Source organism: Plodia interpunctella, chromosome 19 (genome assembly GCF_027563975.2).
Source record: "Plodia interpunctella isolate USDA-ARS_2022_Savannah chromosome 19, ilPloInte3.2, whole genome shotgun sequence".
Taxonomy (NCBI): Eukaryota; Metazoa; Arthropoda; class Insecta; order Lepidoptera; family Pyralidae; genus Plodia; species Plodia interpunctella.
The window spans coordinates 6,443,027-6,724,120 of NC_071312.1; the positions used below are offsets into that span (position 1 = coordinate 6,443,027).

Genomic DNA, 281,094 nt, shown 5'->3' on the forward strand with positions numbered 1-281,094 from the left:
AAATTAATTTATAAAACATATATATATATATATATATATATATATATATATCTGCACTGTGACAGCAATAAATCTTGGCATCCAATCTAACTTTAATCCTAACGCAACGGATCACTGAAAACTTACACAATACACATAACAACATTCAAATGACCTAACACCTCTAAACTATGACTAATTAGTTATCCTAATTTGTAGGAAACTGAGGAAAACGGGGTGGCTCTGAAAATGTAGTGAGAGGTGCGCGGGGGGGGTGTGTCGGACTTGTCTAGAAGCCAGCGCCGGGGCAGCAGCCAGAAAGACATTCGTGCGCGCGCGCTCCTCTCGCACGCCCGTGTCCGTCGTCTGTGATTTCCCCCAGTGAGTCCGAAGTGAGTTTCCATTCTCCGGCCGACTTGGTAACGTACCCGCACACTACACTCAGCCGTTTACATAACTTCCGATTATGAAACGCCGAACACGAAGTGACCCATAGTGACACATGGAGGCCTATCTGTGATATTTAGTGCCATATCTAATAATAATTAATCGACTAATCAATGCAATCTGTTGCCACAATGTCGCAACCTCGCCGTCCGACATTGGGCGAGTTTCGACATTTACCTCTATAGAAAACTGATTTCGATTAATTTGAAAGTTCTGACTAGATTTTTGTATTCATACATTTTATGGTGGTGTGTTTGTTTGTGATTTTTTTTTTTCAGGAATTTCCGAAGACTTAATTTTTCATTTTGTAACTTGCAGAAATAACAAAGCTTAATTTTCCGTAGAGTTATCAAAACTTTTCAGCTTCAGTAAATTTTTTGACACATGATATAAGCATATTTACAGTTGCATTAAAATCGACGTATTTGCATTCGTTACGTCACGGCCACGTGCATTTAATGTGTCAACAAACACGATGTACGTATGTTTGTTTGTACGTCAAACAAAATTCAAATAAACTCCATTAGCTGGCCCAGTCTTACGCTTATTTCCATTCATCATCATCAAGAATAAACAAACGCTTGACGAATTTAATTATGTGTTACTTAAAGGATAAAATAAGTTTTATATTCAATATTATGTCATTTACTTTACATATATAATTAGGGGCATTCAAGTGTCACGTGACACTTATATCAGGAATAAATTAATGTCTTTTTAAAGCATTGTTTTTCTGAATACAGTTATTGAAAAAAGTTTATTTACATAATCTTACAATTAAAATATCTTTCAATTTGACATAATTTCATGATACGACATTATGTGGACTTATACCAGGTGTCGTAGGTGAGCGACGTCAAAATTGAGTTAACGGGATTACTTGAAACGTTGCCATGGCGTTATGCAGCATTCCGCCGCTCACTTAGGACGTCGTAACTTGTTGAGTCTAATGGAAACAATATATTTTTTCAGTACCCTTAAATCCTTAATTTTTTCATACACTGTATCTGTAATAGAGTTTCTGTAATAGTCAAGAAAATATACGAAGATTAAAACAGAAAATATGCAGTGAAGTTGGTAACAAGTGAATTGTAACCATTAGTTTGGGGTCAATTCCAGTAACGGCGAAGCGTGAAATGGAGAAATGTGGGGTCAAGGTCAAACGTCACCTTTGACCTTAGCGGGTCTACACGTAGGATTTTTTTGTGTTAAAATCAATAATAATGGTAAACAAAACATATTTGAAAATGTTAACGAGTCTTGTTTAAATTTTGACTGATACAAAAGACTTAAACGCGTTTTCGTGTGATGGCTGAAATTATCTCATTCTCGCCTTCGCACATTCGGGGCTGTGACGCCACGAAACCCGGGGACAGCATTAAAATAACATTACAACATAACATTTTTTGAATATAAATATATAGCATTAAAATAACATTTTTTGAAGATTCGGCTGTGATTTTACTACCGGCCGCTTGTCAGACGTCAACCCTACTTGGCAATGCTATTGTTGCCTACAGCTGCCTAGGCTATGTTTCCCTTAGGTCCAATTAGTGGAACCACACGCAACATATGGTTGAAATCATTTGGATGGAATATGTTGATTGGGTAGAGTGCATTAACTTTGACTAACAATGATCCGTAATTCCGAATCGCAGTATGAAGTAACTGTTAAAAGTTACTCCATTCACAATTAATGTCGGTTTTTATTTATACCTGATTCGTATAAATTGTGTAATTCAATTTTCTGCTATCGAACGAAACTGCTAGTGTAAACGGTGGAAGAAATAAATAAATATATAGGTATATAATGGACAAATTACACAGTTTGAGTTAGCCCCAAAGAATTCGAGTCTTGTATTATGGGATACTAACTCAACAATATATAGATAAGCATCGAAGACTCAGGTCAATCTGAAAAAGATCATTTTCCAATTTGACCTGAGATCGAACCCGAAGCGGGAGCGAAGTCCCGGGGATTTTTTCATAATTATTCATTTTAAATATGTAAATATTTAATTCTTCCTACACCTGCCTCTACGAAAATAATACTTCAACATTTAAAGCGCAAATTTGTATGATAAATTTATCCGTATGATAAGTTTTTAAAGTAAATTTAAACTAGTTTTAGCACATCGTTCAAGACAGTCAAACTTAATTATAAATTGACAAATATCCTTTATGTTTACGTAAACAAACCCAAATTTAGCAGGGTAACACTATTGTTTACAACCATGGTCTCAATCACCACCCATATCAGCCATATTACGTGTTCGACATCGACACACATACCATTCTGTAATACATTTCACTTTCAATTGTCACTATGTTACTCGGCCAAATCAAAAAGTCCGTTATCAAACGACGACCAGAGCTGTAAGAGCCTCTTTAATTTAGTCAGACTTTAGGTTATGCTGCTGAAATCGAAAGTAACGAAAGTATTGCAATTCTTGATACTTGTTTTGGGCGCCAGGGGCACTGTTTCAACTTTTATGCAATAGCTGGGGTTCCTTAAAAAATATATGATCGTCATTAAATAAAAAAACCATTTTTACTAATTGTATGAATTATGAAAATTGGCGTGAACTTGTGCTTTAAATCATCGCCGTTATGACGACTAACCATTCATATAACAAGACTAAATATGTATATAATAAATATATACAATTGTATTAAAAACTTATTATAGACTAGCCCTTGTTATTCATAAAAAGCCATCCTTTCGCTTAAAGTAATATTTAATTAAAGCATTATTTAAGCTAGAGAATGTATTTTTCTTTCTGTCAATGGCATTATTATATTTACATATTGTAATAGTGACAAAACATACTTTAGCTTTATATATGCTTTATGTTTTTCTATGAACAGGTTGTTATATCTACATCATACCAATTTATTTTTGTGCACACAACCAAAAACTGTATAATTATAACTTAAAAAAATATGTCCAAATGTATATTCAATATATACTGAATTAAATGCATAACATTAGATTTTATAATAAACGTTACATTTCTGTAGCGCTTTAATATTAATACTTCTAGGTCCAATAAATCTTTGACAGTCGATTACCCAACAAACCAGTCTCGTTGAGACCAATAATATTTTAAAAACCAATTTGGTAACGGCATTGGAAGTCACTGCAGCCTTCAATTTGATAGATCCGAGAAATATTGCCAAATTGAAAGGAAATAGGAACGCTTACGTGCTAGATCCGTTAACAGAATTAAAGAAATTGAACCAATTAATTTAATTGTATTGGATAAATGGATTTAAAAGTAGACTCTGAAAGAGAACCTTGAAAATTTTTATTCATTGAATAATCAATCTTATTTAGTGAGAACTGAACACACCCGAAAAATTCCAAAATTCCATGTTTTTTGTGGTTATTAAAGATGATTTTTAATATAGATTTATACGTTTAAATAGAACTTACGGTAGACAAGCTATACAATTAAAATTTAAAAGGACAAAAGCAGTGTAAAAATTATTCATGCTTCCTGACGATATTGTGGCCTTGCACTTTACATCCGCATCTTAATTCAAAGAAAAAATAATTTTCTTTGTCACAACGGGCACGTACACTTTAAAATAAAAGTATCCGTAAAATAAGTGTGACTTGCAAATATTGTTTGGCGGCTGGAAGCATAAACGTTAGTTTATTTTGTAATATACGAGTGTTATGATATTTATTCAGAACAAAAACCAATCGAGAATTTAATTGTATATGTTTTAAATAAGTGCTACCTATTTGTAGGTTAACAATAGTACTTTAAACACTTGACATATAGAACTTTTTTAATTGTAATTTATTTTTACAGCAAAAATTGTTGTATTCATAAAAATATATATTGTTTCAACTACATACAATAACTCAACGTTCGAACTAGTGTGTCATTTTTTCCTTCGACGTTCTAAATTTGAAAAACATTTTTGACGAATGTATTTATTTTTCGATTGCATGAGAATTGCGCTTTTACGTCGCAAAGAAATAACATCGTGTTGATTAGAAATATGGAGTAAATTAGGATATTAGCAATATTTACATCGTCGAAAGCATTTCAAAACTACCTATATGATACAAGACATTTCATATCAATGCAATTAGAATGCATTGGGCACGCAAGAAGCGGTCCTGCAACAAGAGGTTATAAGGTCCATATTTGATTGACATCTAAATGTTTCACTCGTTACGTATCTATTCGCAGTTTATTACTTTTGCATAAGTTCTGACTATTTCCTTATTACTATTAATATATGCACTGGTTTTTTATACTGACCTCTTAGGTAAAATTTTCTAAAGATAAAATAGCTATGAAATCATATTCATCCCAAAACGCAAGAATATTATTTATAATAATTAATTTTCTGAAATAGTTCGGTTCTGTAATGAATACAATAACATTTTTATTATTTATTTATTTATTTCATGTAACCAAACATTAAATAAATATACATTATCTTAAGCACTGAAACATAACAATTTGTAATCAATGTTTTAAAAAAACGAAAGTGTTTTTGTTCTTCTTTCACGTCAAAATGGAGCACTTTATTGAGGTGATTTATGATATGAAGATATTTCACGATTTGAAGAATGACTACTGGCTACTATCGCGCGCAAAGACGCGAGAAACTGCCAGTTTTATTTAACAAAACAACACGAAACGCACTAGAACAAATATTCAATAACTTAATTAATCTACAATTGGTTTAAAATATTTAAAAACCACAAACAAGAATGAAGCCAGGTGTAATCCGTCAATTTCCCAACGTGGCGCGATGGTGCGTGGTGTGAGGCGATGAATAGTAATAAGTTTGGGCAACACTGACCTACGACCGAGCTGCATGTGCCACTTGCGTTTTTAAAACAACACCGTTTTTTTTTTTAAACGCAAAAAATTCGAGTGTCTTTATTTACAAAAGTTGTTCAACGACGAATTTAGAGGAATAGGTACGTGTGGCGGAACACTGAGCATAGGAAGGTATAAAATATACATAAGGATCACGATCCTCAGTAATGAGGATACAAGAAAGAGGCGGAGGAAGAGTAGAGGTAGAGAACATATTTATCCTGAAATATCGATATGAATAATTCATTGAATCTCATCACGGGACCCAATGATAAAAAAAATATAAAAAATTATTGTAATAACAGCTTTCGTGCTCCTCCCTCTCCTTCCGAGTTTTTTGTTACTGGCACTGGTGTCCAATTTTATTCAAGTCGCCTAAAGGCATCTGACATGACTTTTAAAACTACCTACCAACATAAAGTGGCGAGCAGTCGCATACACACTAGTGAACTGAAACTATCAACCAGTGTGCAGGTTGTCGCGATGTTTTCCTTCACCTTTCCATTGGCGCTAAGTCCCAATGTAGTTAAGTGTATAAAATAGTTAGAAAATTAGGATAGTCTCCGCTTATCTCTGATCTGCGACTAAAGACTGCGAGCCACGTTTCGTGAAGCAACACCGACCAAACTTTAATACAGTTACACAATAAGCACTCGGAATTGTTTTACACTGCTGTATTTTGTTACGATATTTTTCACAATACATAAAGAACGGAGGAAAATTGTCTAAAATATCACGCTAATGCATACGACCTGTTCATAAAGTTTTGTCTTCTTTTTAACAGATTTATATTATACTAGCTTTTGACCGCGGCTTCGCCCACGTGAATTTCATGATGAAGTGAGTATGTTTACCAAATTTCAGATTTTCATCATGAAAATTGTTTTAAGACCCATACATCTTTCACCCCCCTTTTGAAGGGGTTAATTTTCAGAAAAATCTAAAACGCGTATTAATTTATTGTAAACAACCAAAATCCAAATTTTCAAGTCACTAACTTCAATGGTGTATAACTTTCATATTAACAATTTATTACCCCTTTCAGCCCTTCGGGGTGGAATTTCCAAAAATCCTTTCTTAGTATCTACACTCGCCAGGGAACCTACTCGTACATGCCAAATTTCAGCTTCCTACGTCCAGCAATTTCAGCTGTACGTTGACTGTCAGTCAGTAACGGAAGAGTTTTATATATGTAGATTATTGTTATTTAGATATAATACTTTTAGTGTTAAGAATTAAGTTTTATACAAAGTGTTTGAGATAACTTATGACACCATAGAGAATTAAATTCAACATATTTTCATTTTTTATCAAAAATAGTTAAAATACTTAACCTGATAATTTATGTTATTTATACAAGTTAAATAATAAAATCCTGAGATCCTGTGAGCCTCTATTTAGTTACTTCGAAGTATTTATAATAATATCTAGCTAACAGCTGCCCTTTCAGCTTTATTCGTATTTTATAGGATTAAATTTAAACTTTCTCTTATCAATTATCCATATTTATTGCCTATAACTCTGGTCTTGAATGTCACATGAATACCCACTATACTTATGTAATGTAAATAAGAATCATCGACGTAATATTTACTGATAAACGTGATGTCAGTAACTAGTTTGTTGAAGAATTAGTAGCTTGTGCAGTGGCGTAGCTATCGGACTAGATCGGAGTGCCCCAGGCCCTAAGTTCAAGTTCAAGGGGACTCACAAACTCTCTCAGTATTCAATATAACTATATTTATATTTCGATCTTTAATGGGATACGTCGAATGCAGAACAAACGATTTCAAATGGTTTACTTGGGGCCCTTAGTATAATTGTAGGCCCAGGGCCTTTAGATACCTAGCTACGCCTCAGCTAGTGTAGTCTATTCAGTCTATAGTAGTCTATTTGAGTTCGCAGTTAACAAACTGCGAACTCAAATAGACTACTGGTATTGATAGCTCGTATGGTGGACAAACTTACCCGAAGCATGTACTTTCAAAATATTTTTTATACCCTTTTTTACGTATCTCAGTCTTGTATACCTTTTAAAATAATTTATAGACTTTTGTCGGTAATATTTTATAATATAAAATGCAATATAGCCAAACATAAGCCTACTTATTGTTGTCGTAGCTGCGCCCCGGGCTCACACCCATGGGAATTTCGGGATAAAAAGTACCCTATGTTTTATTCCAGGTAATATTATACCAGTGTACCAAATTTCATAACAGTCCGTCCATCAGATTTTGCGTGAAAGAATAACAAACAACATACACACATACATCCTCGCAAACTTTTACCTTTATAATAGGAATTAGTAGGATAATACTATAATAACGGTGTATCACTGGTGTCGTATTTTCACAAATTTACCAAGAAGAAAATGCACAATATCATTTCAATTCAATGTTAAGTCATGTCAGATACCTTTAGACTTGAATAAAATCTAACACCAGTATTATCAATAACGATATAAATCAATGAATTAAATGTTAGGGCTGCCGCAGCCTTGGAATCACATAGAGTGAATACGACCAGAAGGATGTCACTGTGACTTGACATTTCGACACCTTGCACTTGACCAATGACCCCGCTGTATCCTGTCAATATGTCCGCACCGCCGCCGGACCTTGCGCCTCTATATAAGGTCGGACATAAGTTGCTAAACGTTTATGGTTTTAATAAAGGAAAATTAGGCAATGTCGGTCGGTTTGTATATTATGTGGTGGTATATGTTTCGGAAAGAGGTAAAACTGTAAAGTAAAAGAGATTTGAAATCGTTGATGTGTATAGCGATAGGGAAGAAAGACCGTTTGGATAAATAGACGATCGGGAAAATAGAACGTTTAGACAAGTGCACCAACTGGTAAAATAGAACGTTTAGAAAAGTGCACCAACTGGTAAAATAGAACGTTTAGACAAGTGCACCAACTGGTAAAATAGCACGTTTAGACAAGTGCACCAACTGGTAAAATAGAACGTTTAGAAAAGTGCACCAACTGGTAAAATAGAACGTTTAGAAAAGTGCACCAACTGGTAAAATAGCACGTTTAGACAAGTGCACCAACTGGTAAAATAGAACGTTTAGACAAATAGTCTAATCGGTAAAACAGTCCGATCGTTCCGAAGGGGATCTATACACAGTGTCACATCTTATCCCTTCAGGTTAGATAGAGCTAAGAGTCTTGGATCGAGAGCATTTATATATATATATATACATTTATTTATATATATTTATAGGCTTTGATACTAACATTTGTTTGAATCTATTACATTTTGTAAGTTCTACCATCGTTATTTTCAGCTTAAATCCTTAAATATTATAAAACAAAGTCCTCTACCACGTTTGTCTATCTTTATGTTCGAAATAAACTCAAAAACTACTGCACGGATTTTCATGCGGTTTTTGCACAAAAATATAAAAGTTATATCCAAAAAGTGGACTTAACACCATTTTATAGTATTTACTACCATTAATCAATAAATCGAACAGATATATCGAGGTGGTGTCATAAAGAGAATCTAAAAGGAAAGAAAACATAAATTACTCAAGATTAGATGACTTCATTTATCTAATCACAACGAGCTTGCAGTATACGCATAACTGATAGCTAAATTATGATATTTCTCAAAAATTATATTATAACATAGTAAGTTGAAACATCTTTAATTAACTCGCGACCTAATTAATACACTTCAACCTGATTGCTTCAATAGGCATAGGTCTTCGAGTTAATGAGGTTTTAAAACAGTGATAAATCGAGTTAACTCATAACTCGAAAATGTGTCACCACTATCATTTGTCATATAAATATGTCTTGCTCTTCGACCTCACAGCCATTTGTGAGTTGAAGGAAACCTGTCCTTTTTCACGGCAGTTTATGTACCTCGAGTTTAATGACACATGGAGGTAATTCTTCTTTATAGTCGTATTCCTCATGGCTGAGCGTCGTGGTTATTACGTGTAATGAAACACACACAACAACTTTCTTGGCATTATTAATGTAGTGGTTTGCCATTGCCTTCTCCATTTCACACACAAGTTAATAGTAATCAACCAGTGTACAGGTTTCCTCACGATGTTTTCCATCACCGGAAGCAAGTGATGGTCTAGGAAAACTACTATTCATGAGTCAGATTGGTATACAAACTCATGTGGCCCGAGTAGGATTCGAACAGGGGATCTTTCGATCCACAGGCGGGTGTCTTAACCACACCGCTACACCACTACCGCTTTGGATGTAATTACTTATTATTTTAAAGCTTCCATAAAGCTATAATGGCCGTAACTAACCAAATGCTTTATATGTATCGCGGGTTTTCTCAACCAGTCAAACGCAATAAGCAGTAGGTCTGCACCAGCCTTAAGTGTAGAAAAGGCGAATGACGGATTAATGTTTATATATGCGGCATATTTAAATAACAAAAAAACATACAGTTTAATAAAAAATTAAAAAATCACTTCAAATTGCTGTTTATTCTTCAGCCGGTCAAATCAATAACAACTGCTTCAAAAAATAAACCATCAAAAACAAATTAACAAATTCTTAAGTACGCACATACACCTACATACCAAAACTTCTTTATTTGCATGTTGGTTAATAACTCAATACACTTTAAACTTGTCTTAAAATCACGTCAGTGGCACTACATAACAAATAAAACAAGATACTAAAGCGGAACACTGCAACTTATTCCGTGATCAATAGAACTTCGTCCATTGCGCTCGCGCAATTTTCTCGGAAATAACTTGCATTTTTCTTTCTTAATGGCTCGTGAAATAAGGCGCGTTGCCCTTGAACTTTGACAGCACGCTGTCAAGTTTAAAAGAAAAATAGAATTCCTACAAAAAGAAAAGTAAAATGAGCTATTAAAATTATTAAAATTTGGCATAAAAAAGGTGTAATTATATATAAAAGTCCTAATTGCTATGACTTTGAACACTTTTACGATTCGACGGAATTTAGATAAAATATAATAAACATTTCAGAGTAATTCAATACATACAAAAAATGCAGGAAACGTTATTGGAGTTTGTTGAGTTATAGCGTGAAAACTAAAATAAATAAACCTTGAAATCATGTTTATTACCATTTTAATATGGTTGACATTTCAGTAAAATGAACCAGTTTAGTAATGTTGTAACTATGACTACATTTAAATGAAAATCCTATCGATCGTTTATCTCTAGCGTTAACACGACCACTCATCTTCTAAAGTTTGGAAATGGTCAAGATCATTACAGTAATTTACATGGAAATAAGTTAACATATTCTAACATACTCTGTCTCTCTCTATCATTTGATAAAAATCAGTCGTCGACAGGATCCTCAGCCTAAAAGCGTTGGAACCCAGGATCCGCTTTCAGACCGTTTATCTTCACTTCACTTTGCACTGTCGTCAGTATCCTTAACCATTCAAATTGTTCGTAACTTTGATATAATAATTTATTTACTTAATTATCAGATAAATACATATCATCCTCGACGATATCAAATTGAATATTTTTTTGCAGCGAACACAAGCCAGAGCGCGTTACTAGTTAACCCTTCGATCCTTCTGAATTCAACCTTGATCTTGCGCATCTCACGCGAATGATACCGCTTGAACTTGACACAAGAACACACAGACAGAGAACACACACCCACGTTTCGAATGCAATTCATTGCTGCCTCATTATCACAAGGAAATGATCATACAAGTCCGGATTTAGTGTAACTATGTGGTAATAATCGTGGGGATAACCCGTGCCTCATTAAAGTAAAAAGTCATTGGTTATGGTTATGGCATGGTTGATTTTCCTAAAAGGTCTAGTTATTTACACGCTGATCTTTATTAATTAAAAATATAATTGCATGATGATTTTAGAACCTACACATATTTTTAATATATATAATTTTTTAATATATATAATTTTTTAATATATATAATATAATAAGTAAGATCTTCTGTTAGTTTGACGACCTCGGTGGCGCAGTGGTAAAGTTCTTGCCACTGAACCGAGGGTCCTGGGTTCGATCCCCGGTCGGGTCATGATGGAAAACGATCTTTTTCTGATTGGCCCGGCTCTTGGATGTTTATCTATATATGTATTTGTTATAAAATATAGTATCATTGAGTTAGTGTCCCATAACACAAGTCTCGAACTTACTTTGGGGCTAGCTCAATCTGTGTCATTTACACTAATATATTTATTTATTTATTCTATAAACACACATTTTTATTACAAACACCATTGGATACTAATTTTCATATTCAAAATCTATTAATTGCTGGGATGAAGCGGTATAACTTCGCAAACTATGGTTAATAAATATTCATTAAAATGTAATAACTTAATTAGGTGTATTTGCATAGATAAGTTAATTCACAGTTAAAGTGGAAGGAAATTACATTAAGGCTGATAAATAGTGCCCGTTGAGGTACAGTTAGATACAAATCTTTATAACCTTAATTGAAATAATTTTCCTTTTAGCCAAATTCGTTTGTTGTGTACATAATTAAAATCTTTCGTCCGCGTACGAAACTATAGGTTTGTGACCGGTTACTGCAGAACAAAATAAATATTCAAATGATACCAGTTAATTAACATTAAAATATTATTTCGAGGCGCGAAAGTAGAAAAATGTTGATATTCAAAATGAGTGAAATGAGGGATTAGAATGTTACATTTTATGGCTGACTGTACTCATTATTTTAAAGTCTGGAAAAGCAACATATCTATAATTTTAGATGAAATAGCAACATCGTTAACGTACTCGCGTTAATAATACTCGTTTTTATATCATTAAAGGTTTTATACTCGTGATATAAAACCTTTAATGATATAAAAATAAGTACCCCAGCTGGATTTATCTGTCTGTATGATCACAGTAAACTCAAAAACCGGACGGATTTTTGTACGGTTTCACAAATAGAGTCAGTATCAGTGTGGTTACTGAGATTGGTATAAATGTATAATGTATTATGTTTTTACCTGAACGAAACCGGGACGAGTCGCTTGTAAAATATAAATTATAATATTTTGTATTCACTAAAATTTTCTTATAATTTAACGTACGTTCTGAATTATTACGGTCGGGTCATGATGGAAAATGATGTTTTTCTGATTGGCCCAGGTCTTGGATGTTTATCTATATATGTATTTGTTATAAAATATAGTATCGTTGAGTTAGTATCCCATAACACAAGTCTCGAACGTGGGGCTAGATCAATCTGTGTGATTCGTCCTAATATATTTATTTATATATATAATGTAATACTTTTTGAGGTTCCACTTAAAATAAAATATAATATTATATTTATAAATTTGGGTTTACGGAATTATACAACATTATTATGATTTCTCAATAAGAAATAATCATATATTTAGGTCTCATTGCATAATTTTATCAATCATGTAAAAATCAATAATATGTATCAAATATGCTTATCTATTATTCTAATTTATTCTAATTGAATATATTTCAATTTCTCACATACGAAATCGGTTAGATCATTCGAATACGGTTAATTATTTAAATTAATTATGCAATTGTCTAAAGACAATCAATCAATCACGTCACTTTTTTTTATTTACGATATTCTTTGTAGTACGATGTAAGCAATAAAGTAATTCCGTGATTACTAATACAAATATTTTTGACAGAAAGTTAGAATGCCATCAAAAACATGCTGTAAAAAAACCCAAGTCTCGCAGTTTAGTTTTTCTACCGTAAAATCTTGTGAGATCCGTGTAATACCAAGTCGGTTAATTTATTTAGTCCCTACTTAAGGGACCTTCTGTCTTAAGTTATTACGTAAGTCATTATCATATCAATATTAAAAATCTCTTAGGTTTTAAATAAATAGATCGAATGGCCATCGCATGATACACATTCGTTTTGGAGACGAGAGTTTCAACCCCATACCCCATACGGCGCCATAGACTAAACAATCTAATATAATATTTGTTACTTGTAAGATACATTGTTTTCATGCTCTGGTTTTTCATTAGGATACCTCACGTCATATTAACAAGCTATTGCAAATCTCTTATATCATTATCACTTTCAAAAATACCCAAGGCTTAGAATGTTTAGAAATCATCTAGGTTAGGATAGCATAGAAACAGAATGTACCTCTAATATTGACAATTCTTTTATTTGTCCATCTCTTTCTCTCTCATCTGAGCGTTTTTTCGGTTTCCACCCCAGCTGTAGAGCGTCGGAGCCCAGGGTCTGCTATTTAATTACAACATTTGTATATCCTACATAGGTATATGTTTTTATTTTTATGGAGAATCCTTTCATGACAATGCAGTTACAGTGATTTGCCAATATTGCTCAAATTAAAAATATAAAAGCCAATAATTTTAATATAATACATAATTTGTGGCCAATAGTTAGCTTGGACTGTGGCAATTGTATTTATTATGTACTCATGTCAGTCATTGCTCACGTCTGTGCAACACGACATGATGCAAGATCAGGAATCATTTATCAAATTATCATTGGAGCTGAGTATAATTTTCCTGAGTCAATAGGATTATGGAATAACGTAAAATGTATACTAATACGCTTATGTTCCCCATGACTTCTTATATTCTTCCAAATAGATACCCAATACTAGAGGCCTAAATATTCTATGGATATCTAGCGCGTGGAAAAAGACACTCCTTGACCCACCAGTAAGTTTAGCGGTGGAATTTTTCTCCCAAATAAATATCAGAAATTCATAGTATACATTAACAAAAACAGACCAAAACTAGCCAAGAATCCACGCGTGTGTACATTGCGGATTTTCCTTAGAGTAGATTCAAATAGCTATTTCACTTTACAAGTTGTTGTTGCGTAGTCAAAAATACATAAACATTGAATACAAAGTAACTAATGATTTGGTTTAAAAAAAAAGCAATGATTTCTTCCGTGTATTCCATTCCAGTAAACTAACAAAACGCCCTTGTAAAAGACATTTCAAAAGTCGTTAAAGTAAACACAAAACGCTGTTTTACTTCCACGTAATTATCTTAAGCACTGGGTCTTTGTGAAGCCAGCAGAAGTCTAGTCATTATCGTGCCTCAGTAGTTTTTCTATAGTAGATATTATTGCCTGTAAAGAAGAACTACATTTGAAAAACAATAGACACAAGATTATAACTTGACGTTTGAATCGACACCCTGCTCAGTATGCGCCGAAGCGTGCGTAAATATTGTCGTTTACTAGTTTTTGCCATTAGCTGCGCTCACGCAACAATTCGGTATTAAAGTTTTTGTTTTGCATTTGACATCGATGGTAGAGATTTTCTCATGAATTTGTGGTCAATTTTAGTGTCATGTTCTTTTTTTCAAAAAATAAATAAATATTTTATGTATAATAAAATTGCCATGTATTGATAGCTGTTGAATAAATTTCTAATATAGCTTTGATTTTTTCCAGACTTTGACTCATCGTCAACTTTACTACCAACGTACCACGTGATATATTTGCTGATCTTTCTCTTACAAAATACATCTTGCATCTTATTTTATCGCCTTATAATGAGATCATAATTTGCATTTCACTGTCAACCGCCACATACCACAGCAATTAATTAAACCGACTTGCCCAGCCAAGTGTGACACCCGACACGACCGCTATCCACACTCTAATAATTACTCAAAACCACATCTAATTCAGCTTATTAGGTCAGAATTTATTTACTTATATAATTTAAAACGATCACACATATTCTTACATCATTAAACTACTTTCCTTGGACATGTGTGTTGCCTCATGACGAATCAAAAGTAGGTAAAAATAAATCGTTGAGAAATTATTGTGTTAGTGGAACGATGCTCTATGAATGGACATTCGTCTTTTGTTTGAGTTGAGCAATATTTTAAAGAAATAAAGATAATAAATAACAAAAATGATAGATACTTCGTTTGCATTGAAGATATTCTGTACGGTCAAGAGAATTGACGTAACCCTAAATTTTCCTATATCGGTCGGAATAGCGATCTGCAATGAATTAGGCAAGCTTATATCTTATCGATGCCAAATTCATTACAAAATCGTCGCTATTATCGCGCCATAGAGGTTAATGCAGTGTAACTTGATGTGCTGACTGTACAATAAATCAGTGAGATAGCTTATTGTGAAATACGACATGTTGAAAATTTGCATTTTGATATACAATAGCCAAATTTGTTAATACGTTTGTTAATAGGTACCTAGGTATAGTACCTAGGTATAGGTACCTTGCCTTTTGACAAGTTTTGTTATTATTTGTAACTCCTTTCAGTGATTTTCTCAATTTATCTTTATTAATCAATAAAAAAATAAAAGTAACAAGTTGTATTTACTCAAACGTGATCTACATATCGACCTTGCACTACCTGTCTTATCCTATTTTTAAAACGTATGTGTAGTTCATAATGCTACTTAATACTTGAACATAAAGTACATTATAAAAGAAAGAACACTTTAGTTTCGATCTCACGATAAAGTCGACTACTTTTCAAAACTCTGAACGCAGTCCAAAAGTCAAGAGCAGTGTCCTATTTAAATTTATTTTTTAATTTAAAGATAGTTTAAAATGCACTTTGCAATTTCCGTGTAGGAGTTATGGATGCTTTTATTTAACCGCAACTTTGTATTTATAAAATATGTCATAGGTTATCTAACAATACTGATAATTTCATTTAATTTAAATAAGCTTTGTGTACGATACATATCTTGAGAAACCACACAATGCTGGTATATAGTCAAAATTTTACAGTTTTAATGTTTTGTAGATACTTTCATAATTATGGAAGAATGTAAAGTTATATAAAGAATAATGTACATAGGGAAAATATAACAATAAGTATATACTAAATAATTCAAAGTCAAAAGCAGCTTATGTAGGATTTTTTTTAAATTGACAAGACCCTTCATAAAACCCTTCATAAAATTGTTAACATGTTGCTTTTCTTAAGCGTCTGTTATAAAGGTTTTTGATCTTTAACTGATCGTTTGACTGAACAAGGTTACACTGTTATGTTTGAATTTTTAATTATAATAAACCTTGACCCAACAGTTAAGGTTTTTTTCAAGCTGAAACCGTTTTATGAAATAACACAATTTGTGAAAAATGTAAACTTTGATTATTAAATATATAGAATTCTAATTCTCTTCACGCAATTCTTACATTAGAAAAGGAATTGTTGATTTTTAATAATAAAATCTTCGACGAGGTAACTGTGGACTAATTACTGTTGTTAGGAGTGACTGTTAATTATCAAAATAACTAATATATATTATAATTTCCCTCACAATACAGCGAGGGAATGCCTCCAACATTTGCACCAGGTGCGTCACGGGGCGGTCTTTTTGACTAAGTTTCCAAAGATTTGTATAAATATTTATACAATTTTTTAATGTATTTAAGATACTAGTGTATTACCTAAAGAAAAATATTTGTGATATTTATTTTTATATAGTTTTTTTATATAATATTTCTGCCCCCGACTAAAGTCGGTTTTTTCGCGAAGAAAGCCTATATTTCATATTAGTCCTGTTAGACTATAAAATTTCATCAAAATCCAGGAGTTTTTGTGTTTGTATTCATAAAAACGTACTAAAGTATAAAACTATTAACTAAATCTTTGATAATATTTTGTAGGTATCTACAATACAAAATCGACATTGAGATTTATTTGCAGCTCATAATCTGGAGCGGGGTTGTGGAATCAATTGACAGATCATTGAAACTGTCCAAAACTAGTTACGTTATTTACAATTCTGGTCAATTAGATTTTTTTGTATGATCATTCTGTTTACCTTGGATGATGTGAAAGTACTTCCTGATTAAAAGTGGAAACATAAAAATAGTATTTCATAACAATAGCATCAAAATACAATAATTAAATACATCGAAAGTATGTATCTCCGGTCCCGTGCTTGGTTTTACTCATATGAACACGCGCGTACACGTTCTAGAATTTTAATGGGTTTGGACATTGCCTATATTGCACATATTTCCCTAAGCCTGATTGCCATCTTCTTCATAGTCGTATTCCTCGTGGCTGAGGGTCGTGGTCATTACATGGAATGAAACATATACAACGACTTTCTGAGCACTATTAATGGAGTCGTTTGCCATTGCTTTCTCTATTACACACACGTTGTTTTCCTTCACTGGAAGCAAGTGGTAGTCGATGAAAACTACTATACATGAGTCAAATCTGTATACAAACTCATATGGTACAAATAAAATTCGAACCTGAGACCTATCGGTTTACAAGCGGGCGTCTTAAACATTACACCGCTTCTACCGGTTTACCATTTAGCAGTTGTTATCTAAACTACGTCAAAAATCTTAACATGATTATAAAATTCAACTCACGTTCATTGTCATACAAAATGTACCATAATATGGAAACGGAGTAGGTTAGTAGTGTTTTTTAGAGTCCATCAGAGCGAGTGTGACGCAATCAGGTGCTGAGTATTATATACATTACCCCTACTCTCCATTTAAAAGACTTCCGCGCGTTCATTTAGAATGGTTGCACATCTGTTAAGTTGTGTATCTAATTTATCTAGCCATACCTTATAGGTCAGTCGTGCACCGTAGTACACGGCGATTGTATGAAGTTTCGACGTACGTCAACGCACGTCATTGTCAAAACCTATAAAAAACAACGGACCTGTAACGTGTCGCATCGTCGCAACGGAGTGTAACTGATCAATGGGACGTAGTTTATGACTTGGGATTTCAGGAGTTTTTAACTATCTATATTGTTATTCTTTTATACGATTCTTTAATAAAGATTGTTTAAAGAGAAAATCTGAACTCACCATAAATGTCAATATACACTCATTGTTCAAATCGCAAACTTTTCTTCATTAGAAATATCCTTATATTCAAGACGATTATCAATCAAAGTTTATTCAAACGCCCACATAATTTTCCAGTTCCACTCCTCTCGTCTCTTACACCTGATGGATTCTCGGAAACCAGTTTAATTTTGTAACTGAGGCACACGGGCGTTACGTCTGTGTGACGTCACGACTGCGCTGGTGTGCGTTTCCTTTCGCCCTCAATGGAAGCGGCGAAAGTGGACGTCGTGACGCGCAGACAGACCGATCGGTTGATGGCTCATTTAAATAATTATCATAGTTAACTAGGTGTTGCCTGCAGTACCTTAGTGGCCTATGTTTGACCTCGGGTTGTTAACTAAACCTATTACAAATTTCATCAAAATCGGCCCAGTGGTTTACTCATGAAATTATGACAGCCAGAACTATAAACGCCACGATGAGCGAGGTGATCGTAAAAAATAGCCTTAAAATTATGGAGATTACGCTGTGTTTTACAACTGGCGTCAACCCTACTTGGGAATGGTATTGTTGCTTAATAGATGCCAAGGCCACGGGAGTATATGGAGTGGTCTAGGATATTCTAGGGCGGAACCACATGCCACAATATAGATATTTAGAGGTTTTAATTAAAACACTAGCTAAATCAATAAAGGGAAAGCGTTTAGCCTGTTTGCATGCGATGGGCGAGTCGGAAAGTTGCGTTGTGTGACGAAACGTGTGACACAACAAGCCGTGTCGACGGACACGTGTGTGTCGGGACGGATGTCCCATGTCGGCAAATGTGTCTACAAGTTGAAGTGTACATGTTGTAGGTCAATGGCGGAAATAACATGAGGTAATATTTCGTAAAGTCTAGTTAGTAATGGCTGTTTAGATGTCTATGTGTTAGGTAATATGGACTAGAACTCCAGTCTAGCATTTTTAACAAAAAGACGGGGTGTTATAAGTTTAACGTGTCTATCTATGTATGTGTGAAACCGATTTTCACTTTTTTTTTTTGTGTCATAGATAATTTTATCCTGAGTGCTCTTATGTTTCATGAAAATCGGTTCAGCCGTTCAAAAGTTGTAGCGAAATGACTATTGAAAGTTGGGGGTTTATTTGTCTAACATATAAACTTGTAGAAAACCTTACCGTCTGTATTATTTTGCAGCTGACGTTTCAATTGAGTTACATCGTGTTTTTTTTTATCATAGCAAATATACTTTATCTCTAACAGTTATACTCCTAATGGTTGAATGTCGTGGATATATAAACAAACTAGATTTGCCCGGGGCTTCGTTCCTGTGGGAATTTTGAGATAAAATATAGCCTATAGCAAACTTGGATAATGTACCTTTCTAATGGTGAAAGAATTTTTGAGATAGGTTCAGTAGTTTCGAAGATTGCCCGCCTCAAACATACGAACTGACAAACGCTTACCTCTTTATAATAGTATAGATATAGATGGAAATAAAATTTTAATGTAAAGTATACTACTTTCTTGTATCTCTCTCATCGACTGAGTTACTGTTAATACGCGTGTCAAAATTTATTCAATTTTTTTCTTTTTCGATTCCCAATCTGAGATACCCATTAGAAATGAGCATGACGCGCGCCAATCCAAGGTCGCGACCTCGATACAGTTGCTTACCCTCCATTATCGCGCAGTTGCCAATAATCGAACTTGATTTAATTTGTTTTTTTTTTTTTTTGCAAACGGATTATTAATAATTCAGTGAAGGTATTTCCAAATTTTTTTTTTGTATATTTTTTTTATTATATGTTTTACTAGCGGTTCGTACCGACATCGCTCGGATGAAACTTTAATAAAATACAGCTAAATTCTCCTCTTGAATCACTCTGTTTAAAATACCCGCAACAAAATTCGTTGCGTAGTTTCAAAGATCTAAGCATAAATAGGAACAGACAGCGGGAAGCGACTTTGTTTTATACTGTATAGTGATAGTGATAAAACAGTCGTTAAGTATTTCAAAATCTGATAATAGTCGCGATCTAGTTCTGACGATTATGCTCTCGATTTTACTTTTCTTATTCGAACAAAAGATGTTAGTATAATTATTGCAATAATTATATAATATAGTAAATTAATAATTCGAAACGAAATACGAATTAAGTATAATCATTTATGAATATTTCCTGTTTCCCGTCAAAAAATATTAAATTATTATTAAATATGTGTTCGTAGTTAAGGAAGGAAGAAGGAATAAACAAATGACCCCATTTGATTTGGATGCTACGACGATCGTAGCGATAGCTACGAGGCGCTACGCCAAATCATTTCTCGTAGACTCGTAGACGCGTTGATGTCTTTCATACTCAACTGTGCCACGAGATTATTAAAAAGATTATTAAAAATATTTATTTGCAGTTTTTGTTTAACTATTGCAATATTAGAATAATCATTCGATGTGAAATAAATAATTTAATTTAATTATCCAAAACAAAATGTATTACTTATCCAAAATTTCGCACAGTAAGTTTATTTGTCCCCTCTAGCTCAATCTACTTAACCAATTTTCTTGAAATTTTGCATACATATAGTTCGAAATATGTAGAAGGACATATTGTACCTTTCATCCTGGAAAATTAACGTGAGCGAAGTCGCGGGCAAAAGCTAGTTATGCCATACATATTTCCCATGCCAGAAGGACAAACAATTACACGATCATAATTTTATCCGGTCAATGACCCCTGTGTAAAACTAGTGCGCTGTCTGCACTTTGTAATCAAAGAGTTTTTATTGCGTGTGAGCAAACTGTTGCACTATGAACCTATGGGAATATCTACAATCAATGTGGTTTAACTAGAAGTTTGTATTTGCAAATTACTATGAATTAAAGCTTTATAATATTAAATAATAGTTTAAAGACAACTTTAAACTATTATTGAATATAATAAGGGTCTGTTATGACAAAATATTATATTATAAATATTGTAATCTAACAGATAAATTAACTGCTAGATAAATAAATCCGCTCTAACAAACGTTATGAAACACATTTTTAACGCTATCTGTTTGATATGTGACATGAAACTATACTAATAAAGATAATTAAATAAAATATTAATACTTGTATTATTAAATAAAATTTAATAATACAAGAAACAAAAATTTTATATGGGAATTACCACTTTGGAGCGACCTAGCTTCATGCTATTGATGTTAAAAAAAATCTTGTAAACTAGCTGTTGACCGCAGCTCCGCCCGCTGCAACATATGTTTGACCTCGTATCATTAATCTAAAATGATTATATCCATTCCATATACTTTATTTATCGTTAAAAAAATATACAATAATATTACACCTAAATTAAACGAAAATTAATTTTATCAAAAACAGACTTTCGCATTTGTAATATTAGTATGGAATATACATTTTTTTAATTTTTTGTACGACTGTAATTACTGTTGTCTACTTTTAATGTCCGTATAATAGTAATATCCATCTATAATTAGCCATATAATATTGTCAATTCGATCTACAAGTGTTCTAAATTTAAATTAAAATCATCCAATGATTTACATTGAGACGTTACCGATCGTCCGAGCAGAGACGCTTGCGCAACTAAACAGAAGAGTTGAGTAAAGAGTTTTTGCTAATCTCGTGAACAGACAAACAAAACAAATCGAAGAGAGCAATTAGAATTTTGAATTTCGTTGAATGGTAAATAGATATGCTTATACCCAATTTTTTTTATAATTGCAAAAGTTTTATTGAGGTATTTATAACTCAAAATAACTAAGTATTTATTAACCAATATTGATATTATGGTTTAAAGATTATTAAGAATGTGTATACATACTATATATAACAATGATATTATATGTGTTTGAACTACGTCATTTCAGATATAGGTTGTAACTAATTTTCAAAAATATGTCATACTGTGACGAATCAACAGGTTTTTTTAAGCAAAAAGCTGTGGGTCAAAGTCAGTCAGAAAGCTGAATGTCGCCGGGGAGAGGTCACGTGTCAGCCGACCGCAACATTTTGTCTTTGACTTTAGTTTTTTGTACTCCGCAAAAAAGGGTAAATTTATGTCAAGTCTATCAATAACATACAAATACTTTCTTTTAAGATTAATAAATATCACAATGATATTTATTAATTTTAAAATCTAAGACTATATCTATGTAGTACTTTTAAATAATTAAAAGTATTTTTTTTTTACATTTATCGTTGTAAATGTGAAATAAAATTAAATCCTAAAGTAAGTTTGTTTGTTCGATTATTTGTTACATCTTCATGCTTTGTTTAATCAACCAATCTTCTTGAAATTGTACGTACAAATAGTATGTAGATATCCCGATATATATATATAGGGTCCCTTGTATATACATAGGACTACCTTACTATTCCCGTGGGAAATTAGCGCAACCGAATTCATAGGTAAAAGCTAGTGAAAATATATAAAATAATTTTAACCACAACCAACAAAAAAATTACCCGTTTACAAACTGTTAACCAAGATGCACCCGAGTGCACTAATTGTTGCAAGTTGGGCAAGCCGGACGTGCGGCCGACGTGTTGGTCGGCGCGGCCGACAAGGACGGTGGTAAAAGTACACCGGTTTACATTGGGCGGGGCTCACAGCTGGTGTCAACTTGAAACGCGAATTAGACGAAAATATTATGTAAAATTTGGAACACAATCTCAGATATACATCTAGTTAGATAATATACATCGTCTTAGAGTTTTAGGATTTTGTTTTCAATAAAGATATTCTAACTTGTTTCTATAATATTTCAACCAAAATATTAACAATTTATGTATTCAAAAAATCAAAGTTGCATTCAAACATGTACAAAACAGGAAAATAGTTCGCAACATAAGTTAAAATGTCATTCCTACAAAGTAGCCGTTGTCTAAACGATACAGGAACACACATCTGGACTAATATTATAAAATAAAGTAAGTCCGAAAGTAAGTTTGTTTGTTACCTCTTCACGCTCTAACAACTCAACCAATCTTCTTGAAATTTTGCATACATATAGTTTAAAATATGGAGAAGGACATAGGGTAGGGACATACCTTTCATCTCGGAAAAATAAATGTTCCCGTGGGAAAATTACGCGGGCGAAACCGCAGGCAAAATTTAGTAGTACATAATTAACACGTGGTGAAAAACTAGATCACAAAATTATGGTAATAGCCAGCAGATTTTTTAAAATTTTATTAAGGGGAAAAATTTTATTAAAAATTAATTGAGGTAATCATTTGTATATTACGGTAAATACAATGTTTGCAACTTAATTAGCATAATTTCAGCAAGCTATAACAAATATAACCATAATTTATAGAACTATAATTATGAACGAATTAACCTTAATTACGTCCTACTATCAATAAACAACAAACGCCACAGTCTAATCACAACAACAGAACATGGACTCGCGGCGACCAGTCCACCAAAAGTGTGTCACCGCTCGTAACCATATTGTAACACTTTCGTACTTCCTGACTCCTCATTTTTGCTCTCGCTCGCACTCACACGATCACACGTTTACGCAACAAGGCATTAAGATATCGGCGATCGAAGTCTTCCTGCTAGGTCAATAGAAAGTCTATCCTATCAATACTGTCACTCGAGATGGATTTATTAAGTAACATTTACATGAGAATGGATTCTGTCATTATCTAAACGTGTTCGACAAAATATAGCAGCAGATTCCTAAAAAGCAATTAGAGTATAGCTAATGGAATAACGTACAGAACAAATATCTGGCGATACCGCTTCTGTCTGGTCTTGGCAGAAGGGGCAAACCCAACCAGAACTTTCTTGACATGATCAAGGATGTGTGTGTCAATGGTCTGACAATTAAAGATCGACCTCCGGTGCTTAAAGGCTGAGGAAGAAACCGGAAAACCACTCGATATAAGAAAAAGGATACCGAACATTATGCGAGGAGAATAAAATGTAGAATGACTCTAGTCTTCGTCGCTCTATAGCTGGGAAAATAAACGGGAATTATATCATACATAAAAGAGAGTTGTTAGAACAATCAAAAATCGAATATTGTGCAAAATTTCTGATAATAATTACATACGGAACCTCAATCTAGATCACCAGAGGCGTGAAGGACGCCTTCTACCCACATTTTGGGTATTTTCCATACCTCTGACTCACAACTGCTGGTGAAAGGGTGTTGTGTAAATCCCCTCCCTCCAGGGCATAACCTCAAAACATTTGTTTATCAAAGATCAAACTGTCAGTGACCCTTGAATATAATGTATGATCAATCAATGTTTGTTATAACAATAAGTAACAAATGTCAGGAATAATTATTAACAAATGATTTTATTGGTTTCTTAACAGCTGAGATGATGATGTAATAAAATGCGTTAATAATAATAGTTTGATCACTATTATAATCAATGAAACTCATCATTCTATTGTTGAGTCTATTTTCGCCTCCCTGTAATCAGTTTTACTATATATTTATAGTTGCTCAACAACACAGATTTTTTTTCGAAATAAGAATGAAAATTGGCATAAAATAGTCACCGGGTCGTGTAACAATACATGTACAAGCTTTACGAAACAAGTGCTGGCACCTGCTCGGCGTCCTATTGAAACAGATAATGCACCGACCATGCCGTTCATAATGCATTATAAATTATACATATTTATACACCAAGAATCCATCGTTATTTTGCAAAGCTATAATTTTGAAGATTGATAGTTCAATCCGATGGATGCACACTTGTTTGGAAGAAAATCCACAAAAATTCGACGATATTCGTGGCGCAGTGGTAAACTGCTTGCATCTGGACTTACTGAGTGGTCCAGGGTTCGGTCGGGTTCCATCCCCGGTCGGGTCATGATGGAAAATGATCTTTTTATCATTGGCCCGGGTCTTGGATTGATCTATATATGTATATGTTATAGAATATAGTATCGTTGAGTTAGTATGCCATAACACTAACTTAGAACTTACTTTGGGATTAGCTCAATCTGTGTGTTTTTCCTTATTATTATATATATTTCCTTATTAATTTTTATATATTATTTTATATATTATTTTTATCTAATTCTACAATCAATAAATATTTATTTTATACTAATTTTATTTTATTGTATATTTATATTTTATGTAATTTTTATTGTCAGTTAATCTTTTTTCCTGAATATGGGTCCTGTAACCCTGAAATAAATGTGATTTTTTTATTCATATATTTGATGCCGAAAAATAAATAAAGCCGAGTACCTAATCTAATTGTTAAAGAATAATTTCTAAATGTGAGTGTATAGTGGACAAGTAACATTATCCTGTGGTTTTACTGCTTCTAGTAACGTAATAGAGGTCAAAAATCTAATAATCTCGGTTACAAAACATGCTATAACTTTATTCGCATTATGACCACTAACAGTCTCCTCACGAAGACCATTTAGTTCAGAAATAAACGCACAATTTATGTTACATTGTTACCACAAAATACTTACGGCTGTAATAATAAAATATCTACATAAACGGATTGGCTGAATCCTTGGAGATAAGACGAGAAATAAAAGCCAACATGCTAATTGCTAGCTTTAGGCTGCGGCTTCGCCCGCGTGAATTTCTCTGACTTCTCTGACTTTCACCCGTTATAGTTATTTTTTGAAAAAGTAGACTATATTTGAACGGGGGTCTTTAACTACCTGCATACCATATTTTACCAAAATCGGTCCAGCGGTATAGCCCTGAGACAGACTTCCGCATTTATAATATTAGCATGGAAAGTATGATATAGCTAGATTATTAACACCATATAATGTGTTAATACTTTAGGATGTATTTAATGTAGTCATTAATTGCCAGTTAGCTAAAGACAGACAATTACCGTTACAATAGTTTCGAAAACTCACTATCATTATATGCGATTGAAAATGATATTTTCCTGTTCTTACACAACACGAGGATTTACTAAGGAACTATGTAATTTAAAAAAATTATAACTAATTATTCCCCGTAAAAAAAATGAGAAATATATTAACATAATTAGTAATTTTTTATTTATTTTATTACGCTAATCTATGGCTTAAGTAATGATTTTGCAAATAATTATATCGTAATGAATATCATAAATTTTCAATTACAATACCACTACCACACAATCAAATCTATACCAGTAGCGTTCTATTGTAATAGTTTTTCATGTCTCAAGATTTTTTTTTAATTAATTGGTATCACGTAAAGACAATTATTCCATTATGAATTCATGTTCAAGATCAAATTCTTTGATAACCACTTGACATTTTCTTCTTTTATGTATTGGAACGATGAACAAATACATGAATGGAATAGAACTAATACGCACTCTCAGGTATATCTGAATTCTGAAGGGAACCAGTGGTCGCTATCGAGGTTATTTTGTTATATGTAATGCAGAAATTTCTACATACTCGTATATGGAATTTTTCGATCGATGGTTTGAGAGATTAGCGCGTTCAAACAAACTATTTATTGTTGACCAGCTTGCATCCGCGGCTTCGCCCGCGTATATCCAACGGGAACAGTTATTTTTCCGCGTGAAGAGGACAAACTTACTTTGGCATTTATAATATTTTTTAGGATTATATTAAATTAAGTTTTTAGTTTAGAGCGATTAGACACATTGTTTGCATGTCATATTCTCTTTCTCTCTCTCTATCTCTGTCTCTCTCATTTGCTTTATTATATTATTCTTCATAATTGATATTTCCTATTACATTTGCACTGTAGACTTTATCCTCAAAATGAGTCTTAATAACAGACAAGACCAATAACTACGCTGGTAAACTTCACGCCAAGTTAGATCTAGACGCAGCGGTAATAAGAGCGTGTTTTCCATCTGTTAGTATCCTTAACGTGCTGTCGACTGTACCCATAATTACACCTGAATTGCAATCTGTGTTCTGCGCTAGCGCCTACGTTAATTGTCGTCTGGTGTGTAAAATTAACTTGGAATGTCATTCCTGAAGTTAGAACAACATGAAAATGAAATTAGATCAACATAAATATACAGCTACGAATACATACATACAACTTAAATAAATTATACATTTATTCATTTAATCATATTCTTAGAATTATTGCTACAAGGAAGCAAAAGAACAATTATACCTTACATAACCACAATTATTTAGCGCAACAAATAATTTAAAAAAGTGGACAGTGACAATCGCTCTTCCTCGGTGTTGCGGCGATGTAACGCACCAGGAACACACACAATGCACTTCTCATAATCAACGAATAGCTAACGAAATTACTGAGATTTATAATATGAATAGAATAATGTTAGGCATTTTACAAATCATATCAAATTCAGTAATTAGACCTTCACATGCATTTTTCACGTCAAATTTTATATTATACTAGCAGCTCGTCCCAGCTTCGCTCGGGTAAAACTTTCATAGAAATCATCTTATAGATAATAAGATTTAATTCAAAATAATTGAAGTTCAGGATTCGAACCATCAACCATCCACAGTCAACGTGAATTCAATGGTGTTTACCGCTAAGCTATCTACTCACACCTTTAGTTGAAGAAATTTTGAATGGGATTCTTTCTTTTCACCCTAAAGGTGAAATTTTAAAAAATCCTGAAACACGGGTCTTATTATTTTTGTTGCATAGCATTTGTGCCAAGTTTCAAGTATCCTACAGTAAATTTTTCATACAAACATTACCCCAAACTTTTACCCCTTTAGGGGTCGAATTTTGAAAATTCCTTTCTTATCTGAGCACTACTATAATACCCTAAAACTACTGCCCAAATTTCGCGTTTATAGCTTCTATGGTTTAGGCTGGGCGTTGATTAGCAAAAAATGCTTGTTCTTTTATATACCTATAGGTAGTAATTCCTCAATCAGCTATCAACTCCTGGAATTTCGGAACGATCGCTGCTGAAAAAAATTCATTTAAACAATGTTAGCATCATCAGCTTAGTATTATTGTTTCAAAAATATAAAATTATTTATTTACTATAACTTCTTCTCGTGCCATCTCCCTTTATTGGCGTGTAACATTTTATCACTTATATGTAATCTGTATTGTCTGTCTGCATGTAATCTGTAGCGAGCTCAAGAAAAGAAACGAAAATTCGTAACAGTAATGTGGTGAAAAAAATCTGGAATCGAGTGGAAATTGCAACCACGACCCAGTCTATCCGGGACTCTCTCTCGACTTTATCTCGGGAGACAGGATTCCGGATTATTTTTTTATCTTATTATTATTTTCAAAACCAAGGTGAGATATAAAATGTTATGAGACACTGAAGCAAACTACGATAAATTTTCTGTCAGTCGAAATTATCCAAAATTTTATTTACCGTACTTGTCAAGTATGGTAATTATAAAGTCATCAAAGTTTTAACGTTAATTTATAACATAATTGCTCAATAAAGGCGCGTTCTCACCATCTTCTTAATAAGCAGTAATAGTATACATTACCGACAATCATCATTCGCGTCTATTGTCTATGGCAGAGGTTCCTAAAGTGGGTTCTGACCTAGAGGTTACGTGAAAAGGCCCCGTGAAAAATTATACTCGGAAATATTGTTTCCAAAAACATTCAAAAATTTTACACGCTTCCCGATGTTAATTACAAATTACTTTGATGTTTCATAGATTGTTCACAAACGTGTTAAAATAGATGAGACGTATTGCATAAAAGATTATCAAAAACAAAATATTAAATTAACTACAACATAAAAAGATTAGAAATAAAAACAATATAGTGCAATAAAAACTAAATTTATTATATATAAATAAGATTATTTTAACGTAGATCGTCTGCCTGATAATTGACCAATAAATACGATTCATCATACGACGAATTATTCAATTGGATAACTGTCAAAATATATTAATTAATGAGCCTTAGCTGTTCTCAGTGGAGGCACGAGTACTATATTTTTAAAAGACATATCATTGCTGCAATGTATCTCACTATAAATCATATTTATCGGTCCCGTAATCACCACGCTATTACATCAAAACAGAATCATTATTACACATAGACTTATAAAATGGCTAGTCTAATAATTGCGAGGATTTGTGCATCGGTTGCTCAACGATAACATTATCCTTCGGATAATTGATCAAATGTGGAACAATGTAGTAATGGAAAGGTCGATAATTTTTGATGCACTCGATTTTTCGTGGTCGTAAAGTCCAAGTATTTGTTCAAAAATGTGTTGTTTGTATGGACACTTTTTGGCACATCATATTTATATTATGCTAGTAGGTTGTAATATGAATATGTTTTCCGGTGATGGAAAACATCGAGAGGAAACCTGCACACTGGTTGATTATTATTAACTTGTGTGTGAAATGGAGAAGGCAATGGCAAACCACTCTATTAATAATGCCAAGAAAGTTGTTGTGTGTGTTTCATTCCACGTAATGACCATGACCCTCAGCCATGAAGAATACGACTATGAAGAAGTAGGTTGTAGCTTATTTTCTCAATAAGCTACAAACTACTAGCATTTCGCAACGACCCCTGATGAGAAGAAAAGCCGAAAGAAACTCTTGGTATTTATATTTTGGTTAACTTTCGATGACTTTATGATCACACCAAGTACCTCCAAGCGCATCATTTCCTCCTGGATTCAGGTTTGAGCTATGAAGATTGTCAATTAACTTGAAAACATTGGAAGTGGCCAAACCAAAACTCCAAATGCAACAGATTAAAAAGAAACCAAAAAAAAAACACACGTAAACATCTTCAATACCCATAATAATTACTTTACACACATTAACAAGGTCAAACAGACGGAAGCCACGACTAATCTCAATCATATCATACCAAACATTATAATTATCAAAAGATTACTATATATAGAGTGCAATTAAATCAAATTTTTCGAATGCACTGAGCCGGCGCGCGCGCATTAGAGCATATCGAAGGACGATGCGTGGAAGTATAAAACTTTGTAATTCCTATTCACTTTTTCTATGAAATACAAGCACGCATAACGGATGTAATGTAATTGATATGATGTAGTAGATAATGGATGATGATGGATAGATAATAATGGAATTGGGAAAAAAATGTACAGAAAAAATAACTCCGTTTTTGTAACTGTAAACATATTTGAGACCAGGATCTCCTTTTAAGTAAATAATTACCTGTGTAAAGATTTTTGATGTTAATAAAGATGCCTGAATATTTGGCATTGGTTTAGGCCATATTCAATAATAGTTTCAGTTTTGGCCAAACATTCAGCCGTAACTTTCAAACAACCTAAACAATTTTTATTAACATCAAAAATCTCTACACATTTAATAAATAAATATATTAGGACAAATCACACATATTGAGCTAGCCCCAAAGTAAGTTCGAGACATGTGTCATGGGATACTAACTCAACGATTCTATATTTTATAACAAATACATATATAAATAAACATCCAAGACCCGGGCCAACCAGAAAAAGATCATTTTCCATCATGACCTGACCGGGGTCGCCCGGGACCTCTCAACCGAGAGGTGTGGCAAAAACATTACCTATGTAAACACTATACCTATAAATAAAGATTATTAAATATAAAGATCACTAGGGTGAAAACAAAAATTACTTTAAAAAATGTTATTACTAGCCGAAAGTTTTGGATTCGGCCAAAAATCATGAGCAAAAAATTTCTAAACAAACTAAATTTTACTACTATACTTAATGTTTACTAAAGTTAAATTTATAATTTCAGGTAAATTTGGGATAAGGAATTTTTTAGTTTAGTGAAAGGGTTAAAAATACGAATCAAGACTGAGAACTCTAAGAAACTATGTATATTTAGTATACTGATAATGAATTCCGATTTACCTATTCCACGCCCACAGTTACCAACCGAAAAATTTCCAGATTTTAATATCATAAGTAACTTGAAAGCCTTGAGACCGTTCTTATTTGCGAAACATATGCGTGGCGGCCAATTATGTCGTGTTCGTACGTGCGAATGACGTTATTCATAGTATATGAACAATAAATAATAATCGGATATAAACTGTATGAAATAGTTTTCTCAAAGAGACCGTCATCCACGTGTCTGGCTTTTTAATGGTTGATTGGGATGAAGTGGCAATCCATCCTTAATCCTTAACAGATGTCTGCGACCTGTTCGCAACGCATATTTTTTCCAAACAAACGAAAACACACAGCCGGCGTTTTCTGCAATCAATGTGTTGTAGAGTAAAATAAACTTTTTTTATCACGCAAAATGTGTTAGACAGATTCCGATTAAATTGTGTATACGGGTAGAATCTAACCTGGAAAAGCTTATAGCCTAGGTATATATTGTCTCGTAGACCCTAACGGCGTATTCAGTAGAAACAATAATAATATAAATAATTGCGGATCTAAATTGTGCCAGATAAGAGTACTCTCAAATTTATATTTTTCATCCTATCCGCAAGAAGGAAATTTCCTTGTTTCTGTTTAATCATGTGCTAGAATGATTATAGTGACGTTGTAAAATTAAACCAGAACAATTAAGATAAATGGCAGCATTATACAATTATTCCTATGTCGTTGTATGCACTAATTTGAAAAATAATGAAACGACCATCTTTATTGACAATCAAATAGAGAGCACGCGATGTTTTCTTAAAGAACTTGTTTTACGAAGTGTTTGCCATTTATTGTGTTTCTATTCTCTTTCTTTTTTCGTTCCCCTTTATCTAATAAATTTTGTGAAATAATCACTTTATTATTCAAAGTATGTACCAAGATATAACAAGATTTTTGGACTCACCAAAACGCCCCGTACTAATTGCACCTCCTCAGAAAGAAAATAGACTTTGCCATAAATAAATATCACAGTTAAAAACTCAAGCTTAAAAATAGCAAATTGTGTTTAAATTAAATAATATTATATCATATTATTGCATATTTTTGACGATTCACACACCTTGTCCTTGCGTAACCAGATTTGTTATTTGTAAAGGTTGGCCAGAGAGGTATAAAGATCCACTGAGGAAATAAATTGATACATATGGAAGGTTATTTACGATCAAATTGATATTAATAATGTATTAGGTTGTTACATGATTTCATAATAATCCATAGTGAATTGCACAGTATAACGCCTTTTCAAATCAATTGAGCACGCTTTAAAATCTCGGTCGGGTGTAAAATGTTCGTGATCAAAAATAAAATAATCACAATATATTAGTAGCCTCACGTGGCCTTGCTATGTCATTAAACGTCTGTCTGTCTGTCTATTATTTAGTAACTAATGTGCAATGAGTTTCTTTTTTGTTCTTTTGTACGTTACAATAATTTCGTAATGTGCCAAAAACTGAAAAAAAAAAAACTAAATTGAGTTTGACCTTTTGTTTTTTGTAGTTAACGTGCCTATTATTTTTTAGAGTTTATTCTTCATTAATTATATCTTCTTTCATGGTATTACTCTCTCTCTCTCTCGTGTCTGAGCGTGATTCTGAAGGCGTCCGACAAAGTCCGCTTAAAAAAAATGTTGTTTTTTTTTTATTAATTTAAAAATACTCTCCTGGCGATAGCATTTCCAAGAAGGGTTGCTGTCTGCCAGGCTAGTAAAGTTATAGCCGGATCTCCAAAATGTTAAGTTTTATTTTTATGCTAACTACGGGCTTCGCAGCCACGTATGCAAACGGGAATACGCGAAGATGGGAGAAAGACACTCTCATCTGAATTACCACTAAATACTTTTTGAAATATCGTATCGTTAGCCTTTGTCGAAACTTATGAATAGAGTGTAAATACATTCACGAACACTAAGAGCTATTAATTAATATAGCTGTGGAGCAATTTATTTCAAAACTGCTAATATACGCGTTGCTTCACTATGGAAAAACTCCCAGTAGCCTGTAACCACCTCTCACTTACGCTTACTATATTATATTGACACAGGTTTTTTGCTCACAATTTTGTACGCAAATAAAAGCCTGTTCTTGTAATGCTTTTGTAGTCCCCCCGTACACACAATATGTGATCGTCCAAATCAAAAGGGATCTTACGGCGCCCGGCACTTACGCCATTATTGCCGTTGTTTTGTATTGGAACAACGGCAATAAAGACCTAATTGCTAGCCGCTATAATATCCCTTTTGATTTGGATGACCACATATACCTTTATTAAATTTGAGCTTGATCCATGCTTTATTGCTCAGTCGCGCTCCGTTATTTTGACGTCCGTCAACAGTTACAGACGTTGATCAACAATGAAATTGTATGAAGTTTTCACGTATGTGCGTATCAAAACCTATAAAAGTAACGTGGTGCCGTCGCACTACGCAAAGAGCACGTATGAGCATCGCTCTAATATAGCTGTACATTGTCTGTCAGTCAGATTATGAAAGAATTTTACTCATCAATCAATATTCTTTATTTGCGTTTATAAATACACAGTCTTTCTACATGCAAATATTACTATTATACATTACATAATTATATTACATCATATTGATAAAAGTGGTTGAGTCCCAGGTTCGGATCGTGCTCATGTCACCCGAGTTTGTTACCAATTTTACTCAGGAATGATTATTTAATTTATATATTCCATGTACTGATTTTTGTGAGAAATTTGTTTAAAAAAGTAAATTGTGTTGTAAGAAATAGACCGTAATCTTTTTCCTACACTTCTTTTTTACTTAATTACTAATAATTATTTACTCACATATAATTTATATGCATAATTACTACTATTGTTATAATTACAATCTTTTTAATCTAATTTCGAAACGATTCCTATGTAATGACCATTGAGTAACAACAAGTTCTCCCGTATTCTAAGTCCATACCTTATTAAAATAAATATGTATAAAAAATTAAATTGAAATTAATTTTTACATTTTATCTATAAAAATGTAAGTAGGCTATGTCCGTACATAGGAGATAATAATGAAAAATAATTATGGGGGATCTTTATGGGACTAATAGAAGCCAAAACAATATTTTTTGTCTTTCTGTCTGTATGATTAGTTTTACAGTTGTACTTATAGCGGATGGTCTAACTTAAAATCTGGTATATGTTACATCGCGATACGTTACTTAGAACCCAAGATATTAACTTAATAAGTTATAAGCGGACGCATGAATTAAACGCGGGCGAAGCCGCGGGCAAATTCTAGTAACATACAATTACTTTCGAACTCATTCCACCCTTTGTCCTTTAACAAAATTTAAGTTTAGAATATAATTGCGTACGTGTGGAGTCAACATGCGTAACCTTATTTAACAATAGGACACAGTTACTTCTCGTATCAAGTTGCCTTATATGTGTCTCTATCTCGAGGCAATAAAGGCGAGTTTCCAGAGTGCTAGATTGATGTGAGGTTAGCTGTACAGTAAGTAACCCCTTAAGGTCGAGTTGCCTCTCGGTAGTCACCTCGTGAACGTTGCCTAACATATAAACGTGACAAACGCGACCAACATATATATGTTTTTAGTATGTAGTATCACATTTAGTATCTGTAAGATCGAGTTCCGCTCGGATTTTTTTTACGTGAAAATAGTGAGTATTCCCAGACATTTTCCCAGCTAGATAAATATTTGACCTTAAGCAGCTATATTTCAAATTTAAACAAAATCGTTAATCGTTTACATAAATGCAAATGCGAATAAACGTTTAATAGTACAGGAATAGGATAAAGATACTTGGGTCTCAAAAAGCCCAGCTCCTAATAGAGTTTCGGGAATTTCTCGATATTATTAACCCTTACAGTCTCAGTGTTTTTTCGCTTCCTTCACAGCACTTCAGATGTTTGAGATAACATGTATAATGAGAATCGTAAGATTCTAAGTTTAAATCGTATTGTATTTTCTAAATATGGCACTAAATATACACTAAAGAAGAAACTTCACACATACACACATACACAAACAGTTAAACACATTGTGCGGTACGAATCAAATTTTAATGCTTTACATTCCATGTTGTCTAATTAATGAAGTTATCATTAATTATGTATATAAACCATTATTATAATTTTCATGACAAAAAAATATATAATAGACAAAAATATAGCATGCACACTTTTGTTTTTAAATACGCAACTAACTTATCACTTTTATTTCCAGATAGCTACAAAGCACACACAAAATGAGGACGTCGTTGTACTTAGTATGCGTGTGCGCCGCTCTAGTCGCGGTGACCGCTGCGCCGGCGCCGGAACCGAACCCAGACCCACAACCCAGTCCTGTGGCTAACCCACAACCTAACCCGGCAGACGACAGACCTGAAATCATCGAGATTATTGCCCCAGCTGCAAGTGCACAGGTGAGAAACATTATATAAATTATGGATAAAATTTCTAATAGAGTGACATGAAATGATGGGTCCGGACGAGCTGTAATAACCATGTTGCTCAGTCGTGATCCGTTGTTTCTATAGATTTTGACAGTGACGTGATCATATATACCCATATATTATTATATTATGTACATTGAAACGTCATTCAATTTCTGCGTTGTCTGTCGACGGACGTCAAAACGACGGCGACTAAACAACGGGGCATGACTCTAAGGTGATGATAACTGGCGGCAGGTGGCGCGAGACCAAGGACGTTGACGTATTCTTGTGATGGTGGCCAACACTCATTTTGGGTCATTGAGCCTGGATAGTAAGAAATTTATAATGAAACACATATTAATATTTTTCCTGGTGGGTGTTTATTATTCGGTTTATTTTTATAAATCGTCAGCACACATATGATAAACAATTAAGCTATCATTAAGGTTTCCCTTAATTTTAAATAGCTACATATTTCCATACAATGCTTCCTACTTAATAAAAATAGGAACCTGCGTATTTATTACAAAAACAATTAGTTATTTAATAATATTTTGGCGTGTCCAACGACAATCTATCATATCGAGAAATACAAGCGAAGGCCGTAATAAAAACGCGTCCTTTTTAATCATTCACGCGAGATTCTGAACGCATAATCATTTAAACATTTTGAATGTATGCAAATTTTAATGTTACAAACAATAAAGATATTTTACTACCTAATTATTTACATAAGATTCCTGAGAAATATATAATCTTCTTTATTATTTGTGGTCTGCGCAATATACTTATGATATATATGTTTCCGCAAGTGGCGTGTGGTCCGGAGCGCGGGCGGAGTCACGAGCCAAAGCTAGTTCTATATAATACGTAGTCTACTACTAAAACATCTTTATATACTCTCACGCAGATTCTTTCTATTCAAACCTTCATCAATAAAAAAATCAATAAAATGATATCGTTAAGTAACAATGTATTTCTGCAATTTCTGAAATTTGTAACCTTACTTTAAACATAATCAAGGTACTAAAATTTGTTGAGTAATAGTAAGTTATCCAACTTAAAATACTGTGTCATCTTCTTCATAACTAAACACAAATCTCTTATTCGGTTAGCCTAAAGACATCATTAGCGTGCACATAATTAGGTAAAGCAAGGAAATAATCACACTGTCTAATTACATCCTTCTGTGGGAATTCTGCTAACGCTCAATATGTAAATGACACCTATCTTGCATTAATCATATTATATTAAAGTAAATTAATTACACTGTGTACACGGGATCATAATTTGGCAACGATAAAATCATAAAATCGTTTCATTCGTTGCAAGCCTGTCCACATAAAAAATAACCTTTAAATTTTGAAGACCCCGCTCAGATTTTATGTAAAGCAAGGATGAGCCTTTGGGAATGCTATTGTGGCCTATCAGCTATCAAGGTGTATATCAACTAATCGCCTCGTATGACCGTTGCAGGAGGTTATGGACAGTTTCTGTTCTAGGATGTATTACACACACATACACAAGGGATGGTTACACCTCATTAATATTGTAATCAATCACGCAGTAAGTTAGTTACAAATCATATATAAACAAACAAGCCATTATTAAAGGGATTAAACAGCCCAACACATTATAAAGATGTCGCAGGTCAGATTTGGAAATCTCTGACAAAGTAGAATGCAATTTGCATAGCATATACGGTCATTACGAAATTTATTCAAACTACAGCTTTTACAGTAACATACACAAAAGAAGCAAAAATCTTTAGGTTACTGGGGTCAGATGTCACCAAACGTACAACATACCTAACTAATAGAATGGGTAAAATAAGCAATCATCACTTATTCACACATTAAATTGTACAGAAGCCTGCAATACAAAAACTCATCTCATCATGTCTCATCGGTATTAACTAATGGGTCTCACGCTGCGTGTTGCTCGGAGTCCTTCCTTAATCTCTAGGTCCAAAAAGGACATTAATTAACAATTTTATTTGCTAAAGTTTGTACCCTAACATACCTAGAAATAGACGTAAATTAAATAAGTATATCTTTTACACATGTAATAAAAAGGTGTAAAAGACTTACCTTTATGTTGCTGCAACAGCTTGAAATGTTGTTTCCTTAATTCTTTAAATTGTTTATGTATTTTTCTTATTCCAGGAAACGCTGGCAACACTGAACCTGGGTGCTCCAGGTTCTGAACTAAGCGAACGAAACAAACGCACCATCGGTATACTCCGGCAGCTCTTCCCAACTCTCACACAGGTAGGTATATTTTACCACTGTGCTATAAGTTCTGTCATGTTTTGAGAAATAACTTTATTGCAACCTTTGAAATCGGGCAATATTTTGGTGAATAGGTACTCGTATATCTTGAAATGTATGATTATTAACATCATTATCAAATGGGATATCGTCAAATGGGATATCGGACTTCCAAAATTTCTTTGTCCAAGCTCCTTCAGTCCTGTTTTTATATTTATTTCTTTAATTTTAAATTGACAGGATTGACAGGATATCCTATAACAATTTCAGAGCCGCATCCTAAGGATAGTATATGTTCTAGATAATCGAAAAAAAAGTACAGCAGATCACGAGCATGATATTGACGACCTTCGGCCCAATATTTCTGAAAGCATTCCTCGGGAACCGTAACGGTGGTGGAGGCAACACCGGCGGAGGGGGCGGAACCGTCGAGCTCGACGACGATGAAGATGACGACGACACTGAGCCTGTTACTCCTTCAACGACTACTACGTCGACAACAACAACAACAACAACAACAGAAGCACCAACCACTGAATCGAGGAGAAGAAAGCGAGCGTTGACCTACTTGCTGGTTTGTGGAGATCGTTTTGTGCGCACTAACCCTAGCCTGTCAAGGGACGACAGAGCGGGCGCGCGCAGACCGCGCGCCTTCATCGTCATCACATCTCATCATCAGTCCGACATCATTTCTCAAATTTAATAGCTATATTTCAATTCCAGAATGCGATCGCCGAAGACCAGAATTCACTGCTCTTGGGGGCGGAGTCCCAGCAAGCGGAGGTGCGAGTAGGCTTCGGCGAAGGAGGACAGGACCAGCAGACAGCCGCGAGTGAAGACCAGCAGGCAGCAGCTCAGACCAACTCGGCCAGTATCGACGAGATCACTCTTGATGATGCTGACAACAGCGAAGAAAATAGAAATAAAAGGTGAGCTGATTTTCAGTATCAATATTTTGATTTGTAAAAATTAAATCTGAAATGAAAATTAAATATGTTTATCTACTCGGCAGAATATACAAAAACTCTTATTGAGAGTACTTACTTTACATAAGAAAGAAAATTAAGAACATTTCCTTGTCTAACTTTACAATAAATTGATTGAGTATTCCCAAGATTTCAAAAGTTAAGATGTGTAAGAAGAAAAATAATTTTATTTCGTAGAGACAAATATGAGATATTGCCGATAATAATATATAAATTAAAAGAAATTGCATATGCTACACTTCAAAATGAACAATAAATTGTATGCATAATTGAAAGAGCTGACCATACTTCACGAGCACAGCTTACAGATATTGCTAAACGAGTTGTCTTTGTGACATTGGTTGGTAAACAATAGAATATGGAACAAGCTATTGTGATTTTTTTGCTCAACTTTTCAATTCGCACGTTCGATTTCTTCTAGACTTACCATGAGTTCGAATATTCGCATTACAAGCACATGTAACAAACAGTTGCGTGTGAGCATAATTTACTACTGTTACGTTACTGGATTTAGCTCGCAACGAAAAATAAAGAAAAACAGGACTATCATGGATTAAATAGATGTTTATAGCAGGAAAACAGTAGGTATAGAAAATACTCATATACAAGGTACGCAACCCTTTTAAATAGAAATATCTATATAACTATGGTAATACTGGATTTCATCTTGATATTGAGACATTTGAGCAATCATCATGCCGCATAAAGCTCAATGTTTAAGGCATCCATATATAATTGTAGTAAAAAATGGAATAAACAAACAAATAATTACAATTCTGCAAGAACTATATTTTGCATCACAAACTCACAACACTCAAGACTATTGCAATAATTTCAACCATTTACGTTGAACCGAAGCAATTTAGATCGGCTAGTCATTTTACTAACACAAAGTAAACTCTAGTTCTATAAAACCAGGGATTTATTCACAAAAAATCACTACTCTGATTTGTATAGTGATTATATACTGCCTACTACCTATTATCAGAACGCAACAACCATCTTAGAATGATAATTAAATATATTATCAAAAAAATATGAATATTTTCTTTTTGAATTTGAGACGTACGAATAGAAACAATCGAGTTTCCTTTTGCTCAGTTAGGTACCTATTGAATTTTTATTTAAATTTTTCAGATTCTTACTTGGAGGCGGAAGCCAGGGTGGTTCAGGCGGCGGCTCCGGCAACTTCTTGTTCGACATTGTCAGAGTTAGTATAATTTATAATGCTAAATACAGCAATCCCCAATTTAATTACAACTACTTTCCATAATTCTATCTCTTCTTTCATTTACTGTTCATACATATATATTTAATGCGTATTAATACATACTTCTACACAATTTTACTCTTCTGATTACCAACTACATTGTCACAATCATCTGAACCAAGAGTGAGTGGCAAGATATCATGAGACGTGTGCGAGTGAGAAGCTATGATGTTACAGCGACCAGCGGAGGCGATGGCTAGGGCGGCGGGAACCGCGTTTAGACTGTTCGCAGGAACTGATTCTCTAAACGTGGGCCTTACAGCCTCCCACACAGCGACACTGGACCCCAATAACCCACAAGTACATCACACTACACTGCACATATAGAAGCTACACGAGTAGATTTGATTGGCTTGTGAATGTCGAAATTGTAGTCGATTGAATTTGAGCATCGTTTAACATACCTTTGTCCTTTTTCATTTCCCACATCCCTTTCCACACCAAACACAAATTCTGTAAATATTCTCATTGGGTTAGTTCATCTCGCGTGACAACGATTTCCTTTCTTTTCTTTACAGAATACAATTATGGTTTTGTTTACACTCTAAAGTAAAAGATACATTTGAGATGAACTAATCGATGTTTCTTTCAGCTTTATATCCTATATTTTTACTATGTTTCCTATTTTATCTTCCAGTAGTTTTTTAGATTACTAAACCTTTTAGTTCTGCACGTACAAAATTTAGCTTATTTGCACGATTATCTTTGTATTTGTTTCCAATAACTCTACAGACGAGCCTTTATCGTCCATAGTATCAAGATTAACCTTAAAGTGTCAACATTGTCGAATTCAATTAACTGTAAATAAGTAGCAAAGTATATAGTGAAAGCTGTGTGTCCTTGCTCAATCAGCTTCATGGTCGTTACAAGACCTCGCTGTATAAAAGGTTTACTCAACGCCTATGCTTTAGAATGCGTCAACGGTTACCTTGACAAGGCACACAGTTTGTAATTAATGGTATTAATTAATTAAGATTAATTGTGTTCACAGTTGGTAGCTGGATCTTCATCGGGAACTGGCGACAGCTCACAGCCGCCCGAGGGAGACGACACCAACACGAAAGGAGACAACCTGACTGAGGGAGTCCCCGGCCCCATCACGCGTCTCTTCATAATCGCTAACAGAGGCATTGCGAACCTCATCCAGGACTTGATCCTTCGTATCGCTCAAACCTCCGAGAGGATAGTCAACTTCAAGGCGCGATTGATTACCTCCATCATTTAACGCGGATGCGTATAGAGAATTATCCTAGTTTAGTGTTAAGGTAGTGGCATCGACCTGCGAAGGGCGGACGCGTCTTCTAAAGTCTACGCCAGGCCAGAATCAACAACCACAAGACGGTAGTTCGTCGTTCTAGACGTAAAGTCTGTGATAAACCCAGTTCCATTCATCATCACAAAAATTAACCTTACCTACTCATAATGTTGCATGCGATCGTCTTAGGTTCCTGATTACGCTTGTGGTTGTTTCATTTTAGGCAGGATTAGTTAATAGGTCAGGTTTTTTGGTATTGGCTGTCAAAATGCTGGCTTGGCTGAGGCGCGTCGACTCTTGGAGTAGGTCAATGATAGTGAGCTGTTGCGGGGACCATTCGGCCACGGGGACTGTGTAAGGCACTTTGAGGGATGTCCTCACAGCATATACAGTCTCCGTGGCCAGGGTCTGTCTGCGGGCGACAGCGTGGCGCGCCCAGTGCTGCCCGGCGCCGCCGCCGATAATGCTCAAGCTTTTTTATAATGTGACATTCCCAATTCGTTTTTATGTTTGTAAATATGTATTATAGCGGAATTTTTGTATAAAATAAAAGAATAGTTAAATTATAAGTGTGGTTGTTTTTCTCAAGCTTATGTCCCATGAATCCCGTTGATTGTATAGGACTTAATTTTTTGAGTTGAGCTGAAAGAAAATAATTTATTTAGGAATCTTCACACTTTTCGTAAATTTATAAAAATAATATTCCTACCATGATTGTAAATGCTCATAAGCAATTGGCTGATCTTAAATTTTAAGTTGCTGAACAAAGATGAAAAAGAGTTTCATGACCTCCTCAGACTATTTACCTATCCCTGTTCTTTAGAAAAATTTATAGGTGCTTTAAGCTAAAGTACCTATATTTTGTCTCTTTCTGACAATTTCAAACATTATAAAGTGCGATAATAACATAAAAAATACGTTTTTATGGATAGCTTGGTGTGTGAAAATCTACAAAATACTTCGTTACTTACATTACTGAACCTTCAAAAGCTATAGGACAGTTCAGTTAATTTATTTATACATCATGAGTAATTTGTTAGGAATGAATCCAGAAACTTAGCAAGGCATCCAGCGTAACTTGGGTGAGATGAGAAGCGGACGCGCGGGTGTCGGCGCGTGGGGAAACGGCGGGGCGTGGGGTACGTCTTCTGGACGGGAGGGGGAGGGCTACAGGACCACAGGTACGGCGGGATACGTGAAAATAATCTTGCAGGCCGCAATATTCTCATTTCCATATCAGAGCATCAATTACTGGAAAAGTTAGAATATATAATTTTTCAGTAAGGTATCGATAAGTAATAGATACCTTAAAACAAGGTCTTTCGAAAGAGTGCATAGTGCACCCTTTGCATTCCTTAGTAGGGTAGCCCATACCTCCGTATCGCATGTACCCAATCCTCGAAGGAATAACAATAGGTATGTATAGTGATACATGAAATACATGGCGTATAAGTACCTACTTAAGTAGTTACTATGAAAACTGAAAACATTCCATGTTTACATAATTTTTGTGGCATGTCGACGTAAATATATCTAATTAGGCATGTCGATGTAAATATATCTAATTATGTACGTAAATAGCTAAGATTATGCTGAATTACTACCTACCCTATGTATTTTGACAAATTATTTAAAAGGGTTAGTGATTAGCATACTTGTTTAATGGACTGGTTTCCTGTGTCCTAATATATTTTTCGCTTGAAATGTAGTTGAGTACTGCAGCTTTAAGTTTTATGTTATTTATAAATAAGAATATCTATTATACTTAGTAGAGTAAAATTGAGCTCTAAATGTGTAGATATAAATATAAATGAATCCAAAATAAGATGTTCCTCACATCGTAATGTTAAACTTCTATAGTGATGTGACAGAAATTCTCCGAAAAGGTCTACAGCGAAGAGAAAATAAGAAACTCGTTATTTTCACCACAGATATAAAAACAATGTAGGTACCTACTAAATCTATGAGCGTGTGTGTGCTTTGAAAAAAAAAAGCATAATGTCATTGTCAAAGTCTGTCAGCGTCGCTACGCTAATTGCTGTGGGTTCGATTCGCAAATACCCACCTACTTTCTCAGATTTGTTTATTTTATTTTAAAATTTTAATGTTTGATATTACTGCAAAGAAGCACTCGTGTTTAATTTAAATTATGGCTTTATATGAGGGCATAGCCCTTATTCAAGAAAAACAAGCAGTGGTACTGGATTTGGGTTACGATTATACAAAGTGAGTTGGTTTGGTACCAGTAATAATACAATATCCATCCATTCTATTAGTAAAAATATGTAACTACTCACTTCAAATGTTATTTTTTATATTGAGTTTACAAGCAGGCCTCAGTTAGTGTTATATTAGTGGATATTGTTCATAAATGTACTTCTTAATTCTAGATTTGGTTTCACTGGAGAAGCTGCCCCTAGATGTATAATTCGCTCAGAATTTTGGTGCCCGACAGAGCGCCGCTTCAAAAGAGTTCACGAATACAAAACTCCAGAGGAATTATATGATAATCTAGTACAGATGTTACACTTGCTCTATTTCAGGTAAGTATTTTTTATATTTTAATTTGTAAATTTTTATAAATTAATATTTTAATTTTAAGCCATATAGATTACTTGTCATTTAGGCTTTACATTTGATTCAATGTATTTTTTATGCAGATTGAAACTATTTGTGCAGTGTGTAGGTTCCAACTGACAGATTCAATCTCATTTTTTCACAGTCAAATTTTATTCATCTAATTAATCTATTTTCTATTATTACATCTTTTATTATTTTATTTATTATTTATTAGATTGCTCTTAAATATATTTTAAACACCTATACCAAACAAATGGATGATTTGATATATCTTTTAAAATGTATCATAATTAGCTCATAAAAATTTGGATCATCTAAATAGGTACATAATTGCAGGCATTTTGTAATCAGCAATGTACTATACTGATGGTAAATATTATTTCAGACATGTGCTGGTAAACCCTAAGGAGCGTAAAGTTGTGGTTGTAGAGTCGCTACTCACCCCCACTCTCTTCAGGGAAACTCTCGCCAAAGTGTTGTTTAATCACTATGAGGTAAGCTGATTTATGCCTTCAAACTCCAAACCATGTCTTTATGGGCAAAGGAAAAAATTACTTCTTTTATTTTAAATGTAAGATTATTAAAAACCGATCATTATATATATATACATACATACATCCATATATATATGCCATATATCCATATATATGTATGTATAGTAAAGGAAGCAATATTAAAAAAATATTCCCTGGTATGAAATGCCACTGTGCACTGTATGCTGTTCTTGTTAATGCTAAGTCTAGTCAACCTTCACCCATCACATAAACTAATTTAAACAATTTTACACTAATTGAATTTACTGAAATTGTTGCAATTTGAATAATGAAGTCAATAAAGAATAAAAGTTGATTAGAAAAATTCTTTTGATTTCGGTTTCAGGTATCAGGTGTGGTGTGGGCGGACAGTCCGAGGCTGTGCGCGCTGACCCTGGGCACTGCAGTCAGCTTGATTGTGTCCATTGGAGCCCGGGAAGCTGAAGTAGCTGCAGGTATTACCAAGACATATTTCATAGAAATTTTATTTTCAAGTACCTTTTTCATTTGTGATGATGATTCAGTAAGAAAGTAGTGCTTTTGTTCCATGAAGTATCTTTAACCTCTTTTTGCACCATATTTTTTCGTGTTGCAATAAAAAAGTTTTTCAATAAATAGAATACTTCCCTCCCATAAGGCCGATGTAGTGGGGACATTCATGTAGAATAATAGTATTATACGCGAAAGAAAAACAAAATAAATTTAAAATAAATATGTTGAAACACATATTAAAAAAAATATTTGGACGATATAACGTCTTAAATCAGTACAATACTCAGTAGTAATACAGCGTAAATCAAAGTGAAGTGAAGAGAAAATTGAAAGACACTGAAAGTGTTGCCATCACAAGAATGTTGCCAGGTAACAATACATTTTTAAAATAACGACTGCCAACAATCAAAATGGCTGATGATGGGTAAAAGCCCCTTTGCTCGGTTCTTGTAATATTTTTATTTATTTTTTATTATTATATAAATGTAGACATTTACAGGGCATTGTGGTAAATAAATTGTATATCAATATAATTTACTATTTTGTACATGACTGTTGCCTCAATAAAAATAAATAGAATATTATCTTCAGTAGTCTGGTCGATGATGAGTAAATAACACTACATTAACCTACAGTGGTCCACGCGTCAGTGGTGCTCCGCGCACTGCAGTCGCAGCCGCTGGCCGCGCGCGCCATACACGACGAGCTGGCGCGGCTGCTGGACGAGGACAACGGGCAGGAGCTGCATTTGTCTGATGACGTCATTGAAGATATCAAAGGTATTCACAGTTCATCCTGATACTAATTGTGTGTCTGTGGTTCCGCCCTAGAATAGTATCACTAAGATCATTAAAAACTATTATGTACTTAATCATGTACAAAATCTATCTAATGATTTAAATTGCAATTTCTTTCAGAAAAAGCTCGTAGCTTTTTTAGGATAATATTAGTATTTGTATAGTACATATTAAGTATAGACGTGAATAACATCTGTAAAGGCCTAATTTCATAAGAAATACTTTGACTTAAATCTAGTCTATAATATCGCAAATCAATTGTCAGTAAAGACCTGCTTCGTGATCCCGCGCGCGCGCGCACTACAATGGTCGTCCGCGTCCCCGCCCGCGGGCGCGGCCGCCGTGCGGTACCCGCGCGCGGGGCGCAGCGCCGTCGCGGTGTCGGGCCGCGCCCGCGAGCTGGCGGCGGAGCCCCTCTTCGCCAGGGACAACGAGTTAGCCTCGCTGCCTGATATTGTGCTGCAGTGTATTATGCAGGTATTAAAGGTTCTGCTTCCTCGCTCGTTAGTGGGGCACATAGAGTTATAATAGAATTTATTTTATGAAGTTAACTATTTTCTCAGAGATAGATTGTATCTTTAGTAATCCCTATAATTGATTTACTTTAACACACACATTTATGAGCTTGTTTAAAACTATTGCTACTATTATCTCAGTAAAGAAAAAAATATTATTAAAAAATGAAGTATTGTTATTTTCTATTCCCAGTGTCCAATCGACGCCCGGCGCGCGCTGGCTGACAATATCCTAGTGACGGGCGGCACCGCCGCGCTGCCCGGGCTGCGCGCCAGGCTTGCGCAGGAGCTGAAGGTTCTCGTCACACAGCCGCCTTACAAGTTAGTATATTATATGTCTCCGATCTAAGCCTACATTCTTACGTGTAATAAAAATAATGTTTTGCATCTGTCTGTATAAATACGATGAACTCAAAAATTACCGAACTAATTTTTCAAGTTATTATTCTTGAGGATGAAGTATAATAATTTATTATGGTTTTACCCGACCGAAGCCGGGACGGGCCGCTAGTACTGACAAACACGTAGTACGTTACTAATATCCACACATGCTGTCTCTTTTTCCTATTTTTAAATACCATTCAACTAAATTGTAAACCACTTTTCCTCCAGCGAGCATTTATACATCCAAAGCTTCAAGTTCCACTCGGCGCCGGCGCACTGCAACACGACGGCGTGGGTGGGGGGCGCGGTGGGGGGCGCGGAGGGGGGCGCCGCGCGGGCGCTGTCGCGCGAGGCGTGGGCGCGGGCGCGGCGTCTGCGCGACTGGGTCTGCTTGCTCGACAACACGCCGCACGACCATCCGCATAGAGAACATTTGGATATATAAATCTATCTCTGTATACCGAGAAAACTAGGCATCATCAAAAATAAAGAAAACTGAACGCGACGCGTGGCCCAAATGAGATAGAAGATTGTCATACACATTCATATATAATGTGTTATTGCTAGCACTGGTGTCAATCTATTACAAGTAGTGTAAAGTATGTAAACAATCATCTTGTGAACTGAACTGAAAATAACCTCCACTTCAAACTGCTATGTGTATGTCCACAGAGAGTGCTTGCATAAGATTAATTTCCCGAAATAGCATTAAGTTTTTTTATATCAAAATACCTAATAGTGTATTTGCTCTGAAATATTTATTTAACCAGTCAGTAAAATGAAGTTTAACAGCCGTTTGCTCTTCATTACAATTGTAATATTCTTATATCTGTGAGCGAAACAGAATTTATAAGCAAAATTTAACATATTTATAAAATAAACTTATTTATTTACATCTATTTTTTGTTTTATTTCGTGACTTGAAATATTTACTTACTTATCAGGTTTTGAATAATTGTGCCCCTTTTTGAGCCCATACTACGACTACTACTAGGTTAACATTTAATAAACATGTTTATTACTGTGGCTTATTAAATGCTTATCTATTTATTCGTAGCGCCCATAATTCCTTTAGGACTTATTAGAGGTCTCACATGGCATAAAATGGGAGGGGAAGAGTGGTCTTATTTCAAGGCGAGATGGCTAAATTTGGTGGGACTGGTAGTACCAATCCATCTTGTACGTGTGCGGTTAATTAATAGTATGAGCTTCTCACTTCTATATTTTTAAGTTTGATATAAACGTACTCAAATCTATCCATACCATGGAATTAGTAGGTACTAATACTTACTAAATCCATGATCCATACTTATCTCGAAACTGTCCGGACATGGCGGACATTTATGGAAAGTTTCCTTCATTTAAAAACATAAGCGGCCTTTGCCTGCGTGCATTATAAAAAATGTCAAGTCATAAAGACTGAAAGTGTCAGTCACGATCTATCTGTCACATTGTAATTTTATTGCACCATCTAAAAATAATACGATTTTCCGAAATTTCCATAATTTTCTAATAGAATCTGTGCTAAATTTTAGTCACCATGTCGGACGTTAAAACAGTGGCGGCTAGTATAGTTAATTTTCTGAAACAACAGCTCGAAGGAGAAACATTGAGTTTGGATTCAAGGGAGAGCGTTGAGGTTGGCGTGCAATGCATAGAAACCGCATTTGAGCTTAGCCCCGAAGATATGGCTCGAGCTGTTGATCTATTGCAACTCGTAAGACAACAAAAGGGCGTAAATTCTACTCCAGATTGCGCAGAGGCTGAAAAATTAAAGAACGAAGGTAATGAACTGATAAAAGCGGAACGGCATCGCGAAGCGCTTGAAAAGTATTCGCGTGCAATCGAACTCGATCCGCGTAACTCTGTTTACTTCTGTAACCGTGCGGCTGCGCATTTCAAACTTGGGGAACACGAAGCCACCGTCGCAGACTGCACCGCGGCGCTTGCTTTACAACCTGATTACGGCAAAGCGCACGGCCGTCTTGGCCTGGCCTTGACTGCTTTAAACAGACACAGAGAGGCCCGAGCTGCATTCGCTCGCGCATCTCAGCTCGAACCAGATAATGAATCATACAAACAAAATTTGCGCCTTGCTGATGAATACTTAGCACAAAATGGGGAGCGCGGTCCTCTCGACCTCGGAGGTCTGTTGCAGAACCCAGCCCTACTCAACATGGCCACAGAAATGTTAGCAGATCCTAATATGCAAAATCTTATCTCTGGATTGATGAATAATACACAAGCAACTGGTCCGACTGGGCCTGGGGGCATGAATGCTCTGTTGGAGGCTGGCCAAGCTCTCGCTCAGCATATGCAGGCTGCCAACCCTGACCTGGTAGAACAGCTTCGCAGGCAAGTCCGTCCACCCGGCGGGCCTGGTGCCAACCCCCCATCACAGTGAACACTTAATATTAACTTAGTTATCGTAGATTAATAAGCTACTGCACTATACTGAGTTATGGAGCTATGGTGCCTGTCTGTAGCGATACTGTCCTTCATCCATGTAAGAATTGTGTAATATTTTAGTCCTTGAAATATAATTGAAAAGCATAATGCTTTTATACCTTGTCCACTTTATTCTCATAGAAATATACAGATACATATTAAAATTATCTTTTAAAAAATTGTATTTGTAGTAAGTCTTCCTGAGCAACACAGAAATAGATTATGAAAGCATATAGTTTCATGGACAAGATATTAAGCATTTTCAGAACCTAATGTTTCTCCACATTTATACTGATATGTTTTAGCTCATAGCCGTGACTGTATTTGTATCAATACCACAATTTGTAAACTAATGCTTTGTTTACATGTTTGACATACCACATATTTTGTTTAGTTTTAATGTGAGTCATTTTTTGGCACTAGAAAAACTAAACAATTATGATTGAGCGTATCATTTGTCATGCATGTAAACTAGGCTTTCTATTTAATTTGAGACATGTATGTAGGTATTCATATTACTTTTCATGTAGATATTGAGATATTATTTTTGTTTATTGATTTACTGCATGATGTGCATTTATTTTCCTTTTTATTATTTGACTGGCATATCTTGGAATATTCTAGCTAGAAATTGAAAAATATAAGCTCTGTTCAGGTGTATGTATGTATTGATATTATACTATTTATAGATGGCGTAAATATGTACCAAAATAATGTTAAAACGAGAATAACCAGGTGTTTTCTCATAAACAGAAATTATTCCTAGAATAAGGTTGGATCTTATTGGTTTGTTAATAAATTAATTTCAAATTACATATGACTTCTTATTTTTAGATGTGTAGTTATAGACAGAGACGGAACGGAGAGTATACCATGTGCTTATCGTTTTTATAAAAGTTATCGCAGGTGATTAGGGAAAACAAAAATTTTTTTTACTTAAGTATGTGGAATTTGAACACCCAGGTGATATGACGGCAGGTGATTTTAGAAGACAATTTAATCACCCAGGTGATATCACCTAGGTGGTCAAAGTGGCTTATACCAAAATAAAATCTAATATAAAATAATATTGAATGCTAAAAATAGGTATGTATATGAAGTTGTGTCTGGTGAGGCGTTAGGGTAAGTAGGGCGATTAACGGCATATTTTGCGCTCCATCATATCTGGCACACCTCATTAAAGACAAATGAACCATAGCGCAGCTTAAACAGGATTCTGTTTTATGCCACTATGCGAAGATATGTTCAAAATCGCGCCAACTTGGGATCAAACCCAGAAAACTTTCGAGACCCAAATTGGCTTAACCATTACTACACTACTCAGACAAAAAATCTTCTTGCACAGATTCAATGAAAATATGCACGTAGTGAGATCGTCAAGTATTTTTTGAATAAACATTCTTTTTTTTTTTTTGACGAGGTGTAGTCTGTAGAATAAAAAAATTTACTCAGATATTTAGGACTAGGAAAATAATAATTACTAAAACGCTGCGTCTTAACTATTTATTACACTCTATGCATAATTTATTATTTTATTCAATACATTTACATATCTTTATGTACACACAATAGCAAAATGTAAAAACTCGACATACCGTCCCAATTATGTAGAAAAATGTATCGTAGTGCATAGATGGCGAACTGTTATCTCATATAGCTTAGTGAAAAATGTGTATTTTAATGCAAATTTTACCAAATGGTTCGCCAGCTTTGTTCTACCTTCATAAAACAGGACGCAAAAATTCTATAAAAAAAAACGAATGCATATACATATATAAAAATCTGTATTTACATACATCTCGCTCCTTTATTAGTGTTAACATTACACTAGTAAACAAATCTGCATTTTGCAATAGGTTACCCGTCCCGCTGTATAAAAGTTGTACAAAAGCTATATAAGAGGTTGCGTAGCAAAGGCACTGGACAACTCTATTAATATAACACTCACCGATTTAAGACAAAGACATTGAAAGCTATATTTAGGTGCTACCATGTACTAAATATTTGTTGAGTTTGAGTTTTAAAGTACCGAAAACTGTTATATACTAACATTGCAATGTTAAAATAATGATTTTGTAATAGGAACGAACAATAACCTAATTAAATTATTGTTGTAATGTTAACATATTTTAAAATATAAATAATACATTTACCTAATTCATTAAAATTTCGAAATAAATTTTGTAACAAAAAATACTTTATTTTAAATACGTGCAATGCGAGCACCAAATAAACCTTGCCAAAATAAATAACTTTAATACTATTACTTTTATTAAGTATACTAAGAAACAATTTTGACTACTTCATATAAAATTTATATAATAAGGACATTGTATATGTTATAATTTTCAATACACGAAATATTCTTGTAAATAACATAAATCTTAAACATCATTCTGTTTTTATTTCAATAAGAATAAATATCTAAAAGCTATAATTAGACCTTCAAATTTAACATTACATTATGATAGGGAAATCATAAATATAAATTATTTGGAGCTAAATTATGTAATAATTACGTACTCTGCAACAATTAATTTGTAATAAATTAGGTCTTTCACACACACAACTATTCCAATGTCCGGTAATAAATATTACAATGTAGTATTTGGATTGAACTAACTGTGATTAATCATATAACCAAAGTCCATGATATAACAACTTAATTATTGTTGTATTTTCATAAATTAAAATATTATCCTCATAAGAAAACTGATTGTTTTAAACGACTGAACTGCGGAACTGGTCGTTAACGTTGATTTTTTCAATTAAAAATATTATATAATTTGTATACTTTTAAAAGTTATTTATGAGTTGACTTAAAACAATGATGTTACAACCAAACAAAAAACATGGATAGTGAAGTTTATTTCCGCGGTTGTGAATGTGGAATATTGATTATCGAGTCTGTTCAAACAATGCCCGCTAACATACAAAATTAATATGTATGAGTCGCGTTAACATTCATAGCAAATCTTAGTATTTATTTTAGAAATACCGGTTGAATCCGGTTCAATCGATATTTTTTCGTAGACGTCAAAGTAATTAATTACATAATTTAAGAAAATATATAATGTACTTTCAGAAATCTGCATCAAATTTTATTTAGACCCATATTATTATATAAATACAATAAAATAAAAACATTTTTCTTCACTCCAGCCTACAATGTTACTATCTCGACAATTTATCAGTATAATCGTTTAACAAATCTATCTTTCGACGTTATACCACTTGAACGTTACAACATCACTAATGTTGAGTCTCATGGCCGTATAACCTTTATTTCTACTTCAGTTCGAGCAATGAAGATAGCAAAATTTTAATACAAAGTTGCACTAAACTTGTATATTTTCATGCATATATGAGATATGTGTTAGTGTTATTTACACATAAAACATATTATTTAAATAACTATATATTTTTTACTAAAATATAGATATAAAACGAGGAAGTAGATGTGTCAACACCATGGCCACGGATTTTATTGACCAAGACAAGTTGAACATCAGCCTAATTCCGCAGCAGGTTTGTCTGACGTAACGAGAGAGGAATCAAATAAGAAACATGATAATTTTTGTTCTTCCATACAAATTAATCGATCATGATCACGTTTATTCATGTGGCGGGAAGTTTGTTTTGTAAATATAAGGGGAAACGATATACGTATTTATTTCACAATTTTTTTTAGGTTGTTGTTGTTGTAAATTCCATGTACAGTCACATCAACCTACCCTTCATTGATATTTCGATTGATATTCCTTTATTACCGCATTATAAAAATCCAGACAGGGTGGTAACTATATGACGTCGACTGTACTGAGAAATATTGTAAAAATGTCGCTTATGTTACATGTACGGATTATGATTTAGCACAAATTAAATGCACATAAATGTCACGTGATACACAATAAAATATTTATGTAGCCACACAATATTATGCTGAGGGATATTGTATTATTGATACGGGACCTTGCTCCTTGGAGCTACTATACGTAAACGTAACTTAAGCTATTTTGACCTCAGAGCGACGTAATTTCTAAGTACCTCCCTATTCAACATGATTCATTAACGATGAAACAGTCAAAGACTCTTTGAATTTATTTTAAGTTAGAATGTAATAATTACCTTTTATTTATAACAAAATTTTATATAATTACTTTACCATCGGCAAATAAATGACGATGTTTTTTGACAAAGGCTACATTTATATGGCGACATATAAGTTAAAAAATCAACCAAGCGGTCGAAAAATTACACGAATTATATAGCAATAAGACGAATAAAATCATCATTAAATTGGAAATAATGTTATCGTGCTGACAAACATAAACGGGTGACTTAAATGTCTTGTAATATTGTAAACGGAAGTGATACGTAACTGATTGTTCAATAGGTCAATAGATCGTCTAGCTTTAGTCTAGATCCATGAACTAGTAAAAACTTAGCGATGTTATTATAATATCCTTTTTTAATTTCTAACCAATTAACGTTATCTTAATTTTTCTTATTAAAATTTTGTGAACAAAATATATGTTTATAAGCACAATCAATAAACTAACAAAAATCAAATAGAGTTGCAATCGTATAAGTCAGACACAAAACGAGCTGCATCACATCACGCGGCAGTTTATACTTTTTAATTTTCATTTAAATTACGTCGCTCTGGAGTCTAGCTATTTAACAATTCAGTTCCTTTTGCTTGGCGGCACAAGATGCGCCGGTAGTTCTGATGGTAGGTCGTGACCGTCAATCTTAACCCTGATGAGGTGCATCGCCAGCGCGAATTCTTCATCATCCAAAAACCCGTCGCTGTCTATATCTGACAACTTCCAAATCTTGCCGAGAACGGAGTTGGGCAGTTTCGATTTCACCATCTCGGTCTTGGCGGCTGTCGAATAACACAATGTTAAATAATACTCAACTTTTGAGCTAAAGTTGCTTGAATACTAATAAAAAATAAGTACATATTATTGGTAAAATAAAATCGTTAGATTAATTGAAATTAAAGTATAAGCGTATTGCTCTTTCCACACTTTTAGCGTACTGATTTTCATTCGTTTTAATTAATAAATATTTCAATAAGTGTCCACTTTTTATAATTAGATTTAGTTTGCAAAAGTTGAGTGTCATTTAAAAATGAAAACGAACCAGCAGATTTATTTACTAGTAAATAAAACAGTTCAATAATTTAACATGAGTTTAAAAGAATTTTAAACTTTAGTTAAATTGTAATGCAGTATGTCAATCGGAAAATTGTAAGTGCACACTTGATTAGTATTAAAAAAAATAATATAAAAAATATGGAAAAATAAATTGTGACAACAAAAGTAAACTTAAGTATGTAGGTAATAACGATTTTTTATGCTTTTAACATTCATTACTACATCTATAATAAAATTGTTTTATAAAATAATTCTGTATAACAAAAACAACAATACTACGTATTCGAGAAACCTAATAAAGATCTACTACCACGAAACCACAGATTTCAATATTACCACAAAAAAACTAATTACACTAAATACCTCAAAAATATGAATTACACTAAATATATTGCATCACAAACCCCTCTTCAGTGTTATATTAAAAAAATTAGACAGTATCATATACGCTTATAGCATGAATTAAATATTTTAAAATATTGACTAAATTATGTCGATAGAAAATCTCAAATACTGAATGAATCTGAATGGTTTCCTCTTCAGGACCAAATGCCACGACTTTTGCTTTATCCAACCAAGTGTCAGGCATTCTTTCAACAGTTAGTTCTATAAACATATTACCGGTCATAATATATGCCATAGTTACAAACATGACTTGAATTGTTATCAATAACGTAATAATATTCAACGTCAAAAGAAAAATAAACTTTACTGAAAAAAATATTGGCTGGAAAAATCCCGATTTAGCATCACTAATTGCATCATCATCTAAGTTATACGACAGTCTTCTCGTGCCATCAAAATCGGAATCTGAATCATTAACGGTGCCTTCTTGATTTGTTTCAGAGCCTCTAGAATTTGGTCTGCTATTATCACCTGCATTACTGGTGCCTTCGATAGCCGTGGATTCATGAAAGCTATGAATAGATACAGAAGGCGACATCCCACCATCTACAAGAGTATCGCGCTCGCTAATCAACAACTGCGTAATCATACTAGTATTCTGCGCGGCCAATGTTAAAGCATCAGCTATTTTATTGAACTTGTCCTCATCTTCGTCCTTCAATTTCATACAAAGGTCTGTCAACATTGAGCAATTTTGTGTGGAAGAGAGCAACGCTTCGAGGGCCCTATCAACAGTTAATATACCTCTAAAATTTGGGGCGTGTAACAGTTGTGTTAGAGTACGTATATCAGAACGGGTGAGATGCATACCGGCTCCTGTGACTTTGCCGTCGATAGGGTTGAGTGACCGGAAGATTTCGTCATACTTTGGTTTTTCTTTACTGCATATCCATTCGGGGTCCCCGTGGCCGGCGTCGACGCCCTCGCCTCTGCCGTAGCCGAACGGTGACACCTGGTCTTCTACGCCTTCGAACGCTCCTCCTGGAAATTTTATATGTTCGATTGAGTATTGTGTATATACTTTGATGAAAGTGGGGCAATATTTTGAGCAAATGTATTTTGACGTCCTTGTTTATTTTGCAATATTCCAGTCTGATGCTGCAAATAAATAAAATTATAAGTAGACCTAATTTTTATTATAATAAACTTATAATAAATGTGATTAAGTGTAGCGAAGTGATGCTAGTATCCCCATAAAATCGGTGAAACTTAATTATATTTCACTTAAAAAAGAACGCAAGCGCCCAATTCTCAAAACGGGTAACAAGCTGATAAAATTTTCCGAAGTAGCTGATGATTGATCAATGATAAATGACACAGCGCCCGCCATTATTGCCGTTGAAGGTTCTGTTTGTATTAATAATAAATCACAACATCGGTATGTGGCGGAAGTGTACGGTTATAATGAATTTGTGACGTGACTAATATTATATCCATTCCATTATTATAAATGCAAGTCTGTTTATTACGCTTTCATGTTAATGAGTGGGTAGTTAATGACCAAAGGTCAAACATTGGCTACCGCACTACCGCGGGACCAACAATTAAGCGTTTATGTTGACATTTCTTCACAGCAGTGTTCGTACTGTTTGTCAGTTTTTATCATCAAAATCCTGGGTGTTTATTTTTTAAATATTTTTTATTGGTCGCGCCAAAGACTGAAAAGCAATAGATGCTATAATTTCATGATTTTTTCTTACGTCCAACCGAACATTTTAGAAGTGGACCTTTCTATATTTCTGTACTCTTTAGCTGTTCTTGTATTTCCAATTTATAGTAAAACAGATTAAGAATTGTTTCAATATCCATACATGTGGGAATGATTTCTCGAATTTCTCACGTGTAATGAATTCCCACATTTATACGTCTGTAACTCGTATAAATGCTTATAAGTGGGTCAGACACATGTGTCAACATTATACTAGACTGTTTACAAATTGATGGTGTTAGGTAAACAATCCGTTGAGGTCGTGTGTGATATCTTGTCTTGACTACTCTAGGACTTATCAAGTGTCATTTTCTTTTGCTAAATCTTTCTTGGCCACAAATATATATCATAAACTACTAAGCCAATAAATATGAAATTTAGCAGGAAAGTTGATTGTCGTGCGCTAAGAAAGTACTATCGGAAATTCCAGCCCTAGCCAGAGGGGTGAAATAGGGTTGCAAGTTTTACTTTGATTTAGATGTATAATTTATTAAGTATGGTTTTACCCTAGCGAAGCCTACAATGCTAGGATATAGAGCCCATGTCAAAGATACAAGAATCTATTGCCCTTATAAAAACTGCATGCTATGCGCCCATGTATATATGTTTATTATACAATTCTTCTACTCTCTGATAGCTGTCATGTCTTTTTTCATGCAAAATTAAATTAATTACAATTAAATCCACTTCCTTGACAGCGAACATCAAACGATTTTTTACCCTTTGCATGATTTATTTAATATTTTCCTTTCTTGTAAATAATAGTAAAAAAATAATAATTAGACAATATTTAGACAATTAGACAATTGACAATTGTCCTTTCTTATTTTATTATTGATTGTTAATTCGCTTCGCAAAAATAAATTAATATATAACGGAAACATCACAAGATTTAGTCAACCCCATTCGATACTTGTATTATGGAATACTAATTCAACAATACTATATTTTATAACATATAGCTGCGCGCCGGCGCTTCGCAGTACCCTATGTGTTATTCCAGGTTATTTTCTAACGGTGTACCAAATTTCATAACAATCGGTCCGGTTTCATAACAAGCGTGAAGTGGTTACAAACAACTTACTTTCGCATTTATAATATTAGTTGGGATACAGATCACTGAAGACCCAAGTCCATTTGGAAAAGATCATTTTCCATTATGACCTGACCGGAGATCGAACCCGGGACCTCCAGTGTAGTCCAGCTTGATGACCATTAGTCAATAGAGTTCGTCAAAAAATACAATAGTGAAAAACAGTCGGTTACACGAGTATAAGCTTCTGTATATATATATAATCGCTCTCCATTAATTCGAGTGACGCATAAACATTTCACAAACATACAAAATCATTTACTACTAATATTACAGACGTAACTGTTTGACCTTGTGTATTTATTACTGTTTACACTGAAGGAATCTCCGGGAGTGACTAATGTTACATATAAAGTGGCCTAATTGCAATATCACTTTACAGAATATATGTAGGTATATATAATGTTAAGCCAAATGAGACAAGATATCCAATCCATGTTATAAATTACCTACAGTTCATCATAAGGAATGTGAGAGAAACAAATTAGATGCAAAAATGAAGCAACATGCTATGTAAATAAATTAGCGAATGTATGAACATTGAGTAGTCTGTATTAGTGCTTGTATTTATTGCAATGAAAAACCAACAATTACAAATTCGCAAAGTGTTGTGCCGGCATGGTTTTGCTGATCCGACCAAATATGTAAAAACTTATTTTCTAAATTAAATTAAATTAGATACTAATACAATACTAGGTACTACTTCGTTATAATTCTCTTCGGAGAATATAATATTTAGTTCGATTCTTCAGATTCTTCAGAATCACAAGTTTATTGTAAGACAAATTAAAAAAACCCCGACTTTCAATGTAATAACCACCGCATAAAAATTAGATCAAATAAAAAAAACGCATCCAAATCCGTTGATGAGTTACGGTGCTACGGTGATAGACAGACACACTTAGCGGTCAAACTTATAACATCCCTCTTTTTGCGTCGGGGGTTAAAAAATAATAAATCATGGCCCAAAGCAAAACAATTTATTTTGTTGATTCGTAGTAGCTTATTTAGCTTTTGCGATACTTAGGATGCCAGGAAATTTGTTCACATGTCAATTATTACACAAATGCATCTTCAATTCCATTTCATTGCAGTAAAGGTGAGAATTATCACGAGATGCCATTTGAAAGTTTGTTCTAAAACTGGATCAATCGATGCGTGAATTGTATGCAATTTGCGCATGCTTACTGTGGTAATTGGGATTATCAGATATTATACGTTAAAACATGAACCTATTGAATCAAAATTCAAAATTATGTATATATATATAAAATCTTATACTTATGTATATCTTTCTGAAGAAAATTGCGTTTATAACGAAAGACTAAGGTCGGTTAACGATACACGTAGCGACACACAAAAGCCACGCTGTACTCGAAAATTGATGGGAAACAGCGAATAAGGGCAACACTTAAAGTGGACAATACTAATGTAATAATTTTCCTATGTTTATCTGTATGCACAGTTCACAATACCCCAATAGTACTTTGAACATTTCACGAAAATAAAAATCCAAAAGTAAGCATCCGACGTTGCATTTATTTTTGAAAAAGATCTCGGAAATAATTAAAATTTTAATTAAGTTCTGTATGCACTTTTCTTTCTACTTTTGATATGACCTTACTGTGACAAACTTTTGTCCTTAGAGTATAATAATCCCTTTAGCGATAACATGTTGAACAACAGAAAGAAATGCAAAAATAACAAAGTTACCAATCACTGGACCTAAGGTTTAATTTTGAGGTCCATCATATTAATGTTGACGTAACTCGCGTGTGAATGATAGTGTGGTAGAATAAAAATAAAACGCACGCAACTACAGTGAAAGTAGTAGGTAGGAAATAGGCGCGAGTCGGAGCTCAACAATGACTATATATAACCTGTTCCTACACTGGAGCTTGGAGCAATTAATTTATTTTCTCAATACGAAAGAACATGCTGCGTTAGTCTGTTTGCAATAAACCTAAAAACTAATAAATGGGTTTCCATGTGATTTGTAGTGAAGCAAACTTCACAGACTCTACAAATTGACGGGGTTGACAATAAATATTTTTACACTGTGTCCCTTTAACCTGGTTCATTTAAAGAAGCGAATTTGATAATGCCTAAAATATTGGAGTACCTACTCACTAAGAATTACAAGGTAACAAGTAAATATAAATAACAACATCAGAATCCGTCCCGTTATAATTGTATAAAATGGCAAATGGAAATCTACGAATGAAACAGTAAATATCTATGTATGTAGATAATGATTCCGTGGTGATTGTTGATGATCTCGTTTATTAAAAATTTTTGTTGCAGTTTTTGAAATTGTGATAACACAAAAGCGTGAGGGTCAGTATGTCAGGGCTATACAACATTAAGGAATATTTCAGGAAAGCCAGTTAAAGATAAATAAATATATATCGCAGTTACTAATTATAATAACCTTGTCACCGATACTGAGATTGAAATTAATTTAAAAGCGGTCGCCAAGACTTTATTACAAGACGGCTATGTAATAATTTCCACTAAGCTAGCTTGAAAAAAATATATAATTATGGACTGACAAAGGTCTAGCAAGACAAGTAGACAATTTTATACCGTAACCAGAAATATAAACTTTCGAATGAAATCTATTTTGATTGATCCCGTGAATAATGATCAGAATTCTGCTCCCCGTGGAGCCGATATCAATCGATGACAATTATTTAATCATTTAATTCTACAGGTGGATGCCAATGCGCTTTGCAGACCACCAAGACTTTGGTAAACAAAAAATAATCTTGATAATATTTTTTCTAAAATATACCAGACCAGAGAAAATTCAAGACCAATACATACTCCACTTTAAAGTAGCATTATTATACCAGCGACATCACAAAACCCGTAAGCTAAAGATAGAAGAAGATTTGAACATTTATTACTCTAGATATAGCCTAAAACATTACCGGCTAGTAGTCCATTCGTGTTATAAGCCAGACGGTGGTTGGGTTTGCCCTCTGGAAAAGAACAAAGGCAAGACAAGTTATGGTAAACCATTGAAAATGGAAATATTGTTCTAGGATATCTGTCTTGATACGCACTATTATCCTGTGATCTTAAAATAAGTAATTATGTGAAATTGTTATAAACCTTACACCGTGTTGTGATAAAACCGTGAAAAAATCCAAAGATATGTAGGTAATGGAGGTGGCACCACAGTGAATGTCTCCAAATGGAATTCGCACGACACTGCTTGGACACAATGAGTGTTGTTGTAAAAAAACAATAAAACAAATAATATGTAAACATAACAATGTTATTAAAAACCAGATAGCTAGTGTGTTTATTGCAATTGTCTTTCAATCTATACTTTCTTATGTGATAAATTCAGAGAAAAACTAAACATGTATTGGTAAGCAAAGAGTAAAATAATGACTGAACTAAGTATTCTTTACAGTAAGGTATATCATTATAATTTAAGATTCAGATAACGTAAAATCTGGTAAAACAACAATCTAATAACGAAAAAGTGAATAATAAGAAAAAAGTAGAAGCGACATCTTTAAACACGAGTTTAACGCCTCAATTTACACTGGTAAGAATTGCAGCTATCATCAATAAAAATACGATGCAGCGGAATGGTTAGCACCTATTACACATTTACCAATGACAGGCGCCCCGCCGGACAATACTCAAGGTCACCCTGGTCAGATGCAGGATACCTGTATGGACTATATCCTTAGCTTAAGGAGGATGTGCATCCGTCACCGCCTACACCACGCTAGACCATTTTTCTGCTCATATAGCATGAGAACTGACAGACGGTCGGTATACAAGGACAGGTAATTATTTTAATAGTCTTGCACTTGACCGATAAATACCTTGGACTTGAAGCTTCCTTTGTTGCATGTTTAATGTTCTGCATGGGAATAGACTTGTTCATTTGCAAATTGTCTTCCGAAAATTAAGCTTCACAGCGTCCTATCTTTCTATATATTTCCTATGCAGGATTAATTGAAAATAGAGGAAATTACCAACCATGATAATGTAGACATTTTAGTAAATGAAGCATGAGAATATCAAATATTAAAATAGGTTCTATTAATTAAAATTATAGCATAAAACTAATTTTATTCGGAACTTTGCAACGAATCGTCTTAATTGCAATACATAAATGAGATTTTCTATAACATTAACTACACGACTACACAAGTGGTAGCAATGTGGGCATTACAAAAGTGTCACACAAATGTTATTTTATTGCGAGGCACAGATAACAATCTGTGACGGTTCCATAAACTGGCAACATGTCGATCGCACATTCATTCACGTGCCTATTCCAGGCACGTATAGCCCTCAGGTCCATTGTCTATGTAATCTGGCACCGTTATTAGAGTTTGGTCCAATACCATGTATTTATTGTAAACAAAATATCACAATCACTAAGATTTCTATTATTTTATTTTGTTAATCTTAATTCATACATTCACATCGTGCAAATAATTTTCATTTGTTTAAAAAACTTTTACTACTTCGTATCGAATCATCAGAAAAGCAATATCAATAATATCTCAAACTCGAGAATGTCAATCATTTCTCCCGCTTCTACAGAAAAAAAAATCCTTTCAAAATACAAGTCAACAAACCCTAAGCACAGACACGAATGAAACAGATGGAGCATCTCCATTGGAGACTGTAAAAGGCAGGGCAGTAGGTATTGTCCCGCCTCGAACTGGTTTGGTCGCGTGGCAGTATTCAACTATTCTACACGCGCATGCCCAGTTATACTAACTTTGGAGTATGTTAACCGTAAAGGTACGTCCTTATTGCGCCTAGCATAAAGGCTAATGGTGTCACGGTACCAATATCACGATTGAACACCAGTTATTTTGCCAATGGTCTATATGTATAATGTATTTATCCCTAATGGGGTCTAAGAAAAGTCAAGAGAATTTAAAGCCATATTTAGCTGGAGAATGGGGCTTATTAGTGGAATTGAGATTCTGATTAAAATTTTTCTCATCCCACCTAATGACGAAAATAGTTTCAAATTCTATTTATTATCCTTTATAGCCAATTTGGCGTACAAAATCCATCAGTAAAGTTAAAAGTCTCAATTGGACCGAAGTGTTGACGGGACATGTTGATTATTTAGAGAATTTTATATAAAATCAGACGCATACTACAGCAATTGAATCATCATTGATTACGGTAACTGCGGGGATACGCGTAGTTGCGTCAGTTGAACATGATCCACGAAGCAATTCATCACGTACATTATTTACTCTAGAATGCGAGTGCAGTAATGTATTAGCCATCTTCTACAATGAGAAATACATTAGATTTCATATTGATTTCAATCAAATCGTTTATCCAGCAACTAGACCTCCACATGTTGTTTTAAAAGTTAATTTGTATTAAGAGGCAATAATTATTATGTCACAATTCCTAATAAACTAAAAAATAAAGTTCTAAACTGGAAATTATAAACTGAAGAATTTGAATATACTCATACTAATCTTTAGACCAACAGGTTCGAATTGGAAAAATATTTTTGTGTGTGTGTGTTTGTGTATTAATACCTTTATTAATTAATGAAGAAGCGAAGGCATGGTGCACTAACACTCACATCTGATTGAACATCTAACGCAAAACTGTCGATTGCATCAACTAAGGACATCCTCATAAAAAAGAGCATTCGATAATTGTCCAATCGAAATGGATCGACAATAGCAGGTCAATGTGTCAGAAAGGGTTCCAGTGACATTGTCGGAGAATAACGAACAAATGAAGGTGCATCGTGACGGCACACAATGAGCATTGGTGCAAGTCTCAATAGATGCTGCTCAGACTGTACTCAATGGGCGACACATCGACTGATGTCAAGATAGCGGACGCAAGAACAATAGGAGTGTACAACAATTAATGTTGGGGTCTAAACAGACCGGACACTTCAGTTTTCTTCTAGGGATGAATATTATATATCAATCATCTATGGTAATTGAAGAAAGAAGTTTTCCATTGGAGTTTCTAAAACTATTACCTGTAATTAGTATTCAAGAATGTTATAGGTGATACAAAATATTTAATGAAGTGACTAATATAATAATATATAGCTATATATATTAAGAATAATAAACTAGTTGTTCGCCGAACGTGTCGTTCGAACGTAGACCTCGCGAATACAATAAATTTTGATGAGATTTTACAAAATTATTGATAAAACTAATAAATTTGGTATGAATGGCTTCTTAAAAACCATTCAAAGATCCATCACGAATCACGACCACGAAGTTTCTTCATTAATAAGAAAAAGAAGCCAAAACAGACCAAAGGTTTTTTTATTAAATTATGTCTGATTTAACCATTTTCCCGGTATCGGTCTTCTCTATTTCTCTAAGTCTTCGGCAATATTATAAAAAGAAGTCCTCCTGGCGCGTTTGTAAACGCATTAAACAACCTGACGGATTTTTGTAAGGTTTTGAGCAACAGACAGTGTGATTCCTAAGGAAAGTTTGGGTGTACAATTTTTTATGATTTTACCCGACCTAAGGGGACAGGTGGTTAGTAATAAATGAAATACAAGCAGTGTAGCTGAAGCCCTATGTTACATTACACGCCCGAGAGTAAATAATGAACCTATCGACTGAGTAACTCCTCGCTTATTGTGACGGAACACTGCCCCAGTTTAAATCTAATAGTATAGTTTTTATAATGTATGCTTTTGATTAATGACACAACATAGCACACACACATGGAGAAAATTATATTTTTGGTTATAAACTATATCGTTGTACATACTAACTTAAATTGGCAGAAGTCAATGATAAGAGTCAAAGGTAACATAATAGGATTATGTAAAAAATCATTATAATCTATTTGGGGTCGTGGCAAAATTGAGTGACGTAGAGTAAGAAGTGTCAGATTTGAAGAAAGAATACCTAACGAAGAAAACTTATTGAACGTAAAAAACGCAACTATAACATTAAATGGCCGTTAGATGAATGCATTTAGATGCATTCACCATATTTATCGGAAATATCTGTGATTATTAGTAATCACAGATATTTCCGATAAATATGGTTCAAATAAAACAATTCGAACACAAATGGCCCAGAACCGATATTCAATTTTCACGTAGCACATTTACTTTTTCTATCGACTCCATCAGACTCGATTACCGTAACGTCAGTGACTGCGATGGAGGAAATTGCGATGCATTCCACAAACCCTGATGCACTGGAAGCGAAGCTAATTGGAAGACTACAACACCAGTCGCTACAATCACCTAAGCATGACACAAGAGCTGTTTATGTAACTATATTGCGCTAGATTTTTTGACTGAAGTTGATGAAAATAGTTCTGAAATCAATACGGATTCTTCTCTTTGGCTGAGTTTTGGAATCAGTAACGTCAGTGTCATAAATTATAATCAAGTCCTCTAAACATAATAATTTTGAAAATTCCTATGTAATACTGCTAACAAATGGTGATCTAAGTTGTTTGAAAATAAAAATGTATTGTTATTATAATTCAAAATTTAAATTGAATTAGACGATATTATTTTAACTTGCAGCACGAAACAGCGGAAATGGAAAAATACTTATTTGGAACACAATATGAAAACAGAAAACTTTATTGATCGTCGACACTGACTCATTCATGAATACGGGCGGTGTAATGTATGTGTATTACGTGATGTCAGAGAGAGAGGGTATAATGCAATTATCTGTATCCACACATCTGACTGCAACATTGGCAGCATGACTAATTGTGACATAAACTACAACACATAATATCAAATGGAATACAAGGAAATCCGTGTTTTTGAATGTCTTGCACATTTAAAATATGCCGAAATGATTACTGACTTATACACGAATGCTACTGCGCGAAATTTACCACCTACTAATGGAATTGTCTTTTTCAACTGGAAACAAATATGCTGAAATTCATTGTCTTTGGAAATCTAAAATGTTTTAAAGATTTTACGTTTAGCTTCCTGCAATTCATTCGTGCATATTAATATTCATGAATAGGAAGTGTGTCAGTGGGTACATAACTCGGAACATATGTCATTTGCATTTTATATTTGTGAGTAAGCAAAGCAAAATATGTTCAGGTTGACGTGTACGCTGATGATAATGGTTGCATTTCTTAAGAATTTAGTTTATCTAGGTTTATCAATGCCGATAAAGTTGAAAGCATTATTATTATAAGAATAAATACTATTTTCATTTCACTAGAATGAGATAATAAACAATTGTTGGAATCATGGCATATAAAAAAGGAGAAACTTACTATACACTTACAAAACTAGCCAATATTGAACAAAATCATGGAAACTGAAATTCAGAAAGACCTAAAAATGAAATCATAATATACATAATGAGTACTAGAAATCAACAACAACTAAATTATATACTTTAGCATTTTTATTACAATAGAATAGCGACTGAATACGAGCGAAAGCCGTCACGCTCCCATTGAATCGACTCCTGCGCCGAGCGTACCTTGACATTCATTTGATAGTATATGCACCTACTATAGTAAGCTTTTTACTAGGCGCTATTATAGTTCAAGAAAGGAGCCTTCAATAATTTGCTAACACCATTGATACAGTCAAATTTGCTATATTCAATGCAAGTTAGAATGCAAACAAATCGAATGAAATAATATTAAATACACATCGTGTTTCACCTTGACATTTATTTAATAGTAAGTAGTAGTAAGCCAGCGCAATCGCAGATAAAGATTATAGATAAATCATATCTAGTATTGGGTTGAGTAGTAACATTAAATTATGTAAGATTTTTTGATGATCCTACATTTCTAGTTGTACCTTTACCTAGGGGAGGGGCGCCTCATATTACTTTTACTTGATATATCCGCTAGTATGAAAGAAGAACCAAAAAATTGATTGCGTGGAGTAATGACATCAACAAGAGTTGTTCTTAAATAGAAAGAATTCGACCACATCCAGATAATATTACATCACATAATTCATATGATTCAGAAAAGATCATCACATGATTACACTGCAGTTGACGGCAATGTCCGGTGGTGTATTTAACAGACGACAATAGGGCTCGTTCCGAGCTAGCGGCCCCAAGTCAGCTAATTCTGGCCTAAATTACGTTTCCGGATTAAGTCCAGCTATTCATGAATTGTCAACGTTTATACACTCGGAAATAGGAATTAAAGGGACAGATATTTTAATTTCAACATCTTGGAAAGACTCTGTATTCACCTGCATCTGCAGGCTGTACTTATCAACTATAGACGAAACTAAAGCCGAAATATTATCCGTTAAAAATAGAAAGTGCTAATCAGTAACATTCGACGGTCAACATTCCTCATTGTACACATAAATTATCTGAAATTACATTTGGTGTTGATGACGTGTATGTAATGCATACCATACAATACAACTGACATGTGGACATGAACTTCATATGTGTCATTGCTACTGCACTTCATTCTTTGAGCGTACCGAATTTGAAATCGTTGCAATCAATAAAATGAAAGTGTATCCAAATAGGCGTGTAACTTGAAAGGAAAATGATGACAAATGAAACAGAATTGAAACTATTAGGCCCATTATTCATATTCATCCATAAGGACGGCTATTGCCTGACCATTGGGGTCATTAAAAAAGGCGAAGACGACAATTTGAAATAAAAAATATATATTCTGATATGAGTAAGAGTTAAGTAAGTAATTAGTTAAGTTAGCTAAACCTCTAATAAGTGAAACTAATAATTTGCAGTCATTACACTAATCAGAAATCGCTGAGCCTCGGAGGAATATTTTTATCGCTGTCCTCAACCGAGTTATATGTTTGCATTATTATATTTTAATTAACTACATTATCTAAAAAAATGGGTTAAAGTTTATTTTGCGAGTCTTACTTGATAGTATGACGGCATTGTAGAACAATCGACTACGTAATCAGATTTTTATACCTAGGTAATCTAAAATGACTCAATTCTAGGTTTAGACATGGCGTCAGCTAATTTGGCACGATAAATCGCCTAAGTGCAATAAAATATTTGAAAGATTCTTTATTTGTTTTAGCGTGCAGCACATGCACGAAAGAATATTTATCAATAAAATTTACGACAGATTGTCCATATGTGAATGTATAGCAACAATATGTTCTACTACTAGCACCTAAGAAGTTAATTGGTGAGTCAATGATGAAGAATAGTTCAAATAACCTATTTGGATAATTAGCGATGACTGATACGATGACGCAGTCAGACCACTAGAAGGCGAACCGAACTGAACCGACGACGAATGAAAGTAAAGTTTCACGCCACAAGACACAAGCACCCATACCCATTTAGAATTCGCAATGATGGGCGCGAATATTAAAAAGAAAAGTTTTGTTTCGACGACTTCGAAATTGACTACCAGTGACACGTACACGGTATATTGATATTACAAAAGAACAAACTATATGGTCGAGGCTGGCATCGCTGCTATTGAAGGCAAGAAAATTGATTTGCCTTGGTTATGGTATCATTCTGTACAAGACGATTGTATTATCGGCGGCATCTCTTTCGAAATCCGCACTGAATTTTCAAAATATAATAATTAAGTGCGCTGACGCTGATAGCTGAGCCGCGGGTGGTAATTTACTTATGTGAAGAACTACCGATATAATTTAAGGTTATAATCAATAACTAGTAATATGCGGATCATCCAAGCATCCATAAAGATCGCTGATTTACTTACATTCATAATATATTGAAAACGACTTGAACTCGACACCAACAATGAGAATAATACAAGTGGTACTTAATAATCGAAATAGGTAAGGTAGATATATATAATATATACTATATTCAATAACAAATTATACTTACATACACTACACACTACTGTAAAATATCAATTGTTATCTAACAAGTGCTTTGAGATTGTATACTTATAACTTTGTGATGTATTAATAACTGTGAGTGTATTTTCCAGTTCATTTAATTATTTGAGTGGTCTAAAAGAAAGAATTCTACTAAGTAACTCATGCATTATATCAATATATGGCGTAACATTCGCTGTGATATCGAAAATAGGCGAAACCAGAAATATATTAAATAAATAAATTAGGACAAATCACACAGCTGAGCTAGCCCCAAAGTAAGTTCGAGACTTTGTTATGGGATATTAACTCAACGATACTATATTTTATAACAAATACACATATAGATAAACATCCAAGACCATGAAAATGAGATCATTCATAATACCTTTTATACATGGCGCTATATCACTGACATTTGTCATCTTCTGCGGTACTTGTATTGTGTATTGAAATAGATGATTTATAATATCTGATACTTGTATGTGTTGAAACATATAGTATGTACTAGTCGGGCGGGACTATGTTTTATAAAACTTTGTTACAGCTTGTCTAGATTGCATATAACTATAATAACGATGTGCTCACATGCCCGCAACGTATGAGAAAACGTTCATCAATAATCGGCCACATGCGAGTACACCAGCGAGTTCAAAATCGTTGAAGTTGTAGCCATGACCGAAATCGATCGGACATTGTCATTATCATCATCAAATTGAAATCATGAAATGTCGCGCGACGTCATCCTGATTCGAAGATGAGAAGATCCCAAATTACATATACAATCACAATGCGATAGTGGTGCCCATCGTTTCAATTCAGAGAAGCTATTTGTGTGTTCTTCACACCTTTGTATTGTAATTAATAACGTAACGTTTATCACTGCTGTTTGTTTGCGCTTCTCGTGTTACTATGGTGACGTGTTAAGTACTCCGATGACGCGCTAAGGTGAATGTGCAGATAACGCAAGAAGGTTTTGCGTTACTTGCTCAATTTCTTAGATAGTGGTAGCTCTACAAATATGAGCCTTGAGTAAATTTACTTGAATAATAGTAGTGCTTACTATTGCTTTAAAAAAGGTAGGCATTGAAAAAGGCCAGAATAAAACAGACAGTTTGAAAAATGCTAACAAATTTTTATCATTCTTCGTTATGGTAAATTACGCATGTAAATGTAAGCTATATATTTCACGGCTAATGGAATTGAGTAACAATGTAATAACTTGATAAGAACTAAAACATGTTAGTATTGTTAGTCTACAAATCGATTTATCAAATGCAATTTAAATTAACCTATCAACGGAACAGATTAATTCCATTCATTCATTTGTACGAAAGAGGCACAAAAAGCCGTCAGGAAGGTACGCTAGTTCAAGTACGACACCGGTACAATAAGCAAGGTCGTCTAGCTATCACAGACATGTATAAATAGTACGTACGGTTATATCATCACAGCGAGTACTTACTCAATTTGTTCGTTGCAAATGTACAATGCAAAACATAGAATGATTCGTAAAATTTGAATCCAGAATAACGCGGAGTGCCTCAAGGCAGTATCATGGCACCTCTGCGTTTTTCTTCGAATTTCAGCCTATTTACAGACAATAACTATACTAAAATTTGTATCATCTGAAAATAATGCAGAAAATATCAACAAAAGCAACAGTTGAAGCGACATAAATCATTACGAGCCAGATTTTTGTCATTATCTCTTCTCGTCTTTATATATTCAGTAATTTTCCTTTGTGAAATATCTATTATCTAAATTTTCAGCCACGTCACGAGTCTAAATCATAATGATTTAACCATAATAAAGGTGCAGCGCCACCATATCAGCATAGGTACATGAATTCAAACAACTTGTTAAGTTTATCGGCTTTACACTCGAGTGTTTCACTGTTTGTTCGTGTGATAGTTATCTTCAAATGCCATCGACGATTCGCTAATTTTCGTGACACAATTCAAATATAAAATACTAGATGTTGCCCAGGGCTTCGCTCCCGTGGAAATTTTGAGATAAAATATAGCCTATAACAATCTTGGATAATGTACCTATCTAATGGTATAAGAATTTTTGAAATCGGTTCGGTAGTTTCGGAGATTACCCGTCTCAAACATACAAACTCACAAAGTCACAAACGCTTATTTCTATATAATAATAGTATAGATTGACCACCTAAGGTTTGGTTAGGTTAGGTGTATATAGTTATTTATTTAAAAAAAATACATTATTAATAATTAAAATTAGTTTAATGCTCAGTAAATTTCTAAAAAGCTATGGACTTTTTAACTATTAACACAGGGACACTCACTTGTTATTAAATTGGTCAAACGCTTCTTGGTGTTGTTTAAAAAAATACCGAGACGGGTTTGTGTGTATAATTTATTACGTTTTTACCCGAGCGAACCCGGGTCGGGTCTCTAGTGGCATCTAAAAATGGGATCCCGCCAATATAAATTTTCATAAGGCGTGCCGTTTGCGCGTTAATATAAAAAAGGATGACGTTGGCATTACAAAATATAAATATTTAGGACAAATCACACAGATTGAGCTAGCCCCAAAGTAAGTTCGAGACTTGTGTTATGGGATACTAGCTCAATGATACTATATTTTATAACAAATACATATATAGATTAACATCCAAGACCCGGGCCATTCAGAAAAAGATCATTTTCCATTATGACCCGACCGGGGATCGAACCCGGGAACTCTCGATTCAGAGGCAAGCACTTTACCACTGCGCCACCGAGGTCGTCATTAAAAAGAATAACAGTCCTAATACAAAACCGGGTACAACTGAAACCCTTGCACTTACAAATTGCCACACAGTGAGAACAAAATGACGCAAGAGAGGGCAACGGAACAAAGGAGGTCAATTTTTAAAACACTCGAGATTAACAGTACTGTTATAGACATTATATACAGATCCAACCATATGCTTAGCCTCTAGTTAACACTAGCTCGGTTGGTAGAGTTTTCGGTTAACCGAACTTTTCAGAAGCGGTAATTCGGTTGATAAAAACCACCGATTTTTAGCAATTTTTCTTAAACTAGCTGTTACCTGCAGCTCCGCTCACGGTAGCCGATGCTTGACCCCGGGTCATACCTATATATATCTATTCCAAATTTTATCAATATCAGACGCTTTAATCCTATAAAATAATTATTATCGAATAGACATTGAGTTGGTTTTATTATACTCATCATACTTATATATATAATATATATATCCTACTACTATAATAAATGCGAAACTTTGTTACTCTTTCACACAAAATCTACTGAACCGATTGTTATGAAATTTGGTACACGGTTAGAATATAACCTGGAATAACACATAGGATACTTTTCATCCCGAAATACCCACGGGAGCGATGCCTATCATGTTCATATCATTTCATCATAATCCGTCCAGTATTTTAATATCAGTATAGTAGACTCTTACAAGAAAATAATGAAGACGTTTTCTGAGTTCAGTTTTCAAATAGCTATTGTTTTAGTTAAACTAGGAAATTCAGAACTACTTCGTGAGTCATTACACAATATTACAAATTACAATATTGATAAAGCAAACATACATTTAGTTTATATTTTGTGTGTCTGTTTATTAGACGTGCTTTATTTACACATGAGTATTGTCGGAATTTACGTTCTATGTTTCATTAAATTTTACAAATAACCACGTTTTCATGTATTGTGGTATTGCTAAAATTTCACAATTTACATAACGAATTAATCAGTTAAGTAAGAAGCGGTGGTGGTGTAATGGTAAAGATCCCCGCATGTGTATCGAAAGGTCCCAGGTTCGAATCCTACACGTGCCACATGAGTTTGTATACCAATCCGACTCATGTACAGTAGTTTTCATTGACCACCACTTGCTTCCGGTGAAGGAAAAATTGGAATCGTTCTGTAAAGGTTGATGGTAGACCTACAGGTATTGGTGAAAACCGTACAAAAGTCCGCCAGGTAGTTTTTGAGTTTATCGCGAACAGACAGCCAGAGAGACGCGGCAGAGGACTTTGTTTTATAAAAAGTAGTGATAATGATAACGACACACAACTTGTGCAAGGTTAAAAGTCAACTTTTATTGGATTGAAACAACGCCGCCTGCATGGTAACAAAAAGATGAAGGTGCTTTGATTCAAATAAAATACTTATGCGTTGATCGGGCTGCGATCAGATTTTTGTTCAATTGTCTCCAGCTGATATAGCATTGATAAAGTTAACATTTTACCTTATATTATAGCATTTTATTTTCATAGCCTCAAGTTTTAGAAGTTAATAGAAGTCGCAAAACAAAATAATAACAAAGAAATATGACGGACGACTAAATGTTATGAAACAACAAAACCACGACAAAACGGTTTGTTTTCGAGTCTTTTGATAAAATACCATTAGGGTAACAATTCATAATAGAGGCCATTTAAATTAACAAAAAGCATGTTAGAATACTGAACGGCAAATAATATAATTGGCAACATTGTTTTTGTCCCATATTTAATGAACTGTAAATGTATAAATCATAGTAAAGAAATAATAATTGGATGTTGGATGCACATGAAAAATTGGGTGAAGGCAACTGAGTGACAAGTAAAATAGGATTTTTTTCAACATTCAAGAAGAATTGTGGTGGTCGAAAAAATATTTGTTTGCTTTTATTATAGATAGATTAGATGGATGAAAAATATAATACGACTCTTCGAGAATAACCTCTTATTCATAAAAACGGGTTAAACATAGTACTTTAAGACAAAATAGTTTGGTCACTATCGCACTTTAAACTTTTTGAATGAACGAAACAAAACATACCTACATAGTAAGCTAACTTTTTAGGGGTTATATTAGCACTCGATTGAGGGTCTTTTACTCGAGAGAATCTCATCCCGCCGAATATTGTCATCATAAAAAAATATAGAATAAAACGGAAAATAAACCTTCTCATAACAAATTAAAGTTTATTTTCCCGTGTCCAATTCAAAAACTGATGATAATATTTCCGCTGGCTCTCCCACGGACATACATGTTCCGGTCAAATAATAATTATGACTAAACTAATGACAATGCCGTAGTGGCGTTATGGCATGGCATGCAACACGTGGCAATAGATCGATTCCCTGAGGACTAAGAGGTGATCGACTTTTGTATTCCAGACTTGATCAGAATACTTAATTTACAGGTACAGAAACAGTATCACATCTATATCCCTACCGGGGTAGACAAAGCTCAGCAGCATGGCTCGAAGGCCACATTTAGCTGTGGTCTTATCAATAAATAGTACGGGATATGCATTGAATGCACAAAATCAAATGTGATTACAAGTACGGATTATTCAAATCGAGGTTTGGAGATACACATATTTAACAAAATATGTTCAACAAACAGCACTTCAAATTTATTGCAAATTCGCCTCTATTGCCGCGATATAAACACCAATGCAGGGTAACTTGACATGCAGTCTAATTTTCTTTGGCAAACAAAACGTGGATTAGTGGACCGTTCGCAAGTAAAATTTGACACTTTCGCCGCCCGTCACGCTGTCAGCAAATTAGTATTGCATTGATTGACTGCATTTTTTTGTCGAATTTGTAGTTTTCCTCGTTACATTAATTTAGACTTTATAATTACATTATTACATCGTTATTACATCGTCATTAATGGCTAATACCCTTCTCTGTCAACAAAAAAATATTTGCAAGTTGCAATGTCCGTAGAAAAGAAGAAATGCAGTGTCTTAAACCTGGACTGGGATTTGTTTCACAACGCCAACGGTTAGCGTTAAAAAAAATCATTTTTTGAAGATTGGGCTACGATTTTACAACGTGCCTGACGTTGGTGTAAAGCTGGCGGCCGGATCCCATTTGGGAAGCTGTTAAGCTGCTGTCCCTTAGTCGCCTCGTACAACATCCAGGAAAGATATGGAGTGCTAGGGTATCAATCATTAATATGTATATTACATCCAAAATCAGTATTTTGCTTGTTTGTACTGCATGGTTAATGGTTACAGTCCGACACCAATTTATTATTATTTTACAATGTATATTGTGTGATTTGTGTTATCAATGAACCATTTCCTATCATTGAAAATTACTCCATGCAACTTTAATTCCAGATATATTAACACATGCATTCAAGTACACAATCAACAGCAATTAGTGACTATAAAATCATATTATGAATATATTAATGTCTCTAATTATAGAGATTGTCTAACCTAGTGTTAAGACACAGTTAGACGCCTTATGTTACCTTATCATACTGATAAGGATGCTTATTCAGGTCAATATCTCGTGATAATACGCCGTATCGTTGTAACTAAGGATATTTGCAGCCTTGGTCACTGTGATAAATGACACTCCCATATAAATGAATTTATATATTGAGTAACATATTAGCAACCTACTGTCTTACTCATGTACATGTTTCAAATTACAATTGAAGGAAATATGTCCATATGTATCTACCTCATCAAGATAAAAAATGTGTTATTTATGTAATCACTAACCAGGTGACTAGTGTTGAAAGTTGTTAAAAAAAACTACATGTTCTATGTTTAAAAAAAGATAGGGAAAATGGTTTGATAGTTACTAGACCATGTGCAGTTTTATTGGAAGATCAATTTAGTTAACATGCTCTGGTTTGGTGGTATCAAATTTTTTTGTGAAAACAGGCGAGATTTTTGATTGTTTTCACACTGAGCACGGCATAAAAATGGTGTATAGGATGAACCAATCAAAATATTATATAATTAAGTAGACAGGTACATATCTCTAAACAAAAGGAAAAATTATATAGAAAACTTACCCTTTATTAAGGGCTCAGAGACAACATTGATATCCTCCTGCGGGATCATGTCCATGAGACGGGCAATGTCTGTGGCCAACATGTTGTCCACAATTTCTAACAGTTTCGGTTTCAGCGAGTGGAATTTCGTAAAATCATGATTTGCTAATGATTCTTGCATTTTCTTTATATCTGGGAAGTCACCTGGAGAAATCTGTTGTTCCTTCTGAATTCGATCATAGATCTGTCCTAGGTTTTTGATAAGATCTTTCTTTTTGCCATCCTTACCGAACATTGAAGGCATTTCTTTCCTCAACTCACTGACAATATATGCATGGACCTTAGCCAGGCGAGCTCTTTTAATTAAATCATTCAATTTACGTAATGCAGCATTTCGTGGCAACGACTGCATGTCTCTGAAGAGATCCTGCTCTTCATCTTCAAACAACCTCCTGTTTACATCATAACGGAGAGGTTGATCCCAAAAAGAACCAATATAAACACGGGCCACCTCTGGTGTTTGAAGGACTTTTCCGAGAGACCACATAAGAGCACCATACACTCTCATTAATTGCTGATGGTCAATCATATCAGCTTTGTTCAAGACGATGCGGATCTTATCATCATGCCCTCTTAAAGCTTCGATACTGCGTCTAAACTCGTCTGATATGTCCAGTTTGTGAGCATCAAACAACAGAACAATCCGGTCAACACGCTCAGCAAACCATTCCAACACTCCAGTAAAATCATATCCTCTATCAACTCGCTGCTTCTCGCCTGACAGTATACCGGGCGTATCTACTATTGAAATACCTTTCAGCACAGGCGACGCAACAGTAGAACATTGGAACCTATTTAGAAAGGCATTTCCAAATTTGCTCAGTGGCCTAAACTGTTTGTTCGGGTCGACTACTAGAGCGTTGCCGGGTATTACGCCCTCTTTTTCATCGTACATAACCGCTATAAATCTATCTGTAGTCGGCTCCGGCCCGATCCGTATGCCCGGGAAATCTCTTTCCAACAGATACTTGATAAATGTAGTTTTACCAGTTGAATATTGACCAACCAGCAATATCATGGGCTTAGCATCAAAGTCTGGATCTTCGAGTTGTGGAGAATGGAAGTCGTGGAACTGATAATGCTGTTCCAATGGTAAAAGTTTAGTTTTGTAAATTTTTTTGAGGCCTTCCACAACATTATCTATGCTTTCGGACTTTTCGCCCTCTTTTCTCAACCAGCTAAACATGGTTACGGTCACAAAACACTCTTCAAAAGAATTATATGAACTACACAATCACTGTATTACTCACTGCACCACTTAATTTTAGAAATTTAAACGAAGTAAAGTAGATACAACACGCTCATCCTCCTCCACGAAAATGAAATGAAATACGAATGAATGAATGACACACACATGAATGACGTTGATGTACGACAGACAACGTGACGGTTGTTGTGTTACCATTTTATAAATACGGAACATTAATAAGCTACTAAGCTATTGTATTGTTATTTATGCAAACATAAAATCTATATAGAGGAGACGACCCATGAGTGTAACCAAACGAGATAGAAGATTTCTTTACAGCCTATTTCCTAAAGAGACAAAATATAGCTCTCTGTCCCATAACTTCTGATTTCTGATGTTTCTCTCTTGTAAGAGCGAAACGAAAGATATATCGAAGTCGACGGTTTTCCATGTCAACCAAATTTTTGTATTTTTCATGTTTTTAAATGGCAACGCTATCTTAGAATGTCTTATAATCAATGTCATTGCATTGATGACATTGACAAGAAAAAAAAACACTCCTAACCCAAAACATTGTTGTGGTTGTGTAGCACATTTTTGTAATGTGTTTTTCCTATTAGAAATTTTCACCGAGGAAAATTCTTTGAAATGACGATATTCCATGATGAGATTGAAATCGAAGACTTTGAATATGACGATGAAGAGGAAATGTACTACTACCCTTGTCCTTGTGGGGATAGATTCCAAATAAGTAAGGTTAGAATATAATACCTATATAATATAATACCTAATTAGTTATTTTGTAATTCTTCTTGATGGCGCATGCAATGAGTGCATTGGTACTTACTTAAAACAATATTTACAGGAAGAGTTGATTGCGGGAGAAGAAGTAGCTACATGTCCCAGTTGTTCGCTGGTGGTTAAAGTTATATACGACTTGGTAAGTTACTTTCTAAATCATTAAAACAAAACACACAATAACATAGTTATAGCGAATAAATTCATATCAACATCAGATTCCCAAGACCTCTTTATTTATAAACATTTGATATTACAGGAGAAATTCAAAGCAGAATCTGAAGAAATCCAGAAAGAGGATGGTGACAAGGAAACTGTTAAGGCCTAGTGATCGTGTCTCTATGAGGAAAAGGTTGCTTTGGTGGAGCCATGTGGCTGCTAGGCTCTTTGTGAAAGAGTTGGGGTGCTTCAAGAGTGGTGTGATGACCTGTGATGATTTTGTGATACCTATAAAATAAAATATTAAACTAAGTCCTATTGTTTTTGTTTAACTTTCTGACACATATGTGTAATGATGAAGACTGCAATTTAGATTATACACTGAATATTGCATTGCCACAGCATTAATAAGATTGAAATGTTTTTATTCCATTTTTATTATACCATGCTGTTTGCTAATGTTCCACTCATATTTCTATAGGAGATACTTTCTAGCCGGAGTAACATACACATGTTTATAAAACAATGGAAAAGAACACAAGAATTTAGTTGGTGGAATTATTTTGAGAAAAGACACTTTTAATCAGTGATTCGTAACTTGTAACAAATAAACACTGATTTTCTCCACATTTTATCCCTGTGACAAATACCTTTCAACCAAATTGTAGATTCTTCAAAAAAAGTAAATCTCCTTTGCTGTGTAATATAATTTATGGCTAATAAAAAAAATACCGAATTGACTTGGTAAGGTATTTATTTATATAGGAAAACAAATAAAACAAATAAGCATATCAAGTGATCTAATTTACACTCCTTATAAAATATGATAAACACATTAACTTACACAACTAAGTGTAAATTTTACACTATATATATTTATTATATAAGTCACATTGATATTATAATAAACCAAACATGTTGACTAGTTACAATAACTCACTTTTTACTAATGGTGCTCCTGCACAGTGTGTTGCCAAATGTTATAATAATACTTGCTGTCTTTGATACTCTTATATCAAAAAAGTTATTTAAGAAAAGAGAACAAATGTTCTATAATATTTCATAACAGCTGTGTGTGAGCACCTTAATGTTTGATTAGGTACTTAGAACTATAAAAAACAATATATGTATTTATTACTGAATTAGATTATTCAGGGTATATTTTATTTATGATCACATTATATGGAATCACTTCATATTATCTAGGTACATAACAACAAACTGGAGGAATACATGTTAATCTTGGATTATAAACTATAAAGAAGAGTGTATTATGTATATCAAATTAAAAGCTTTCTTTTAATTTGATATACATAATACACTCAAGCCTTTAATCCTCTTTAAGTCTTTGCTTAAATACCCAATCAAACAGATTAATTACTATACAATATTGTCATTATTTAGTTCGCCTCTAGTAATTACAATACTTTAAATTTCTATTGTTATTTGAAAATTGTGATACACCTTTTTACCATAGTATGTAGATTTTTGAAAATTAAAGAATTATCTTAATTAGAGAGAAAAAATAAACAACTAATACTTCTCTATTATGTATGCATGTACATACATATGGATACTTAGAAAAATATTCAATAATAAACTGCATATAATATGAAATAACTCCACATTAATTTGGGATAACACAATTCAAATCATAAAAACTAATAAATACACTTATCAGCTCCTATTCGAGTAACAACTATAATAATCTTTGGATATGAATTTATTTGTTTTAAAAATAATTTAAGACAAGTCCATTGGGAGATCGATGCGCAAGGAAGTAATTTATTATAAGCTAAGTATATTATCTAAAATTCTAAATAAATAAGTGTAAAGGAGTTACATAAAATTATAACAAATAATTTTTTCTTACATATTTCCTAGAATTCGATTAGAAAAATAGCTATTAATTTACAAATAGGCAAGCATTTGGGCCAGTGTAATGCAGCACAGAAAAACATCACTGACAAGGCAATGAAGCCTGGCTGGGAATTTCTTTTTAAAATACAAATACTGATAAAAACCCCTCTGGAACAATCGTCTATTTTCCAAAGTTTTTCTTTTCTAAACAATCTTCTTTTCTTTTCTTTCTTTTCCTAACGGTCAATTTGCCCAATCGGTCTACTTACATCAATATAATGATTGATTGACAAAAAGTTTTCTTTTGGCAATATAAAACTTTAGATTATTTGGCCCTAAGCAATAAATGTTGGAATGCTAACACTTCAAGTGAACACATACTATACAAACAAATCGCTCGATAAATTACAATTATTCTTACAATTGGTCAAACAATAAAGTTATCACACAGGAACTAAGATATATAATTTCTCTAGTTTAAATCTTAACTATTTTATAACAAAATGTGTTTTTATAATCTAGTATCGTGCTTTATCTAGAAATTATTGGAGATATCAGATATTACCTAACGTCCAAATTGGATTCCGCAAAAATATATTAAAATTAATGTCATTGTTTAAAAGGGTATTTTAAAAGACCAAGAAAATTATATAAATCAATTCAATTGGCCCAGTAACTAACTCAATTTGTGTAGTGTGTTCATATATATTTGTTTATAAAAAAAAGAATCTAGTTAATCCCACACAAAGTAGCAGATTCGAGATGTGGCGAGGGAAAAGATGTCAGCACTGTTTCATAATTTCTAATACGCTCATCTCTTTCTTGTATGAGTGAAATGGAAGATATGACGGAGCATCAAGGAACTTATGCTATCTGGAATGATTACGAATAACAAATGTCAAAATAATGACATTGAAAACTATTTGCTTTGTTATAAAGATCACATTTCCACAATGTCCGCGTGCCAATACCTAAAGTTCTTGAAATTGGTAGCACGAAATTTGTAGCCATCCTGTCCAGGATTAATGTTTTACTGGCCACCGATAAAAAGAAAGACATTGTTTTATTCTTGATTTAACTATTTTTTCACACAATGACATACAAATATTCCCGCCGATTGCTTCTATGTGATTTTTGATAAATTCATTGTTAATTTGGAAAAGTCAATATAATTTCATTTAATTATCACTACATAGTTTTATTTTTTGCTAACCAAAGATATTGGCCACATCCCTTTCTGGCAAACTGTTATTGTCATATGCAAGGAACGGCATATTCGTAAGCATTCTAGTTTAGTATTATAAATTCTTTGCTGAGCATATAGCTTTCTCTGTCTACGGGTTAGACTGTCCTTCACCGGCCAATTAAATAAGATTATGCAATCATGTAAGTAAAATGTGAAGATTTTCGCATACTAATTACCTCAGTATGTATCTATTGTTAAATTTTTACATACATATTAAAAATAAGGGGTTTATGTTTTTTTTTATTACTATCATTACAAAACAAACAATATTAGGATGGATGTCGAATGTTATACCCTAGCTAGGATTATTGATAATCCGAAATGATAATAATGACAATAAGAAAAAATGGTATATTTTACTGGTAATATTCGGCCAGATATTCGATATTGAATATTACAATTTTTGAGCATCGTAGATGTTGCGGACGGCTAGAATGAATGGCATGCAATTAAAATGAGCATTAAATCGATTATGTGTTTTGATTTGAGTAATATTTTTTTATTACCGTGATAAGTACTTGATGTAAGCGATCAAAAAATTACAAATCAGAACATTTCAGAGATCAATCAGCACGTTTAAACAAACAAACTGTTCATCTTAGTGTTGCCGGTTAAATAATTGTTGTTATCGATTGTTAATTCTTTGATACTATCGATATTCTAAAAGATTTTCAAGATCAACTTCAGCGAAATTGAAAATATTTTATTTTATTTTTATACATTATTCAGAAAGAAGTTGTTTGGACTCCTTTTAAGTATAAGCCATTTGTGTTTAGAAATCACTTTTCTTCTATAGAGTGGGGGTAGTATGTGAATTCGTTTGTCTGGTATTAATCAGTTACTTAATTTTAGAGCCCCGGACGACATGAACATTACATTGGCGAGATAATATTGTTACGTGTTAATCAGCGAAAGTTATTAGATCGGTGTGCGAAAAAAATCGCTTATTGTTATCATGCGTTTTATACAAATCTTCGAACCCCTAGGCTATAATATTGTGGTTCTGAGAGCGCGGTTCTGAGAGCGCTTCGACCGCTGCGGCCGCGCTGTCATTACGCTCCGTCAATTTTCTCGAGCAAATAATCATTTTCAAAATTTACATTATCACAAAACAGATTAACTAGTTATTCTAACTTGTTGTCATCTGACAAGAAGAACTTATCTAAGTTCTTCTAAGATTAACTTGTTGTCAGATAGTTAAACTAATTCTTTGTTAGAATTTGAAATGACAGCGCGGCCGCAGCGGTTGAAAGGCTCTGAGTGACACACATAAAATATGAACTATTATTTCCTTAGTTGGGCAGCGCGGGCGGGAGGGTGGCGGAGGGCGGGGCAGCGGACGGCGGTGGGGGCAGCAGGCTGAAGTGCCGCACGGCCGCCTCCAGGGCCACGTTGTTGCCGCTGAAGTATGCAGACACCGCGTTGTGGAATAACAGCAGTTGTTTGTTCATCACTTTCACCTGGAATTTGTTCACCAATATAGTCAGTGTGATCATAAAGTCAACTAACTTTTATATCTGCCACTAGTAGACTTGTTTTAAATGAATAATATATGAATATGATATTAACAAGTAATTTTGTTATTTAAATTAATATTTTTCTTGCAATAATTTTTACTTTAAAATAATCACATTAATAGCACTAGTAAGACTTGATTGTAGTTGAGAATATAAATTTTCTTTATTTCCACGTTCCATTTACATAAAACACAACGAATATTTTCACACAAAAAATAACGGGTTGCCGGCAGAAGTGAACACTTGAATATTAACGTTGTGCATTTTTAACGTCTTACACATTTTCGAGGGTTTAGTGCGAGTTTGCATATCAAACACGCACTAAGCCCTCAGGTCACGTGTCCAGACGCGAGTTTTTGTTACATTTTTGACATCAACAATTGATGTATATATACTTAAGTTGACAAAAAAACATATAATTTGAGGATCTGGAAATGGCAACAAATTAAAAAATAAAAATAAACCACTAACCCGATTTTCATGCAACAATTTCAATTTAACAGCAGAATCGTCCCGCAGCCGCTCGTAATGCCTGCGGTGTCGCTCGATGTTGGACAACAGCAGTTCCGGGGGGTTCCCCCCACTCGCCTCCAGTTCACTGCGGTACGCGTCGTATTCCACTCTGAAATGTATAAAAGTCTACATAGTATAAAAGTAGCTTCCCGTTGTCTGTCTGTCTGTATGATTAAATCTCTTAAACTATGCAACTTGATGCTGACTTTTTAAAATATAGAGTGGTTCTAGAGGAAGATTTAGGTGTCTAATTTATTATGGTTTTACCTGAACGAAGCCGGGGCGGACAACTACTAATTGCATTTTAATAGAATAATAAATAAACATATATAAACACTTGTTGCCCGGGGCTTCGCTCCCGTAGAAATTTTGAGATAAAATATAGTCTACAGCAATCTTGTATAATGTACCTTTTTAATGGTGAATTTTTGAAATCGGTTTGGTATTTTAAGCGATTTCCCGCCTCAAATATACGCTTACCTCTTTATAATAATAGTATAGATATATCTGCTAGATACAATTAAACTGGTGGATAAATGGTTAGCATTAAGTTTAACCGATTGTTATCTGTAAAGATGTACAATGTGATGTACAATGTGCATAAACAAACATAAATATATACCTAGCGGCCTCATATTGTCGTATAGTGAGCAGCGTGTCTTCTATAGTTTTATTGGTCAATGTATTCAGAGAATTGTTGAAGAAATGTAGTGCGGCCAACAGGGTATCTCCGTTCCGGGTTAGAGATCTTTGTGTGTCTGCGTTGTACAGGAATCTGGAATATGACGTTGGAATCTTAACATATATCAACTATTTTCACTATTAGCTTATCAAATGTTGTGTTTTTCCTATCTAAGTATACATTTCATTAATTACTTTTTTGAGCATACAAACATTTTTTTTCTCTCTGATACTCCTTTAATGACCATTAAACTGTTTTGTGTGGCAATAAAAAAAAATGCGTGAAATAGATCTCACTGGTTTTGCAGCGACTTCTGCGCGAGCTCACCTAGCATGAACGGAGCATTTCTGTTTGTGAAGTTTGGGTGTGAAGTATATACAGGGTCATTTGTATCAAACGCAAAACCTTCTAAATATTACTTGGATACTTATATCAAAACAAGCAACTTTTATTCTACGACTTTTCGTGATTCGGAGTTTTATTTTAATATAAAAAAAAATCTAATTTGCGATTCTACACATCTTAACTCTATGTAATAGCCAAGCAACACGTGACAGTACAGTAGCGTTATGTAGCGGAATCGAACATAGAATTAACATTTTATAGAAACGACATTAAAACTAAAAAAAGGAATTTATTTGTATTTATTACGTTTACACAAAAGTCGTAGAACAAAAGATGTTTGTCTTTATGTAACTTATGCGCCTTTGGAAGGTTATGCGTTAGAAACCAGTAACCCTGTATATATATGGGAATATGGCAGTATAGACACAGAAGTATGGTACAGTCAACAGCACATCAACCTACTCAAATTGATTGCAAACTCGCCGCTACTAGCACGCTATAGAGGTTAATGCAGGGTAATCGGATGTGGTGTTGTCTGTACATGCGTCACAAAAGTCTCACTGGTTCTGCAGCTCGGGCGACTTCTGCGCGAGGTCCGCGAAGGCCTCGCCGAGCGCGCGCTGCGTGTGGCCGGCGGCCGCCAGCTGCGCCGTCAGCGTCGAGCTCAGCCGGAGAATGCCGTTGTATTTGCGCTGGGTTTCACGCAGAATTTCTATTTGCGCTTCTAGCTCTAAAATGTACACCCACCATAGGCTATTTCCAACTTTTTTGACATCAATAAGTGATGATGATGTATTTAGACGACCTCGGTGGCGCAGTGGTAAGGTTCTTGCCACTGAACCGAGAGGTCCCGAGTTTGATCCCCGGTCGGGTCATGATGGAAAATGATCTTTTAGTGATTGGCCCGGGTCTTGGATGTTTATCTATATATGTATTTGTTATAAAATATAGTATCGTTGAGTTAGTATCCCTTAACACAAGTCTCGAACTTACTTTGGGGCTAGCTCAATCTGTGTGATTTGTTGTAATATATATATATATCATACTATATGAATAAATATTTTTTAATTCGAATACACTTCACTACTACAAATCGGATATTTTTTTCTAATGTCAAAAAAAAAGTTTTATATGGAGCTCGTATGACAGTAATGTATTGTGATGTCACGGATTTTGGAGTCAAAAAGCATTTCTAATATACTTTAATGAGACCTAAAAAATAAATCCTGTAATCAATAGAACTGATCAATTTACTTACAGTTTAATTATTGTACCTATTTGGTTATTTTACATTCGAGACTTGTGTTATATTTACAACATACATATTATAGATTTTTTTTCTACTGTTTTATTATATGTATTGATAAATATCCAAGACTCAGGCCAATCTGAAAATATCATTTTGCGTATTGACCTGATTGGCTCTTGAACTCAAGGTAATCTACAGAATCCTTACCTTGCTTGCTTGCTGGTTTTACATTTAAGTTACGCTATTGTCTTACACTGTATATTTCAAAATAATGTAAAATTGTTTGCTGAGCCCAATAAAAGAAAAAATCCTAGCTCATGCAAAATTCATATTGTTTGACACTAACAGACAGGTTAAATTTATCCTGAGCTTGTTACGTAAAAGTAGAAGCCAATCTAAGTGATTGTATACCAACTATCTTGACTCTAACTTTTTACAAAAAATATAGCATCTATTAATTGACATTAACTCTTCTTTAAATTACCTAGCATTTGTATTTATAGCTATAAATAAAGATATTCCATCTAAAAAACTTTCATCTAAATAATTTACCTGTGTCAACAGTCCGTGAGCTCTTGCCTAGTTTCTCGTACAGTATCTGCTTGGTACACTTATATGTGGAGACTCCCCAGTTGCGTATAGACTCCAGTTTGGACGATCCAGCTCGGAGTAATGTGCTAGAGCCAGCTGCACCGTTCTGCGACACATCCGGAGGTGCTGGGGACATTGATGGGATTTTGTTGATTAAGGATAATGTTCAGAAACTAGAAACTGAGAGACACTTTATCTTCAAGCATCAAAATACTTCTTCTTTGCGGGTCTATGTTAAAATATATTCATGCCAGAACTTCAATGAACCTGCAAATCTGTAGTAGAGTCTTGCATATGAATGAACATTACATACATATGTATATTTTTATTATTTTACTAGCTGTTCAGCAGTTGTGCAGCTTCTCTGCCATGGCAAAAGTATCCTACGTCACTCTCCAACTATCTCTATCAAAAAATCACCTCAATCTAATAATTCAATTTTAACATGAAAGGAAAAAACACATTCATAGATATGGATTGGTCTTTGCTATTTGAAATAAACAGATTTTATTTTTTCACAATGTATATTATCATTTCAAGATATTCTAAGTTCTTATCAGGAAGTACTGCTTAGGTATAACACCATAGAATGTTAATGAATATTATAAAAGTTGAATTGTTATTACGTCTAAAGTATCCATTAAAAGGTTAAAGAAAATGTTAAAATAACATAATATCACAATACTTTACTCATAGAAGTAAATTATTTAAATTTGATCCATGAATCTACCTAATCAGTAGCCATATCAAGATAATGTTATACAACCCAATAGTTACTTACCATAAGCCGGAGGAAACGGCATGGAGCGTGATGTAGGAAATTTTGCCTCAGTTCCTGACGTTATAGAGTCACTGGACTCCCTTATAGGCGGTGTGTCTTTCAACATTTCATGTATGCTCCTCTCGGATTGCCTAGCAATGAATAAATAATCATTACCAGTAATGTACTGGTCAAATTGCAGTAATTTAGGCCAATAAGATCATGCATCAACACATTTGTATTGATAAAACTAGATGAAAACAAACAGATCGTCTAGAAATAGATTATTCACTGTTCTTGAAGTTTATTAGAATTGATTAACGATTTTATGACTCACCACTTCGACATCTTGCCGGATGATTGTGTTATTCGTTTATTTAACTATAAATAATATTACGCATCTATTAATTCTGAATTATACAAAGCAATAACATAATATTATTGGAAAATCGTGAAAATTATTTCAATTCAATCACGAAAACCTAAATCGACCGCTTGACAAGCCACTGACAGCAACAAGTTCGGATACATTGTCAATCAAAAACCGAATACAATCGAATGAGTGAGTACATACTTGATTTAATGCTAGAATTTGATAAGAACACAGATTTACAAACATAAGTAAATGTAATGTTTATATCTGTGGATAAGAAAATACTTTTTTTAACGAAAATTAAGCGTAATAAAATACATTTTTATTTTGTAAATGATAAATGTTAATAGAAAAAGTAGTAAAATGAAACGGTAAAGACCGAGTTAGACTGGCGCACCAAAGCTTCCGTATAAACTTGTTACTAAATGTGTTAAATGATGCTTCTCTTGTCATCCATTTTATAATTGATGATGGTTATTATTTTGTCGTGAATGTATACATACCTATATGGTATATCGATATAAGTAAAACCATAACAAATCATGTCCAAAATTTATTGAAGTATAACTATTAGTACATCAATACATCGATGATCACTAAGGTAAACGGTAATATAACTAAATTCTTAACTAGATATACATATACCTAAAATCTTTTAAAACTTTTGTGCATAAGGCACAAAATTAAATTAGTTTAATAAAATATGATAAGTTTCTTCATTCTTATGTAATAAAATAGGTATAACTAATCTTTTAGAGAACATTTAATTAAAGCTTTAAGAGTGTTCATCAGCATCCTGTGTTTTATATTCAATGATCAGTGTGTTCAAATGAAATAATTTTATGAAAATAGTTTATTATGCTGCTGGTATTTTACTTAGGTATATTTCTATTTTTAATAATAAGCGACTGATCTTTTTTCACAACATGTGTAACAAATGTTTTTAAAATATTCTTATAAAGTAAGATACTTATAAATAGATATAACTAAATTTAAATGTCTTTATTTTATGTTATGTAAATAATTGCATGTCATGCTAATGTCATGTAATCTAACGGTAACTTTTGTGGTAGTATGGCACCATGTGTTATAATTATAACAATGTAAACTAATTGTAGGGTATTATTATCTACGTTTGTATCTTTGGTTCATTGTACTTATTAACTCTGTTATAATCATTACCTAAATTTGTAAATGAAAAATCTTAATAACTCTGAATCATTTTATACACATAAATAAGATTCAATTTGTTATTCTCTATTTAATTGTTACTTATAAAATACCTCTAATAGGTATTAGTAAGTACTCAAATATATTTTTATGAAGACATAATCGATTATTTACATAAATTAACACCTATTCGCGAGTTTACGAGAGTGTATCCGAACATTAAAAATCCCGCCAAATTCAACATTTTGGCTAAGTTTTTCTTTTTGATTGCCACAAAGAAGAAAAGAAAAAAAAAGTTTTTCTTCTAATCTTTCGAAACATTTTTTTTTCGATGACATTGTCCACTGCATCGTGTAAAGAAAGGTTTTCGTCATTCGTCGAGTAGATGGGGGCCTGGTGGGCAGTTGGAAGGAATAGGTCGGAGTGGCCGCATTTCTCCAGAACTGTCGCTCACAACAAGCGTCTCTTGCGGGCAGCACGAGGTTTTCATTGTCATCGACTCAGTCGATGTCTTGTGACTCTGAAATAATAAAACGCGACATTGATTATTACGTCTATTATTTTAAAAAGAAAAAAAGAAGTCGATATTGTATGTGGTATTTTAGATAGACACACCTATACCTTTATACTACACAGTTACTGGAATAAAGATATTTGAGTTTGAGTATAGATTATTTAAACACAAATAAAATGAAAAGTTCATCGTAAGCACGCGATATCGAATTTTTATTCAAGTCATGCCACAGATTTTAGTATATCTAGGTATTCTAAAATCTGTTAAAATTGGTATATTAATTGGTACGGCGTTCCGGGGTTTCGTTCGTTCCCGTGGGAAACACAGGATAAAAATTACCCTATATGTGTTATTCCAGTACAGGTTACATTCTACCCGTGTACAAAATTTCATAACAATCCGTCTAGTAGATTTTGTCTGAAAGAGTAACAAATATACATACACACACACATACATCCTCACAAACTTTCGCATTTATAATATTAAGTAGTAGGATACCGACCCTCTTGAAGCAGTGTGCGATCGCCTGGCATATCGTAGTGCGCTGGCGCATGAGGACGTAGAGAATAGGGTTGAGCACGTAGTTGAGTAGCATCAGCATGTCTGACAGTTTGCTCAGCACTTCCAGCTTGGCCCAGTACGGCGGGCCTAGGCCGAGGAAGAGGGCTGACGTCACCTGAAATAAGGAAAAGCCGAATTATCATTACTGGTATTAATGTTATCTTAATCATTACTTAGAAAACTGACACCCAGTCTTCGTATCTAGAGTTTGTGAAATAGGTTTGTTAGTTATTCATACTAATACATAAGTTAGGTTATAATATAAACGTACCTATACAATAAAAGTAGGTATGTGGTATATGTACCGCTTTCAACCAACTTTTTTCTTATTTATGACTTCTACTTCATTAGAAAAAAAAAAAACTTTTGAAACAGATGAAATTTAAACTTCGTGTTAGTAAATCGCAGTTATGTGAGTATATTTATTTATATAAGTTTTTTTTTTTACAAAAAATTGGTATGTATGTTATATATATTATTGACAATCTTTTATTGTTCTCAGAGAGAGAGCTTATTCCAAAAATCATGGCCGTGCAGTAAACCTCTGAGGAGTTCCGTCGGGAGCCATTATCCTGGGTGCACTGCCATAATGATACATTGTCATCAAAACTAAACGCATTATGTACAAAATGCTTGCTACACCGATTGCTGATATCTGCTGCAAAATCGAATTACAAGATTCCACGCGAACATACCATATTATTTACATACATTGCAAGTTAAATAAAAGTTTTTAAAAATAACAGGGTTACTTAAAACAATTTTTAGCAAAATCATTTTCATAGTAATTTTAGATTACCCTAGCACGAATGTCAAGTACATAACAAAATGCTATACCTACCTAAATAGATAATTCTCGGTCCCCTACTATTATGGAAAAGCTGTACACGTATGACTAAGTGTAAAGCGGACTTCCGAATCTACGTATACTAATATTATGTGCAATTAATTAATTGTAATAAATTATACTAACTCATGTGGCACGAGTAGTATTCGAATCCGAGTTCGATCCGCAGGGAGACGCCTTAACTACACCACCACCGCTTCAATATCATGTACGCATTGTGTAAAAGATAAGTGAGAACGTGTGGACGCGATAACGTGCTACGTGTTTTGTAAAACACGTAGCACGTTATAGCATCCACATGACATGTATGTCATGGTAGCCCCCCGGGACTAAGTAATTTCTAAATAAGTATTTAGACCGGCTACACACGCTCCGATTTAAGGGACTACAGAAAGGGATGCACGTATTTAAAAGATAGAGGAGTAGGACGACCTTCGTTTTCTATTAAATACCTGCATCCCTTTCTGTAGTCCCTTACATCGGAGCGTGTGTAGCCGGTCTTATTTGTACCACCTAATGTTAATCACCTAGCGCCACAAACCACAATACTTACGATATCAGTTAAAGAAGTTTATAATTTGAAAACAAACCACAAAGCGTATTCGAGTGCGTGACCAACACATTAAATCAATGATCCATTCTGCCAACTAATTTGTATGCGGGAGGCGCGCACGCGACGAAAAATGTTTCATTGTTGCATTAAATAGCATTCCAATAAATAGCTGTTAGGCCAAAGGCGGATTTTGATATTAACATTGGCAGAAAATATTTTATAGCGTCGTGAAATGTATCGGTTATAATAAAAAACAAGTATTTCGTTTTTTTTTTGTGAAGTTTATTAATACTACTCAACGTAACATATAACTATATATTCCTCTCTATATTCTTTAGTTTAACTTTTACCTCCAGCATATTTGACCGTAAAATCATTTTGAAAAGGGTACTTAGGTAACCTAGCTACCTATATAGTTTGTATTAAATTAATATTATTACTAAACTCAGTTAATGGACTAAGTTTCGCAAAGTGTAAACGTCTATAGTATATCATTGATTTCAAATAAACATCGACTAATGTATGTTCATCTGATCCCACTCGAGTTGATGACTTTTCCGCAAACATGGAAAACAGCCAATATATAATATAAAGCATTGTAGTTAGATATCGAAATGTATACCTAATATCAATATACATACATATTCATATATTTACCAAATAAGTGTATAATGACCTTAAAATATACATACTAGCTGCGCCCCGGGGTTTCGCTCCCGTGGGAATTTCGGGATAAAAGTATCCTTGTTTCCTGAGCCATTAAGCAACCTCAGTTACTTATTATTCTATATTAATTTGCCGAAAGAAGCCTTTCAGAAATAATCTGGAGGATCGGCTCAGATATTTTGGCGTAATGACTAAGTACTTACAACGTACACTATTGATATTTCCAATATTAGTAGAGGAATATCTGTTTGGGAAAATAATAAAGGAATGCTTGAATGCACCCAATAATATCACGGATTCTCTGAAGGTCGCAGGCCTCTGCATCACGTTCAGACAATGTATGAATGTAAACCTTGTTGTACATTAACGATACGATACTCATCCAAGCTATGTGGACAGAATTAATTATTGATTTTGGAGCGAGGTGTTGGAGCCAAATGATAAATCTTACTTCGGTTTTACTGGAATGGAATACTTTATTTCTTGTTACTTTGTTGGAACATACATATGGACGTAGTTCAACAATGAACTACGTCCATAAATTCATTGATATTTTGGGATAATCCTCAATAACTTTTGTGATAAACGATAATATTAAATGTTGATTACTCACTTCTTAGTCTTTAATATTAAGCCTTTAATTTATTTGCCATAATTAAAAATTTATGGTGTATACATATTGAAAAGTGGTACACATTTAATCTAGTTGTCTTGTTCGAAGTATATGTTATATCTTGTTGCTATAACGTGTTTTTCATTTACTATAAGTAGAAAATAACGCTACTCACCATCTGCGGCAGCCAACAGATCATGAACAGAACTGATAATGTGGCCATCAGTCTACTGAAGGCTACTTCCTCAGCCGTCGCCGCGTTGTGGTGCATGTGAAGGTTGTTGCCAGACGTCATGCTGCGCTCCCGTTGGCGGCAGCTGCTTTTTGACACCCTAGGGTAGACAAAACCATTATGACATCCCGTAATCGATTATAATAATAACTTTCTAAATTAAATTGAGATTATAAATAAAATTAATTACTAATTGAAACTCAAAAAAAAATTAAGCTTGCGTGCAACACAATATAGACTTTATGTTTGCTTTCCATCAGGCTAAGATCAAACGCTGTCAAATTTTTAATTAAAGAGATAAAGTACTAGATGTTGCCACGGCTCCGCTCGCTGCAAAATGTTCCAGTTATAGTCACTGTCCAGCTTTCAAATATCTTCACACTAATAACAACCTCAATCTAATACTACATACTTAATACTAATTATATATAAACACAATCCATTATCTATAGCGTAGTATAATATCCTGTGGATTTTTTTGTAAAAAATGTGATGCTGCAAGAGCGCAGGGAGCTTTTCAACTTGAGATTTGTATAGTTCACTGGTGTGTATGCGATTACTTGCCACTAAAAGACATGTCAGATTGTCTTTAGGCGACTTGAATAAAATCTGACACTAGTGTTAAGAATTAACACACTCGAAAAGAAAGAGACTTAATTAAAATCCATACTAATACTAATATTATAAATGCGAAAGTCTGTCTGTCTGTTCCGCTTTCACGGCTAAACCGCTGGACCGATTTTGATGAAATTTGGTATACACATAGTCAAAGGCTCTCCCGTACAAATATACGGTAGATTTTTTTTTTCAAAAATCAACCCCTAATAGACTATAATGGGGAATGAAAGTTTGTGTTCCGCTTTCGCAGAATAACTCATGCGGGTGAAGCCGCGAGCAAAAGCTAGTTTACTATAAACTAGATAATGATGCCCTCACCTACGGACCACGGGCTCATCACCAGCCCTGGGCGCGGTGATGGCGTACAGGGCTCTGATGACGGCCAGGTTGCAGTACACCAGGATCACGCAGAGAAACGTGCCTGAAGACAAAAAAGTGAAGTTATTTAGTGGTTCTTTATAAGTATATTGAACATGGAGTTCATAGAACTAGAGCTAGCGACCTTCGTTTTAGTAGAAAGGTTCAAATTTTCATAGTTATCTATACTTGGTACTCTTACCTACTCGTGTAGTTTGAAAGGGAAATTTGCACATAACCAAAATACAACATAAGTATATTATGCGTTAATTTTGAACATATTTTTTTTTTTAGTTTCCAGCCAGGTAGAACAAAAATGTATATTTATCTGTGGTAAAAAAGCTAAATTGGGCATATTGCTTGCATTATCACTGAAGCAAGAAAACACTGTTAGATACCTACTGCATAATGAAAAAGGCGATTACGCTTATCATAATATTCTTGATATATGGCGTAATCGCGAACATATGAGTATTTTCAATGATTTACAAACAAGTGCCACCATAACAATAACGTACAGGCAATAATTTGATGCAATTTAATCTTATTAACCACAATATAACTCAATAAGTATGGAGATTTTATTTGAGTATATTACCTGTTAGAAAGAAAAATTGGTACCTACATTTTTATCAGGTTAGGTATTAAAAGATATTACTCGTCACGTTTTAGTGTCAGGAGTAGACGTTTTAGTGTGTAAGGAGCGTCTGGACCAAAAATGTGTGATTTTATTTTTGACATATCTTTGAAAATTTGTTTCTTTTTGTCATTGTCACAGTAATTTTTCACTTGTGTTTCTAAATCAGATATTTATTATAAAACAAAGTCGTCTAACGCGTCTGTCTGTCTGTCTGCCTGTTCGCAATAAACTCAAAAACTACTGCACGGATTTTCATGCGGTTCTCACCAATAGATAGTGTGATTAGTAAGATAGGTTTAGGTATATAATTTTTAAGGGCCGCTAGTCATACATAAATGATGCCTTCGAATAGTCACCAAAAAAAAACCTCTACCCTATTTCTCAACGGGACATCGTTAGTTGTGTGTAAGATCTTACCAAAGATAACATAAAAGATGGCATAAACAATGTCGACGCTGTTGACAGCGTTGCGGTACCGCACACACTTGCCGTTGTAGTAGAGCCCCAGACCCAGGATGGGGGCGCAGGTCAGCACGGCCGCCCAGAACCACGTGATGAGCAGCGTCAGACGGATCACGTAGTATGTGACTTGCTGGAACAAATTGAACAAAACAGATTATAGGCTATATTGCATCTTCATAGTCGTATTCCTCATGGCTGAGGTCCTGATTCCTCGTGGTCATTACGTGGAATGAAACATGCACAACAACTTTCTTGGCATTATTAATGGAGTGGTTTGCCATTGCCTTCTCCATTTCACACACAAGTTAATAATAATCAACCAGTGTGCAGGTTTCCTCACGATGTTTTCCTTCACCGGAAGCAAGTGGTGGTCTATGAAAACTACTATACATGAGTCAGATTGGTATACAAACTCATGTGGCACGAGTAGTATTCGAACCTGTCCCAGGTTCGATCCACAGGCGGGCGTCTTAACCATATTACACCACCACCGCTATATTGCATACACACACGCAACACTTTACTAACGCAAAAGAATTGGATGAAAACATGTGTATTTACATACACATGTTCATAATTATAAATTTATTTCATTTGAGCATTTTCCTTCATAAGAAATTGAGCGTAAAGTAAAAGCCCAGGGTAGACTTTCCGCTGCGTGACAAAAAATCAAGTCCACTGACTTGATTTTTGCCGTACTGACAGTAAGCCGTTGAGGAGTACCCTCGTTGAAAGCCGATCCTGGATACATCATCAGGTCATGTTTATAAACAGCACATAGGGTACTCTTTTTCTCGAAATTCCTACGAGGAAATTTCCGGAGCGCAGTTAGTCAGACAAAAATCAATTCATTCAGACTTTCGTAACTACTATGAACAGTATCCATAATGGATGGCTTGTGGAAGCGAGCTATTTACGCACGAGGTGGATTTACAATGTAAAATCGAATCTTAATGACTGACAAATGGGTCATTGAAGTTCGTTCTTCAAATTCATTGAAATATAATTCGAAGCGGTGTTGGTCTGGATGGTTAAGACCGTCCGCCTGTGAACAAATGGTCCAAGGTTCGAATCTTACTCGTGCCACATATGTTTGTATACTAATGTGTCATACGCTCGCTATCGCGTGTCTATAATACGAAAGAGGTATATTAACCTCTCTATACCTTACCCCTATAATAAACATTATTTTTATAAACATGACCTGATGATGTATCCAGGATCGGCTTTCAACGAGGGTACTCCTATACATACCATGGCCCCTTCTATGTTGATGGTACCTATAGAATGAAGATTATTAAAAACAAAACACCAAACTATTGAACATATGAGCATATAAGTACTTCGTGTCAAGATATCAGATGCTTGCGACATTTGTTGTGAAAATGGAATAGATGCGAATGATATAAGTTTTTCTCATATCAAGTAAGAAGCAAGAAGTTACACTATACATTGTTCTAAATGTTTCAGCGAATAAGGGTCAATTTATTTATTAAGATAGTAGACCAGCGATCTAACTCCGCTTGGACAAAAACAAATTTTCCCAGACATGGGACCTAGCTATATATAATATAATTTATAATACAGGTGCAGTTAGATATAACCGTATTAAAACACAAGAAAAAATATGGCCATATCTTACAGCATTCTGAAGCACTTAATTGCACTTATTTTTTTATTGGCACTTTTGTTTGGCATCCAGGTCCATTTTCATAAAACCCAAGAAGATCGAATATAAAATGTTTATAGAGAATTTTGATCGGCATAAGCACTTTCTCGTCAATTTCTTTTCGAAATTGTTCCATGATATGGTTGCCATTTCAGAAAACAACTAAGTAGATACTTACTGAATTATATCCACGTTATCCACAAGGTTTAAAAAAAAATCATGCATGTGGAGATCAGGTGTAACACCAAATACGCAACTTAACTGCAAGGATTTTAAATGTTGTTTCCAGAGTGAAAGTCGGGTTTACCTTAAATATATATTTTAGGTCACACCATAACCCAAAGCTGGGCATAATCTAGTCATTTGGCATAGACCTCTTCTTCATAGTCGTATTCCTCATGGCTGAGGGTCGTGGTCATTACGTGGATTTAAACAAACATAACAACTCTCTTGGCATTAGTAATGGAGTGATTTGCCATTGCCTTCTCCATTGCACACACAAGTTAATAATCAACCAGTCTGCAGGTTTGTTTCCTCACGATGTTTTCCTTCACCGGAAGCAAGTGGTGGTCGATGAAAACTACTATACATGAGTCCGATTGATGTACAAACTCATGTGGCAAGAGTAGGATTCGAACCTGAGACCTTTCGATCCACAGGCGGGCGTCTTAACCATTACACCATCGCCGCTTCTATGTGCATACAGTATCACTTCTGAATATTGTTGTGTAGTTTTTGGAAATAAATGTATTATGAAAAGCCACGTGGGAAGTAAATTAAAAACAAACAGGTATTATTACGCAACACATCGGAAGTCCGTGAACACACAATCCTATGACTAGCTGTGCAACAATGCGGACGCTTGCAATCCGTTTATTTACAAATGTCGGCATTGCATTGTGTTTATTTATGATTATAATACAAAACTTCCTAAGGTCGAATAATGCTCGAAGAACATCACAATATTATCACATCTGCCTTTGCTTTTTTCCTACTATTGACCAAGCAAATAGGCACGTGGCCCACCTGATGGGAAGTGGTCACCGCAGCCTGTGGATGCCTGCAATACCCCGGCCCTCAAATAATCTGTTCAGGGTCATTTTGAAGAACTCTATGTTATAGTATCTAGGAAAATCCATAGCAGGGAAAAGACAAGTTCCGACTTATGTTTTAAAATGTTAATGTTGGAAATATTAACTTCTTATCAGTGTGATCAGTGTGATATTTCTAAAACTGACGTCGTTTATTCAAGTCGCCTAAAGGCAACAGACGATTTTATACTTTTTCTGTAACTCTAATGAGCAGCTCTATAATAACAATAAATGCTACAGCCAGATGACTCACCTTCGATGTGATTTTTATCACTCTCTCTTTCATCTGAGCCTTTTCCCGGTTTCTTTTTCAGAGGTTGAGCGTCGGAGCCTAGTGTTAAAAGTGTTTATCAATCAAAGGATACACAATGTGATAATTTTACAGAGTATTATTTATTTTGTTCCAAGGAAATGTAGGCGACGGCTGAAATTATTGGTGATAGCGCTGGGCAGGACCAACCGCTTAAACATGGCTCCTTTGACGCGCGCGCTACGCACTCTCAACCAAATGTTGAAATGTTCGGGTGTTCTTGGGTGAATTCACAAAGGTTGCATTATATTGCATTGCATGTAATTTGTTATGTTATATTTTTATTTAAAGTGTCTATTCTATTGCATTGGAGTTAGATCTGTAATAATAGAATAAGATTTGGTAAATAAATAAAGTTATATTTTATGTCACTGACCAACAAATCAATATTCCATGTCCAATCACCACGGTATATCCAATCCAGAACATGCTCAGACAGTTCATCCGATTATTATTGCTTTTATCAACAAATTGGTTTGACACAGTTCATAACTGAGGCAGGGGTTAGCCACACAAAGATCTGATTCAAACGTCACCTTTCTTACTATATCTTGATTGGCCTTTATTCATGAACAGCCATTTATTCATTATTACATGATGTGAGGGGTTTTTGAACTCTTATGCTAGTTGATTGCAACATTACAGTGGGCTCATTGATGTTACGGCTAAGTTTTGAGTGATATTAAATTGATTATGATTTTAAACCGATATTAGTGTATTCACGATAGGTTTTAAATTATAATATTATTAGTTACTACTTAGTAATAACATATTATTTTAAAAAAAACGCCCATGGTAAAAACCTATGTCACTCTCCACCAAAAATCAATTGCTTCGGTTCGACTTAAAAGCACTTTTTTATAGTTGACTATGTAACACAATTTCCCATATATAAGATGAAAGAGACCTTATAAAAACGGAAGTTCATAGATTCATGTATTATTTTCGCGCGAAATAGACCTAAGTATATACTCGTATATAGGTAGGTATTGTATATATAAATATATATATTATTATGTCGTCAGCAGTTAGTTCATGATAGTATCTAGCCTATATTCATAGTGATTGTAATAATAATCAAATAGACATGGAACGTCAAAATATAATATTTTATTTTTTATATTTTAAAAAATCTTGGTCTTGATGTCTTGACATGAACCGAGTAGCTACTCGTCAACTCGTCAAATTAATGTAAATCAATTTGATATGACACTTACCCCAAAACTATCAGTTCTAGAGTTGATTGGTTTATTGGCTATCGACAAAGAAACGTATGGGAGTGGATAACACTTAACTAATTACTTAGATTAAACTTATTTAGTACCTACAGCACAATGTCTCTGATATCATATCATTTCATACTTCAACCCATAAATCAAGGTACATTAAATCCATTAGAAGCATATAATAAACGGATATATTAAAGAACAGTAATTATCGGGGGTCTTTATAATATTAATAGATTCTAAAAGAGACAAAAACAATTTTTTTGTTTGTTCACGAATGGATGGAATTGGATGTTCACAGTTGTGATGCGGATGGTCTAACTTAAAATCTGGTATAAGTTTCATCGCGATACGTTGCTTAGAATCCGAGATATAGACAATAATAATAAGTTAAGGGCGGACGAAATAAACATGGGCGAAGCCGTGGGCAAAAGCTAGTTATTGTATAAATATTTATTAATAGAAGTTGCCGCCATTTTCTTACAGAAAATCTAGACAATTTTCATCCTTAGGAATTCATGAATGTTTGTTATTAATTTATGCATTAATTGTAATGAATATGACATACGAACCATATTGATGTAAGAGATGATCGCAAAACAAAATAAACGTTGATAACATTCATGATAAAGTTATGTAAATTCTTGGCAAATTAAATGATCGTTGGCGCCATTTTGCAAATAGTCCGTTTGACGCAAGCCAAACGGCGAAGTGGGTCGCTAACAATGTGCCATTTGCGCCTTTTTAGACCACCATAGATAACAAAACTGGACATGGCTTAATCAAGAACAATTACCTAGTATCGCCCGCCAAATACGTCCATAGAGCAATTGTTTTTTATATTTACTGGGTGACATAAGGGCTAGTAGATGCTCTGTTATAGTATCCAATTAATTTCAAGTTGGCAAGGACTGATAACAACTAGGAAGTGTTAGTTTTTTTTTATTAGTAATTTTTACCGACAGCTTCGCGTGAATGAACATCTCATACATATATCTATTTTTCGGGTTAAAAGCTATCCTATGTCTTTGAAAAGATAAATATAATATAACAATACTATATAATATAACTGAAAAGATAATATAACAAGTTAAAATGATTACAAAGAAGGAAAGATTTATATAATTTTATAAGTTCCACGATAAAGGTCGACCAAAACAAATGAAGGAATAACTACGAACTATCTAATTGTTTACTACTTCTTATTGCGTTCTCGTAAACTTAATTCCCGCAGTCAAACAACATTTATCTAATGCGGGGGGGCCCGCTGAGCGGGAATTAAGATGTTTCATTGCCATTATGAACTGACCATTTCTGGTTTATAAAGATGACACTGGTATAACAGCAAACGAGATGGAAACCGGTCACCACTACATGTATGGACGCCTACGATAAAAGAGGTGCCAGGCGGAAATATCGCTAAAAACTGAAGTCTCTAGGGACAGCCATGGCAGGGCCTGTTATGCCAGCTCCATACTATCGCCAAACTAAGACACATGGCGTCGCGAATGCGTGAACATTGAGTAGTTAGTATGAGTGCTATTATTTACCGCAATGATAAACCAGCAATGTATACGGAATCCGTTAAAGTTTGACAAACTGTTCGACGACTATGGAGCCGGAATAAGGTACATAAATATGCCGCCGATAATAATGACTGCCAGAAGTTAGGTAAAATCTGCTTGTCTGCTAATATTTCTGCTTTCTAATCGGTCGGTATAGAAGCCTCTCCCATCAGCAATATTGTTATTATTTTCAATAATGTATATGTGTATTCCTCATATGACCTCAATCTTTATCTGTAGCCCAATGGAAAGAAAAAAAGGTCAAGGATGTTTACACCGTGAAGATCCCTAAATTGTTGAGTTCGGGAAATATCGAAGCGGGAAGAGAATAAGAAACCTTAACATAAATTTCCTACCTTCTGGTACAGGAACGGCCTGGTCAGAGCCAGGTACCGCTCGAGCGCCATCGTGACAGCAATGCAGACGCTCCCGATCCCGAACACCCGAAGCACCACTCTGATCGCGCAGAACATTTGGGTCTCCTTTGCTCCTGGCACCAGCTCGCCCACCACCATCGAACTCATCATGCCCACCTGTCAAAATATATACTATATTAACCCTCACTCTTCATCGCGTGTTAGATTTTGAAGATTTTGCTGTGACTTTATCAACAGCTGTCTGCTTAACGCCAACCCTATTTGGGAATCAGCTACTACCTACTGTATTTTATATTTTATGTAATTTAAACAGATTCTCTCTGACGTTACTTATTATCATCGAAGCAAAGGGAAAAATTACAAAGGATTGTAATTTGTAGAAAGCTACCTATCCCTCTATCTATCTATCCTACTGATATTATAATGTGTATGTATGCAAAATCGGACGAATTGTTATGAATTTTGGCACAAGAGTAGAATACAACAAAGGAATAACACATAAGGTACTTTTTATCACGAAATTCCCACGGGAGCGAAGACCCGGGGCGCAGCTAGTGAAATAAAGATTACTACGATGAAATTAAGGTAAACACATTACTCGTCAAATTAATTCAGTTTAGAGAAGTTTCTCAGAAGTAATGTCATAATATTCTTACATTTCTTCGAAATAGTTCACTATATTTCAGTGACAGATAAGAATGTGCCAACAAGCATTCTCGATTCAACCCAATCTGATTGAATTTCTCTGGCGGGACATTCCAATATCTTTAGAGGGATTTAGTACAAGGTTACGGACGATATTGTTTCCTAAATTTGGCTTAAAACGAACTTGAACTTAATTCGGAGTAACTTTGTCTAAGTTTATGTGAGCAAATATCTGTCAATGTTAAGAAAGGCTTTGCAATCAAGTTGAGTTTGTGTGCGTAAATTGTAAGTTGGATTTATTTTTATTTTCTAGTACTCACAGAGAAAGAGATATGAGAAAAATTAATTGTTCTGTTCATTGGATTTTGGATAGACTCGTCGATTATTTACCATTCGATACATTACCGGGAATCATCCCGGATTATACCTAGTGGTGGTGCAAGTCCATCAATTAGCAACATGTATGGGAAACGTTTTCATACATATCAACCAAGGACATTCTTATATCATAAATAATATGTAATGGCTCTTTCACACTATCGTGAACTCAGATGTCGACGCGAACGAACATACATATATCGCGTAGCGTGTACTCATGTGAGATTTTCATTTAATTTTGTAACCTCATTTTTAACTTTTTGAACCATATTTGATATTGAGTGATAGTGATGTGGAGCCTATATAAGGATTTGCTATATCTATTCAACATAATTAGTGCCACCTATAATTTGAATTACAGATTTTTCGCAAATTCCACGGGATCAATAGTTTTCTCCCTGATTAAATGGTACTACGTCCTTCTCCATACCCTTAATTAGATATATGCGAAATATTGGTTGAGTAGATAACGCATGAAGAGGTAACAGATAGACAAACTTACTTTCGCATTTATAATATAGTTGGGATTCGGATATATCCTACTTACCAAAGCTACCAAGTCATTAGCTGCCAAAGAAGTCAACAAGAGAAGATGCTTTCTATTCCTGACTCTTCTTTCTCCTCTCCTTAATGCTATGATGGCTGCCGCATTGCCAATTATACCAAAAGCATAGACAACCAACACGAAGAGGTGGAAAACCTTCGGATGTGGTCCTCTTGCGCTGACCACGTCAGTTTGACTGGAGTTGTCTACTTTATTGGTTAAATTTCGGTAGATTTCATTTATCAGCGGCAGTGCGGTGGTTTCGAAACCCATTGTGATGTGTTTTTGTTTTTATTACAGATGCTTTTTATCTTGTCGCATTGTACTGCATCTGAAACAAAAGAATAAAATAAAACTAATTATTGCCTGTAAGTTTAAAAGAGTAAAATCGTGGACAAAAATAAATAAATTGTATATTGTATTTGTCGGTCTATCTAGAGTGAACGACAGTACTTTAGAAAAGCCGAAAGATAAGCCTCAGTTTAATGCAACAACATCATATTAATATTATAAATTTTTACCCCGAAATTTCCATGGGAGCTAAGCAGTTTTTAAATATGACATGCTGCTGCTGTAGCGAGCGGTGGTGGTACCCAGACGTCTGAGATCGAAAGGTCGAGGTGGGTCGAGTTCACATACTCATGTGGCCAGATTAGAATTCTAAACTCTAATTCTGACTCATTTATAGTAGTATTCATTGACCATCACATCCATGTTTCCGTTGAAGGAACACATCGTGAGGAATTCTGCACACAGCATGGTTGATAATTAAGTTCACTAGTGTGCATGCGATTACTTAATTGCCACTAAATGTCGGTAGGTACTCGTAAAAACCGACATGAATAAAATCTGACAACAGTATTATCAAAACACACTCGAAAAAAGATTATTTAAAAACTAACACAGCTTACCCAGTTACACCCATCACCAAATTACGATTTATACAAACTTTACTTTCAAACCTAAAACAAATTCTTATAGAATAGTTCACTAGATACTATAAGTACTACGATAGCTGTTATCAGTCACCGAAGTGCATATTTTTGTAACCTTCCGGTCGTGCACTCATTCCCCAAATTATCACGTTGTAGGTATTTTGTTTAAAAATAATGAGGGGTTACCAACTCACCACAGAAATTGTGTTTTAATTGATTTCAGTCTAATAAATATTTTTTTTTGTGACATTGGGCGTGCCTTAGAATAAAATCACACTATATACTTCCGTAGATGTCGTACGAGGCGACTAAGGGACATGTAGACTTTTCATATGATAGGCAACAACTGTATATACACCGGCATGTATGGGTTGTCGTCAGGCAAGTGGTCGGTCATAAAATTAAGAGGTTCCAACATTTAAAGATACGTAAAAAAAGGGAAAGTTATTATTCAAAAATATACCGTCAGTATTCTATCTACTAACTGTTATGTAATAGGTTTTGAGTTAAAATAAGATAAGGAATAACCCCCGTCATCATTCCATTTCTCACTTGACCGGGCAACTGACGTGTTTGGTGCGATTTTATGTTTTCTGGGAGAAAATAATTGTAACACGAAGACTTATTATTAATAACATAAACTAAACTCACTGCCATCCTTTGGAAAATTGTTCATTGATTCCAAACAAATAAAATTATAACTACTTACTTCATTTGTTTCACTATAAAATTATTTACTTAGTTTTTTGAGAGAAGTCTCAGATAAAGACAGGACAAGGAAATAAGTGATAAGTATGTAGGGTGGATCGCAGAGCGTTTCGGAATCATTTTCTTAAGGAAGGAATCATTGCCAAAATCAGTCATTCATGAAATTGACAATACCGCAGTACAGATTAATGATTTCAAAGTCAGATAGTAACACTAATTGTTGTTTTTGTTAAAATTTGAAAAAATGTTAATGACAGCGCAGTCGCCGCGGTCGAAACATACTGAGAAGCACCGATGGAGCAATCGTAGGTATTTTATGACATGAGTTTACGTCCAGTTTTTGTCCATTTTCTTCTGGTCGGGCGCACCCATCAACATGCTTTTTGGGAAGAAACTGGGCAATTACTGGGCGCAAATCTATATCATGTAATATATTATGTAATATGAAATTATTGTGACTATCTCTACCATTCAAGTTAAACTTGGTCCTATCTTACGGAATACAAAACATCAAATAATATTTAAATGAAATTCATACGAAAATGTGTCGCCGTGTGATTTGAAATTCAACTTGTTATCATTCGAAGTTACAAATTCGATATATTTGACTCCCAAAATATACAGTCACCTGCGTGTTAAGTTGAGCATTGACAGCTGAGACGGTAATAGGGGCGATAATGTATTGAATTTGAATTAATGTTGTCGACCGTACCGTAGATTTCTTAACAAAAATAGCCGCAGTTCTACCTACGACCTAGTTGTGACAAAGCAATCTTTTTATATTAATTTATTCTAGTCACTCAAGGACGTAATGGAATTGTTTTATTCATACTTATTTAATAAATTCTTAACGATTGATAAACAATTAAGTATGGATTATGAATGCAATGTGAGTTTTAGTTAATGAATATTTTATTTAGGGTTTGGACCTCAAATGGAAAGACCCGTCCCATTGCCACGTTTCGCTCCGTCGTCCACCGTTACGTTGATGTACGTCGACGTACGTCTATGTCAAAACCTATAGAAAACAACGGTGTCGCAACCCACAAGGTGCTTATCGGAGCGTAGCGTAGTAATAGGGCCTAGCATTTATCTAATATACGAAATGTAACTAGGGTAATATAGATTGTTGCCCAGGGCTTGAGAATTTTGAGATAAAATATAGCCTATAGCAATCTTGGATAATGGACCTTTCTAATCGTGAAATAATTTTTAAAATCGGTTCGGTAGTTTCTGAGATTACCCGCCTCAAACATTTACCTCGCAAACGTTTACCTCTATAATAATGGTATGGATAGTATACATATCCAGGAAATTGTCCCTACGTCCACTAAAATCCATTTAAAGACCCACTGATAGATCGTTTTCTACTTTTATGTCAACTTTAATCCATGATTCAGGTTTTTTTGAAAAAATGATTTCTTAGAACTAACAGCATCGTCCTAAAATTAGGAAAGCTAGCCCTGGGCTCCGTCGCTCTGTTGTGGATGACATTAGCAACAGCTCAGAGGAGAGAAATAATCACTTCACGATACTGAAGTGATTATTTCTCTCCTATACTCAAGTCATATGATAAGCAATTATTGTCCAATGATTCAAACTTATCCATTAAACTATAACTATAATTAAAATATAAAGAATGAGATCACGCCATCAGATCTTGACGTGGAGATTATGAGACCAAATTGGATGTATTTAACCTGACGAACAAAAAATATTTTTCAAATCGATCCAGACGTCTATAGTCTTCAGATAATCGATAACATATGTAATGTAAGTATGGAAAAAATAATTTTAAATTTTATTTCGCGACGATCTGAGAACCTCCTTTTTTGCAGTCGGTTAAAAAAACTTAAAAACTAAGAACAGTCTGAATCAATATAACGGCCAATCAGTAGGTTAGGTATACATAAGTTTAGGTACCATCTCGTTTTACGTAAGTGACTTGCCCGTTACCTAAGCTTTAAACCACATCATATGACATCGTATAGGTAATTTATGATATGAATCATATAAATATATGATTAACAACTAACGAACGTTTGCATTTAAGTGAATAAAACATAATTTCTGAATATTTCCTATTGATGACTAACAATATATTCAGACTTAGGTATTATATAATATAATATCACTTCTGGATGGAGCCTAGAATCCTTTATTTCGAATACCTTGGTTTCAGAATAGATAATTATTTGACATGGAAAATACAAACACAATATTTGAGAAATAAATTCACGTCACATATAGGTTCACTAGACTACTGGAACTATATAATTTGTTACTCCACAGTATGAATCAATGTATATATACGTAGGAAATTACTTTTATATCTACAACTCACTATCTACAAGTCACATTCACTATAATTAATAGAAATATTGGGTATTGCCGCCGAGACAAGTCTACAAGAGCTACAAAGAGCACAAAATAAAGTAATTACATATAGCGCTACTCTGTTACTCATACAAACTAAACATAAACTCGTAAAATTTTCCAAGAGACAAAATTAATGAGCATTCGACTATTTACGTATACAATAATTGCATTTTAAATAAGAGGATAATTAATAAAACTATCCACATTCCACACTGATATATATTTATTAAAAAGTCACAAGTTTCCAAGTGCAGTTTTCGTCGATTAAGTTTACTCGTGTTACCGAAAACACGCACCAAACGTAGAGCAGAAAAACACCACCTTTTAAGGAGCACTCTTCTACAATAAATTACTTCCGCGTAACTTTGATTGTTAAATTTAGATTCCCTATAAAGTCCCAGCTACCCTATTGTATTATTGTATTATCGATTATAATAAAAAAATATACCTATTCTATGTTCATAATTAGAAATTATATTTTTCACATAAGAAATTAAAGATAAAATTAAATTATTATTCAAATTAAGAACGACTTAATTTCAGTTTTATAAAGTTAGTTTTAAATTAGAAAGAAATCATACTTACCAGCAAAAAAAAACATTCACATTCCACCAAAACACTGGCCACCTACTATATAATATTCTTCTTTTTCACATGCGTAAAGAGTCGCGTCCCACGGCTACGAATCGCGCGACGCACGAGCGTCCGGCGGGCGAATTCCGACAGGACTACCGAACACTGGGAAAATTGCTACCGAGCTATGTTTACCTCTGTTTATTACTCTAGTCTCTACTGGTCAGTATCCATTTACATTGGGCGAGTCAATTCGCTAATCTACGTTATGCCGGCTTCATATTATTGTGGAAAAGTTCGTCGACCTTTAACGGATTCGGCATACAATTCTGTGTTATCACATTTTTCTCCATGTGTTTGGGCAAGTCTTATTCAGGCAAAAAGCTTGTTACAAAGCAAAGCATTGTATTAAAACTAGAGATTGATTAAACTTAAACTAGTTATAATAGAGTTGACTTATTTTTATTAGTTAATTTTAAAAATTAAATATACGGGAAAATTAACGACAAGCCTTTGCACAGCAATAGGCTTATAAAAGATGAATTTAGGACCGCACCAATTTTTCCAAATCAAGTCGTAACGGTTAAGCAACTATACTGTGTACTGAAAACTTCCTTTTTTACAGTCGGTTAAAAAGACTTGAATACTAGGCACAGTGTACTGTGTAGTACTACTTTCCCAGTTTGATCATGCCATGAAGGATGAACTGATAAGGTTATTTGCACCTTAATTGTGGTGCCGTGATGACGGCTAATTTCTGATGACTGATGATAGAAAATGAAACTCGAATTATAATGGAATTGTTAATACAATAACCATTAACGTCTCTCAATCGTCCTGTGGGCTTAAGCACGTTCCTTTATTTGACACACTTCCACGGCTAAACCGCTGGGCCGATTTTGATGACGTTTTGAATAGTTATAGATAAAGATCCGTGGTCAAACATACCGTGGACGGAGCTTATGGTAGTTAGTATACTTATGAAAATTTGCAAAATGGCAAGCAAGGTGAAGCTGAATGAAATGTTAAAAAAGTTTCTTGCTACGACAAAATATAATCTCGTAGCTAATTTCGTAGCGCTGCTACGAAAAAGATAAGACGGTGCTACGAAATCGTAGCACTTCTACAAATGCTATTGAGAACTCTTAAGAAAATATCGCTATCGACTTTTTAATTTTAAATCTAACTTTACCGTTTTCCGTGATAATTTATTGTCTTATATAATATATTAATCACATTACACAATTTATATCCTAACCAAGTTTGGTTGACGAACATTTCTGCTAGACATTGATTGATTTATTTCTTAAAATATTTAAAGGAACAAACTCGGTCTTGGCAGTACATTTTAGTGCACCTTAACATAAAAACAATAGGCTTCCTTACTGGGCGTGTGTTATGTTATAGTCTTCCTCTACAGTTAAGGCTTGTATCCGTACATGGATCGGGCAAGGTTCAGATTAGGCAAGTTTATTGACCGACCAAAAGTTTTTGTGAGCCTAAATTTGTTCCTTCAGGTTTTATGTATGGTGAATTTAAACTATGGAGAAGTAACGCGCTGCTTTGACGTAACAGAGCACGACGAAGCAATGTGGCAACCCTTAGCTTGATGTGTTATTTATATGGACTGTCCGTAAATGTTACATATTATGATGCCTTGTTAAAAAAAAATATTTATAATAACTCTCGTGTGTTTTTGATTTCAATTCACACAATGAACATGAGCACTCGCTAGATTTAATCTACTAATTCATGTATAGTGAAGCGGTGGTGGTGTAATGGTTAAGACGCTCGCCTGTGGATCAAAAGGTCCGAGGTTCGAATCCTACTCGTGCCACATGAGTTTGTATACCAATCTGACTCATGTATAGTAGTTTTCATCGGCCACCACTTGCTTCCGGTGAAGGAAAACAACGTGAGGAAACCTGCACACTGGTTGATTATTAACTTATGTGTGAAATGGAGAAGGCAATGGCAAACCACTCCATTACTAATGCCAAGAAAATTCACGTAATGACCACGACCCTCAGCCATGAGGAATATGACTATGAAGAAGAATTTCTATACCAGTAAACTACTTGTGTGTTTGTACGCCATTAGCAAACCGGTCCCATTATTAGAGTTTATCGGTTCTAGGGAAATGAAAATACAACTTATCTATTGCTTGCGAGTATCATTAACCATAGCACGTGCACTACTTGATTGGATATGTATTTATGTACACAGTTCAGACTTAATTTCACACAATGTTATGCCGGCTTCACAACATTACCGAATTGGATACATAAATAGATAAAAATATTTATTTGTTCTACGCGAAAGCCTGAACATTGCGTAAGTACCTAGTATATTTAAGTGCTTTTATTTACTTAATCCGCCGAAGTTTGGCGAACTGTTCACAGATAGTGTGGCAATAGGTGCTTAAGCGTTTGCTTGGGTTCGGTGGGTAAGCATAATGAACGAAGACATTTTCGAGTTGACGAATATAATTTGAAACTTTTTTATTTATTTGCATATCGGTAAGATGTCTTCATGGGACAGTAGCGTCGTAGCTGCTTCGCTCGAGTAAAACGATAATATGTTACGCCTATGTTACTCCTGAAGGTCTCATCTATCTCTGTGCCAAATTACATCAAAATCGGCCCACTAGTTTTTAAGTTTATTCATTACAAACAAAAAAAAACTAATATATTTTTTTACATCTATTATAGTATGGAAGTATGGATTTAGAAATACAATATACTTAAGTAACTTACATACTAATTAATATTATAATAAGTATTAAAAAAAAAACATCTAATTCTTCAACGCCGGTCTGGGAGCGAAGGGCAAACATAGAATGTGCCAGCTGCATCTCATCCCGCGTAAAAGTTAATCAAGGGAAAGGCATATAAATTGAAGATTCTTCTCATAGGCTTTATGTATAATATCAATTTCATCAGTATAAGCCTGCACCTAAATGTAGCGTTCGAATTTCGAACTCTGGGCTCTGTTTATCCCGTAATGGATGAAGATGTGATATTATTAAATATGTATCTATTTGTATTTAACGAACTCGACATAAATATTTTATTTAACTAACGAATATAGAACAGGAAGATTAGACAAAAAAAAATCATAACTAGTTACAATTGTTTTTGACAGCGTATAAAATGTATGCGTTATTTATGGTAATTAAAAAATAACGGGTTGCACTCCGGGAGTGCCGGCAGAAGTGTTGGAAGTTAAAACTTGAATATTAACGTTGTGCATTTTTGACGTCTTACAAATTGTCGATCGTCACGTGCCCTGACGCAAGTTTAACATTTTTTACCCATCACAAAAAGCGCACAACGCCGCTAAAGAAGTTTTCACTTCAAAACAACAGATTAAAAATAACTGGTCACGCCTAAGCAATTCGGATATCGATTTTAAAGCACCATCAATGATCGCATCTCTCAAAACCATTGTTTGCTATATTAACTGCCCATCAGAATTCAAATCGCGATTCTGTCTTGGACAGCCGATTGAAAATCGCCAGGTAGCTATGGAAGCTATATTATTCCATTGTCCACGTGTAATGTTTACACTCTATTTGGCGCCATGATAGGCGTTGTTAGAAGTAAGATGTATTATATTTAATCACCTCATACAAAAATACATCTAAAATTGCTATTTATCTCTCTCACTCTAACGTGTAATTCACGGCTGTGATTCCATCCATTGATTAGAAAAATTGTTGATTGAAATCATATGTCACATTATTTTCTACTGTTTTTCTCAATCATAAGTTAGCAATATCATAGCTTTTTAATATATTGATTTATTTTTTATCTTTACATTATTGCAAATCCACATCAACGCCTAATATTTAAAATACAATAAGCATTCGATTTGAGTACATAATAACGCGCATTTATTCGCTTAGTTGACTGATCCACAGGGGGCAGTCAAGGGAGAACTTATCAAGATAAACTGACAATGAGACCACCCACAATGGTCACTACCACCGAACATATGTACCGGATTAGTAGGTCCAACCCATAAAAATTAAATTGGTCGCATAAACATTGACCCAATGTCGCCATCGACAACCCACAATGCGTAGTTTAATCTCGTGTTATAGTTATAGCTTGCTTAAAATTCCGCAATGTATCCGTCATCGATTGGCCGCAAACTTTGATCCAACATGTGTTTAGCCGAATTGAGGCAAATGTGTGTTATCTGTTATCAATCTAGTAATTATAACTATAAAGGCTATAAAGAAGCGGTCCATTGGATTAATTGAATTTCTATTTAGCGTACCGAGTCTAAAAGTAATTTCTTAGTCAGCGGAATTGGGTGCCCTCATATCATATTGAAATTGCTAGAAAGAGAAAAGTGGTAAATATTTTTTTTTTATTCATTTAATTATTTATTACTTTACCAGTGGCCCGTTTGGGCTTGGCTTGGGTGGTATAAAAATAGATACTAACAGCCTATTCTCAGATCTACTGATTGATTATACATATTAAATTTCATCAAAACCTATAGTCAAGGAATTTATGTGTACCATGCCAACCATAAATACACCTAAAAAAATGCTCGACCTACTTGAAAAGTGCAGGCAACCAAACTATAAAAAGAACATTACAGTCATTATCCATATGTCAAAAAGTCAATTTACTAATGTCAAATTCTTGTAACAAAAACACACAAGGCAACAATCGTAACTGTAAAAAATTTACAAAAAATATGTAAAGTTAGGAAATCTGTGAAAGATCGCCGCGACGATGATAAATATACTGCAGATATTCGTTGCGGTGGTTACCTTCTTGCTGTTCCTCCTCAGACAGAAATGTCCGTTTTCACAAATACGTGTAAGTTGTTCTTTTTTTAGTAGGTACGTCAACAGCACTTCAATCTACCCAAAATCGCCTATCGCCCTATGACCCTTGCATAGAGGGTCCATGTAGGGTACTGAAATTCACCTTTTGTAATTGTCTTAATCTAAGGCAGGAATCTCTGTGTGTATCGTGCCTTATGCCGGCTAGACGTCATTATCGATAAACAGAGTTTACCATCATCTTTTAACGCAATTCACTTTGCGACTAACATCGCAAATACGTACCAATATACGTAATATTTAATACATTGAATAAGTTTCATTTTAGGTTCCTAAATTGAACTGAATCGTTCTGTAAAAGTTGATGGTAGGCCTGCAGTTCGCGAAACTTTAGCGGATTCGGTATACTTACACAAATATTGGTAAATAAAGTCTCTCATACAAGTTACTCCATGTTCGTGCATGCGAGTTCGGCGATAGTGTGTAGCCGACACAAGATTACGACATGGACATTTCAATGATCGTTTGCTCTAATTTACAGTCAAAATTGGGTAGACCCATATCCTACTATCAAGACTGTTCCAACGGCCAGGATAATTCAGACGATACAACCAACTACGTGGTGCTGCGACCCCGCTACGATTGGTCATCAACAAATAGATCAAGTATTATGCCTAAGCACAAACGTGATCCCCAAATAAGCGTCGACAATGAGGATATAGACTACCAACCATTGGATTAATATACTGATATAACAATATATTTATTCAACTGTAACAATTTATATATTCAACTGTATTTTAATTTTATTGAGAAATAATTTGATCCGATTAAGTATTTTATTTTAATCGATTAATACCAAAAACCCGACGGTTTAATAACCCTTATAAATGGGACAATAGGACATAGAGATATATTAAAACCTAAGCATCGAAATATTGTGAATGCTTTAAAAAATATATAAATATGAATAGTATATATCAAATACCATGACAACATTATATTATCCAACTGTCAAGTAGTAGAGACACACATCTCCACACAAAACATTTGTGTTTGAGTGTACAAGTAGAAAGTACTTATCTCTGGGGAATAAAAGCCTAGTTTTTTTCAAAAGTGCCTCTACAGGGAAAGTGTACCTTTCCTTATTATCCAATTCTATACATACTTTGAAGATAATTCGTGATTGTGACATATGACGACTGAAAGTTTTCTGATTGTGCCTGGAGTTTCCTTCAGAGCATTTTTGCTATAACTACGAGCACCACTATCAAAAATATCGAAAAGATCTTTATCGCTCATCAACATCATCTAGTCAATATTGAATCACAGTTTCCCACGAAATAAAAATGTATATTCTAATAAAAAAAATATTTAATAAACTAGTAAAACTGTTAGGAAATTGTATGTAAATAATTCAGATTCAAGTTGGATGTCTTGTGGGTGAGGTGTAGCATCGCCTTCGTGCAGGAACCATCAGGAAACGAGCGTTCTTTTTGTAATACGGGCATGCTGGCTCATCGCACCCAAGCACCTCTGCCTCGTGTACAGTGGGGCCTCTCCTTTGTAACAATTCGTCGCCTAATATTAACCTTCTGGCACATGACAGCAGACAGGGCCCACAAAAAGCAACCGCACATATAGCAGCTATGAACTCCAGCAAAAACATTACACCTTCAAACCACATCCTCGCAATCTTGTAAAGCTGCCATGTGGAAAATATTTAATAATGTAATCGGAAATATACACGCCGCAAGCGATTGGATTTGGTGATTGTTTCTAGAAGTAAAATGATCATCAAATTAAAATTATTTTTCGGAATTAACTCTATAAATAAAAAAAGTGACAAAATTTTACTTAAAAGTCAAATTAAAGTGTCATACAAAAGTAACGTCAAGCAAAACCTCACTTTCATATTTTTCGTATAAAGAAGGCTCTCCATCATTCTGAGATAGGTAGAAGAGGTAGAATAAAAGATTTTTGGGTGAATGTTGTATGTATTTAACTACCCGAGTTATTGTGTACCCATGGGTTAACACCAAAAAAAGATGTTTGTATTAGAAATAATGCATGAGAAGAAACGGGGGTGAGCGCTGACATCCTTATGTCCCTAATCACGTGACACTTTGTATGAGATTAGCCAGATTGGGTCAGGAAATTGTATGTAAGTATGTATATACATATATATGTGGCCGTCCAAATCAAAAGGGACCTTTTGGCGGCTGGCACTTAGGTTTATTGCCGTTGTTCGAATACAAAACAACGGCAATAATGGCATAAGTGCCGGGCGCCATAAGGTCCCTTTTGATTTGCACGGCCACATATGTAGAAATCACGTTTAACTCATTTACATTTCACAACTCAACAAAGATCGATGTAATATACTGTTTATAATAATCCTCTCTTTAACTATTCGATATTTTGCCCAATTTGTCCATAAATGTCGTACCTAACTGTCCGACTAGTGTCCGACATTCAAGGGCAAAATGTCAAGCATTTTGCAACTATTTTCGAATCTCTATCGAGATATGTCAACAAGTGTCATTGTCTATCAAGCAAGCAATCACTGTCACTGGGAAGTTGTCAATGTCAGCTTAATGTCAGTGGATGGAATGAAGTTCTAAATTCCAAGCGGAATTTTAATTTTAAAATAAATAAAAAATAATCATGTTATTATTGCTTAGTCAAATTATTTGATTTATTAGTGCTTGCTTTTCAGCAAACTTTATACTTTGTATAAACTGTAGAATATTGGTTGCAAAATGCGGGGAAAAATAGTAGCTGGGTAAGTGCTTATAAGACAAAATCAAATCATGTGAGAATAGCCTAGTAGCTAGAATATAGGTACCTAAAAATTAAATTTAGGCAACTTACGGACATTCTATCACAAGCATAATTTATGTGCCATGGCCCATGGCATAAATAAAATTTCAGTGTTTTTATTATTATTACCACAGCTTGTTAATCACTAACTATACAAGAGCAGAAATTACTAATCTAAATTAAAAATATATTCAATTCAATAATGAGTCAAAGTTGAGGCTTTAAAATCACAATAAAACTGACCATACATGTACACTTTTATGAAATAGAAATAAATTTATTCATAGCATACAAATATACAGCACAGAAAATGAACAAAATTGTAATATTACAAAGGTACATTAAATATGCTACAAAAGGGTACCACTTTTTAATTTATATCACCTTTAGTCTAAGTCAGACCTTTCAAATATCCCAGTTGATGTTAAATCTTGGACACAATTGTTCAATTGAAGTAATTACATTTGCCACACTTTGTGATTATGACTGATTATCTGATTAGTGATGGTCACACTTTATTTGAAAGGCTGTGTCATTAACACAATCATCAGTCAGTTTGAGTGTGTAATACTTGTATTATAATATTCAGAAATGACTGAGGAATCTGTCAATAAAATGATGAGGCCTGTGATGCATTGCGGTCAGTTACAGAGGTGTATGTAAATTATGAAATGTTATTTTATACCTACAGTAGTAACAAAAACAAAATTCTTCTTGACCTTTATTCTTATGTGGGGTCAGCACAGAATGTTAACTTTCTTTCTTTTCAAATTCATATGTTTTTATGCAAATTTAGGTAAAACAAAGATTTTGGACAATAATAGTATAGCTACATTTTACCTTTCAGTAGTCACTACAATACAAGTCAAATAGTTAAATGTGCATATTCCCTTTCAATTCCATATACCTATCAATTAAGTCATATTTAATTATAAAAATTAGCAATTTATAAACTCATAGAGAGATTCTCATAAATACTATAATAGACCTTATGTTTCGAGTGTGCTAATTGCTAACACTAGATTCATTATTGAATAGTCGGCTAAAGGCCTCTGACAGTACTTTTGATGACTACCTACTGTGTCTAGTGGCAAGTCTATGTCTTACTTAGTTTAAATTACATTTAAGTAATACAAATTAATAATGATGTCTGTGTTTCAGGGTAGTAACTGTGTCTTGCTTGCTGCTCATATTGGTGTTTGCGAGAATCTACCAGAAGCTGTTGACGGCTTACGAGCAATCTGGAAAACTTGTTGAAACCGAATATGCTTGGTTAGTAACTAATGTATTTCTATACTAATATGACTACTTCATTGAAAAATAATGGACCGTTTTGGAAAACAGATTTTATTTTCATGGAACAAAAAGGAAAGCTGACTTATCTTTCCCAATAAATAAAACTGAAGAGTATGTTTGTACTTGTTAATCTCTAGAACTATTGCAATTTAAAATAATATTTCTGCTTATAATGGCTATATTCATGTGGTAGGCAATAAACTATCCAGAATCTTGGAATGGCCTTTGACACCAAGATATGAGTTAATATCTTTCCAAATTATCTAAAAGTGAGTCTGTTCAAATATTATTATTAATATACTTCCATTCTGCATTTTCAGGGTGATTCTTCTGTTGCTGAATTTAGCTGGCTATGCAATTATTCTTCTACCTGGATTAATATTGTACAAATATTTGGACAAATCAAATTATTTTGATAAAATTGGTGAGTTGACAAACAACAAAATTGATTACATAGTTTTCACAAGTATAAAATTAGTTTTGACATAATCCACATACATTATAGGACTAAAAATTTCACCTTAATTATGATTACATATTTTGAGTCCTATAAAACATGTTATCATTTATAAAATATTTTCTACCATACTTTAAAATACATATGCTCCTACCCGGCAAGATGACATTCAATAAAAAATGAACTTTAAAGCATTCTCTGAAGACATACTTTACATTGACAACATATTAGTGGACTTCTCTATGTCAACTCTACATCTACAGAGGACTCATGTGAGAAGGGTGCTGATATTTTAAATCTCACTTTTCATTGAACCTCAGCATGCCGGTGGAGTGGTCAATTATTTGAATATGTATTCCAGGCACTAAGACTAGCTGTATATACCGATCACTGTTTGCGTGTTTCGGAGATCCGGGGGAGAAAATACCAGAGTCTGTGAAGGCTCAACGGGCGGAGGAGACTCCAAGGAAAGAGGCATTGGAATTAGCATTCTGTTTCATCGGCCTCATGGGCGCTTATCTCATATGGGGCCTCCTGCAAGAGAAGATTATGACACAGGTAATTATACCATTAGCGCGTAGGCATGTTGCTGAAACGCTTGTGGTGTTGTTTCGCCTTAGGATAGGACCAATCCATATTGTGGAAATCGTATGAAGTGTAGTCATTTCATACGAGGGACTCATAGCCATGGCAGCTGATAAGCAACAATAACAATGACAAAGAGGCAGACCGGATAACTGAGTTTATCTTAATATATATGTTCGGTAGGTGGTCGTGTTCTAGGGCGGAATGAAACGCCACAAAACATTTTATTAGAAAGAATTGAAATAAAAATGATAATTCCACAAATAGGTATAAAAAAGTTTAGTCAAATAGCTGAAACAGCGTATTGTCACCAGACATACGTGATGCCGGACGGGGCCCTGGTCCGCTTCAACGAGTCGCAGTTCCTGGTGTTCGTGAACCGGCTGTCCGCGCTGCTGCTGGCGCTGTGCAGGCTGCTGTACTCGCGGCAGCCGCTGGTCTGCGCGCCGCTGTACAAGTTCTCATATTGTTCGCTCACGAACATCATCAGCGCCTGGTGTCAGTATGAAGCGCTCAAGTATGTCAGCTTTCCTACACAGGTTGGTTGCAGTTTGATAATGCTTACTCCTACATATGTTGATGACATTCTTTCTTTTCTTTCTTTCACACACTATGCCACTGAATTTGATTGATTATATACAGAATTATATTATTGCTAGCTGCATCCCGCGGTGTTACCCGCGTAATTATTTAAAAAAATACGTCTTTACGCATCGTATCTGTCATGTACTTACAAAACTTTCACAACTACTTACCGATATACGATATTGTGCATAAAGGCGAAGCTTTTCTGAATGATTACGCGGGTAACACCACGGGATACAGGTAGTATATAATTGTGTCATTCAATCCAAGCTATCATTTACATACAAACTTCCACCTTTATTATTAATTTGTGTGTGAAATGGAGAAGGCAATGGCAAACCACTCCATTAATAATGCCAAGAAAGTTGTTGTTTGTGTTTAATTACACGTAATAACCACGACCCTCAGGCATGAGGAATACGACATGAAAGAGAATATATTGCAAAAATTCGAACTAATGTATTTTTTAATAATTTTGTGAGCTCGTTGCTCTATGGCGGTTGAAGAAACTAAAAAAATAACAGATGTTTTTCAATGCTAGTATAGCTTATCTTTGCAGGTGCTATCAAAGTCGTGTAAGGTGATACCAGTCATGCTGATGGGGAAAGTGATCTCGCGCAAGAAGTACGAACTGTACGAATACGTCACAGCGGTCATGATCTCGCTGGGAATGATGCTGTTCATATTCGGCAGTCATGACGATAATGGAGGTAATAAAATAAAAGTAAATTTATAGACTTTCGCGGGTCTAGTGGAAGAAATTTGTATGGAAATCAGAACTACTTAGCTTAGTAGTACCTTATTTAGCTTCATACCTTAACTATCAACCCGAGGCGTCGCTCAAAATGCTTCGATTTACGATTTTGATCAAAAAAAAAACCAAGAAAACTAAATAAATAAAAATAAATATATTAGGACAAATCACACAGATTGAGTTACCCCCATGTGTTATGGAATACTAACTCAACAATACTATATTTATAACAAATACATATATAGATAAACATCCAAGACCCGGGCCAATTAGAAAAAGATCATTTTCCATCATGACCCGTCCGGGTATCGAACCCGGGACCTCTCGGTTCGGAGGCAAGCACTTTACCACTGCGCCACCGAGGTTGTCAAAAACTACTATATATATATAAGTATAGATTATGGATGAGTGTAATCAAATGAGATGAGAAAATCTGGCTCAATCCTGCACGTGGCAGATTGCATCTCATACAAAGTGGCAGATTGGGTCGGAAACATGATGAGTGACAAAAGATATCAGCGCTTTGCCTCGTTTGCATGAGCGAAATGAAAGATACGACGGGATCTATAGCTTTTTCTGTCTATGACCTTGAATATATCGACTGTATTGTTTCCAGTGTCAACAGTGACCACGATGTCCGGCCTAACCCTTCTAGCCTTATACATAATGTGCGACAGCTTCACGTCCTCGTGGCAGAGTGCCTTGTTCACTCGCTACGGCTGCTCCTCGCTGCAAATGTTGTGCGCCGTCAATCTGTTCTCGGTGTGTCTCACCGCCTCCGCCTTGCTGCAGCACGCGGGCTCCGCCCACTATCTGCGCCTGTTGCAGGTAAATGACGTGTCACTTATATCATGTTACGTGTTTTGATACATAAAGAAAATTCACTTTTTCACCTGAGTGTTTTCTTCCTCGGCCCAGGATTCACATTTACACTTTTTCTTTTCCACTTTGTACAGAGTCTCTCTCTCTCTCTTATATTTTCGTGTTCATATTTCTTGCGGTGTGACGGTGTGAAGTCTGGGACCAGTGCAAAAAATAAACCATCAAATTTTGTAGATTCTGATGTTCTTTCACTAGACCACCGCCCGTAGCGCCATCATATTGTTATCTGACACATAAAACAATTGCTAGATAATCTGTATGTAGCTATATAGCTACATACAGTTATACAGTTACAGATATATAACTGTATAACTGTATGTCGTGATCTGCTGTATAACTGATCGTGCTGTATACATAATACATGACATAGCAAACATATATACTACATAGATGACTTATGAAACACAATATACACAATATTTATTAATATTTCCAATGACACATAGGCACATAAGATATTTTATATAGTCTCAATGACGACGAAACGTCCGAAGTGTAGAAGGTACGTGCGCGTGTAATACCTGTTTCAATCAATATAAAAGTCGTTGGGCTCCAGACGCCGATGTTCGTGTGGGACTGCCTGCTGCTGTCGCTGAGCTCGACGCTGGGCCAGCTGCTCATCTACCGCACCATCGCCCGGTTCGGGGCCGTGGTGTTCACCGTCATCATGACCGTCAGGCAGGTGAGTGTCGGTTTATTTTTTTTTTTAATGAAAACTTCTTTGGCGTTGTGCACTTTTTGTGACGGGTAAAAAAATGTTTAACTCGCGTCAGGACACGTGACCATGATCGAAAATTCGTAAGACGTCAAAAGTGCACAAAACGTTAATATTCAAGTTTTCACTTCTACCGACACTCCCGGAGTGCAACACGTTTTTTTTTTTTCATCTGCACTCGTATTACAATCGTAATATGTTTCCGTATACACTTTGACCATGCACTTATGTACTAACATTGTTATATGTGGTCGTTCAAATCAATAGGGACCTTATGGCGGCTGGCACTTAGGTCTTTATTGCCGTTGTTCGAATACAAAACAACGGCAATAATGGCGTAAGTGCCGGGCGCCATAAGGTCCCTTTTGATTTGGACGGCCACATAATTATTGTGAAAACAATTTTATAATTTGGTTGATTACGTGAAAAAGTGCCTGTGAAGGTCTCTCCTGAAAAAATGATGAGATTTTGATTTTGTAGTTTGTGATTTTTCTGACATCTCATTTCAATAGAAGGCTTCAATATAGGATTTTATTTCCTAATTTCCAATACAACTAATTAAATATATTTTTTCTTTCAGGCGGTGGCGATCCTTCTGTCATGTATAGTCTATGGCCACTACATATTCCCGAGCGGTATTGTAGGCATAATTCTAGTATTCCTAGCTATATTCTTAGGTGTCTATTGCCGACAGCGCACGCGCAAACGAAGAGCTGCCAATGTTTAGTCAGAGGATATAAAAATAGACCTTAATGTATTGTAATAAGGTTTAATATTTACAGATCTGTCAATGTCTAATTTTATTTATTGGTTTCTGTGAATTCGAAATATCAAAAATATAGCTAATCAAAATTAGATCTTGGTGCATTTATTAAAGTTTAAAATTGACAAGCGTGTCGATGTCTAATAGTCTGTATAAAACCTTCCATTGAAAATCTTTTAAAGATCGAAAGTTGTTTAGCTAGTCTAAAAATCCGTGTATTCCTTTAATAACTATATATTGTTATAATAAATCAAATATGTTGACATTGCAAAGATTGAAAATTGTCAATGATTTGTCAAAATGATATATGAAAAGACTTGATTTCTTTTGATTTTTTTATTTTCAAAATAGCCAACAACCAAAAAAAGGAAAAGATTGTGAAATAAAATAGAAATACCATTTTGTATATTAGGTATATGTAGTTGAGTTATTTGAATATTGAAAAATCGACTTTAGAATTAATTTTTGAAGTAAAAATTATGTTTTTATATTGAAGATACTATAGTAGCGTCTTCAATATACGAAAGTATTATAAAATCTAAAAATATCAACCAATTACGAAAAAATATTTAAATATTTTAAAGTGTTAAGTGAATTATAAAAAAGTGAGTTTCAAAACATACTTCATTTTTAAGTCAAGCGGAAAAATTGTTATGACTTTATTTATCGTCCTATGTCGTAATTTCAACACTGTGGGATGTATTTTATTCTTACAAGAAGCGGGGTATAATATAATGCCTTTTTAAATAGAGTCCATTTCCGCTTGCCCGAAAAATTGAGTCTAATAAATTTAATTATCATTTCATACATGTCGTTCACTCAAATAAATGATAATACATATCAGTTCAGAACGAATGAAATGAAATAATGTTCATAAGAAATTGAAAAAAGTGAAAATCGATTTTCTTTGAAAAAAGATACGGAATACTTGACATACGGAAGATATCCTAAAATTGTTCCGTTTTATTTTTGAGCTACAAAGCTTAAATATTTTCTGTGTGTTTTGTAAAGGGCTTTGTTGATATTGGTTCTTCTGTCCTGGCAATTATTCTTTGACATTTGTATGGTGTATTTAATAGACAATATATAATGCACAAGTGATTTTGACACGAGTTCTTCTAGATCATGTATCTGCATACCAAATACGTTATTTTTTTAGTGAATAGCTTATATAATTATTAGATATTTTTTATTTCATTACCATTATGCAGATTATTTTAACATATTACACGAAAGTAGTTCAAACTACGGTATAATTTTACTGGAATAGAATCAATTATACGTAAAGTTTTCTTAATATAATTATTTTTAACCAACATTACTAATTATAGTCCCTATATTTTTGGTTTTAATGAATAAAATATAAAATACTGTAACACCATTCTCGAAACACATACAGTATTTTTTTACGTTTAAATTAATAAAACGTATTATTTTTGATTTGTAAAACATCTTCTGCTCATTTATATGTTGGAAGGTACTTATGTTACTGCATACATCGAATTAACCTTATTAACCGCCGCAGTCTATTTACCTACCTAAAAACACTAAAGCGGCAAGTTACGGTACCTACCTTGGGTATCTTGACGACCTCGGTGGCGCAGTTTTAAAGTGCTTGCCTCTGAACCGAGAGGTCCCGGGTTCGATCCCCGGTCGGGTCATGATGGAAAATGATCTTTTTCTGATTGGCCCGGGTCTTGGATGTTTATCTATATATGTATTTGTTATAAAATATAGTATCGTTGAGTTAGTACCATAGCACAAGTCTCGAACTTACTTTGGGGCTAGCTCAATCTGTGTGATTTGCCCTAATATATTTATTTATTTTATATTATTTAGTTGTATGTTTACGATAACGTTTTTGTGTTTTTTATGCGTGACCCGGCGGTTTAAAAGGTTGAGGGCGCAAATGTACTTCACGCCACAGCTGAAGTAATTACGACTTTTTGGTTATGTGTTTAAGGACCTTTTTTCTTTGCAGCAAAAGTAATAGAGAATTACCTGTACTATTACATTCCCTGTAAAACTGCAGTACGTATACTGTTGCCTCTTTAGTTAGCTTATAACCGTTTTATTCATAAACAGGTATGGAACGCTCAAAACTTTTTTAGTTTAAATAATATGTTTTGTCTCGTTCTTTCAAGCATTATAATCTGAGAGGCAAAATACATTTTTACAATATTACTTATTATATACTTTTTATGAATAAGATTGCTGGATTTTAAATGACTTTGGTATAATGAGAAAGACCAAAAGATTGCTGTGATTTCTAGTTGAATGAAGTAGATTATTGTAACGACTACTTATCGGACGTGTTGAAGTTACGCCCTAGAGTTTAATACAGCTACAAGTGTCATAACTTGGTACACTACCATTTTTTCTTACGAGTCCTTACATGTAAACAGTCTTTATAGTACCTATCGTGTATTTTTGAAGTGAAAACTTCTTTAGCGGCGTTGTGCACTTTTAGTGATGGGTAAAAAATGTTACACTCGCGTCAGGACACGTGACAATCTCGAAAATTCGTAAGACGTCAAAAATGCACAACTTCATTCAAGTTTTCACTTCTACACTCCCGAAGTGCAAACCGTTTTTTTGTGTGTATTTCATACTAGCTTTAGCCCGCGGCTTCGCTCGCGTTTACTTCATACGTTCGCCCATACTTTATTATTGTCAATATGTAAGGTATCGCAATGAAACCTATGCCAGATTTTTAGTTAGGTAGACCATCCGCTATATAACTGTGAACCCCATCCAATTCCATCCAGTAGATTTCGCGTGATGCGCAAACAAATAGACAAAAATTAAAAAAGAAATGTTATGGCTTCTATTAGTGCCCTCAAAGTCCATAATTGTTTTTAAATACACCAAATCTCCTATGTACAGACATACCTCGCTTACAGTTTTATTATATGTATAAATGAAAGTAAGTTTCTAAAAAGTCTATTTTAATTTATATTGTAGTAAAATCATAAAAAGACATGGTAAGATTGCTTACATAATATAAGACTTATAAGAAAAAACGGAGTTTGCGCTGCATTGTTTCTGGACTTGGTGTATTGTAAATAAGAAAAGGTTGTTTGTTGACGTGAATTTGATATGTTGATGTATTGGACAGAATTTGTATTTGTCGGAAGATTGTCATTTGACAATGACGACCATCATGTCGAACAGATAGTTAAGAAATTGTTTTAAGAATAAATACTACACTATACTCCATTTCTGAGGCATACGAAAAAATATAGTGACGTGTTTGGAATGTTTATTTCTGCATTCGCATTTATTGCCATCTCGCTTTCACAATAGAGAAAGCGTCGCTTTCTCCGTCCTTCATTGAGCGGAATATAATAGAATTTTATTATTAAACATTAATCATGTTTGGGTTCCGGATATTACATTGAGCTGTACTTATTAGTATATTTATTTTAATGAATTGACATTTAATGTATTTTGTAACAGTATATTTCATTACATATCGCTCATATTTTTGTTTCACGGGTCAGTAAAACCCAAAATGAGATGTGAATAGATAGGTTGTGTGTCCTAGTAGATATTGTGAAAAATATATTCGAGTTACTGTATTTTTTGTTGTTTTCTTTGCTTGTTTTCTCAACGTTTTCTCAGTTTCTTCTTCAACTGTAAAGCGTCGGAGTAAACTGTAATATAGTCACTTGGCACGGTTTTCGGCATCCTAAGTTGTCAGACCATTTACATTCATATCTTCTTGTGGAATGATCGTAATCATGCGCAGTGCCACAAGGATTATAAATTCTTGAGTTCTCCTACAACCCCTAAGTAGTATTAAGGAATTATATCTTCCCAAAGAGGTTATAATCACTACATTTTATACCTCCTAGGATAGTATATATAAATAATTCGTAATACCCATGTCCTAAATTAATGAGTACTTAAATATAACAGCTTTTTTATCCTTCTCGATAAAAATAAACTTTGTCGGGAAAGTCAGTCCTCCTTGGAGTACAATTTTTTTTTCTTATAAATTAAAAGTCAGTCATTTTTCTATCACTCATTGTTTTTTTTTGTAGGTACTCGTCATTATTGTGATTTGTACTGTGTTTTTATGAATTCATGATTGTATGATGTTGTGGTTCACGAATCCGATTAGCATCAACAGCTATTACGAATTCAAACAATATGAGGCAATAATGTTTGATAAATAATCACGTAAGTTACGTAGTTTACTTTACCATTTTAACATAAGTTTAGATTCCATTTAGGCTAATAAACTTCTCTAAATAATTTTTAGTTTTTGTTACAAAAAAATTACAGGACAATTAGAGTTGGCTTTAGAATATATAGAAAGAGAGAGCTGTCCAAGCAGACGTGACGTCTCGTACTGTCTTTAGAGAGGTGATACCGTTAGGTCTCACTTGGAGCGAAGTTAATCATGCAGTGTCGATCAGATCAGGATTGAAGGAATCTGTGTACAAACGATGGGGGTATACAGGGATAGAAGTAGGCGGGGGTTTTTAAACTTTTGCGCTTTGCACACATAGGTTACTATCTACATAAATTATCGGGACTTAGAACGAGTTTTATCATGCGAAACTGCTCATGAGATTAGTTCTGTGAAAGGAACCTGTATACTTTTTGTTCCCTTCTGATATGATGCCAACACTATTTAAATGAGTATAAAAGGGCCGGCAGGCTGCGGTGCCCACTTCCCATTTTGTGGGCCGTATGCCAGTTTGCTTGCTCAGTAGTATAAAAAAAGTTTATTTCAGCGTTTCTTCCCAGCAGTAGTCATTCCGAAATGCCAGAGATTTTTGGGAAATAAGTGCTAGAATTTAAAATTTGATGTGGCAATGTGCTTGTGATGGTGTAATTTCTGAATTGATTTGACTTTGTACCAGCATGCTGTTCCAACTAATAGTAACGGGGATGCTCGCGGTCACGCTGGCCCCGTGCGTGATCCAGAAGATATGCAACACCACGGCCACCGCCAGCGGGCCGCCGCCCTCCAGCGTCTGCATGCACCGCATCGAAGATTGTTATACGTGAGTTATATACAGTTATACTAGCGGACCCCGAGCTCTGACGCTCAATGGCCGACGAAGAAGTCGGGAACACGCACATATGAGAGAGTTATACAGAACTACAGCCTATGTTTGAACCTGGTTCCAAAGTTCATCCAAATCGGCCCAGCGGTGTGTAAGCTTGACAGAAAGGCAGATTTTCGCATTTATAAATTAGTCTATGAATATGAATGTATGGATTACTTGTAAAACGCTTAGCAATCTCGTAGGACGAGCGTGTGGTCCCGCCCTGGAATAGGACTCAGACGAGAAAGAGAGGGAATCCAGTGGAGAAAATTTATATACTAGTTCATCGATTGTTCGGTAGAGGCAGCACTGTCGTTGTTTTTCCTATTGTATGTTGGTTGCAACTTCCGAGCAATTTTGCGCGTTTTGCCAGATAACTAATAAACCTGACGTACATATACCAATCATTTCTTTTTTTTCAGATTACATAAAGAGAACAGGAAATCTCAATACCATTGACAAGAAATTCAAAGTTAACGAAATATTTTCCAAATAAAAACAATAAAACAAAACAAAATGATATAAGCGAATGCAGAACGGTATACCTATAACCTAACTCTACCAAAAAATTAGTACCTAGTATAGCACTAAAACTTGCCGGTTTTTATTATGGTAAGCTACTTAACATATCCTGGGTGGTTCGCAGAGCGTTTCGACCGCTGCGGCTGCGCGGTCATTACAATCCGTCTATTTTCTCGAGGAAGGAATCTTTTCCAAAATCAATCATTCATAAAATTGACATTAATACAGTACAGAGTAATTAATGTAAAGTCATATTGTAAAACTCATTCTTGTCTTTGTTAAAATTTGAAAAATTGCAATGACAGCGCGACCGCCGCGGTCGAAACGCTCTGCGAACCACCTCCTACAACTGTGTACCTTATAGGTAGGCTCCCGCCCTATGATAGGAATACTCAAAATTCTGTTCACGCGTGGGTGCCGTACGAGTTGGCAGTTATTTTACAGAACAACTAAAAACAAAATTGCAACAAGCCCATACCCAAAGAAGAATAGATATACCAAGAAGATATACCAAGAAAGAATACATATTTTATAAAAGGATTATTAGGATATTTTAAAATATTACAGACGAATCCTTGTTAAATTATGACTGACTAATGACCATAGCATAGAATGAAACCGGGGACATAGAAAGTAATAACAAGGTTGAAACATAGGTCAATGAAACATAAATGTATATATAAGTATATATATTTTCCTTTCATCAGCACTTGATCACAATCATAATATGTTTCAGTATACCTTTTGACCATGTACTTTATTATGTACTTACATGTTATATTACTGATAAAAAATTATACATACATTTATATTTAAAAAATGGTAAGCCCTTCTGGCATAATAGGGACCAACACTGTTTGAATGAGTTTCTTTCGGCATTTCTTCTCAGCAGTGGTCGTTCCGAAATGCTAGTAGTTTGTAGCTTTGGTAAACATCATTTAATTTAGATTATGACGTGAAAAAGTGCCTGTGAAGGCCTAATTTCTGAATAAATGATTTGATTTTGATTTTGATTTTAAATCTTTCCCGGAAAAACAGGGGTTCCATTCTCACCTCGCCATCGTAGTTCATTTCATCGTTTTTCTCGAATTTTTTGACGGACTGCATTCACAGAATTTCAAATCTCAATCTATCATATCGATCGATCGACATTATTTATTATGAATTTGTTAAAAATTCTATGAAATGAGCTTCGTAGCCGTAATAATTGGACCCGGTCGCTTACCGCCGATGAACCTTATCCTAAACGCTTTTATTCACAGCAACCCCACGCTACGTTCCGTTCTTCGCGAATACTGAAGTAAAAATAACATTAAAAGAAAATAAACATGTGGTAAGTACATTTGTTAATGTTATTATACAAAGTATACAACTGTTTCACGTCAATTATGTAGAAAACTTAATGACAATGACTAAAAAGACAATGCCTGAATATTCGGGCGATGAGTGTGTAATGTTGACATTTTGCGTCCTCCGTATGTTTACAAATCAAATTGGACTATTGTCTTCGATCGTACAGTTATTTTGAACCCCTACTATGTATTTCGGTTCAATTATATTGTATTGTCGCGTAACAAAATTTGGTCAAAACTCGATCATTGTAATACCCACTTAATTATCTTGTGGCCTACTACCTATGATTGTTAATTTTAATTAAAGTACGTAATGAGCGAGTGCTCTATTTCGTGATCCAAAGTTGAGAAAAAAGTTGCTGTTTAAAAAGACACCTATATAGGGGGCATCGCCAACCTGAAAAACATGTAAGAATAATATATTCTACTTTAGATAAATTTTTAAATTATTATTAGTTAGGGCGCATGTCCCGGATCCGTCATCCGAGATAAATCAGACCGAAGAATCGGGCTACAAACATTACTGCGTTAGGCGTGCGTGTGCGCCTTTTTGTGGAATGGCTGGCATGCGTTGCAATTCCATACAAAAAGTTTCTTTTCAGACGCATGTGTATCGGCCTTATCTACCGTTAGTCCACCCAAAGTCCAGCGTCGCAAATTCGATGCCATAGTGAGAGTTTCTGTAAGTTAATTGTTAAATGTTAACTTTAAATTAACGATAATTTCTACAAGGTCGAAGGCTCCAGCACCTCCGCCAGTTTGCCAAAATGCCGCATTGTTCCCTCTCATTACAAAAGTATAGCCTGCTTTTCCGGTTCGGTTTTTCTCCGGATAACGGATCCGGTGAGACGGTCGCCGTGGATAAGCCTAACGATAGCGTAAACCACTTCACATTGCAGTCCAATAGTATGGGGCTGAAGTCACAAACGAGATGCGTGCTCGAATAAATCATGCGGCGCATCGTTGCGCGCGCGACTGCAAGTGTTGCCTGGGCTGTAGATTGTTCTCCTGTTGCTGCCACTGTCGCTGCGCCTGCCACCGCACCGCCTCCTCTAATGACGTCCCTCGCTTGGCTGCTCGGCTTCATCGCCTTCGTCCAATCGGTCAGGTTTTTAAAAAGTTGTGACGAGATTTTAATTAAATAACGTTATTGATTATGGAATTGGATTCGTTCTGTGCAGATGAGAGACTTTGTGAATCAGGACAGGACCGCCGAAATGTGGAATAATTGATCAAGGACTTCGTCCATCAGTATACAGGTTCCTGATCTGATTTTGGCAGAATCTGGATTGGGCTGATTCGGCATTAGATAGAATCGACCTACGGCAGAAGTACAGTTCTAGAAAATAAAAGGTTTAAAAGCAATATGTAGACAAATTTTAAAGTCCTATGTCCGATAAATTGGTCGAAGTGTCCAAGATAAAATTCAATACACACGGTATTGGTCCGCTCCGCTGAAGTTTGGTGAAGCGCAATCTATCGAAGCAAATAAATCGGTAGATGTAATTACCGTGACTTATATTAATTATATTAGGCAGATTAACACTATTATCACGGTTCTATAGAGAAAAAAAGAAAAAGAGCTCTTACACAGTAGTGTTCTGATATTTTCCCGTGTGCATGTCCTGCAAATGATCTATTTTGGCAAAAGAAAACTGCGCATTTCGGTCCACCGCACACAAGTCTCTGGTCTGCGCAGGTCTTAATTTTGAATTTGAATTAGGACATCTTGAGTGTTTCAAAGTTCTGTGTGAATGAAAATCAGTTTTTCAACCTGTGCCTAGATCTTATTATTTTTCTCAATACAACAATAATATAGAATAAGATTTTGGGAAACAATAGACAATGGTGCTTATTTATAAAAATGTTTTATAAAGGTTCACGCATATCCCTAAATCAAATATTTTCGTGATCCGTGTTGCACAATGCCCAGGCGGTGAAAATCGTGATAACTAGTATTTTATATTTTTTTTTAGTTTCAAAAAAAAATTATAAAAATGGAAGTTTCTTTTCCTATGGGTGTAGTAGTTGTCACTATAATATCGTTAACATATGCGGTAGTAAGGTTTTTGTTTCCGGCATAGTAAGTAGATTAAAGGCTGGTGTAGGTCGAATGCATATGCAGCACTGTGTACCACAATATCCCAAGCAAAGTTATTGTTCTCGTTATAGTAACCGTGTTGGCTTACGAACAAGAACGTTATACCTATTCTAACGGATTACGACTAACTCTCTCTCTAGAAGAGGAGCTAATTAGAGCCGGACATTGTCTCCAGGTTGGACATTGCCTTTATATCACTATTTACACGCGGAATTGTATCACTTGAAAATTAATTTTATCACAGTAATTTTAAGGCTGGTTTTTATACGCGCTTTTTTGTGTTGAGTAATCCGTAAGGTTATATTTATAGCATATACGATTGCCATAATTATAACAAGAATTTTCGTGCTAGGCCTATAGATTGTATGGAATTGCACGCAAACAGCCACAATGTCATAGAATAATTCCTGCATTCACATACTGCCACTACATACGCATTTTGTCTACACCATAAGTTTTAGTATGATCGATTTAATAGTCACCAAAATAGAAGAAAAAAGAAATTAATTTCAAGGTCAAATTAATTTCGATTATAATTATCCATCGTCAAAAACAAAGGGGCTTGGTTAAAGTGCGGGCTTTGTCGATAATATTATTTCGATGGCGCATCGGTACAATGTACTCAAAATTATTCCGGTCAGCTCCTCACGGTTTAGTGTGCTGCATAACAAAGTTTGTATGTCCTTTGATATGTTCTTTTCAAATATCATACTTTGGTGTGTGGCCGCTAAATGTATTTTAATTTAACATCAATTTTAAAATATAAAATGAGATACCCAAGTGATGATAAACATGGCTTTCTTATTTACAGGCAACGCCAGGATGTAAGAACTGTATTGTAAGTACTAACATTATTTAAATAGTTTTTCTCTCTTCCGTCTTTGTATGTGTAAAACTAGTGTGAAATAATTGTTTTCCCATTTATTTTTGCCTACAACCAGTAGCGTACTCGAGCTTCGTGGCGTCACTCGATCTCGTAACCGGGACGTAACCGGGAGCACGCTAGGATGAGAGAAAGTTATTTTATGATAGCCAATACTAATAATTTTATTGTTATTCATAAGAGTATTAAAACTAATATAAGTTTTTTTACTGTATGACTAACACTGTCTCGTAAACAGACACCATGCCAGACCACATGCAATCAGAGAAGAATTTACTCTTAGTATTTTTCCAGTTCTTTTCTTCCCAAACAGTTACTTACTACTAGGTATTTGTGTTTGCGCCCGACATTTTGGGAAAAAATTGTGAAAATACTAGTATAGTACACGTATATATGTATTAGTATAGTAAGTATAGTGCTTGCAACTAACACCATACGATATTACTGACCGAAACAAATGATCAATTATTACAGACTCTAGGCAAAGAAGAGAAGGCGATGTTCCGAGCCCACTCCGAGGCGTGCCTTCCCCAGTCGCAGGCCGACCCCAAGGTCATCGAGGCTATGCTGAACGGCGAACTGGCTGACGACCCTGCGCTGAAGAAGCACGTGTACTGCGTGCTGCTCAAGTGCAAGGTCATCAGCAAGGACGGGAAGCTCCAGAAGACGGCTGTACTTGGCAAGATGTCTACGAGAACTGACGGCAAAAATGCCACCAAGGTATCATATAGACAGACACTATGTTAACAGATTATACATTAGTAAAATAGTAATAAATTAGCATAGGTAGTGTAGTTTTTAAGAAATTAATTGTTTTAATTTAATGTGGAGAAGAGTACAAAACAATGTTATACCGGCTTTATACTATCGGCAAACAGTTCGCTGAAATTTCGCTGATTGGGCCGATGTTGCTGGGTTTTTATAGTATACTTGCATGGGCAAACGAGCTTGCGGGTGCCGAATGGTATTTTATGTTCGTTTGTTATCGTCGGCATCTGTCTCGGAGATAGTGCGTTGCCGGTATTAATATATTTGACCCAGCGAGCGAAGCGAGCGAGGTCTAACATTCTACTTGGGGCATAAATACATTTTTGTATGTATGTACGAGTATGTATGTATGTTTGTTTGTTTGTCCGTCTGTCTGTAACGCAATAACTTACGAACTGTTCTGATTTTGATGAAATTGAAAAGGTATGTAGGTATCTGTCAATAGAATTTTTAAGTTCGTGGGGCATCAAAATCGGTTGAGTCGTTTTTGAAATATTCACAATTTTGTAAAAATGTATTGTTTCGCGAGGTCAAAGTTCGTGGCGAACAACTAGTTTAATACAATTTGAGTCATTTTAATATAGTGTGTAATATTATAATAAGTTGTCATAGCGGTATTCGTAAAAGTAATGACTTGAGTGAGGTCAACTTAATGTGACACCAGTGTATGCAATAACAAACCCGATAAGAAATTTGTTCATAAAAACTCGCTTGAATCATTAAACTATTTCCACGCATGCTACCTAGTTGTTGTCTTGGTATTTTTATCTCCCTTCGAATTCTTTTTGAATGGGGTAATTGTGTTATTTCCAGATTCTAGAAAACTGTTCCGAGCAGGGTGGCGACACTCCCGAGGAAATAGCCTGGAACCTCTTCCGATGCGGGTACGACAAAAAAGCGGTGCTCTTCGAATACATGCCGCCAGAGGGCGCTGCCGACTTGGAGAATAATTCTCAATAATTAAAATTAAAAAGTAATAATAAAAATTTAACAACAAAAATTATGTTGTTTAAAAATTAAACAACAAAAATGTATCCTTTTTATAAACTGTCAATTTGAAGTTTTTGTTCCAATTTCAAATTTCTTCTTGATCTCCGTTATGTGGCAATATTATTTCATTACAATAAATATAATGACATGTACTTCATGAACTGTAGTTTTATTTTAGTAGGTTTAAATGTACACATAGTATCTAGGTACCCGGTATTGAAGAAATCCTTTATTCGCATAATATTATATTAGGTTCTCAAAATACCAGACTCGTAAAATATTCTACCCCCAAGGGGATAATATAGGGGATGAAAGTTTTCGATTCTCGAATTATTAGAAATATAACCGAAATTTTCCTTTCACTGAAACGCATAAACATATTATCATTCGTAAATTATATTTAGTAAAAGAGAAGACAAATTCACCTACTATAGCTATTTTATTACGTTATTATTGTCAGAACTACACTATCGTGTCCGCCATGAACGTGACGAATCAAAGGACATTGCTGGGTTTTTCTTTTGTATACAAAGCTCACGATGAAAGTTTTAAAACCAAACAATAGCTATATATATAGGTATAGCTGGCATATTTAACGTAAAAAATAAACATTAAAACTTTGAAGATTTGGTTGTCCCAACCGGCCGCCTGCCTGACCTCGTCTCTCCTTGGGAATACCGAATAGTTTTAGGACACACGTCTTCTTTTTTTATTAATTCCCAAGCGGACTGTAGATTTGGGGGCTGGTAGGCTGCTAAGGTCAAGGTACATAAAGCAGTGATTCGACTTCAGTTAACTTTGTGTATTTGCAATATCACAACGTGCACACCCGACAGAGGTTGGTGGAGAAGAAAGCACTGATGGCGGCAATTTAAGTTATGACAGCAAAAGACAATATTGTCAACTTTTTAATTATTGAGCGTCTTGTTTGACGAATAATTTTATGTTGTACTAAACATAAGGTTACCTAACCGCCAAGGGCTATGTGTCCCTTAGTCACCTTGTACGACTTCTACGGGTTGATATGGAGTGGTTCTATCCAGGGCCACATACATATGTATACGGCCATAGATTGATATCTATTATATTCTGATGAATATATATGTGACTACGGCTAAACCCCAAAGTGCCAAGCATACGATTTTCGACCTTATATCAACCTTTAGAACCTTGTTTGCATGCCAAGATAAACATCTGAGATAGGTACATTTTATGCCGGTAATTGTCAGGTTTCTGTGAGATAATCAATAGCAAACAATTTACTACGATTTACTTGAAATTACTAGATCGATTTTAATATAGGTTCCTATAAATCCCAAAGCGGATGCCGTTAAGAGATGTGATAAGCCCCCTTTTTCTTCCTAAGAACTTTAATTTGGAAACTGCTACATAGATTTTTTTTTGAGAAATATTTATGACTCGAATCCCGTGACCCGATTTTCATGCAATTGAAATTCAACTCTACGATTTTCTCAATTTTTTTTTCAATGCTCGTAAATTCACCATCGAAAAAGTTCGATCGATTGATGCGACTTTTTTCCGATTGGGATTTTCAATGAATGCGGAAACTGTATAAATTCAATGCGAAGGATTATTCAAAGTTTTGAGATTATATTGTTTAGTTCCAAGAACCTTTCGAGTAAAAGATAAATTTAGTTATCTCATGCAAATGAAGTTACAATAAATATTCATTTATATCTGTTCTTGCTTCTTGTAAAGGCTGAAAATTCAGCGATCTAAGCATAAAGACGAACTTTACGAGCATATACCAAAGCAGTGAAAAAAGTGATATTTTTATTAAAATAGGATTAAACTTTTATCATTTGATAAGAGGGTAGATGTATGAAGTAGTTAGCTATTGTTCGCAGCTACGCCCACGGTAGTTAATCCCGGACCATTAACTATATATCGATTCCAAACTTCATCAAAATAGGTCAGCTGTTTACAGACTTTCGTATTTGTAATAGATATAAATTTGTGAGTAACTATAAGAGTAACTATACTTAGATGTAGATCTTAGGTACTTTTTATGCCTAAATCACTGAACCTGCTTGGATAAAATTTTGGTTATAGATTCAGTTAAATAGCCGGAAGCGAAAAACGTATCTGTGACTATTTTTATAAAAACATAAACAAAATATTTTGCCCTGTGTGGAATATCGATAGTGCTACATATATTCGATATTCGGTGCTACCAATAGTATTGCTGCGTGCGTCAACATTGTGCTCACTAAGTTATCGACAAGTAAGTTCATTTATCGATATTCTCTTTATCATCATTCACACGGCTGTGGCGCCCCGAAGTTCGCAGCGGAACCATATCGCAGCCGAATCGTAAGTCTTAAGTGACGTCAATCTTCTTTGGGAATGCTTTCGTTGCCTTCGCCATGTATGATATCCTCGGCAGGTTATGGAGTGGTCATGTCGCAGTCGTAGAAACAATATACCGTTCACCCATCGATATTAGTGTTGTCAAAACGCTCGAGCCTCCCAAGCCTTAAACTCGGTCCTCCTAAGACTCGCTTCGCTCGATCATCAAATCCAAAGTTAGGACCCCTGTTATGCTCTAAGTTCTAAACGCTATAAGCTTTGTTACTTCCTCAGCCGCAATCATTGAAGCCCAAGGTTAATCGATATCGATGCGTCACTGCACAAATTGATTCTTTTCGTGGGAACGTATTACGTGTTATTACATCTTTATCAAAACAATAATAAATATCAGATCTATCTTGTTAGACAATGTTACAATGGTGTTTATATTATAAATATATATATATATATATATATAAATGTATATTATGCAACTCTCTAATCAGATCTTTTTAGTCTGCAGCACGATGTCTGCACAGTGTTTGTCATGAACATTTAAAAAAATTAAATTTTAAATGAATTGAATAGGTTACATAGAGTTATTTAAAATGGAGCTGACGCTAACTGTTCCGATCGCGGCTTTAATTGTCACTGTTGTAATGGTCTCGTATTCGGCGATTAAGTATATTCAAACGACGATTCAAAATCACTAAATACTTGCAACGTACTTTATAAGGTATCTAAAATCCTTTATCAATAAAAAAAAATTGAATAAATATAATAATCTTTCTAAGACAGACCGGGTCGTTGTTTGTCAAATTGTTCCAATCACAATATGAGTTGTTTTAAGAGCGTGTTGCTGAAGTGTAAGGTGATCAAGGGAGGAGAGCACAAACAGGTGTGCAGAGCAAGATGTCAACGAAGTTTGATGGGATAAATGCCACCAAGGTATATTATTTTATGTAATTTAAGCTGCTATGCCTCTAAATAATAGTCTCTCAGGTTTCATTCCACCCGAATACCATGCTGAAATATGTTCAGTAGATTTTGCGTGATTAAATTACAAATATAATGAAATCTAAATTGCACTTATAATATTTCAGTAAGAAGTAGGTAAGTACTTTGTTTGTTTGTAAACTCTTTATTGCACGAAGAAAACACATACAAAGAAAGCAGTGAAATAAAGAAAGAACGCGTACAAAGGCGGACTTATCCCAGATAGGGATTTCTTCCAGTCAACCAAGTATTTGAAAGGAAAAAAATCAACGCACAAATAGTATGAATTAGTAATATTACAGAAAAAGTAACATTGTGGTAGAAAGAAAGTTGTCTCGAATAGTGCTAGTGTTTGGTATTTGAATAAAATCTCAAAACTGAGTTAGTTCCCTTCAAAATAGATAATCATTATCATTTATCAAATTTGCTTAACATTTGTTTTTGTCTTTAGTTAATAATAGACGAAGACTGCATGGAAATCCATATTTTCCTTAGGAAACATTTATTAGTAATAATATACATAATATGATTCTCATATGGATTTCCATAGTGTATTTAAGAAACTTTCCTACCCTATGTGAAAAAAATATGGCCGTGATAGTACTTATATTACAATGTATCTCTCATCTAAGCACTTTCGGTTGTATCTTCAGCAAAAAAGCGTCAGTCGTAATCTATTTTCTCGTTATTCGATATTTTCTGATCATTGGCTACGTATTACGTATCTATTATACTTGGGCTTTTTCGAATGACATTAATTTCATCAAAAACCCTAAATACGGGATACACGGAACGCGTGGTAACTAGGGACAGACTGGTCAAATGATGACAGTCCTGCATAAGTTGATACGTCCAAGATGGTTGATAGGGTTTGCCGCATACGTAACCGCTCATCGCTCTGAGACTAAGGAAGGAACCTGAAAACCGCTCAGAGGAGAGAGAAACCCTAATGATAGTTTCAAATTATTAATTATTTATTTCCAGATGCCACAGAAGTGTTACGATCAAGTACTGGAAGAGACAACCTGGAACCAAAAACCAGTAAACCTGAACTCTTCTTGTAAATTAACTGGTGTGGACAATAGCTGTGATCTGCTGTTAAGTTCAGCTTGCCATGATGCATGCATTCTACCTACCTAAAACGTACCTAGAACGGTATGTACAGTCAATAACACATCAGACTACCGATTCATTGCAAATTCATCGCTATTACCGCGACATAAAGATCTAAGCAAGGTAACTTGAAATGCAGTCGAATGTACGTCGTACGTTCCATAACATCGTAAATTTCATGGAAATATTGTTGTTAGGTACCTATATGTGTAAAATAGAGTTTAGATCTAAGAATATAATTATAGCTACTCCCTAAATATGGAGGTTTGATAATACTGTTAATTAAATACCACAAAATGTTAATAAATGCATGTGGAAATGTAAGCAATGTCGCCAGAAGGTTCTGCCATTTCTTTAAATTAAATTTAAAATATATAGTTGCAAATCTCCTAATGTTGTAATCTTAATGCATATTTTTAATATAATAACATGTGTGTACTTCATGAACGGTAGTTTTATTATGTATATTCCTTTATACCTGATAGTTACCTATTTTTCGACTTTTTGTCCACAAAGAAAAACATTGGAAATCATACAGATGAGACAAAGCGTACATTAGGAATTGAGGAACTATAATATATTATAGAAGGTGACTTTTATACGTTGCCAATATTTTGCCTACATGCTCAGTCAAAGATTCTGAACAATATTTAGCATGGGAGTAACTCCGAAACCAAGAAAAAAAAATCAGCAGTTCTATACAAAATTAAATACCTAAGTTGTCGAAAATGTATGGAACAGCCGATTATTTTTTTGCGATTTATAGGTTGCTTCCATAAGAAAATTTGTTCAGTATGGTACTGAGCATGTAGATAAAATAATGCCAATGTATAAAAAATCACCTGTATAACCGATATATAAATCGTTATGTACAAGTGATCTTTTTACAACGCGTACTGATGATCATATACATTGAATCCTGGACGGTAACGGTATACAGGCGTGTTGACTGACCCCTACACCAATGACATCGTCAAAATTCGGATGAACAATGATGATTTCATCGGGTAATGACACTAGACTACTGTATGACGAATTAAATTAATATTCATATTTTTTATCCAAATCAAAGTAAGTATCAATAGTGATCGATCAATTTTTTCCATCGATGTCTGTATTACCTATAATGAAATGCATTTACAATCTGTTTATGTGATAATATTTTTATGGTTCTATTTAGGTAAATTATAATTATTTTTAGTTGTTTATTGAGTATTAATAAATTACTACTTTTAGTTAAATTTCGATTATCCATCTATGCTTAGTTAGGTATTTAGTTAAATGTGCTAGTTCGTAACATTATACGTAGAACCTTAGGTCTAGATTTTGTACAACTAAGGAAAATCTAGTTGCAATGCCAATCTGGGTTTCATTCCTATTATGTAAACAACCTAACAATGCTCACAAGACACTTCAAATCGAAATAACGGTTAATGTCATCCGTATTAGGCGCTGTCTTCAAACTAAATATTTCTATTTAACATAAAAGACTTGCGAAGGTGTACCTACGAGATAGTTGCACTGCGTTAAGTGTAAATTATAATTTGAAACAGCTTTATGATCTCATTGCGATCTGTGGGTGGTGACCCACAAAGCGGCAGAATACCCGGGCCCTGGCAGTATGACCGTGCGTCTTTGCCTCTACGCTTGACGTTTTCGTGCCGCCATCTTTATTAATTTGCGCGCCAAATTAGAATTTTCAGTTGACCATAACTAATTTTGATCATAATTTAATTAGTGAACAGTCACTATTTTTATGTTGTGAGTTTAAGTGGTTTGGTCGGTTGTTAGTCAGTGATTGTGGTTGATTGATCTGTAGTGGCATTGTGTCTAATGTGTGGAGTTGGAGACTGGATTTCGAATACATTTACTAATCGTAAGTATAATTCTGTTCAACTGAAAATCAGCATATTTACATCAGTAATCTAATGGTTCTGAAACAACTACAATCATTAGGTACTTATAATCCTAGTAATGACCACGCAGAGTCACAGACACAGTCAACTACACTGGAGGTCCCGGGTTCGATCCCCAATAAGGTCAACATGCAAAATGAAAATGAGGAAAATGAGTCTTGAATGTTTATCTATATAAACACCACATAATGATACCAATATAACGATATAAAATGTTTATTTATAATAAATAACAACAAATTATCAACGTGCGGGCGTCACAATAAGGAGAGCGGTAAAATTGACACTTACACGAGATTTCAGAAACACCCGCACGCCTCGTCGCCCATCTAAGGGGCGGCAAAATATAATCCCCCCCGGCGGCATTGACTCATGGTACGCCATTATTCGTCTTATCACGTGGCTTGTGGTGAGGATGTGTATGTAACAAATTATGGATGTCCGTGTCCGCACCTACCTTACCGATGTACCGCCCTAAACTTCTGATAGACTATCACATTGCTCCTTACTCATCAATTTATTTTCAGATAAGTATTTCAGAAAATTTACTGTTTGAGTATACTTTTTATACCAATTTGATAAATACAATTTGAATAAAAAATAAATAAATTTCACCATATAGGTACTAGCTACACGAATGTTTCTTATAAAGCGTCCAAGATTGTTGACACCGAATTAATTGCTACCGGTATTTTCAATTTGCGCAGGTCAGTAAGTGCACTTTTGATTTCGCGCCAAAAATACTAATGAGTAACCGACTTCCGAAGATGGTCGCATCATGGCGGACGACCATAAACCATAACTGGCTCAGACAATGCTATCTGTGGAGTATACCCAATAAGTATGGGCTTATTGGTTAACTTTAAGGAAATATCGACGAGGCCGTCCAGCCCGTTTCGGGTGTATACTAAAATGTAAGATATTTATTGGTTCCTGGTTATCTGAACACAATCGATTTTGCTCACAAATTTGGCTTTTAATCGATTTATGATGGAGATATGACTGCTGTTACAGCTTATAAGTAATCTGAATACAATATTAAAGATGTTTTAGTTTAAGGTTGTGTCTTTTTGGGAGGGCATTTTGATTATTTGTGTACCGCCTGATTGGGATGAGGTAGGCGATGGCGCGGTTTGTGAAATACGAATGACTCAACTTATCTACTGCAGAGAGAAAATAACATATTTGGGGTGAGTACAAAAAGTATGTAATTTGTTCAGGTATACAAAAATATGTCTCTTTTTCATAGCATACCTCATGGCTGAGGAACGTAGTCATTACGTAGAATGAAACACATAACGACTTTCTTGGCACTATGGAGTATAAACTACTCCATCAAGGGCCATCAAGCATCGAGAGTAATGGTAAACCCATTGCCTACTCCATTTCACACACAAGTAAATAATCAAAAAAAAAACAAGTAAATAATCGAGTGCAAGTTTCCTCATGACATTTTCCTTCACCGGAAGCATTTGGTGGTCGATGAAAACTACTACATTTATGAGTCAAATTGGTATACAAACTCACGTGGCAGTCGTCTCAACCATTACACCACCACCGCTTCCAAAAATATTTACAATGCCATAAATCGCAGATGTTGGATTTTTTATAATGTACTTATGATAATGTACTTATAATAAATGTTTTTTTAGTCTATCTAGATAGATACCTAAGTAATTATGTTAAAGTTACCAACTGGTCACCTCTCAACATATTTTGTATCATCCAGTAGTGGTGCATGGCTAAGGTGGCCCTTAGTAACTGGGTGTAGTTCTGTGTTTCACATTCCTTTCCTACAAGTCACACTTTCTACGTCGTTTGTGAGAATAGACTCTGTTAACCATCTATATAATTTTATGACTGTCATTTCTGCGTTATTACCAAAGAGAAAAGAAATAATTTTATCTGTGGTTATTACCACGTTATTACCAAAGACAGCCAAATACACTTCGAAATTAATTTTATAAATTGAGACTTTGGCATATTTCTTTGAAAAGACGTGATATTATTTCGATATTCGAACTCCTGCTTAGTAACTATCTTATTAATTAAAATCATCTCGAACGTGCCGCATCGAAGCATTTGTGTCCAAAATGCTGGCAGCATTTCCCTGCTGAATTGCGAGGCTAATATACGCGGAGCAAAGAAACCCCCCTCTTAGATCTCACGTTATCTCAAAGAAACGCGCCAAGATTGTTTGAGACAATGATATTTTTGGTCGAATAACTAAACAAAATTGCAATATTGCAATGCAAATGCCGAAAGATTAAAGATACTTGTATTTTTTATTATTATGACCATAATACGTATTCTCCAAATCAGCCGCTCAGTATGATAGACTTACTAGCCGCCGGCAGATTAACCAAACTAGGAACTAACTAGATAAAACTTGGAACTATTATGTACGATATAACCGCTTAAACATTCCCCTATAAGCATTATTGCGTGAATAGATTATCTGACTAAACCTACTGATATTATAAATACTAAAGTTTGTGATCTCATATTAAACACGGAAATACGGAGTTAGCTATTTTAGCGACGTCGTCTGTCTTCACGTTGCGTACTCCACAAACACAAAACTGACGGGTTTCATTAATGATGTACTAACTACACATTGCAATGCGCGTGCGACGTAGGCGAGTTACTCAAAAGGCGCGCAATATCCAAAAGATGATCCCACGCCACCGATCCACCGCAAAAACTGACGACCATTTTTGTTGTCATAACGATGTACAAAAACTTCGAGTGTCGACGTGATGTTATTTACTCAAAAGTAGGTAAATAAGTGATGAATTTGGGACCTGGTTGGCTCGACTGGAGCCCCCCGTGTCCATAGTAAGCAGAAGTATCAAAGTAATTTAACAAAAAAAGAAAATAAACGCCGAAATCGTATATACCTAGGTAGGTACTTATTTATTAGTTTCTTTCGGCATTCTGCTCAGCAGTGGTCGAACTGAGCAATAGATAATGTGATTCCTGATCAAGGATTATCTGTATGATTATGATTTTATCCGAACGAAAACGGGACCGGTCGCTAGTTTTTAAATAAGTTCCATATTCATGAAGATAATTTACATTAATTTACCTCAATGAAGTTTATAATTTACTCCATTCTAACAGAGAAATGATTGCATATAGGTAGGTACTCAAAAACTACTGGATTGATTTTGATGATATTTGGCACAGAGATAGTAGAAACGTTCAGGAGTAACATATGCAACTTTTTATTGTTTTACCCGAGCGAAGCCGAAGAAGAAGGAAGCCTAGTCTATACTATTATTATAAAGAGGTAAGCGTTTGTGAGTTTGTGACTTTGTATGTTTGAGTCTCCGAAACTAACCAACCGATTTCAAAAATTCTTTCACCTTTAGAAAGGTGCATTGTCCAAGATTGCTATAGGCTATATTTTATCTCGATTTCCCACAGGAGCGAAGCCCGGGCAACATCTATATCTTATAAAACTACTTACTTAATACAAAATTTACAAAATAGGTATGAGAAGTGCGAAATACATTAGTGTCAGTATCGGAATGTGGTATAACTTGTACAATGTTTGCTCCTTGTTATTATTGGTTATAATATGTACCTACAGCTGTGCTACAATCGTAAATTTACCTAATTGAAAGTCAAATTTTATTAATTAAAGTAGAATAATGCGTGCAGAATATTTTATAACCATTTCGAATATTAGTATACTTATGTCAGAATAATTTATCGTTCATTGATCACCAGTGCACCAAAAATGCAAGCAATAGACAGAAGTGGAGATCAATCGCGTAAGCAACAGCCTTCGGCCAAGGGTCGGACAGCACAGAAGATATCATGCACTGACTTTTAAATTAACCGTAATATAAGCCTGTGATCCCATGCCACCATCGGCGCAACCACAACCAGTCTGTCAAGAGTGACCGATTAAGGGTGAATTGGAGAGTTGCACCGTCAAATTTGATGTTGATTTTAACAGGCGCGCCGCTGACGTTTAGACAAAATTAATTTTAATTTTTTTGCATACATTAAAGTAGACGGTGCAACCCACCCTTAGAAGAACAGAACATCAATAATATGCCAGTATGAAATAGTTTTGTGAAACTACCTAATCAGAATAAAAATTAATGTAGGTAAGCATTCTACGTTCAGAGATTTTATAAAAATTAGCAACAATTATATAACTATAATCCATACTTCCGTATTAATATATAATGTGAAAGTGTGTTTGTTTGTCTTTCTTTCACGCCAAAACGTAGCATATTTTTTTATGTGGAGATATACCTAGTTGGAGGAGTGGAGAACTGGAGAATAATGTAGATTAATTTTGGCCACGAGTGGAGCCGCGGGCAAAGGTAGTAAATAATATAACTAGCATTGAAATACAGTACGTATCCTTTTAAGGCCCGCCTAGTACAGAGTTAATTAATTTTTGTTAAGGACTGATTCCGATACACTGGATTCAATCAAGTCAGATCCGGCGATGCACACAAGAGTAGTTTATTTTAAGACGCCAGAAAGTAATCATAAATTAATAGCGGTACAAAACAAATTTTAAATAATAGTAAAAAACTATATTATGAACTAGTTCTACTTCTAATTTAAAAATATATTCTTTACTTCTATCGATCACAGATTTCTCGGACCGTTGTCTGACATATGTGAATAATAACATTTCGTGGTCGTAATGAAAATATATATATTATTATATATAGGTATCCTAATCCTATCTAATATCATAATTGCGAAAGTTTCTTTATATCTTCACGCACTATCTACACAACCAATCTTCTTGAAATTTTGCAAATAGTTTGAAGGACGGAGAAGGACGTAGGACACCTTTTATCCCGGAAAAATCACGCGGGCGAAGCCGCGGGCAAAAGCTAGTATCATATATATCATTAAATAACCAATACGTAATCTTTATAAGATCGGATCCATTCTTTAAAAAGTACAGTCGCACGGTCGGTTTAGCAGAATCGTACCTTATCGTCCCACATTCATCCCAATAAATCAATCATACATTTCATAATTAAATTACTTTCTAGCACAGTCAATATCGACTCCATTAAATCGGCGTCTGTCATCGGATCTCGTCTGGTTACCGCGGGGGAGTGGGTTCGAAGACCGGGCCATCCCCGTGGGCGTTCGTACAATCAACAGCACATCAAGTTAGTAGTTAGTTAAGTAGTTTAGTTGTAAGTTCAAGTTACATCGGTACCTAATAACGACGATTTTGCTATGAGTTTGGGTAGGTGGATGTGTTGTTGACCGTATACATACCTGATGACTTTTTGTACATTGGCATTCTGTCTACATGCTCGCTCAGTCCATGATCATCACCATATAAACGTCCCCACAGCTGGGTCACAGGCCTTCCTTACAGATGGATAAGGAGTATGGGTCATGACCCACCACGCGGAATGAGGATTGGCTGGTTTTAACGACTGTAATACGATTGTATTACGGAATTTGATTTTGTATAGAACAGCAGATTGATTAATCTGCTGTTCTATACAAAATCAAATTCCGTAATCTTGCGGTTTTTCTGAATGCTTTTATGCCCCGCCCTTTGTGCCATCTGGGTAAATATTGAGTAAATAAAAAAAATATATAGGTGCTTATATAATCTTTGCACTGAATGCGCCTCCGTTTACTTTGTCTATTCCCAAAATCCATTTTAGTTCTACAATGTAGGTAAGGAAACGTGACTAGTTGGCATGTATGGATGAATATTTTTATAGCTAAACTAGCGGCCCGTCGCGACTTCGCTCGGGTAAAAAAGCTGCTTATGTTACTCCTAAATGTTTTGTCTATATTTGTGTCAAATATAATAAAAATCGGTCAAGTAGTTTTAGAGTTTATTCATAACAAACTAGAAATATTTTATATATTTTTCTTTAATATTAGTATGGAAATATGGATTTAAAAAGAAGATAATTCTACTAGGTACTTACAAATTATAGCGATTGCAAGAACTCTTTAATATATTGACGAAGGCGTGTCAAATTCTCATAGCAGCAGATAAGAATCTCCATAGCGCAGAGCGGGGGAGTAACATAAGCATAGTTCATACTGCTTGTGCTAATTATATTTTACTAGCTACGCACCGGGGCTTCGCTCCCGTGGGAATTTCGGGATAAAAAGTACCCTATATATTTTTCCAAGTTATTTTCTACCTGTGTACCAAATTTCATAACATCCAGTACCAAATTTCATAAATTCCAGTAGATAATGCGTGAAGACTAGTGTCTACACGCATTTAACTTGAATTTGAGGTAACAAACAAACAACATAATATAATATTGACGCTTTCTGAAAAATATCATCTGGTGGTATACATAATTATAGCTGGTTTATTTCTCTGATACTTAGATAGGGAATAATGAATCACAGTGAATTCATTAATTGGCGTTATTTCAGTTTGTAAATCTGTATCATGTACTTACTATATTTTGTGTGAACGCTGTGAATTATAAATAAAAATCTAAAAAATCAAGCGACCTGCTTCGTACGGTTGCAAGATTATGCATGTTATTATATAAACCTTCCTCTTGAATCAGTATATCTATTAAAAAACTCGCATCAAAATCCGTTGCGTAGTTTTAAAGATCTATATCTAAGGATACATAGGGACAGACAAACAGCGGAAAGTGATGATTTAAACGTTATCGCGCAAAATATAATATTTATCTATATACAATTGCCTCATCTAACAATCAACTTATTTAACATATGCGAATAATATGTTTATCAGTGAACTTAAATCATTGTGAGCTCTTGAAGATTCAGTTTTGAGGACTTTACTAATGAATTTACGTGAAATCTATTACAGATGCCACATTTTTAGAGATTGTGCCCTAACCAGTGAAATAGAAGTACCGACACCTACTTGCATCAAAATTAGGTTAAACGAGTGATGTGGGCGAGTACTGGTTGCGTCGACTAGCTCGCTAGTGAATAAAGTAGATATAATATTTATTATAATAATTGCAATGCAAGTTTCCTTACATGCAGTTTGACAAACTAACTTTGGTATGAAGGTACCTACCTGGATTTTTTTTCAGAAGTTTTTAAAACCTAGACATAAATCCGCAAAAACTTTTAGATTAATATGACTAATAGGTAGTGGTCAGTTCCGGATTTGTTCGGGTAAAAACAACAAATTATACACTTAAACATCAGGAATCACATTACACTATTACAAAATCACCTCTTGGTTATATTGATATTTTTTAATGTTTCATTCAGTATGACTCATTGTCTATGGTCTGTTTTTGCAAACGCAACAGACAAAAGTGTATAAAGTACCTAACAATCATGAGATCACTTACCGTAAAAATTAATTAAATTACCTCTTTCAGAAAGAGGTTACAGCAAATTGAGTTTCTTTAAAGGTTATTTGTAAGCGATCCGATAATGACTCAATTAAATTGGAATTCTTGACAGCCTTCCAATTGTGGATTTGCATTATCCCGGCCCCCTTTTAAGGCGTTTATACGACTAAATCCGAACTTACTGAATCTAAAGGTTATTCTCTGAATGGTAGATACAAAATACCTACTTACAATAATCATGATGCTAATAGATGTATGTTCAGTATAGGTACATACATGAGTAGGTAAGTACATATTAGTTTCTCTCTCTCATCTTCGCGTGTTCTCGATCTCATTCGGAGCTGTGACGCCCCAAGTCCAAGGTTAGCGTAAAAAATTGCCATTAAACTTGGAAGATTTGCCTAATGATTTTATAACCGGCCGCCCACTTGACGTCAACCCTCTTTGTGAATGCTGTCGTTGCCTATCAGCTTTTAAGGCTTTGTGATCCTCAGTCGCCTCGTACGATATCTACGGGAAGATATGGAATGATCTTATTTTAGGGCAGAACCACACGTACGAAAAAAGTTTGTGTTACCTCTTCACGCTCTTTCTACTCAACTTCTTCTTGAAATTTTGCATAAATGTTATTTGAAGTATAGAGGACATAGCATGCCTATCTTTCATCCTGAAAAAATAACTGTTCCCGTGGGAAATTTCCGCGGGCGAAGCAGCGGATAAAAACTTGTAATACGAGTATATGAAAATAGGAGTACCTATGCATTGTCGTCTGTATATTCTTTAAGATAGGTACCCTAGAATTTCCTACGTTCATTTCAATATAAAAAAGGAATAAGACCGGATTGGAAATCCTCGCTCTTTTTTTGGAATACAGTTGATATTTTTTGAACAGTAACCGATCAACTTAGCGCCATATACGGCAACAGGCAGGTGATGCATTTGATCGCTGCGATTATAAACGCAACGGAAGCGTCGAAAATAGCCGAGAATAGCCGAGCATCGCCGGGCGCGCGCCCCGGCCGAAACTAATACCCAAAAGCGTGCGATCCCGGCCAGTGGTTGCCAAATATGGCACGAATCTCGGGTTTCGGCGCGCGCGTCGCTGGCACCACACTCTGCAAAAACGTCCTCTATTCCCGTCTAACGCGAGGAAAACACGTAAAAACAAATTTTATTTCTGTGCCCGCTAAATTTAGGTATGAAAACCGAAAGTAATACGAGCGATTTTGGTTCGACTCGCAGTTGTCTGTATTTAGTTTAGTAGCGGTTGTCGGTGATAGCACCCGGTGTGCATAGTGCAGTGTTTCTGTGTAGTGTTGCTCTGATGCTGTGAAGTGACGATCAAGGGATTTGGATGTCACAAATGCTGCCAGAAGGTGGAGGTGATTATTTCCATTTGTTTAATACTATTTGGATTATTTACCTAATTGTTACTGATAACTTATAGTTTATCAGTGTATTATTAAGTAGATCGAATCAATTTAATTAAAGTTATAGTTGTTTACAACAGCTACATTAGTTATCGATATCAGTTATTATACTTATATGCTATCGCTAGCTCTGATTTATATGCAATGGTATTTAATTTATTCGACTGGTATGGTGGTTAAGTTTAACCTTCTATTTTAATTAAATTGTAAAACATTGTACATATCCATGTTTAATTAGCGTTTGAACAAGATTTAAAGTTTGGGAACCATTTTTAGGCAACCTATAAAAAACGAATCTAGATCAAAACGTGTTTTGAATACTTTAATCATATTATTTTTTTTTTATATTGGACAGACTTTATTTAACTATATTGGACAGATTTTTCTCTGCCCTTCTAATTTCATACACAAGTTATTGCACCTACTACTAATGTGCTACTATTTAGAACCGAATGTAACCATTCGGATATCCCCATGCAGGATGTTTTTTTAATTGTCCTTTTGTGCTACCTATATATTTCAAAGGATAATTATTTTTCTCATTCAAACCTGATGCGGAAATTCATATGTATTCTACAGCAGATTGGGAACTGGGCGGGCCTAGCAACAAAATCCTAATGTGATTTCATTAAAGTGTGATTTCACCGAATGGTCTTTAATTTTGCACTTCCAGCAACTTGTCTCCATCTTCTGTCGGTTGACTATTATAAAAAGCCCTAGGCTTAACTTTTTTAAATTTTAAATAAATAGAATTGTCTCTCTCTTTCTCATGTTAGAGATTTCCCAACCCAGGATCCGCTTTCCTATTTTTTCGTCTCCATTTCAAGGTCCGCGGCATCCTTGTTGTTGTCGGACCATTGGCACACAGGTCCTCTTTGACAACATCATGTCAGCACCAAGCTCAAGATGTTATTTTTTACATCATACATATTAAAAGATCTTAAAATGACGACCACGTTCATAATTTGAAGACCTTGTGAGTGTTTATTTTTAGTAAGGCCTTTCTTACACAGCAGTATAGATCAACAAAAAAGGACGTAACCTTTAAAAATTGCAATATAATAAAATGTTGTTTATATTTTACAATTATTAAATAGTAATCGATTCTATAATTTCATGCTGAAGGCACGCCTGTTTTCTTTTTATATGAAATAGCACATTCAAAGGTATAATATCGATATCAGTTTCTAAACCGCCTGACAGTATAGATTGGTTATATTAATATATTATGATCATGTCTCCTATCATCTTATTGATCCGTGCTATAATACAGAATCTTACGCAATGGACATTGCACTCGACAAGTCATAATGCAATTTAAATTGAAAGAATTAAGTGACAGTTGTTGATCAAAGAGACTTTTTTAAAGGGTTTCTTTTACGCTGACACCGGGGTTCGTGGCTTCACAACCCCGAATGAAACTGGGAACATGCAGAGATGAGAGATTTGACCAAAAAGACTAAAGAGAAAAGGATTTGTTGTAGCTATATGATGTATTTATTTTAACATTAAATGAACAAGGCTTGACTCAAATCGTGAGGTTTAGGACTAATAAGTGAGTTAAATGCACTACTGCGGCTACTGGCCTAACGTTAACTTTCCTCGGTAGCACATCGGCTGCCAAAGCTATGACAAAGAAAGGATGTCGTATGAGGCGAATAAGGGTCACAATACGCCCCTTCAACGGGAGGACATGCAGTGTTCCTATTTTAAGGCGGAACCACACGCCGCATCCGGACATGTAACCCGAACAAATGGGCACAACGCTCCCAAAAAGGTCATCAACAATTTATCAGTTAACTAGATATCGTATAAAGCCCATTTATGTATACTTGAAAGATTTTACTTCGTACTTGTTGCTTGGAAGTAAGTACTCAGTTTATTTTACGTTTTTCAATCGTCGATAAAAACGATAATTGCTTTTATGAGAAAAGACACGCGTTTCCTCTCGTTGTATCGTTTTTAAGCCATCACAAAAAATAGCTACTTATGACCATTAGGGATTCTATATAAAAAGTTTTATACCTACTTTAATAGTAATGGTAAAACCGTATAAAAATAGCAACAAAACACAAATACATATACTTATAATAATAATTAAAAAATTACTCCATAAAACATTATTACGAGCGTAGAACACGCCCGTTCGAAATTTTGGAAGGGTTCGATTACCAGCGCGGATAAATGTTAGAAACAGTGATCACGAATATTTGTTTGCGATTATAAACAAACGATAAACACAGGAACGGGCACAACATATCCAGATATGTTGTGCCCGTTCCTGTGTTTATGTTTATCGGTCATCGGGCCATTGAGTCAGTCAATTTATTTTATTTATTACTTCCATGACGATTTTCGACCGTTTATTAAAATAAAAACAAAAATAACCGAATACCTATGACGTCATCATCTTCATCTGTTAATAACGTAATTATAATGCTAAATACGTTTAATTACATCGTCGGTCATATCATAACATCAACACATTTTTCAATAGAAAGTTGCTTGTTTGGATTGCATCGGTAAAACAATCCTATTTTATAGCACCCAACATTGTTCAAGTAAAAAAAATTATATATTTACATATAAATAGAAATATGTGCTTCAAACAAAGGATGATCCCCTTTACATTCTTTTAAAAATAACAGCAAAGTCCGCGAAATTTCAATATACCAACAATATCAAATTCCTTTTTGCTATTAGTTCAGTACCAAAAGTATTCACGCACGTCCGTTAGGCAAATTTCAAAGAAATCTTATTACCAATGTATGTCATGTGTACAGAGATTGTCAAACTGTTTGTCTATCTCGTTACTGTATGAAAGCTGTGTAGCGGCTATATGACCATATATGGGCAGTGTCAAATTGTCGCACCATCCCGATATGCGTGCCAATTTATACATTCTCCGTTGTTTAAATAACAAGGCTTTTTACAACGTTATATATATATATATATATATATATATATATATATATATATATATATATATCACAGAGATATGACAGAAAGTAGACCTTACAACGTTATATATATATATATATAAACAATAATTTAATATAAGTATACTTTAGAACAAGGCATTAATTTGTCTTTTTTTTGAGCAAGCATTACTATGCATAAAAATACTCGATATTATTACTAAAATATCTATATATATATATATATAACGTTGTAAGGTCTACTTTCTGTCATACTCGATATTATATATATATATATATATATATATATATATATATATATATATATATATATATATATATATACATATATATATATATATATATATATATATATATATATATATATATATATATATATATATATATATATATATATATATATATATATATATATATATATATAAATATTATAAATATATATTGAAAAGATCGTGAAGATCTTTCTGTACAAAGACTACTAGTTTATCCTTTAGTCTTTGGACATATTTAGGTACCTATATATAAATAAAAATATTTCTGTCCAAAAACTTGACTGACAAATTGCTCATATAAAGTTAACCTAATCTACTATTCGCCCACAACTTATTAATAATTGCCTTTTGTTTACATATTGCGTCCGGAGTTATGTAAAATACCTTCCTACAACGGTTCAGCCACGATTTGCTTGTTTTATAGTAAAATAACAATAAATTACACATTAATACAATTTAACTGCACGCTTTTATGAACTCTAATATGAGCAGAAATAAGGACTACGAGTTCGGATTCACCTACGCACTTATGATTCATTTGTTCTCATATTTCTGTGCCCAATATGGCCAGTTTTAGCTATTAGCATGCCCTTAAGTAGATGTTTTATCTCAATTTAATAAAGCGTGACAAGGCATACGCTAACTACTTGTATTGGTTTGAAACGGTAATATTTGAGAATCTAATTAAAACCGTGTACCTATATACCTAATTGGTTGCAGATGGTTATAGAAGTAAACAAATTAAAATTATGAATGCTTAAGTGAATTGACTTGACCGAAGCAGAGTGTATAAGTAGCACATATTATATTTACATCTTGTAATGATTACCATATAGATAGTTCATATTCTATTATCATATTTCGACGACCTAGGTGGCGCAGTGGTAAGGTTCTAGCCACTGAACCGAGAGGTCCCGGGTTCGATCCCCGGTCGGGTCATGATGGAAAATGATCTTTTTCTGATTGGCCCGGGTATTGGATGTTTATCTATATATGTATTTGTTATAAAATATAGTATCGTTGAGTTAGTATCCCATAACACAAGTCTCGAACTTACTTTGGGGCTAGCTCAATCTGTGTGATTTGTCCTAATATATTTATTTATTAGACTATACGAGAAACGAGGTTCGTAGGAAAAATTAAGCGTCTACATATACGCGTTGACGATACGCTGACAAGATACAGTATCAATTAATGTGGACGTAGTTTTTGCCATCACACAGTAAATGACACGATATGGTTAAAATGGGGGCCCACACTTAGGATTCTAGCACTCGAACCGATACGCCTAATTGATACAGGTCAAGATGATACAAGTGTGGACCCAGCTAGGCTGCAATATGTCGCGAGCGGAATCGAGCGAGCGGCAGAATACGTCGAGGAATAATGTGACAAAGCAACAAACAGATGTGTATCGTGGGTGACTGCTCAATGCACGCGGATGCACAACAAAAACATCCACCTTTGCGAACAGCGCGATGCACATAGTTCACTAGAAAATGCGCAACATTTGCATCATAATGCACTTCTAGTTTAACCACCATTCTAAATATTTAGGCGCTTCTAATATTAAATATTATTTATATATGTAATAGTATGTAAATTATAGGAATGATTGTCGAATTCTATTTTTTTCTAAGGACATTTCATTTAAAATCGAATTTGAAGACATCTGAAGAATTTTCCATTCAGTGTTAGTATTACACAAGTAAATACCAAATTAGGTATACCTAAGTAGCTTTTATCAATCATAATCGTTTGTTGAAGTTGAATCGTTTTAATCGTCCTTTCCTAATGATCATGATATTATGGTTGAACACAACCACCAACAACCATTCCCACGGAGGGTAGACGTCAGGCACGCAGTCGGTTGTAAATATGTCGGCAGTCGGATGTATTTAAAAGTATTTTTTTACACTAACCTCGGTGAACACAACACAAATTCACAAAAAATTTAGTTCATTCATTCTTTCATGAAAATGACAGTTATCAAGCTATTTAAAACAGCCGTTGAAGTCTTTGCTCACCTCCCTATCGCTATATTGGTATTCTTCCAACAAATTAAGGTCATAGTAGCGCCAACATAGTTTAATTTTTTTATGAATTTGTTCAAAAGTTCCCGCCCACCAGATAGAGCATATACCAAATAGTTCCACTTGGACCGGGGCCAAACTATAGCCGTAATGACAATTAGGACCGCTTGCCTACACCTTATCTTGCTCTGTTTGGGAAATTTCTTAAACTGTCATCATTAGTAATTTAAACTTTATTTTCATTGTATTGTTGATTGGATCACTTAATCATCTTCGCTTGTTCCTGGTTGCGTTCGGGGCTATGACGTCAGGAAGATCAAGGTCAGCGTAAAAATAATCCTCAAAATTTTGAAGATTTGTATGTGATTTTACAACCGGCCGCGTGCCGGACGTTAACCCTCCTTGGGAATGATATTGTTGTCTATCAGTTGCTAAGGCTTTGTATACTTTAGTCGTCGACATCCACAGGAGGATATGGAATAGTTCTATTTTAGGTCGGGACCACACGCCACTTGACTTGATTGAGTAGATAAAGCGGGAAGAAGGTAATAAAATTAACCTAGGAATTAAAAGGAACCTAGCATTTGTAAACAGAAGTAATCGGGTTGGGGAACAAATCCGGGAAAATGTCTCAATTTTTTCAGTCAAAAGCCCTATATCAAATCTCGAGGAAGTTGAAAGTATCAGTTTAAAATAATACAATCTATTACGATTTACCCATTCGGGAGTTTCTGAACCTATTCCAAAAATACATTATATTTGATTCAGCAGTATGTGACGACCAAACCGAACAGATGGCAGCGCGCCAAGTGGCACTTCCACGTAACTACATGACGTGAACGTCCAAAAAAAAATACATTATCGCGATACTTTGTCGGATACATGTTCGACAAACTTTGCCGGCATACATTACTGGTTTTTCGTTGCTGTAAATAAAAGCTCTCATACATACTACGCAATGTTCATACATTCCCGTCGACATCTGGAGGTTAGCGATAGTGTAGCATCAGTTTTATTTTTAAAATACGGAATAAAGATTATTGTAACGAGTAAAATATAAGTTCCCTCACGCGGCTTCGCTTAAATGTATTGTGCCAATTGTATAACAGTCGGTGTGGCTCTATAAATACTTATACAAACAATTCTGATTTATAGTTTTGATAATTTTCCAATATTAATTATTTTCGTTATTTCGTCAGTGGGATACTGTTTCAAATTATATTATGTAGTTTGTAGGATGATTTTTCATTGCCTTTGTACAAGAATCGATTATAGACAGATGGTTATGAAGTTATTCATTCAGTCTATTCTATATTTATATTTGTGATTTTACCAAGTGATTCCATGGGTTTACTGATAACGTTCACAAAGTGATGTTCATTCATTCTGAGGGTATTCAGAAAGAATTGATCGGAGGTTGCGCAAGATAGAGAGAAATGAAAGGGGAGGGGTGAGACCTTTGCCCAGCAGTGGGGCATTTGGGTTAGCAAAAAAAATAAATGAAATAATACATATACAATTGTGTAGCTCAAAACTCACTGGACTGGACACACAGGTATGGATAGAGGAAATGTGGCATTCCAAGGAAGCGTCAGAGTGATGATCAGCGAAGCTTTAAGAAGGAATGGTTGGATTTGGCATCGAATGGAGCGGATTTGCCCAACAGTGGGACGGAACAGGTTAAAAAAATACAAATATGTTAGAATTAAATCATTATCATATCAATACATTTTATTTATTTAACAGTTTTATAGAAAGAGATAAAATAAACACGTGCTGTCTTTTTCAAATTATTTATCTTCCAGTAGACACATATATTACTATATTACTTATCGTCAGTGGCGGATTTATCAGTAGGCTGGAGCCTAGGGCGCCAGATTGCAGGGGGCGGCAAATTATGAATGTTATTAGGTTAGGTTTCCCCAAGTCCAATTGAGAAATTAAGAGTTTTTTTTATTACATATTTACGAAGTTAAGTTGCGGTGCTTTCGACAAAGATTGCCTGGCTGAAATGACAGCTCCCCCCCCCCCCAAAGTGTTAATATCCACTGCTTATCGTTATGTTAATTTGTCGAAATCATTAAAACGAATGAAACTGTTCTATACATCTATTTAAAATATCACAGTGACCTGATATATTATAGTCAATTAAGAAGTTAATATTGAAATGAGACTCATAATGCCCATCATCGTGGTGTAAACACAAATTATATGAGTCATACAAAGACGGTAAGTATGGGTTACGATCGCCGTGGGTGGTTTACTAATTTATGCATATTTTAAGTCCTTATTGAAATACAAGGTCGGACATTATAGTGAGAAAAAAGTCGTATAAGTGTGATGTAGACCCGCCTTTAGGGTTCCGTGCCAATTTGGCATAATTATAGAGGTAAGTAGGTATAACGATTTTGTGATGGCTGAAAATATATATATATATATAAGCTCAATAAGCAATTAGATTATATACTTTGGTTTTAGGTGGATATAATTTTGAGCCATTTTCCAATAAATGTCAAAAAATCGTGAATCTGCCATGGAAAGATGGAATGAACACTTATAAATCTAGTGACTCATTGAAACCAAGCAATCCTTTCGTAGAAAAAATAAACATGACAAGTAAAATCTTATTCTTACGAAACTTTAACGTGTATGGGAATGCGGTTAGAATAAGAAATTAGTGGGTTTTGTGGTCAATTGATATATCGTAAATAACAATGCATATATTCTACATCCTCCCATGGAAATCGTACGAGGCGACTAAGGGATATAAAAAACAATAATAACGGATAGGCAGTGACAGCATTCCCAATAAAAGTTGAAGTTAGGCGCAGCCGGATTGGTAAACAATTAGCAGTATCTTCAAAACTGCGCTTCAAAATTTTAAGGTTTATTTTGTAAGCGGACGGGCTTCTGGGCGTCATGTTCTGTGTTCACCGCTTGAATGTAACCGAGAACACAGATCAGAGAGTGTTTGCAAGAAGGCAGTGCGTTGCGAAATTGGTATCATCTGAAATTTTGGCGGCGCGCGGCCGTTGCCGGCGCTCGAATGTATTTCGGGCAAGCTCGAGTTTCAGGCCTTTTTCAATTGCACGCGCATTTTTAGGACACGACTCGTGAATCATTCGGTTAGGTAATCTTGCGTTGTTTACATCGGGAAAGTCGGGATGGAAAAAGTATACGTGAAGTTATTTTTAAGGGACAATAGAATATGACGCGCCTTGAAGCGCTTCGATAAAGGACTTGAGGGCTGGTAGCTTTTTTACTTAGTACACATGCAAGTGATATAGGGAGGACACTACTAGCTCTCTGGACACACTACCTTGCGCTCGTTGAAAGATAGTTTTTATTATTTTTTTGATTTGATAGATCATAGAATTGAAAAGTAATTCCTCCGTAAGAATATATAAGGTACTTGAGTATCTCCTCTTGTTTGCAGTTTATTTTTCCACTAGCGGGTAAAAAAATAATCCTAAATCTTTCTCAGGAATTATTCTATATATTAAAAAAACCCGCATCAAAATCATAGCTAGCATACATAGGGAAGACAGAGGGAAGCGACTTTGTTTTATATTATGTAGTGATGTAGAAACTGTATGATAGTAAATAGGATTTCTAGCATATCAATGAGGAAATTTAAATAGTTTACGTACATCATCATGAGATGTGTCAAATCTAATACAAGAATCTTTCTGTATTAGATTTGACACATGTATATAGGTCCCAAGGTATCCAAAAACACTATTTAGCCAACAATAAGATCAACGAACTAAGCAGGAACAATTGGAATGAATTATTATCTCTCGATACCGGCAATATAAAGCTCCTTTGTTGTGTATTTTTATAAACTGACCGCGATGAATCATTTGGCATCTCGGAAATAACAAGAATTTTGTATGTCCATCGGCATGGGTTACAATAATATAATCGAAAAGTTAAAGTATACTTGAAACTAAACTATGGTTGTCACAATCGCATTTTATAATATTTGCCATTGACAGAAAGAGACAAAACATACTTTAGCTTTCCTTATTAAACTTTTTTATGAATAACACGGCTAGTATGGCCGGTAGCTCACTTGTATAAACTTACCAAGATAAGGGCCAAGCCGCGGGTAGCCGCGCTTGGCCAGCCTGAAATTCCCACGGGAATATTTATTTTTCTGGGATGAAAGTACCTAATGTCCTTCTCCGTAATTCAAACTGCATGTACCTATGTAAAATTTATATTAGGTAAATGGGCTAACATACCTGTGGTTTGTTCCAGAAGTGATGCGCCGCGTGGCGTGCGCTGACGTGTGTCCCGCGCCGCCCGCGCCGCCGCACGCGCATCAACCACACACCAGGTGAGTATATACAATATACATGCACAAAATACAACGTTCAAATTACCTAAAAATAGAAGAATGTAGAACAATTGTCAACCGGTAGCTGACTGGTAACTGTCACCTACTCCATCTTTTGTTTTTGACATCAGTCAAAAACAATGATAATAATTTACCGTCAGAAGTTCAATAGCATTCTTACTATATATGAGAACTTTAAAAAAAAATAGTAGGTAAGCATAATTTACGAAACTGATGAATTAAAGTGACATTTAATTATCATGTTTGATTATTTAAATGTATTTAAGCATTTTATATTTTATCCAAGCAAATAGCCAATTTTAACGAAATAATTAGTGAAAACACAAAAGGCCATTAATTTGGTGTGCGATGAAAATGATTTTATTATGTCTAAACATAGCACCTCTCAGGCACAAGGAGTCCGCTTCAAGTTTTATTCATATAACTTAGTAAACAAAAAAATAGTTCAAATGTAGGCATTTAAACTAATAACATTAGGTCTAAAGCTTACAATTTTCATTTCCAGGTCAGAAAATAAAGAACTTCTGAGGCAGCAGTTACTATCAGCCAGCAAAGAGCGATCGGAGAAATCTGAACAGCCGAAACAGAAGCTCGTCAGAAACCGGCAGAAGAACCGATGGAAACTCAAGTTCCACCACCAGGCGTTGCCGCAGGAGTACCTTGACCATTACGAACAAAGTCTACAGAAAGCTAACGTTAAAAAACCCCAAAAACCTCCGGAAAAGCCAAAACAAGAACCCACTTTTGATATCAATAACATCACAAATGAAACCTTCAAGATCTGGGCTCAGAGGCTAGCGGGAATTCAGAATGAAACAGGAACGCTGACTGTGCCTACTCCAACAAACATGGCTAAAGCTCCAAATAAAATCGACGACAAGAAAAAGAAGAATCCAGCTATCGCTCCAAGCAAGATTATGACTTACGAAGATCTTCCATACATGGGCGAAATGACGCTCAACAACTCCAAACCAAGGAGAGGACGAAAGCCGAAGAAAGCAGATATATGCCATCTCATTTATGAGAACTACGGAACAGTCGTGCCCGGGCAACCTCCCCCCGCTCAAGACAAAGCCAATCCTCTCAGTTTATGCTCACAATTCAGGACAGACAACGTAACGAGCTCTTCTAAAACTGATTTACAGAATAAAATAATTTCTAATTTATTAGAACGGAAATTGTGCGCTGAAAACAAAAGAAGACTGGAAACACTTTCTCCTCAAAGGTTCAATAGTCCAGACGAACCGATGCCCGAAGCACCGCTGACCATCCCCGGGCCTCTCCACAGCGACGACGAGCCACTCAATCTCTGCATCAGAGACTTGCACGAATTAAAAATACAGATCCAAAAGAAATTCGGGAACATTTATACTTCAGCGCCAGAAGTCAAAACCGAGGTAGATGCTGATACCCAAGAGACTATGGAGGCAGAAATTAAGACTGAACAACCCAATGCCATATCTGTTATACAAAGGAATACGAATCTATTGCCTTCAACAGCTAGCAGTTCCCCGGATCTTTCGCGGCAGACGAGAAACGTGTCGCCGACCTTATCTGAACCAGCTCAATCCACTTCTTGCGCAGATGTAGATGGGAAATTCCCCGGATACGTTTACTGGCCTAACGCCGGCATCTACATGCATCCATTAGCTTTGCAGACACAACTGCTGTATTACCAAAAGCTAGCTGCAGGACAAATACCTTTAGAAGACCAGGACAAAAGTCCGTCAACACCAAACAGTGTAAGTGAAACCGCGTCTTCCGAAGCGAACTCTTCGTTAGATGAAAGTAAAAATAAATTAGTGCTCAAACAAATATCTGAACTCTTAGACCCGAAAGTGATAAAGCAAGTGGAAGAAGTGAAAAGGAGCCCGGATCAGACGAAAATGAAAAGGACTTCACCCAACCCTGTTTCAGGGCCTGTGAAGAGGAAACGTTCGGCCATTTTCATACCCCCGATACCTTCAAAGACTAATTCAACAACGCCTACAACCGAAGTCAGCATTTGCAAGTTCAAATTCACGGGAGGATCGAAACCATCTTTGCAAGAAAAGAAGATGCTATCAGTAGATTCTGGAGGCAATTTTAGATACTACAGCGGGACTGGTAATAAAGGAAATAAAGGCTACGATTACTTGCACAGGGATTCAAATCAAGGGAGATCAACAGAGCCAGAGGCGTCGGTGTCCACGAAAGTTGACAGTCAAAGTACAAGTAAAGAAGATTTGAGCAAGAAGAAGAGGAAGTCTAGAAAAAGTTTGCAAAGAGAAAAGTTAGAACAGACATTTAAAGAGAAGGGATTTTTGATTCAAACTCAGCAGTTGCAGTCCGCTGAAGGGGCCACCTACTGCAAGTTCAGACAGCTAAGGAAGTTTACGAGATACCTTTTTAGGAGTTGGAAGGATTATCTTCCAGGGGAATTGGACGAAAGAGCGAATAACACAGAAGTGCCCCCTGAACAACCGCCTGCAAATGACCCTCCAACCGAATGGAGTTGATATGTTCATCGTTCTTTTTGAACCAAAGAAGTGTAAATATATTAATAAATAGAATCTTGGCTACTAAAACTGTTGGTGGCTAAATAATATGCATTTATTGAGTACGTAGTGAGATGTAAAAAAATATGAAATTGTGCAAATTCGCCGCTCCGTCCACTGTTTTGTTTTGTTGTCTAAATGATATTTTTCGTTTGTATAGTACCCGGATGTAAATACATACAATAATTAAGCTTCGGAATTAGACATTTACTTAGTTTCGTCATTCAAAATAAGCTTCTACAAATATTTTGAAGGAAGTGATTTTAAATTAATGTAGTGAGTTTGACTAATAGACTTAGGATCTCGATTGTTTTGAAACTATTTTAACAGGCTTTGGTAATATAAACGCTTAGGTTTAATTGCACAAAGAACATGTCATATAAAAGCCTTTGTACAACTAAACGATGTTTTTAAATTTTTTGAATGAAATGAAATAATATTGTATATCTACTCTTTCGTTCCTTACTAGAATTGTCAAGCTATAATGTTTTGTACTTACAACATAATATTTTGAGAGTAAAACTCTCAAACTCGGAGGACCTACTAAATATGTAATACATATATAAAGGTTGAATATTGAATGGCATTGAAGTTTAGTGTCTTGATACTTTGCCGTGGCAATAATAAATCGCAAGAAAGAATATCTATTTTTTCAACGTTTTAAGTAAATATAATAATTCATAAACAATATTTGTATATTTTGTGAATTATTAAATTTTCTGTTCTTATTCATGATTATACAGTGAAGGATATGTTATAATATATAATAAGATATGTTTTGTTTAAAATGCCCAAAAAATATATTTCGTTGCTTATCGAATGTCAAAACTTTAATTGTGGTTATTATTAATACTTTACAATTTGAAATCAATGCCGTGCCAAAACTAAATCGCCCTTTTCCGATCTCTGATTTTAGGCTATAATAATGCATACTAACAGAGCTAGTCAATCACCTCTAACTAAGCTGTAAGATAGTTCAAATAATATATGTAAGAGTGTACATACAAAAATGAGAGGCAATCTAGTCACTAATTTAAGCTCACTTATTATTGTTAATGTGTACAGTTATACAGTTATATAATATATTAATATATGTTTTTATACGAATAAAATACGTTTTTATAATCAAAAAGTTTATTACAGAAATCGATTTATTCTGTGATGAAAAATATATGAAAATGCAATCAACAGGAATGTAAAACGTCCCAATTAAACATTAACCAAAATATGTTAAGTCTATTATTTATAACAATGAGAAAGGAAGCCCACATATTAGAAAAACATGGAAAAAAAAAACTATTTTTTTAATCATTTGTGCATAATTTTTAAATAAACAATTAAAACATAGCCTTGGCCCCATCAAATATAAGCTGGCATGAATAAAATCTTAAAATATACCAACATATTGGATTTTAACACTATGTCCTTACGAGCTAACCCTTCAAAAATCCATCCAAAAACCAACAGTCTATATACCTTGTTCAGCATACTATGTAAAGGCACTTATAGATATATATAAAAAGATAGATCTTCATTTGTGTAAATGCATAACAAACGACATCGATATCTCTATCGACAAAAACGATGCTTAGGAACTACGGACCATAGACTTATCATAACCATAAATATGGATTCGTACATTGTCTATGGTTTCAAAATTGACGTCGCTGTTCTTGTAATCATTCCTTTATTCATTCTAAACTTGGAATGTAAAATTTAACGTAAACGAATTTCCACAATGATATATTATCAAACTTTTATCACAGCACCTAATTGTAATTCAATTACATAGGTAAATTTCACAATCTAAGCGAGACATTACGAGAAATCTGTGTACAAAATCACATTACAAATGGGCCCAATCATTCTAGCCTAACCACTTGAACATCAAGGTGTCGCCATCTAGCGGATAAATGCAGAACAATTTAGTACAAGAACAGCACGCGGTGGTCCCTTACGCCTTGAGGATGGCGCGCGCCGCCGCGGCCACGTGCGGCGCGGACAGCCCGTACCTGTCCAGCAGCGCGCTGGGCGCGCCCGAGCGCGGCACCTCGCGCACGAATATGTGCTTCACGATCACGTCGCGCTCCAGCGCCAGCGCTGACAGGACTGCCTCACCGACTCCACCTGGATACAAATTGTATTCATCATTCTCTCTTCTTGTAAAAAGGGTAATCAATTTTAAAAATAGAATGGAAAAGGAAGTAGAAGAGATGAAAGGATAATCTCTATGATAACTACTAATGAAAAAAAATGCACTCGAAAACTGCTATTGAAGTTTTTATGATTGTCATGTGTGTCATCAATATCCGCCGCCTTATCGATCTATATTGACGCATGCGCGGGCACCATTGCTCCCTCGCGCTGCCGCAGCCGCCGTGGTGGAGCTAGTGTCGCATGTTCCCAGCGCACAATTACTTCAGCGCTCAATTCTCGCGCGGCCGATCGGACTGCGATGATTGTTGTTCAATGTCTTTATTATCTCCGGACTCGAATATTTAATATATTCAAATCCTGTTTCCCACTTAATGGGAATAGAGCAATCTTAATGAAGGTTGTCAACGATGATGACGACATCCAAATAGCTACGAACCAGCCTGGTAGTGGTCCTCGACGACCACAACGCGGCCGTGCGCCGCGCGCGCGTGCCTGACTACGGCCGCCTCGTCCAGCGGCTTGATGGTGAATGGGTCCAGCACTCGGGCCTCCACACCTGTTACGATATATACATTCATTTGTAGTAAACATAGTTATGCTACTAATATTATAAATGCGAAAGTTTGTAAAGATTAGTGTTTGTTAATCTTTCACGCAAAATCTACTGAACGGATTGTTATGAAATTTGATACATAAAGTAGAATATAACCTGGAATAACACATAAGGTACTCTAGATCATATAATAGGTATAAATCAAACAGACTTGGGATTTGGGTGATGCCCTCGGCCATTGAGCGTCGACGTCTTCACCTTCAAGTACGCTGTACTATAATCAGAAGCATACCTTCGGCTTTGAGTGTGTCAGCAGCGGCTAGAGCCTCGTGCAGCGTGATGCCGGCGCCGATCAACAACACTTTGTCTTTGGGCGATTCGCGCACGATCTTAGCTTGACCCACCTGCGAATATCAATCTATATATATAAAACTTTTCCGTTACTGAGTGACTGACTGACAGACAACGCACAGCCGAAACCACTGGGCGTAGAAAGCTGAAATTTGGTGTGTAGGTTCATAGAACAGTGTAGGGGAGCACTAAGAAGGGACTTCCTGAAATTCCCACGGGAAACGATTTTTACTCACATACGAAGTTGTGGGCAAAAGCCCAGTCATTATAACAAACCAAATCGACAAAAAAAATCCTATATAATCTACATTTAATCACCTGCATCTTATGCACCTAAATTTAGACCGTATGTGTATCTTTATAATACGGGCTAAACCTAGATGAAGCTGTATTTGAAGTGATTGGAATTGTTTAAATAAAATTATTATGCAATATTACAACTATTCATTTGTGTAATTGTTTTGTATATTGCGAAGACAAATGAAACTAAATATTAAGAGGCAAATTAAATAGAAAATTTCCATCCCAAAGCCAAACCGGCTGGTCACACGATGAAGAACAAAATACAGTGTTCTGTCCCGTTTTTTATCATTCTTCATAAGAGTTTCTCTTTATTGTATGAGGGAAACGAAATATATCACGAAGTTTTCTCTGTCTAAAGCGCCAGCTAGTCCAGATTTCAATATGTGACATGAAAGATATTTCAGACATATTTCAGCTTGAAGTGATTGCAAATTTAGGAATAGGCAAGATATCGGTACAATTTATTAGTATGTTTGTTCATGTGTGTATACCTAACCTGGTTTAGCTTGATAGTTTACCTTGAAGACCTCATCATTAGGGTACAGTATGGCGGTGTTTGGTCTCGAGGTCCGCAGATAGCAGATGCCCTTCGTGTTGGCCGCCAGCTCCACCGCGCGTTCTGTCGACACTGCGTCACTGGTAATTTTAAACGAAGTTTAATGACATTTTTTCTACAAGCTTGTCCGTGCTGTAAACCGTTGAGAAGTTCCCTCGTTGGGAGCCAATCCTGGCTACGCTTATGTCATGCTAATCATAATAATACAACGTCATGTAACTAAAGCGACGTGGGAAATTTAAACTCTGTACGACAAGCGGAAGTAGATGATAGGTGTCGTTGTAGAAATGTATGGAGGCTGGGCTAGATCTACCTAAAACTATTTGTTGTATGATAAAATGACGGTACAGTGCGACCCTGCCGATTGATGTTGGTGTGTACTTACGAGGGATAGAAGACAGTGGCGGTGGGCACAGCTCTGAACAGCGCCAGATCTTCGAGTCCCATCTGGGAAGGTCCATCTTCGCCGATGCTGACCCCGCAGTGCGACCCTGCCAGGTTTATGTTCGATTGACTGATGGCGCCCATGCGGATCTGAAAACAACATTTTTTAATATCCAGCTGTTGCGCACGCGGCTCCAACCTCGTTGTCTATTGACGTTATTAAAGAAAAGTTTGTTGCACCGCTTCTTTTTCACCTGCGCTTTGAAAGTCGCCGGTAGATTTAGATTTCAGTAAATTTTTAATGTCAATAAGTGATGTATATCATACTAGGTTGAATAAATAATTTTGGAATTGAATTTGAATGTTTTTGACCTGGGAATTTCATCAATATCTGGTGAACGCGTGAAAGACATTCTTATTTATAATATTAGTATGGATCTTTATTTTAGACTAATTTTGTGACGAAAAAATTATGTAAAGATTTTTTTTTTAAGCTGACTGTATTTTTGTTTAATTGACATAAACTTCGCGTGGTCCTTGTCGAGTCGTTATAGTCTCAACTCCAAAAGAGATATCTATCTCTTATTAGCATACTACTGAGAGCATGAAAGCGGAAAGTAACAAAACAAATGCAGATGTAAGTCGTACTGGAAGTTACGAGATTTATTCTCTTCGAAACTCTACAAAATTCTGTTCTTATTGTGATCTAAAATTTAAAGTATTATGTGCATTTTTTAACAACAACATACAAATTTGAGGCAATTTTTTTTATAATATTAGTTCATTTTGTGTGAATGCTACTGCCCACATCGACCAACGGTGGTCACGTGAGTACGACAAACAAGTTGATCTAGCACAGAGTTTATAAATGCACAACATACCTATGCATTCAAAAATAAAATTATAACTCAGTGCGTGATAAATTTCTTCCCCCTATGCTTCCCTAGCGGCGAATTCGCTAGCGTAAGCTCCCATTCCCACATTTCCCACAATTCCCACGTACCTGATCGAAGGTCCTGGTGAAGAAGGCGGCGAAGGTGGACGCGAACACCACGGCGCGGTCGCGGCAGGCGGCGCCGGTGGCCACTCCCACCAAATTCTGTTCCGCGATGAAGCATTCGATGTATCTGTATTGATGGAATTTTATTAATTACTAGTTTTTGCCCATTTCCCCACGGGAACAATTATTTTTCCGGGTTGAAAGATACCCTATCCTCCTTCCTGGTCCTTCTCGGTACTTCAAAATTTCAAGAAGATTGGTTAAGTGGATAAAACATGAAGAGGTAACAAACAAACAAACAAACAAACCTACTTTTGCATTTATAATATTAGTTATGACTAGCAACCCGTCCCGGCTGTAGTAAAACTTATAAATATAATAAATATTATATAATAAATTATATACTTTAATGTTTGGTTCCAGAACCAATATCTCACAATCTTAATTAGTTTTACATGTTGTAAATAATAACGTTTATCAGTGTACCTGATTCTAAAGAACAAGAATTTTTGAAGTTTTTTGATTTTTATTTTGTGAAACCATAAAATAAAACAATGACACGAAAATGTCGTTAGAGCACGTGAAATTAAATATAATCAATCATTATAAAATCGGTTGTATACATAGCGCCAAAGAATTTTATGTAAACTATGACGTAAATGTAAAAATCGAAGTCAAATTTTTCACAGCCAATTTTTCATGTCAAATTTTAAATTATATAGTAATTTTCAAAAGCCTACAAACTACTAGCTAATAAAAGTAAAGTAAAATGGAAGAGGTCATACCTTTACCATTATATTATTATATATTTATCATCATACCTATCCGGGTAAGCGTTGCGCAATTTGTCACTGAAGGTTGAATTCTTGGTGTCTCCGTCGAGGGCGATCACACTGCAAAAACAGAGTTTAATTTTACCAATTATTGTGAAAAAAAAACAGGACTACCGATATCACAGAGTTCACAGAATCACTCTTCATCGAAAATTTTTTTGGTTTCTCAAAGGTTGAATTAAAATAATCGGTAAATTCATGGTTAGGTTAACAAACAAGAACAGTAAGAACATGATAAGATATAAAGTTTTTCGGCGAAACGTGCTTTAGTTAAAGATTGATTCTGAGAACTGTGGATACCCTGTTAAAATGCGAGTAATGACCAAATGAATCTCATTACGCCTTTTCTGAAGAACTAAAGAATAGAGTTATTAATAAATAAAATGAATATATTAGGACAAATCACACAGATTGAGCTAGCCCCAAAGTAAGTACGATACTTCTGTACGGGATACTACCTCAACGCTAATATTTTATCACAAATACATATAAAAATAAACATCCAAGACCCGGGTTAATCAGAAAAAGATAATTTTCCATCATGACCCGACCGGGGATCGAACCCGGGACCCCTCGGTTCAGAGGCGAGCACTTTAGGTTGAGGTTTGAGGTCGTCAATTCTAAGCATAATGTAATGTAATACATACCGCATGTTGGTATCAGCGATTTTCTTCAAAGCTGTGCCGTAGGCGAGGCGCGTGGCCACGAGCTGCCCGCGCGCGTACGCGGGCGGCGACGACAGCGTCACGTCGCGCAGGTGCACGTGCGGCGCCTCGCTCAGCGGCGGCTTGGGTTTCAGCGATACGGTGGCGTTCTTGATTTGGCTTTGCAGGTGCTGCAAGAAATGAGAAACTTTGTGAGGATGTATTGTATGTGTTTGTTACTCTTTCACGCACAATCGACTGGACGGATTGTTATGAAATTTAGTATACAAGTAGAATATAACCTGGTATAACATAAGGTACTTTTTGTCCCGAAATAATGTGCGCACACACTTGTGCCAACAACATATTTTTTATCGATTTATTTCTTAGCGTAAAATAAAAAAATATTTAACAGATTAACTATATTATGAAAAAAATTATGCAAAGAAAAAAGGGATCCCTACTACAAATTATATATTTCCTGTAAATAGTGCAACATAAGATAAGTTGATCTATCAATCTATCATTTTGTTACTAAGACGGAGACATTGTGTGGATGCTACTGCCCACATCAACCAACGGTGGTCACGTGAGTACGACATACAAGTTGATCTAGCACAAGATTCATAAATGTACAATATTGTATTGCGCATTCAATACTCTCTGGTGCTTACATCGATACATTATTACTGGGCCAAGTTTGAGTACGTACGACGGCTATAGCAGTGATAATAATTAAAATTCTATCGTGTCTCTCGAGCGTACGCAAACGTGTTAAGTTGAAAAAATAAATTCCGAATATGTTTTTCGTTCCATTTGTGTCCCTGGTTACATCCGGTTCTATGACGCCGCAAAACCTAGGGTTATCGTAAAATTTAAACCGTGATTTTTTGAGATTCAGTTGTGATTGTATAACCGGCTCCTACCTGAAAGAGCTTCACTTGTAGAATAAGTATGAAATAAACATGATGGAAAAAAAAATTAAGATCGCAATCACAATTTTTTTTACATAAATTCAATTTCAAAATTAGAATCATTTATTCAGAAATTAAACCTTCACAGGCATTTTTTCTTGTATTTTTTATATTAAATAGTTATTTCTCACAAGCTACAAACTACTGTCATTTCGGCACGACCACTGCTGAGAAGAAATGCCGAAAGAAACTCATTTGAGCAGTGGTCCCTATCATGCCAGGATACCATTATTGTTTCTTACAATGTTTTTTTCTAATAATATATAAAAAAAATATATATATAAGTAATTTACATATTTTTATATAAGTGATATTATAATAAAAGATTTAAAACATATCTAATACCTTGATGATCTTCTCCCCATCAGGTCCCAAGGCCTTTCCATGCCAGTTCTCCAAGTCCTCAATGCCGGGGAATCCCTTGCCCTTGAAGGTCTTGGCCACAATGGCCGTGGGCTTGCCCGCGGTGCCGGCGGCCTCGTCGAATGCCTTCACCAGCTCTGTGACGTCATGGCCGTCGACCACGAGCGAGTGGAGACCGAAGGATTTTAGTCGGGCGTCGTATACGTTCAACTGGAAGATTTTTTTAAAATTTATTGTGGCACAAACTGTCATATATACAAAAAGTATTGAAAAACAGTTTTAATAAATATTAAAATAATAATAATAAAGTATTAAAAAATATTTGTCGGTACATACAACGCTTATCACAATTACATAAACTAACGATAAATTTATCAAACCATTATAATATATCTGATTACTTTTTTTTGACAAGGACGGCACTCGATGATGTTGCACAATATGTCTACAAAACATAATAGTATTATGAAATGCTTCTCATTGTGCTAGTTAATAAAAATACATAAAATATCAAGAACAAAAAATTGAAATCTGTTCAGTAGTTTTAGAGTTTACCGCGAACATACAGACACGGGGCGAGGAGATAAATATAAGGATTTCAACAAGCCTTTTTTGGTTAATTCATAATCAGCTCCACAATTAAGTACAGAGTAAGCAGAATTTTACGCAATGGAGATATAAACAAAAATCCCGAATCTCACCTGGTGCTGCAGAGAAGTGGGCTCGGACTGCCCCAGACGGTTGACGTCGAAGATGACCACCAGGTTGTCTAGCTTGTAGTGGCTTGCGAAGTGCAGGGACTCCCAGATGCTACCCTCCGCGGCTTCACCGTCCCCGACTAAGCAGTACACCCTATAAAAAATTATATACACTATGAAAAACAAAAAGAGTTTATAAGTTTTAGGGTTTACTACTTTCTGGTAAATTATCATATTGTAATCTGACAGATGAACTAACTGCTAGTTAAATCTGCCGGATGTGGTTAGTCAATTAGCCCTATCCAACACATGTGAAACACAATTTTTAATGCTATCTGTATGATATATATAACATTTATTTTAGGCTACTTTACCAGCAAAAAAGCCCTAAAAGAGTTACTTGAGGCTGTGTATATTATTTGTTTTATTTGTGTGCCCGCCATAATTTTTTCTTTTAGAAATTTTGCATTGTCATATTTACAATGATTAACAACTATCAATTAAGTTATTTAGCAGAATAGTTTTACAGGTTTTTTGGCACACAGGAAACAGGTAGAAGACTATATAAGTAGGTTTAAAGTAATAATTATTTACATTTGCATTGAAATTGAGAAAGGCCCGTCATTTTAATTACTACCTGCGCCCCGAGCTTCGTTCCCGTGAGAATTTCGGGATAAAAAGTGCCTTGGGTGCTATTCTAGAGTACATTGTACCAGATAGAATGTTTTCTACCTCTATACAATTTCAAGTTGGAGGAACTGCTTATAATGTCATATGCAAAATTTTAACTTTGACTTGACCCAAAAGTTTCACTAAAAAAAGCTTGTAACTTTTAAAGCATTTCCTGCCCTATTTTGCATAAAAACACAATTTCACAGAATAAAATATCTAATAGGACCACTCTATATCCTCCGTGGAAATCGTACGAGGCGACTAAGGGACACAGCTTTGGTAGCTTACAGCCAACAACAGCATTCCCAAGGAGGGTTAACGTCAGGCACGCGGTCGTTTTATTAACTTGTATTGTGGATGCGAGCACTTCAATGAACAAAGGTGTAGTATCAGTATCAGATACATTTAGCACTCCTAATAAGTCGGTATGACATCATTTCAGCCACACATGAACATATACGTCATTTGATATTGGAAAATTACGTTACAAGACGTAACGTGAATACCACGCTTCCATAGTACTAGTTCTTAATAACATTTGACTTCAATTATGAAATGACTGTTAGCCGCAGAGCTGCTCGTGTTAGCCTATAAATATTTGTCCCCGGGCCATTAACTATATTTATTCGAAAATGCATCAAAATCGGCGTAGCGTTGAAAGCATGACTTTCGCATTTATAATGTAACTAGCGGCCCGTCCCGGCTTCGCTCAAATTATACAACCTAAACCTTCCACAGGAATCACACTATTGGTGAAAACCGCATGAAAATCATGTACCTGTCTGTCGTATATGACTGTTTGACGCAACATCTACTGGACGGTTTGTTACGAAATTTGGTATACGCGTAGAATATAACCTGGAATAACACATAGGGTACATTTTATACCGAAATTCCCACGGGAGCGAAGCCCCGGGGCGCAGCTAGTTATGAATAAAAAAGTAAAAATGACCTGTAAGGAGCCTGGTCGAAGTATTTGCCAACATAGGCCATACCGGCAGCGACGGCCAGGCCCTGGCCCAGCGAGCCGGTGCCCACGTCCACGAAGTTGAGTCTGGGGGTCGGGTGACCTTCGAGGTCAGAGTCCAGCTTGCGCAGGTTCTTCAAGTCGTCCAGGGGGAAGAGGCCGGCCTCAGCCCACGCCGCGTATAGGATGGGGGCGGCATGACCCTAAATAATGAATAAGTTTCTTTATTGCATTAAAAATGGTAAAATTAGCTCTATAGAAAATCGAAATCTATACATATAATAAAATTCTAAGGCTATGTCTGTACATAGATGATTATTAAAGAAAAAAATTATGGGATGGTTAGGTGGCTAGGGTGCCGGCAGAGCTGAGGAAGAGACCAGGAAAATGCTCAGACAAGCGATATACAAAGTAGAGAGATAAAAATAAGTAGTTAAGTTTTGTAGCCAAAACATGACATGACTTTGCCGCTATCTAGCGGCAAGTAGTCACACACATTATTCGTCAACACTCATCTAGCGACAAGTAGTCACACACACTATTCGTCAACACTCAACCAAATATGATTACACTAATAACTATATAGCTAGATAGCTTAATGCCTTTTGTATCGCAGAATTCACACAGATGCCGTAGAAAAAGCAGCAATGTATGCCGAATCAAAGTTTGGCGAACTGTTCGCCGATAGTGTATAGCCGTAGCCGGCATGATTACCTTGGACAGAATGAACCTGTCTGCGGAGGCGTCCCTGGGCGCAGAGACTTTGTAGCGCATGGTGTGGAAGAACAGCACCGACATGATCTCGGCCATTGACGCGCATGACGTGGGGTGACTGGAAAGATAAGATAAATAGTTGGAAAACCATTTTCATTTCTCTTGTCCCCGAGACCAGCATAAAAAACAACCCTAAAATTATAAACTGTCACATCAGAATTTATGACCGGCCGCCTGATTGACATCAACCCTCCTCGGGAATGCTATTTTTGCCTATCATCTGCTTAGGCTATGTTCTTTAATCACTTTGTAGGACATCCAAGGGATTGTTCCTATTCTAGGGTGGAACCATATGCCATAGCATAGGTACCTATTAATTTCTGTAACAGACCAACTATGTTGGATCACAGATCAAACCAACTAACAGAAAAGGAAAGCCCTGCTTTCATTCTGGTTCTCTTTCGTTTGTATAACTACATCCCTTCCTGTCGGTCAATTGGATCCAACCAAATCAAATTGTCTGTGACTAGTACAAAAGAAGTGGAAATTTCATCAGGGTGGTAGGCCACATTTAGTTAGTTTTTTTTTCTCATTTTCGACAAGGTTTCAGTGCACTTTGTGTGACTATGTCAGCCTCATGGATTTAGTTGTGGTTTGTAATGTAATAGTCGCTCCGACTTGGTTGGATCCCGCCGACATGACAGGGATGAGTTTTATAATTTAAAAAAAAGTTTAAATACTTTTTTTACAAATCAGTACACGCGAATACATATTGTATATCAGTTACCATTGTCAGTCTGAGAATTATATTTATCTTATCTCCAAGACGAGTATATGGTTACAGGATTTGATACTATTCAATTGAATGTCAAATGAATATAATATTGTTAAAATATTAATTTTGTTTAATCTTGAGCAATAGCAATAACCTATATAAATTCATAGAAAATTAAAGTAAATAATGAAATAATATAATTATCTACATCACATCAGAATTATAATTCATGCACTAATTATTTAGTGTTTATATTATTGTTAATTAAAATGTGTTGCATGCTTACTCGTAATTACAATTTAACAAATTAATTACGAAATTATACAATGTTGTTGTGAAAAACTTGATACTTCTTGTCATCTGTTTTTATTTTTTCAAAACATACAAATAAAGTTATTCAATAGCCTATAAAACTTCATCCTTACATAAATGGCCTTGTATAGTAACACGATCATAACATCTGTACATAATAATCAGTTCCTTCATTATCCATAATCATTCCGCCAGCCAGTGATTCCCACACTGATAAGGCGAAATAAACACTGATAACATTTTTCACCTCATTAAAAAATAGCACACAGCATGGCATGTAAGTGACCAGCAATCTTGAAGATTAGATATAATCAACAGAACATCGAACTATTCAAAATCATTATAATAATACCCACTCATTATTACCACTCAGAAATCCATGTCAGTCCTAGAATAGGCCCACTCCATATGCCGTACCCTCCCGCGGATGTCGTACGAGGCTACAAAGAACACATCGCCTACAGGCTGCTGATAGGCAACAGTAGCATTCCCAAGGAGAGTTGACGTTAGGCAGGTGGCCAGTTGTAAAATCACCTCTAAATCTTCATTTTTAGGGAAAATATTGAGTGTTCCCATTGTAAGGCGGAACCACATGCTACATAGTGCATGGACTTCTATGGTCCTATTATAGTTTCTGATTTAAGTATTGATTTCAATTACTTTTTAAACACAGGAAGCATTCTCAGTATTGTAAGAAATATCACCTGTTTACGTAAATTTTAACACTTATGTAAGTAGCATTACTGATACTAGTAAGTCAAGGTTGATCTTAATGACAAGTTGAGGTCACAGTTAACTTACTGTGATATATTAAACTATTTCTGTCACACAGATTGACAAATCAAATAGGTATTTATTACATGAACACAGTTTATTACTAGAAGATGTTAGACATAGAATGAGCTTATCAATTTCCCGCCATTAGGTAGGTATGTAAAATTTATTTCAGTTGTTGTTATTATTTTTTTAATTACTACATTGATAAAGACAGAAATAAGAAAACCTAAAATTATCTACTAATATTATAAATTGGAAAGTATGTTTGTCACTCCTTTCACATTAAAACATAAAATTCTCCTACTAATAAAAATGTTATTGCTATATAGACTGCAATATTCAGGCTAATTTAATAAATAATAAGGCATGTGTGCATGGAATTGAAATTAAAGCAGTAAATAGGTAAGCTGCAGATTTACGACAGTTTTCTTTAGATTGTGGTATCATCACAATAACATAGCAATGTACTGTACAAAACCAAATACAGTACAGGATCAAAGTACCTACCTACGTTAGTCATTACTACGATGTCATGTTAATCTGTACGGTCCTTCATGTTGAGGTGATAGCGTACTGTATCTGTACACTATTTAGACACCTATCAGGCGGCTGAGAAGTAAAAGCAGAATCAAAATTGGCCTTGAAAGATTTAGCACTAAAAATTTTGTACAGAAGTAGTCACGTGGTTAAATTATAACCTATATGTTACATTGCTATTGGGGAACATGGGAATCATGTTGAATAATAAAACACGGGAGGTATAAAGTTGCCGCTTGGGTTGGGACTTGCTTGACCTCTAGACAACATAGCTAAGTAGGTAGGCACTTGCGGTAACCAAGGAACCGATAAAAACGATCAAATTAGTATTTTAAATACCTACCTAAGTATCTCATGACATACTAATAAAATTCGAAGAATCGTTTACTTGTTAATTTTAAAAGAAGACAAACTAATCAGATTCTAGTAAGAGTAAAAGCCATCTAACCTTCATTAGACCTTCATTGAAGCGGCAAAGTTTGAGGTTATGGATACATACCCAGATTTTGAAGCGTTTGTAGCAACAATACTATCAATTCTTAGCTTGTTGGCGATGTCTTTGAGGGCTTGGATATCAACGTTCTTGTCTCCTTTCATTTTGTTGTTTGTTGCACTTATTTTATTAGAAAAGTTTCGCAATCACGCTAACGACCGGTCACTCACACGCCGCGTTTATATGTGATTAATTTTTTTCTCCAATGAAATATAAAACAAAATTGTGATATTGTGACATGATGATAGTGACAGTGACAGATTTCGTTAATTTATTTTAGATTACACAAGCTCAGCTCAGATGGCGCTACTGGTACAACTACGGTTAACAAACATTGCCAATGGAGGAAACATTGGCAAAAAGCGCGAATAGGGAGTATTACTGTACATTTATCCCGCCAGAGTTATATGTTAGGTATACAAAAGCTTTACCGCCTTTGCTATGTCGATTAAAACGTTTATTTTAGAGTACTTTATTAATCCTTTCATTATGTAAGCATTCGTTTATGAAAACATACAACAAATATTCGGGTGGCGATATTGGGAAAAATCGATGGATAGATCTGACATGAACTTCAATCTTCAATACCTCAAAAGTGACATTTTGTGGTTGGATCCTACGTCCAAATATGATAAATAAGATGAAAGGATAAGTAAATGAAAATATAGTCATTTATTAATAGGGCATATTACGCAAAGCTCAGATGGCGCTACGAGTACAACTAAGGTACACAAACATTGCCAATGGAGGCAAAAAGCGCCAATTTTCAATATTGTTGCAGATTTACGACCAAAAATACCTTCTACGCAATCGTGGTGCGAGTTTAAAGGAAAAAGGAAGGATTTAGTGGATTATCCTGAAAATAATAACACTATTTTAGGTTATGTTCTGTATCTTACCTGTATGAAGTCCATATTTTAATAAGTGTTCACGTGTGAAGTGTTCGGAGCTTTTTTTTTCGACCGTTTAACTGGCTTGAAAATTTTACAGCGTGAGGCGTATCCCATAGTTTTCGAAGTTTATTATCTTATGGAAAACGATTTTCCCAATATTTCGGCACCCGAATATATAACATTGTTGTATATTTACACAAACGAATGCTTACATAATGCAAGAATTAATAAAGTACTCAAAAATAAACGTTTCATCGACATAGCAAAAGGCGACAAAGTTTTTGTGTACCTAACTTACAGTGCTGTACTCTGGCGGGATAAATGTGCAGTAATACTACCTATTGACCGACCGAGCGAGGCCTACAAATCAACTTGGAGCAAAAATACATTTTTTATATGTATGTGTTGTTGGTCTGATTTTGATGAAATTTAAAAGGTAGGTTTTTTTTAGTTTGTAAGACACTGTTACTAACACTATATAGGTTTTTTAAACCTGAAATAAATTATTTTTATTTATTTATTTGATGAAATGTAGAATCTGTCTATAGAATTTTTCAAGTTCGTGGGGCATTAAAATTTAAGTTAAGTCCTTTTCGAAATTTTCACAATTTTGTAAAATCTCATCAAAATTTAAAATTTATCGTGTTTGCGAGGTCTAAGTACGTTCGCGGCGAACAACTAGTAAACGCAACACCGATCAAACTGATGCATCGGCCGGCAGACGTGTGGACACAACGCCGTACGTTCGCGCCAAATCCCTTTGATGCGTGCCACAAAAATTACAAAAACCGACAACAAACGGATTCGACGCGGACGTATCTGTCGACGTGAAATAGGTACTTACCACAGATGCACACTCTGCTCTTATTCATTTATTAATTTAAAAAAAATTGAGTAACTTTTAGTTTTTTTAGCATTATTATATCCGAGCAAAACCGGCAAGGGCCGCTCGTTTGTAATATTAGAAGGATAATAGGACACAACGGGTAAAAAAAAAAGAGTTTTAACTGTTTATTTAGAAAAGAAAAAATACAAAAGAATCTCAAATATTCTCACTTTACAATTGTAATATTTTCACTTTACTTTGTAGAAAAGAACAAACGTAAAACGAAAATCTCAAATAACGCAATGCGGGTGGGTGGGTTTGTTTTAATTAATAGTAGAATTTTTTTCTCTTTTAGTTGTAGCATAATGTAAAAAACATATTAAGTTTGTTGTTGTGTAGGTACATAAACAACTAGATACGTTATTTAGTAGTAGTTCTAGATAAGTTGTTATCAGATTATATAAGTTTAATAAAAAAAGTTAAAATAAGATAAATAATAAATCAAATGTAATACTTAAATGTTATGATCACAGATAAACTTATATTATTAGAATAATAAGTTCACGCATTGTACCTATCTTTTATTTTTTGCTTCTTCAACATTATTCATAAGTGCCCATTTATTTTTAGGAAAGTAAAATGAACTAATCACGATACGAAAACTCTTCTTTAATAGGTTTCAAATATACACCATGTTTGGATATTAATTCAACAATCAAATTTAGTCTGAATTTTTTAAAACTATCAAAAGAGATCTTAGCGCACTTACAAATAATTAACGAATTGTATACACTAATATTGAGCAGTCTATCAAACATTCTACGAACCCAACCTTTACCTTCAACTTGGATATAATCAGCTAAAATCTCATCTCTTTTATCTAAACAGGCAACATTATTTTTAAAATCCACAAACGCTGCGGGCGCTTTCCTTCCCATTTCTTCGATCGTAGTTGCCCCATGGTATGTTGTAACTAGGGATACTATATTCTTATCCTGCCATAATATAAAATCGACATCATTATCGTACCTACCAGAAACCTCGCCAGGTTTCAATTTCTTCTTCACTTTGTCAAAATTTGAACCAATTTCCTCATTCAATGTTCCTACAAAGTTGCATTTTAAAACATATGCCACTCTAGCAAGGAGAACTGAATTGAATATATTGTCACACCAAATTGTGTGGCCTCTATTTTTATTGGCCTCCATGAACTTCAAGATAATGCATGGAGATATGCCCCGAGGAGGTAAATTTGAATCTTTTACTGCAGTTGATATCAAAATTGACCAAACATACCCGGACTTGGCATCACAAATGTTGACCTCGCTTATATTCTGCGGCTTTTTTAGTAACTTGTATGTACCGTCCTTTCTTTTGGAAAATTCCGATGGCTCATCAAACACTACGTCTTGACCCATGCGGTACAAAGTGTGAAATTTTTTGTTCAGTTTAATTACTATAGTCTCAATCATAGATACTGTAGCTCGAGATTCATTAAAGTCATTGGCATCTTCATTCGCGTTTTTGAATCCTATAAAATAATTTAAAGCTACGAATCTGTCATATGACATCGCTTTTGTAACAATTGAATTGTCTAAATCACTTTCCGTCCTCCAATATTGCTTTAAATCTTCCATGTCATACATACTGGTAGCCAAAGAGATAGCTAAGAATACATATAGTTCGTCTATGGTTGTGTCTATCCAATTAGTATCATTGTAATTAGCATTCTTATTAGTTTCACAGACAATATGTTCTATAACCGTCTTGTCCCAAATGGATGTGAAAGCTTTATATAAAGTAAATTTTTTGGTGGGTCCGAATACTCCCGAAAATTTACTTTTTCTTTTTTTAACAGGGGTTGGTGGGTTTGGTAAAGGACACCAATGCCATTGGAACATGCAGTGATTGTCGCCTAAGTTCATGCACCAGTCGTATTCCGAGGTGTCATACATAAGATTACTTTTATATAGATCTTCATACATATCCAATTCTTCGTCAGTGATGGGGCTCATGTTGAGGATCTTGTCTGCGCGAGAATAGTATGGAGCATCTGAAAGAAATGAATTTACATAAGTATCTATATTTGTAACAAAATATTATTCCAAAACTTTGTAAATACTGCCCTGTTGGTAAATAAAACAAGACAATCTGGACACAATCTGGAGTCAGTCACTCTCGAATAAATGTATGAAACAACCGCGTTGCCATGCGCGCATCGTTTGCGGATGTTAAAACGGCCTTACAGTCGGACAGGGAGTTGCCGTACTGTACACTTTAATTACAATGTGCTACAGACTATTATAGAAGTTTTCAGTCGTCCATAAATATAATATTACCTAAATATTCAACAACTTCTCCAGTATTCTGAGTAAATGGTAAATTCGGTTTATCTTCATTTGATTCAGCCTTCATTTGTCTGAAACACAGATAATGTATTTCCTTACACAAAGGACACATCAAGCCAAAGTAAGCGAGTCCCTGAAAATAATAATGTTATGTACTAGATTACATAACATGTGATTACATGTTATGTAATTGATTTAATATAGCTGGCTCTAAAGGCGGATTTAATATTCTTATCTATATATTTTAGTTGAAGTGTGATGTTCTGGTTGGGTTTAATGAAAAAAGGAAATAATACAAGCACCACGGCCTTCTCTTGGAGTATTTTTTTTAAATGTAGAACTTTAACGTCACAGAATAAGTATTGTAATCTTGCTTAAAGCTTTAAGCAAAATAGAAATATGAAACAGAGATGGAACATTTGGTAAGACTATAGAGATGAATATTTATTACTGTTTAATAATAAAAATGTACTGGATCGATTTTGATAAAATTTTGTAAATAGGTAGGAAAGAAACATTTGGAATACATAAAACACAGCCCTGGGTGGAAGAAAATGAAGTACAAAAAACTTTGATTATTGCAATTAAATTTTGCTTAATACTCACTCAATTTGTGAAAGATTTAAACAATCTGGGGTAATTGGGAAATCTGGATCATATTCTCTGAAAAAAGAAGAGAAATGCATTCATATTATTACTTAACTAGATTTTGCCCGCGGCTTCGCCCGCGTAATATTCCCACGGGAACAGTTACTTTTCTGGTATGAAAGATACCCTATGTCCCTCTCCATAGGTACTTCAAATTACATTTATGCAAAATTTCAAGAATATTGGTTGAGTAGATTGAGCGTGAAGAGGGACAATGGAAACTCTTATATTAAAATAGAATAGCACATTTTAATTTTCAGATAGCACCATCTAAATTTCAATGATGTAACTACTCCTGGATGTCTAAATTAAATACATAAACATTTTCTTACATTTTAATTGTGAGGCTCTCCTCATCAGGAACAATTTCATTCAAGAGTTTAGCAACATCATGTTGGCCTGATTCCCTGTAATAATAAAACAAAATCACTTTATTGCCAAATTTAGTATTACATAGTTCAATATAATATTTGTTTCAGTATAAGAGATACAACAGTGTACTATTTTATGTAGCACAAATAGGATTTTAACCTGGGACCTTTTGGTCTAGTGGTCTCGACCAAGTGGTCGACCACTAGACCATCACTGCTACAAATTATATAGTGCTGCATTAGCTGTGGCTGATTTGACTAACTTGGTAGTATCCCAACTCGATTCTGGCAAAAAATGTTTAACGCTATTCCTTGATTTAAAAAATGCTTTTGATACGGTCTCTGTTCCAGCTCTTGTGCAAAAACTCGAGAGGATTGGTGTACGAGGCGTTCCGCTGAGGCTCTTGTCTGACTACCTAAATGAGCGAAAGCAAAGAGTTAAAGTGGGTGACTGTTCGTTACGGAACTAATAAGTAGTTAAAATAAAATACTTGGAGCTAAGAATTAGATAATTATATTGTTCTTTGTTCTTACAAATTGGTATAATGAAAAAAAAACAGAAATCGAATCGAATGACAGAAAAGAAAACAATAGAAAAACTAGATTTGTAGTGCGCGCGCAGGAATAAAATTTAAATTGTCGTGTTCGATAGCCATTGGCTGCCGCGCGAGGGGTCGCGGGCGGGACGTGCCTAGTGTTGTGGTGTACTGGCGTAGACAGTGACTTCACTAGTCGCGACACATCTATAAGCTACGGTGTTCCCCAGGGCAGCGTGCTTGGCCCGACTCTTTTCTTAATTTATATTAATAGTTTATGTGAGCTGAATCTTGAGGGAGGTCAGGTATTTTGCTATGCGGACGACACTGCCATCGTCTTTTCGGGTAACTCCTGGAGGAATGTATATGATCTAGCGGAGCGTGGACTTATAGCTGCTCAAGATTGGCTGAAATGTAATTTACTTACACTCAACCTTACTAAGACAAACTATATTGCCTTTTCTATAAGAAATAATACGCAACCACCCCTAAATCTATCATTAAAAATCCACACTTGCGGGGGCTCCCTCGAGGACTGTGATTGCCTTGCTGTTGCTAAAGTGACATCTACGAAATACTTGGGAGTTATCATTGACCAAAACTTAAATTGGTTCTCTCATGTTGATATGGTTGCAGCTAGGATAAGAAAACTTTCATGGACTTTTAAATATTTAAGGCATATAGCCAACCCTAAACTCCTTCATAATATCTATGTATCTCTTATTCAATCAGTGCTTATTTATTGTATTTCGGTTTGGGGCTGCGTGGCTAAAACGAAACTTATTGAACTTGAACGTGCCCAACGCTCCTTGTTAAAACTTATGCATTTTAAACCATATCGATACCCTACCCATATGCTGTACGCGGAAACTAATGTTCTTACTATTAGGCAACTTTACATTTTACACTCTGTTCTTAGACTACATAAAACCTTAAAATATGACAAAACCATTTTAACTCAGAGAAGAATGAACGTAATCAACATACAACCTTCTAAAACTATTTTTGAATCTAAACAAAGCCGTAAATTAACTGAATATCTGTATAAGACACTTAATAACAAAATGAAAATCTATTCTAAAACCTATTATGACTGTAAACGAGAAGTATCATCCTGGTTACAGAAGCTTACGTATGATGATACTGAAGCGCTACTTGTTAAAGTTATTTAAAATAAGCTAAATGCATACACATCTGTGAGGAAATATCTATTATATACCTACATAATTCACAAATGTACTTAATTAAGATAAATTAATATAAGATTAACTTAAATATTATGATCATACTTTAGTTTTGTTCTCTTATGTCATTGTACCGAAAGAGCGGGACTCGCCAGATACAGGTTTTACAAACTTAATTGGTGAGCCCCTGCAACCTCTGTATTGTAAATCTTTGTTATAGAATAAATGATTTTGATTTTTTTTTTTTTTTTGATAGTAATCTATGATAGTGGTAATCATACCTCCTAAATAAGAAGACTAACATAAGACTTGTTAGTAAATGAAACATTCTTACTGTATGGACTGCTCTGTCTTCGCAGTTTGTAATAACCTGAGAATCACCAGGGGTTTCTATAGCAACTGTAGAATTAATGCCAGTTTTTTTTGGCCAGTTTCGACAGTATTGAATTGTGACATAATTTGCATTAGACTACAATGCATTTATTATCACATAAATATATAGATAAAAAGAAATAAAACAAAGTAACCTATTCAATGCCTACATGTCCTAGCCTTTACACCAGCATTGGGTTTTCCCAGCTGCGCCATGTTCAAGAGATAGACATGTACACATAGTGTAAATTGTATCACATGAATGGCCCGCAAAATGGCTTTTAAGTTTTGATAATCAGTTTTGTTTTACTTAACAATGTGTTTTCTGTTTTTTTTTTTTATATTGGTATGGCATATCACACGTTTCAACTAAATTAAATAAGATGACAAAATTCAGGACTCGAATGGGTATTGAACCCATGCAGAAGGAAGGAAGAAGGGCACTGTCCAAAGTTAGGCATGGCCAACCGAGACAATTATCTTATGAAGTAGACATATTTTGATGGGATTTTTTAAAATGTTATTCTAATTGAGACTATTTCAAGCTATTTATTTTTTAATTAAAAAAAATATATTACCATAAATACATTCATAAATCAACCACAGTCGAAATAAAATAGTATAGATAATGTCAAGAGATTTTTTAGAAATAATTAAGCCAGAATTACATAAAAATAAGTACAATTTTAAAGATATTTTTTAATAACTTAAAATCATTAGATTCACAGCAGATTTGAATGGCGATTTTTTTTGCTTTCCAATACAAAGTGTAACAGCTGACAAAGCTAAATCTTATTTGTGGAAACTGTCGTATTCCATGCACCTACCTACAGGTTTAAAGCAGTGTCTGGTTGTGCTAGCTATAAACATTATAAACATTTTTATAATGAACGAAATGAGTTATTGTATTGTAATATCATAAAACTAATAATATTTTATTCAGATGTATTTTTATTACTGGCCTGCCTGATACCAACTAAATGCTATGAGGAAGCCTACACAGCTGATAAGCAACAACAGTTGGTTGATGTCAGGCAGGCGGCCTTTGAGTTGTACTAACTAACCTGACTGAAGCACCAGGTTTCTTTGTCGGGAAGATGTGCTGAGAACTGGTTTTGGCGACTTTAGGTTTCTTTTGGCCTTTGATGCCACAATTACTTTCAATTTTACGACATTTTCGCTTTGTTCTATGAAAAAATAAAATCTTTTAATTTATAGGCACATATAAGATACTATAGAATTTTCAATGCTGCCCGATATAGACACATCAGATGCAGAAGCTGCCTGTCTATTATTCAATATAAAAATACTGAACTTTTGGAAACCTTCCGATTATCTTTTTCCCATGTATGTCCCATTTTTCAGTACTATGGTTGGCAGTTACATGTTGCTCATTGACTTCTGTGGTGCTTAATGTTCATTATGCACTGTTTGTAGCACTATTGCGTTCATAATAATAATCGAGAAAAATGAAGGGATGATAGCGTGATAAAGCATTAGCTGCGCCCTGGAGCTTTGCACCCGTGGGAATTTCGGGTTAAAATCGGGTTATTCCAGTTCACATTATACCCTGTATCTACTAAATTTCATAAAAATACGTCCAGTACAATTTGCGTGTGAGTAACAAACATACATACACACATACTTCCTCACAAACTTCTCATTTATAATATTAGTAGGATTGACATGTTGATTCGAGCATTCATCTTCATCAAGAATATTTCTTGTTCTCTTGAAGAAAAAACATACTTATCTTGCAACGAATAAGAAAAATAACAGCTTCAACAAACCTTCCCATTTATACGGCTTTTTATCGATTACAATAACAGGTACCTAAATAATATTAAATACGTTGACGTACGTATGGGACGTTTACACCACACATGCTGGAAATAAAACGACTTTCTTGTGTTCTGCTGTTCGTTCGAATCGAATTTATTTATTTCTTTCATTATGTAGGTTACTAGGCGTGACAGTGACAGTATTAACTGACAGCTGGCCGGTGCCATCTACCTTCCGTGAGTTGTGTCTAAGATAATGGAACAACATACTACTAGACCACTTCACTTCACTTTTTAATTTTATGGCTCCATCGTTTGGCCAAACGATGATTTTGCCAATGTCAAGGTTGAGAAAGACACTGTAATTATTACTAAGAATTATAACCGGTTAAAAATTCTACAGCGGCAATTGACCGGTGTCCAAGAGCAGGGGAAACCTAAAACAACACAACATATAAAGTTAGTATTAACCTAGCTAGTATTAGTACCCTTTTTGTAACTATGGTGAGTATACCTTTAACCAATTGAGATGAGGCGAGATAAAAAGCAAAACAGAAATAGGGAATAAGGGACATTGGAAAAGATTATAAATAAATATTATTGTTTTTAATAAATTTTGCTAAAACAGATACAAATGGAGTGAAAACAAGGATAAGAAGGAAAGTGACATTGAGGGGACGAGGAATATTGCGGGAAAGTAAAGGGAAACTGACAGCTTTGGACAATCAAAGAAAATATGCTCTAGAGTACCTTCATCCATCCATGCGTCACCGTGGTCGTCAAATAGGTGCACCTGTTATAGTCAGGCTATAACGTTACATTTTGAAAAGTTACATTTTGATTTTTGAAAAATTAAAATGTTTCTAGAATACTGGATTGTATCGTTGTCATTAGAATACGACATAATAAGTTTGAAAACGATACATTTCCCAAACTTTTTTCTTAAAAAATGAAATGATAATTGAATGATTATGATTATTTAAGTGCGTAAATTATCCGTGCAATATCACTAGGTACCTAATCTGACTTGTGCTCACATCGAGTTGTATGGAATCAATTGGATAAGAGCATAGAAGGGCCCCGCGCGATAGGTGCGCTCTCTGTTCTTAAACAATTCTCCCTTGGACCATTTCCGTGAATTTCCGAGAATTCTCGGTTCAATTGTTCGGTCTCTTTCACACATAAATAAATGTATGACAAACTTGAGTTAATGTAGGTAAATCATGATGATCCCCCTATTTTGTTGAGCCCAGGGCCTGAGGTTGGGGACCTCTGGCCGGTCGGGGAGCCGTTTCCAAGGGAGATGGCTCAGTGACTGTGACTATGAGAGAAGGAGGCTAAGCCCTCTACTCTTACAGCCGTGGTAGGGGTCGCGGGGGAGGAGGAGTGTCGGTATTGCGGTGCGCCGCTCTCCCTATCCTCGGCGGTCGAAATGAGATGGGGAGCCGCTGCCTCCGGTCTGCTTCCAGACTGGATGGTATGCGGCTAACCTAGTTGGTACTGCAAGGCAAGTCGGGAGCGTCGTGGTAGAATGTTCGCGATCTCATGGCGCCCCCAGTAACGGCAGATGCGGAAACGCCGGGGGGGTTTTAGTGGGTAGTCCGGACACTCGGCCTGGGAGACCCGGGGCCGCTGTTCCCGGGGGCTGGTGTGTAAATGCATTCCCCCCTGCGTAAACAAGAAAAGGTAAATCATGATAAAATGACGCACTAATTTGAAAACGAAGTTAAATACTTATACAATTTTATCATATCTCGATGGGTTATTATATACTTACCTAGGTTATTATTTTCACACAGCATCTTTTTATGTCATAGTTGACCGATTAGCAACTTGACACGTTCTTAAAACGCAAAATAGCATTTTAGTATTCTGTCTCATCTGCATAAATAAGACAATGTTTTATTTTGGGAAATAAGTTTACGCACAATATAAGATTTTTATGAATAAGATTTTTACGAACAGTTTACCAAACTTTGGCGGATTCAGTATACATTGCAGATTTTTCATTGCGGTAAATAAAAGCACTCATACTAACTACGCGATGTTCACGTATCCGCGTCGGCATGTGTTTGAGTACGGCGACAGTGTGGAGCTGGTATAAGAAAAATAAGCAGAGTGCCGCGAATGGGGTGGTGGCGCTAGGGGGTCACGTTAGGAGGAAGATGTTCTATTTTCAAATTCAATTGGGCATTGTCCCGAGGCGATATTCCTGTTTGCAATTCCGAATTGAATATCAATGGAATCACTTGACCGAATGTTATTGTGGACGTTACAAATATTTTTCAACACAAAAATTTAAAGTACAGCAATAATTCATTGTTGTCTCTATGAAAACTTAATTTGTTATAAGTAGTACCTACATACTTATGTATAAGTATACATAAGTACATATAGTTTTTGTAGGTAGACCTGTTTAAGGTTTTTTAGGTGAATAGAACATCCATATTCTCTCGTGGATGTTGTATGAGGCGACAAAGGGACACATAGTCTTGGCAACTTATATAGGCAACAATAGCATTCCCAATGACAAGATGGCGGTTGTAAAATCACAGCCGAATATTCATAAAGTTTATTTGTTACAATGAGATCGGGCTTCTTGGCATTACAGCCCGAATACAACCAGAAAAGGAATACAGGAAGAAAGATTCAAATCAAAACTTAGTTATTACCTAGATAAGTTTGAATCAAACAAAACTGTCAGACAAGAGTTAAATAGATCGTAGTAATAAAAACCGATTATTTGTCTGTGCTTATATTTTACACCCATAGTCGACGCCATAAAATCTAATAAACAGATAACAAGGCTTTAATTTGTGAACATCGATCATTGTTGTAATCCTAACATGATTAGCGTGTTTTGTCACGCCTAGTGATGTGCACAATATAATACTAGTTTCAAAGATACGAGTATCGATATCACGCAAACACGTGCCTGACGCGTGTATGACGCGTGGCCAAAGATCAACAAAAAAGGAAAAAAACTCGTGGCATGGAATGGGCCCGGTCAATTACACGATGGGTTTTGTATATAGCTAAATGATAGGTTATAATGTTTGCATGACTTACTTATTTGTGATGTGTTAGGATCTAAAATTATCACAGACGTATGCACATTCTTCAATCTAATAATATATTACATATTATATTCATAAGCATTTTTTCACGTCATATTTTAAATTAAATAATATTTACCAAAGCTACAAGCCACTAGCATTTCGGAACGACCACTGATTGGAAGAAATGCCGCAAGAAACTCATTCAAACTGTGTTGGTCCATGCCTACCACAGTTACCATGCCTGAAGGGCTTACTATAAACATAAATTTATGTAATGATTCCAATCTTGGGCGTCATGAAGGCCAAAAGAATAGGGTAATTAAAAATAAGTGAAATATCAATATGTTTTTGTGCTGCGTGGGTATTTAATAGAGCTTTACAATCACCACTAGCCATGCCCCGTTCCTGCCCGTGCCTGGCATACGTAAAGTGAGAACCCTAAACCTTAACAAAGTAATAAAGCCGAAGATCGTGCGTAGTGGCGAAGAAAATGTAGGAACGTGAACCCTGGGATACGACACTATAAGCGACTCGCCATTTTGTAATACGCCGAATATTATAATATGGCGACATGCAGCTACCTGCATGTCGATTGCACCTGTACCTGCACCTTGGTTGTAAACCACAGTCGCGACCTATCCACCGTACGATATGACGTCAACCATATGACGTCTCGTGCGTGGATCTCTATAACCGCTGTAATAGTGACCAATTTGCAATACATTTGACAGGCTTAATGTGTCTGCTGTACGTAAGTATCCTGAATCACGCGCGTCTTATAAGTATGTAAACTAAACAAACCATTAATTTAATACTAATTACACATTGTGTGGGTGTTTACAAACTGTCGAAACTTGGACAACGTAAGAACTGTTAGTGCTATCAATTCTGTATCAATGCCATCCGTTTCGGCATAGTCAATGTTGTACAGTCGAAACGACAAACTCTAATTTACTTACTGTCTCTAGTTCGAGAGCCAACCCCAAGTAGAAATACTGAAATAATAAAAAAGCTAGGAGAAATTAAAATTCAAAATGTTTATTGCCATTCATTAAATGAAGAAATGTATTGTATATAATATAGATCTACTCTTCTGACGTTTATATTTTTTAATTGAATTATTAATACAGTGTATTCAAATACCTATGCGTAACACACATTTAATTACAGAGTAAATATTTGGCGTTATAGATGTTTGTACACTTTTCGTATTTAAAAAAAATCATTAAACAAGGTGTTACGAAGCTACGCGGCGCTACGACATTTCGTAGCAACGACACTACGCTACGAGATACGTCATAGCTACGCGCCCCTATGGCTCTACTGGAAGAAATTTCTATAAAAATAAGTAGCATTCATATTTACATTGTTTAAATTATGTACGTAAATTAATAAAAAAAATACCTGACCTGGAGAGCAATTTTCTCAATGAGTATACCTACCAGAATATTATTTAAATACGTGAACTGCAAATAGTGGTAGTGCCCGAGGGAGACACAAAAACTTTACCAACTTACAGCCATCTCAACAACTTTACTTCCTTACTAACAAACTCGCTTAAGTGGCTTAAGTGACTCGTTAATTTATTGCGCGTATTCATTATTTATCTATTTAGGTCACGGGGTATGTGAGCTTATTAAGCTCTTTATTAGCAAGTTTATTGGGAGAACTGTAGAGCTTTTATGTAATTATGTATATACCAAACAATCTCATTGAGCATTTTTAAAGAGTTCCAAATTATGAATCAAGTTAACTTGCGTTTGATAGTTTTTTTCACTATTCTACTATTAAACCTAGATAGGTATAGAATAAATAAAGTATCTATAAAAAAATATATAGCTAAGTTACAAATCTTCTGGACCCAGGCATGTTAATTTACTCAAAATATTTGAAAATTACGATTGGTAGGTAAAGTCAAAAGAACTTAATTATTTCTTACATCAAACGCATTTTTTCGCGTTCTATTTCTAGCATTTCGTTCGCAGATAGAATATTAATATTAATAATATATTAGGACAAATCACACAGATTGAGCTAGCCCCAAAGTAAGTTCGAGACTTGTGTTATGGGAACTCAACGATACTATATTTTATAACAAATACATATATAGATAAACATCCAAGACCCGGATCAATCAGAAAAAGATCATTTTCCATCATGACTCGACCGGGGATCGAACCCAGGACCTCTCGGTTCAGTGGCAAGAACTTTACCACTGCGCCACCGAGATCGTCGAAGAACGTAAATCATTTCACTTTCGGAAATGGTCGATTAACACTGGAAAGTAAAATGGACTTAGGATTTTCACCGGGAATTTACAAACAGAATAATAATTTTACAGATGACATTAGGTAGTATTTAGAATTTACAATTTAAATTTTGGTTTGGCTATATGGACTTTGCACTTAGCGAGGCATGTATCGCAGACATTTTTTATAATGTACAGTCGGCAGTCATCCTTCCCCTTCTTCTTTTAAGTAACAATTATTGTTCTAAAATCAACGTCTTATCGATCTACTACTTCACTGCTCATACGAGATCCAGAACAACAGCTCATGCATCGGATTTACGACTTCAGCTTTATGTCATAATCGGGAGCCGTATAAATGTATAAAAGTTAACGTGCACTGCACCTGTGCTGTGTAGTGTACCTATGAGTTTCTCAGAGTGGGGGTAACATTGATTAGTTGGAGACTAGTGGTATACTGTGGGGAAGATTTTAGTTAGGTTTTAATGTGTTTCAAATTATATATTTCAATAAATCAGACGTGTAGTCAGTTCTTTACTTCGTCAATGGTTTTCTAATCAGAGATAGTCTTGGAAAAAAATATGGAAATATCGATCCACAGGTTTTATGTCGATGGCAAATGCACTGGCTATTGAATTCTTTCTTGTCACAACCAACTTCTACTTCAATGGTTTTATCAGAAGCTGCTGAATTCTTTCGTGTTACAACCGAGCCACTTCAATGGTTTCTACAGAAGCCTGCCATCAAGTCAGCCCGAGAACAGTGGTTTGTACTCGGGACAGGTGAGTAGTTTATAGTAATAATTCATGACACTTGTATTTACAAGATTTGGCTGTGATTTTGTCACCTGCTACAATCTACCTGGCCACAAATCTAGGAATTGTGTTTTAATGAGTTTTTAAGCTTTATAAGGTCTCATATAATTTTAGATACGTCTTGGAACTTGTAATCAAACGGCATTATTCACGAAACACAATAACATAAACACAGGTGCGGGTAGGTAAATATTTTTGCGCATTACAAGTAACATTCGGCATCGGTCGTATTATTCAAATGTGGACCAATAAGAGAGCATTTACGGCCGAACATAAAACTACAATCGAGCCGAACGAATAAATATCCGACCTCTGTAACTTATAACCTTTTATATACAAAGATGTCATTATTTATACTAAAAGAGCTCTGAGCTTCTTTCTTTCTCTTTCCCAAAGGTTCACTGGAAGAAATTGTATTTGCGTAAGTCCCCACTTGCGCTCATGTATGATTACTAATCATGTATGACTATTAATGTGTGTGTGTGTGTCTATTTTTTCCCATTTTTCTTTCGCAGGTCTACTGTAAGAACTTTCTATGGAAATAAGTAATCTGTGTACTTAGTTTCTTATTTGTATTTACACTGTTAAGTTTGAATCATTAAATGAAAAAATGCTGTCAAAAAGCCCATTATCATGAAAAGTTTTGAAGATCATATTTTAGTTGAAGTCGGCGATCGGTTTTTTTATCTTCTGCCTTTACACTGTTGCACTCTTCCGCAGTCCCTTCCAGAATTCTGTATCCGTGTAACGATCCCGTCCTAAGTTATAATAATACAAGCCATAACATAACCCTGTTATGTCGGCCATAACCGCGGTTAATCTGCACCTGGCTTCATACACAGACGGAAAATCTCCAGAAAATCTAGCAGTTTAATTATTAACATTGTAATTAGTTTCATTTTTGATGTATTTTGTGTGTCCGATAATTTTTAACCAGTTTAAATTTTTCCTCTATCCGAATCGCCAACTTTAACCCAGCGGCGTCGATGAATCGAATTCGACAATGCTTAAATTGTTAACTAATCAGATACCTACTTTGCGACAATTCAAAATGCTTAATTTGCGCGTAGTGTCCATAAGTGCGAACTGATTCAAATGTTAATACGATATTCTCATTTAAAATATTGGATTTACGTTGAGTTCGTGTGAACCAAGGTATAGCTTAGACTGGTACTTTAAATATTCTTATTTATTTTGTGACAACCTTGATATATAAATTTCTTTACACTAAAAGAGAATAAAAAAACAACAACCTATTTGAAAAAAGTAGAAGAATTAGTGCTATAATTAAGGCCAATTTTTTTTTCATTATTAAAAGTAATTTTAGGGTGCCTAATGCTTTTGACCAAGGCTGTATATTATGATTTAAATATAATGTAATAATTTAATTAATAGATAGTTTGTCCATTGTTACACAAGATACTGCGGAAAAAAACTAAAATACTTGTGTGACAATTTGGTATGACTATGTATCGGTTGTGTAATTTTTGTCCTTTGCTTGTGATCGAACTAAATGTGCCAGTACATTACATTCTAAATCATATTCTAACTATTATTAACAAAAAAACATACAATCAAATAAAACTATTACTAACAATATCTATTATAAAACCCCGCTCATAACGGTCTGCAGGTGATCCAGATGGCACTTTACCTGTGTTATTCTACTACTTTGCATTATTCCATTCTTTTATAGCCAGCCAGTGTTGCTATATTTAAATTTTATTCGCCTTAATGTTGCCACACACGAGTCTCCTTGCAATCTCATACCTATTGCTTCACAAACTGTTCTGCGTTAAAAAAATTAAATGTTGTATCTTAATTCGAAGGAAACAGAGACGATTTTTGGTTTTCGTAGTAATATATTCTTCGTGGTTTTGTGTACAGATGTCAGGGAAATAGAAACGATTTGGGAGCAATGTTTTTATTTAGAATGAGGCTGTTTTAGCCCGGCTAGGGGCGGTACTTTACCTGCGTGTTTTGATTTGAGGGCCTTTGATCCGAAGATTATACTGGAGAAATAATGAAAACATGAGATTTAGTCATTTCAACGATTGTTTTTCCTGTTTCTCAAATGGAGACCCTTCTTGGAGAGTGTTCTGTTTTTTGTGGCTTAGATTAGTCAAACAATTCATATAAAGTACCGGACGTATTTACTTTATATAAAATAATAACGCATATATAAAAAAATATAGATATTATATTTCTTTCTAGTCTATCGGTTGTAGACAACTGGTCTGTTATGCGATAACTCCTTCGGTTTCTGCTTGTGATAGTACCTATATCACATTTAGTCTCAGTTAGCAACGCTAAGAAAATTGCCTATCCTAAAATACAGGATTTTTGCAGACGCATCGAATAAATTTTGTTACTTGAAATAATAAAAAATAACAATTATCTATCTTTTTCGTTGCTATTAGTCCTATAAGTACGTTTTTAGATAACGTGTGCTCATGGGACTCGAAGATTTTTCATGCAAAATTCAAAACTTATCTACAATAGATGCAGTGAATAGAACATAGCTACATAGTGTTAAAAGGAACGAGCATTAAATGTCAGTGACAATTTCAATGGGAGGTGACTTGAAAATTTTTCCTAATTAGACGGTAGCGCCGCCTGGCGCTGGCGGCGCGTAAATCATTCACAGTTATTAAAAGAATCCAAATCTTAAGACTTTTTTCACACTGGCAGAGTTGACGTCGTAAATTGTATTGAAACTTAATGTTCATTGTGAATAAACCTTACAATTTACTTTAATTATTTGGCGTGTGTTTAGCGGAAGCAAAACATTGCTCATTGGTGTTGTTAATGCGCGTTTTAAGCTTGTTATGGAACGTGGTTTGCTTACTTCTAACCGTCTTTGAGACATAAATTAATTTTGAATTTAAATCTACAGATCTAACGATCGATATATACAGATACAGTTTTTTGTATAGATTCTTTTACGGGCAAATTTACTGCATTCCATTTAACGCAGCAATAAAGTTCGTATTTTGTGAATTTTACTTATTTTTTATCTTGTAAAATTAAAACATACTCGTACATAAACTGAAATATGTTTTGTCATTATCGCACTTTATAATATTTGAAATTGACAGAAAGAGACTAAACATTATTTAGCTTAGAGTATGTTTTAACTTTTTAATGAAATAACAGTGTTAGTAAATAAACGATAGGTTTACATGAATTTATTACTCGCCTAGTTTACTCGTCTAATGTGATAAAGATTTAAGAATTACCTCAACGCTGCACCTACAATGAAATAACGATTCTATTATTATCGAGTGAGAGTGTATTATAAAGTGCGCATTACAGTCGATATGTGTTGCGTAGAGAGTATTGGAAAAGTAATGCCTTTTAATATAAGTCGTATTGTGAATGATTTTGCTGTATTCAAGCGGGGGAGTTAAGTTCATATTAGAATAAAGAATATAATGTTTTTATTGTTTAAAGATGGTGATTAAAAGCTAAATAGGTTCTACTTTATAACGTTCGACACAGTATTACAGAGGAAATTTATATGGTGCAGTGAGAGTATCGCTTGCGTAAATTAACGTCTACCTTTCGGTCAATCAACGGGTTCAATTTTACGACTTAAGTAAATACGGAATAGACTCTTCATATTGGTGAAGAAAATCTTTGTGGCAAATCCTGTACACTGGATGATCATATTAATAACTTGTGATTATGCGACTACGTTTCTCCAGATTGAGCTAGCGCCAAAGTAAGTTCGAGACTTGTGTTATGAGATATTAACTCAACGATACTATATTTTATAACAAATAGATACCTATAGATAAACATCCAAGACGTGGGCAAATCACAAAAAGATCATTTTCCATCACCTGACCGGAGATCGAACCCGGGACCTCTCGGTTCAGAGGCAAGAACTTTATTTACCACTGCGCCACCGAGGTCGTCTAGACGTCGAGGATATGCGTGCCTTAGGATGCCGAAGACCTTGCGAAGTGGAGAAGAAAAAGTAGGATAGCACCAAAGCTCTTTACATAGACAGAAGCAGCCCGGAAAATGCTTCAATTGAGGATTGTATGAGATACTAGATGTTGCCCGGGGCTTCGCTCCCGTGGGAATTTTGAGATATAATATAGCCTATAGCAATCTTGGATGATATACTTATCTAATGGTGAAATAATTTTTGAAATCGGTTCGGTAGTTCCGGAGATTATCCGCCTCAAACATGCAAATTCACAAAGTCACAAACTCACAAACGCTTACCTCCATATAATAATAGGTATAGATTAGCAATAAGCACTCATAATAAATTTGCAACAAAATTACTCCACCTTATTCAAAATTCCAATCTTAGACGAGTGAATCCTTATCATTATTATAGATTAATACTTCCATCATCATTATGCACTTGTTTTATTCAATATTTTCTAATTAACGTAGTAATAATAAAAGCCAATAACTCCCACGCCAAATTCCAAATGTAAATGACGGTGAAACATTTTACCAAAAAAAAAAAAAACAAACAAATCAATTCCAAGTGCGAACTATTTGGCCGGACCAAGCGAATTACATTAGGCGATCGCAAAAATAATCCCGTCTTACACGGCAGTAATTATTTACGACGGGGTGGAGCGGGCCGACATTATTAGCCTCCACTTGATCCTGTATAAATAACACCCTGATCGGAAACGATTGGTGTATGTATAGGTTGAGCCTATTTGTGATTGTAACCTAGATTAATTGGACAGATTTAAAACATTCAGATGTATTTAATGGATTGATAGATAATCGTAAATAGATAAATCGTTAATTTATAAAGACTCAATCCATCTAACAGGACTGCATCAAAGTATGAATTACAAGTGAGTGCGTTGAGTGAAATGGCAAGTGACAGAATTAAATGGAAGGAGTTAACATACTATGTCGACCCGAATGGGTGGGAAAAATGACAAGAAGAAGTCTTAAGGCGACTTGAATAATATCTGACAATATTGATTCTAAGCAGTTTTCTATAGAGTCACAACACAGAAGACGAATTTACGAGTAAATGAATCAAAATAATAAAATGCGCCGTTAGGCTGGCCCTATACGAGGCACAAAAGAAGCTTATGTTATTGTTTTGCTTATAACAATCAGTTAGATTACATATAAACAACAATAAACAGAAATTCTAATGAAGTGGGTAGTCCTGGTGACCCACCAGGAGCGAGGATTGCCCACTACACCCTGTATAAGACTCTCGACGCCCCCTTTCATTCGAGCATATTTTCATAAATGCAAACATTTAGAAAGAATTTCCTTCGAAAGCTCATAAATATTTCCCACTTTTACTGCTACCGTACTAATAGGGCTGCACAAAAATGTGCTCTAATGTAATCGTTGTAAGGTTGAAAAGTTTTTGAAGAAAAAAACTCATAAGCGCGTTTTAAAACGAATCGGCAAAATTAAAGATTAATCTGGCTCTCCAATAAATATCCGAATGGATTTGTTCAGAAATTGAAATCGAAGAATTGGAACTTATTTTGGATCCATTTGTAGATGAGATGTTTTTTATTCGGATGACTTATGATTGGGAGAAAGAGAGCGAGATGACGAGGTTTGAAAGGATTAGTTACTAATGAAAATTGCGTTTTTTTCATTTGCTAATTGCTGTTTTAATTGATATTTATTTATAAGGGCGCGAATTGGTTTCCTTTTGAGATTAACACATTTAGTTAAGTATTTTTTGTCAATTTTCAGATTGAATGCGAAGGTACTATTTTAAAGTGTATTTGTTAAAACATGTTTCAAATAATAATTATTATGTACCATTACTACGTCGTTTCATATCCTGAAGTCTGTAAAGCGTTATATAACTTATTTAAAAATACATAGAAAGGGTTAGTAACATTGTTCTTAAAACTATTATTAGTAAAGAGAAATTTATTTAACATTAACCAACGCCGGCCTTGAGCCAACATGCGTCTGGTTCTAATGTCTTAATATAGGGCAGCAATAGCGAGTCCCTATCGCAGCCAGGAGGCTGTTGGGGTTGTCTCGGCGTTATGTGGGTTAGATTCTATATACACACGCGTCATTTGGTTATTTGATTTTTTTTATTTGTCACTTAATACAGGATACGTGGACTGTCTGCGGTTGATAATTTGAACAAATGATAAAACTTGAACAACTTATTAATTAAAAAATATAGTTAAATATAACAAATGGAAATTTTTGAAAACCAAACTGCGGAATTAACTAATGATGGCAGTATTCCCGAACCGATAAGCCATTTGATCTTTCAAGAAACTAGTCTATGACTTAATAAACGACCGACTACGCGCCTCCTGTTACGCGTTACCTCCTGGTGTGTGTTGCAATTGTCCCTGGGCAACAGTGATTACTTACCATTAGATGATCGACGTTTTTTCCTAGCTTTCCAACAAAAACTAGACTAAGTTGCTTCAGTAGTTTATGAGTGTTACTCTACTATAGAATATATTTTATTATCCGGATGGATTCGTTCACATTTCTCAACAAGACAGAGAACCACTTTTTTACTAAATGAAAAGCAATTTTTCACAAAACCATTAGGAGTCTAACGTCTCCGCACTACCGACACTCTCAAGATAACCGAATTAAACACTTAGCCGGTGTCACAGTGGAACCATTCCAACATGTAGGGTATAAATTAGTTGTAACCACATAGACAGTGGCGCCGCCGCGCCGTGCGGTCGAAAAGAGCATCTCTGTCGTAAATCTAAATTTGTCGTAGTGAAGATCGACGCCTTAGCTTCTAACCACAGAGTTATCAAACACTTAGAGATGTCATTGTAATATTTCGTCTAAGCAGTCTTTCGCCCGGCACAGGCTATCATATTTTTTACTACTATCTAAGACTATCATAAATTTAAAAAGTTAAAAATCTCTCCCTTCTTTCCTTCAGTCGTATTCCTGATGGCTGAGCTTCGTAGTCATTAAGTGGAATGAAGCACACAACGACTTTCTTGGCAATATTATAGATGGTTTGTAATTGCCTTCTCCACTAGATGATAAATTATCGACCAGAGTGCAGGTTTCCTCATGATGTTTTCCGTCACTGGATCTAAGAAAACTATTACACATGTATCAGCTTTTTACTTATATAAACTCACGTGGCATGAGTAGGAATCGAAGCTGGGACCTCTCGCTTCACAAGGTGTCTCAACCGTTACACCACCGCTTCTAACTTAGTGCCATAAGGCACTTTTCAGCCTTCGGACTAAAAATGAAAAAAAAAGTGGTGCTATAAAAATATTTTAGTCATAATTTAATCAATTCGCTTCTGTTCGTTGCAAGCTCTACACGATTGGCTTTTAACACTTCCGCGCACATTGTCTGAGTAACAATATTCTACGCTAATCTGGCTTTGGCACCGTCCTCCCGGCGTTTCAACGAAACTGCTGTTAAAATGGCTTTTTTTGCTGACGGTCTCTTGGGAAAATATGGCAAGTATTAGGTATGTAATATACTTTTTTTATAATAATGATGTGTGCAAATTATTTGTGATTACAAAGGTCACAGTGAAAGTATTGCTTATGCAATTAAAAAGATATTTTATATTCTTGTTTTTATACATTTTTGACATTAAAATAAAATAAAAAATTATAAAAATCGATGCCGAAAAGTAGATACACCCTTTTTATCCCTATCCTTACATATTATAAAACAATGTCCTCTACCTCCTCTGTCTATTCGCGAGAAACTCAGAAAATAACGGTTTTATCCAATACATAGCGTGATTATTGAGAAAGGTTTTAGAAGCCGGGGCCGCTAGTTAAATAATAAAACAATGCTATATTTGATTTTGTTATTCGTTCAATCGTTTGTGGCATTTTCGTAGTCGATTCGTAGCTACGGTATTTCACCACAGCTGTAATCCTCTACGCCAGCGGTGCTATACTGTAGCAGTTTGTAGCTAGTTGGTAGTACCTAGTAGTTTGTAGTTTTGGCAAATATTTAATTTAGAATATGACCTGGAAAAGTGCCTGTGAAGGTATTTTCTGACAAATTATTTAATTTTGATGTTGATGATATGGCCAAAATAAATTTCGATCGAATGGCAAACATGAAAATAATATCACTTAATTGACAGGAACCATATTGAGAATAGAATGTTGGACTTTGTCTAGTGGCGTGTGGTTTCGCCCTAGGACCATTCCAAATCCTCCCGTGGATGTCGTACGAGGCGACACACAGCCTAGGCTGCTGATAGGCAACAATAGCATTCCCAAGGAGGGTTGATGTCAGACAGGCGGCCGGTTTTAAAATCACAGCCGAATTTTCAAATTTTTAAGTTTTTTTTTATACACTCGCTAGGCTTGCCTGGTTAAAACACTAGGTAGTGTTTAAGTAACTATTATACAGTTAGATGACCGATCATTCTCACTATATCCATTATGGATTTGTACACTGGATATAGAGAGATATTCACAGTCGATCTAATATTTGCCAGAGTGGTGAGTGATTAAGATCAAATTTAGTCATGAAAGTCACGTCAGACGTCCTAAGGCGATTTGAATAAAATCTGACGTTTGCGTTTGTGATAACATACTTGATAAGATCGATAGAGGCAACAAGCTATATGTTTGTACTACGACATTTTTTGGTATATTGCAATAAAGTAATTTCAAACATACAAACGAATATAATTATCATGTAAACTACTTTTGCTGCGAGTTCCTAATCCGTTCTATTATTTTTATTACAAACGACAAAGTTAATTATTAACGACATAGCATTGCCTTGTCAAGCGACACTTAAACTCATTACTTCGAAACATTAAGCGGGGTTTGTACAAATTGAATTTATTTCATCCCACCCTTCGGCTCTAAGTGGATAACATCAGACTGAGTGCGCTGAAAATCTGTAATATACTTTTAAATTATAAAAAATAAGTCCCCCAGTAGCGTTTGTCTTTATATGAACGCGAGAAACTCAAAAACTACCAGACGGATTTTTATACGGTTTTCACCAATAGATAGTGTGATTCCTGAGGCAGGTTTAGTAGTATAATTTATTATGGCTTTGATCGAGCGAATAGCGTGACGGGCCGTTGGATTATAAATGTGAGTAAAAAAAGAAAATAGGTCATTATATATTTTCTGCAACTGAATTCTGTGCTCACAACGTAGCAGGGCCACTTCATATCCCATCATACTACAACTAATATCCTACAACTGTATTCCCAAAGATAAACTGGATATTAAAAATAAAATAAAAAAGAGTTTTAACGATGCGTCACAGCCTATATTGAAAATATGTCAGAAAGAAATACCCACATATTACACAATATTTTGTATCAACTATTTGTGTGTACGGTTATTTTATTCCTTGCGTGGCGTCTGTACTACATTCTCTTCCAAGACCCTAGTCCTAAGCGTTAGATAATAAGGCTGTATTTACGTTGCGGCGACCACTGTCCGACTGTTTAGCTCCAAAGTTGCTTCATTAGGACAGAATGGCTATAACGCGACTTTAGGATTTATAGCGGAGCAAATGTTGACCATCGAGTGCTGTGGACATTGGAACTATTATCTTTAAAGTTGTTTTTTATTACTAACTAGAGGCCCGTCCCGGCTTCGCTCGGGCAAATCAATATACCTATATAAAACTCTTGCATTACTGAGTGAGTGAGTGACTGACTGACTGACAGACAACGCATAGCTGACTACTGGGCGTAGAAAGCTGAAATTTGGTGTGTAGGTTCCTAGGACAGTGTAGGGGAGCACTAAGAAGGGATTTCCTGAAATTCCTACACATACGAAGTTGTGGGCAAAAGCTACTATATTATACACCTATTGGTGAAATTTGGTGTCTGTCTATTTGAACTCGACCACTACGAGTATCTAGTGGTAGTTTTATTATCGCCTTCATACCTATATGCAGACGCGACAGGGGAACTTCTTTTATAATATGTAACAATTAAAAGAAATATAGTTAGCTGACATAGCAACAATTCCACGTTTTCGTTCGTAGATCCGTGACCTATATGAACACGGATCAAGGTACCTTGCTATGTCCTCCAAAATTGGTCAGATAATAGCGCTTTGAGACTAAGGGCCCAAATAGTATGTATTTTTACCGTCAACTACTTATTACACAAGTTAATGACGATTTAGTTGACGATTAAAAAGATTTTAATATGTTTTTTAATAAAATACAATAAACATTATTGAAATTTCACAAAATAAAAATACTCCAACTTTCACCCTAAGCAAAAATGAATTGTTACTAATAGAGTTAGGTAATTTATTTCTTGTATCGAAATAAAAATGGAACTTTTTTAATCGCGCCTTCCAATTGTCGGCAGAATTTATCGTTTTTAATTCAGGTGGTTTCAAATAAACAGCCCCGGAGTCGGCTCCAGCAGGAAATCACTTGATTCCATATAAAATCAATGTTTAGGAATTGCAGGAATAGTGCTGGGGTGAAAAATGTCGATGAAATATGGGAAAATTATTTTATATAGATTCAATTGCTATTTTTTTAAAATTATTAATTAAAAATATTAATTTTTTTTTAATAATGAATTAAATTGATTTGTATCAAAAATTTCATTTGCAAATATTTAACGTTACACAAATATACGAGTACACATTTTTTCAATTAATAAATATAGGTATATTTTATTATATACAATGGTATGAGCCACAGATAATATTCATAATGAGTAAAATGAAACAAAGAATACATAATTAAATTCATATTATTACAATACATAATTTAAAAAATACATAATATAATCAAATCATGACATAAAAATCTTGAATACACCTAATGAAAACTTTAACCACGACAGTGGTGGCCAAACACAAAACGTTCACGTTATAGTTACGATAACTATATTTGCTGGTGATATGCATATCATGAAAAAGATCGATATCGATAAAAAGTTTTCTTCCCCTAGTCAGCCCCCTCGCGTTAATTCTGCAAGTTTTCCAATAGGTACCGATACACCTGCGCTACGATGTTTATCGTTCGCTCCCGTGCCTTTTGCACCTTTTGTACTATTTTCATATTTATCACTACGATCGTAAGTTTAAATTACTATTGCAATTTTGATGGTTGGTGTAATTTCCGCTTTACAATACGTGTAAAGTCGAAAGTAGAGAAGTGAAAGTATTGTAAAGGGACTACAATATTTATTTGGTCATATTTCATTGTTCAAGTAAATTTTTATGTGCTCATACATGATTTAAATATGAGTTCTTTCTTGTTCCAAAGTCTCTCTCTCATCTGTGAGCATTCTTGCCCTTTCTGAGCGTTTTCCTAATGTTTACTATACTCGTACGGTTTACAGTATTCCTTTGTTGTGAGACCGGTATCACGCATATCATCTTTGACGATATCAACCAGCATTTCTTGGGTTTGTCATTCTTATTTGTTTTTAATTAATTTAAAATTATAATTAAGTTTCTAATACGATCTCCATACAAACAAAGTCGTAATTTCAAGTCATTTTTTTTACTTTAAGGAGAGCCGTGAAAATATTTTTTTTTAAACCAACAAAATATTCAATTTTATAACTAAAATTACATAATACATAGACATATAATTAAAATTATATGTCTTTTATTTTATAGCGAAAACATTGAAATTACAAATCAAATATAAAGAAGCGAGACCCAACTTCCAACGAATATTAAAAAGTCAATTTTTAATCTCAAAATATGACACAGTAAATCAATACAATCGCCTTAATATCACTAAACAAACTAAAATTAAATGACGAAGTGCCCCTTGTATGGCGAGGGTAGTAGCACGCAGTAGATAAACGCAGAGAACAAGCTTTATGTTCAATTGCTTGATTAATCACAGAAGTATAGATATGAATTAAGAAACAAGTTCTTCACAGGTAATTTACAATTTCCGTTAATGTCCGTTAATTAACATAATGTCTAGGAATAAGGTTCAAAATGAGATTGGACTTTGGCAGCCAACCGTATATTGCTAAAGAATAATGAAAAACCAAACAAATTTTATAGCATTGGTAACTACTATGCCTAAAGGCATTTAATCGCAATAATTATTGCGTTAATAAAAATCGATAAATACTTAAAAAATCGTTTATTTAATATAACATGACATAAAATATTTTAGTAAGGTTGTTTTTCAATAAAATAAAAATTGGAATTCAATAATTATATTCCTATTTTAACCATTACATATTATAAAAAGAAGTTCGCGTCTGTGTGCGTGAATGCGATAAACTTAAAAAAACTGCTAAACGGTTTTTTGTACGTTTGTCATAGTATAATTCCTGAGGAGGGTTAGGTGTATAATTTATTTTGATTTTAACTAGGCGAAATCGGATTAATCGGTCGGGCCGCTAGTTCTACTATAATGAATGTTCTCTGTACAATATCTCCTCTGTATCACTGTATGGCGAGGGTAGTAATTCGATTATCTAGGGTTCCCCAATGCGTATCAAAAGTAATACTAAATGTGCTAAAGGAATTATTTCACTCCATTTAGCACAGTTTTGAAAACATCGGATTAATGAAAAGTTTAACGAAGTGACTTTGGTATTGTATGTGTTATGGTATTGTTGGTTATTCAATTAACTTCGTGATATGTCTCATGTCGGGTTTTTGGAGAGACTACTAGATATCCACTTGTGAACATTTTATTCTCTGTGAAGGATTTTTCCTACTTGGATATTGACACGAGTATATTATCTACATAGATAAATTGACTTTCATGTTGATCGATTGAAAGCGCCGATTACTGCACCTCAAATTGATTTGTGGTGATTTACGCAATGATTTTGGCCAGGTTGGTACGTTGTTGATTGTACGAACATAGCCTAAGAATGACAAGATTGCCAATCTGTCGAAAACGTAGTCCTGAAAGTTTCATGCGTACGGTGACACGTCCGTTCCGTTCAGTTTCATAGTCTCATCTGAAGTGACAAAAACACGTGGCCCCCTTCTTTGGGAGGGGCGGAGTCCCCCCACAGCCTACACCAATCACATCTGTTCCTTGTTTACCATCTCGCTCGCTTTCGTAGCTCGCTTGCTCTAATTCGTAGATTACGGTAGTCGATTCTTCATATCTGGACCGGAGGTTGATTTTTTTATTACTATTTAAAGTTTGAGCGCTCGCAAATATGGTGGAGTCAGCATTTTCATTCGGGAGGTAACCGAATTAAATGTAAAGTGGCTTTTTGTTCCCAACTTTTATATTGCGGTTGGGAAATTATAATTTTTAACTTTACATCGTGAGTGTTTGAATAATTTTTATTATTAGCTACATTGTATTCTACTTTTATCAGAGATTTCTTTTGAATGTGAAAATAATTAAAAAAATAAAACAAGTGTACGTAGTACAACTCTGGTAGAGCAATTATTGAATAATTACAATTTTGAGTCGCTAAGTGGATGGTGTTTTTAAAATGAAAATTTCATATTTCTCAACACAATTTTTTGACATCGCAATAGTCGAGTATTATGTAAAAATACATTGATAATACTTATTTTAGTCCCTTCGAAGTCCGGCTAATATATTACTCAAATCGTAGGTATCTCTTCAATGGCAGTTAACTTTATATGCAGGCAATTTAGTGACAGTCAAATCTTATCACAATTACCTCTAATTCAGTTCCATAGACGTCACTAACACCAAACAATAAAGTTTAAAATCGTATGAAAATGATCGTATCATAATATCATGGTATAATAAACCGATGATAAAACCCGGACAAAGCAAAGGTGTTGGGCTAATTGACGTCGGATGAATGGCTGCGGCCGTTTTGGGGAGCAAAGGATCGGGCGTGGTGCGAATCATAGCGGGGGTATAAGCGGAGCGAGTTGACGGTCTAGCGCAATGGCGTATCTACATAGAGTTCTGGCAGAAGGAGCAAGCCTAAGAATCTGGCTAAGGCCAAAGCCTTGATGTTGTCAAGGGTAGAGGATCATATGCATGTCAATGGTCTGGTAACTAAATGTGTCAATAGAGCGCGTGAAGTGGAGCCATTCTCCCAATTCTGATTCTGTATGATATCTTTATTCCTTACAAAGTAGGCAGACACTAGAAAATTTTTGTAATATAACGTATTTTAGTTTACATATATTGAGATTCTAACCACGTTATACACAAAAAAGCATACTTTAAACTAAATTATGTTTTGTCACTATCGCACTTTATAATATTTGAAATTGACAGAAAGAGAGGATAACATTTTAGCTTAAAGTATGCTTTAACTTTTAAATCAGAATAGGGTACAGCTAAGCTGCAGTAGCAGCTAGTCCATTGCGTATTTTATTTAGTATATTTGGTAATTTGTGAGAAATGGATAAGTAAACAGCAATCACTCCAAAGATTAATGTTTTGTGTAGATATTTAAATTCCGCTGACACTGGAACCACACCCTCAATTGATCCTCGTAGTGAATGGGTATTATGCCGTATCCGGTTAGCGCACAAAGGACTTTAGTCATTTTGCGTCTGATGTTTGTAGCATTTGGGAAACTCAATAATTAATATCATTTCAGCCAAGTGTTATAGACGGAATTTGGGCTTAATAAAGGCTGATTTCCGGTTTTGAATTTTATTGGATACTTTTGGTACAGGGACAACCCTATACCAAAAGTAATCCAAGTATTGTAAAATAGAAAAAAATAAATATATGTACAAACATATTTATGTTTCTCTATTTTACAATACTTTTTCATAATCTCATAAGAAAAATTATTTAATATATTACTAAAGGGGATGGCCTTTGCCCAGCAGTGGGACACTTAAACAAGCTATTAAAAAAAGTCCTGGAGTGTCGTTCATCAAAATGGTATTCTGTTAACTACAAAATGAATGAATTACATGATCCTTGTTTTCGCCTATTTTATTCCCTTTTTTCAAATCATTTTTAGACATGTCGTAATTTTACCGATTACTGTGCAATAGTAATAAAAAAATATAAAACATATTATTTTCGTAAATCTATTTATCGATATACATTATTTATTTAACCGTCATTTTAAAAAGATACAAATTTGGGGTAATACCCATCAGTGTGGGGCTTTTAAGCTCCCTCTGAATTGTGGTGTTCCGTGTAACAAAGCTTGGCCATTGAAGCTTTTGAGTCGCCGGATATGGCTGACTTTTTAATTGGATTTGAGTTTTTTGATGATGCTTTGGTGATGATTTAAGTATTATATAAATTAGGAATTTGAAACCTCATTCATAGAAGTTTTAACACTGGTTTTATTTAAGGGTAAATGTTAGATAAGTAAATTTTTTTTAGAAAGTAATGGCATACATTGTTTGTTAGTTTCGTAAATATTTGATTGTAATTATTTTAAAAACAAATTAAGACAATATATATTTTTTAACTGAATCTATCAAGAGGCAACTGAAAATAGTATTTGCGTTACTGGTTTTTTTTTATAAACTGTACAAATATTACTTTCCTACAGAAAATAAGTAATAGGCGTAAATAAATGGACCATAAAATGCAAGTTAACAATATCTCCTTCACCATAGACTTGGCAGATGCAGAAGTTAATTGTAAGGGTGTTTTATTTCCTCGCAAATCGAGTGGCATTCACCCGCCGTTGTCAATTAATAAAATATTTTTCACATAAATTATCAAACGACAAATGACTGTACCTTCCGGACTATTATCATAAAATAAACTGTCCCATATGAACCATTTGTATCATACACAATAGTTTTTAGTTGCAGGCGAGCGCGGGGGCAGGGGGAGAGGGGCACCGCAAAAACTGCACCCGACTTAATTATAAAGAGACAAGAAGCGCCATTAAATAGCGATTCGTTAAATCTACGCTCTTGTGTTAACACCACGCGTCTTCCGTCTCCTTCTTAACTCATACAGACAGAACGAGAGAGCTGTATTTCGCGCGCTCCGGTCGCCAATGGGCGGGGTCGTCGATATAAGGTTTAGATTGACTGGGCGGCGCTCTCTATTCTATTTTTTTTTTGTTTGAGTTGGTTTGAGAAGCGGTGTTCATTCGGTGTCGGCTCGGGTGCGAGGTGACTCGCCTTAACTGGCTCGATGGTGTGATCGTGTTCGAGATTTTGTTTTTAAGAATTGGATTTTTGCGGCCAGTGTTTGGTGGACTTTAATATGTCTGAGCTGCGTGGGTCGCCGCCTCTTTCTAGAGGGGTCCTGGAGAATGGTTTCGGGGCTCCGCTGGCCGCTTTGAGTTCTTTGGCGGAGGCTCCGCCGCCGGCTCCGAATCCTCACGGCATAGACCACATATTGTCTAGACCTACAGTGGGCAATAATGTGGGAGCTGGTCTGTTGACCCCGAGGCTGTCGCTGGCGGCTGCTGCAGCAGGAATGGCACACTACCTCCAGCACAAGCCCCTGTACTGGCCAGGCTTTCAGGGACTAGTCTCCAATCCCATGGCATGGAGAGACCGGCTGCAATCTAGTAAGTGGATAATTTTCTTGTTCATTTTTACTTTGATCTCAAATGTCATTTTATTTAAGTCATTATAAAATATTTGGTACTAAAATAATTAAAAATAGATGATCTAAGCAACAAGGAAGAATTCAGTTACAACAATAAAAATGAATTAATTGCAAGAAAAAAAAAAACAAGTGCTAATAAAAGACATCAACGCGTCGTTAGAATTCATCAATAAATTTTATTGACGGAAATTGGTTGGAGATACATTTTTATACTCAAATAACTTGCTAATAAGAATTAGCTATAAAACGATCCATATTTTTATGCAGTCGTTAGTAAAAACTATAAATAATAAGAGCTAGTTTGTATTTATATTTAGTTTCAAGCTGTGCTCAGATATATACATACTATATACTACTTCTTTGTAGTGTTAGTTAATAATTTCAACATAACTAAACTTTTAAAACTGTCGATACACTTAAAATTTAATACACTTAATTGATTTACAATAATCGGCTCGTCTCAGTTTCGCTCGGGTAAAACCACAATAAATTGTACACCAAAACCGTCGCATTGAATCACTCTTACTGTTAAAAATCCCGCATCAGAATCCGTGGTTTTGAAGATCTAAGCAGACATAGGGACAGACAGATACACAGTGGAAAGCGACTTTGTTTTATACTATGTATGTGGTTAATGCCATGAAGATATTTTGTCAAGAAATAAAAATTATTTGTTCTAGCTATTAATAGTGTTAATCTATAAATATGTAATATGTATACAAGCAAAATTATATATATTTTACAATCAAATTGTGGTTCTACCTATTGGAGACGCAAGCAATATTTTTTATCCTTTACTTTTCTGAATTAAGCACATGAATCATTGAGTTTTATAATATTGAGAATAAAAGCTTCAGCACACAATAAGACTGTCAAAGCTGTGTTCCGGTCGCCGCCGGATGTAGGCTCGGCGGGCGGCGAGCTTTTGAGCTTTCAATGGTTTTTCCTTGGTTTGGTTTTATGATGAGAATGATAAAGGTTATATGTGACATATAGACAGATATAACATTTATTTGTTAAAAAGCAATGACAAAAAATGGATTGTAGCATTTGAGTAAGTGTTTAAGTTTATATATTTATATACACATAACAGTGCAAATATAACACAAATAGGTACCAACTATAAGTACCAAGGTACTAGGTACTTATTTGTATAGAAATTTCTTTCTGTAGACCCGATTTATGTATAGTTTACGAATACAGTGTATATTGAAGTTAGGTTTAATCATAAATAAAATGAAATATTTCGTTTCGTTTATAATAATAACTAAATACATGCTGAATCACACGTAAATTCCTAACTTCGTCTACGCTCACGTCTAGCTTCAGCATATAAAACTTTTCCCTCTTACGCTTGGCTTCGGCCCGCGTATGACGCGTATACCATTTTTTATATATTTTTTTGTTTAAAAGGAGAAAATATTTATAAAGATATGATAGTAATAATAATAAATGTTTATTCCGGACAAAAATCCATACAAAGTGTTAAAGTTACCTATATCTATGTTAGTACTACGGGACAAAATTGGAACCTGGCCTGTTGAGGCCAAGATTTTTTGCGTAAAATATTTACACTATAAACAACTTCAATAGAAATTATAAAAAAGACAAATAATTTATTTCGAACATAAAAATAAGTATAATAACGTTAAAATGATGTCTGATAGTTTATCGAATGCAATTCTGAAAAAATGAAAATTTTTACTTTTTATTTGCTATAAAGAAAAGTTTTACCCGAGCGAGGCTGGTACGTGCCGCTCGTAATAAATAAAATTACACATTTCGCTTTACTTGTTTATGAGAAAAAATATAAATAGAAATAAAAATATATCTCATCATACAAATATATATATATCGGACCTAAAATACATTTTTTTCCTTTCTCTTAAACACTTTTACTCCTACAATTTTATGAAAAACACTATTGTATTGTATCGGTCATATCAATATAATTCTAAGACAACAAACTCTACCAGCCCTTCCTTCCCGTCGGCGCCCTAAGTTATCGCTACGCACATTTGCGGGCTCGTAACCCTTGTTACACGTACTTTACAATCACGGTTACGTTACAATAACGTTTACGTTACGTTGTAATATTACGTTTAAAGGCTTGTCAGAGTTCAAATTGATTGTGAGAAGTTGTTATTTAAGATATTGTTCTAGGATTTATGTAAAAAGTTTCGATTTACTATTGAAAAAGGAGTGTAGTCTTTTAGTACCGAAATATGTTCTTGTTGAAGTAATGGTGTCTGTCATATATTATATATGAACCGTTATGTCTGAGTTTAGTAATAAAAAAAAAATATCTAAAATATTACGGACCTAATTTTTGATTTCATAAATTTTCACAACTTGAAAATCCAAAAAAGAAAAAAAAAACAACATTAATTTAACATTTGGGGAAAATCACAGGCAATAGGTTTTACTATTAATGTGTCATCTATTGTGTAACTTGTGGAGTTAAATAAAATATTTTTGAATAGGTAACACTTTATAAAATGGCACACATTTCAGTAAAATCAAATTAGTCATATCGCCTGGCTGTATCACCTCATATCACGATATTAAACTTGATATAAGCGTAATGCGAATAATCCCCCACTCGAGATATGCTATCAACTTAATTATGTTTTCCGAAGCGTTGTAAATATTATTAGCTTTTAGAAATATAGATATAATAAAGGTAAACGCGTCATGTTCGTAGCTTTAATTAGATTGTATGATAGTTTATATGCATGTGCAGGAAAACTGAAATTATTATCTAACATTTTCACATTCATAATTAAAACAATTTTTTCGACTCATCTCGTGGTCTATACATTCGGTGTCTCATTTAATTCTGTTTGCGATTTCACTTCTCTATTTACAAGACTTGACAAATGAAAAACTTTTAACTATCACGATTATTCACGATGTTTTACTTCAACGGAAAGTGGTGGTCCTATTTTTTTCGTCAATGACATAGATAGATCTTTAAAAGAGTACATTATTACTTATTCCTAGATCCTTAGTAAAGAGTAACAATTATTGTAGTTATTAGCTGCGCCCCGGGGCTTTGCTCTCGTGGGAATTTCGGGATAAAAAGTACCTTATGTGTCATTCCAGGTTATATTCTACCAGTGTAACAAATTTCATAACAATCCGTCCAATAGATTTGGCGTGAAAGAGTAACAAACTTACACACATATACACACATAAAAGTAACACCTCCACAAACTTTCCCATATAATATTAGTAAGATAGGATTACCTACATTAAAAAATTTATGATATTGAAATAATTATGTAATGGTTAGAATTATTAACTACTTACGTAAGTACTTGTTTATAATATTGACAAACAAAAGAAGTACATAATGAATGCTAAAAAGAGATATGGTTAATACTAAATATTACAAACACGATGTGAGAAAATATGTGTAGGTAATACATGTTTCTCTGTCTCACAAAATCGATTAGATTTTAAGGAAACTTGGGTTTAAGGTAAATATAATCTGGAGTAGCACATAGGATAAATTATAACCTGAAAACCTTATGGGAGCGGAGTTCCAGCACGCAACTAGTGAAGCATAAATATAGATGCTCATTAGCAGTTAGAATTTATCAGTAAATGTAATGTAATAGCAATATTGTTTTAATGCTTTATATGTTATTGTTTTTAGTGTTTAGACGTTAGACGTTTTTTATATCTATGTGTAGTTAACAGTTTATCAGTTAATATAGTTAGTCTTCATATCGCATAATTGGAAACACTCAGTCAGGCGAAAAATGTGTTAAACTTGGATTTTAACTGTCATAATTTTATCTATCAGTAGCTTTTACCCGCAGCTTCGCTCGCGTTTATTTCCTGCGTCCGCTCATAACTTATTATTATAGATATCTCGAGTTGTAAGCAACGTATCGCAATTCAAGTTCAAATCATTTATTCAGAAATTAGATCTTCACAAGCACTTTTTCACGTAATTTTTTATATTAAATAGGTTTTAAGTTAAACTGTAAAAACAGTATTTTTTGCGTGATGCACAAACAAACGTACAGACAGACAGGCAAAAATTGAAAAATAAATTGTTTTGGCTTTTATTAGTTCCATAAAGGCCGCCCATAATTATTTCTCTTTAATATCTCTGACGTACAGATAGATTTTTATTATAAGTACAGATTAAATTAACAACCTATTTTAAGAGGTCAAATCTATCGACATTTGAATTTCTTAACATGGACTACATTACATTAAGATCTCATTATCTACTTTATGTTAAGAATTTCATTTAGGGATTGCAGTTTTTTTGACAAAGCTAAATCATACTTATTTGAATTTCTTTATCAGTATTAGTTTACAACAATAGAGTGTCCAAATTAATTAAAATATATAAAATTAAATAACAATACATGATAATGAAGTTTTACTTATCAGTAAGACTATCGGGAACGATATTTGCAATAGTTCAACTAGTGGAACAACTTTATAAGAGTAAGAGTACTGAAGATAGTAGATAAAAAAGTAAATTTGAAATTATTTTCTTTCTTGTAAAATATAAGAAAATACAAAAACATACAGAATCAAAAAGTATACAAAAACATGTAATATTTGTGATTGAGTGCTGTTAAGAAATAAATATAAAACACGATTATCACAAACAAAATATATGAATGACAAGTTGGCGGCAGCACCCGTTCACTAGTTGACGCATGGGTCAGCCATCGCTAATATCAACCGAATATGGAACCGGGAACACACAAATGAGATAGTAGAATTTTGTACTATATAATTTTTCGACCACAAATAACTGAAATTTTATAAATTAGCAGTAAGTAAGTATTACTATAAAACATTTAAAAAAACTCAATTGATGATGATCAATGAAACGTGAGCGCACGTCGTTACATTTACAATTTAATCGCAGCAAAATTTACAAAGTCCATGAAAAAATTTGGGAGCGTTTGCGGCTGAAGTCGACAACTCCACCCAGTGGCGTAGCTAAGCGACCATAGGCTCTGGAGCCAAAAGAGATTTTAGGGCCCTTGTTGTGTTCTGTTGCGTTGACGCAGTGCCTTAGAAAACTTGGTTAATTCTTTGACAGAGCGCAGCGCGACATAGCGCAATGATGAATACATGAAATGCTTTGGAGCTAAAAAGATCTGAGATACCATATCTAATGGCGATTACAATTGTTGCGACATTGTATTAAATTCATAGTGACTAAAGTGACTGAGTTGTTAAATTACCTATACTCTACTGTACGTAACGTAACGTAAAAAGCAATAAATGCTTTCAATTTGAAATATGCTGTTTAAATGGATGCCGGAGTCCGCACAAAGTGGTGATGAAAAAGTGGGACAGCGGACCCTGGGCCCTGATGCTTATCAGTTGAGAGAGACAGTGTAAAAACTTCAAGGTCCAAGAGCTCCTTGACTATGGTGGCCCCGACGCACGGCACTGTCTTGTGCTTAGATAGCTACGAAATTGACTCCACCCGCGGCGGAGCGAGATGGAACAATGGGGTGAGACGGGGCAAAGTGGGGGCGAAACGCGAAAATGTGGCCGCTCCGCTGGGCGGTATTATGTTATTCTTAATTTAATTTCATTACGGGACGCGACCGAAGTATAATTGCTCGGGTTAAAGCTTTGAGTAATTGTTTACACTGATTTTTAGGATACTGCCACACAGGCTTTTTGTTTAAACTTGTTCCCTATTTAATTTACTTCTATTTATATAAAATATATTAAGCTATCCGCCAAGTTTCTTGCATTTTTTGTTTTTCTTCGCTTTTCTCTTAAATATTCATCACTATACAAATATCATTGTCCCACTGCTGGACAAAGGTATCCCCCATCCAATTCAATCTCTCTCTTAGCTTTTGTAGCTACCAAATGGCATCCACATGGTAGCTATAGAAACAGAGGAAGACCACGATCAAGATGGAGCGACGATCTGAGGGTATTCAGAAAGAACTGGTCGGACGTTGCGCAAGATAGAAACAAAACGATTATCGTAAAATGATTCATTTAAAGTAAATTAAGCTAAATTACTAATAGAAGTATTTACGTTAACAAGTAACCCTACAAACCCAACCCAAAAAAGGCAGTATATAAAGTCCGGCGGCCATTACGAATTCGTAAAATAGGCACACGTCCTGCGGTCGCAATGAAGTGAGACATATTTTTTTAATTACGCCCCCCTCTACCCTCCCTCCTGTAGTACATATGGCGGCATAACGATCTCTTTTAGTTCCTCAATTACGAATTATTTCCGTACGTAAGCATTATTGTCTGAGGGCCCGATTTAAAATATCGTAACTTGATTATTTGGCTTTCATAAAATCGAATTCCAATTTTCACAATTCTTTTGGAATGTTCATTAATTCTCAAGCATATTTTCATAGACGACGACCTCTGAACCGAGAGATCCCTGAAAAATGTTATTTTTCTGATTGGCCCTGGTCTTGGATGTTTATCTACATTATATATTTATTATAAAATATAGTATCTAGACTTGTGTTATGAGTTATCCCATAACACAAGTCTCGAACTTACTTTGGGGCTAGCTCAATCTGTGCGATTTGTCCTAATATATATATATAGGAAATGGGTCCTCAGATACACGCATATATAATACACATGTATAATAAATTATGGTGATTAAGAAATTGTGTGAATAGTGCACCGGTTTATCTGGCTTGCCCAATAGTTTCTCGGATCATATTATTGGCTCTGAGGGGTACGTTTTGAATATGGTAAAAGTTTTCAGTAGTAAATATTACTGGAGTTTTTTTATCACATCTCCCAACTCTCTCTGGTGCATATGGTGGGTTAAAACGTTCTTTTTTTGTTTTTTCAATACTGTTCAATAGTTTTACTAGTTGTACTATTAGATTTCGAGTTTTAGGTGAATGAATTTTGTAAACGTTTAATGTGGTTTGAATATTGGAGGCGATTTTTGTATGACAACTGTTTACATCGATTAGCTGTCTAGGCAGATTGCTCATTAGACGTTTCGCTTTGTTGGACATTTTGCTACTTAGACTTTTCTGATCGGGAGGGCATTTTTTTTGGTTCCTCAATACAGTTGAATGATTATTAGTTATACTATTGTTAAGTTTTGCATTTTGAGGGTATTTAGTTTAAATTATTGCAATTTGTAAAAGTTTAATAGGCGGAATTAACGCTATACAAGCATTATCTAACAGTCTACGATTGAGTCATACAGTGAATGATATATGGGTGCAAAATTTATACCTAAAAAAGTTATTTCCTCTCCTGTCGGTATGGTGGGTTAAATCTTATTAATACTCTTAGATTTAGGATTTTGATTGATTTAAATGTTATCCTCATTTTTAATAATACATAATCTTATTATATTACACTAGTGGCCCATCCCGGCTTCGCTCGGGTAAAATCATAATAAATTATACACCTAAACCTTCGTCAGGAACCACACTATCTATTGGTGAAAACCCCATGAAAATTCGTGCAGTAGTTTTTGAGTTTATCACAAACAGATAGACAAACAGACGCGGCAGAGGACTTTTTTTTTAAATATGTAAGGATAAAATCATCGATTATTTTTCCTAACCCGGAAATAGATCAAACAACAAAGCAGGTAACCGACAAAAATCGAATTATAAACAAGAAGTTTCAAACTGTTTTTGTAATTTATAATTACCTTATCCTTACCCCTTTAATTATCATTCCAATGATCACAGTACACAGATAGCCCAAGAGGGGGACAAATGGGTTTTGGGTTCCTAAATGAGCGTAATGGGGTGTTGGATGGCGTCGCTTGCGATAAAATGTTTTAATAAAATAATTCATTGATCCCCACTTGTGCTATCTGGCCTATTTAGTCGACTTAGATATGCGCTATGTTTGACAATACATGTGTATGAATACGGATTTTATGGTGTAACTGGAATTGGGTCGGACGACCACGGTGGCGCAGTGGTAAAGTGCTTACCTCTGAACCGAGAGGTCCCGGGTTCGATCGAGCCCCGGTCGGGTCATGATGGAAAATGATCTTTTTCTGATTGGCCCGGGTCTTGGATGTTTATCTATATATGTATTTGTTATAAAATATAGTATCGTTGAGTTAGTATCCCATAACACAAGTCTCGAACTTACTTTGGGGCTAGCTCATGTGTGTGATTTGTCCTAATGTATTTATTTATTTATTTATCGTAGTGCCATGAAGCCATCGAAGTGGCTCGGTTCTGGCAAGAATATATTGAGGTAGCACCCAATAGAGCGTTGATTTGCCATCGACACGCAAAGAAGATGGTGTTACTTAGAATAACAAGATAGGTTATTAGTGCAAATACTAGTTTGATGGAAAGCGGATAGCAAGCGCAGAACGCAGCTTCTTCAGAGATTCAAGATGTTTAGTAATAATATTGGGAAATGAACCCTATATTTACTACACCTAGGGATGAAATCGTTTTGCAAAAAGTTGACGCCAGTGACTAGCACCTAACTTTATTCGAAATTTTCTAATACAATCAGATACTTGATATTAGCCGCAGTGTTTTAAAAATCGAAAAATTGTTATTTTTTTTGTCGATTGCAACTCATATTCGAAATATTAACAGATAAGTTTTTTCACATATACAGAAAAAATATGCTAATTGCCATTTCAAAAAATGTAATACAAACTGGACTTCATACCGATTTTCCATCCGCGCCATCATTAAAATATATTAATACATAGTGTGTCCGGTCTGTTCATAAGGCCAGCGTGTTTTTGTGCGGACATCTGGTCCCGTATAATATCACTTTGATAACTTTCCTGTTTTTGCGGACCCATCATTTTGATTATGATAGTTTATAAGGGATGAAACCTCCACTTGGCTTGGCCGTTTGCAGTGATGTCGATAATGGTTTAATATATTTACTGCACCTCCGTGTGGCTTGCATAGGTATATAATATTTTGGGATATCTTATAAAGTACCTATCCGATGTGATATTCCAGGTTATATACTACACGTAGACGAAATTTCATAGAATTCCATCCAGTAGAGTGTGTTATTGAGTGTCATCATCAAACATCTTCATACAATCACACACATCCTATAACTGTCGCATTTAAAATACTCGTTTAGAAAATGTATCAACCAAGGATTAAAATACGTTTGCAGTAAATATTGTAATAAAACACACCTAAACATTTTCTTTGACCAATCAATCATTTCATTTAAGAATTTACACGAAGCAAATAGACAAAAAAGGAAAATAGATTTGGATATCTCTACATAAAGCTGATATTTTTTATTTCATTGAGTATATACAATGTTTCCTTGCTCTTAGTTTCACATAATTAAAACTAAGCTTTAGCACAATTTTTTATCTCTAATCTCCATCAACTTTTTCAATAGTGTTTGGTCAACAATATACTTTGCTCTGGCACGAGATTTTAACTAAGTTACACAGTATATCGTACGACGATTTTCTTAAATCATTGCTCAATCTGTAGCGCAACTAAAAGTATTAAAATCAATAAATAATTGAAATGGCCAAATACGAAACAAAGACGAGATGGCCGACTGGCACAATATCTTTGATGTTCTTCGCTACATTCAATATAGGTTATGAACAAATGTCGCCGCCATATTGTGTACATTCGCGGTGCTCCAGGGAGGAGCCGCGCACAGTTACGACTTTATTTTGCATAAAATCTGTGCCGTATAACGTTTAAGTGGGCGGTGATTATTTTTCTTCATCATTCTACCTTAATTAAACGGCGAATTCAACCCGTAGTCAGCTACCAGATGACAATTGTTTAGGAACTATATCTCGATCGAGTATGTTTTAACTATTAGAAAAAAAAGAGAAATGAAATAATGCGGCACAAAAACGTAATTTGTATACATTTAAATATTTAATTGAACAAAAATATATGCCTAAGTATGGGCAAGTTCCATTTATTTTAACCAGCTGTTTTTCGAATCCATTCCCGTAAAATATTACAGTTACTCAATGGTTTGTCGACTTTTCCACGCAGTTTAGGTACATACGTGCGACTAATCGCTAGTGTGCGCCCTGCTATCTCCCGACGACAGGTGTCGCACGTGTCGCCCATATGGAGTTGCTATCTCTATATTGTTCGCAATTGCTTGTTCTACAATATCGTATGATTATTACGATTCTTGCTGTGATATGAATATTAAATGTTATCTCTATGAATACGAGTTTAGTCATATTCCTATTTACATCAACAAATTGATAGATTTTTTTTAATGTCACAGATTGAACGATTTTGGGCTGAAATTAGAAATGCTATCCAGATTTGAGTCCTATAAATAGAACACGAGCTGTTTAAATTCTTACTTCAGAGTTTAAAGATTTTACTGATAATATTTTTATTCCATTTAATTGGTATAATAACTATACTTATTTCTGTTATTTTTTTACCATAATTCTTTGACCATTTTCTAATATTTTTGGTCATAATGTTATTTGTCATACTATTAGAATAATGTAAGAAACAGTTTGTAAGCCCTTCTAGCATGATAGGTACGGTACTAACACTGTTAAAGAGTTTTTTTCGCCATTTCTTCTCAACAGAAATTACTCTCTCATCTCTGCATGTTCCCTGTTGCAATGCTATTGATGCATATCAGGTGCCTAGTGCCTAGATGTGTCCCTTAGTCGCTTCGTACGACATCCACAGGTGTCTCAGCAGAAATTACTATAAAATATAAAATTTGACGTGAAAAAGTGTCTGTGAATGTGACATCTTAATAAATGCTGTGACTTTGAATAAATCAAGTTAAGTTCGGTGTTTATCACGAAGAATGGGCTGATGATTAAGCTGAATGTCTTTACAAAACCTCGGGCCGAAGCCCTATTGGGATTCGAAAATCCCACTAGGCATAAAAGCTACCCAATGATGATGGATTGACGAAATTTATCATTTAACTTTAACAAATATCCAAAAGCAAAGCAGTAATACATAAAAGAAAAGAAAACATCTATTCTCATAAGCAAGCATCACAACCCGCCATAATAATTCAATAAGGAAATAAAAGTACAGTCGACATCACATCAACATAAATTCACTACATTTACCATAGCAGTAGTATAAGCAGGAAGTCGACATCGACTGTACCCACCATCTCATCGGCACGAACACGCCTCACCACAGAAAATCTGCGCTCCATCATGTACAAATAAATCCTCCTCATTTACCCTTCCCAAGGGAAAGGAGTTTACCCAACTTTTGTTTCTTATGTTGTTACACATAAAGTTGAAAATTGAAAGTGACCGCAGAATAATTGAGGTGCGTACTGAAGAATGCCACAGTACAAGTGAGTACAGTGAGTAAAGATTGTTCTTTTTTACACCAAGCGAAGTATTTTTAAGACATTGTCGTAGCAGTAATATTTTTTCTTAATTATATTATTAATTGGCATATATGAAATACAGCGTATCTAATTAATATTATAGATGAGTCAATAAACGTTCTCTGCCAATTATGACCTAAATCATATTTTTTGTTTTGTTTTTAAGATAGCGTAATTTATAAACATTTCAATATCATAATACTTACATATATCATTGTATTTTTTTCTTTTCTATATCATAAACAAATGATTAAGTATTTTGAATTAAAAGTACTATCAAAGCATGGAAAATCTCTCATCTCTTGCTATCTTAACGTTGCCTTCTGTGTTTGTCACTATACTAGGGTTCTTCATACAGCAATTTTAATTATTACTCTCGGTGTGGGATTTCCTTGCGTGTACTTTGGGATGTGTTGTAAGACCTACCGAACTCCACGTGTACAATAAACTTAGATTAAATAATGTCGCTTCACTGTTATTGTTCTTTGTTTATTACACTTGAAAATATCTCTGAGCAATATTCATTTAAGACACTTTCTGAAAAGACTTAAGTTTAATGGAATTTTGGAAAGGTTATGTTAAATATGACTATTTCGTAGAGAAGTAATAGAAATAAGTATGAGAATCGTACTGAGGTGAGGTCAGCTATAAAACAGTCAACTAAAATAGTAAATATATGATTTTTTTCCATCCATTTGAAGACTATATGTTAATATCATAATTTTAGTTTGCGAAATTATTTCACACACAGCTCCTTTCTTCGATGAATTAAAATAAAAAAATATTGGCCGAAATTATTCAGTCCAAGGAAGTCCGGCTCACCATTGCAAACTTTCCGATAAATCGATGCTAAACTCGATCGAGTACAACTCTCGTTTCTCGATATTATTGAAAACTGCAACTTTGACGGAGACAATATTCGCGAATACTGCATAATGCATGCGCGGTATGGCGCTGCAAAAAGTGCGGGCGGCATATTGCAGGGACGGCATATTGCGGGGCGGTGGTGGAGGGATTAAAAGGTGTATGGCACCGGATTGGACATATATACAGACTGTGTCACTGAACAGACTGTATAAAGTTAACTGAAACTTCTGTTTGCTTTTGGTTTTTGAGGCCAAGAAATGCACACAACATGATGCGATCATTTTAAAATGGAATCGATTCACCGTGTTATTATTATCCACAGTCCTTTGAGGCTTGTGTAAGGTTATACTGCCATACGTGGCTGTACTCGTAGAGTTTTCACTTCAGTAATAACAAAGGAAAAAAAAATAATCCTTTATTTTTGGTTAAGCGACTTTTGTGAGAAATCTTTACCCTTCATTTGGCCACCCCAAATTATTTTAATATAGAGCACTCTACGCCACTTTTTTGTCTGAATTGTTTGGTAATTAGTGTAAGAACAAATGTGAGTTAGGAAGATAGTCAAATGATGATTCGATATCAATTTATCTGTCATCCACAGATGTTCCGATTACATTCTGGCCTGAGATGTTTGGGGCGTCTTGAATTCAGCGCAAAATATTTTTGAAGATTCCACTATTATTTTTGAGTACCAATTATCGAAATAGATTAAAGATTTAAGCCTTTAAACCTTTAAAAACCTCTTTTTAAACTAGTTTCGAAGTAGCCTAAAGTTTATAATGCTTTTCAATAAGATAACCTACCCTTTTACACCTGTAAATTACGTAATTTTACATTTACGTAAATGTAAAACATCTACACGTGAATGTAAAACATTGCGTGCGTCGTGTAGACGAGTAGGCACCTACGTTAGCAGAATACTGCACGTTTTGTACATCGAATCGTATAAATTGTCCACATTATATTAGGTTGCTGAACTACGGCAAATACCGGATCAAATACTAACTGAATCCACTGCCCGCAAACGAATTTAATATTTAACTTAACGCGACAGAGTCGATATTCAAATGCAGTTGACCCAGACAATGTCGGTTACACACTGTATGATGTAGACGACGAAGTAATTTGAACTATATAACGTCGAGTTAAGGTTTAAATGGTATTGGATGTTGTTGTTTTTCCTGTTTTCAGATACATTCCCCTTATTTAATGACTGTAAACGCAGTATTGATCATTGTTAGGCCTGTTTTTCTTTTGTTATTAATTGTTTTCGTTATTTACTTTACTAAGCAAAGGATTCTGTTGAAAACCATTGCAAATACGGCCGTATATTTCTTAAAATTAGTCTTCTGCTGAGAACGAGTCAATTCACGTCCTCCCAAAAATGCTACAGGCTACCTAAATGGCTTCATTAAAATTAGGCGAACATATGCGACTAGACTTCACTCTTATTATTGTAAGTTTTAGATTTATAATGAAGTCAAAACTTGTGTCAACCAATTTTTCCACAACAATGCAAATAATTTCTTAAGAAATTATATTTTACTAGCTTACTGCTATTATACAACTGTATATGAAATTCGCAATACCTTTAAAAGGTGACTATGTTATAAGCACTAATTGTAATTACTTTAAGATCATTGTAACACTTGTTTGGCGAATAAATAATATGAATATGAATTGGATCTGTTGTGAAAAACTGGCGCATGAACTAGATATCTAGAGGAACCTGTCATATAAAAAAAAGAAGAAACGTGTTCCTTACTGTTGTGTTAACACAACAGTAAGGAATACAAAATTAACGTAAGGGATTACATAAGAAAAATTGTTTGTGACTTATGCTAAATTTATACTATTTATATTCTCAGTAATGTTTATAGATCATAAGAAATTGTACACCTAAACCTTCCTTAGGAATCACACCATCTTTTAGTGAAAACCTCATGAAAATCCGTGTCGTCGTTTTTGAGTTTATCGCGAATTAACATACAGTCAGACACGGTCGAGGACTTTCTTTTTGACGGCCTCGATGGCGCAGTGGTAAAGTGCCGAGAGGTCCCGGGTTCGATCCCCGGTCAGGTCATGATGGAAAATGATATTTTTCTGATTGGCCCGGGTCTTGGATGTTTATCTATGTATTTGTTATAAAATATAGTATCGTTGAGTTATCATCCCATAACACAAGTCTGGAACTTACTTTGGGGCTAGCTCAATCTGTGTTATTTGTCGTAATATATTTATTTTATTTATTATTATTTATTTTATAATAATACTATGTAAGGATAAGGCAAAGTATTACAATTATATGGGTAGTAAATTATAATAAATAAATTGTAGCAATAAATATTTATTACATAGGTACTTAAGTAATAAGGTGGACCGCGGACATAGGGTTAATGTTAACATTAATATTAATGTTTATTACCGGAGGAACAAAAATGGCAATAACAGAAAAATATACAATATCTGGAATGTCAACACTATATAAATCATTAGAATTTATATTTGCAAAAATTGAGGATGTTTGTTTTAATCAAATGTTGAAAAATTACCTTATTAGTCCACGCTTGTAAATGATCTTTGATAAGTAACTTATTTTACATGGTTATTATTATTTAAAAATAAATAAGCTAAAACTTATATATATATATTAAGTAAGTAAGTAAGTTTTTCTGTTTGACTGAAAAAATAACCAACAAACATGGTAACCTAATTAAGTAAGTGTTGCTTCCATAATATTTTTATTTTGTATTGTTTCTATAGGTATGTTTACAACATATTTGTACTGAATATATTTATTTGTGAGAGATTTATGTACACATTCGTCTATATAGTGTTGTTTTGTTTCATTTAGTTTTATTTCTGTGCCGATTTATAACTTAACAATTTTATTTTTGGTTATAATGTAATCATGTTACAAAAATAGTTAGGTATTTTAATTTTTTAAAATATATCACCACAGCTACATAAGTATTATAATTTGATTCATATAAACACCGAACTCTATCAAGCCAGACAGCTATTAGCAGACAGACATTAGACAGCTTTCGATCAGAAATAATCTCTTTCAGATTGACTCCAGGTCGTCCTGGTTTTGGAATTTTTATTTGTATATAAGTCATAACATAATTACATAGTATAAAATAAAGTCGCTTCCCGGTGTCTAGATAGTTTTATATGTACATAACATACATAATACCCGTGCAAAGACGGGGCGAGTCGCTAGTATGTCATAAAATATGGTATCGTTGAGTTAGTATCCCATAAAACAAGTCTCGAAATTTTGGCGCAAATTTAATCTCTGATTTGTCCCTATATATTTATTTATTACGTTATTTAAAAAATGTACACACAATGCACAAACAAGTGTATATTTTTTAAACTTAAAATATTATTTTCCCCAAAACCCCGACGCGATGAAACAGAAAAATAAAAGCCACATAAAGCAAAACAAAAAAGCCATCATTCCCATTGCGATATTTTTCATCGCGAATTGTTTTGATGAAGCGGCACGGTCGACGGAATGGCGTTCCCCGGGGAGACGGGGGTGGCATAGCCGTGCGTACGAACATCGAAAAAAATGTTTAATGTAAATAAGAAATAGTTGCAATGCCACCTAACTTTATATTTAGTAAACTAATTTAAATCAAAAATAACGCTTATAGTATTGATGAAAAAAAAGGTATAAATTATATCATAAAACCGTGTGATCAAGAAAATGCTTGATAAGAATCAATTAAATTCACACAAAGAAATCGCGACATCCAAGAAAAAAATAATTAGCAAAACAAATGAGAATCAAAGCGCGACTGTCCTGAAAAAAAAAAGGAACAAGATGGTGTTTCCTCCACCCCCCTGGTGGGTGGAAGGGGGAGAAAAAAATGAAAATAATGATAAAAACGTCGACGCGAGGGACGTCACTCGCAGGATGGAATTAATAAAATGTATCATTTAGCGTTTGATCATTGTGAGAAGCGGGAATTATTTGTTTTTAGAATTGCTTCATATCTAAAAATGTAGTAGATCTTTTTAAAGACCTTTTGTCTTTTATAATTTTGACAATTATTAACTCAATCAAGAGAACTGGAGAATCAATCCATTCATCTTTGCATTCAGCTTCTTACTATAAGAACCTGACAGTGTATTATTTTCCTGCAGTGAGCAACGGTGCGCTGAGCGCTTGCGCAGGCCAGGGCGGGCTAGACAAGGACGGCAAGAAGAAGCACACGCGGCCCACCTTCAGCGGACAGCAGATCTTCGCCTTAGAGAAGACGTTCGAGCAGACCAAATATCTTGCGGGTCCAGAGAGGGCGAAACTTGCGTACGCGCTGGGAATGACGGAGTCTCAAGTCAAGGTTCGTCCTGTTTTTATAGTCTATTCCTTTTTTTAATATCACTTCAATTGATTAAGTGGATGAACAATATCACCATATATACCAGATGTAGGGCTGCTTGTGTTTTGACCCGTTCTATGCTGTAAATACGAGTACTTCTGTGACAATTGAAATATGTTGAAACGTGTATACTGTCTACAATATCGATCAAATCAACATCAATCATAATCATTAATTAACGTTAATTTCCATTTCGAAAAACTACACATCTCACATACTACATATACTATATAACTAATTAAAAAATACTTTGTAGACTGCCAGTAACGATCTCAAATCATTCGTCATTGTACTGTCGACTTTTTTTTTGTTTACAACAAAATTAACCGAGCGATCATCGCTTCAGATAGTCCAATCAATAAAATTTCACACTCTAAATCAATTAGCACGATACGACGAAACATTCGAGCAGAGCCGACATAAGCGGATTATCCTGATTGAAAAGTCAATCACTTAGCGACACAGCGGCAGTCGGCGTGGTCAAACGGTCTCTATTACATGGATTAAAAGGATCTATGAGTTTGCGCACATGTTACTCTTCCAGCAGATTTGGTGGAAAACTTGACTGTTCTGTGACTAAACTACATAAAAACTACATACGTGATTACATACTTTCTTAATATTTTATGGTAAATAAATAATAATTCGCTTATTTATTTTTTTATTTCAAATATGTTACGAAAATCTTTCGTCAATATCATCAACATCAGTTGACAAAAATCTTACCAAAAAAATATTTCTAAAACAAACTACCTACTACTAATTTAAAGTTTTGACTCCTAAACGTCCAAACCGAATGATACTCAGGAAAACTTGTTTCAATTAAGTGAACAAGCAAAATGGGCGTAAAAGGGCGCATTTTATTTTTAACTAATTAGGGTTGCACCCTTGCTCACCGATCGTTTAGCGAGGGCAGGGGTCCGCCCGAGGGCCTCCGAGGATCAACGACGGTGGCCGATCATTGACATATACTCGTATAAGTGATTGCTGGACAGGCAACTGTCCTCTATGATACAGAGAATTAGACAGGCCACCGGCTGGCCTATAAATTGATAAATTTGCCACCAAAGGTCGTGTTAGATATATTTATGAGACTTGAATAAAATCTGACACTAGTGTTAGTATTAACATCACTACATAGTATAAAACAAAGACACCCTCCGCGTCTCTTTGTTTCTATGCTTCCTTTTTTTGCTTTTTATGCTGATTTTTATGCAGTTTTCACTGTTATTTGGACAATTTATTCCCGAAGCTCGTGCGAAGCCGATCTGAGTATAACTAGTAGTATAATCAATCATTATTTCTCCACAAAATTAATATTAGTTATCGTCATTTTGGCTAGTAATCGATAAGAAAGAAAGATCTATGAATTGTGTCCAGGGTATACACAAAGAGGTCAAAGCTCGGAGCCCTGCGGCTCACGCGGAGGCGACAACCGTGTGGTCACGCCGTTTTACACACAATCTGCTACATTATTAACTTTTGTTTACGATTTTGGAAGGTCACTTATTCTATTAAGCAAATTTTTAGAAATTTTGATGTCTTTGTTTTTGTATATTAATTAGATAACAAAATTATTTTTTCTATATTATATCGTATATATATTACATCGTTTAGCATTGATTAAAATGTAAAATATTTTTATTATCTTATGAAATTGGCATGACATCGATCGAGTCATGTTTATATGTTAGTTTCGTTCCTGATTTATCACAGAGTTAACGTCACAATCTGAAATAAAAACAACATTATTTTTCTGGAATAATTAGGTAGGTATATGTTTTAGCTTAGGCTTTAGCGATAAGTTCGCTTCATTGTATTTAATATTTCCTTTCTGTTCTTTGGTGCAATAAGTTGTATTGATGTACGTAATACGTGAACATTCTTTCCTATTTTTTTTTTTTAATTCCTAGAATTCTTCCTCGCCATCATCTAAATTATTGCTCCAGATTTCAAAACAAAAGACATAACAAAGCAAATGATCTCACAAACTATCCCCTCTTTGTATACATCATAACAGGCAGGGGCCCAAATTATATTATACTAAGTGATACGTGTCGTTAGGGGAAGCGGGATGGCAATGATGAGTTTGGAATTAAATAGATACTTCATGATATGGTTATTGTATCATGTTGTGTCTAAAAAATTCTTTATCAATAATTATTGATGCGATAAACATTTTTGTATCTAATTTTTTAAATGTGTTTTTAAGTTTATAGTATCTGTAAGTTCTCAAATTCATAGTAATATCATAATATCGTTTTGCTTTTACGGCTAAATAACCGGACCGATTCAAATGAAATTTGGTATGCATGTGCTTCTTTTTTCAAAAATAAAGTTGTATAAAAATACAAGTAGTGTTGTATGAAGATTACCTAATTGATAAAAATAGTAAAATAACTCCATAGGATAAAATGGAAGTGATGAGTACTAATTCACTTTGCAAAAGTATAATGTCTAGAATTCTCTTCCATCATACTTTAAAAAATATTAAAAAATACTATTTAGTTCGTAAAACATTTTAACAATGCTATCAAAACAATGTTCTTTCATTGAGATCTAAAAATAATGGGATTTAATAGAATTAAGAAATTCCCAAAGTGAAGATTTCAGATTTGGATCGTTGCCTAATGGGTTAGTTTGAGTTGGTCTAAAGGCTTGTTTACATGGGGCACGTGTGCGGAGCGTGTCGTGGAAGTGTTGCTATATTATTTGTAGTAACCAGAAGTGTATTATATTGGCAACCGTGTCATGAAGTCAACGTGCAAGTTAGATGGAGATATGTTTAGAGATATATCTCGTCTTTTAATAATTTATGTGCTTTTAGTTTTTGTAACTGCAAATTTTTTATAAGATTTAATCATACACTTATCTACTCTAAACGGATACAAAGAGATATTGTTTGGAACTATAGTAATACGCAACTGATTTCCAAAATTATTACACTTGTACGAAGTTAGATTATTCTTAAGTGATAAGTGTAAACATAAATATAATTAGCAGATGAGAGTAAATATTGATAAGGAAAAAATAAATTTCATTGTATAATGTTATTAAGCAAAGTAAAAACTTTTAATATCACAGGCCACAGAATTTATATCTTGCAATCTAAGACAAAAAAAATACTTTATCATTTTGGTGTCTGTGCTAACAGAAAATCTAGTATAAGATGCAATATTTTCCACAAGTTCTAATATTTAAACACCCCGTCCAAGTGAAATGGAGTGCAAATAAGCTGATTAATGATTCGCCACATCTCATTGCGACAGTTGCGCGACTGTTGCCGATCGTTACGACAGTGATGTGGCAACTTGTAATCGTGTTATTAGATTATATCGACGACCTCGGTGGCGCAGTGGTAAAGTTCTTGCCACTGAACCGAGAGGTCCCGGGTTCGATCCCCGGTCGGGTCATGATGGAAAATGATCTTTTTCTGATTGGCCCGGGTCTTGGATGTTTATTTATATATATATCTATTTATAAAATATAGTATCGTTGAGTTAGTATCCCATAACACAAGTCTCGAACTTACTTTGGGGCTAGCTCAATCTGTGTGATTTGTCCTAATATATTTATTTATTTATTTTATTTATATCTGAGTTGTTTTGATGGATGCATCGATTTATCAGATTTATTCTTTATTGTTTTATATTAAAATCTGAAAAAGCTTTTATTAACGCGGGTTAGGTACGTAACTTTCAATAAATGTTATCAATTGGCAACTTAATGGTCACTTGTCAATGGAACACAGTTCAATGGAACAGCAAAATTGACCTGTCGCGAAAGAAATACCATAGTATAATGTGAATTCTTACCTAGAACTGCTTTGTGATCCTTTGCTCACCTTTCTTTTGTCGGACGTTACGACGTACGTACGACTATATAGAGAATAGGCGGGAATTTTGCTTTTTAGTTTTGACAACTGTCAAGTACGTTTCATTGCATACAGACTAAAATGTGTTCCATAAACAAAAACTTTGAAAACACCACAATATATTATACATATACACAATATATTATTCGTTATCCAAATAAAATAAATACCTTGTAAACAAAATTGTACTAAAATTGGCATGTACTGTTGTATAAAAAACATGTATGTAATTGATCTTAAACGGATTTTTATAATAATTGTATTTATAAGTATAAAAATGCTCCAGAGAGATGGGTAGAGATCACCACAACTTGGGTTCCCGAATGGCGCAGGCGTCGAGGTAGACCACGAACAAGATGGCGGGGTGATACCTATAGACAAGTTTCAGCATGGTTGGCAACAAATGGAAGACAAAAGGGGAGGTTTTTCCTAGCAGTGGGACACATAATACAGGCTATAAATAAAATAATCTTTATAAAAATACAAATCATGAACTATATTTTACTTCTATACAATTCAGTTCTAAATCCTGCCAATAATCCTTTACAGCTAACTATAGCCCAACAAATGACTGGTTTCATTCGCAAATTGAGCTCAAAAGCCAATGTGCCGGGACGTTTACCCTATTCAAATTATCATTAAAAACAAAACGAAAATCGACTCAATCACTTAGACTTTAAAGGCCATAACAACTGCACGCATTAACTTTGCCCGTTCTTTCAATTCCCCTATATGGGTGTCATAGCTCATTTAGCATTCGATAAAATTAATCCATAGGGAAGATTAAAAGAGGGGTACTGTATTTACACATGTGACGCCTGCAACGGTGCATTAGCCAGGGAATGCATAATGCAATTAATTGTTGACTGTAAATGCTCTATTTTATGATATCAAACTGTTTATTAAGTAAAGTGGGTGATATTTTTGAGACGATATTTGAGGGTGAAGGAGAAAATTTTATACGTGTTATGAAAGTAAGTTAAAATTACAATGAAGTATCGAAAAACTGGTGAAATAATAAACTTTTTATATCATTAGACTGGTAATTAAAATTGACCACAACTTGTTATCTAATCAAAGAAAAAAGGCAACGCTTCTTTCTTTTGTATTATCAATTTTTTATCTGTTTTCCCTACCTCGCGTGTTGCCGTCCGTAAATGCCCGTTTAATAAATCGTTGAGGAGTTCTCTCGCTGGGAGCCGATCCTGGGTGCACCACCAGATCATGCTTCTCACTGTAGCGACATGTGGAAAAATCTGTAGAACAAACAAAATAAAAGATTATAGACAAATTGAATAATGGATTCTATCAAAAAAGATCAAAAATGAAATGAAAATGATAAAAACAAACTTAAAGATTGAGGTTTGCACACAATTAGGGGTTAGTCTTGTTATATGTTCGCTCCCGATTGAAACGTTAAGATTAGGGTAACAGGGCTTATAATTCGTTTACTCGTGATTAAAATGCTAATTGAGGGATAGATGGGCGGATGTGTCGCTATCGCTTTTATGACGACAGTAAAGGCTGGCCTACTATATTATACGCTACAATTTCATGAGTCATAATATTAAATTGACGTTGTTTTGCATCGTAAAATTAAACAATATACGTTATGATTTCATTTTTCAATGATTATTAGGTATTTATAAAAGTAATCCTGTAATTATAAGTTTGTATTAGGTAAGTATCATTTTTATTTGTTAGATGCGCTAAAGCGCCTCTGTGCTGTCTCTATTTGATCCAATGCTTGGCTGATACAGAATGCCACATGGCATTAAGTTCTTTTATTACATAATTTTAAACATTGGTAAATGTAAACAATTTCGTTTAAACAACTATTTATTTATTTAAAAAAATTTGGTCGCATGTTGCCTTATGCCTTATGCATTGATTTGTATTATTTTTTGGGATTTTTAATTGGAAATTTAGTGTTTATAGCTTTGCATATGAAACCATAATAGCCCGTGCACGGCGAGTGCATAACGTGTGTGCTTGGCATATGCGTTCTGCACTGGGCGCCAGCCTTCAAATGTATAATATCCTAACTACGAGGGCTGCTATTTATGTATCCGGAACTGGCCAATAATTCTAGAATATTTTAAAAGTAATTACAACATTTGAAAATAGAACTCTTCGGCTAGAGAATAAATATTTTTCATGTCCCTGTCATTTGTTTTTTTCAATTGGCTCCAATTTTGAAAATAGCTTGTCTTCATTGCCATGGATTTAACTCGTGAACATTTTCGCGCGATGATTTATTATGATTTTCGGCGTGGATTAACTCAAAAACAGTGCATCGAACAACTGATTTTAACTTTTGGAGATGAAGCACCATCGAAAACCACTGTGTATTATTGGTTTAAGGAATTTCAACGTGGACGGTCTATGCTCACGGATGAAATTAAGGAGGGTCGTCCTAAATCGGTAGTGGTACAACAAAATATTGATGCTGTGCGACAATTAGTAATGCAAGATCGTCATGTTACATACCGCGAGATAGAGGCGTCTCTGGGCATTAGTATGACGAGTATACACGCGATATTACACGAATATTTAATTGTTAAAAAAATTTGTTCGCGTTGGATTCCGCACAACTTGAGCGTAGATCAAAAACAGGCTCGTGTCGACTGGTGTAAGAAAATGATAAAAAAATACAACCGTGGCACGTCAAAAGCTGTTTATAATATCTACACAGGTGACGAAACCTGGATCTATGCTTATGACCCTGAAACTAAACAGCAGTCAACGGTGTGGGTCTTTCAAGATGAACCGAATCCAACAAAAGTTGTTCGTGCGAGAAGCACTTTAAAGCAAATGGTCGCTTGTTTTTTTGGTATCAACGGACATGTAGCTACAGTGCCACTAGAGAATAGTAGGACTGTTAATTCTGAATGGTACACCACCATTTGTTTGCCAGAAGTCTTTGAAAAAATACGAAAGAACAACCCACAACGCAGAATCATACTTCATCACGACAATGCTAGCTGCCACAAGTCGGCTGAAACAAATAATTTTTTGGAGGGTCAAAAGATTGAATTGACGGGTCATCCGCCGTACAGCCCCGACCTGGCACCCAATGATTTTTATTTATTTCCAAACATTAAAAATAAATTACGTGGTCAACGTTTTTCGAGCCGCGAAGAGGCCGTTGATGCGTTCAAAACACACGTTTTGGACATACCTCAATCAGAATGGAAAAAGTGCTTTGAAAATTGGTTTCATCGTATGCAGAAGTGCATAGATCATCGCGGAGAATACTTCGAGAAACAATAAAACCATATGTAATAATATATGTTTGTTTAATTTTGTTATTCCGGATACATAAATAGCAGCCTATGTACTAATATTATAAATGCGAAACTAAGTTTGCTCGTTTATTTCTTTGTTACCTCTTCACATTCTATACTCAACAATTTTGTTTACATATAGTTTAAAATATGAAGAAGGACACAGGGGTACTTGTCATCCCGGAAAAATAATTGTTCCCGTGGGAAACTTACGCGGGCGAAGCCGCGGGAAAAAGCTAGTTCCATATAATTTGGCATTTAAACTTATTAATAATAAAAAACACATTGTGAATATGATTTCATGTTTTGGCACGCAATCACGGACGTTAAATAATTTGGTTAAAATTTAATGTTGTTATGCTCTGTAATGACTTCGCAGATAAGATAAATGACAGTTTAAACCCGTGTAGATGACTATTGATTCGGTGCCGGAGTATAAGGGTAGATACAGGGTTGGCAAAAACTTCTTCTTCATAGTCGTATTCCTCATGGCAGAGTGAAACACACACAACGACTTTCTTGGCACTATTAATGGAGTGGTTTGTCCATGTCACACAAAAGTTGATAATCAATCAAGTCCAGGTTTCATCGCGATGTTTTCCTTCACCAAGAGGTGGCCGATGAAAACTACTATACATGAGTCAATTGATTATAAACTCATGTGGCACGAGTATGATTCGAACTTTGCTTTCGGTTTACCTACAGACGGTTTTAACCATTACCCCACCATTGCTCGCAAAAACAAAAGCCAAATAGCATTGTTAATTTACACGAAATTAAATCAAATATTTTTTCTTTTAAAACAATGACCAGTCAAACCATATAACAGATAGAATAAAAGTATATTTTGTACTGAAAGAAAACATTTTATAATTCATACGGAGGCAACAAAATTTTAATACTGGTTTTTCATGACACAAATTACTACCATTCAAATACTTCTACTTTAAAGATATAAATAATGGAAAATATACCCGGTCATTTTGTTAGCGGTTATTTCATATAATAAAATAATATTTGCAGTCAAAAATATATAATGTCCAAATGCGACTCGCACTCGCCCATGACAGTTTCTTTAGCAAGGATAATATGACTAGCAAATAATTTTTAGCTAGAAAAAAAATATCTTTTTGTCTATGGAACCCTAATAATAAAAAGTGTCAACCCTAACCGGAGGCGAGGAGGGTAGCGGCGCATCACGATGTTGTGCAACACTCCAGCATTCAATTATGCTGATGGATGACACTATAATTTAATTTTAATGTGTTATGATAAAACACATCTTTTATTAATGCCAAATCGCGGAACCCTTAATGGCGATTCTTTTTGAATATTTTATGCTTTATCGCAATTATAAAATGATATGCACTCGTTCCTAATTTTCTTTTATATAATTTTTTGATCGATTGTTTTGATAAAATGTTTTGTTGTGCTCCGATTTGCTTTCTAAAAGTGCATTACACCACTCAAATTGATCATCGGAACGTAATCGTTCGATCTAAAATGTAAACAGTTTTTTGTATTTTAAACAACTTTTAATTACATTGGGATTACTTTTTTGAATAGATAATGAAAAATAGAATGGGCCAATTTAAGTGGAAGTGTATCTTACACTTTTGGGGGGAATTAAAAATAATAATTTAGATATTGTATGTACTGGCTCCGGTGCCATGATTTTTGTAATATACTAAAAAATATATAGTATTATTAAATACCAAGTATCAGCTTTCTTGATACCAAGTATACATAAATAACTATCTATAGATATATAAATTATTATTATATAGATATATAAATTACTAGTTCATAATTTCTTTTTTCGTTCATATTTAACAAAAAATATTTTTGTCTTTGACTAATTTAATTTCCGGAATGGAGCATATATACAAATAAATATACTTATAGCCATAAAAAATACCAACTTACATATTTCACAAACTGATACAGAAGTTCAAATTTGGAACTACAAAATTCTATTTGAAATAGTGACGTAATCTTCCCCGACTGTCACGTTCGGAACAGTTAAAATCGATACCACAATTTGTCAAACTCGCATTTGATATGTTTACGATTCATATTGACAGTGTTCGACGACACAGATCTGCCTAAAATCCGGCTAAATCTATTCGGCAGCCGCTTGTTATTTACATATTCGATTGATAAATCAATATTGAACGATATTAGTGCGAGTTTAAAGTCGAGACTGGTAATTCGATTGTGGAATCGAATGTTTCGATGACAGCCGAGAGCGAACGTTAATCGACGCTCATTAGTCGATACGTGCCAGTTTCACTGCATCGAGTCGAATCGAATATTTATCATGTCTTTGATAAATTCTAAATGTGTTTTACGATGTAATGATATAAACAGAAGAATGATGTAATGAATGACGAAAGAGAATAGATTTTACAATATTGGTTTACTAAATGTTTTAGTATTAGTGAAAACAACATTATGTATGTTTATTCCGGCTTCGTCCATTATAGTAACTAAACTTACCTAATCAGATCAACAAGAGAAGATTTCTCTCGCTCCTACTAATCTTTCTTCCCTATTTATCTTTATAAATTATTTATTCTTCGTACAAGCTTTTTTTTAACTTGCACTGTCTCGGGTGGTATCTTGCAAATTTGTACATGCGTCACATTTGAATGACAATGCATCATTATGTTAAGCGTGATCTGAGGATGCACCATAGAACGGCTCCAGTCGTAGGAACTCCTCAAAGTTTACTGTACGGATATGATTTTTGTCTCATATTTAACGGAATAAATTTTTTCTGACAACAATAAAAACTTAGGTAAAAAAATGCATTTTTGTCAAAAACTTATTTATTCAATAAATTAATAAAAACTTTTAACACCACAGTGATAGCTATTGCCTCAAGAATTTATTCAAGTCGACCACCTCTCTATAACAAGGACCAAACTACAAACAAATTAAATACCTTACCCTCGCTAAGCTGCGGAACCCACGTAGATTGGCTTGCTAACTGCCATTTTTGGGGTTCGTTTGTAATGGTCTTATTTATTGACGATACATTATTTTGATGGGCTCCCATACTATGTTTGCAGTACTAACAGTAGCTAAGTGCGAGCGTTTGATTAAAACGTAAATTCAACTTTGACGTTGACTTTGACCTGTGTGCTGCTGACGTTTAGACAAAATGGCGTACTTTGATTTTTTCGCGTAGGTTAAAGTGAACGTCAAAGTTGACTGTGCAACCACACTCTAAGAATCAATGAAAGAAAATATTTTATTGGGACAAAAGTAGTAAAATAAGTCAATATATTTTTAAAAAAATCCTAGGCTGACGGACAGATTACGCATATAAAATAAATTATATATACCAAAACCAAACCAGTTCGGTCAGTTATTTCATCTCATATTTTTTGTCAATATTAAGTTAAAAATGTAATGCGAAACAAATGCGAATTTTGAGTAAAGACAAATATCCGCGGAATTAGTTCTTGGTACGAGTAACCTATTCCCGCTGGGCAAACCCCACACGTCTAATATAATTTAAAATCGTGTAACTCACCAATAAGCATGTAATCCCGAAATGATAGCTCAGTGGGTGCAAAGTGAAATCGATCAAGGGAGCAGCTGATGTCCGCCCTAGAATTGCTTATGCAAACCACGAAAAATATTGTTTTGTTTACTGAAAGCCTCTTTGGAATATTTCGCGAAGGGATCACTGCTATTTATAGGGTGTTAGAAAAAGGGATTGGGATATAATTTTCTTTGAACACTTATTTTTATATGTAAAATGTCAGACATAATGTAAATTTGAATTATTATTTTAAGATGGGCTATTTTATCGGCTTGTAGCCTTTCAGTTTGCATGCGGTCCGGTCCGATTGCGATCCTATTATTGGTCAATTGATTTTATTATCTCCAGTATCGAAGGGTGATATTATAATATACCCTAAATTTTTAACTGTACGTCAAGTACAAATACTATCACACAAAAACAAACAAGAAGAAGGCAAGTATTATACATTAAATTAATAAAAAATATTTGTTTATCTATTTGGTCATTCAAATTTGGTGCTTAATAAAAAAAACTTTTAATAAAAGGCTTATGCTCCTATATCCCATATGTCAAGAAAAAATTATATACCTTCTTGATATTTACTCAAAATTTTAACACTCCGCATGAAACAACACAATCAAGCTTGTCAGCGTACCTAATCGATTACTGCACAATCGATTCCATCGATTATTGCGTAACAACTTCGTGTGGGCGTAACCACAGCGGGGCTGACCACGATTCAAAGTCCTGATTATCATCACAATGGGACCCTAAATATTGCTAATGTGGTTTTTATTTAACAAATGACAGATGCTACCACGCTGTGATTCACTTTTGTGAGTAACTCGCCCGTCGTTGTGTGATTGATTTGGACTAATATGAGTTTTAGTTGTGGATAAATTGGGGTGCGCGTTTTTGTAAAAAAAAAAAAATATAAATTTTCAAGGACTTGATGGCCAAATAAGAACTCTTTTTAAAAGTGAATAGTTATTTGGTCTTAATTTATTTTTTGAAAGCACTTTTTTATTTTATTTTTATAATTTGGTTCATAAACTATTGTTACAATAAATGATGCATACACAGTTTACGCTTTATTTAAAAAAAAAACTAACTTTCACTACTCCTTAACAACTTACAAATGTTACTTACATTGTGGATTTATTTTTAGATCAATTGAACTTTTCCTTCTTTTCCATCTCTTCCCCGCTCATGTGGAGTCGGCACATTATATTAACTACTTCCATTTAACTCTATCAATTGCCATTTTAATCAACTTCTTTTCCCTTCTTATTTATAATTCTTTAATGCATTCAATCCAAACTCTTCTTGGGTTTCCCTTCATTTTTCCCAAGAAGAAAGATACCTTTATTAACATTGGGTTTCTTCCCGTCGCAAAATATGACGGAACCATCCTATAATAATTTAGGTTCTCATTCAATGATGCTACCCGCATACAACCATTTGTATACTCATTCCGAATTTTGTCCATTCTTGATACTCCACACACCCATCAACATTCGCATTAATTAGATCAATGGAACTAAATAGGAAATCTTATATTTTTTATCTGTAAAATTAAGAAAGACAGAAGGGTTAATAAAGAAGCAGTCAACAATGGCAATAAGTTTCTCTTGGTAAATTGACCAGCAAAAGTTTATGCTACGAAGTTTGCAGTGTGCTACGAAGAAGCTACGAGCCGAGCGCTACGAGACGGCGTAGCATCGTACAAATTGCCAGAACACTATTTTTTAACCGACTATGATGCGATATGGCTCTGACCGGTAAGATTGACTATATTTGACTAGCTTTTGCCCAGGGTTTCGCCCGAGTGAATTTCCTACGGGAATATTTATTTTTCCGGGATGAAAGTTCGAACATCAAAATTTGAATTCTTATCGTGTCATCAGAAATCATCATCATCAGAAAACGATTTATTACTTAGACTTAAAGACGAGGTCTTTAAATGAATTTGCATAATTAATAATTTTATCGGTTATCTCAAGATTCGCACGTTACATTCCAGTACACACGAGCATATGTCTTGATTATATAACATATACGAGACCAAGTATATGGAGATCCGTAGGTGGTACACGACTCAACGCAATTCAATTGTAGAACTTGGTGTCGAGTGGTGAGAGCCACAGTGTAAAATTAAACAGTGTATTAATAAATAAAATTTGAAGTTTGTTAGGGGAGTAAATTTTGAGTTTAATTGATCTTGTAAACAATTCATGTCGAATAGATTCACCGACTTATCGATTTATTGATATTTTTTGACCTAAATTAAAAAATAATTTCTTTTGATCTCTTTATATTCTCGTTGCATTTAATTGCATTTTAATTGCAATTGTCCCGATGTTATCTTGCAAATTAAATTGCACCTACTTCCACTGGTCCTATAGAGTTGAATTTTTTTCCACGTCGTTCAGTTTCCATGTCAATATTAATATGACCATGACCTGATAATGGACTTAGGATCGGCTCCCAGCGAGGGAACTCCTGAACGGTTTACTGCACGGGTATGATATTTTTGTCACGCGTTTGATACAACAAGATCTCTCTGATGACAATTTATTAATAACTTGTGTGTGTCATACCTATTGTACTTACGTCAATGTCAACCTTTCAAAAATCGGCAACACAATTGTCCAAGCAATTTTCTTACACTACACCCAGCGTAGGTGTGTCTAGGGCGGGCGGGAGTAGGGCGGCGCCCATAAAAATGCAAATGGCAGCGTCGACGAGGGATTTCATTGTTGTATCAATCACACGCTCCTTATTATTGCGGGATTCCGGGGGATCCGGTCGTTTATTGTTTTCCAAGGAATCTTACATGGCGAGAGATTTTCAATTTGTATTTTTTGGAAATGTTTTTACTTCCCTATCTATGTACTATCGTTCAGATAAATTTAGGCAACACACTCATTAATTTCAAAATTTCATAGTAAACACTTCGTAGAGTATTCTTTCTTCTTTGGAGCGTCACAGCTCCGAATGTACCCGAGAACACGTTAAGATGAAAGAGAGAGTCTTAGGCAACGTTTGTGTTGTGTTGTTTCTCCTTTTTTTTCTGTAGATGTCTACGTATTAATACTTCTAAGGAGTTGAGCTGAACGTTTAAAACCATCTAAAAGAAGCCACCTTTCATCCCGAAAAATATTGTTCCCGTGGGAAATTCAGTTGGGTGCTGCGGGTAAAAAGTAGTCCCATTTAATATTATTTAATAGCCATACTAGAGTGATTTAGTTGGTAATGAAAAATCGAATAAAAGGTCAGTCGTTTTAGATCGAGCGTTTTATCGAGTTGCTGCTGAGCCGGAAACGTCACTCGACAGCGACAGAAGTTAATTAAATTAATACAATTATTATAATGCAATTATATGCGCCCACTGGGTTTATATTATTATAATAATAAGCCGAGCGTGTGAAATTATTTCACAGAGATTTTTTTATAATAATAATAATAATTAACTAGATTATTTTATCATCCTACTAATATTATAAATGCGAAAATTTGTTAGAATATTGTGTGTATCTTGGTTCTCTTTCACGCAAAATATACTGGACCAATTGTTATGAAATTTGGTACATGAGTATTTTCAATTGAGCACTGGAAAAATACGTTAATTTATGTCAGTGCTATTTCCAAACGAATTTTATACATTCGTAAAAATACATATCCATAAGTTGTTGACAATAATAAAATACTTGAAAATAGTTTTAGAGCCAATGTCCTTATGTTATAGTTTACTCAGAGTTAGTATCTATAACACAGAGGCGTCTCAATTCCAAGCTTCACATCCAAAATGCTCAGCTGCAAGAAACAAGCGGATTTATCAATTATGACAACGCGTTTATGAGCGAATCTCCTAAATTTGCGACTGCCTCGTTATCCCAGATTACCTTTAACGTCTTCAAATAAAACAATACGAGAGGTTTCTGACAGGCGACTAAACGACAACACTCGAGTTTTACGCTCACAAACAATTATTTATTGCACCGAAAACAACCGAACACCCTATACTTCTAATGTTGCGTTCACGCCAAAGTGAACTTTACCCCTTAATCTCAAGGCGTCATATCGCTTAAAGCGAGTTATCCACAGTCGAGCAAGATTAATAGGGCATAAAACGTAAGATAATACAATATACAAGAAGACACGTTGTTAACCGTTCCGTTGAGCGAAGGCGCTGAGAGCGCCACGTCTGTCTCGTTCACTCTCATTGCAATCACGTTTATAGCTCTCTGTCGCGCAGTTTCAATTATCTGCCTAATCCCTCAATTACGGCGACAGATGTCGCTCGCGTCTTCGAGCTTATGTGCCAGTTTAAAGTACAGTCGGCAAAACCAATTACTGTTGATCAGATAGATTTCAAGGTTTATTGAACACCGGTTTGTTGGAATTGAGACCATTTTGATTGTAATTAAAATTTTGATTTGTTGCCTGTTTTCATGATTGAGTGAGCCAGTGATGGCAGGAATCCATTTAATTAACGTAACAATAAATATTTATTTTATTTCACATAAAATTCTGGATATTTACATATAAATACTAGTACATACTTATGGTTCATCCCGTGGAGGTATACTAAAATGTTTTATTCGGAAATTTTTATATTGCTCTTAAATCCAACTACCAAAAATAAACAAATCCTATGGCGTCCTCAAATCAAGAAATACATAATTTAATAACCAAAACCTGTATGTATCCTAAAATGTAAACTGTATTTATAATTACGGGCCGTACAGTTTGTAATCCGCACGTCCCTAAGGGTGCGACACGAGTTAGCTAATAATTAATATTAAAATTAATGTTGCAATAACCAGACCGCAGCCAGCGCGCGCCCAGTTTTTGCGCTCTTCGGGAAGCTGTTCATTAATTAAGGAACTCTAATGACATTGATCGTGTTGTTTACAGTTAGATGTTGATGGGTATAATCAGATTTTTTTATTTGCGCCTGTAGTAAACAACTTATTTCTAACAGCCAAATAATTTTCAACTGCTCTAAATTTTTATATCGCAATGGTGAATGTAATGACACCAACAGAACGTTAGTTATTCTTGGAAATTTTGGAATATAATCCTCTCATTCAAGGTAAAGCTTAATTTAGGTAGATACTTTAAGCTAAAATATGTTTGGTCTCTATCGCAGTTGACAGAGACCAAATATATGTAAGCTTAAATTTAGGCATCAACCTTTTTATGAATAATAAAAGAATCAGTTTTCCAAATCCTTATCAAGATTTGAACTTATTAAGACTAAAGTAATAACATTTAAGGGGAAAACAACTCATTACAAATTTCAAAAGTACTAGCGTCATTCATTCATATTATTAATTAATATTATATGATTATGACTTTTAATCTAAGTACTATTCTTCAAACGACTGCTTAGTAAATTTAAAGGTATTGCCATTTTTTTCTAAATAAGAAACATCAGTGAAGTAATTTACAATAACAAGTGCGTGCCCGAAAGGCTGGCTGCATTGCCAATCGGTATTGTAATGTCGACCCAATGGCCGCAGATATTTCCAGCACATTGCCAGTCACTGGATATTGAAAAGACATTCCGTTTATGATATTTGTACCTATTTCCCTAATCTCAGCAGACTTAATTCGGTCTTCGCGCCAGTAGCTCATTTATCTGAAGGCTGCCGTTTTTACCCCAGTCTCGGCTTTATTAATTACTGACAGTGATCGCGTTGTAGCCATCTTGTTGAGCGTCCAATTATGTCTCGGATAAGACTGAATTTTGGCTAATATTGGTTTGTTAGTTATTCATATTTTGATGTTTTACTGTTACGACTTCAAGGTTTAAGAATAGGTTATATAATTTAGGTAAGTATGACGTTCAACATATTTAGCAACAAAATTACTTAAATATATTACAGTAGTATTACAGTCGAACATAATCACAACAGTACAATTTTCGAAGCTATAAAAAATTCAATAGGTAGGTAACATAAAACAAATTTTGTGATCAATTCATTGTACTAATTTAAATGAAAATATGAGTAACAAAACTTAGCCAAGACCACAAATCATAAATTTTGATCATAAACTTTAACGCAATAAGAAAAACATTTAACTCAATCAATATTTCTCACCGAATGACTATCAAATCAATTAACTACAGTCGATCCGTGTCTAAACGGCTAAATTAACTACCTACCTATAATAGATACCGGCATTTTATCTTAATACCATCTAGATTTAATATATCACTCGGTAGGCATAACACGACAATCTGTTCGGCTGTCCGTCCGTCTGACAAATGAAAGGTTGCCGCATGGGACAAATTAAATAGAACCATCGATAATTATCTATATCGAGAGCGCCTCCGAATTGTCACAACAGAAATTAATATCTAAATCTATGTCGCCAGAGTCTAAAACTGTATAAGGATTTCTTAAATTATGACGTGAAAAACCTTTTTGTAATTTAAGGTGACCGTTATTTTTGAAATTTCGAAATGTTCTAAGCGTTAAATTTTAAGACGACGTAATTTATTATTTAGTTGTTAAAGAATAGAGTTTAAGTTTGAATGATGAAGTAGGAATAGAGAGTGAAATGGAGTAGATGGTCGATTGCGGTGTCAAAATGGTAATTATTCGGGTTGTCGGGGCGGAATGCCGTTCGGTAGCGGCCGACGATTGCATTGGTGTCATTAGTTCTATCTAATGACGTTTTAAAGGTACGACCGTGGCGTGACTCGGTTCACACGTGTTGGGAGATACACTGAGCGTGAGTCAGAGATTTGAGAGCAGGATTAGACTATTTTTATTGCACGACCCGTTACTTTTGTGTGTTATCTAAAAAAATATGGAAGTGTTATTTTAATTATTAACTTTTTCTCAGTTGTTCCTTCTAAAGATTGATACTTTTTTTATCACGGTAGTTTTATCAAGAGGAGTAAAGGTTTCTATATAATATAAAGCATATTTCCGTGATATCAAAATGACATTGCTAATTGCCAGTTGCTAAGTTGAGACTAATTTCTAGTACTGGAATTCAGGTTTTATCAACATCACATAATTTTATTACAGTTAAAATATTTCATGACACATACCGCTATATGGACCATAGATTTCCGCATTTTCTTCGGTAGGCGTCGCGCACACAATCGATAAAACATTATTCATATGAGGCGACGACGCGAGCCGGCCCGATGTCGCGGGTTGGCACAAGGAAAGACACGGAGTTGATTTCAGATTCCTTAAACCATTTTAATAAATTACCATTTATTACCTTTCGAACCAGGAGATAAAAAAGACAATTGAACAACAATAAAGAACTACAAACAAGAATGCGATTCTTGTTTGTTGTTGGTCCAATCGCGTGCGCACTGAGTAGTCTGTTCGTATACAATAAAATTTACAACTGCCCCATGCTCAAGTTGCATGTGAGTCCTAAACTTTTTCTCATTATATGACTCTACATGAGTATTTCTACATTACTCAAATGATATTTGACCATGGAGCAGTAAAAAATGTTTTTTTTTTCTTCAAATATAAGAATATTAATTACAATAGTAAATAAAAAAGTAAATTTAAATATTACGTGTTCTCAGTGATCACTCAGATTGAGTTAGCCTCAAAGAACTATCTCCACAAAATACAATACTCTATTTTGACATGAATGAAGGACAGACAAACACACTTTCACATTTTATAATGGAAGTATGGATTAGTTGGCAAATAAATAAATATGAATATTGATTATCTATTCGAGTCCACCGCACCTCTATCCGTGGCAATCTTCAGCGATGTTCGCGGCGCGACGCGACACGCTATATTCTATTATCTCCCTTGTGTTATTGAATATCGGATACGTCTAACATGACGGAGATGTTCTTCGTCTAGTAGCTTCTAGTCTAGAGTGGTTGTTACGATTGTTTTTTTTTTTTGCTTTTTTAGGGTTCCGTAGTACAGACAAGGATTCCTTCTAGTTTCGCCATGTCCGTCCGCGGTCTAGCTCAAAAACAACTAGAATGATGTGTAATTTTGTACGACTATAAACATGAACCACGCCGACAAAGTGGTCAAATAAAATCTTGAAAAAAAAACAATTTTTAGGGTATCTCCCTTACATGTGAAGTGTAATGGAAAATATCGTGAAAAAAAAGAACTATGGAACCTTACGTACGTGGCCGTCCTCCGTTACATGCACTTGGCCGGTTATTTTCTTTAGTCGAACCAATGAATTCTTTCCAAAAGTTCTCAAAAAAAAAAAAGGCACGGCCGTAGCATCCTTTTCTCGAAGCATTTGTATTTTCCTTTTTACGTTTTGATCAACAATATCATTTCAAATCGCCAATATATTATCTGTCCTGATATATATGTCTGTGATCTATCCGTTTAATATGAAGAAAATCATCATCTTTCCTCAACACCATTGTTTCAAATCTCTTTTTATCATGTCTGTGTCCATATTCTGTATCATCGGAGGGTATTCTCGGTAGCTTACACAGCCATAAAGCACCGGAGCACATTCCTACTTTTTCTTCTCATATTATTTTCGATGACATCAAACCAGCCATAAGAAGTCTTAGGGTTTGCCATTTCTGCCAGGACCAGGTGGAAGTGGCATATTACACTCTTCACGCTTTATTAATAAACATTTAATTCTCTGATTGGGCTGATTTATGGAGTATTTTTCTTTGTTTTGTCCCTCTCTCTCTTTTCTGTTTTTGATTTTGAAAGAACGAGACAAAACAAAGAGTAACTAATATTCTTTTATAAAAACTATTCCAAGGCTAATCAGAGAGTTAATAAGGGAGTTCGTGTTTCTAACTTATCATCAGCACATAGATCAATTTACTGTTATTATATAGCTACATACACCACACACCTCACAGACAGAATTAAACAATCACAATAAACAACAGAACAAGCAATAGAAACACTAAGTTAAACTACTATCGTCGATATCGTCTCGTTACCGCTGTTACAGCGATAATACAACGATAATACAGCGATACGTATGCGGTCCGCGCGTTCCTTTATTATTATTTCCACATATTGACTTTGCGTTGTCTATCTTACCCCCTCTGGCCCCCTCTCGCCTCCCACTCGACCCCTTTGGGGGGGAAGATGTACTCGCCAAGACACATGTAGCTGAGACTAGAATCGATGGAGGCTAATGCTTTTAAGATTCGCTTTCTGTTTTCTGTTCTTTTGATATCACGACGGGGGTTGTTTTAATATCATATCTGTTTGTTAGTATAGTCATAGAGAGGGGAAAATCTATACTTTGTGGTTTATCTTTAATCTTTATATGTCATTCTTCAAATACTTAAAAAGATAATTGAAGAATGATATACACACATAACATGATCATTCTAGTGAAATTACGATTAATAGATTAGACAGATTGCAAGCCAATCGCCTATGTGAAGAAGAATCTTCAGTATATATATATATATATATATATATATCTATATATATATACCTTTTTCTCTTGAATGACTCTTACAATCTCCGGTGGAGAAGCAGCTGGCACATTCATTGTTTTACCTTAGTTCCCAGACCAGAATCAGAGTGTAAAGACAAAAATTGGCTGATGAGTAATGTCATTACAAGATATCTATGCAATATGATCATGATAAATATACTATATCACTGATGATGATAAATATACTTATTTATGAAAAACAATTATGTTAAATATGCCTAAAACGCAACCGCGTATACATACGGTCAAAATATTACACCCAATAAACCCTAACATCCACAGTGTCTATAAAAAAATCTCGGTACCATCAGCAAATATAGGAACATGAAATTTGATGCGCCATCATATCGATATTACTACGAACGTCCGTCGACATCCGAATGGATCCAATCGATTCATGAATATATATTGGCATCGGAATCGAATGAATCGAATAATGAATTCGTTTATTGTGATTATGTTTTTTCGATACCATGTAATTTACCTAGTATACGTTCATTATAAACGTTTTATTATGATAATCATATTATCATCTGTGGAAATATGACGTAACTTCAATATTTGTTTGTTATGTAATTTGTTGTACTTGTCCAAAATAAATTTTGTAAAATAATTAGGAGAAAATCCTTTATACGATGTGCAAACAACATAAATACAGATTTTTTGATAACAATTGATTTTGTTATTTGTCACAAATAATTGATATATTATTAGCTACACATTTTTAGTTGTTCAAGGAATATCACACGACCATGTTAACACTGCAAAAACGATTTAAGTAAAACATATCCTTTCTTCTACTTCTTGACAAATACTTGCAATTTTATACCTATACCCACATAGCGTGTTATGAAATGTTACAAAACATTTGTTGTCTCTTTTCTTCACAAAAGGGCGACGAAGACAGCAAGTCTTATACAACATTTTGTAACACGCTGTGTTGAGCACCTTACTATTATATTCATATTCATATATTCATACTCATTTATTTCATAACAATAGCTTCAATGGTGTCGAAAATTCAGTTAAAACAACCACCATCCCAATAGCATTAAAAATTTTCAACAATATAGCCTCAGGTATAGGAGTAGGTAACTAGTAACATTTTACGATTGGTATCTATTTGTTTCTAATGCATAAATCCTAAGGTATAAGCACTTTAGAGTAATAATTCTATTTCCTGAACGTAAAAGACCTACGTGTTACATTGTTGTAACTTATAAATACGTAGTTCGCAATACTGCGATCTTTGATGCAATACACTCGTCGGCAAGAAAAGTGTTCAATCATTATTTTATTTATATCATTATAATGTATGTACACGAAAAAGTAAGGAAATATTCTATAATTAACTGACAGATAAAAAAATCTAGAAAAAATAAAGAATGAATTTTAAAATTCCTTGAAAACTTGAATTCCTTGACAACTTGAAAATTTTACAATAAATGTAATTAATGCTCATATTTTTTTAAATTATATATTTTGCTTTCGTTTTAATTTTATTTCGACCAATAAACTAAGTTAAAATATTAGTTTTAATTGCCACACAATTGGGATTGGTAATATATTTTTGATATACAAATAGGTAAGCAACATTGTATCGCTTTATATAGTACCCCTTTTTCTGTCCGCCAGTGGGTCTAAATAGAAGCATTTATGGGAAAACTTCGTAGAGTCTGTTACTATGTAGTTTTTATATCTCAACAGTGTTAAGTACGGCTTAGTGCTTCAAGTTACATATCGCCAATGCTAGCAATAGTCGGGATGTTTGTTTCAGAATGACGGTTTGATTTCTATCAAACCGTCTTTTTATTTTTATAAAATATAAATTAGATTTTAGGGTCAATAAGTTAGTTTTTAATAGTTTACTAATGTATTTATTCTTAAAAAATGTTCGATGCACTAAAAAAGTAATTACTTTTTTAGTGATAGTAGTCAAAAGCATCAAATAAAAATGAGGGTTAAATCAATTTGTATGAACCTTTCATCCATGATATTCATCTTGGAATTTTCTCATACGGACGAAGGCCTACATAAGTATCCACGTCAGGCCTTTGTGCTTTTGAGGTTATGAGTAAGTATTATCCATACTAATATTCTAAAAGCGAAAGCCTGTCTGTCTGCTCCGCTTTCATGGCTAAACCACTGTACCTATTTTGATGCAATTTGGTTTGCATATAGTTCAAACCCCAGTTCAAACAGAGGCTACTTTTTTTCAAAAATCAACCCCCAAATTATAATTATTATAGTGCAAATAAATACACGCGGGCGAAGACGTGGGAAAAAGCTAGTATGATATTAATTAGTACCTACCATTGTAATTTGTTGTCACTAAGAAAGTACGATGTTATCACAGATATCAAAACTAAACTAGATAATATCTACTCATTTTTTTCTTACAAAGGACATCGACAAAACAATAGAACGAAACGACGTGATCACACGTTTGGATACACGGCCGGAGTTACAACAATATTATACTGTATCAGACGAGCTACTTTTTGTGTCTGCGACTAGTATGGCACATAAAAGTCATCCACTTTGCGGCACCATTAACATTGTTGCCTCGTACGTACAGTAGCATTTTACGAGTTGTATTTGTTGCCATTACGTAAATCTAGAACGCACTTTTCAGCAATAATTACATATATTTCTTTACTTAAATACCTATAACTTTCTTGTAAAAATAATTATTATTTTTACAAGAAAGTTATAGGTATTTAAGCTAACTTAAAACTTAGATAAAATATCATGATATTACTTTTAATAATTCTAGTAACCAGTTTCAATAGTTACACAGTCGGTGTAATCTATCTATTTTAATTTAGATGAAAACAAAGACAATATTAGTAATTTAATCATCAATTAGTTAAAAATGTAGTCATCGTAAACAATTAATGTAAAAATAATCCAATATCATGTTCGAAGGTAAATCAAAACGCAATAGCGTAAGTCGCAGAAAAAAGTATCTCGTCTGCACAGTCCTTGAGGACAATGTCCACGTCAGCACCAATTTTATGATGGACGCTTTACGTCCGAGACTCCCATCGCGACACCGAACTTGCTTACTGGCAATACTGGACATATCTCGCTATTATTATACTTTATTAGCTTCATTTCATGCCCTGTTTGTTGTTGTGATTAAGGTCCAAACTAGTCAATGCAGGAGAGATATTACATGGGGCGGTTCACCTGTCATCCATTCCGAATAACACCTATATTACACTCTAGCCATAAACAAATTTCGTGAATAAAAAAAAAACGAACGAGCACGGGAGCACATCCATTTGTTATCCATTTGGTGTGTATCTCGGCTCCATTAATAACGTAGACTTATCCCGGCCTAATCTCCCGCTCATTCCCGCTTTCCGCGGCCGATTCTTTTTCGCGCCAAAAAACTGCCGCCATGTTGGCTTCTGTCCTCGCAGATTTATTACCTTCCCGGATTAAAAGGTTGATAAATAATAAAACACTCGTGCGTGTATCCGAACGCGATATTGGCGCGATAGGCGGTTTTTATGGGGATTTTTCAATTTGTTTCGGCGGTGATTCGGTTTATCTGGATTGCTTCTGTGGGATTTCAGATCAATTCTTGTGTTTCGCTGATCCCTTCTTTATTTTTGATAGTGGAGCAATTGAAGTGTTTGTTTCGATGGAATATGTCCCTGAAATTAATCGTGTTTGTGGGAGAATGTCATAATTTCGTCTTTAGCTGCCGAAGGCGTGTGTTATATGTGTTATGAAGTGGGAAAGTCTCGTAGTTATTACCATAAGTTACATTAATAAATGGGGGGGAACTTGAATAATTACTGTAATCCAATGTTTTCTTATAATAAAATTAGAGCAAGCAATCCAATTTCTTGTATTGTTCGACAGTACTTTTATGGATAATCTTGTAAATCCTGTCCATCAGCTACTTTACACAGCAGCTATGTTCACAGCAGTCTTTATATTTATCAGTGCAGTAAAAAAATGCATTTATTATTTTTGAAATTCGAATAAAATTCAAATTAAACCGTTATAGTCCTCGCCATTTATGCAAAAAAAAAAGAATTTAAAATGCACCCTTCACATGATAAGGGCGGTATTACTGGCCGGTTAGAAACTAATTCCCAATTTAAATTTAAATGGCGTCTAAATCCCGCAGATAAGATCGGCCACATCATTACTACGCGACGTTACCGCCCTTGTATGTTTTGATTACAATCCAGACATACTGATAGATGGGGCGATTATCCCATTGATGGAATAGATTTTTTTTTTAATTCAACAATTTTATTTAACTTTTTTTTTACTCGAATGATTCGTGTATTCAATATCATCGTTCTATATGTACATTTTTTAATTATCTTGTAAAACAATCAATAGCACATGGAATTATTAATGTTTATTAACTATCAAATTAAAACTAAAGATCAACATAATTATATCATGGATATTAACCTAAATAAAAGATTTTTAACAAAATTTGTCAAAAGATGTTGCCAATATTGTAGGACACAAACGATTAAAATATAAGTATAATATACTTTTAAACAGAGCAGACTTTATATAAATAAAATTTATGCAAGTTAGCCTACAGATGGTAAGCCAAAACCGTAGTCCGTCCGTAGTCGTAGTTAGTAATATTGATGCGTGGGTGACTTTTGTAATTATCGAATAAATTCGACACGATTTTAATATATGTATAAATTGAATAAAATAAAATTCTCAAATAAATAATAATTTCAAAATATTGAGTCTCTGTTACTTAAATAAACAAATTTATCAATTAATTCATTACTTGTACTTAAAGAAAATATCACTACATTTTAAAAGAAATTCCTGTAAACGCACATACAATTTTTTGTGTTAACATCACCACAACGAAACGGATGACGTAGCAAGTACGACATCGGACTTAAGACCCAGCTTACACCGCGATGACTGGCTTACAATCCGATAAGGGCGGGTTTACATGCGGGGGCGTGTGCACTCACCCTAACTTTAAAATTTGGGCTTACCGTATCTGATTGAGTGTATCCGGGTTTTGGCGGGATCAAGCCGAATTTTAACTATTGTTTTGTGTGTACATGAAATTTAAATAAAACAAAAAATTTTGGAATCATACTACTCGCTTATACATTACGAGCTTAATTTATAATTTTTATTAATTATTTATATTATTTTACTTTAGAAGACTATTTTTTCTGTTTATGACTTGTTAAAAAACTAATATGTCGCTTAATAAGTACCTAATTGAAAAATAAAACATCGCAAGAGTACTAAAAATTAATAAGAAAGGTGGGCGCATTCCATTAGTCAGAAGTTAAAAAGTAAAAATTAAAAAAGCGATCACCGACATTCGTATCAAAAATCTGGCTATTTCATTAAGTTTGAAAAAAAAAATGTCGCCGAAAAAGAAAGCACAGATTAAATTTTAAAGGCACTTTTTCTAAATTAATTAATGGGGGCGAGATGTGACGGCGGGAAAAAAATTAAATGTCAAAATTACAACAAGATTCGCTTTAATTATGTCCGGGGGGGGATGGAGGGACTAATTACATTTTCTTAATTTGCGAAGTTTCAGAATGTTCGCTTTGCGTTCAGGTTTGTCCAGCTTTCGGAACGTACCAGTGATTTGTATTGGAAAACTCGTTTCATCTTTTCCGCTCTTATTCCGATGACGTTTGTTTAAAATTTCGACTAAAGAATTTGAGTTCAAAATTGGAATTCGAGACTAAACCTGGTAGTGAAAATGCATCAGATTTTGTTTCTCAGTTTTCAAACCAATATTGATTTTAATTAATTTCCGTTACCAACATGAGATTTAGGTACTAACTTAATAATGTGAAATAAAATAAACTATTATTTTCTAAAATCAAATTCATTAAGTATTATTTTCTTTTTCGTTTGGAAGATGAACCAGTTATTTGAAATGTAAGAGTTCAAGAAGTAAACAACGTTATTATAACTATGTGGTTGACACCCCCGGCTTTACTGCCTCCTGGCCAGCACTAAATGTTGAGCATTAACATTTTTATATTCACTTTAAGTAAAGAAGCGCAGAAAGGGGTGTATTTTTTCATCGCCCACCGGGGACCGACCAAATTGAAGATAATTCACTTTATCGCTTTAATATCTCTTTGTCTTTCCAAATTTGCAAATGAGTTTTTTTAATAACGCCAAATTTGTAACAGTGGGGCCGCTTCCTCTAATCCTTTTATGATTTATGGCCCTTGTGCAGATAGATGCTGGCAGGATAATGAAGTTTTTTTTCTTTTTTCCCCGGTTTATTGATATAACCCTTTTCTTTTTAATTTCCGTAAACAATAGAGTGCTCTGTGCCAGTATCTGAATATCATCAATCAATATTTCTAAAACGATCGCGTAGAATGCATTGCGCACTCGTTGCTCGTTGTTTTTTTAATTCCAGCCAGCATCCATTAGTGTGTGAGCGGCCATCGATCAAAAACACAATTTCAATTTACCTATCGGCCACAAATTCTTCAAAACGACTGGTCGCAAATACAGATAAAAAATAAATTGCCAAAAGCGGTAAACGTCATGCGGTCTACCTGTTCGTGCAGTGTTTGCGTTTATACATATATATATGTCTATTTTAATTGCAGGAACTTCGAAAAAGTATCACAATAAAGACAGGAATCACTCATTAACTATATATAACATATTAATGATCTATATAATTTAATTTTGATTTAACAGGCTGAGTTTAACATAAAGAAGACCATAACGAGGAGCATAATAACATTATTGTATGCGTTCTAAAAATATATTACATGTTATTATAATCCTCTAATTACACAGCAGGTAACATAATTATGTAATGAAGACGATAATTACCACTCTGTTTACATTTGCACAGTCACGTAGCGCAGGGTTTGCACAAATTTGTTATTAATGAATGTTGGATGGTGCAAGTTACGAGAATAGCAAAATGGATTTAAACATAAATTCAGAGACGAAAATACATTTGTTAGCTGTTGCTTTTTCGGAAATTTACAAATTGAAACCATTATTAATATGTAGGTAGATATATAGGTATGAATAATAAGCTTATCTCTCTCTTATCTTCGCGTGTTCCTGGTTGCATTTAGAGCTGTGACGCCCCAAAGCCAAGTGTTAGAGTAAAAAAATCCATTAAATTTGGAAGACTTGGCTATGATTTTACAACCGGCCGCCCGCCTGACGTCAACCCTCTTTAGGTGTTACCCTTAGTCGCCTCGTATGAGATCCAGGGGAGCGATTATATAGAGTGTTCCTATACTAGGGCCTCAAAATAGCTTATGATATTTGTTTCGAATCCAAAAGTTAAACAAAATACATACAATTTGATAATAAAGATAGTTTTTATTTTTTACTAGCGGTCCGCCTCGGCTTCGCTCTGGTAAAAATATAATAATTCATACACTTCCTTAGGAACCACACTATCTATTGAAGAATTTTCAAAAATCCATGAAAATCCATGCAATAGTTTTTGAGTTTATCGCGAAGAGACAGACATACAGACAGACGCAGAAGAGGACTTTGTTTTATAATATGTAAGGATGACAGGCTTTTCAAAATTGATTACAAAAACGCTTTTAGTTATTTACTTACGCCACACAATATTAGTTGCTCGTATAACATAATCAAATCAAATCAAATCAAATCAAAAATATTTATTTGTAAATACAGGTATAAAAGTGTTGTTAATAAACATAGAAAGTGCTCTGTATTCTGCCTAGTGGCGTACAAAATATAAAAGACAACATTATTTAAAATAATCAAGTTAAATGTAATGTACTCAGAAACTTAGAGCTTGTCCTCCAAGAAATCCTCTAGTTTGTAATAACATTTCTCAACAAGTAGCTTATGAAGGTCTTTCTTAAATATTTTTAAACTTGCTGATTTTAAAGAGTTAGGTAAGTTATTGTATATTTCAGGTGCTCTTCTAAATACGCTTTTATGCATCAAAGCTGTATTACAGACAGCTAACGCTATTTTGGTTGAATTATTACGAGCCCGCGTATAAAACGAGAATTTATCTTTGTGTGTATGCACAAAAACAGCACACTCAAATATATACATGCAGGGTAATGTTAATAACTTAAATTTTTTAAAAAATGGCACGCACGTGTCTGTTTGTTGGAGTTGGAAAATAGATCGGATGCAACGTTTTTGAGCCTTGAAAATAAATTCTTTTTCAGTGGCATTACCCCAGAACATAACACCATATCGTAATGTTGAATTGACGTAGGCGTGATAAGCCGTAAGAACAGTATTAAGATTAACTATTTTTTGAAGTCTAAAGAGAGCATAAGAGAATTGTCTCAAACGTTTGCACAGATAATCGATTTGTGATTTCCAATTTAATTTATTGTCAATATACAGTCCTAGGAATTTGGTAACTTCAATTTCAGAGATATTTTGATTAAGGAATGGAATGTCAATTTTTTTATTATTCTTATGTCTCTGTTTAAAATTTATTAATTTAGTCTTGTTAATATTTAATTTTAATTTATTATTATTCAGCCAATTAGTTATTAATGTCAAGGTATGTATGATTTCCGAATTTGTGCTTTCAATATTATCACTTTTAAATAATATAGTGCTATCGTCCGCAAAGAGTGTAACATGGTGTTATAATCCAGCGCTTACCCATCTATCGTAACGCTAACTGAAGCGTGAATAATAATAATTGTTAATTTGTTACTTTTTAATATTATTGACCCGCCGTCTTGTCCTCGATTACATATTAATATGGCGTCTGAGAAATCGGTTCCCATGAGTAATATAGAACCAAAGCTGTATTTATATCCACTTAATTTGTTTAGAATGTTGATTTTGCAGTTAAAAATAAATTTATTATATGGTTAAATCGCCTCTTTGTGTAGTATGTAGGAAGCCGGATGGTACTTTAATTCGACACATTTGTATGTACATATCCTATGTATATATCTTTATATACAAAGCTATAAAGCTATATTTTTAAGTATCTAGAATAAAAAATGTGACTTTGTATTAAGTATAGATATAATAACATCCAAATACGCATCCATACTAATATTATAAATGCGAAAGCTGTCTGTCTGTTTCACTTTCACGGTTAAACCTCTGGACCGATTTCAATTAAATTTGGTATATATGTAGATAAAGACCCCCGCTCAAACATAAGCTATTTATATTTAAAAAAATCAACCCCAAAATGACTGTAATGGGGGATGAAAGTTTGTATGAAAATCGTTTGTTCCGCTTATGCAGAGACATACACACGGTCGTAGCTATTAAATTACCTCTTTATTTGAACACATAGGTGCCTATTGAATGTGATGAAATCATCTGTTTCCACCGCTGGTCCTCACTTTTTCACGCCATTTCCTACAATAATATTATTCATAAATTCTTCTTCATAGTCGTATTCCTCATGGCTGAGGGTCGTGGCCATTACGTGGAATGAAACACACACAACAACTTTCTTGGCATTATTAATGGAGTGGTTTGCCATTGCCTTCTCCATTTCACACACAAGTTAATAAAAATCAACCAGTGTGCAGGTTTCCTCACGATGTTTTCCTTCATTCATAAATTAGTAAGCAGGTAAAGTAGTACCTATTAAAATCCTTGATGTACACCAAAAATCCGCTTGAAGATAAATCAGATCAGAAATCCCTGCATAGCACCATCATTAGGCCCAGTACACACGATCGTTAGCCGACAAATCGGTGCGACTATTAACCGAGGCAAAGGGTGCGATAAGTCGGGTGGTGACAAATGAACGTTTGCCGTCGGCCTAATGACGCCGAGTCTCTGATAGGGTTGAATATAGTATTTTTATTTGCTGTAAAACTAAAAATATTCTCCTTCATTCATAAAAACGTCAAAGCTTAAATACCTGAAATGCGATTTATCGCTATCGCACTTTATAATATTGCCATTGACCGAAAGAGACAAAACATTTTATAGCTTGTATGTTTTAACATCATCAAGTTATCATAACCTTAAAATTTTTAAGATTCGCCTGTGATTTCACAACCGACGTCCTGATATGTCTCCTAATGAAATGAATCTATTCTAAGGCGGAACCACATGTCACTTTAGAGATAACAGTTATATGTCTAACCTGACTGACTAGGTACTCGGCTTTCATATTACCCGACTACATATATATACGTTTTCGTGTATAACACAAACAACACACGTCCGTGCGGGTAAACTTTAGTAACAAGATGAGATGTTTGATTTATTCTCACAAACTGACAACGGATTCTCCATACATATTACATTTACCTACATATGTAGTAGGTAAACATAAAATTCTAAACTAAATTTATAGTAATAAATTTTGTATGTTGTATTTATTGTAAATAAGGGCCAGGCCCAATAATACGTTGTGTTCCGTTGCGACAACTCAGCTTTTCTATATAGCTAGGACATCGACGTGTGTTGACGTATACTTCGATATTCCACACAATGTCGACGTTTTCTGCGTTGATCCGTCGACGGTCGTCAGCGTGACAGAGAACGACGGAGCGCAACGGAGCAATGGGGCATAGCTCCAACTTGAGTGTTGAAGTCACTTCGAAGAAATTATTATTATATTTTAATCTAAATTTTGTTTGGAATTTTACATAGTTATTTAATATTAAACGGTTAACAAAATGACGCTTACAACATCTAGAGGAATAATTATATACGATTGAATAGAAATTAAGTATTTTCATTTTCATTCAAGATATTAAGTATCGCAGTGTTGGACGAAGATCTTCGGCCATTGTTACAACTATTTTTTTTAATTTTACCAGACGAAAAATGAGGGATGAAATTTTGTACTACAAACGCATTCAGCTTTTTGCTGCGGGTGAAGCCACGGGCAACTACTAGTAACTAAGCAATATTATTAAACAGTTGTATAGTTGTGCGGTACAAGAGCGAAAGACACGCATTAAACTCTTAACAAACGTGAAAACAAGTTACTGAATCCACTTAATTAACTTTGTATCTATTCATTAAAATCATTTTATATTTCAAAAGACTTTCTAATAATACTTCACGGCTCATAAGTGTACAAAAGAATGAACCTTTTCAACTTATCATTCAAATTAATTTCCAACATGGCCGCCTTAATAAGACGCCATTCGCCACTGAAAGGCATTAGAATCAAGCCATTACATGAAAAATAATAGATACTCACATAATTACCCCAATCTCCCCTATCAAGACTTCATTGCCATACGTTAGAGGGAGATAGACATGTTTTAGCGGTTTCGCGTCAAGCACTTAAGTAATTGAATACAGGGGTAAGTTGGGGTATAAAGGAAGACTGGAAAATAATAATATCAGTTATGTTATTTGCGCGTGAAAGGATACCAAGTTGTTCAGTCTCCTCGTAAATATAATGAACATACGTAAGGGTGTTTGTGTGTTTGTCACGGGGTTTTGGGTCGTATAATCGACAAAATGTCTTTCTGGGTCATATTTTCCCGTATTTTGGTTTGATTTGGCAGGATTTATTGATAGATAAAATCTAGCTGTAAAAGTTGTGTGAATATTTTTCAAACGAAAAGAAACCATTAAATCACTATATCTTTATGATTGAAAAGGATTTACATTTTCGAAATAACTAATTCAAAATGATTATACGTATTTTAAGTTTTTATATCTCGTACCATAAATTCACAATATACTTACGGTATCAAAATTCATGAATCTGGCATCGTTTACACGAGCTAGCTTTAGTACGCGAGTAAAAATTCCATTCCCATGGGTATTTCGGGAACTCTTTTCTTATTCCTTCCCTTACACTCCCTACGGAATCTACATGGCAAATTCGAGATTTCTACTCCCAATAATTTATGTCATTATCTGTCAGTCAGCTACGAAAGAATTTTTTGCAATTAAACTTTTTCACATTGATACAAACAAACTCCTTAACTTTATTACTTTAGTATATTACTAGCGGCCCGTCCCTGCTTCGCTCAGGTAAAACCTTAATAAATTATACACCTAAACCTTCCTCAGGAATCAAACTATATACACATAAAACCCGCATCAAAATCCGTTGCGTAGTTTTAAAGATTTAAGCATACATAGGGATATAGGGGCAGAGAAAGCGACTTTGTTTTATACTATGTAATGATAGTGATATTATATTACTGACAAAAAAAATCTATACAAAGTTTGTATAATAAAAACAAATGAACCAATGATAACTCGACATAACGATGGCTTGTTTAGATTTGCTCCCAATTTTTTATAGCTGGCAATATTGACTTGGCAGATTTATTATTACGAGCCCTGTATAAATATAAATATTTATTGGAGTGTACTTATAGTGAATGAATATACCTATTTTAGTGTTATGAAACGCTTCCATAAATGTATAATGGTCATTTGATAATATAAAGATAGATAAATCAATTTTGTCTGAAATTTTAAAATTCCATATTTAAATTGATTTTCATCCGCGCCAGAAAATATTAATATTCCATCTAAAGTTTATATCTGAACTATAAAACTAACAATACAAATTATATACAATCAAAAATGATTATAATGGCTTTATATATATATTAATACCATTATAATACTTTGGAAGATGCCAGGAGCGAATTAAGATCGTTAAGAAATTACAACTCAAGTATTCACACTAACAATTGAAATAACACTCTATTACTATAATAAATAAAGTTGTTAATTCCATCCCCCATCACTTAATCTCGCTCTGATGATCATAACACCACATTACTATTCAGATTTTAATCCTAATTAATATTAAGGGTCCGACAACGTCTTAAAAGCTATTTAGTCGTAAAACTGTTGGAATTTCAGCTTCTGAAGTATTTATAGCACTGTAGGGTTCTCATAAAAGCTAATTAATAAACGCCAAGTTGGAAGCCATCAAAATATCGTTACAGGGTGTTGTTACAACACTGATCCCTGGTTGAGGAGCGGGTATAGTGCTCAGAGGAGCGGAGAGTGAACACCATTGATGGAAAAACACATGTATTTGTAATATATATAGCTACTACAATGAAAATAATATACAAAATTAAATTACAAAATATTTTCGTTAATCTAACTTCTCTCTAACTTTTCACATTTTGTTTACTTGCAATTTTGTATGTCATATAATTAAAAGAACGGAGAGAATAACAAGAACTGTTCCCGTGGGAAATTCAAACAGATGACCACGTACAAAAGCTAGTTATAAGAAAAACTTAACATAATTTGACTAATTTAATACCTATTTAGTTTCATTGTATATACGTACTTATTGATCGCGACGATTCTTCTCCACGTGCGCTTCGGAAGTCGACGATGTTGAAGATGATATGTCACACGATACTTATACTTTACGACAGATAGAAAAATACAAATTTAAACCCGAAAGTACTCTTCAAGTTTTGTATTATTCGATTTACGTAATCAAGGCAAACTATGTGGAGGGCCACACGAGGTTAATTCGAATGACGACGGTTTTTCATAACTGTCATATTAAATTTTAAGTTTATGCGTTACTAGAATTTACCCGCGGATTCGCCCGCGTGAATTTTCCACGGGAACGGTTAGGTATTTTTCCGAAATGAAAGGTACTTTTTGTCCTTCTCCATATTTCAAACAACAAAAATTTCAAGAAGATTGTTTGAGTAAATAGAGCGTGAAAAGGTAACAAACAAACTTACTTTCGCATTTATAATATTAGTTAAGATTTGTTATATCGCTAAGTTCATCACCAAACTACGCGTCTAAAATTTAATAATGTATTTACAGCACTTGTTAGAAGCTTGTTGTTCAGACCACAACGTGTATCCTAAGTCTTAATGTTAAAGTCTTAGTTCAAACTAACGTTTGCTAATAAAAACATATATTTTATTTATAATTTAATCAATAAGTCACTGAATTTTACGTATTATACAAATGAAAATCACTCCATTTTTTATTACTTAAGCAAAGAAATCGTTGATCCATTACTCTAACACATGGATAATGTTAAAAATCTGCGAATGATGCCTTTATTCAAAATGTCATAAAATTGATCATCTTGAATGTGTGAAATATCTGAACTTTATTGTGAATAATTGTAATAAATAAATAATAAATATGTATAGATAAATCACACAGATTGAGTTGGCCCTAAAGTAAGTTCGAGACTTGTTATGGGATACTAAATCAATGATACTATATTTTATAACGTATACATATATAGATAAACATCCAAGATCCAACTCAATCTGAAAAAAATAATTTTCCATGTTGACCTGACCGGGGATCGAACCCGGGACCTCGAGTGTAGCAGTCCGGCATGATGACCATTAGGCCACGGAGGTCGTCAGTCAATTATGCGTAACAAAGTTATTGTTTACGTTCAATAAACTTGTTCCATTAAGTTTTATCGCTATTAACATAACGAGGCCCGAAGACCTAATTTTAACCTTCAGGATTCCCTTATAATAACATCGACATCTGCTCCGTGTAATCAGGCCCGAAAATTCAGGCGAATCGACGACTCAAGGCAGTCTAATCATGAAAATGTATTTATGACCTAATTAAACTCGTGTCTGCCGCCCAGAGGCCCGCAGGAAAGAGATAGACAAACAATCCAAGAGTAAGCGAGCCGGAATATTCCCCAAGCTTGTGATTAATGAGTGTTATATGGCTGGTTAAGTACCGTGTAATTTGCAAAACGACCCTTAATTACCGTAGAACATGGCTACCATCGCCGTCCTTATCTTTCGCAGCTATATCTAATGCGAGAGAAGGAGTGAGATATAAGTCTGCGTTGCGACTCAAAAGGCGGTATTTAATGAGGCATTATGATGTCGCTCGAGCAGATTAGGTTCACATGGCACTGAAAATTGTTTACCCGCTCTTTATATTTGGCTTTCTGGAACACAAACACTGTGAGGGAATTTAGTGGCGTATTTTCAGAATATATCATTAAGGTAAACTCGTGTCACACCTGTTTGGATTTAGATGAACCGTCATTAGACGAAAATTTCCGGAATCGCGTGTTAGCTTTATGAAAGTATACAGTTTTGAACATGTAGGTAGGTACTTAAAACGATGCTCCTTCTAAATGTCAATCGTCAATCAATTTACATTACGATTTCTGAAGACAACGTCTGTAAAAACATTTGTGCTAATTTCTTGATGTGACAAAACTAAATATCATTTTTCTTTCTCCACAGGTATGGTTCCAAAACAGAAGAACTAAATGGCGGAAAAAGCACGCAGCCGAAATGGCAACGGCAAAACGCAAACAAGAAGAACTGGGAGAGGAATGCGATGACCAGGAGCCCCACGACAACGACCCTTGCAGTGATGAAGACGATTCCAAGCGACCCAGGCTCGATATCCATCACCAACACATCCCACATCACCAAATACCTCATCACCGCCAGTGATCCCATCCCACAGGCTCCGCCGAGGTCAACAAACCTCACGATGCCTGTACCAGTGAAATTAGTGACGTGAAAGACTTTAAAGAACTCGATATCGATAACGACAATAGTGTTAGCACTCGCAGTTTCGATAACGATTACGACGAATTCAAATTCGTCAATTACAAAGACGAGAGCAAGTGTCAGGAGTATTCTAGAGATGTTAAATATAATACAGAGAGAAATGTTGATTCTAACGGGTATTATTTGAATTTTGGTAACATTTATCCTGAATATGTTACGCCGAGAACATTTTGCAAAGAAGCCAATGAAGAAGCGCCTTACGATCTGTCTAATTGGCACGTTAGAAGTTCCAAATTCGAAAATCTCGGTAACGACAGGGTTGCTAATAACAGTGAAGTTGAAAATGAGGAAACTTTAAATAATGGCGATGAAAACCCTGACGATAACCAACCTATAAATTTTGCATACTATCACTTTTAACGAAAAAAATTAAACTAGCGTTTTATTTCGTCTGTAAATAGTTGTTTTAAGTAGTCATGTGATAAATGATAAGTTATTTATTATAGCTAGATTTTACATGATACCTAAGTGTATTTTGTAAGGTAATTAAGTATATCTAATGTACATTTTATCTAAAACTCCCGGTGCCAATTTTCCTAAATAAGTAGTGATGCCAATTTATTTTTGAATTTTCAGAAATAATACAATAAGTGTTTTAGTAAAGAAAACAATCTTAAGCTATTGCATCGATTTTCGCATATAAATTAGTACGTATCATAAATTTAAAAAATTGTTTTCCAATCGCAAAAATGTTTTCTTTTTATATCTTGCCAGTAATATGACTAATATTTTTGTGTAAATATATGTCCAAGAAATTGTATATATGAATACTGAAACTAAACGAATGTCGTATGATATAATGTTGACGTTTGTGCGCAATATGTATATTTTACATGTAAGTGATAAATTGTAAATATATATTTAAACGAATTTACAAGTAACATAACCGAACTACGAGTAGTGACCACGCAGAGAATAAACGAATTGTAACAGCCAGAGAGGACAAAATTACATTTGAAATATAAGATGATAATGCATGAAAAAATATAGCGGCAGTTGTGTGTTTAAACTTATTATTTTATTAAGTCTACAAAAACTCCTAGATTCAACGATTTTAAATCTGTGTATGTTTTTGTTATAAACATTTTCATAATTGGTGACCAAAGTGTTATTTAACATGCACCTGTGTGCACAGTTTGTCCTCTGAGGTTTGCATCTTTTTCATCCACATATTTCAGAGCTTACATATTCATAAATAGCTTTCTTGAAATTATAAGTACTTAGCCTCAGTTAGCTTTGACGTTAACATTAACCTGCGCGCCGCCGCTGATTAGATAAAATGGCGAATTTTGCGTTGTTGCTTAAAGTTATCGTCACTGGTGCAACTGAGGCTTAATGACTTATAATTAATTATTATGAATATATTGCATTTCAATAATAAAAATAATAATGAATATATCGCATTTCAATACCATACATTTATTAATGGATTTTGTTTACATAATAATCGACTACGAATTAAAATTAGAAGAGTATTTTAATTCATTTTATAAATTGAATGTGTAAGCTTTGATATAAGTCAAATAGATTATATAAATAGTGAATGAGCTTTATATATTGATCGCCTATATGCACTAACATATATGCTTGTCATATAAACCCACCAAATATGATATAAAAGATGAAATAACTCATATAAGCACGTACGCGGAGAATCTACATTGTGGTTGAAATAAACAGTTAGTAAAAAATAATTTTTGGAATTTTATTTATTTTTTCCACTTTTATTGTTATCATTTCTTTTCAAGTCTTTTGCAATGTTGTTAAAAACGAATGTTATCTGTTACTTATGCAAAAAGTTTGCCTAAAATGATAATGCCTTTATAATTTAAGAATGACAAAGATTGGATGAATAAAAGTTGACTAAAATAACTTTCAAATTGCCACTTCTTATGGACAAAAGAAAATATGAAAATATTCTACATTTCAGTCTCGAAAATAAACTTTATTGCGATCTCGAAAATAAACTAAATTATGTACTATTTGTATCTCTTAACATAATATATTTTGCCATTCGTCAATCATCAATTTTAAGAACTCGAATATCTGCCAAAACATGAAATGAAAGATCAAAAGTTCATAAAACTCATCAAACGCGAAGTGGCTAAGAAAAATCGATGGCCAGTCTCAAAACAAAGAGATAACTTACCATTCAATTACAACCACAACATCGCTATCATTTCAAAACTGTCTAGAAAACATTGAAGAATACATCGTACCTTCAATTTATACGAATACCCTATCGAACCACGTCCCGACACCTATTACGTTGTATATAGCCGCTTTTACATTGAGAACGATCAGAAAACCTGAAAATCGAAGGAGGTATCAGGCAAAAATCGTGACGCTTACCCCCTCGTAACCACGGCAACCGGGGAAAAATCTACGAACACTCCATCTGCGAAAAATATATCTAAGTCCACAAAAATAGAGTCCAATTTCGATTGAGTGGGAATTACATCGCGCGGCTTGTAGTTATAAATGTAAAACACAGTTTTACTTGGTTGTTAGAGCGAGATAGCTTAAGGGTGGGCAGGGGTGGTATTCTTTCATTTGTTGTGGCGATAAGGTGCTCCCTACCTTTTATTTATGGCTCAATTTTAAAGTAAGGGTAAGTATGTTACGCAATTTGTTGAGTGTGGTGTGATTTCTCCGGAACGTGTTCGAGTGTCGGGATTTGCTGTGATGATGTGTGATAGATATGGTATGATGTTTTGTTGTACCATTCCTTTGAATCTAATCTAAACATTTAAGGGTACATCTAAAAAATGCTGACTTAATGTTGTCAAGTACGATAGGCATGTCAATGCTCTTACTCATGGATGGTGAAAACCGCATGAAGTTTTTACGCAGTAGTTTTTGAGTTTATCACGAACAGACAGACGCGGGCAGAGGAATTTGTTTTATAATATGCAAGGATAGCATATAGGCCTAGAGCTCCGAAAGCGAAGTAACTAAGCTATGTAACAGTACCTATGTAGAAACGAACACATTCCGAAATTCAAATATATATCTGGTTTTTTTTTTCATTTATTTTCACTATCACAACATTAGTTGTCCTAGAGATCTTGTGCCAACTCTAGGTGCCAAGGACACTGCACTGTTGACGACTGCACTGAAGTGGCGTCAAAAGCCTTCACAATGATCCATATTTTATTACCAAAATTATTGGGAGCGACTTCCAAAATAGGCCAACACATTAGTCGTCATCATGAAAACAAAAACAATAAATAAAATAATAAAAGACAATCGGCAAATATCAAAACAAAGAGTAATTGGAACAGAATAGCCATAAATATATCCACATAAAGCATGGTACCTGTGCCTACGTGTGTATAAATTTAGATGATACATGTAAAAATCCATGTTTCGTACTCTATTGACTGTTATTTGTGGCCACACACTGCGATTGGACGGCGTATTCTGGAAACTCCGTGGCATTTGTTTAGCGCAATATTTTTTTTCACAGGGTAAAAAAGACTGTGATGTTCTACGCTGTGGTATGGCGATGTATTAGAATGTAAATAAAATCGGTACACACATAGTGATAGTAAACACATTAGTTAACTACTTGCATGTGTATGTTTGTATTACAGCTTTAACTACACTAAGTTTTTAATTCTTACTTACACAACACACGAGTAATTTAAAAAACTGAAGTACCTAATTAAAAGGGGATCCTATAGTGTTGTGGACTTTAGCTTATAATAATGTATATTTTCATAAATATTTCTTATTTATTTTGTTTACTTACCAAGTATATAGTACCTACCAATTACTGTATTTTTTACTATAGGTACATTGGTGGTCTCTGACATTCAACAGACAGTCTGCTTTCCGTTGGCTATTACGTGTTAAAAAACGTTGTTTTGCTAAAATTGATACTGCCATGGTGAACACACAGCTTGCGGTAGAAAATGATTTTAAAACTACTCGTAGTTTCGAGACTGGCCGAAAAAAAAACAATATTGAAACGATATCGTCTACCTTTTACAGAATATTCCCTCAATTGTGAAATCTCTCAGCGTTTACGCCGAGTGAGTGATTCACGTCCGCTTAGATTTACTGCGTCCGTCTGTCCGTCTGTCCGTCTGTGTGATTTATACATTCACCCACATCGCCCACTGATACCTAATTAATATCGGGTTTTATAGAAGACATGCGAGATATGAATCGGGTGTTAATTCAATTTGGTTCGGTTTTTTTATTATTATTTATCATGACGAAAATTTGAGACGCACTGAAGTCGGACAATACACCCAGATTTAAATGTAAAACTAAAATGTTTTATATTTTTATGAAAACTTTAAAATTTTATTTTCTAATTAAAGAAATACTTACAAAATCAAGGATGATCTGCGTGCCAATAATGGTCTATGAACTTAGAATGCCTAAGACATTGCGAGGTGGAGAAGAAAACGAAAGTGAACCCTGGGCTCTGACAGTCTATGGGAGTGGAAAATGCTCAGATAAGAGAGAAATACTTATGGTCAAATTATGTAACTGAGAAGAAAGATGTACGTCGTGCCACACTATCGCGGACTGAACTTGGTGGATTTGACATAAATTGCCGGTTTTTCATTGCGGCAAATTATAGCACTCATATAAACTACGCATTGTTCATGATTTCGCATTGGCACCTGTCCCAGTTCGGCGATAATGTGGAGCCGGTAATAAACACATAAACAGAAACATGTTTTGTTACTTGTATTATTATTACCAACGAGTTTTTACCGCGTTCAGATTTTTCAAAAGGGACTCTATGAATAGTTTATTTTTAGAAGAGTGTGAGTGTAGTTTCTTCACGATCTTTTCTTTCACCTGAATCAAGTGGTGGTCGGTGAAAACTAATATAGTTACACAAGTCAGATTCGATTACGAACTTACGTGGTACAAAATAGGATAGGAACCTTAGACTCAGTTATTCTCAGGTTGTTGTTGAGTGTTGTTCTCTGTATATTGTATTAGGTACGTAGATAGGTACATACAGAAATCAATTTGATTGACTGCCAGACTATAAACAAATAAACAGTGAAAACAGCAATAAATATGGACATGTAATAAAGACATCGGAGATATAAGATAAAAAAGTTTCAAACGGTGCTGGAGATATCGAAAACAAAAGGTCATAAACACAAATCATGATCTAACAAAGTGAGGAATGTAGTTTTAGTAGATCTCTTCATAGTCGTATTCCTCATGGCTGAGGGTCGTTGTTATTATGTGGACTGAAACACACACAACAACTTTTTTGGCATTATTAATGGAGTGGTTTGCCATTGCCTTCTCCATTTCACACACAAGTTAATAAGAATCAACAAGTGTGCAGGTTTCCTCACGATGTTTTCCTTCACCGGAAGCAAGTGGTGGACGATGAAAACTATTATACATGAGTCAGATTGGTATACAAACTCATGTGGCACGAGTACGATTTGAACCTGGGACCTTTCGATCCACAGGCGGGCGTCTTAACCATTACACGTATGTGTACCTTTTCCTTCTTTAAACGGATGTATCGCTCTTTGAAATCAAAACTCTATGTGATGATCGTACTAGCTTTTGCCCGCGGCTTCGCAAGCGTAAATTTCCCGCGGGAACAGTTTTTTTTCCGGGATGAAAGGTACCCTATGTCCTTCTTCGTCATTCCAATTGCATGCATGCAAAACTTCAAAAAAAAATTTTATGAAATCCCGCTGCTAGATAAAGGCCAACCTACTCTTTGAAATCTTGTCCCTGTTTTGTAGAAAATTTCACTTCCTAGAGCATAGCTGGTTAGTTAATTTCAATGTCCTACACATAAAATTTTCATTTAAATTAAGCAAAAATAAATAATGAGATATTGTATCGCTCCGTAACACACATATATTTGCAATTGGTCTATAACCAAGGGGCTTTAAACTTATTATTGGCATTTTTATTAAAATTAATAACAAGTCTCGTAAAAGTGCAGTAAAGGTGAATAGCAGTATTTATAGCTATAATAAAGGTGCGAATGTACGTCCGTGTGAGATACACCACCTTGATCGAGGGTCACTTTGATTGCATTTATTAAATTAATTCCTTTGCCACTTACGATTTAATTTTTTAACATCTAACTTTAAATGTCGTTTGTGAAATCAGTTTTCTTAAAGAGGTACTACGTACGTAGTAATAAATACTTAAATTTTTTAAAGTTTTTCTTTTTTTTCAATGTAAAATATTTATTTTCCAAAATCAAAATCATTGAATTGTACCCGGTTGAAAAGTACCCATAACGCTAGCTGCGTTTCCTCGTTGGATAGCAATTGATAGCCTTTGAACCAGTACTTAAATAAAGTTATCTAAAAAGAAAAGAAAGTTCTCTTCGTTGTTATATCTTCAAGAATCTAAAAGGATGGAAATGGAAAATTAAATATTTACGAATTTTTCCCTATTTATGCAAAGATCTTTAAAACTACGTAACGGATTTTGATGAAGGTTTTTTAATAGAGTAATTCGAGAGGAAGGTTTAGTGTATAATATATTATGGTTTTGCCCGAGTGAAGCTGAACGGCCGCTAGTTTTTAAATAGAGGTAAAATTTACCGAGTTAATGAAAACTCGTCGAACAAACATTTATGATGTTCAGATATTTAGTTCTGCGAGTTGCTGGAGTACAAGAATGACACCTGAAACGCGTATAGATAAGAGAGATAGGTATATCTCTCTTATCTATACGCGTTTCAGGTGTCATTTGGGGCTGTAACGCCACGAAGCCAGGAATAGCTTGAAAAACATATCTTAAAAAACCGATGGTTGTCTGACGTCAGTCATTCTACTAGTAGGGACTACGTACTAAGTAGTACCACCAATTTCTATAGTTAGCGAAATCCTATAGTTTTTTATCAGCTGCCAAGCTATGTGCCCTCCCTTAGTCGCCTCCTACAGTCAACAGCACATCAACCAATCCAAATTCATTGCAAACTCGCGCCGCTATTACCGCGGCATAGAGGTTCATGCAGGGTATCTTGATGTGTTGTTGACTGTACAATATTCACGGGAGGATATGAAGTGGCTTTTATTAATCAAGTAACAGCTGTATAAATATTTAATAAATATTTTTCGAAGCGAATCGAAAAAGTCTTGTTTTGCTCACCATTTTTATCGCCATCACATCAAAAATCAATCAAAACGGGCGATCAAAAACATTGAGCCATCTTATCTGCGTTGAATCATTATTTTCTCGATAAAAATGTACTCTGAAGGCTACAATACTCAAAAATTCTGATGAAATCCCGTTGGTGCGCATTAAAACATTTTAAAATGTCATAAATTACGCCTTTAACGAGTCGACATGAGCTGCTATTAATCATTGGTCCTCTTTAATGCTACTTTTTATTACATGTAAATGAGTGAGGCTCAGATGGACCTCTGAACTTGGCTGGGATAGCCTTGGATTGCTTCTTCTTCTTCTTCACGTGTCGATGGCAAATCTACAAATGTGGCGTGCTAACTGGGCAGATTTTTGTTTCCGATATATTTGTCATTTTGTGAAAAAAGGTGGAAAAATTGTCTTTTTGCAATTTTAATTGATTTTAATGATACATGCTATTTAAGGGCTACGTTTTCATACAATAAACGTCTTTAAATCATGTACACAACGTGAGAAAATTGCATTTGTATGTTCAGTAACTAGAACTCTATCCATTACAGATTAAACTTTCAATGTCTGTTTTTTAAATCGCTACGCGGTAGGTAGTCGTGAAATCATGCCAGATGCCTTTAGGCGACTTGGATAAACTGATACTAGTGTTAGTAATTAACACACTCAAAAATAAGACTAGGCAATAAAAACTATATATATTTCAGCGACAACCCTGTGAATCGACGTAAATATACAAAATTTCAGTTAATTTTCGCGAGTCGGTGCAAATTGATAATTATGGAGCTATTCGTACTGTTATACGACACTAATTATCATTATATACGATAATTCCCCTCACTAATTGTGTGAATTTGTGTGTATTTTACTTTATTTCCGTCTTTTTTGATTGTAAAATTGATATAAACTTAGCCTCGCGTATAATATAGTTATATTTATAACTAGCTGTTGCCCGCAGCGGTGCCCGATGTTTAACCTCGGGACATTAACTATATCTATGCCAAATTTCATCAAAATCGATCTAGCGGTTTAGACGTGAAAGCGTGACAAACAGACAGGCTTAAAAACCACTAAGGAAAGTTTATTCCATAGTTTAGTAGGCTAATGGCATTCCCAAAATTCTCACGGAATAATAGCCATAGGCAATAGCGAGTTGCAAATCCACAAATTGCATTACAATCAATCAATATGGCTTCAAGGAAACCACGTTTATTATTATCTTTTTACTTTTACAGCACTAAATACGTATAGAACGAATTGTAAAGGTGAGCGCACACTTGCGCAGGTTTATTACTAATATTACTATCAATCCGTCCGTCCGGGCATCATTAAAAAGCGATCGTGTACAATGACATAAATAACTAAGGGATTTATTTGTGTATTTATTTATTTATATGTTTCATTTATTTATTACGTCGTTGTGGATGGGGCTTTATGGATTTTTTTATGTCGCCTATGGACTGACGGACGGCCACACGGCCGTGGATTAGCTGAGGTCTTGTTACTCGAATAAAAATTAGGTTGTAAACGTATTTAACCCTTGGTTATAAAGTGGGATGTTATTAATTAGTATGGAGCAGCAAATTCTAATCCTAATACTTCTTATCGAAAGTAAGTTTGTTTCATAGCTACCACGTCACGCATTTCACGTTTTGTCTACTCACACGATGTTATTTATTTAGCTAAATACAACGGTTACTTATTGAAACGTACATTTTTATATTAATAGTGATTTCTCACAAGCTACAAACTACTGGAATTTCGGAACGACCACTGCTGAGAAGAAATGCCGAATGAAACTCATTTGAACAGTTTTGGTCCCTATCATGCACGAGGAGTTTTTTTAATAATATATCAAAGTACATTAATAATGTATGTTGAAGGATATATGTATGTTCATCCCGGAAAAAATAACTGTTCCCGTGGCAAATTCTCGCGGGCGAAGCCGTGGTTAAAAGTTAGTAATATTATAAATGCGACAATAAGTTTGGTTGTTTGTCTTCACGCTCAATCCACCAACAAATATTCTTGAAAATTTGCTTACATGGAGTTTGAAGTATGGTGTATAGTTATGAGTATACTTAATCCCGGAAAAATAACTTTTGGTTGTGGGAAAAATACGCGGGCCAAGCCGCGGGCAACAGTCAGGAAAAGTAACTTGTTCGCTTGTGTGTATCTTTGTTACTGTATGTATATATATTTTGTATGTTGTATAAGCAAACCTAAAACGTGTTTTTATAGCAGTCAAATACGTTATTATTATGACAACAACACCCTTTAATTCAATTTCTACTTAACTGAGCAGATCATTAAAAACCCAGGTACCCACGTCCGGTCAGTTCCACGTAAAAAACATCACACCAATCATAAATTTAGCCGACTTCGTAACACCAATAAATTTTGAATTAATAACTCCATTTTAGAGACTTTGGTTTCATAATACAAACTTAAGTTTGACGGTTATTTAGAACCTTTGAAGTTATGAAATAAGGGATATTTTTGATAATTTGAGATGACTTGTAAGATGGTCGTGTTATAATCTCATATAATAAAAAAAACTGGCGTTTTACCGGTAGCCGAAAAGGATTACTATAGGCTTTGTACAATGTAGCGCTGACGGATTGAGTTTAGAGATGGGATTAATAATTATAGGAAGTCATTAAAATATCGATACATTTTACTTCACTTATGTAATAATAATATTTTTTAATTGATAATATTCAGACCTCTAATTTTATTCAAAATATTTTTTTTGTTTTGATACAATCATATTTTACGCCATTAAAATTTATTTAACTCAAAATGTCGATGACAGGTTACAATGTTATTTGTTGGAACAGCATTAAATAATTATCGACTTATTTTGAGAAATAAAATATAGCCTATAGCAATCTTGGATAATTTATCTTTCTAACGGTGAAAGAATTTTTGAAATCGGTTCGTTAGTTTTGGAGATTACCCGCCTCAAACATACAAACTCGCAAACCCTTACCTCTTTATAATAATACTAGATATATTTTTTCTTGAAATTAAATTTACTGAGAGTAAATTTAAGTATACATCTCTGTCAGTAAACTTATAAGTATTATGTTGTTGTGCATATTTAATTACGTGTTGTTAGACAGTCAAGAAATCAAATATAATAAAAAATACAAACACAGTTTTGTTATAAATTGAGGCAATTTATCGACTAAACCATCGACAATTGTTACAACTCTACAAGTAATAAATGATGCAAGCGTCATTAGCTCCAAGACCTCAACACAAAAGATATTTTGTCTCGCTCTGTGTAGCCTATCTCGTTCTATTATTTTCGAATATGGTTTTGTAACCTGAGTAAGCTTAATGACTAATGTTTTTTTATAATTTCGTTTTAGTGTACATATTTTAATTTCCTTAAATTTTGTATTTTCCAGTTAAATCCAGTTTTTCAATTAATACTTGAGCAATTACTTATTTAAATTTAACGTTCGCGCGTCACATAAAAATATCGTCACATAAAGTTATAATTAAACCTGAACATAAAATAATAATAATAAATAAATATATAAAAAATAGATTCTTCTTTGAATATAGGTATATCTATATCTGGTCATCATGCTAAAACTATATTAGAAATACAAAAGTTGGCCACAATTATCTGGGAAAAAGGAAACTTTATGCGGTCGAAGCTATAGGTAAAAGTTAGCTTCTTGTAGACTATAAATAACTTAGCGAATATTTTGACTGGAATTTAGAAAATTTTTATTCTGCCAGAAATACTAAAAAATTGCATTTTCTGCTATACCTGATGAATATACTGTTCATTAGCTAAATTTTATAAATATTTTAAATTTACTTTGTGTGAATTTATAGGAGTGAAAGAGAGAAAGCTGTTCTATTGTGTCTCTAAATGTACATATAGAGTCAAAAACAAAAAGACCTCGTGCAATATAGAGCATAGGATGATGCTCTACATACGTGTATATTATTGAATTAAATTTCCTACTACGTAATAAAAAAAATCATAAATAAATCCCAGACTCTAATTAATTACTCACAATAAAGTACAACAAAATTTTCAATGCATGCCACAAGCGTCCCTAATAAAGGATCATTCATGTTTTTTCTATCTTATACCTGCAAACTTCCTTCCTACACCGATCCATTACTTGAATGACATTCCTGACTTTGACAGTTAAATGGATACCTTGACACCTCATCGAGTTACATTTTCCATTAAAAATATTTTAAACTTTATGTTGTGCAATTTAAGGTTGGAAATTCTTAAATTCTAAATAATATTATTTCAAATTTGGAACAACATTACTTTGTCGTTTACAAATGTAATATAACATCTTATAACTGTGACGTAGAGTTGAAAATAAATTTTGTATAGTTTTACAGGTCATATTATTTTTGTTACATGTGAGTAAACGACAGAAGACGTGCGTATACGCATTGTGATCGGTGCCACGCTGTCTGCGACGAAGTTTTTTTTCTTCTTTTTTTTCTTGTCTAGATAGTTTCCCTAATGACTCTAAGGATGCTGTAATGAATGAAACTTGATGATAGTGATGACAAACAGTTTAGTGACTTTTTGTCTCTCCTGTCGCTATAGAAGATACAGCAAAATTTACATTGCTAGGTAATTTTTATCTTTCAAAACAATCATCAAATCAACGGACCATTTTGTATTAAATTTGGAACACGGATAGAGTAAAATGTGGGATAGCGTATGATGTCATTAACATGCAATTATTTTTCCCATGTTCGTACTATCCAAAATTAAAAATTAAGTTAATTAAAAATCTCATATATAAGTAGGAGGCAAGACGAGTCACTGAATATCTGAGCACTTGAATTTCAATGAACTGTAAGAAGTATAGGTAAGTTACAGATACATTCTAACAAAACCTCACCCAAGAGTCACAATGCCAAATCTATAATAATTATTCAGCAAAGATCAACAAGCATATTGACTACACTACAATCTATAAATAACACACGCACGAACTCATTTTATGCGACATTTAAGCTATCAATGGACTGGCAGCCTATTGTAATATAGAAGTTGAAAAAAAAAGGAAAAAAAAAAAGACTTTTAAATCCATTCAGAGTTTATTGCTGGCCATATTTCCGGTTCAATTATTTGTACTTTTGTACGAAATTGGAGGAAACATATTAAGTTTTTTTTTTTAAGTATAGATTTCAAATTCTGACAATATATCGGTGTTCGTGATTCTTTTGAGTCGTGGATAAATTGGATTTCGAGGATTAATTCTTGATGTTCGATGTGATTTTTTTTTTCGTAATTTATTTTTGACGTTGAGAATAATTGACGTACCTACATCGGTAAGAGAGTATTTTTGAATGAAACCCTCGAACATTTTATCATTTTATCTATACTCTCAAAAAATGAGATGATGATGATCATACTAAGTTGACATTATCGTTTGACGTTATTTTAGACATGTTTTGGATGTAATATCGAAAATTTAATCACAAAATAATATCGAACTAACAGGCCGGACAAGTGATTGTCCGGTTCCTTCCTGAATCATCGAACTACTGATACGTAAAAGTCTTATCCGTGCCATTATCGGTCTAAATCATAGAACGACTGATATATTATATCTTAATATCTCTTATGGTCAATTTGAAAATAATATGTATTAAACTGGACTTTAAACAATGGAATTTTATTAATTATAAATGAGTAACAACGTGTTGATATTTTATACATAGCCAGTAGTTCGTATTATGAAATTACCACTAATAATATTTTAAACAAATTTCCGAAAACACCGCCAAAGTGACGTGCGCTCGCGACAAAACCCAAGGTGTTAGCAAAAAAAAAAACATAAATTACTTCAAAGTAACGGAAATCGATACGCTGAATGGAGGAGGTGTACAATGGCAGCGTGTGTACTATGATAGTACACAGTCACAAAGGCGGCTCAGTAATGGAGTGGCAAAAAACTTATGATCCTATACATTGTCGCCGGGCTCATTTACACCGATGAGTAACGCAAACGCGGTTTTATTTTTGGAAGTTATTATACGCTTTTTTTATATTAATCTATGTTATACTATTTCTGGACAAAGTTCTTCCAGTCTCCTCTATCTAGAGCGACCTCCAACCATTTTCCTGTCGAATGACTCGAATGGCCTCAGATCGTCGCTTCGCCTTGATCGTTCCTTTTTTCGTGAGAACCTACTTTATATTATTTAACTATTTTTAAAGCGATTACCTATGTGAAAATAAGCAATATTTTAATAGTACATTGACTACATTATGTATATATGTATACTTTAGCCCTGGAACTGGAGGATGTTCCAGCTTCACATCGCGCTTAGAGACCAAAACTATTTTGTCATTATTTAACATAAATTTCTTTGGAAACCAACTCACGTTTCATCATGACATGGTCGTCATGATGGGAAATGATCTTTTTCTGATTGGCCCGGGTATTGGATGTTTATCTATATATGTATTTGTTATAAAATATAGTATCGTTGAGTTAGTATCCCATAACACAAGTCTCGAACTTACTTTGGGGCTAGCTCAATCTGTGTGATTTGTCCTAATATATTTATTTATTTATTTATTTATTTATCATCCATATCAACTTACAAAAATTTTACAGCATAAAAAAAACCTGTGTTACGTTACAGTGTGACTGACAACATCGGACATCCGCCGAACATAATGGTGGAATCGGAAAGCCAATTTACTGAACGTAAACCGATTACTTTACAGAGTGTTCGTGTGCGAGTACTTTGAGCACGGTGAGGGCGTTTTGGAAAGGGATTCTTGATTCTGCTACAGTTCAGATATTTGCACACTGATACATATGTATGTGTTCTATTAAAAATTAGCTGATATTTGTTTCTGTACCAAGTAGATTCATAAATATTTCATAAACACTATGTTCTTGCCTTCTCAAACCTTTTTTGACCGTCATGCTTTAAATTATTCATAAATAGTAAGTAGATACTTATTTCACAGATATCACAGACAGATTATTAATATTTAGCAGTAGTATGGAAAATAAACTTAAGTATATGCCTTTTTTACAAATTAGTATATTTTATTATTTTTTAAATACGTGACGTTACTATTATAAATCTATTATTAAATCTATGCTGGAGGAAGCCGTGCATCTTAAACTTTGTTTTCTGTAAAAACACCGATAGAATTACGTTTTGTCTTCCAATAACAAAAACATATCACGCAACAGGCAATTAGTGGGAATATTAAAGTACAGTGGACTGCACATTGCAGGCATCCATATAATCTTTAAAGTCTAAAAATCTTTCTATGTAAGGCAGGTATAGAGTTCATAATCAACCGCAAATATATCAATGCAACACTATTCGCAAATTCGCCGTTATAACCACACAATAAAGCTGTACGTATAACCTGATAAGTAGTAGTGTGTACCAAGAATCGTGAACTGACAGACCGATCGACCAACGTCCTATAATAACAAGGATGCACGAAGTGACAAGCGTTGCCTGTTTGTCACACTTCCTATATCTCTGAAAAAATATGTTAGTTTTACACTTGATACATCCTGAAGATTCATTTTTTATTAGTTAATGATGTACTCGATGTGCCAATTGTAAAAGTCAATCTATACTTTATACTATATTATTATAAAGAGGTAAGCGTTTGTGAGTTTGTATGTTTAAGGAGGGTAATCTCCGAAACTACCGAACCGATTTCAAAAATTCTTTCACCATTAGAAAGGTACATTATCCAAGATTGCTATAGGCTATTTTAACTCAAAATTCGCACGGGAGCAAACGCCGGGCAATATCTAGTGATATATAAATTTATCAAAGGCCATGAGTCAGGAGGCCAGCCTATCACTATTCTCAGTTCCATCAATGAGCTCGCCATACAGCTAAACATGCCCTTCCGGTCGCGACTCTATCGATACTGTATCTGTATTAAAAAAATAAGCTATCTATATTGGGGTTCTCTCAAACGGACGCACCAAAACCTCACCTACATAAGCTTAATGACGTGATAAAAAAGTTTTCATACGGGTGTCAATAAACCCTAACATTCAACATTTAATACGGCGAACAAAGGACCAAATCGTAAAGTAACGAGGGCTTAGAAGAATAGCTATATTTTTTTGGAAATATAAAATAAACTTGTACCTACACTAGAACTGTTTATATTTGAAAGGAAAGTATTATAAAATAAACTTGTACCTACACTAAATGTGTTTATTTGAAAATAGGTTTTGTCTGCGGAAACTCCCGCGTGAATTTCTCACGGGAACAGTTATTTTTATGGTATGAAAGGTACCCATGTCCTTCTTCATACTTCAAACTACATATATGCAAAATTTCAAGAAGATTGGTTGAGTTAATAGAGCGTGAAGAGGTAACAAACAAATAAATTTACTTTCGCATTTATATTAGGATGAAACCTATAATGTAATGTAATTATAGATTATTAAAACTTTATGTAGGAATTTTCTGTGTTATTATGATTTATTTAATACTAACTGTGCCCCAAGGCTTCGCTCAAGTGGAATTTTCAGGATAAAAAGTACCCTGTGTTATTCCAGGTTATATTATATCTATCCGTGTACCAAATTTCATAACAATCAATCCATTCCATTTTGCGTGAAAGATTAAAACATGCACACACACATCCCCACAAACTTTCGCATTTATAGGTACCTAATATTATTATTAGTATGATATAGTCATATCATATTATTATACTAAATTAACAGTTGTAAATTTTGTGATCACAAAATATATCAAATATTAATACTAATAATTATGAAGAATAATGCAATTAATAACATTTTGAAGCCACATTATTAAAATTACTTAATTCAGCAATCTGGATAAAGTTACGTTTATACTTTATATAGTTTACAGCCAAGTTCCTTTTATTTTCATACGGTTCTTAGGGTCCAATGGTTTCGAAGAGAAAACCTTTGATCGTTGTAAAAACATAAGACAACATAATTGAAGTTGTTTTCATTGTCATTGTTGTCTTGCGAGATCAAACGAGGTTAGTATAACATAATACACATAATACGTTTTTTAGTTTGATATGTTTTCACAAATTGGTATAATACAATAAATCTCGTATAGATTCGCAGCCATCTTGGAAAGCTAGCATTTTATTTAATTTGACGATTGAATGAATGAGGTTTTTCTCTGTTTGCTATGAACAACATTTTTTTTAACTAGGCGTTAAGAGTGCAATTTTATATTTACTTCTTACTTCCAACGGCGCTTCCAACCTTTGTGGATCTTGGCCTCTTCCACGAGTTTCTTCCACCAAAGTCGCTCCCGCGCCCTTTTCTTCCAGTTTTTAAAGTCAACCAATCCCTTAAAATCATCATCAGTCCATCCACCTCTTCTTTGGTCTGCCTTTAAATTGTTTCTGGCAAAAATTTAATATCTTTTGTAATATGTAAAATGTATAACTAGAATTCAAACCCGAGCAAATTCATATTATGTGCGACAAAAATTTGTTTAACTTTCAAAACATACCCGATTTAAACTCCTACAGAACCACATGCATTTGGAAAGTATACATCAAGAGAGCTAAGACCGGTAGCTGACAATGGGGACTCATTTATCAGAGTTGCCTTGCTTTCTTTGCCGGCTTCGAACCTGTTACCTGTTCGTTAGCCGCCTCAATTTACTCAATCACTAGTCCATTATATGAATAGCTCATATGAGTATAAATAGTTTTAGTTTATTACAACGCAGGTACAAGTAACTAGGTACCAAATCTATAAAAAATGTACGTGCGGTAAATTATGTCGTCGAATATGTGAGAAACTTTGGAATTATTAATTGAATATATTGAAATATGAATTTGGCCCTTGGACGAGTAATCCTAACTTCTTAAGTAATGTTATAAATGCGATAGTAATTTGTTTGTTTATTTGTTACCTCTTCACGCTCCATCTACTCCACCAATCTAATTGAAATTTGGGATACATGTGTGTTTGAAGTATGGAGAAGGACATAGGGTACCTTTCGTCCTGAAAAAATAACTGTTTCCTTGGGAAATTAATGCAGGCGAAGCCGCTGGCATAAGCTAGTAGGTATAGAAGTATTTTTTTATGAAGAATAAAACATCGTTAATTCCTTCTTTGGTTGTCGAACGAATGCTAAAGGCTACCAGAATTGCCAATCTACTGCTATGCTGTCTCTGGCCAAAGAAACCTCCAGCCAGAATTGAAGTTGGCTGTACCTAGTAGAAAACTCTTGCCACTCCGTGCCGTATGGTGGGTTGCAAAATATCCTCGATAAATTAACATCATTGTATCAAATAAGCCGTTATTTGAAACGCGACGGAGTCTCACAATCGCTTTCTTGGACTTGGTTTAATCTGCCTGCTGGGTTCACATACCGCATTTTGTTTTAACATAAATAAAGTTAGAATAAGTTAGGGTATACATACTTCAAATGTTCTAAGTACACCATTTTGTTACATTAAAGGTTTGAAGACGTATATATTTTCAATCTAATCCGACAAGACAGGAAAAAAATTAAATCTATAAATTCGAATATACAGATATTAACCGTTCGACAGACAAATTGTAATTTTACTAGATTTGTTACATTTCAGAAGAAGATCATATATTTTACTTGCTTTATTACTATTCGTTTAAAAGAGGAGAAAGCTGGAAGTATTTGTATTAAGCATTTCTCTTAGACCTGATAGGTATAGGTTTGCAACAAAAAGGTTACCAAACAAGAACCTTCTGCTACTTGTACAGTATTGTATAATCTGTGCTTCTGCCATCGGTTCTCCGCGCATGTGACATGAGGCTCCATGTGAACCCAGCACAATCTTAGCGCGCGTCCTCCGGCGTAAACAAATATATTTATTTAATAAGTTTTTATTACCGTAATCTGGACATAATTTACGTTGATAAGCAGATCACCGGGATCTAATATATTATCATTTGATACTCTCCGTTGGTATTTGTTTTATTTGAACGCTGTATAATCCTCGTCTCGTAAGAAATCATTGGAAATATTGAGTTGATTAGGCAGTGGGTGTATCGGAAGACGCTTAAGGCCATTGGCTTAGGAACTAAGCCTAAATGTAAAGACTTTTGCATGTTATTAAACCTTAGGTAAGCGAAAGTTTTCTTTATATATACCTAAGTACAATACTTTGTTGCGCGAACACAGTTGGGTGAATTTCACGACTGTTTAAACGCGGTGTGTAGTGTCACACATTATTTTTTTTAATAAAGAATATATATTTTTAATTAAACATTTAAAAAATAGGATAAATAAATTGATTATTGTAAATTGTATAAATTGATTATGACAGCCCACGGCGGAGTTTTAAACGTTCCTGAAATTCACCCAGTTAGTGAATCCACTATTATTTGTTACTCGCGACAAAAATAGCCTGTCACTCTCAAGCTCTCAATAGCCTATCTTCACATCAAAAATGCTCATTCAAATGCTCTGTATTGACTTAAAATAATAATGAACAAACACATTCATACTTATTATATGTATGGATGCGGACTGTATGGATCACAATCGTAAAATAGAAGAAAAACTACTGACATGATATCGTCGAGGATGCGTGCTAATGGCCTGATAATAGGATGGTGAAAATCATGCGAATTGTAACGAGAAAGCAGGTAAGCGGATCCTGAGCTTCGACACTATATGGCTACAGAAGAAACCGGGAAATCACTCAGTTTAGAGACATCATATTATTCCAAAAATGTTCGTGCAGTGGCACGAACATTTTTTTCATTCAATGTTTGTTTCATTCTATGTGCTACAATTTCAGTTCTTCTTTATAGTCGTATTCCTCATGGCTAAGGGTCGTGGTTATTACGTGGAATGAAACACACACAACAACTTTCTTGGCATTATTAATGGGGTGGTTTGCCATTGCCTTATCCATTTCACACACAAGTTAATAAAAAACAACCAGGGTGTAGGTTTCCTCACGATGTTTTCCTTCACCGGAAGCAAGTGATGGTCGATGAAAACTACTATACATGAGTCAGATTGGTACAAACTCTTTTCGATCCACAGGCGGGCGTCTTAACCATTACAACACCACCGCTAAAGTCTTCTTCAGTCACCACAATTTCGGTTGTTAAAAATATATTAGCGTTACGAATACTTACAGCACACCTACACAATGACTGCAAATGTTCGATCCTATTTAGGTACAACAACAGCGCAATATAATTCGTCCTCTATTGCAAACGTCCTGCCCATTATTACAAATTGTCAGTTTCACGTTCGAATACACCGACACAGATTATATTATATAATAATACTATACCCACGATAATCCTATTCAAAACTCACGTTCGAATAATCCGATTATTCGTAATAGATCGCACCACTTTTCACACAATTTTGTCCCTAAATATTCAATATTTGACCGCCACATTAACTCAAAAAGTTTATTTCAACTCTAAATCCTTACACATAAAGAACAAATTCTCGTTTAGCGAGTGCTTTAAGTAAGTTTGTAGCAGATAAAGTTGAATCTACACAATGTAACTGATACGCATAAACCGATTTTTAGTGAACGATTGACGGTTATTGACGTAACGAATATCAGTGAGTGACAGATCTTTATTGGCACCATATGACCACAGGCTGCCTATTCGATAACATCATGACGTAATTACAATACACACATACACACACAATTTTATTCAGGCTTTATTACCAGCTTTTGCCTACGGCTTTGCTCACTCTCATCTAGGCACCCGGCTGACTCTTAATATCTGTCTTCTAATTCGTTTTCCGTATCGTATCTTCTATAACGTATAAGTACTTATCTCATATAAAAATAATCAAATATATAGGATAATATTGTTGAGTAACTGATTTTTGTAAGGTACAGGTGCAGCAATTTTTCTATTTCTACAAAAAACATGTCTATTTTAGCAAGGGAAGTAAATACAAAAATATTATTATGCATATGTATGCATAACAATATTTTTGTATTTACTTCCCCTATAGGTATCCTTTGGTAGGAATTAGATTTGAGCATACGAGTGTACGTTTACTATAAATAAATAAATAAATAAATATATTAGGACAAATTACACGTCCTATTTAATTATAATTGGACAATAAGCAAGTATCAGGCAGTAATTGAGGTTCATCAAATATATGTAGTTAAATTAAGTACTTAATTAACCATAATAAAGAAACATTTTCATATCATCATATAACATTTTGAAATATTTTATTTTTTTATATTATTATTTGTAAAAAAAAACCTGTATTCTTACGAGTGAAACAAACATGCTTTAACAGATAATAAATGTTCCAAACCTGCTGGTAATTTGGTTCGTATACAAAGACGCCCAGTGCCTATTACATAGATAAATTTTCGCATACCACCTTAGTAGAATCAAAATACATCAACAGCTGTTAAGTATTTACAAAAACCATTAACAAAACAAACTTCAAATAGAAAGTCGACGACCATAGATGATAATATGGTTGACTGTAATTTGTCAATAGCCACATCTGCCGGTCGCCGGTTCGGTTCCGGGCATTGATCGACAAATTGCAATGGTACGTGCAAAATGATCTGCGTATAGCGTGACCAATTACTATCCGTTAAAAATAACTTGTTGATGATTGTTAACAAATTTTTAGTTAAAACGTTAAGATTAAGGCCAACCATTACATTAATTACTAGCTGCGCCTCGGGTTTTGCTCTCGTGGGTATTTTGGGATAAAGAGTACCCTATGTATTATTCCAGATTGTATTCTACCTATGTACCAAATTTCATAACTATATCCGTCCAGTATATTTTGCGTGAAAGAGTAACAAACATACACACATACATACTCATAAACTTACGTATTTACAATATTAGTAGGATAGGATAACGTTGCTTTTATAATGTTGTTGTTATAATTTACCACTGAAATGCATTTTGGTGGCCTTCGGAGCCGAATTTCTAAATTATGGCAACAGTGAAAAAGTGATAGTTATATAACTGTACGCTAACTAATTATTAACCGCTCTGCTGCGACATTACAGTTCACGTTACGTTAAAATTAACCGCCCACGTTATTTTGTCCCATCCCTATCTAAATTATATTACATTTTATTAATGGCAGTTCATTGTAAAGGTGACAAAATGGCGACACTCGATTATCGGTCCGGAACTCATTAGTTTTATTGGCAACTAAACGGTCCGATGTCAGTTTGAAGGGCCGATTTATTTATGTTGGACAAAATAGGTCAGGATTGTGCTAAATAAAAATAAATAATTATATTAGGACAAATCACACAGATACTACACAAACATACTAAGTTCGAGACTTGTGTTATGGGATACTAACTTAAAACGATACTGTATTTTATAACAAATACATAAATAGATAAATATTCAAGACCCGGGCCAATTAGAAAAATATCATTTTCCAGCATGACCGACCGGGAATCGAACCGCTGAGGTGTCCCTTCACTCACATTTTGTATATAGTACTTGATTCCATAGAAGGAACATCGTAAGAGAACTTCCCACTAATTCACTGTTAATCGTAAATTTAATGTCAGATACTTTTAGGTGACTTGAATAAAGTTCAATATCAGTATCAATAATACATTCATAAAAATAAGTAACTATTGAAATAGAAATATTAGGTATATACCTACCTAGGTAATTAATATTTATCCATATAAATAATGAAAAGTCTTCATTGGCGAATGCTCGTGAAATCGGATGGAATTTGGAAACCAATAAAATGTTATTACAAGTCCAAGCTTCAATATCTTCGACGGAAAATACTGTTTAAGAAATGTTTAACAAATAAGATGGGGTAACGTCAGCAGAACAAGCAAAACAGTATTGCAAATTTATTTGTGACATCGCCGAACTCAGACACAAATGCCGACGAGAATGCATGAACCTGCGTAGTTTGTATGAGTGCTTTTATTTACCGCAATGAAAAACCAGCAATGTATACCGAATCCGCCAAAGTTTGGCGAACTAATCGACGACAGTTTGGAGCTGATGTTTCCTATACGTATATTGATTCGAAATCAACTCAATCTGAAGTTACACATTAATTTTGTGACGTTTATTCATATGCTAACGGTACAGAAATACTGATAGATTTTTAAAAATTTAACAGCCTGTCATTTGCGAAGATTCGCCAAGACTTTGCGAGTGGGGGTGTGTGCGGTGGGGGGGAGCTGGCAGGTTGAGAAAGTAATCAACAATTTAAAATTGGGGCTAATCTGGCCGGCTGTAATGGCGACGATCACTCTTCAAGTCGCATTTGGATTGTAGGGTGTCCATCGTGGCTATGCTCTGTGCGGATGATGGCGCTAGTATACAGGTGGTGGTGAAGTTTTTGAGGATAGTAGTTGTTACTTTTATAAGCAGTTTGATAAAATTTCACTTCACACACGATAACCTAAAAAGTCTACAGAAATAGGACTTCTCATCCATTTTTTCTGTTTTTAAAATTTTTAACTATTTACATAAACATAAATAGTATTTCTCAAAGCTAGCATTTCTAATGTGATGTGGAATGATTGACCACCGCTGAGAAGAAATACTTAATGATAAGAAATAATTCAAATCTATCAACTTAACTTTAAGTCTAATATTTAATTTAAGTATATACTTATGCATTGTATAAAAGTTTTCTTTGCTTACTATTTAATTTACTAAATCCGTGGAAACTTCCAAATCATGGCCACCGTACTCAAGGTGTTTGTTTTTCTGGAAACTGTACGGGACAAATTGACGCGTCAGTCATGTCGCGTCTCCCTCGCACCCACACGGTTAGCAAATCATCGATATTTCCGTCTCTATCGCTCTAAATAAGGAATAACAAATGTAATCCGCAGATGATGCCGATCCCGGCTTATAACATTTGTTTGAGATATTTGTATATTTTTGCTAATTGATACAAAATACTTTTGATGGATTAGATACATTAATTAAAGTGTTATCAGACCAGTATACTTACTTAGCCTGGATATTACCACCAGGAGCCCGATGCGGGCTTCTTTGCGGGCGTTACATTCCACAGCCACAATGTATACCTAGATGTTGAGGAAAATAAACTTAACAAAATTCAAGTAATTTTCGATTGTGACTAATATTCGGTGGAGTCATCAAATTCCTTTCGAAATCAACCTTGAACTGTCATCGTTAGACGAAACAATCAGATGGATCAATCAATCAATCGTAACTACGTAATCGTTAGAGCTCTATCCAGCTGGGTCCTCAAGGGCAATGTCAAAGTTACCGAATTCGTAAATAATACGGTTCGAGGGTGCAGCGTTTAGTGCCATGTCCCATTGCTCAGTCGCGCTCCGTCATTTTGACATCCGTCGATAGACAACGTAGAACTTCGATGTAATATGTCAACGCACGTTAAAATCTATAGTAAACAACGGAGCACAACATAGCTACAATGTGCGACGACGTCGCAACGCAGAACGACTGAGCAATGGGACATGGCTCTACACTACCAGTTATAATCGTGGCGAATCAAAGCTAACCTACATTAGTGGTTTCTTTTTGTTTAATTCGAAATAATAGGTATATATACTAAATCGCCAAGATTATGTATCAACAATATATATATCCAGCAGGGCTATATATTATCGTATAGTTGGCCGAACTTTGGAGTATTCGGCACACATTGCTGGTTTTTCATTGCAGTAAAAGCTGTCATTAAAAACTCATCGTAGTATAGATGGCAATGTAGAAAAGTTACGCGTTACGCCATCTGTGAGCTTCCGAACAGACTATTGATAACTATATATATATAGCAACAAGTCTTGTCTCACTCATTTACACTACAGTAACATAGATGGCAGTACTGAGTTTTGTATTTAGTTGTAACATTTGAAATATAGATGGCACTGAATAAAATATTTCGGGAAAACTCTGATAGATGGCGCGAAATAGGCCATTTTCCAACTAGTAAAATGTGACACTTTTTTCTAATGTCAAAAATAATGAAGCTTGTATGACGTAATATTTTATGACGTCACAATTTTAGAGTCAAAAAGCTTTCCTAATAGACTGATCAGCATTATCTCTCACAATATATTTTTTTATTCTAATAAGTAGTTTATCTCTGAAAATGTTCGTTGCCAGAAAATTAAAAATACTGAAGTTAGATTTCTCCATTTTTTTTTGTTTACCCAGGGAAATGCTTGTTACGCACTGAGTGTGGGACTCCTGGGCCGTGGAGTTAGATTTCTCCTGACCTAACCTAAATAAGTCTTTAACTCACTACACAAGCTAATCTAAGTTTGAGGTACTATCTAAGTAACACCAATTTAGTGTATCAATACAAAAATATAGATGAGACATCATAATCTCACGGGAACATTCAGACGAGATGGACTGCATTGTAGGTACTTTGATTCTATCAATTATTTTCTGTTTACATAAAGGAGTTCGCGCCACGATCATGCTGACTGGACAGGGATTCAGAATATAGAGAGAACAGAACTACAACTAGGCTTCGTGTCTAAATAAACAGAACTTTTAATCGTAACATACTTACATATATAGGTATGTGAGATGCTACGGGTAAAAGTCCAATTAGGCAGCACTTTTTATGTAAACACACAGAAAAACATACGTCTTAGCGCTTCCGACCAAAATCCGCCATCTTCTCATTTCTCCTTCCGTCTCTTTCATTCCTACATCCCTCTCTTTTACTCATTGCGTTCCATTTCCCACACTCGGACATCCTGCTCTATGTGTAGTAGTATATACAT

At 34.6% G+C, this 281,094-nt stretch overlaps 13 protein-coding genes and 4 long non-coding RNA genes across 25 annotated transcripts; 10 read left to right on the forward strand and 7 right to left on the reverse strand.

Annotated features, from left to right (window-relative positions):
* The first annotated feature begins 241 nt into the window (after positions 1-241).
* LOC128678205 (uncharacterized protein) lies at positions 242-41,675 on the forward strand. Of its 3 annotated transcripts, none has more exons than XM_053759593.1 (7): positions 242-371; positions 35,115-35,313; positions 37,491-37,595; positions 37,897-38,169; positions 38,319-38,524; positions 39,719-39,791; positions 40,843-41,675. In XM_053759593.1, the coding sequence occupies exons 2-7, from the start codon at positions 35,137-35,139 to the stop codon at positions 41,074-41,076; spliced, it is 1,068 nt and encodes a 355-aa protein (XP_053615568.1). In that variant the 5' UTR covers positions 242-371; positions 35,115-35,136; the 3' UTR covers positions 41,077-41,675. The 3 variants fall into 3 exon arrangements, with proteins under 3 accessions (XP_053615568.1, XP_053615569.1, XP_053615570.1); XM_053759594.2 differs by lacking the exon at positions 40,843-41,675 and adding an exon at positions 40,029-40,320; XM_053759595.1 differs by lacking the exon at positions 37,897-38,169 and having other exon boundaries at positions 243-371.
* On the reverse strand, positions 41,635-43,541 carry LOC128678207 (uncharacterized). The gene is made up of 3 exons (XR_008405616.1): positions 43,404-43,541; positions 42,078-42,357; positions 41,635-41,748 (listed from the first exon to the last, which is right to left on the reverse strand). It is a non-coding gene; the product is annotated as an uncharacterized LOC128678207 (long non-coding RNA).
* Arp10 (Actin-related protein 10) lies at positions 43,130-47,306 on the forward strand. Its single transcript, XM_053759592.1, has 8 exons — positions 43,130-43,332; positions 43,497-43,649; positions 44,072-44,180; positions 44,566-44,674; positions 45,347-45,490; positions 45,774-45,985; positions 46,217-46,344; positions 46,636-47,306. Exons 1-8 carry the CDS (start codon positions 43,256-43,258, stop codon positions 46,850-46,852), a joined length of 1,149 nt encoding a protein of 382 aa, XP_053615567.1. The 5' UTR covers positions 43,130-43,255; the 3' UTR covers positions 46,853-47,306.
* A 526-nt stretch (positions 47,307-47,832) lies between these two features.
* On the forward strand, positions 47,833-49,668 carry LOC128678041 (small glutamine-rich tetratricopeptide repeat-containing protein alpha-like). Its single transcript, XM_053759286.2, has one exon. The coding sequence runs from the start codon at positions 47,948-47,950 to the stop codon at positions 48,809-48,811; it is 864 nt and encodes a 287-aa protein (XP_053615261.1). The 5' UTR covers positions 47,833-47,947; the 3' UTR covers positions 48,812-49,668.
* A 3,325-nt stretch (positions 49,669-52,993) lies between these two features.
* On the reverse strand, positions 52,994-76,233 carry Past1 (Putative Achaete Scute Target 1). Of its 2 annotated transcripts, XM_053759284.2 has the most exons (4): positions 74,862-76,221; positions 60,160-60,210; positions 55,236-55,406; positions 53,407-53,746 (listed from the first exon to the last, which is right to left on the reverse strand). In XM_053759284.2, exons 1-4 carry the CDS (start codon positions 76,084-76,086, stop codon positions 53,544-53,546), a joined length of 1,650 nt encoding a protein of 549 aa, XP_053615259.1. In that variant the 5' UTR covers positions 76,087-76,221; the 3' UTR covers positions 53,407-53,543. The 2 variants fall into 2 exon arrangements, with proteins under 2 accessions (XP_053615260.1, XP_053615259.1); XM_053759285.2 differs by lacking the exon at positions 60,160-60,210 and having other exon boundaries at positions 52,994-53,746; positions 74,862-76,233.
* A 401-nt stretch (positions 76,234-76,634) lies between these two features.
* On the forward strand, positions 76,635-77,358 carry Dph3 (Diphthamide biosynthesis 3). The gene is made up of 3 exons (XM_053759526.1): positions 76,635-76,845; positions 76,955-77,029; positions 77,147-77,358. The coding sequence occupies exons 1-3, from the start codon at positions 76,738-76,740 to the stop codon at positions 77,213-77,215; spliced, it is 252 nt and encodes an 83-aa protein (XP_053615501.1). The 5' UTR covers positions 76,635-76,737; the 3' UTR covers positions 77,216-77,358.
* A 3,963-nt stretch (positions 77,359-81,321) lies between these two features.
* Positions 81,322-86,327, reverse strand: Arfip (Arfaptin). The gene is made up of 7 exons (XM_053759704.2): positions 86,147-86,327; positions 85,831-85,961; positions 85,011-85,175; positions 83,771-83,939; positions 82,805-82,957; positions 82,141-82,291; positions 81,322-81,612 (listed from the first exon to the last, which is right to left on the reverse strand). Exons 1-7 carry the CDS (start codon positions 86,155-86,157, stop codon positions 81,445-81,447), a joined length of 948 nt encoding a protein of 315 aa, XP_053615679.1. The 5' UTR covers positions 86,158-86,327; the 3' UTR covers positions 81,322-81,444.
* A 395-nt stretch (positions 86,328-86,722) lies between these two features.
* On the reverse strand, positions 86,723-105,965 carry LOC128678254 (uncharacterized protein). Its single transcript, XM_053759680.2, has 8 exons — positions 105,828-105,965; positions 101,224-101,551; positions 99,633-99,809; positions 93,371-93,545; positions 92,275-92,377; positions 91,282-91,438; positions 88,369-88,542; positions 86,723-87,872 (listed from the first exon to the last, which is right to left on the reverse strand). The coding sequence occupies exons 2-8, from the start codon at positions 101,491-101,493 to the stop codon at positions 87,723-87,725; spliced, it is 1,206 nt and encodes a 401-aa protein (XP_053615655.1). The 5' UTR covers positions 101,494-101,551; positions 105,828-105,965; the 3' UTR covers positions 86,723-87,722.
* A 3,277-nt stretch (positions 105,966-109,242) lies between these two features.
* On the forward strand, positions 109,243-111,449 carry LOC128678367 (uncharacterized). The gene is made up of 2 exons (XR_008405635.1): positions 109,243-110,653; positions 111,161-111,449. It is a non-coding gene; the product is annotated as an uncharacterized LOC128678367 (long non-coding RNA).
* Positions 111,450-113,202: 1,753 nt separating this feature from the next.
* sll (slalom) lies at positions 113,203-123,060 on the forward strand. The gene is made up of 9 exons (XM_053759972.1): positions 113,203-113,404; positions 114,604-114,714; positions 115,059-115,162; positions 115,557-115,753; positions 116,095-116,319; positions 116,925-117,075; positions 117,736-117,947; positions 118,558-118,683; positions 119,297-123,060. Exons 1-9 carry the CDS (start codon positions 113,382-113,384, stop codon positions 119,441-119,443), a joined length of 1,296 nt encoding a protein of 431 aa, XP_053615947.1. The 5' UTR covers positions 113,203-113,381; the 3' UTR covers positions 119,444-123,060.
* A 459-nt stretch (positions 123,061-123,519) lies between these two features.
* On the forward strand, positions 123,520-131,319 carry LOC128678427 (uncharacterized). The gene is made up of 9 exons (XM_053759973.1): positions 123,520-123,664; positions 124,354-124,497; positions 124,965-125,154; positions 126,327-126,397; positions 127,019-127,098; positions 127,316-127,519; positions 129,329-129,355; positions 129,875-130,120; positions 130,982-131,319. The coding sequence occupies exons 6-9, from the start codon at positions 127,367-127,369 to the stop codon at positions 131,126-131,128; spliced, it is 573 nt and encodes a 190-aa protein (XP_053615948.1). The 5' UTR covers positions 123,520-123,664; positions 124,354-124,497; positions 124,965-125,154; positions 126,327-126,397; positions 127,019-127,098; positions 127,316-127,366; the 3' UTR covers positions 131,129-131,319.
* Positions 127,411-128,154, reverse strand: LOC135309912 (uncharacterized). The gene is made up of 2 exons (XR_010370172.1): positions 128,007-128,154; positions 127,411-127,736 (listed from the first exon to the last, which is right to left on the reverse strand). It is a non-coding gene; the product is annotated as an uncharacterized LOC135309912 (long non-coding RNA).
* Positions 131,320-133,017: 1,698 nt separating the features above from the next.
* Positions 133,018-136,024, forward strand: LOC128678428 (uncharacterized). Its single transcript, XR_008405640.1, has 2 exons — positions 133,018-133,403; positions 135,449-136,024. It is a non-coding gene; the product is annotated as an uncharacterized LOC128678428 (long non-coding RNA).
* Positions 136,025-137,224: 1,200 nt separating this feature from the next.
* On the forward strand, positions 137,225-159,914 carry LOC128678429 (uncharacterized protein). Of its 4 annotated transcripts, none has more exons than XM_053759974.2 (3): positions 137,225-137,453; positions 155,756-155,834; positions 156,361-159,914. In XM_053759974.2, exons 1-3 carry the CDS (start codon positions 137,411-137,413, stop codon positions 158,351-158,353), a joined length of 2,115 nt encoding a protein of 704 aa, XP_053615949.1. In that variant the 5' UTR covers positions 137,225-137,410; the 3' UTR covers positions 158,354-159,914. The 4 variants fall into 4 exon arrangements, with proteins under 4 accessions (XP_053615949.1, XP_053615950.1, XP_053615951.1 ...); XM_053759975.2 differs by having other exon boundaries at positions 155,759-155,834; XM_053759976.2 differs by lacking the exon at positions 137,225-137,453 and adding an exon at positions 145,891-146,200.
* LOC128678431 (uncharacterized protein) lies at positions 159,509-172,649 on the reverse strand. The gene is made up of 13 exons (XM_053759978.2): positions 172,462-172,649; positions 169,562-169,679; positions 168,833-169,050; positions 167,212-167,362; positions 166,493-166,720; positions 165,177-165,364; positions 164,518-164,589; positions 163,700-163,823; positions 162,698-162,846; positions 162,275-162,392; positions 161,395-161,506; positions 160,986-161,105; positions 159,509-160,519 (listed from the first exon to the last, which is right to left on the reverse strand). The coding sequence occupies exons 1-13, from the start codon at positions 172,557-172,559 to the stop codon at positions 160,347-160,349; spliced, it is 1,869 nt and encodes a 622-aa protein (XP_053615953.1). The 5' UTR covers positions 172,560-172,649; the 3' UTR covers positions 159,509-160,346.
* A 1,686-nt stretch (positions 172,650-174,335) lies between these two features.
* Positions 174,336-181,640, reverse strand: LOC128678284 (piggyBac transposable element-derived protein 4-like). 3 transcript variants are annotated; one of them, XM_053759722.2, is made up of 7 exons: positions 181,424-181,640; positions 180,698-180,820; positions 177,503-177,577; positions 177,129-177,185; positions 176,514-176,593; positions 175,471-176,227; positions 175,024-175,169 (listed from the first exon to the last, which is right to left on the reverse strand). In XM_053759722.2, the coding sequence occupies exons 1-7, from the start codon at positions 181,429-181,431 to the stop codon at positions 175,157-175,159; spliced, it is 1,113 nt and encodes a 370-aa protein (XP_053615697.1). In that variant the 5' UTR covers positions 181,432-181,640; the 3' UTR covers positions 175,024-175,156. The 3 variants fall into 3 exon arrangements, with proteins under 3 accessions (XP_053615695.1, XP_053615696.1, XP_053615697.1); XM_053759720.2 differs by having other exon boundaries at positions 174,336-176,227; positions 181,424-181,639; XM_053759721.1 differs by lacking the exons at positions 180,698-180,820; positions 181,424-181,640 and having other exon boundaries at positions 174,336-176,227; positions 176,514-176,655; positions 177,503-177,580.
* A 21,862-nt stretch (positions 181,641-203,502) lies between these two features.
* Positions 203,503-257,908, forward strand: HGTX. Its single transcript, XM_053759775.2, has 3 exons — positions 203,503-203,923; positions 220,324-220,520; positions 255,882-257,908. Exons 1-3 carry the CDS (start codon positions 203,614-203,616, stop codon positions 256,095-256,097), a joined length of 723 nt encoding a protein of 240 aa, XP_053615750.1. The 5' UTR covers positions 203,503-203,613; the 3' UTR covers positions 256,098-257,908.
* Positions 257,909-281,094: the final 23,186 nt, after the last annotated feature.

Bases quoted from the DNA above. Each gene is read 5' to 3' on its own strand.
- HGTX (XM_053759775.2), top strand. From the start codon at position 203,614: ATGTCTGAGCTGCGTGGGTCGCCGCCTCTTTCTAGAGGGGTCCTGGAG. The intron at 203,924-220,323 runs GTAAGTGGATAA...ATTTTCCTGCAG, and splicing joins GAGAGACCGGCTGCAATCTA to TGAGCAACGGTGCGCTGAGC. The intron at 220,521-255,881 runs GTTCGTCCTGTT...CTTTCTCCACAG, and splicing joins TGACGGAGTCTCAAGTCAAG to GTATGGTTCCAAAACAGAAG.
- Dph3 (XM_053759526.1), top strand. From the start codon at position 76,738: ATGACGATATTCCATGATGAGATTGAAATCGAAGACTTTGAATATGAC. The intron at 76,846-76,954 runs GTTAGAATATAA...CAATATTTACAG, and splicing joins ATAGATTCCAAATAAGTAAG to GAAGAGTTGATTGCGGGAGA. The intron at 77,030-77,146 runs GTAAGTTACTTT...TTGATATTACAG, and splicing joins TTAAAGTTATATACGACTTG to GAGAAATTCAAAGCAGAATC.
- LOC128678041 (XM_053759286.2), top strand. From the start codon at position 47,948: ATGTCGGACGTTAAAACAGTGGCGGCTAGTATAGTTAATTTTCTGAAA.
- Past1 (XM_053759284.2), bottom strand. From the start codon at position 76,086: ATGTTTAGCTGGTTGAGAAAAGAGGGCGAAAAGTCCGAAAGCATAGAT. The intron at 60,211-74,861 runs GTAAGTTTTCTA...GTTCTTTTCCAG, and splicing joins CTCTGAGCCCTTAATAAAGG to AGGGCAAACCCAACCACCGT. The intron at 55,407-60,159 runs GTAATGTTTTAG...TAAAATTTCCAG, and splicing joins CACGAATGGACTACTAGCCG to GAGGAGCGTTCGAAGGCGTA.
- LOC128678427 (XM_053759973.1), top strand. From the start codon at position 127,367: ATGCGGCGCATCGTTGCGCGCGCGACTGCAAGTGTTGCCTGGGCTGTA. The intron at 127,520-129,328 runs GTCAGGTTTTTA...TCTTATTTACAG, and splicing joins TCATCGCCTTCGTCCAATCG to GCAACGCCAGGATGTAAGAA. The intron at 130,121-130,981 runs GTATCATATAGA...TGTTATTTCCAG, and splicing joins ACGGCAAAAATGCCACCAAG to ATTCTAGAAAACTGTTCCGA.
- Arp10 (XM_053759592.1), top strand. From the start codon at position 43,256: ATGGCTTTATATGAGGGCATAGCCCTTATTCAAGAAAAACAAGCAGTG. The intron at 43,333-43,496 runs GTGAGTTGGTTT...TCTTAATTCTAG, and splicing joins TTGGGTTACGATTATACAAA to ATTTGGTTTCACTGGAGAAG. The intron at 45,986-46,216 runs GTATTAAAGGTT...TTCTATTCCCAG, and splicing joins TGCTGCAGTGTATTATGCAG to TGTCCAATCGACGCCCGGCG.
- sll (XM_053759972.1), top strand. From the start codon at position 113,382: ATGCGGGGAAAAATAGTAGCTGG. The intron at 113,405-114,603 runs GTAAGTGCTTAT...TCTGTGTTTCAG, and splicing joins CGGGGAAAAATAGTAGCTGG to GGTAGTAACTGTGTCTTGCT. The intron at 115,163-115,556 runs GTGAGTTGACAA...TATGTATTCCAG, and splicing joins AAATTATTTTGATAAAATTG to GCACTAAGACTAGCTGTATA.
- LOC128678205 (XM_053759593.1), top strand. From the start codon at position 35,137: ATGAGGACGTCGTTGTACTTAGTATGCGTGTGCGCCGCTCTAGTCGCG. The intron at 37,596-37,896 runs GTAGGTATATTT...TATATGTTCTAG, and splicing joins TCTTCCCAACTCTCACACAG to ATAATCGAAAAAAAAGTACA. The intron at 38,525-39,718 runs GTGAGCTGATTT...TAAATTTTTCAG, and splicing joins GAAGAAAATAGAAATAAAAG to ATTCTTACTTGGAGGCGGAA.
- LOC128678431 (XM_053759978.2), bottom strand. From the start codon at position 172,559: ATGAAAGGAGACAAGAACGTTGATATCCAAGCCCTCAAAGACATCGCC. The intron at 162,393-162,697 runs GTAAGTACACAC...TAAAATTACCAG, and splicing joins GCCACTGTCTTCTATCCCTC to TGACGCAGTGTCGACAGAAC. The intron at 160,520-160,985 runs GTTCGTAGCTAT...ATTTGTATCCAG, and splicing joins CGAGGACCACTACCAGGCTG to GTGGAGTCGGTGAGGCAGTC.
- Arfip (XM_053759704.2), bottom strand. The intron at 85,176-85,830 runs GTAAGTAACTAT...CAATGTCCCCAG, and splicing joins GCCGTTTCCTCCGGCTTATG to CACCTCCGGATGTGTCGCAG. The intron at 83,940-85,010 runs GTAAATTATTTA...TGTACATTTTAG, and splicing joins CTCACGGACTGTTGACACAG to AGCTAGAAGCGCAAATAGAA.
- LOC128678284 (XM_053759720.2), bottom strand. The intron at 177,578-180,697 runs GTTAGTTAGTAC...TTATTATTACAG, and splicing joins AAACCTGGTGCTTCAGTCAG to GGAATCAGGCCAACATGATG. The intron at 176,228-176,513 runs GTAATATTATAT...CATTTCTTTCAG, and splicing joins AGAAGTTGTTGAATATTTAG to ATGCTCCATACTATTCTCGC.
- LOC128678429 (XM_053759974.2), top strand. From the start codon at position 137,411: ATGTGTGGAGTTGGAGACTGGATTTCGAATACATTTACTAATC. The intron at 137,454-155,755 runs GTAAGTATAATT...GGTTTGTTCCAG, and splicing joins TTCGAATACATTTACTAATC to AAGTGATGCGCCGCGTGGCG. The intron at 155,835-156,360 runs GTGAGTATATAC...TTTCATTTCCAG, and splicing joins GCGCATCAACCACACACCAG to GTCAGAAAATAAAGAACTTC.
- LOC128678254 (XM_053759680.2), bottom strand. From the start codon at position 101,493: ATGGGTTTCGAAACCACCGCACTGCCGCTGATAAATGAAATCTACCGA. The intron at 92,378-93,370 runs GTAAGATCTTAC...TTTTGTCTTCAG, and splicing joins CATCTTTTATGTTATCTTTG to GCACGTTTCTCTGCGTGATC. The intron at 91,439-92,274 runs GTGAGGGCATCA...TGTCTACCCTAG, and splicing joins GATGAGCCCGTGGTCCGTAG to GGTGTCAAAAAGCAGCTGCC.